General features: G+C 40.0%; 8 protein-coding genes across 19 annotated transcripts; 3 read left to right on the forward strand and 5 right to left on the reverse strand.

Moving 5' to 3' along the window:
• Positions 1–56,300: 56,300 nt before the first annotated feature.
• LOC307012699 (adhesion G protein-coupled receptor F4-like) lies at positions 56,301–86,191 on the forward strand. The gene is made up of 17 exons (XM_079639658.1): positions 56,301–56,308; positions 56,574–56,609; positions 56,897–56,938; positions 58,197–58,235; positions 58,568–58,668; positions 63,488–63,552; positions 63,653–63,807; positions 63,891–64,094; positions 82,488–82,682; positions 82,823–82,969; positions 83,075–83,247; positions 83,348–83,518; positions 83,894–85,246; positions 85,481–85,522; positions 85,645–85,707; positions 85,804–85,870; positions 85,957–86,191. Exons 5-17 carry the CDS (start codon positions 58,582–58,584, stop codon positions 86,040–86,042), a joined length of 2,808 nt encoding a protein of 935 aa, XP_079495784.1. The 5' UTR covers positions 56,301–56,308; positions 56,574–56,609; positions 56,897–56,938; positions 58,197–58,235; positions 58,568–58,581; the 3' UTR covers positions 86,043–86,191.
• A 15,198-nt stretch (positions 86,192–101,389) lies between these two features.
• adgrf3b (adhesion G protein-coupled receptor F3b) lies at positions 101,390–112,570 on the forward strand. Of its 2 annotated transcripts, XM_079584854.1 has the most exons (18): positions 101,390–101,499; positions 102,031–102,091; positions 102,407–102,419; positions 102,574–102,714; positions 102,858–103,013; positions 103,116–103,165; positions 105,578–105,636; positions 105,824–105,960; positions 106,059–106,277; positions 106,358–106,585; positions 107,932–108,078; positions 108,204–108,403; positions 108,510–108,689; positions 109,686–111,002; positions 111,110–111,151; positions 111,230–111,262; positions 111,453–111,525; positions 111,892–112,570. In XM_079584854.1, exons 1-17 carry the CDS (start codon positions 101,486–101,488, stop codon positions 111,495–111,497), a joined length of 3,042 nt encoding a protein of 1,013 aa, XP_079440980.1. In that variant the 5' UTR covers positions 101,390–101,485; the 3' UTR covers positions 111,498–111,525; positions 111,892–112,570. The 2 variants fall into 2 exon arrangements, with proteins under 2 accessions (XP_079440980.1, XP_079440981.1); XM_079584855.1 differs by lacking the exon at positions 102,407–102,419 and having other exon boundaries at positions 101,404–101,499.
• A 30-nt stretch (positions 112,571–112,600) lies between these two features.
• On the reverse strand, positions 112,601–116,834 carry mep1a.2 (meprin A, alpha (PABA peptide hydrolase), tandem duplicate 2; the record flags this gene model as incomplete). Its single annotated transcript, XM_079584201.1, is given in 15 exon segments — positions 112,601–112,751; positions 112,856–113,042; positions 113,152–113,319; positions 113,621–113,990; positions 113,994–114,064; positions 114,341–114,556; positions 115,058–115,204; positions 115,334–115,555; positions 115,696–115,871; positions 115,960–116,077; positions 116,160–116,235; positions 116,328–116,368; positions 116,532–116,585; positions 116,680–116,704; positions 116,784–116,834. Coding segments are annotated over 15 exon segments (2,073 nt in total).
• A 1,334-nt stretch (positions 116,835–118,168) lies between these two features.
• Positions 118,169–122,572, reverse strand: mep1a.1 (meprin A, alpha (PABA peptide hydrolase), tandem duplicate 1). Its single transcript, XM_079584225.1, has 14 exons — positions 122,315–122,572; positions 122,140–122,164; positions 122,012–122,053; positions 121,833–121,873; positions 121,633–121,708; positions 121,404–121,521; positions 120,945–121,120; positions 120,605–120,826; positions 120,368–120,514; positions 120,063–120,278; positions 119,215–119,679; positions 118,961–119,134; positions 118,814–118,876; positions 118,169–118,291 (listed from the first exon to the last, which is right to left on the reverse strand). The coding sequence occupies exons 1-13, from the start codon at positions 122,504–122,506 to the stop codon at positions 118,827–118,829; spliced, it is 1,944 nt and encodes a 647-aa protein (XP_079440351.1). The 5' UTR covers positions 122,507–122,572; the 3' UTR covers positions 118,169–118,291; positions 118,814–118,826.
• Positions 122,573–123,289: 717 nt separating this feature from the next.
• pla2g7 (phospholipase A2, group VII (platelet-activating factor acetylhydrolase, plasma)) lies at positions 123,290–128,359 on the forward strand. Of its 2 annotated transcripts, none has more exons than XM_079639661.1 (11): positions 123,290–123,626; positions 124,091–124,230; positions 124,315–124,465; positions 124,640–124,733; positions 124,825–124,893; positions 125,492–125,663; positions 125,934–126,047; positions 126,188–126,279; positions 126,874–127,044; positions 127,132–127,280; positions 127,607–128,359. In XM_079639661.1, exons 1-11 carry the CDS (start codon positions 123,554–123,556, stop codon positions 127,705–127,707), a joined length of 1,326 nt encoding a protein of 441 aa, XP_079495787.1. In that variant the 5' UTR covers positions 123,290–123,553; the 3' UTR covers positions 127,708–128,359. The 2 variants fall into 2 exon arrangements, with proteins under 2 accessions (XP_079495787.1, XP_079495788.1); XM_079639662.1 differs by having other exon boundaries at positions 123,290–123,524.
• Positions 128,360–128,512: 153 nt separating this feature from the next.
• tdrd6a (tudor domain containing 6a) lies at positions 128,513–177,657 on the reverse strand. 8 transcript variants are annotated; one of them, XM_079639650.1, is made up of 16 exons: positions 177,398–177,657; positions 145,016–150,469; positions 144,761–144,882; positions 144,540–144,620; positions 144,426–144,456; positions 144,217–144,263; positions 144,069–144,123; positions 143,863–143,918; positions 143,713–143,767; positions 136,321–136,364; positions 129,821–129,875; positions 129,651–129,721; positions 129,503–129,560; positions 129,311–129,381; positions 129,138–129,192; positions 128,513–129,024 (listed from the first exon to the last, which is right to left on the reverse strand). In XM_079639650.1, the coding sequence occupies exons 2-16, from the start codon at positions 150,423–150,425 to the stop codon at positions 128,843–128,845; spliced, it is 6,393 nt and encodes a 2,130-aa protein (XP_079495776.1). In that variant the 5' UTR covers positions 150,426–150,469; positions 177,398–177,657; the 3' UTR covers positions 128,513–128,842. The 8 variants fall into 8 exon arrangements, with proteins under 8 accessions (XP_079495776.1, XP_079495775.1, XP_079495774.1 ...); XM_079639649.1 differs by having other exon boundaries at positions 129,311–129,384; XM_079639648.1 differs by having other exon boundaries at positions 144,211–144,263.
• Positions 177,658–178,187: 530 nt separating this feature from the next.
• Positions 178,188–180,792, reverse strand: sf3b6 (splicing factor 3b, subunit 6). Its single transcript, XM_079639801.1, has 4 exons — positions 180,550–180,792; positions 179,661–179,779; positions 179,387–179,525; positions 178,188–178,522 (listed from the first exon to the last, which is right to left on the reverse strand). The coding sequence occupies exons 1-4, from the start codon at positions 180,577–180,579 to the stop codon at positions 178,433–178,435; spliced, it is 378 nt and encodes a 125-aa protein (XP_079495927.1). The 5' UTR covers positions 180,580–180,792; the 3' UTR covers positions 178,188–178,432.
• A 1,569-nt stretch (positions 180,793–182,361) lies between these two features.
• Positions 182,362–239,539, reverse strand: vsnl1a (visinin-like 1a). 3 transcript variants are annotated; one of them, XM_079584282.1, is made up of 5 exons: positions 210,355–210,684; positions 207,783–207,898; positions 203,711–203,877; positions 186,499–186,714; positions 182,362–184,100 (listed from the first exon to the last, which is right to left on the reverse strand). In XM_079584282.1, the coding sequence occupies exons 3-5, from the start codon at positions 203,870–203,872 to the stop codon at positions 183,903–183,905; spliced, it is 576 nt and encodes a 191-aa protein (XP_079440408.1). In that variant the 5' UTR covers positions 203,873–203,877; positions 207,783–207,898; positions 210,355–210,684; the 3' UTR covers positions 182,362–183,902. The 3 variants fall into 3 exon arrangements, with proteins under 3 accessions (XP_079440408.1, XP_079440409.1, XP_079440407.1); XM_079584283.1 differs by lacking the exons at positions 207,783–207,898; positions 210,355–210,684 and adding an exon at positions 239,326–239,539 and having other exon boundaries at positions 182,366–184,100; XM_079584281.1 differs by lacking the exon at positions 207,783–207,898 and having other exon boundaries at positions 182,366–184,100; positions 210,355–210,720.
• Positions 239,540–243,793: the final 4,254 nt, after the last annotated feature.

The following is a 243,793-nucleotide window of genomic DNA, read 5'->3' on the forward strand; positions in this document are numbered from 1 at the left end:
TGTGTATGTATGCATGCATGTATGTATGTATGTATGTATGTATGTGTGTGTGTGCATATGTGTGTGTGTGCATTCATGCGTTTGTTTACAAGTGTGTATGTCCCTTTTTTGCATGTTCATGTGTATGTATGCATGCATGTATGTATGTATGTATGTATGTGTGTGTGTGCGTATGTGTGTGTGTGCATTCATGCGTTTGTTTACAAGTGTGTATGTCCCTTTTTTGCATGTTCATGTGTATGTATGCATGTATGTATGTGTGTGTGTGCGTATGTGTGTGTGTGCATTCATGCATGCATGCATGTGTGAAGGTTGCATGCGTGTGTATACATAAGTGTGAGATATGTGTGTAAATAAATGTGTTGGCATGCGTTTGTGTAAGTAACTGCAGGCTTTATTTTTTTATTATTATTTCATTGTTATTGTGTTGTTGTATTTTTTAAAATGTATTGTAGTTATTTTTTACAATTTAGATTTTACTAATGTATTGTTTCATAATGGAAAAAAGTTTGTAACACAAGCTTGTTGTGGTGAGCAGGACGAGGCCGAGAGCCATGAGAGAGCGGCGCTGGGCCGGTGGCGTGATTACTGATGAGCGACACCTGCACGACGCACCGGTCTCGTATCTCTCATGGAGGAGCAGAAGCATAAAAGGAGGAGCGACGACAGTGGAGATCGAGACATGAATAGGCCTGGACTTATGTTGTGTTTTATTATATGTGATATATGTCTTTTACTTTCGTTTTATATTTGTTTTATTTTTAGAATAAAAATGTGTTAACTTTCGCCGGTTCCCGCCTCCTTCTTCCCACAACATCTAACCTTGTTACACTTGTATTTTTTTTTCCCAGTGTTGCTTCTACTTCTGAAGAAGCTAATGTGCCTTCCACAACACCACCTTTGAGGGGCCGTGGTCGCAGTTGTAGCCATGGTCACAGTCGTGGTCACAGTCGTAGCCATGGTCACAGTCGTGGCCGTGGTCGTGGCCGTGTCCGTGGCCGTAGCCGCGGTCGTGGCCGCGGTTGCAGTCGTGGTCGTGAGGGATCGCGTAGCGCCTCACCAGTGACGCAAGGTGAAAGATGGAGGACGGAGGCAGACCCTGATATAGTGCCCAATATCCCAAGGTTTACTCCCAAAAGAACACCAGGAGTGCAGCCTCCACTCATATTTGGAAAAATGTCTCCACTTGACATTTTCAGTCAATATTTTGATGAAGAAGTTATGAAGATCTTGTGTGAAAACACAAACAAGAATGCGGTGAGAAATCTGGAGAGGGGTAGGAAATTCACATGGACTGATATATGCCCTGAAGAAATGAACAAGTACATAGGTCTGCTTCTCTACATGGGTGTAATGGATCTGCCCAAAGTGAGGGACTTCTGGAGGAAGAAGACTCTGTTTCATGTTCCCTTTCCCGCTACTGTGATGTCAAGAGATCGTTTTCTTACAATCTCCTGCAATCTGCATATCAGCGATCCAATGGAAGATGCAGAGAATGACAAGAAACGAGGCACAGAGGCGTATGACTGTCTCCACAGAGTGCAACCCCTCTTGGACATTATGAGGAACAGGTGCATGTCTATTTACCACCCTAAACAGCACATTTCTGTTGATGAAAGGATGGTTGCCACTAAAGCCAGGATATCCTTCAAACAATATATGAAGGCCAAGCCCACTAAGTGGGGTATAAAACTTTTTGTGATGGCAGATGTCAACGGTTATACCATTGACTTCAAAATTTACACTGGTAAGTCAAAATTTTCAACTGGGAAAGGCCTTTCTTTTGATGTTGTTGCATCACTGGTAAACCGAGACTACCTGGGGTCAGGCTATGTAGTTTACTGTGACAATTTCTACACAAGCCCTCTCCTCTTTCGACATCTGCACCAGCAGGGATTTGGTGCATGTGGGACCTATCGAGAAGGAAGAGTTGGAGTTCCTTTCACCAAACAAAATGTCTTGAACAAAAGGTCACCAAGAGGCTCCATTCGCTGGATCAGAGATGATGACCTTTTGTTTGTGAAGTGGATGGACACAAGGGAGGTCTCCATGTGCACAACTGTCCACACAGTGTACAGTGGAGAGACAGTGCTGAGATGGCAGATAACAGAGGATGGGCAAAAACAGAGGGTCCCTGTTCCCAGGCCAACAGCAGTTACACAGTACAATAAGTACATGGGGGGAGTTGACACCTCTGACCAGATGCTGGGAACACAGTCGGTGCACCGTAAAACACGGAAGTGGTACATGACCATTTTTCAGCACTTCCTGGATATTGCAGTGACCAACAGTTTCATTTTACACAAAGAGCTGTGTGTCATTTCCCAGGACAAGCCCATGACACGACAAAACTTTCAGGAGCTTCTTTCTGCTCAGCTCACAGGTGTTCCCCTAGATGGCAGCCCCAAAGAGAGATGCGATCATCTGCCTGTTTCTGTGAGTGACATTAAGGACCAATCACAGAGGGCCAGCATGGGTCGGCGTCGTTGCATACGATGCAGAAAGAGCACCCCATGGAAGTGCCAGGAGTGTGATGTGGGCCTATGCTTGCAACTTGAAAGGAACTGCTTTAGAGAGCACCACATTTGAATGACTGAGTGAAGGATCAAAAAACGCCTGGAGACCTGGGGTAAAGAAAAAGGCTCCTGAGTGAAAACTCTGCAACCCAGTGTCACAAAAAGACTTGTATATATGTATTATAGTTTATTCTTCAAGTTGAACATGTTAGATTCTTTCGTTCACGGGTCTTTTGATTTTTTATAAATAAAAAGCAGGAAAATTTATTTCCCATTTTTTAAAAATTGTGTATTTAAACTCTATTTTCAAACTCACCACACACAGTAAGGGGCAATAACTGTAATTTATTGAAAGCCAGATGTTTTCTGAAAAAAAGGACACCTTGCATTTGAGGATAGCACATTGTGTTATAATTCTACAGTCAAAAAATCAAAATATGTGAAAACGCCCGTTTTTAGCCTTAGGTTCTAAAGGGTTAAGAGCAGGCGCGCTTGTTTCATGGCGGATCGCTATTATAACGGCGGATTTGCCAGGCGCACGCCAGGAGCGGTCACAGCCGAGGAAACCGACGTTCTCGTCAGGGCCGTAAAACACAGAGAAGTGACATTGGGGATGATGGGAGAAACCCACCCAAATTAGCTTCGGTTAAACAGGCGTATAGTAAATGTGTAGCCTAATCTAGATTTTTTTATTTTTTTTATCTAGATAGATCTTTTTCACATCTTCACGGACACAACAATGATTTCCCTCGTGTGTTAATATTTTTCCTTGTAATAATGTATGATTTGCAAAAATGAAAACTGCTGCATCTGTTTATATTAGAGAATCAAAGTGGATGCGCGTTAACATTATGGCCAAGCACGCGCCCTTAAAATACCATATCACTAACGCGCAACGCGCCACTGTCTTTAGACAGTTTTTTTCCTGGTCAATGGCGCAATTGCTTTCTAAAACTGGAAAATAGCACCATGGAAGTTTTGCGCCGGAACACGCCTCCTCTTTGCGCTGAACCGCCCCCCGCGAGCGCAAGTTCATTCCCTAATTTACAGACGTGCGTCTGTGGAGGGAAAAGTCCGCTGTGCGCGAATAGGAATGATACATGCGTCGGTGATCAAAGTCAATTGCGCTGGGTGCAAGATAGGGCCCTTAGTCTTAGAAACGGAAAGTAAACGGAGAGCAAGGCTCTCTGAAGCGAGGTTGAAGTTTAGCAGTTAGAGACGCTAGTCATTTAGACTAGAACTAGAAACTAGGGTGGGAAACTAGAATTGTAGCGCAGAAATGAAGAAGAGATGAACTGAGCTTCTTGGCTCGTCTCCAAAATATGAATGAAACCGGCGCACGCCCATTCTGAGTCTGAGAGCCAATCACGAGTGGGGATTCTGTGGCGCCAAGAATCGCTTTGTCTGTATGGCACGCCTATTCAGCGCGTGGGGAGAGGTCAGAGTTTATTCTGACATTATTCTACACATCGGTGAATGTTTAATAATGCATAATAGGTTGTTTCTCAAAACAGATTCGGATTCGTCTAATTTTCTGGTTTACAACCATCCCAAATTCTATATTGTTAGATCAGGTTAAAGAGAACTATATTGATTTTTAGGTATTATGCGCTTCTATTGGTTGTTTTAAATCGGAAAACGCGCATTCTACGTCAGATTCTGCATGCTTGTTAATCGCCGTTTCAAACAGAATGTTGCATTCTCACAAAAGCGTTTTTCCTCACTTTTAGAATTCTTGTGCGTTTGGCTCGGTTTCTTACCCCACTGTGTGGGTGTGTGCGAGACGAAAGGGGGGGCGCGCAGTTGACCTGTTAACCTAAAAGGGTGTAAAACATGTGTTTGTGTGTGTGCGTTCGGCTTTTAGAACAATACATGAATGGAACTTTCACAGCGGGGAGTCCGGCTTGAGAGACCCCAGACGCTGTGGGCATCGTTACGGGACGATAAATTAAATTAAAAAACTCCGGGGTATCTCACCTTATCTTTCAGCGAATCAACTAAAAGCTTTCAGCACGCGTTAATGTCTCTGACAAAAGGGAGAAGGCACTTTGGAATGCATTAAATCACACAGTCTGTGTTTCGTCTAAGTTTAGCAAAATGTCAAGAAACCTCTTAGCCATGCAATAAGTCAACAAAATAGAACATGTACCTGTATGCTTTATCTATCAACATCTGGCAATGGTGCTACAATTAGTAATCTGGTATGAAGGAGAAAATTTGTTGGCCCTCGTCACTATCAAAGTTGCCCTCCCCTGATTTAATTCTTCAAAATTAAATGCAGCCACATATCAACCAAACATGTTGAAAGATCAGAGGTGTGCGGTCCAAACTCAATCTGCAACAACACTGTTGGGAGTCACAATTGCTCTTGCATGAGTGGATATAATGTAACAGATCCAAACATCCCTATAAACAGCAATAACACATGCAAAGGTATGATTGACAGCTGAAGCATTACTGTTTGAACTGCCTGAATCTTCTGTTAACTGGCACCTTACATTTGATCAACTATTGTATATCAGGTATTCATGAATGTTTGGACTCACCATCAGTTTTTGGGCTGAAATTTTACTTTTGAAATGAGGAAATGAAACTGTTTTTAAACAATTGCTTGTTTTAATAATATAGATTTTTCCCCCCATAGATATAAATGAATGTTTGGTCAGTCCATCTGTTTGTGGTCCAGATTCCAACTGCACAAATGAAATGGGAAGTTACAATTGTTCATGTTTGGATGGATTCACTGCAACAAACTCAAGTCTCACTATCAGCATCAATAATGCATGTAGAGGTACATTCTATATTCAGATTTGTTTACTTTAACTTTGAAAAATAAGAGTTTATTTATGTACTGTACATTTTTTTATGTAATTTTTGTAAGCTAACCATTCTCATTCTCATTATTCTCATTATTTATGCACACATGTGAGTGACCCAAACTGTAATTTTTCCCATAACCTACTTTTACTAGATGTGGATGAATGTGTCGAGAGATCAGAGGTCTGCGGTCCAAACTCAATCTGCAACAACACTGTTGGGAGTCACAATTGCTCGTGCATGACTGGATATAATGTAACAGACCCAAACCTCCCTATAAACAGCAATAACACATGCAAAGGTATGATTGAACACTGAAGCACTGAGCAGTTTAAATTTGTACTGTCTAAATATTTTGTCAAATCAAATGTAACCCTTCTCTTTATCAATTATATTATTTCAGATATTTATGAATGTCTTGACTCAGTATCAGTATGTGGGCCGAACTCTCACTGTTACAATTACAATGGAAGCTTCTCATGCTTTTGTTGGGAAGGATATAACGTCTCAGATGGGAATGAGGTGATTACCAAAAGTAACCCATGCATCGGTAAGTTTGCACTATGTAATATTCTCTGTCATAATTTTGCATCATTTCAAATGTTTTTTATTAAAAAAAACAATGATTATCAACATATTTCATATAGTTTTTTAGAAAAATCTCATTTGACTTATTTTTTCTCCTTTTTTATTTATTTATTTGCACATGCAGTTTGGACTTTGGGGCTGTTTATACTATTTTTATCCAGCGCTTTTTCTTTGGGAGATACGTTTTCATTTGCTCGGGCCTGTTGTGCTTTAAATATTACAGTTTCTACCTTCTTGATTTATATTCTCCTTACTATAGACAAAGGAAATATGGAAGTGGAATAGTCTCAATTATAATTCACGCAAAAAACATGATTCAAACATGCGTAGACAATTTCACATGCATGAAACCTAATTCACGTGCATGAAAAAAATATATATATTCACAAAAAGCAATTCAGATGCGCAAAATAAAATTATATATTATACATAAAATACATTTCACAAATGCAAAACTAAATTTGTAGATATATATACAACTGTGCACAAAAACCTTTGAATGTTTAAAATAAATGAGTTTAACCTTGAATGTGAATATCGTCATTCATGATTCACGTGTGAATCGCCTTAGATTTGCATGTGTGTTTTTGAGACTTTCCTGGCAGCGCTCTCCTCCTACACAGAGCAGTCGTACTCTTTAGCCAATCAGATTTAAGCTTATCAATCGACCAATCAGTATCGGTATCGTGTCAAATTTTTCAAATTTGCCTTACAATGTGAGGGCAGTCCTACCTACATGTTACATCATCCGCTTTCGACCAGTTCATGGCTTAGCAGAGGTTAGTGCAGTTGATCAGTTCATTTTTGTTTACTGAAGTTAAAGAAGTCTGAGATAGGGCTGGGCAGATCGAGGCTTCATGGAACACTGAAACAGTTGAAGCAAATGTGCCGTATTGTGTCGAGGCTTCGAAACAATCTGACACCCTTTTCCACGGTGACCCCTAGTGGTCAAAACAGTGTAAATGGAACAAAAACCCAGGCCAAACATTCATAAAAACACCTTTTATAAATATTGCAAATTTTTTATTGAAAGTAAAATCTTTCACATGGAATTATCTAATAATCTAATAAGATTATCAAGTGTATGTGTTATTTTATCAATTGTCGGGGTTTGTTTTGTTTGTTCTATGAATGGCTCAGCTAAACAGACCAATAAGACTCCATTATACCATTATTCGTTTTAATTATACTATTTCTAATGTCTAATTAAAACGTCTACAAATGTATAAAACTGATCAGAGATCAGATCAGGTAAAACGCACAGACACTTGTTCATTGATTCATTCCTCTCATTCTCAGTGACTCCTCATGATTTTGATTTTGGTGACCGAGATCATCGCCCCCAGCGGTGAACCATTTAAATTTCAAAGTGTTTCGAAACAGTTATGACGTAATGAAGCCTCGTTTACTGAAATCACGTGTCTCTGGCAGTTTGATACACACTCCGAACCACTGATTCGGAACAAAAGATTCGTAAAGGCTTCGAAGCTTTATGAAGCAGTGTTTTGAAATTGCCATCACTAGTTTGAGATCAGTTGAAGCAATAGTTTATGAATTATTAACTGATGTAAGCAAGTGCTGTGGTAATCAGATGTCCCATATCGTGTCAAAAATGAAGAAGAATGATGCTTGTTTTGTTGTATTTTAGCTGCATGTACAGACAGCTCTCAGCTACAACAATCATGCTAATGATTGCAAAACAATTATCTGTGGTCAATACCCACCCTAGCTCTCTTAGCACTGGCCTCATCGAGATTGTTCTTTAAATAGTGAATAGACCTATTTTAATGAGCACCCATTGTTTATTTGCCATTTGTGCAATTTGTGTATGTTGTTAAATTCTTAAACACTTGTTGTTCCCCTGCATTTTTCAGGATTACTCACCTTTGGCATGACATCTTGATAGCAGTCACAAACATCTTAATTCATGTTGTTTCTTTATTCTCTTTTATACTTTTTTTTTATTTATTAATGTCTTAATTGGTAACACTTTACAATAACTTTCATTAGTTAACATTAGTTAACATGAACTAATAATGAACTGCACGTATACAGCAACACATTGTAGTCCACATTGATAAGCTTGAATCTGATTGGCTAAAGAGTACCACTGATCTGTGTAGAAGGAGAGCGCTGCCATGAAAGTCTCAAACACACACACACACACACACACACACACACACATCCGAGGCGATTTACATGTGAATGACGATTTACACATTCACATTCAATAATAAACTCGTACATTTTAAACATTCAAAGGTTTTTGTGCACAGTTGTATATCTACGAATTGTGTTTTGCATTTGTGAAATGTGTTTTAGGAATATATCATTTTATTTTGTGCATGTTAATTGCTTTTTGTGAATATATATTTTTTTCACGCACATGATTTTTTTGTGTGTGTTTGTGAATTAGGTTTCATGCATGTGAAATTGTCTACGCATGTGAATGTTTTTTGCGTTAATTATATTTTAGACTAATCTGTCTCCATAGATGAATGCTATGAGATAACAAATGTATTTCATGCCTTTAGGTGTTTGTGTTAATGAAAACAATTTTTAAATTATTACTTAAATATTTTTCCATAGATATAAATGAATGTCTGTTCAGTCCATCTGTTTGTGGTCCAGATTCCAACTGCTCTAATGAAATAGGAAGTTACAATTGTTCATGTTTGGATGGATTCACTGCAACAAACTCAAATCTCACCATCAGCATCAATAACACATGTAGAGGTACATTCTATATTCAGATCTCTTTGTTATCTAACACTGAATAATAAACTAAATGTTTTTGTACACCCTTAGTCCAATCAATTTTATAAAAATAAATAGCAAATATGTTTTTAATGCTAACATTTTGGAGTTTCAGTGTTTCCTACTTTGGATAAAATATTCTAAATGGAATATTAGAGTGTACTGTTAGGCAATTAATAAGTTGACCTCCACATTCTGCATGAGTGACCTAAAGAGGAAACTATTATTTTTATGTCCATAATATTCTTTTAATAAAGATGTGGATGAATGTGTCGAGAGATCAGAGGTCTGCGGTCCAAACTCAATCTGCAACAACACTGTTGGGAGTCACGATTGCTTGTGCATGACTGGATATAATGTAACAGACCCAAACCTCCCTATAAATAGCAGTAACCCATGCAGAGGTATGATTGGCAGCTGATTCTCTGTTTTGTTACTGTTTGTACTGCCATATTCTGCCAACTGTTTACTGTATCAATTACTTTGTTTCAGATATTCATGAATGTCTTGACTCACCATCAGTGTGTGGGCCCAACTCTTACTGTTACAATTACAATGGAAGCTTCTCATGCTTTTGTTGGAATGGATATACTGTCACAGATGGCAATCAAGCTATTAATAAAAACAACCCATGCATCGGTAAGGTTTTGTTTATTTGATATTCTAAATTGTAATTTACAAGTCATGCTTATGTATTTCAACTTTTGGCAATAACATAAAAATGTATTTATTTTAAATGATTCTTATTTACAATGTATAGTTTTAAAATACATTCAGGATCCAGTTTTTTTATTTATTATATTTATTTTATGGTTTTATTTAAGGAGGGGGTTTTTTTGGGGGGGAGGGGGTAACATTACTACTTAATTTGGATACTCCTTGTATGTATACCTTTTGATTTATTTTTTTATCAAATAATCACTTTTTTTCATAGATATAGATGAATGTCTGGTCAGTCCACCTGTGTGTGGTCCCCATTCCAACTGTACAAATGAAATAGGAAGTTACAATTGCTCATGTTTGGATGGATTCACTGTAATAAACCCAAGTCTCACCTTCAGCTTCAATAACACATGTAGAGGTACAGTTTAGATTTGTGTTTAGTCTAACCTTACATAATTATATAGAATGTATCGATTTTTTTTCTTTTAATTTTGAAAATTAAGCATTGTGTTGTAAAGATGAAAAGAAATTATATGAAACTGACCCAAACTGTTCTTTTTCCCATAACTTCCTTTTAATAAAGATGTGAATGAATGTGTTGAGAGATCAGGGGCCCTATTTTAACGATCTGAAACGCAAGTGTCAAAGTGCAAAGCGCAAGTAACTTTGTGGGCGGATCCCGGCGCTGTTGCTATTTTCCCGGCGGATAAATGACTCTTGCGCCCGACGCAAATCTAAAAGGGGTTGGTCTGAAGTAGCTTCATTATTCATAGGTGTGGTTTGGGCGTAACGTGAAATAAACCAATCAGAGCGTCCTCTCACATTCCCTTTAAGAGCCGGCGCGCTTGTTCCACGGCGGATTGCTATTATAACGGTGGATTTGCCGGCGCACGCCAGAAGCGGTTCACAGCCGAGGAAACCGACGTTCTCGTCAGGGCCGTAAAACACAGAGAAGTGACAATGGGGATGATGGGAGAAACCCACCCAAATTAGGTTAAACAGGCGTATAATTTGGGTAGTAAATGTGTAGCCTAATCTAGATTTTTTTATTTTTTTATCTAGATAGATCTTTTTCACATCTTCACGGACACAACAATGATTTCCCTTGTGTGTTAATATTTTTCCTTGTAATAATGTATGATTTGCAAAAATGAAAACTGCTGCATCTGTTTATATTAGAGAATCAAAGTGGATGCGGGTTAACATTATGGCCAAGCACGCGCCCTTAAAATACCACATCCCTAACGCGCAACGCGCCACTGTCTTTAGACTGTTTTTTTCCTGACCAATGGCGCAATTGCTTTCTAAAACTGGAAAATAGCACCATTGAAGTTTTGCGCCGGAACACGCCTCCTCTTTGCGCTGAACCGCCCCCGCGAGCGCAAGTTCATTTCCTAATTTACCGACGTGCCTCTGTGGAGGGAAAAGTCCGCTGTGCGCGGGTGCAAAATAAGAATGATACATGCGTCGCTGTTCAAAGTCAATTGCGCTGGGTGCAAGATAGGGCCCCAGAGGTCTGCGGTCCAAACTCAATCTGCAACAACACTGTTGGCAGTCACAATTGCTCGTGCATGAGTGGATATAATGCAAAAGACCCAAACCTCCCTATAAACAGCAATAACACATGTAGAGGTATGATTGACATGTGAAGCACTTAGAGCTAATAAATTCATGACAAAGAAAATAAGGTGGTGGGAGGTGCATAATTTTTTGTTAGTTTTTTTCTTTTGCATATCATATGCTGTTCCCTTTCGTCCTGGGAACTCCGACGTGTCGTCGGGGGAGTTCCCTGACGAATTGGGATCACACTAGGGAGCCAATTGCCTTCGAGAGAATTAAAACGAGCCAATGGACATTGGCATGCAAGATTTGTATTCCGCGACCCTCCTACCAGCGCGGGTATAAAAGGCGGAAGTAAACATTGCGTCAGTGCTTTTTGCTTCGGAGCCGTCCAGTGTGTCTCTGCGTGAGCTACTGTTCTTTGCCTGAAGAAAGATAAAGAAAATACGAGTCCTCTTTTTGGAAGAAGATCCTCTCTGGTGCTGGTGTGATGGCACTTCAGCGATCATCGTTTCCTACTGCTGACCAAGCTTTTTTTCTCTCTCTTAAAAAAAAGAAAAGAAAAAAAAGAGAGCTGTTTTCACGGCTGGTAGTGGGTGAGTGCAGCACACGGGCTTGCAGTTTCCCCGTTGTGTCTGCCGCGGTGGTCCCTCGGTGCTTCGGCACGTGAACAGAGAGTGTAAAAACTCTTCTGAAAGAGCATCACGGGCGTTTCGCGTCTTTTTCAGGATGTCGTCTCACCCGTGCGTTTCTGGATGCGGTCGACTTCTCCCTCAGGAAGATGGTCATAAACACTGCCTCTTGTGTATGGGCTTAATGCACGCTGAGGCAGCGTTTGTGAACGAGTCATGTTCTCATTGCGGGAACATGACTCTGGAGATGCTACGTTCGAGACTGAGAACCCTGAGACATGGGGGAGTCCCTTCAGCGGTTCCCCGATCTAGTTCGTCTGCCGGTTCAGTTCGGCAGACGGCTACTTCGGTGAATCCTGTAGGTGAGCGGATGAGGATCACAGTGCAGAATGTCCCGTGCGGTGAAAGATCCTCACGGGCTTCTCACTCCTCTAGCAGCTCGTTGCCATTGGCTGTCCTGGCGGAGCTCTTCGGAGCCGTCTCGGTTCCGGTTGTTTCCTTCGGGGCGTCGCCTGAGGATCAGCGGTCATCTTCTGGTGATGACTCAGCGGAACTACCCCCTTCGGGTGTGGTGGCTTCGGCTGAGCCGGATCCGGAAATTGCCACTATGCTCGAAAGGGCGGCTGCGAATGTCGGGCTCGTCTGGAACCCTCCACCGGGTCCCGAACCTTCGCGGCTGGATGATTGGTGTCTCGGAGCGGGCCGAACTGTTGCCCCGCGGCCCGCTCCAGTACCTTTCTTCCCTGAAGTGCATGAGGAGCTGAGGAAGTCTTGGCTGGCCCCTCTGGCGACCAGACGTAGGCAACCTCACTCCTCCTTCCTCACCACCCTTGATGGCGGAGCGACGCACGGGTACGAGGGAATCCCCCCAGTGGAGCGATCGGTTGCGATGCAGTTGTGTCTTAAGACCGCTTCCACTTGGCGGGGTGCCCCTTCACTCCCCTCCCGCGCCTGTAGGTTCTCCTCTGGTCTGACCAGGGATGCCTACATGGCGTGTGGAGACGCCGCTTCTGCCCTGCATGCCATGGTGCTGCTGCACGTCCACCAGGCCAAGGCACTCCATGACTTGCAGGCGGGTGGTCCCGACCCAAGATTGCTGCAGGAGCTGCGTGAGGCGACGGACTTCGCCCTCCGGGCGACGAAAGTCACCTCACTTTCCCTGGGTCGGGCGATGTCCACTTTGGTGGACCAGGAGGGTCCAGGAGTGCCATCTTTGGCTTACCCTTGCGGATTTGCGGGAAGCGGAGAAGAACAAACTTCTCAACTTCCCCATATCCCAAGGGGGCCTTTTCGGCGATGCGGTGGAGAGCTTCGCCCAAGAGTTCTCCACCGCCCAGAAGCAGACAGAGGCGATACAGCACGTCCTGCACAGGAAGCGAACTGCTGCTGGTTCGTCTTCTGTGGCCGTAGAGCCTCCGGCTGCTCGGCGGAGGTCTGGTCGTAAGAAGGCACCCCAACCCGCTCAGCCCCTTCTCGCAAAAAGAAGGGCGGAAAGCGTTCCTGAGACGGGCGACCTGGAGGAGGACCTGAAGGACCAAAAATTTTTTTGTTTGTTTCTGTTCCACCGCTGACCACTCGGCCCAAATTTTCAATTAAAGAGCAGTTTCTACCTCCTCTTTCAGGTCATCCACGGCCGAGACTGCTGGGCACACAGTCTCCCCCGTCCGAGAGGGACCGGGTACGCCGGTGGTGCGGGTGGGCCGGTTGGGACTGTATCTGAGAGCCTGACTAGCGCTTTCGGGTCCCTCCCGTTGGCTCATCCGCACCATTCGCCTCGGCTATGCAATTCAGTTTGAACGCCGGCCTCCCAAGTTCAGGGGCGTGCGTCTACTTCACCTGTGTGCGGTCAGTGGATGCTCCTGTCTTGCGGAAAGAGATCGACGCCCTGCTGGCGAAGGACGCGATCGAGCCGGTCCCTCCTGCAGAGATGAGGTACGGGTTTTACAGCCCCTACTTCATTGTACCCAAGAAAAGCGGTGGGTTACGGCCAATCCTGGACCTGCGACTTTTGAATCGGGCACTGCACAAACTCCTGTTCAAAATGCTCACGCAGAAGCGCATTTTCTAATGCATCCGTCCCCTGGATTGGTTTCCAGCGATCGACCTGAAGGACGCATACTTTCACTTCTCGATTCTTCCTCGTCACAGACGGTTTCTACGGTTTGCTTTTGAGGGTCGAGCGTATCAGTACAAAGTCCTACCCTTCGGGCTGGCCCTGTCGCCCCGTGACTTCACGAAAGTCGCAGAGGCGGCCATTGTTCCCATGAGAGAGCAAGGCGTTCGCATCCTCAACTACCTCGACGACTGGCTCATTCTAGCTCACTCGCGAGATGTGTTGTGCGATCACAGGGATATGGTGCTTCAGCACCTCAGCCGGTTGGGGCTTCAGGTCAACTGGGACAAGAGCAAACTCTGCCCCGTGCAGAGGATCTCTTATCTCGGTATGGAGCTGGACTCGGTCACTTGGACTGCGCGCCTCACGGAGGAACGCGTCCAGTCAGTGCTCACCTGCCTCAGGTCTTTTCGAGGCAGGACAGCGGTTCCACTGAAACAATTTCAGAGGCTCCTGGGGCATATGGCAGCCGCAGTAACGCCGATTGGCCTGTTACATATGAGACCGCTTCAGCGCTGACTTCACGATCGAGTCCCGAGGTGGGCGTGGCAGAGCGGCACGTTCCGGGTCAAAGTGACCCCACACTGCCGCCAAACCTTCCCCCCATGGTTAGATCCTGCATTTCTTCGGGCCGGAGTGCCCTTAGTCCAGGTGTCCAGGCATGCTGTGGTTTTCACAGATGCTTCTGCCATGGGGTGGGGCGCCACGTACAAAGGGCATGCAGTCTCAGGTCTGTGGACGGGACCCCAGCTGCATTGGCACATCAACTGCCTAGAGTTGCAAGCAGTACGCCTAGCCTTGTGTTGCCTCAAGGGGTTTAGACACAAGCACGTACTGGTACGTAAGGACAGCACTGCTAACGTTGCGTACATCAACCATCAGGGTGGTCTACGCTCCCGTCGTATGTCGCGACTCGCCTCCCACCTCCTCCTATGGAGTCAGAAGCATCTGAGGTCGCTTCAACCGGGTGGCAGACGAGCTTTCACGGCAGCCTCCCCTGCCAGGAGAATGGCGACTCCATCCCCAGGCGGTTCAGCTGATTTGGAGTGTCTTCGGAGCCGCACAGGTAGACCTGTTTGCCTCTCCAGACACGACCCATTGCCAGTGGTTTTACTCCATGACCGAGGGGACCCTCGGCACAGGCGCCCTGGCTCTCAGCTGGCCCCGGGACCTGCGCAAGTATGCGTTTCCCCCAGTGAGCCTTCTTGCACAGACTCTGTGCAAGGTCAGGGAGGACGAGGAGCAGGTCCTTCTAGTGGCGCCGTATTGGCCCACCAGGACTTGGTTCACGGAACTCATGCTCCTCGCGACAGCCCCCCCCCCCTGGCCGATTCCTCTGAGGAAGGACCTCCTCTCTCAGATACGGGGCACTCTATGGCACCCGTGTCCAGACCTCTGGAAACTCCATGTCTGGTCCCTGGACGGGACATGGAGGTTCTAGGTGGTCTACCACAGGCAGGTATGACAGAACGCAAAGCTTCAGGACCTCAGATCAGCTCTTTGTCTGTTATGGAGGCCAGCAGAAGGGGAAGGCTGTCTCCAAGCAGAGGTTGGCTCACTGGTTAGTGGATGCTATCACCCGAGCGTAGAGTCTCTGGGTGAGTCTTGTCCTCCCAGGTTGCATGCTCACTCCACTAGAGGTGTTGCCGCTTCCTGGGCTTTGGCTCAAGGCGCCTCGCTGACAGACATCTGTAGAGCTGCGGGCTGGGCGACACCGAATAGGTTTTATAGCCTGCGTGTGGAACCTGTTTCCTCCCGAGTGCTCGCTACGGCCAGTGGTGTGAGGGAATAGGTTGTGTCGGCTTGCTACGCCACCCTGCGCTGGTCTGCTACCTCTAGTCGAGTTGCTAGTAGACTGGGTGTTCTCTAGTGGTCTCTACTGTGACCCATCATGCCACGTGCAGTTCAGCCGTGTCTTCCCCTTGACAGACTCTTTCTGTCGTCCCTGTTGGGTTCGCTCCCACTTCCTCGGATGGGACCACCTAAGGGACTGCCATATGTTACACTATCCCACTGGGCTAGTACATATGTGTATTCCAGGCCTTCCTCAGGCAGGCTGGGGCTTCCGCAGCGTTCCCTTCCCATTTTTTGGTGGGGTTAGGGCACGTTTTCCCAGTGTTATCCAATATCCACTGAGCAGGTCTTGTGGAACAGCAGTGTGATTCCTAGCTAGCTCCCGCAACTTATTACAAGAAACTGCTGCAGGGTAGCTTAGCTGGGCGCTGGAAGGGGCCAGCACCATAGCGTTTTATTAGGGATCCCAATTCGTAAGTGAACTCCCCCGACGACACGTCGGAGTTCCCAGGACGAAAGGGAACGTCTTGGTTACGTATGTAACCCTCGTTCCCGGAGTACAGGGAACGGAGACGTGTCGTCCCTTCGCCATGTTGCTGTACCTTAGCGGAGGACTGGTCACTGTTCGGCTCCTCAGTGAAAAGCACTGACGCAATGTTTACTTCCGCCTTTTATACCCGCGCTGGTAGGCGGGTCGCGGAATGCAAATCTTGCATGTCAATGTCCATTGGCTCGTTTTAATTCTCTCGAAGGCAATTGGCTCCCTAGCGTGATCCCAATTCGTCAGGGAACTCCCCCGACGACACGTCTCCGTTCCCTGTACTCAGGGAACGAGGGTTACATACGTAACCGAGACGGTTTCCAAATCTTAATTTTGTGGACGTTTGTGTTTAAAAATGTTGATATTATTTTTTCTCAATCTGTATTCTCTTTGTATAGTTATTTTGTTGGTGTATTATGTATTATGTAGATACCATTTGTATTTCATTGTTTATGTTTGTATTTGCATTTATTAAAACAAATGTAAATAATTTTTCCCCTCTAGATATAGATGAATGTCTTGTCAGTCCGTCTATATGTGGTCCAGATTCCAACTGTACAAATGAAATAGGAAGTTACAATTGCTCATGTTTGGATGGATTCACTGCAACAAACTCAAATCTCACCATCAGCATCAATAACACATGTAGAGGTACAGTTTATATTCAGATTTGTTTCTCTAACCTTGAATAAATAGCTAGAGTTTATCAATGTTATTTTTTATTTGGATATTATTTTTGTAAGTGAAGCATTCTGTTGAAAGATGCCAAAGAAGATGATGACCTTCACGTATGAATGAGTGACCGAAACAGTTTTTTTCCTCTGAACTTTATTTTAATAAAGATGTGGATGAATGTGTCGAGAGATCAGAGGTCTGCGGTCCAAACTCAATCTGCAACAACACTGTTGGGAGTCACAATTGCTTGTGCATGAGTGGATATAATGTAACAGACCCAAACCTTCCTATAAACAGCAGTAACCCATGCATAGGTATGATTGACAGCTGAAGCTCTAAAAAAAGCTCTTAACAGCTAATATTTACAGTGCCTAAATCTTCTGTCACATGGAACATTTCCCTTTTGCCAATTATTTTTCAGATATTTCTGAATGTCTTGACTATTATCTAGTATCAGTATGTGGGCCGATCTCTCACTGTTTCAATTACAATGGAAGCTTCTCATACTTTTGTTGGGAAGGATATAATGTCTCAGATGGGAATAAGGCGATAGCATTTTTCTTTGGGACATACGTTTCCATTTGATCTGGCCTTTTGTGCTTTAAATATTCCAGTTTCTGAGGATTCTCTCATATTTTCCATTTATATAGACAGATGAATGACAAGAGATGATAAATGTTTTTCATGTCTTTATGTGTTTGTGTTAAAGAAAACTGTTTTTAATTATGTTTTTTCATAGATATAAATGAATGTCTGGATAGTCTATCTGTATGTGGTCCAGATTCCAACTGTACGAATGTAATTGGAGGTTACAACTGCTCATGTGTGGATGGATTCACTGCAACAAATTCAAGTCTTCCCATCAGCATCAATAACACATGTGGAGGTAAATTCTATTTTCAGATCTGTGTATTCTTGTCACAGAAGTCCACTGAAGGCAAGTTAAATTGAGAACATGTGCAGCTTTTATTAAGAAAACTTGAGCAACATGAACAGTAACAAAACAACATCGAAGCTAGACAGGGAACAATGGGAACGTCTCGGTTACGGATGTAACCCTCGTTCCCTGAGTAGGGAACGGAGACGTTACGTCGAATGACGACGAAATGGGGTTCGCTTAGAAGCCTATCCTCTTCGAACAGTAATAAAATGAGCCAATGGCAAGCAAATGCCATGGGTCTGCTGAATTTGCATAGCGTAACTCCGAACCCACCTTGTGGGTATAAAGGAAGTGAGCCGGCAACATGCAGATATGTTTCTTCGCTGAAGGAGCCAAGGCTGAACTCGGCTGTTCCAGCGGTACAGCGGAAGTGGCAGGAAGACGTAACGTAGACGTTCCCTTTCGTTGTCACTTCAAGTTACATCGAATGGCGACGAAATGTGGTTCCCAGTCCAATCACGCCACCTCGGCTGTCTTCCAGTGCCCTGCGTAAGTCTGAGCTCCCTGTCGTGAGACTAGCACGGACGAAGGACTCCTACTTAACACAGGAATACCAAGGCACACTGGGAAGCATATCTCAGTGGAAATAGACTGGCTTGCCAAGGGAAAGACACATGCTCGAGAGAGGCTTACAGTGGAAATACACACGTGGGGGTCGCCCAGAGGGGGAACCATGCACATGGCGGCACCTAGCCAACGCGAAAGCTGCCAGAGGCATAACTCTGGCGTTGACGTCAAAAGCACTGGAGGAACTCAGGGCTTATCAGGCTCACCGGAGGAGAATATCGCACGTATCCAGTCCGTGGAGTGAAATGGCGAGCAAGCGAAGACACCTGAGCGGGTCCTAGTACCGGCTGGTTGAAGCGAGTACACGGGAGGACACTGGCTCCACTCGGAGATTATAGAATCTGGCGAATGTGTTGGGTGTCGCCCAGCCTGCAGCTCTGCAGATGTCTGTTAGCGAGGCGCCATGCGCTAGAGCCCAAGAGGAGGCCACACTCCGGGTGGAGTGGGCCGTCACACGAAGGGGGCACGGTGGACCTTGCTGCTGGTAAGCCAAAGCAATGGCGTCCACTATCCAGTGAGACAACCTTTGCTTGGAGAGAGCCTTTCCCTTCAGCTTCCCACCATAACAGACAAAGAGCTGGTCTGAGGTCCTGAAACACTGCGTTCTGTCTATGTAAGCACGGAGGGCGCGTACTGTACAGAGCAATGCCAAGGCTGGGTCTACCTCCTCCAGGGGCAGCGCTTGCAGGTTCACCACCTGGTCCCGGAAGGGAGTGGTGGGAACCTTGGGCACATATTCAGGCCGGGGTCTCAGGATCACGTGAGAATCAGCTGGCCCAAATTCCAGGCACGCTTCGTCTACAGAAAATGCGTGCAGGTCCCCTACCCTCTTGATGGAGGCCAATGCAACCAGGAGCGCTGTCTTGATTGAACTACTGAGAGGTCCCAAGAGGGAACGAGAGGAGGGCGAGGAGGATGTAGTCTCCTCGCTCCTCTCAGGAACCTGATGACCAGGTCGTGCTTTCCCACGGACTTACCTTCGACTGCGTTGTGATGTGCGGCGATAGCGAGTCTCCATTCTCCAGGAAGAGGCTGAAGCCGTGAGAGCTCATTGGCTGCACAGTTCAGGTCTCCCGGGATATAAATGGCTCGAAGCGACCTCAGATGCTTCTGACTCCATAAGAGGAGGTGGCGGGCGAGTTGCGAAATACGGTGGGAGCGTAGACCACCTTGTCGGTTGATGTACGCTACTGTCGCGGTATTGTCTGATCGGACTAGTACGTGCTGGTTCTTGAGCAGCGCATGGAAGTGGTGCAGAGCAAGACGTACTGGCAGCAACTCGAGGCAATTGACATGTCATAGGCGGTGGGGTCCTGTCCAGGAGCCCGCGGCAGCATGTCCATTGCACATGGCGCCCCAGCCCGTGGAAGAGGCATCCGTTGAGACAACAACATGCCTGGAAACTCGTTCTAAGGGCACTCCGGCTCATAGAAAGCTGAGGTTCGTCCACAGGGTGAAGGTCTGACGGCAGGTCGGAGTAACTGGTACTCGGAACGTGCCCTGATGCCATGACCACCTCGGGACTCGATCGCGAAGCCAGTGCTGAAGCGGTCTCATATGAAGCAATCCGAGCATCTTCTCCCAGTTGACTCGAAGGCCCAGACGGGCTAGGTGCCGGAGCACTAGGTCCCTGTGTTCGCAAACCTGGTCCCGAGAGTGAGCTAGGATTAGCCAGTCGTCGAGATAATTCAGGATGCGAACCCCGTGTTGCCGTAGCGGCACAAGGGCTGCCTCGACGACCTTCGTGAAGATGCGAGGAGACAGGGCCAGCCCGAATGGGAGAACCGTGTACTGGTATGCCTGCCCCTCGAAAGCAAACCGCAAGAACAGTCTGTGTCGAGGAAGAATGGAGACATGAAAGTAGGCGTCCTTCAGGTTGATCGCTGCAAACTAATCCTGTGGCTGCACACATTCGAAAATGCGTTTGGCCGTGAGCATCTTGAACAGAAGCCTGTGAAGGGAACGGTTCAAGACGCGCAGGTCCAGGATTGGCCGTAACCCACCGGTTTTCTCGGGGACAATGAAGTAGGGGCTGTAGAAGCCGGACCTCATTGCGGCTGGAGGGACAGTCTCGATCGCACCCTTCGCCAGCAGGGTAGCGACCTCCGCTCTCATGACAGGGGCATAGTAAAGCGGCCATAGTAAAGCGGACTCCCCTGAAGCGGGGAGGAGACCGTGCGACCTGAATCGCATAGCCGAGCCTGATGGTTCGCGTGAGCCAGCGAGACAGATTGGGAAGCTCTAACCAGGCTCCCAGAGATTGTGCCAGCGGGGTCATGCGAACGACAGACGTCCCCCCGGGGGTGCAGCGAAGCAGAATGACCGGTCCGGACGTGGGTGGCATAGCGGCCCGGTGTGGGGACACGGTCATTAGCCGCGTCCTGCCAGAGGGGGCCAGGGAAGGACCAGCGTTCCACGGGGGCATGCTCTGGCAGGGGTCTGGCGACAGAAGGGGATGAGAGCGGCGAGGCCCGTGGGCGGCGCGCACTGTCATCCCCTTCTGGGGGCTCAGAGATGGGGATAGTTATTTCTTTAACCACATTAGGGTGCTGCCCACCCGTGGGTGAGCAGCGGGGAGTGGAGAACAAAAGATTATCCCCCGGCCCTCCACCGGGGGAAGGATTGGTCCTGCTACCATCTCCTGCAAAGAACTGGTCGCCATCTCTGAGCAGCCCGTCACAGGAGCGCCGCTTGGCCTGGCGTTTAGCGGGGCTCGGGGCTGGAGAGGGCTGTGGCGCCTTCCTGCGGCTTCCTCCACGACGCTGCCCGGGTGAAGGCTGCTGCTGGGGCCGTGCGGGAGGGGCGGTAGCCGCGGGAGGGCGCCCTCGGCGGCGAGCAGGCTGAGGCGTCTGAGCCGACGGCTGGGTGGAGGCAGCAGCGGGCCGTCGGGGCAGAATATGTTTTATAGCCTCAGTCTGCTTCTGGGCGGTTGAAAACTGTTGGGCAAAATCTTCAACCGCTCCGCCGAAAAGGCCAGCCTGGGATATGGGGGCATCGAACAAACGAGTTCGCTCAGCGTCCCTCATATCGGTCAGGTTGAGCCAGAGGTGTCTCTCCTGGACCACACTAGTGGAGATCACCTGGCCCAGGGAGCGTGCGGTCACTTTCGTCGCCCGGAGAGCGAGGTCAGTGGCGGCACGCAGCTCATTAAAGAGCCCTGGGTCAGTCCTCCCCTCGTGCATGTCTGTAGCGAAGGGCTACCTGAAACTGTTAGGGCTAGTATTGATCGCAGTGAACCAGGTGTGTCGGTCAGAACAACACAGAGTGAAGAATCAACTTGAACTGTTTATTATCAGGTATCAAGATATCAACATCAGAGGGAGGAGTCAGCCTTTACATGAGCATTAACATGGTGTAGATGTTTGAGTTAGTCACAAAGCAACACGTTACCATTCATTTCAATGGGGAGCGGGCGTTTCCGGCGACACGCGCTATCGCGGCCGTTGGCGACCTGAAGCCTTGTTTATACTCGACGCGTCCGCACGGCACGAGCGCGAAGGAATTTCAACTATTCTTTGAAACTACAGGGGGCGACTCGAGTAATTGTCCTCTCTAAACCATCAGGAATCGGTGAGAAGAAGAAATATAAACACGTGACAATGTTTATTTTAGTTACCACCACCAATACAAAAATAATCGTGTAAAACCCAGTAAACCCTGAGATTATTACTTGTGACATTAGAACAAAATATGTAGGCTAACCTATATGGAAATACATGTACGTATACAAATAAATTAACGATCTCTTAAATATTTTCTAATTTCACTAAACATTTCATTAACTTTCGTGTACATTTGTATTAACCATGGACCTTTATGTTCATTAAAAAAGGCTTTTTATGTTATTGTATGCTCATTTTTTAAATGTAAGCAACTAATTTAGGGGTGCTGGTGTGATGAGAAGTTCGTGCTCGGCCAGATTCGGCTCAAAGTCGTTCATCTTCGGATGCGGAGCCGCGCGCGATTTTACAAAATCTGCCGTGCACACCGCCAGGTGAAATGGGCCCTTGCGCACCCAACGCACACGACCGCCAACACCGCAATGACGTAATTTTTGCCTCGTGCGGACGCGTCGAGTATAAACAAGGCTTTACGGTGTGGATCCACTTGTCCGTGCGACACTTCTGTCGTGCCGCACTCCTCTCCTATGGGTGATGTCAAGCGACTTTAACGCGCCCGCAAAGCATCCCGGGAAGGAGGCGCTACATTTGGAAAAATTTTGCTTGTCAAAAAAGCTGGCCGATGCCCATCTTTAAGCAAATGAATCCGTTGAACGCGACGCGACTATCCAATAGAAGTAGAGCACATGGGGACGGGGGGGGGGGGGGGGGGGGGAAGTCTCTCGCGGGTCCTTTGTTCTAGACTGGGTGCTGGCTCAAAACCACGCCCCTAGCGGTAAACTAGAGGAACACCCATCAACGTTCAACACCACGCTTCAGTCGTGTGTCGCAAAAGTGGATCCGCTTGTGGGCGTTCCCAGTGCTGTCGCTCTAATGTTATTGGTAGACTGCACGTCTGGCCTTATCTATAGAAAATACAATCACAAGTGAGATATCACAAAAACTAATATATCATTCAGTTGACTAGGAATTAGGCTTAATTTGCGGATTCGGCGCAATGATAAAACAATATGTTTGAGACGGAATCAGATGAGGAATCAGAGGAAAATGAACCATCACCACAACAACGAAGACTGGATCAGCCCGTGTCCACATGGAAAGTAAAACTATTTTGAATTAATAAAAAAATTTTACCTGAGACACTTGAAAACGGAATTTTGTTGCATAATTATCCTATAGCTAACAGTTTAACATTATTTAACTAATTTCAATGAAATTATAGGGTGTACCACGGACAAAAATAGCCTGACTACGTCAGACTTCGTACTTCCGCTCAATTTCATTTCGCTTCTGTACTTAGTCTGAGACATCGACATGTCTCTCAGTTTTCCTCCGGCCTGAAAACAGCCGGCCAATCAACGAACAGAGGGCGGGCTGAGGGCCGTGACGTAGACGCTAAGCGCCGAGTTTGAGATTGGGGAAATCGAAAACGACCGCGGATATGGAGACAAGGGATGCAATTCACTCTGTTGTGGAGAATATTCAAACTGAAGGACGAACAAGAAGAGTGTTTGGTAAACATTTTGAATGGAGGTGATGTCGATATGTGATATCTAGGTCTCTTTTATCTGTCGAGCTCGAACTGGCACCCTTTTGACAGGTCAGTGTCTCCTTTTTTTTCCAGTTCGTAAATATTGCCATGTCATGCTGTAATCTTGCAATTAAGTTGCAGCATTTCCGACAGACTCGAAATGAACAAAGAGCTGTGTTTGACAGAACTAATCCTAACTTTGACAGTTGGCTGCAAATATTTTCATGTTTCTCTTGTCTTTACTGTCAAATAATAGTTTAATAATAGAGGCCCCGATTGTGCCGTGGATGCGTAGATTTACATCACATAATCTACAAAAGTCGTTGACAGCCATGTTCACTCCGGTATTTCTCTCGATGGTTTCGTTTTCGCATTATTTATAATGTGTTTACAGTGGCAGTTCGATGCTGCTGAGCTGGCGCATAACCAAACGTTATGTGATTGGCTTACGGGTAACCAATGATTTTATACTTCAGACGAGAGCCCCCCCCCCACCCCCACGCAATAAAGAAAACACTTTTCAATGCTGCCATGCCAGACTCTGTCTATGAAGCAAAGCGAAGTAGCAGAGTTTGGTATTACCAGGCTAGGACAAAAATGCATGCACAGGCCATCTTTGAAGATGTAGCATTGATAAAGGCAACATTTTTAATTTTCTATCACATGTAGGCCTACTAGAAAGGCGACATATTTTCAAGATTCTCTTATACAAATGTGTTTATATTAGCCAGTGATAAAAAGTAAGTTTGCGTCGTCGTTGTTGAGCCCAGAATAGTCGGCACGGACTTTGAGCAACAGTTTTCTGGCAAAGCCAGCATCATATTGGGATTTTTTCTCAAAACAGTCATCCTTAAAATGTATAGAACAAACGCTTAAATTAACACTGCCGTGACTGGGACGTCCGCAAAAAATAAAGTGCATGCATTTTTCCCTGACGACTGGATCTTTCGGCAGCGTATTCAAAGATGTTGTTTGTCCACAGCCAGGAACAGCACATCTGCGTGGCATCGCAATTTTCCTGTACACAGATCCACTCGCTGTCCGTCGACTGAACACTTGTGAGGCGCGCGGCGATACGAAATGAGCGTAGTTGTCTTAACGCTGGTACGTCACTTCGCACCGTGACGTCACTTCGCACCATGGATCCAGAACGAGCTGAATTTAGATTTTGAATAAATAAATTATTCGTTTATAATGGGGAGGACGTCTTAAGCTATGAAACTTGCAGGACGTTTTAATGGTACAAAGACCTCTTGTATACCAAAAGATCAAGGCAAATTTGGGTTCTCATGTCATGACCCCTTTAAAACGTCATTCGAATTTGACAAATAATAAATTTTCTTGTCATTACTTTTTAACATAATGCAGGGGAAACTGTAAAATGAACTGCAGCAGTGCTAAACTTGAATCATAAAATTCCAACACACAAACTATCAATGTATTAATCAAATCAAACTCACTAAAGGCTGATTTATACTTCTGCGTCGGACCTACGCCGGAGCCTCTACGCTGTAGACTACAGGCTTGTTCGACTTGAACCGGCACTGCACAGACCGATCGTGCAAAAATACCGCGAGAGTGATTAGAGAGCAGACTGCTCTGTATGCTTTCCGATCGCTCTCGCGGTACTTTGGTTCCGTGAACCCGGATCGTTGGTTTCTATGTCAACGGAAGTAAGCAATCTGAGGTAACGCTTTAGATTACAGCCCGGAAAGTACTGCGTAATTACAATGAAATTACAGTGTAACTTTCGGTAATTACAGTGTACCTATAAAGTAGCCTACTTATGTGTAAGTATAGGGTAACAATATGTAAAGTCTTGGGAATAAAGGGGTAACAACTAGGAAAATACTGCGTAATTAAAACTAAATTACAGTGTAACTTTCTGTAATTACAGTGTACCTATAAAGTACGTACGTGTAAGTATATAGGGGAACAATGTAAAGTTTTGGAATAAAGGGGTAACAACCAGAAAAAAAAAAAAATTATTTAGGCAAATTATTTATACTGTAAGTATTTTAGAACTACGGGGTACTTATACTATAATACAATCTTACTTTTGGGAGCAATTTAGCGAGTAGGCTACATACACTGCACCTTTTTGTAATAATAGTGTATACAAATACATAAAGGCTTTTTTCAAATTACGGGGTAGCCTATATATCAGTGCATTTATAAAGTAGGCTAATTTGTTTTTATTGCAAAGGTGCACTGATTAAGTTGTTTCAAGGCAAGTAAAACTATTGCAACTTTTTTTTTTTTTTAATGCTGGGGAAATATACTCTTTTCATGTAGTTACAGGGTAAGTATGACATTGCGGGCCGTAAATTAAAGTGGTGCTTCTTACCCTCTTGTTTCATGTAGTTACAGGGTAAGTATGACATTGCGGGCCGTAAATTAAAGTGGTGCTTCTTACCCTCTTGTTTCATGTAGTTACAGGGTAATGACATTGCGGGCCGCAAATTAAAGTGGTGCTTCTTACCCTCTTGTTTCATGTAGTTACAGGGTAAGTATGACATTGCGGGCCGTAAATTAAAGTGGTGCTTCTTAACCTCTTGTTTCATGTAGTTACAGGGTAAGTACAATAAAAACACATGTAAACACACAATCTGATATCACTTGGAAAACTTTATTTGAAAAACAACTTATTTCAAAAAAGATTTACAACATATTACACTTATTATTCTTCATTCCTTTTTTAAAATCAACTTTTCATTTCAAATACTAAAGTCCTGACAGAAAGTATACGTTTTTGCATGGCTTCCTACTTCCTCCTCCTCCTCTTGTTCCTCTTCTTCTTTCTTCTTCTCTATCATTCCACTGATTAGCCTAATCTTAAGAAGGAGTCTTTTGCTATTCTGTATTATGTATTAAAAGAAAATACAGTACACCCAGAAATGTTCTCGTAATTTACTCATCTTTTCGCTACCTACCAACTGTCACCAGCGTCCAGCGAGTGCATGAGAGTTGGCTTGGCTTCGTTTGGTGAAGCTTCACGCGTTCATTACGTTCTCGCGGGAGTTAGATGTGAAACTCGCGCGAGAACTGCCATCTCTGTTCTTCTGTATTGTTTGTTTTTCATTATTATTATGTGTTATTGTTTGTATTTTGTTGTGAGCATTAATAAAAAAAATTATAAAAAAAAATCGACATTTGGTTTCTCGGCGCGCTTACGTCACGCGTGTCAAGCGTGAACTCAACCCTCTCATGCACGCGCAAGTGACAGTTGGTCGGAACGGAAGCGATAGTCTTTAAAATGTTTAAATATTTGGTATTTTTCTTACAAACACTTATCGTCTCACTTCAGAAGACATTGATTCATCCATTGGGGTCGTATGGATTACTTTAGTTATTGCTGTATGTGCTGTTTGATGTCAACTTTTAGGAACACATGGGCTTGCATTATGCATTCACAGAGATTATATATTTTTCTAAAAAAAAATGTTGTGTTAATCTGAAGAAGGAAATTCATATACATCTCGGATGACATGAGGGTAAAAGATGAGTAAGTTAAATGGTGAGGACATTTCTGTACTGTATTTTCTTTTAACACATAATACAGAATAGCAAGAGACATGGGATTCCTTCTTAAGATTTATCAGTGGAAAGAAAGAAAAAGAAGAAGAGGAACAAGAGGAGGAGGAAACCAAGCAAGTGAAACAAAGTGTTGTAAATATAAGTTGTTTTTCAAATAAAGTTTTCCAAGTGATATCAGATTGTGTGTTTACATGTGTTTTTATTGTACTTACCCTGTAACTACATGAAACAAGAGGGTAAGAAGCACCACTTTAATTTACGGCCCGCAATGTCATACTTACCCTGTAACTACATGAAACAAGAGGGTAAGAAGCACCACTTTTAATTTACGGCCCGCAATGTCATACTTACCCTGTAACTACATGAAACAAGAGGGTAAGAAGCACCACTTTAATTTACGGCCCGCAATGTCATACTTACCCTGTAACTACATGAAACAAGAGGGTAAGAAGCACCACTTTTAATTTACGGCCCGCAATGTCATACTTACCCTGTAACTACATGAAACAAGAGGGTAAGAAGCACCACTTTAATTTACGGCCCGCAATGTCATACTTACCCTGTAACTACATGAAAAGAGTATATTTCCCCAGCATTAAAAAAAAAAAAAAAGTTGCAATAGTTTTACTTGCCTTGAAACAACTTAATCAGTGCACCTTTGCAATAAAAACAAATTAGCCTACTTTATAAATGCACTGATATATAGGCTACCCCGTAATTTGAAAAAAGCCTTTATGTATTTGTATACACTATTATTACAAAAAGGTGCAGTGTATGTAGCCTACTCGCTAAATTGCTCCCAAAAGTAAGATTGTATTATAGTATAAGTACCCCGTAGTTCTAAAATACTTACAGTATAAATAATTTGCCTAAATAATTTTTTTTTTTTTCTGGTTGTTACCCCTTTATTCCAAAACTTTACATTGTTCCCCTATATACTTACACGTACGTACTTTATAGGTACACTGTAATTACAGAAAGTTACACTGTAATTTAGTTTTAATTACGCAGTATTTTCCTGGTTGTTACCCCTTTATTCCCAAGACTTTACATATTGTTCCCCTATACTTACACATAAGTACTTTATAGGTACACTGTAATTACAGAAAGTTACACTGTAATTTCATTGTAATTACGCAGTACTTTCCGGGCTGTAATCTAAAGCGTTACCCAATCTGACAAATAAGAAGTGTGAGTAGAGTGGGGAAAAAAAGCAAAAGAGAAAAAAAAGAGAAAAAGAAGCAAAAGAAAAAGAAAAAAAGAAAAGGAGATAGTAAAAAAGAAAAAGAGAAAGTTAAAAAAAAAAAAAAAAAATTCCACCTACTTTCTTTTTTCTTAAAGTGACAGTGTTAAATATATTGTTGGAGTTTTGCTTAAAGGGCACCTATTATGACATTTAAAATGTTCCTAATGTTGTTTTGGGAGTCCCCAACAACAGTTTTACATGCATGCAATGACAAAAAACTCTTTTGTTGACGTATAATATGCATTTATTTTTACCTGATTTGCTCACCGACTCCCAAATGATTCGTTCAACGACTCAGTTTTCCAAACCCCTCCTTTGCGCGACGCTAATCTGCGTTGATTGGTCAGAAGACCCAGCAGTGTTTACAGAGATAATACTTATTGTTTAACACGGAGTACAATGATGCTTTTATCAATTAAATTGTGTTATAATAATGATTATAGTCCACTGCTTTGTAGTTTGTAGTAAAAAACTAAAAATAAGATAAAGAATTTAATGTTATGTTAGCGAGCATTGCCAGGAGTTCATATTGTAAAAGCACAATCAGTCTTTGTTTGCATTAGCCCGATGCTTAAACATAACGTTTTTACAAAAAAAAAAAAAAAACGAGGTATTACTCTATTCTTTAAGACAACTCCGAAAACAATGACAAACACTTCACATATCTCAATACAATTGTCATTGAAGACCTAGAAGCTAAACAATGCTTACACAACAATCTAAATAATTATTAAGCATGCTAAAACCTAAAAGCAACAATTATTAATAACACTTACAGGTTGTGATACGGAGGAGGAAGCTGATGCAAATACACTTGGAACTGAACCTTCCTTCAATATCAGCCGGTTCGCGAATCCAAGTTTGATTGCATTTAAGTTGGTAAAGCAATTGTCTTCAAAATGGCGCGAACAAAACACAAGGCTCGGACTATACTTCTGTGCTATAGTTGTATATATGAATTGTAGCCACTTAGTCTTCAAATGCTCCTCCTTGGGCAGATGAAAAAAGTTGGCTTTTGAGTCGCACTTCAGAACACAGCGTCTCGTCGCCATGATGTTTTCAAGTTTTCCCTGGGCTGGCCTTGGAGCGCAATAAGTGGGCGTATCGTATTCAAATAACTTGACAAGTTGACGTCATCTAGTCAGAGAAAAAGCTTCGGTCTTCTAACGATTCATAAAAATGACTCCGAGTCGACTCTTACTTTTGAAAGACAATAACTTTATATACGGTGCACTTTCATATTTCAAACTTTGCAGGATGTTTTTGTTCACTTAGATCTATGTTACATACTACATGAAAGGTACATTTCAAAATTCCATAATAAGTGCCCTTTAAGGATTATTTTTTTCTCTGTCTCTGAACTTCTGATATTGTGCAATAAGAGTGTTAATTTGTTGATTTGAGTAAAACATTTGTGAATTGCTGTGGTTTTTGAAACGATATCCTTTTTTGTGCATTCAGGTGTATTTTAATCTCTTGAAGTGGGTTATTTTATTTTTATCTTTTCCATTTACCTTCATTTATGATTATTTGATTTGTGATTACAGGAAACATAAGGTATATACAACACATTCACTTACAGCATTAATTTGCTCTTAACTACACTTTTCATATTTTTTTAATTTTCAAACACTACAGTCTACACACAGTGTATTGCACACTACATACACATTGTGTATTGCACATAGGAGAATATGGAAAGAAGTGGAAGAGAAATGCAGGGGCTCCATGAAACCACCCCTCATCGACCACCTCATCGTCCCCAAGTATCACTAAGGCAGCCGTTCCAGGCCACCCCATGGTTACCAGTAAAGCAGGACAAAAACCAACAGTATGAAATAAGCATGCCTGTCAATGTGAGTATTGAAACTGTGTCCCAGCCGAATGATAACCCAACAGTCTGTCAGGCCGAAGACGAGGCAGCTAGCGGCACATACAGAGAATGTGCCCCCCTCTGCAGTGAGCTGGCACCAGTTGGGCACGTGCCCCAGCGGTTCTGTGCAACATCAGCCCTCAGCTCATGCCCAAGCCTCAGATAACCCATTCTATGGACTTGCAAGCACCATGCACATGTCTTCAGTTAGCCCACACCCATCTAATATGCCGACTGTTTCGTCCCGAACTAACATGAATGCCAATGTCACTACCATTCAGGCTTCACCAAACGTGGCCAACGGAATGCCAACTGACATGTCCCCTTCTCCAAATGACCCATACCTGCCCCCAGCGTTGACTGTGCCGCATAAAGCCTACATTTCTACTTATCAAGGTATGATGCAGGCACCCAATATGCACAATTCTCCATATAGCATGCACTCTCCTGCTGCAATGGCTGTTTCACCCCAAACCAACTTGCCTGGTCATCCAACAGCCACTCAGGTTCCTCCATCCTTCTTTTATGGTGTGCCAAATGCCATGTACTCAAAACCACCTGACACACTCCAGCCCCCAGTGCCTCCTGTCTTGTCTGGAACCAACTTTTTGCAGAAAATAGACTCCGTTTAAACATACCAAAATTCCAATGATCGTCAGCGCGCCTTACATTCTAACTGTGCCGTTGTGCCGTCCTCCTCACCTCCTGTATATGCTTCTATGACAGTGCCAGTGTCTCATGGTTCACATATGTATGCACAACAACCCATTTCAATGCAAAGACCTCAGACTGCACCTCCGCATGTGGCTCATCAGCAAGACGCATACATCCATGCCTCTGCAATGAGCACGCCACAGACCAGCTTTACACAGACACATCAAGTTCGAAATGTGCAAGTGTTCAGCGGTGGTCCGGATTGCAGGGTACTTATTGAAGACTGGATAAGAGTTATGCAGTACCTCCTTGATGCTGGAGGAATGCCCGCAAACCTGTCCTTTGCTACTGTAGTGCAACATTTGAGTAGTGAAGCCAGGAGGCTGGTTCTGAATCTCCCTCCTAATGAGCAGACTGCCGGCTGAGCTTTTGAAGAACTACGAGCTGAGTATAGTGATATGCAGACATCACTGGACCCATTAGCTGATTTCTATGAGAGATACCAGCGCCCTGGTGAATCAGCGTGTTCATACGCCATTGCTCTGGAGGCCACTTTACGTTCAGTGGAAGATGCACAGTATGGGGGCCAGCCTTTTCCAGACCGGGACGGCAAACTGACTCGTCAGTTCATGAGAGGATTGAGTGACGAAGAGGTTTTTCACAGGATAGCGCCAATGAAGCCTAGACTTCTACGTTTTCGTGAACTTCAAGCGGAAATTCGTAACCTTGCTCGGGAGACAAGGAAGTTTCAGACACAGCCAAAGGCCAAACAAACTTACACCCAGGCCCAGTTTACAGCAGTGAGTGGTAACCAGAGTGGTGAAAAGCCGAGAACAGAGAACGGAAATAGGCAGAACACAGATCTTACTGAACTCACAGCCATGGTGAAGAAACTGATGAGCAGTCAAGAGGATCAGATCAACAGGTTGATGCAGCTGGAGGCTAGAGTGGGAGCATCACCACGGACTGTGCTTCCTCCCACCCAGAGACCTCAAGAGAGTAGTGACACTGCAGTAAGGGGCGTAGTGTGCTATCGCTGTGGAAAACCGGGACACATCGCACGGCTGTGTCGGACAGTAATGACTGATGAGGCAGCCCAAGCTGAAAATGGAGCAGTGTCCAGGCAGGATTTAAATGCTTTGGGCCTGTGGTTACCGGGGCATGCAACAGAGTACCCAGCAACATGAAACGGGCAGGTCAAAACCAGCTGATACCCCGCTGGTAGGTCCCTGTAATGAAGGGGTGGTTGGAGTGAATGGAGAAATGTGTAAGGCTCTCATTGACTCTGGCTCTCAAGTAACTACAATTACTGATGAGTTCTGGCGACAACATCCTGTCCTATGTACTCAGGAATTGCAGCCCTCAGACATCCCCATTGAAGGTGCCGCTGGCCAACCAGTATCTTATGCTGGTGTGCTTTGTATCAACCTCAAGTTTATGGGAAGGATCTATTCAAATGTTCCTGCTTTCGTTGTCCCTGTAACAGAGTACCGATCCAGTGTTCCATTGCTCATTGGGACTAATGTAATAAGGGTTTCCAGAAATGACCTCCAAGCGTCAAAGTGAAGTTGACCAATCCTGAGTGGCACTCTGCAATGGTTGCTGTGAGTAAAAGTGAACCTGGTGGAGCTACAGGCAAAGTTGGTCAAGTACAGTATGCTGGTCACAGAATAAGGATACCAGCTGGTAAGGAGCAGGATGTTATTGGCAGAGTTATGGGTGGACCTAAGAGAACTCACTACACAGTTCTAGTGGAGAGCCAGTCCTCCAAAAGGGTTCCAGAAGGTCTTATGGTTGCCAGGCTGCTTGCTAATGTGGAAAAAGGTTGTGTTCCCGTCCGGCTCTTGAATCTGTCTGAAAAGGATGTTATTGTCAATCCAAGGACCCTACTTGCAGATGCTTTCCTGGTTCAGAATGTCATTGAAGAGGAAGAAAAGTGCCAAATGATGTGCCAGAACCAGTTCATGTGTCAGAGTCAGTGTGGGAATTCAGTGACAGCGTCTTGTCAAAGTCAACAGCAGACTACCAGTGTTGAGTCTGTTAATGATATGACATGTGGAGTTGATCTTAGTGCTGCAGCAGTAGAAGGTGAGGAGCAGTTGGCGTTGCTCCAGGATTTGCTGAGGAGAAATGCTGATGTCTTCTTCAAACACTCCATGGACTATGGACATACCACCACTGTGCAACATGAGATACCTCTGGTAGACTCTAAACCTTTCCGCCTCCCTTATCGCAAAATACCCCCGTCTCAGTACCAGGAAGTGCGGAAGGCCATATCAGAGATGGAAGAAGCGGGAGTGATCCGTCCAAGCAAAAGCCCCTATGCATCCCCCATCGTTGTTGTTTCAAAAAAAGATGGCTCCCTGAGGATCTGCGTGGACTACAGGAAACTCAATTCCTGCAGCACTAGAGACGCTTTTCCGCTACCAAGAATAGAGGTGGCATTGGAGGCGTTGGGACAGACAAGGTTTTTCTCGACTCTTGATCTTACATCTGGTTACTGGCAAGTAGAGGTGGCTGAACAAGACAAGCTCAAAACTGCTTTCAGCACCCCCATGGGGTTATATGAGGCCAACAGGATGCCGTTTGGTCTGCAGAATGCCCCATCAACCTTCCAAAGATTGATGACCTGCTGCTTTGCTGATCTGAACTTTGAGAGCCTCCTTTTCTACCTTGAGGACATAATTATCTTCTCTAGGACCTTTGAAGAGCACCTTGAGCGGTTGGAAGTAGTGTTCAGCCGGCTCCGCAAACATAGGTTGAAGCTGAAGCCTCAAAAGTGTAGTCTACTGAGGAAACAAGTTCAGTATCTGGGCCATGTGGGGTCCGCGGAGGGTATTCATACAGATCCTGAGAAGATAAGCAGAGTCAGAGACTGGAAGCGGCCGTCAAGTGTGAAGGAAGTGCTAGGGTTTGTTGGTTTCGCTGGGTACTACAGACGGTTCATCAAGGGATATGCAGAATTGGCGGCACCCCTGTATAGACTTACCTCTGGAGACCCAAAGAAGAAGAAAAGAGGGGTGAAAGGAACTTCTGGACCTGTGAAACCGTTTGAGTGGTCAGATGAATGTGAGAGAGCTTTTGAAGCACTGAAGGAGAGTCTGACTACAGCACCAATTCTGGGCTACCCCAACTTCAGCTTACCATTTGTACTGCAAACGGATGCTTCTGGTGAGGGTCTTTGGGCGGTCCTTGCACAAGTTCAAGATGGTGTGGAAAAAGTGATTGCTTATGCAAGCCGAGGTTTGAGACCACCTGAAACCTGCTACCCTGCACATAAGTTAGAGTTTTTGGCTCTAAAGTGGGCTGTTACAGATAAGTTTTATGATCACCTTTATGGGCATAAGTTTTCTGTGCTGACTGACAACAACCCACTTAAATATGTGATGAGTACAGCGAAGTTGGACGCCACAGGTCAGCGTTGGGTGTCACAGCTTGCCATGTTTGACTTTGACATTGAGTACAGGCAAGGGAAGTCCAACTCTAATGCCGACGCACTCTCAAGGATGTCTAATCAAGAGGTCATAAAAACTCTACAGTCCTGCCCACAGTGCATTTCCTCCACACAGCAAGACCAGTCCTTCACCGATGAGTCAGGGAAGAAGGAAGACGTTAGTTAGCAATCGGCGAGAACTGTTATGTGCAAGGAGGGAGAGTTTCTGGGCCAGGCTGACGAGCTAGCCAATCCGTTTGATGGAGCGGGTACTGATGCGCTGCCTGCAATGACAAAGTTGGAGATCAGAGGATGTCAAAAGGAGGACCCTGTCATTGGGCCAGTCCTACATTACAAGACACTAAACAAAAAGCCAAGACGTGGAGAAAGGTTGGAAAAAGGAAAAGATGCACGGCTTCTCTTAAAAGAGTGGAGGAGACTGGTGGTCAAAGATGGAATTCTTTACAGGCATGTTAAGGATGTGCAGGATGGTCCATTGCTCAGCAGGTCTTGCCTGAGAAAATGCGACTTTTGGCAAAAACAAGTCTTCATGACGACTCTGGTCATTTGGGATTTGAGCGTATTTTGAATCTGTTCCGGGAACGATTCTTTTGGCCGAGAATGCAGTGTGAAATTAAGTCATGGGGCCCTATCTTGCACCCAGCGCAATTGACTTTGTACACCGACGCATGTATCATTCCTATTTTGCACCCGCGCACAGCGGACTTTTCCCTCCACAGACGCACGTCGGTAAATTAGGAAATGAACTTGCGCTCGCGGGGGCGGTTCAGCGCAAAGAGAAGGCGTGTTCCGGCGCAAAACTTCAATGGTGCTATTTTCCAGTTTTAGAAAGCAATTGCGCCATTGACCAAGAAAAAAACTGTCTAAAGACAGTGGCGCGTTGCGCGTTAGTGATGTGGTATTTTAAGGGCGCGTGCTTGGCCATAATGTTAACCCGCGATCCACTTTCATTTTCTAATATAAACAGATGCAGCAGTTTTCATTTTTGCAAATCATACATTATTACAAGGAAAAATATTAACACACGAGGGAAATCATTGGTATGTCCGTGAAGATGTGAAAAAGATCTATCTAGATAAAAAAAATAAAAAAATCTAGATTAGGCTACACATTTACCCAAATTATACGCCTGTTTAACCGAAGCTAATTTGGGTGGGTTTCTCCCATCATCCCCAATGTCACTTCTCTGTGTTTTACGGCCCTGACGAGAACGTCGGTTTCCTCGGCTGTGAACCGCTCCTGGCGTGCACTGGCAAATCCGCCGTTATAATAGCAATCCGCCGTGGAACAAGCGCGCCGGCTCTTAAAGGGAATGTGAGAGGACGCTCTGATTGGTTTATTTCACGTTACGCCCAAACCACACCTATGAATAATGAAGCTACTTCAGACCAACCCCTTTTAGATTTGCGTCGGGCGCAAGAGTCATTTATCCGCCGGGAAAATAGCAACAGCGCCGGGATCCGCCCTCAAAGTTACTTGCGCTTTGCACTTTGACACTTGCGTTTCAGATCGTTAAAATAGGGCCCATGGTGTGAGCAGTGTGAAAGATGTTGTTTGAGGAAAACTCCCACTGGAAATAGGGCTCCACTGGTGAGCATTCACACTAACGCCCCCATGGAACTCATCTGCATGGATTTCCTTGTCCTGGAGAAGTCTAAGGGAGGAATAGAGAATGTCCTGGTGGTCACCGATCATTTCTCAAGATTCGCCCAGGCTTACCCCACAAAAGACCAGAAGGCTGTCACTGTGGCAAGGGTGCTGTGGAAGAATTTCTTCTGTCGATTTGGTTTCCCAGCAAGACTCCATGCAGATCAAGGCAGAAATTTTGAGAGTACAGTAGTGAAGGAGTTGTGTAAACTGACAGGAATTACAAGGACTCATACTAACCCCTACCATCCGCAAGGAAATGGGACCACAGAGAGATTTAACAGAACTCTGATGAATATGTTGGGCACTCTTGATCCTGATAAGAAACCCAGGTGGCATGAATACATTAACGCACTGACACATGCGTACAACTGCACTCAACACGATCCAACTGGTTTCTCCCCATACTTCTTGGTGTATGGCAGACATCCACGACTGCCTGTTGATCTCCTTTTTGGCCTGTCAACCGCAAAAGAGCCATGTGAGTACAGTGAATATGTTCAGACTCTGCATGAGTGCTTGACGTATGCTTATGAGGAGGCAGACCGAATGTCAAGGCATGCTAAGGATCTTCAGAAAAAGCACTATGACAAGAAAGCTAAAAGCCACATGTTCCAACCTGGTGACAGAGTGATGGTGAAAGTGTGTTATGTCGAGGGGAGACAGAAGCTGGCAGATAAGTGGGAACCACATCCATATGTTGTGGTAAAGAAACAGCCAGGAATTCCAGTGTATGTGGTTCGTCCAGAAGATGGTGACAGGGAAAGAGTCATCCACCGAAATCTTCTGTCCCAGTGCATGTTTTTCCCAGTGAGTTCCAAGTACCTTGCCCGAGAAGAGCCTGACATGGAGGAAGTGTCTGGAATGGACTCAAGTGTTTCCGAGGAAGAAGAGGAAGTAGTGGAGACAATTGAAAGTGGAGACAGCACTATTACACAGTTGACAAGTGTGGAATGGTCAGATGTTGTGGATGAAGAGCATGAACAGGATGGAAGTCAGTTGAAAGAGAATGTGAGTGAAAAGGAGAAGCATAGGGAGCAGACGCCGTTGGAAGTCTCCAATCCTGAGCGGCCAGAGAGGAGATATCCTGAGCGGAAAAGACGCCCACCAAACAGACTCTCCTTGGAGATACATGTCCTCCAAAGTGAAAGTGACAAGGAGAAGGTAGAGAGAGGAAGGAAAGTGTGGGAAAAGGCCAGAGCAAAGAAGGAGCTCTACATTAGCAATACATATAAACACACACCCCACACAGACACTTTATGGAGAAACATAAGATTTAGACCAACTTAATTTTGTTTTTTAGTGATGACTGGGACGGCATCATTTAAAGAGGGGGTGGATGTAGGGAAGATGTAAAATGTTTCTCCCAGCCTTAGGGGGGAGCTGTTTCGTTGTGTGAGTGAGCCCTTCTTCACATGGGTGGAGCTGTTGTTTAATTCAGTTATATTTCCTTGTGGAAAGGTAAGGAGGGTTATCACTGTTCTCTAATTAATCTATTTAATTTCTTTAACTATTTTGTCCATCCATGCTATTTGAAGAAATATTTTGCTGTTAAAGATGTTTATTAACATATATGTGCAGTTATTCTGATGGATGGTTTTGTATTTCTGATATTATTTAATGTGTAACTAATTCAATGAGGTGGGGTATATTTTTTCTGTATATTGCATTGTGTTTAACATTTATATATAGTATTTTGGGGTTTTATTCTTTGTATTTTGGATAAATCTGGCTCTTAACTTTAATTGTCATATGCTGGAAGTGATTTGAGGTGAATACAGTATAACTGCAGCTAAAACTATAATATTTTGTTTTATAATTTTGTATGCGCTGTTATTTTGATTATTGGTATCTCAGTTATATTTCTTTGTGGAAAGATGTTGCTGTGTGCTGCAATAGTGGCTGATGCAGATAAAGAGCCAAATAAAAGAAAGCTTCACTGCTGTGACGACCACGATCTTGGTGTCCTCCTCATTCATCGATCGCAAAAACACAACGCATTTGGGGGAGCACACCGACGAAGAGGGTTACATATATAATATATTTTAATCTATTTTTTAATTATTATTATTATTATTGAGGTTGAGTATTAGTAAAAACAACAATACAAAATCTTAAATTATAAAAGTGACACTTCACGTGGAGTGGCGGCATTTTGCACATACTGTATGAGCGGGTCGAGCTTCAAAATAAGTTTTAAATTCATGAGATTTTTATTAATGTAGCCTAGCCCTATTGCTATGACAGACCTTATTATACTGTACGCAGCCATGAAAACAAAATGCTGGAAAAGGCTGACAACAGTCGTACTTTCAATTCAATTCAAGTTTATTTGTATAGCGCTTTTCACAATACATATTGTTTCAAAGCAGCTTTACAGAAAATGCATTTCAAAAATATACATACAAAAATACAGTTAGTTAATCATAAAATTTAGGGCATAACATATCGCCGGCGTTGGGTCGTCTCTTCACAGGCGTCGAGTCGTCTCATCACAGGCGTTGGGGCATCTGAAGTCTCCATGAGAGGCTGGATACATAACTGGAGCTGACGAACTCTATTTGAGTTATCTCGGGACGTAACAACAAAAAAGGCAGATGGGAAATAATTAGCATAGCTGCTGTTCATAATATGAATGCATTTGATCTGATTTAACTGTAGTATAAAAGGTATGAGATGCATCATGTGAATGCTTGGCTAAAGAGATGCGTCTTTAATCTAGTTTTAAACTGGGAGAGCGAGTCTGAACCTCGGACAATATCAGGAAGGCTATTCCAGAGTTTAGGAGCTAGATGTGAGAACGCCCCCCCTCCTTTAGTGGACTTAGATATCCTAGGTACGACCAGAAGCCTCGAATTTAGCGATCTTAAAGAGCGCGATGGATTATATGGCGATAGAAGATCTCTTAAATACACAGGAGCTAAACCATTTAGGGCTTTATAGGTCAGTAACAATACTTTGTAATTGATACGGAACTTAATAGGTAACCAGTGTAGAGATGATAAAATTGGTGTTATATGATCATATTTTCTTGACCTAGTAAGAACTCTAGCAGCTGCATTTTGGACTAACTGTAGCTTGTTTACGGAGGATGCAGGACAACCAGCTAATAAAGCATTACAGTAATCTAGTCTCGAGGTCATGAATGCATAAACTAACTTTTCTGCATCAGAAACTGATAACATATTACGTAGCTTAGCAATGTTTCTAAGGTGGAAAAAGGCTGTTCTTGTGACATTTGAAATATGATTTTCAAAAGACAAGTTGCGGTCTAGTATGACACCCAGGTCTTTTACTGTAGAGGATAAAGTAACAGGACGTCCATCTAGATTAAGGTTGTATTGTAAGAGGTTTTGTGGGCAGTTTTTTGGACCAATCAGTAATACCTCCGTTTTATCTGAATTTAATAGAAGAAAATTACACGTCATCCAATATTTTATATCTTTAACACACTCTGTCATTTTAGATAATTTAGTGTTATCATCTGGTCTTGATGAAATATATAATTGAGTGTCATCAGCATAACAGTGGAAACTTATTCCATGTTTTCTTATAATATTACCAAGTGGCAGCATATAAATTGAGAATAGCAGGGGGCCTAATACAGATCCCTGCGGTACTCCATAATTTACTGACGTTGGTAACGGACAAAACGGTCTGATAGGTACGATCTAAACCAGCTTAATGCCTGTCCCTGAACACCAGTGTAATTTTGAAGTCGATCTAAGAGTATTTTATGATCTATAGTGTCAAACGCAGCACTGAGATCGAGTAAAACTAGTATTGAGATACAGCCTTGGTCAGAAGCTAAAAGTAAATCATTTGTAATTTTAACCAGCGCCGTTTCTGTGCTATGATGTGGCCTGAATCCAGACTGAAACTTTTCATAGATATCGTTTTCTTGCAAGAAAGAGCACAGTTGAGCGGACACAACTTTTTCTAGTATTTTAGACATAAATGGAAGATTTGAAATGGGTCTGTATTTTGCTAGGTTATTTGGATCTAATTGTGGTTTCTTAATAAGAGGTTTTATAACTGCCAGCTTGAATGTTTTTGGAACATGTCCTAAAGATAGAGACGAGTTAATAATATTGAGAAGAGGCTCTTCCACTACAGGTAACACTTCTTTCAGTAGTTTAGTGGGTATTGGATCTAATAAACATGTTGTTGTTTTAGATGCAGTGATAAGTTTATTTAGCTCTTCCTGTCCTATAGTTGTAAAGCGCTGTATTTGTTCTTGAGGGGCGATAATTGAGGCTGAATCATAAAACGCTGTCAAAGATTGTACATTTACAATTGTGTTTCTGATGCTTTCTATTTTCTCAGTGAAGAAATTCATGAAATCATTACTATTAAAATGTAACAGGAATATTTTGTTCAGGTGATGTCTGTTTATTTGTTAATCTAGCCACGGTGTTAAATAAAAACCTTGGATTGTTTTGGTTATTTTCTATTAGTTTGCGGATATGCTCAGCCCTGGCTGCTTTTAAAGCCTTCTTATAACGTGACATACTGTCTTTCCACGCGATTCTAAAGACCTCTAAATTTGTTTGTTTCCATTTACGCTCTAAGTTACGAGTTTCTCTCTTGATAACATGCGTAGCACTGTTGTACCATGGTGCTTTAGTTTTCTCTCTAACCTTTTTTTATCTAATTGGTGCAACAATTTCTAATGTACTAGAGAAAATGGTGCTCATACTGCTAGTCATTTCCTCTAGTTCCTCTGTTTGTTTGGGTTCACTGAGAAGCTGAGATAGATCAGGTAAGCTATTCAAGAATCTATCTATAGTAGTTGGAAGGATTGTTCTGCCTGGTCGATAACGCGGCGCAACATGACACATTTCAGCCGTACGTAGTATGCAAGTTACCATGTAATGATCAGTGACATCATCACTTTGTGGTATAATATCTATATCGGTTGGATCGGTTCCATATGATATAATTAAATCTAGAGTATGATTAAGACGATGAGTGGGACCACTAACGTTTTGCTTGACCCCAAAGGAGTTTAATAAATCTGTAAACGCAGCCCCTAACGCATCATTTGTGTTATCAACGTGTATGTTGAAATCTCCAACAATTATTGCCTTATCGACATTGACCAATAGATCTGAGAGAAAATCTGCAAACTCTTTTAGGAAAGCAGCGTAAGGCCCTGGCGGTCTATATACAGTAGCCAAGGCTAGAGATAATAGGGATTTCATTCTTACATCTAGGAGCGTAACATTTAGCACAAGTACTTCAAACTAATTAAACCTGTGGCCTGTTTTCTGAGTAACATTAAGAATATCTCTATAGATTGTTGCAACACCGCCGCCACGACCAATCAGACGGGGCTCATGCTTATAACCGTATCCTGGTGGAGTGGACTCATTAAGACCGAAATAATCATTCGATTTAAGCCAGGTTTCAGTAAGGCAGAGTACATCGAAGCTATTATCAGTGACCATTTCATTTACAATAACCGCCTTAGGTGTAAGCGATCTAATGTTTAGAAGACCTAGCTTTAGAAATTGTTTTTGTTCACTAATATTGAGATTTTCTGGTTTAATCACAATTAGATTTTTCTTAGATCCTACAGTAGATTTATTGTTTGGCCTCACTAAACGAGGAATAGACACAGTTTCTATAAAGTGTTCTACACTGGTACTTATATCAATTAATTTGGGACAGCAAAGAATGTGATTTGGACTTTGACTTACTAGTCATATGGTGTGTAACGTCTTGGAGATGTTGTCCGACAGAACAGCCACTCCGATTCTGCTGGGGTGCAGGCCATCAGCACGGTAGAGCCTAGGTCGCTCCCAAAACAGATTCCAATTATTTACAAAGAGCAGTCTCTGTTCATTACACCATGACATTAACCATTCATTTAGTGCAAACAATCTACTGAACCTTTCTTGTCCTTGTCGGTACGTGGGAAGCGGTCCAGACACGACGATCTTTGCTTCAGGCGATGTTCTGCGTACCGTCTCGATCAGGCTCCTGTAGTCCCTCTTCAGAACCTCCGTCTGCCGCAGCCTGATGTCGTTCACCCCCACGTGCAGCACGACAGCTCCGACGCGCTCACGCTCGGGTGAATGAGGGCAGGGATGCTCGGGTCCTGTGCAGAGAAATACACGGAGTAGAGGAGGCTGGAGTCAAAAAGTTACTAACCACTGACTTGTGAGCATCGGCGCGTGATGCTTCAAGCACTGATCGTCGGTCTCGCAGCTCGGCCTGCCTCCCCAGCAGATCACGGATCTGCTTCTCCACGGACTCCAGCTCCAACCGCACCGAATGCAGCTCAAACGTGTCCTCACCTGCACTCAGAGGTAGACACACATCCGATATATTCGCCATTATGACAGATGAACAATAAATTAGCAGTGATGCTACCAATATCACTACTAATTTAGGACTGAAATCATGGATAGAACCTGTATCCTTCCAGTGATTTGAGTGTAAATAAGACGGTCGATAGGCGAGACCACACGTGCAAATGCTAGCGGGCTAACGTTAGAGATAGTAACGGAAGTTCGGAAAGTTGGATATAACCAGCGATATCAAAGCAATCCGATTGTTTTTTATAGAGAGTAGTATCGGAGATATGTTCACACGCTGGAAAAATAGAAAATGCTCGTTTATAAATGAGTGTAACGAAGAAAAAAAATCAAGGATTTATGAATCAATTCGACGGAGCTCCAAACACAACAAAGCGATTCGAAACACAATCACAAACTCCAAACACAAACAAAGCGATTCGAAACACAACACAAACTCCAAACACAACAAAGCGATTCGAAACACAATCACAAACTCCAAACACAAACAAAGCGATTCGAAACACAACACAAACTCCAAACACAACAAAGCGATTCGAAACACAAACACAAACTCCAAACACAAACAAAGCGATTCGAAACACAAACACAAACTCCAACACAAACAAAGCAATTCGAAGCACAAACACAAACTCCAACACAAACAAAGCGATTCGAAGCACAAACACAAACTCCAACACAAACAAAGCGGTTCGAAACACAGACACAAACTCCAAACACAAACAAAGCGATTCGAAACACAACACAAACTCCAAACACAACAAAGCGATTCGAAACACAAACACAAACTCCAAACACAAACAAAGCGATTCGAAACACAATCACAAACTCCAAACACAAACAAAGCGATTCGAAACACAACACAACAAAGCGATTCGAAACACAAACACAAACTCCAAACACAAACAAAGCGATTCGAAACACAAACACAAACTCCAACACAAACAAAGCGATTCGAAGCACAAACACAAACTCCAACACAAACAAAGCGGTTCGAAACAGACACAAACTCCAAACACAAACAAAGCGATTCGAAACACAACACAAACTCCAAACACAACAAAGCGATTCGAAACACAAACACAAACTCCAAACACAAACAAAGCGATTCGAAACACAAACTCCAACACAAACAAAGCGATTCAAAGCACAAACACAAACTCCAACACAAACAAAGCGGTTCGAAACACAGACACAAACTCCAACACAAACAAAGCGATTCGAAGCACAAACACAAACTCCAACACAAACAAAGTGGTTCGAAACACAGACACAAACTCCAAACACAAACAAAGCGATTCGAAACACAACACAAACTCCAAACACAACAAAGCGATTCGAAACACAAACACAAACTCCAAACACAAACAAAGCGATTCGAAACACAAACACAAACTCCAACACAAACAAAGCGATTCGAAGCACAAACACAAACTCCAACACAAACAAAGTGGTTCGAAACACAGACACAAACTCCAACACAAAGCGATTTCAGTGATTCGAGTGTAAATAAGACGGTCGATAGGCGAGACCACGCGTGCAAATGCTAGCGGGCTAACGTTAGAGATAGTAACGGAAGTTCGGAAAGTTGGATATAACTAGCGATATCAAAGCAATCCGATTGTTTTTTATAGAGAGTAGTTTCGGAGATATGTTCACACGCTGGAAAAATAGAAAATGCTCGTTTATAAATGAGTGTAAAGAAGAAAATCAATGATCTATGAATCAATTCGACGGAGCTCCAAACACAAACAAAGCGCTCGCTCGCGACGCATGCGCAGTAAGAATTGACGCGGTGGTACTTTCCCAAATTCCACCGCGTCTGGAATCTGGATCAAATCTGTATCTCCCGCATGTTAAAATGCCCAACTTTACAGCAGAAAAAAACCTGTTTACAGCCTGGTTCTCTCTGTGGCTTTGGTCTATACAGCTAATGTTGCCCTTCATAACAACTGTGAGGGGGGTGCATTTTTTTATAACTCACCCGTTTAATTGATTAATATTTAAAGTTCTGCAAAATTAAGGGTGTGTCCACTTTTGATTGACAGGTGGAGTCCCGCTGATGTAAATGCTAGCCGGTTAGCCGTCACTTCACATCAGCAAATTCCAGCTGCTGAACTTGCCATCTCTGCCGTGTTTGTGCTTTTTTTCGGGATTATTTCATATAATTTAATACACCCATTACCTCGCCCACGGCTTTGGATTCCGCCGTTGTCGTCGAGTATCCATTCGAGAGAACCAGCGCTGTAACGTTATTCCAGTTGTTCTCCTCTGTGAACATCATGCACTAATGGATGTATGACAATTTCGTTGCTTTTTGGAGTTTTCAGATTTAAAAACGTCTATAGATATGAGGCTACACTCGTTCCCTTTCGTTGTCACTTCGAGTTACGTCGAAATGACGACGAATGGGGTTCGCTTAGAAGCCTATCCTCTTCGAATATTAATAAAACGAGCCAATGGCAAGCAAATGCCATGGGTCTGCTGAATTTGCATAGCGTAACTCCGCCCCACTGTGTGGGTATATAAGGAAGTGAGCCGGCAACATGCAGATATGTTTTCGCTTTCGGAGCCAAGTTTATCCTTCACTCCACAAGCCATCCTGAGTTTCATCTCTCTATTCCTCTTCGAGACGAGCTTCCCTCCAGGTGTTGGTGTGACAGCGAGTTCCAGCGAGTGCACATTCCCTGCGATCTGAGCAGTGATCTGCCAGTGTGTGTGTGTTCTCTCCCTGGTCGCTTCAGCATCTGCGGGGATCTTCCTTCTCTCTAAAAGAGCAAAGCGCGTGGCACGTCTTTTTAAAGATGCATCGCCCGTGCCCTTCTGGTTGTGGTCACTGGCTGTCTGATTTAGATGGGCACAATCGCTGTTTTGCGTGTTTGGGCTTAGAGCACGCTAAAGCAGCGCTTGTGGATGACTCATGTTTTCATTGCGGAAACATGACCATCGCGACACTACGGTCGAGACTCAGTGATCTCGAAAGAGTGAGAGTCCCCTCATCCACACCCCGATCTACCCCCTCTAGTAATAGAGCTGGTACTTCGGCTGGTGGCCAGGGTGACCTGAGGGTGACGGTGTGGCAACAACAACCGACGATTCGTCCTCGGGCCACATCCCCCTCTCAAGTGCCGCAACCCGCGAGCCGACCAGATGATGTGCTCGATCAGTCCCGGCCAACGGTCGGCGGCGGACCGAGTGCGCCGTCTGGCGCTCCTAATGACGATGCTATGTCGATCACAGCATCACAAGGTGGGCAGGAGTCCTCGGGAGATGAGGGGTCGGCTGTGCTGCCGCCTCCGGGCGCGTCAGCATTGCCCGATCCTGATCCCGAGCTGACGGCCATGCTTTCCCGGGCAGCCGCGAGCATCGGGTTAGAGTGTAATCCACCACCCTGCCCCGAGCGCTCGCGTCTGGACGATTGGTTTTTGGGGGCGGCCGCCGATTCACGTCGGCGTCCGACTCCAATGCCTTTCTTCCCGGATGTGCATGAGGAGGTCTCGAGGTCCTGGAAGACACCCCTGTCTTCCCGTGATCGCTCGGCGACCTCCTCCGCCTTTCCTCCTCTCGATCAGGCGGCTGTTTACGGGTACACTGGGGTACCTATGGTTGAACGCTCTGTTGCGATGCAACTGTGTCCTCAGAGCGCTTCTTCCCGTGATGATCCTAAGCACCCCTCCAAGGCCTGTAGGTTTTCGTCGACCCTGGTGGCGAAGACCTATAGAGCTGCGGGGCAGGCAGCCGCCTCATTGCATGCCATGGCCACTCTGCAGGTCTACCAGGCCCAGATGCTCAGGGACATGCACGAGGGGAGGACTGACCCAGGGCTCTTCAATGAGCTGCGTGCCGCCACTGACCTCGCTCTCCGGGCGACGAAAGTGACCGCACGCTCCCTGGGTCAGGTGATGTCCACTAGTGTGGTCCAGGAGAGACACCTCTGGCTCAACCTGGCCGATATGAGGGACGCTGAGCGGACTCGTCTGCTTGACGCCCCCATATCCCAGGCTGGCCTCTTCGGCGGAGCGGTTGAAGATTTTGCCCAACAGTTTTCAACCGCCCAGAAGCAGACTGAGGCTATCCGTCATATTCTGCCCCGACGGCCCGCTGCTGCCTCCACCCAGCCGTCGGTTCAGACGCCTCAGCCTGCTCGCCGCCGAGGGCGCCCTCCCGCGGCTCCCGCCCCTCCCGCACGGCCCCAGCAGCAGCCTTCACCCGGGCCGCGTCGTGGAGGACGCCGCAGGCAGGCGCCCCAGCCCTCTCCAGCCCCGCGCCCCGCTAAACGCCAGGCCAAGCGGCGCTCCTGAGACGGGCTGCTCAGAGATGGCGACCAGTTCTTCGCAGGAGATGGTAGCAGGACCACTCCTTCCCCCGGTGGAGGGCCGGGGGAGAATCTTTTGTTCTCCACTCCCCGCTGCTCACCCACGGGTGGGCAGCACCCTAATGTGGTTAAAGAAAGAACTGATATCCCCATCTCTGAGCCCCCAGAAGGGAATGACAGTGCGCGCCGCCCACGGGCCCCGCCGCTCTCATCCCCTTCTGTCGCCAGACCCCTGCCAGAGCACGCCCCCGTGGAACGCTGGTCCTTTCCTGGCCTCCTCTGGCAGGACGCGGCTAATGACCGTGCCCCCACACCGGGCCGCTATGCCACCCACGTCCGGGCCGGTCATTCCGCTTCGCTGCACCCCCGCGGGGACGTCTGTCGTCCGCATGACCCCGCTGGCACAGTCCTTGGGAGCCTGGTTAGAGCTTCCCAACCTGTCCCGCTGGCTCGCGCGGACCATCAGGCTCGGCTATGCGATTCAGTTCGCGCGGTCTCCTCCCCGCTTCAGGGGAGTCCGCTTCACTATGGTCGGTGGCAATGCCCCTGTCATGAGAGCGGAGGTCGCCACCCTGCTGGCGAAGGGTGCGATCGAGACCGTCCCTCCAGCCGCAATGAGGTCCGGCTTCTACAGCCCCTACTTCATTGTCCCCAAGAAAACCGGTGGGTTACGGCCAATCCTGGATCTGCGCGTCTTGAACCGTTCCCTTCACAGGCTTCCGTTCAAGATGCTCACGGCCAAGCGCATTTTCGAATGTGTGCAGCCACAGGATTGGTTTGCAGCGATCGACCTGAAGGACGCCTACTTTCATGTCTCCATTCTTCCTCGACACAGACCGTTCCTACGGTTTGCTTTCGAGGGGCAGGCATACCAGTACGCGGTTCTCCCATTCGGGCTGGCCCTGTCTCCTCGCGTCTTCACGAAGGTCGTCGAGGCAGCCCTTGTGCCGCTACGGCAACACGGGGTTCGCATCCTGAATTATCTCGACGACTGGCTAATCCTAGCTCACTCTCGGGACCAGGTTTGCGAACACAGGGACCTAGTGCTCCGGCACCTAGCTCGTCTGGGCCTTCGGGTCAACTGGGAGAAGAGCAAACTTTGCCCCGTGCAGAGGATCTCTTTTCTCGGTATGGAAATCGACTCGGTCGCCATGTGCGCGCAGCTTACGAGCGAGCGCGCGCAGTCACTGCTGACTTGCCTGAGACAAATCGAGGGCAAGAGTGCGGTTCCACTGAAACTTTTTCAGAGGCTCCTGGGGCATATGGCATCTGCAGCCGCGGTAACGCCGCTCGGATTACTTCATATGAGACCGCTTCAGCACTGGCTTCACGATCGAGTCCCGAGGTGGGCATGGCACCAGGGCAAGCTCCGAGTACCAGTTACTCCGACCTGCCGTCAGACCTTCTCCCCGTGGACGAACCTCAGCTTTCTACGGGCCGGAGTGCCCTTAGAACGAGTTTCCAGGCATGTTGTTGTGTCAACGGATGCCTCCTCCACGGGCTGGGGTGCCATGTGCAATGGACATGCTGCCGCGGGCTCCTGGACCGGACCCCACCGCCTATGGCATGTCAATTGCCTCGAGTTGCTGGCAGTACGTCTCGCTCTGCACCGCTTCCGGGCGCTGCTCAAGAACCAGCACGTACTAGTCCGCTCAGACAATACCGCGACAGTAGCGTACATCAACCGACAGGGTGGTCTACGCTCCCGCCGTATGTCGCAACTCGCCCGCCACCTCCTCTTATGGAGTCAGAAGCATCTGAGGTCGCTTCGAGCCATTTATATTCCGGGAGACCTGAACTGTGCGGCCGACGAGCTCTCACGGCTTCAGCCTCTTCCGGGAGAATGGAGACTCCATCCCCAGGCGGTCCAGCTGATTTGGGATCAGTTCGGGGACGCACAGGTAGACCTGTTTGCCTCCCACGACTCGTCCCACTGCGCCCAGTTTTACTCCCTGACCGAGGGCACGCTCGGCACGGACGCTCTGGCGCACAGCTGGCCCCGGGGCCTCCGCAAGTATGCGTTTCCCCCAGTGAGCCTTCTTGCACAGACCCTGTGCAAGATCAGGGAGGACGAGGAGCAGGTCATATTGGTTGCGCCGCACTGGCCCACCCGAACCTGGTTCTCCGAACTTGTACTCCTCGCGACAGCACCTCCCTGGCCAATTCCTCTGAGGAAGGACCTCCTTTCTCAGGGACGGGGCACCCTTTGGCACCCTCGTCCCGATCTCTGGAACCTCCACGTGTGGCTCCTGGACGGGACGAGGCAGGTTTGAGTACCCTACCACCAGCGGTGGTGGCTACCATCACTTCCGCTAGAGCGTCGTCCACTAGACATGCCTACGCGTTGAAGTGGAACCTCTTCGTCTCTTGGTGCTCTTCTCACTCAGAAGACCCATGATCATGCCCGATCAGTGTCGTGCTTTCCTTCCTGCAGGATGGGTTGGAGCGAAGGCTGTCTCCCTCCACCCTGAAAGTATATGTTGCCGCTATCGCCGCACATCACAATGCAGTTGATGGTAAGTCCGTGGGAAAGCACGACCTGGTCATCAGGTTCCTGAGAGGAGCGAGGAGACTACAGCCTCCTCGCCCTCCTCTCGTGCCCTCTTGGGACCTCTCAGTGGTACTAACTGCCCTGCAGAGTGCTCCCTTTGAGCCTCTGCAATCAGTGGAGCTTAAGTTCCTGTCCGTTAAGACAGCGCTCCTGGTTGCTTTGGCCTCCATCAAGAGGGTAGGGGACCTGCACGCATTTTCTGTAGACGAAGCGTGCCTGGAATTCGGGCCGGCCTTTTCTCACGTGATCCTGAGACCCCGGCCTGGATATGTGCCCAAGGTTCCCACCACTCCCTTCCGGGACCAGGTGGTGAACCTGCAAGCGCTGCCCCTGGAGGAGGCAGACCCAGCCTTGGCATTGCTCTGTCCAGTACGCGCCCTCCGTGCTTACGTAGACAGAACGCAGTGTTTCAGGACCTCAGACCAGCTCTTTGTCTGTTATGGTGGGAAGCTGAAGGGAAGGGCTCTCTCCAAGCAAAGGTTGTCTCACTGGATAGTGGACGCCATTGCTTTGGCTTACCAGCAGCAAGGTCGACCGTGCCCCCTTGGTGTGACGGCCCACTCCACCCGGAGTGTGGCCTCCTCTTGGGCCCTAGCGCATGGCGCCTCGCTAACAGACATCTGCAGAGCTGCAGGCTGGGCGACACCCAACACATTCGCCAGATTCTATAATCTCCGAGTGGAGCCAGTGTCCTCCCGAGTACTCGCTTCAACCAGCCGGTGCTAGGACCCGCTCAGGTGTCTTCGCTTGCTCGCCATTCCACTCCACGGACTGGATACGTGCGATTTTCTCCTCAGGTGAGCCTGATAAGCCCTGAGTTCCTCCAGCGCTGTTGACGTCAACGCCAGAGTTATGCCTCCGGCAGCTTTCGCGTTGGCTAGGTGCCACCATGTGCATGGTTCCCCCGCTGGGCGACCCCCACGTGTGTATTTCCACTGTAAGCCTCCTTCGAGCATGTGTCTTTCCCTTGGCAAGCCAGTCTGCCACCCCTGGGGTTGAAATACTCCACCCTACGGGCTGGACACCCCAGTGTTCTCCGTATGCACCCCCCTCCGGGTCATATGTGTTTTCTTAAGTCCCCCCCCCTTCGGGCGGGCACTGATTGCATATTTCCACTGTGATATGCTTCCCAGTGTACCTTGGTATTCCTGTGTTAAGTAGGAGTCCTTCGTCCGTGCTAGTCTCACGACAGGGAGCTCAGACTTACGCAGGGCACTGGAAGACAGCCGAGGTGGCGTGATTGGACTGGGAACCCCATTCGTCGTCATTTCGACGTAACTCGAAGTGACAACGAAAGGGAACGTCTCGGTTACGGATGTAACCCTCGTTCCCTGAGTAGGGAACGGAGACGTTACGTCTTCCTGCCACTTCCGCTGTACCGCTGGAACAGCCTGAGTTCAGCTTGGCTCCTTCAGCGAAGAAACATATCTGCATGTTGCCGGCTCACTTCCTTATATACCCACACAGTGGGGCGGAGTTACGCTATGCAAATTCAGCAGACCCATGGCATTTGCTTGCCATTGGCTCGTTTTATTAATATTCGAAGAGGATAGGCTTCTAAGCGAACCCCATTCGTCGTCATTTCGACGTAACGTCTCCGTTCCCTACTCAGGGAACGAGGGTTACATCCGTAACCGAGACGTTCTGCGGTGCCGTTGCTCTGGAACAGATTATAACATGCTTATGTTCCGTCAGATGAAGTCCTGCAGCTGTCTGTGTTTCTCCGTCCATAATAAATGCACATCCTTGAATGAGCGCGGATTTCTAGCGCATTTACTTTAACTTCATAGGTAATATATCTATGTTTTGACCCATTTGAGAATTGAGATGCGGCCAAAATCAGAATTTAAAATGGACTGAATAATAAAGCTCTACGAACTTGACGAGCGATGCGCCGCGCTGACGGACCATAGGCTGTAATAAAGAGTGACTGACATGTAACTTATGCACATAATCACGGTCACACACACTTTCAGAGTAATATTGTAAAGTTACTGCATAATACATTTTCAACTAACGTTAGCAGAATAGCTGTACAGAATCACGATACACAGTCTCACTTGTAGCTATGTCTTTTAACTATTATAATATTTCGAAGGGCAAAAACAGGACCTTTTAATTGGCATTCTGATTTTAATCATCAACTGTCAGTGTCACTTTAGCGCGAGCCCTTGTGCAGTCGCAGACTTGGTACTGTCAGTAGCATATAGCATTAGCTCCCAAGTCTGCGCTAACCATGGAGCTAACTCCATAACGTCGCGCTAGGTGGGCGTGGTTTCAGATAGCCAGGCTCCTCAGCTCTGCCTCTTTGCCCATATTCTGTTATCCGGGAGTGACGAGCGGTGACGCGAGGCCAAGATGGCGACGGCCGGCTCCGCCCACTTTAGGCTTCAAAAATGCTCTTCAGAAACCTACGGGTGACGTCACGGACACTACGTCCATATTTTTTTACAGTCTATGATCTGGATATGATAATTTCAGAGCGGCAGTCTCAAGTCAAGTGTCAAATTAAAGCGAGTAAAAAAATCAGTTTGCCTCATAGTCTGCCTAATTATTGAAAATATTTGTGTGTTTTCGTGAAATCAATTATAATAAGCATATAGGCCTACGGTGTAGCCTAGGTCTAAAGAGGCTTTTCAGTGGCTATTGATTTATTTCCCGCCTTAGTGGGTCCTATGACTGGCATAAAAAAAAAAGTAGGTCGCAGCAAGACAAAAGGTTGAGAAACCCTGGCTTAGATAGTAGCGTAGCATAGCATAGCTATCCGAAATGATTAGAGATAAAGTTTTTTTCACGTAGCCTATATGATATTTTTCGATAAAAAATATGATACAAGCATAATTCTGTTTAAGAATAAATTATGACATTGACATGCTTATAATTAAAAAAAAAAATATATATATATATATATATATATATATATATATAGGCTATATTATACATTTTTTCTTAATAAAAAATGAACAATGTCGCAAACATACCTAAAAATGCAAATGTCTGTAGAGAAGCGCTTCCTGGACTCAAGTAAATAAGCTCGAGGTGCTCTTTGGATAGAAAAAAACATATAGAAATCATCGGGAACATCCAACGCACTCTCTTTGGAAAAATTAAAAAGCCTTTATTTCTATGGCTTGGTCATAATAAACACTATTAAAACAATGCGTTTCGGCATACAAGCCTTCGTCCGGAAGTCACTGAAACCTAAAATACCTAAAAATGCAATTTATTTCACTTTTAACTATATAAATAATCAGGATAAAAAAATTAAAGATTATTACATGAATTGATTGCAATAAGAATCGCGAGAACAGCTTTAGATCAGGCATACTACTGGGGTCCTAAGCTGGGACTCATCTCTTCACCTCACAAGAGGTCGCCAGCCCTCCGTTGAACTGAATGGGATCATGCCGCTTTGGCGCTGCGTGTGGCTGGCGGTGTGAACTGGGCTTTTCACACAAACGAGCCACTACGACCAAGTGATATTCACTGCAGAGTCAAATGACGACCAGCTCCTCCTCTCTGGAGCTCCAATTGGGTGGAATTAGTCCAGCTTCTCCTCTCTAGAGCTCTACGGTGGTGAAGGGATAGAGTTGTGGGTGTGATTGGATATTCTAGATCCACCCATTAGGCCCAAATTACATTCACGCTTCTGGGACCCGTAAGCTCCACCCAGTTGCTCTGCAGTGAGCAGCATCTCACTACGACTGCAGACCAGCTCTCTATCTTATGTGTGCCTGCTGCTTATGACATAAAATTGACATTGGTGTTTGTAAAAAAAAAGAAAAAGAGAAAGATAAAAGTTCTACGCTAAATCGACATCAAAAATGCATACAAATATGAAAATATGTATCACTGAGATGAAATGTCTGATGTAGCATCCACCTGATGTAGTTTATTATTGATTACAATTATTTGTATAATTGTTTATTTGATTATTTCTTTTCTCATTTTGTTTTGATTGATTGTTTTTGATTTCATTGCCACTAGTAGGCCTACCACCAACACCTACAACTACCACAACAACACCAGGTATGTGCTGTACTGTTAAAAAAAATATATATATATTTTATTGTTAAATTACTTATCTATTAATTAAATCACCTATTTGTTGTTTTTGTTTTAACCGTAAATTTGATAGTTGGCTTTGTGGGTTTAAAGAAATTGCACAAATGCAAACATTTATGAAACTGATTTATTGTTAACATGTTCAGGAATGTTCAGATGTCTTTATTGTTTATTGGATCATTTCTCTTCTGTTTTGATTGATTGTTTTTGGTTTCATTGCCTCTAGCACCACCTACAACTACCACAACCACAACCACACCAGGTATGTACTTTAAAAAATTAAAATAAGAAACACTGATATACCACATAATGTATTTAATGACAATACACATATAATATAACATTTTAACAAGTGAATGCAAACATTTATGAAACTGATTTATTGTTAATATTTTCAGGAATGTTCAGATGTCTTTATTGTTTATTGGATAATTTCTCTCTTGTTTTGATTGTTTGTGGTTTTATTGACTCTAGCAACACCACCACCTACAACTACTGCATCAACATCAGGTATATACTGTAAAAAAAAAAAAAAAAAAAAAAACTGATAACCCACACAATGTTTCACACAGCCATCAGGGATCACCCTGTAGCCCAAGACTGGTTGCCCATTGAAGCTAAGCAGAGTTGAGCCTGGTCAGTACATGGATGGCAGACGTCCTAAACCAGGTAGCTGCTGGAAGATGTGTTAGTGAGGCCAGTAGGGGTTGCTTACCCTGTGTACCGTCCTTCAGATGAGACGTTAAACCGAGGTACTGACTTTCTGTGGTCATAAAAAATCCCAGGATGTCCTTTGTAAAAGAGTAGGGGTTTAACCCCAGCATCCTGGCCAAATTTGCCCATTGGCCACTGTCCATCATGGCCTCCTAATCATCCCCATATTTACTGATTGTCTTCATCACTATGTCTCCTCTCCACCAATAAGCTGGTGTGTGGTGGGTGTTCTGTCGCAATATGGCTGCCGTCGCATCATCTGGGTAGATGCTGCACACTGGTGGTGGTTGAGGAGATTCCCCCCTTCCATATGTAAAGCGCTTTGAGTACAGAGAAAACGTCCCGGTTACGTGTGGTAACCCTCGTCCCCTGAGGAGGGAATGGAGGCGTACGTTATTAACTGACGAACTGGGGATCTCACAAGAGAGCCTATCTACTTCGAGTGTAACTAAACGAGCCAATGCACATTGGCATGCGATAATTACACCAGTTGCTGTGCATCGCAGCGCGAGCATATAATGAGAAGCTGATGCGTCACTTTTTTTTTTTTTCGCTGAGAAGCCGGATTGTGACTCGGCCGTACAGCGGAAGCTTAGCAACTGTAGCGACGGGACGTACGTCTCCATTCCTTCCTCTGGGAAACGAGGGTTACCATACATAACCGAGACGTTCCCCTTCGTCAGTTCACTATGATGTACGTAAAAAACTGACGAACTGCGGATGTCTACCAACACGCCACTGCTTCCAGCGCTCTGCTTGAGTCTCCTGGCCTGACTGAGTGTTGGGCAGAAAGTAGGAGCTCTAAGCATAGAAGGTCAGTCACTGCTGTTCCGCAAGACTCACTCAGTGTGACTTATTGGATAACGCTGGGAAAGCGTGCCCTTGGAGACGGGGATGCTGCGGAAGCCGCGTCCTACCCCGGAGGGAGGCACTGTGGTTGTTACACACATGGACTAGCCAAACAGGGCAGTGCAACATTTGGCAGTCTCTGGGGTGGTTCCAGCCTAGTTATAGGGCGGTAAAGAACACCAGCAGAGACGACAGACGGACTCTGTCAAGGGAAAGACACTGGCTTGTCCGCAGAGTAGCTGATCATGGAGGAATACACATATGGGGTCGCTGCAAAGAGGCCTGGTGGTGTCCCCGAGCCACACACTGCTGCCTGCTGGCGATGAGAGAGGAGGATGAGAGTGGCAAAGCATGGAAGCGATCACTGCCATCCACGCCCTCTTGTGACCCAGAGATGGAAGAAATTTATTGAAAATGTGGGTACCAGAACAGAAACAAACTGAAACAAAAGATTCTCCACCCGGCCCTCCTCCAGGTGAGGGAGAGGTGCGGTCACCATCTCCCGGAGAGCAACTTCCTACATCACTGGGTCACCCGTCTCATGGCCCCTAGCCCTTACGCTTGCTGCCAGATTTAGCGGGGGCCTGAAAGGGCTGAGTGCTCCTCTTGCGGAGGGGGCCGCAGGGGGGCGTCCTCAGCGACGAGCAGACAGTGGGTGATGGCATCAGCTGGTCGTCGGGGCAGGATGTGCTTAATCCTCTCCGTCTGCTTCTGTGCTGCGGAAAAAAACTATTTGGCAAAGATTTCCACTGCGTCGCCGAAGAGGCCGTACAGGCGCTAGATCGGGGAATAAGCAGAGGGGCTCCACCTCTTTCGAGGTATTGGAGTCTCGACCGTAACGCCGCAATGGTCATGTTCCCACAATGGGAACATGAGCCATCCATGAACACTATTTCAGCGTTCCTATAGCCCAAGCACGTGATACAGCGATCATGACCGTCAGCCGGTGTCAGACTTTGAACGCATCCAGAAACACACGATCTGAATGACATCTTGAAAAAGATGCAGGGTCAGATCGTTAGCTCTTTCAGAAGTGCTCTGGGGTCCTAAGCTGGGACTCATCACTTCGCTGGGACTCATCTCTTCACCTCACAAGAAGTCGCCAGCCCTCCGTTGAACTGAATGGAATCATGCCGCTTTGGCGCTGCGTGTGGCTGGCGGTGTGAACTGGGCTTTTCACACAAACGAGCCACTACGACCAAGTGATATTCACTGCAGAGTCAAATGACGACCAGCTCCTCCTCTCTGGAGCTCCGATGGGGTGGGATTAGTCCAGCTTCTCCTCTCTGGAGCTCTACGGGGGTGAAGGGATAGAGTTGTGGGTAGGGTTAGGGTGTGATTGGATATTCTAGATCCACCCATTAGGCCCAAATTACATTCACGCTTCTGGGACCTGTAAGCTCTACCCAGTTGCTCTGCAGTGAGCAGCATCTCACTACGACTGCAGACCAGCTCTCTATGTTATGTGTGCCTGCTGCTTATGACATAAAATTGACATTGGTGTTTGTAAAAAAAAAAAGAGAGAGAAAGATAAAAGTTCTACGCTAAATCGACATCAAAAATGCATACAAATATGAAAATATGTATCACTGAGATGAAATGTCTGATGTAGTATCCACCTGATGTAGTTTATTATTGATTAAAATTATTTGTATAATTGCTTATTTGATTATTTCTTTTCTCATTTTGTTTTGATTGATTGTTTTTGATTTCATTGCCACTAGTAGGCCTACCACCAACTCCTACAACTACCACAACAACACCAGGTATGTGCTGTACTGTTAAAAAAAAAATCATGTATTTAATTTTATTGTTAAATTACTTATCTATCATTAAATCACCTATTTGTTGTTTTTGTTTTAACCGTAAATTTGATAGTTGGCTTTGTGGATTTAAAGAAATTGCACAAATGCAAACATTTATGAAACTGATTTATTGTTAACATGTTCAGGAATGTTCAGATGTCTTTATTGTTTATTGGATCATTTCTCTTCTGTTTTGATTGATTGTTTTTGGTTTCATTGCCTCTAGCACCACCTACAACTACCACAACCACAACCACACCAGGTATGTACTTTAAAAAATAAAAAATAAGAAACACTGATATACCACAGAATGTATTTGATGACAATACACATATAATAGAACACTTTAACAAGTGAAGTACCTATTTGTTGTTTTTGTTTTTAACCGTAAATTTGATCATTGGCTTCGTGCAATTAATGAGGTTGCACAAATGCAAACATTTATGAAACTGATTTATTGTTAATATTTTCAGGAATGTTCAGATGTCTTTATTGTTTATTGGATCATTTCTCTCTTGTTTTGATTGTTTGTGGTTTTATTGACTCTAGCAACACCACCACCACCACCTACAACTACTGCATCAACATCAGGTATATACTGTAAAAAACAACAACTGATAAACCACACAATGTTTCACACAGCCATCAGGGATCACCCTGTAGCCCAAGACTGGTTGCCCATTGAAGCTAAGCAGAGTTGAGCCTGGTCAGTACCTGGATGGCAGACGTCCTGGGAAAACCAGGTAGCTGCTGGAAGAGGTGTTAGTGAGGCCAGTAGGGGTTGCTCACCCTGTGTACCGTCCTTCAGATGAGACGTTAAACCAATGTACTGACTCTCTGTGGTCATAAAAAAAATCCCTGGATGTCCTTTGTAAAAGAGTAGGGGTTTAACCCCAGCATCCTGGCCAAATTTGCCCATTGGCCACTGTCCATCATGGCCTCCTAACCTAATCATCCCCATATTTACTGATTGTCTTCATCACTATGTCTCCTCTCCACCAATAAGCTGGTGTGTGGTGGGTGTTCTGGCGCAATATGGCTGCCGTCGCATCATCCGGGTAGATGCTGCACACTGGGAACATGAGCCATCCATGAACACTATTTCAGCGTGCCTGTAGCCCAAGCACGTGATACAGCGATCATGACCGCCAGCCAGTGTCAGACTTTGAACGCATCCAGAAACACACGATCTGAATGACATCTTGAAAAAGATGCAGGGTCAGATCGTGTTAGCTCTTTCAGAAGTGCTCTCTGTGGTGCCGAAGCACACAGGAAGATAGCCACGGCTACACACGGGATAGTGCAATGCTCTCTTTGTCACGGCTACACACGGGATAGTGCAATGCTCTCTTTGTCACACCCTTCTGAACCGACAAAGCTGTTTTTAACCAGGGATACACTTGAAAGATCGCGACCACCACTGTCCACGCCGTCACACCGGCAGAGATTCTTCTCGCAGAGACTCGAAGACACACTAGATCTTGCAGGAGACAGGAACAGCTTGCACCGTTTGGTTATTATTGATTATTATTATTATTAATTTATTTGATGACAACGCACATATAATAGAACCTTTTAACAGTTATTAGAAGTTTTAAGTTATTAATGTTAGCTTCAAATTTAGTTATCACTAATGAAATGAAGTACCAATTTGTTGTTTTTGTTTTTAACCATAAATTTGATAGTTGGCTTCGTGCAATACAAGAAATTGCACAAATGCAAACATGCTTTACTTTTAAACTGCTTTAGCATGTTCAGGAATGGTCAGATGTCTTTATTGTTTATTGGATCATTTCTTATTTTCTTTTTTTTCTTTTTGATTGATTGTTTTTGATTTTATTGACTCTAGCACCACAACCACCACCTGCAACTGCAGAACCAACATCAGGTATGTACTGTAAAAACAAATGACCAGAAAATGAATGTCATGACAACACATAGGCTATAATACATTTTTTTTTTTTTTTTGTTATTTAAATGTCAATGATAGCTTCATATGTTGATAGCGGTCTCGTCAACTATTTAAAGTAAAGTGCTAATTTTGCACAGAATTTTGGTGAAAGCGGGTTTTTTTATGTAAATGTGCCTACTGGCTTTAATAAAATAAATAAAGTTCACTGCCATTATTTTATCCTGCTGATTGACGTAAATTTGTGGAATTAACAGAAAAATGCACCCAACTGAAATAGATCAATAAATGCACTTTTTTTTTTTTTTTAGTTCGTAAAGGGTCTATGACAATAGATCAAGTTTTTGAGACCAGTCTCAGCTACCCCGGTAGTAATAAGTACAACCTCCTTGCTAAAAAAATTGAGTCAGTGGTGAGTATTAAACATTTTGCATATGAAATACATTGATTGTTAATGCATACATTTTTTTATAAAGGGATAATTCATTAAAAAATTTAAATTTTGTCATCATCATCATCATCATTACTTACCCTCATGTTGTTCCAAACCTGTATGAGTTTCCTTCTGTTGTACACAAAACAAGATATTTAGTGTTGGTAACCAGACAGTTGACGGAAGCCATTGATTTCCACGGTATTTTTTTTTTTCCTACTGTGGAAGTTAATGTCTACCGTCAGCTGTTTGATTACCACCATTTTTTTAAATATCTTTTGTGTTCAATTCAAGAAATAAACTCATATAGGTATGGAAAAACTTGAGGGTGAGTAAATGATAACAAAATGTAAATTTTTGGGTGAACTATCCCTTTAATGCAAGGTTTATAATACAGAGTGTGTTTTAGGTATACGTTTATATTTAACCTTTCATCTGTTTCATGTAAATAAAAATGTACATCATAGTCAAACTAGTCAGAGTGTTGGCCAGAACAGAGCCATTTTCTAAGGAAATATGACTAATTTTCATGATAAATCACAATGGGTCATTCCATATCAATTAAACCAAATATCAGATCAATTTTTATATTTTGTCAATATTTTTTCTGTACAAAGACAAACATAAACAGTGATGAAAGCCAAAATATTAAATTTCACATATGTATATTTACTGAGTAATCCACTATTTTGTAGAGGGGGTCAAAATTTACATTTTCACCTGAGATTTGGAGCCAAATTACAGGAGTGTAAAAATTTAAAACAAAGATGGAATCATCAAATATTGCTAAAGTCAACAGATTTTACTAATAGACCTCTGCATAAAAAATTTAATAATGATGCTGCCATCTTTCTAACGTCATTTTTACACCCCTCTAATTTGATAGATGAATTAATTAGATACATTATTTATAAAACTATATATCTCTGGTTCTTGTCATTTTATCTTGAAAACGTCTCAGGTTACGTATGTAACCCTGGTTCCCTGAGAGGGAACGAGACACTGCGTTGAGATGCGGTGGGAACGCCTTGCGTGATTGCGTCGTGAAGCACATGTAAAATCAGTCCAATGGAAAAAGGGAGACATCATAGGCGGGTGACGTCATCGACCAGGAAGCTATAAAGCACTCCCGAGATCATAACACACTAGCTTTGAAAAAGCCTGAAGCAAGATGATCACAGGCATGCTGGCAGTATGGCAAAGCAACGCAGCGTCTCGTTCCCTCTCAGGGAACCAGGGTTACATACGTAACCTGAGACGTTCCCTTTCAAGGGAACTCGAGCTGTGTTGAGACGCGGTGGGAACCCTATATCCACGACGCCATATGACAAATGCCTGTACTGTATGAAGACCATGCGCACACTAAGAAACAAGCCCCCTAGACCCTGGAGTGGAGTCTAGGTCCAAGTCATAAAAATGGACAAATGTATGCGGTAAGGACCAGCCTGCCGCACTACAGATGTCGTGGTGATAAACTCCTGAATTTAAAGCCCAGAGGCAGCCATACTCCTAGTAGAGTGGGCCTGGACAGCCAAAGGTGAAGGCTGTCCAGCCGCTACATAAGCAAGTGAGATAGCCTCAACTACTCGCTTTCTGAATATCTGTCTTTAGCTTTTCCTGATTAAGGTGGAGGACAGAAGGCCTGCGTGCACAAATGACCCGCAAATTGAGTAGGGACCTAGGAATACAACCCGGCCTGGGGTGAAGAAAGAATACCACCATACCAGGTGCAAATCCAAGTACGTGCCGGCCTCAGCCTCAAGTACCACGGAGAAGGCGACATACGGATCTCTCCTCAGAGATAACCCAGCAAAGAAACATTCATTACAGAAATCAAGTACTGTACCATAGGGCAGATAGCAAGATTCAGAAGGTGTTCTCCACACCAGGCAGAGAACAGTTTACATTTAAATGCATATTCAGTCTTCTCGTGGAGGGAGCTCTAGACTGGAGTATGGTCTCCACGACCTCAGTCGAGAGACCTGAATCTATGAGCTGGCCCCCCTCAGAGGCCGAGCCCACAGTATCCATGACTCCAGATGAGGGTACTCCCGGGAGCAAAAGATACCGGGAAATGCGTACAGGTGTAGCCTCGACCCCACCTAATACAATCGCATCCAGTCCAAGCGGTGCTGGATGCGTCAGTGATAACCACAAGGGCAAAGTTTTAACCGAAGTTCTCCCAAAGAAGCTCCACCACCTCGGGATGAAGTCTCCATTCCCCGGGCCTCAGCCCCTGCCTCAACAGGATATCTGCTCTGATATACGAGACCATCAGTGTGCTGTCCAGAAGGACAGGCACATGGTGACCTCTCGGTTCTGACAGGAAGTATTGAGATTCTCAGAATACCGCCATCACTTCTAGCCAATTATGTGCCAAAAGGAGATGGTCCTGCCAAAGACCCTTCGCCGAGTGACCACTCATGATCACCCCCCACTTGTGAGTGAAGCATCCGTCGATAGCAAAAGCGTCGACAAGACGCCCCCAACACTGGGCCTGGGCCAGGAACTAAGGTTCTTTCACATGACCGAGGCACGTAGGCATAGCCGCGTGACCTTGATCATGCGAAACCCCTCCTCGGAGGATCGTTGGAAAAAGCAGGCACCTCGGCGCCCTGAAACAGCGAACCGGCAGGGAAACCGAACTGACTGCTCTACGACCCTCCTCGGAGGATCGTTTGGGGACACTGACACCTCGGTGTCCTGAAACGGCGAACCGGCAGGAGAACCGAACTGGCAGCGTTGCGACCCTCCTCAGAGAGTCGCACCCCAGAGGGCGCCGAGGAGAAACGATTTCTCAAAACCGTCCCTACCCCGGAGGGGACCACCCTCAGAAGCCTGCAGCCTCGGCCTCAAGGCTTCTTCTTCCAAGCTATATTAGAGATAAAACAGTTCTCAGATCTTGCATATCTCTAACTGGCTAGACAGCGACCGCCACCCAGGTCCCTGTAGATCAGTGGTTCCCAAACCTGTCCTGAAGGACCCCCAAGACTGCACATTTTCTTTGTCTCCCTAATCAAACACATCTGATTCAAATCATCAGCTCATTAACCCATGTGATAATGAGTTGAATCAGGTGTGTTTGATTAGGGAGACAAAGAAAATGTGCAGTGTTGGGGGTCCTTCAGGACAGGTTTGGGAACCACTGCTCTAGATTGTGGATGAGCCCGAATGGCGACGCTCTATTTTGCAGCACTTTATGCTGCGAGGAGCTTTAGTAGGCTGAGACTGCTCCCGCCCAGCAGTCTCAGGAACATTAGATCGGTGAGGAAGACACCTCTGGAACGCCGCTGGATAATTTATATCTTCATTTTGTTGAAAGCGAAGCGTTCAGAGAACAGACATATTTTTTCTTTACATCAGAAAAACTTATATATATCACTCCGTGGCCACCAGCAGGAAACAACCGAACTGGCAGCGCTGCGACACTCCTCAGAGAGTCGCCCCCCAGAGGACGCCGAGGAGAAACGATTTCTCGAAACCGTCCCTCCCCCATATAGTATCTGTTGCGCGACGCAATTCTCGAATAGCGTCAGTGCTGACATCCTCACATTCATCCATGTCCTTATATAGTTTGCCCACCAATGCTGCCTAATAATATTTATCTATTATTTATGATGGCTGGTGGACAACGTCGGGGTTCTGATGACACCGACTCGGGAGAGAGATAGCTAGTGCGTCTCTTTAACCAGAGGCACTGTCATACTATGATATTTAATACCCAAAACATTACGTTAGTAGAAGTTTTGGGGATAAACACATAAAATAGAAACCGGTTTATTCCACGATCTCAACTCCTCAGTGTGGAGATAGGAAAAAACGGCAATCCCCGACGAGGAGGCTGAGATATAGAGATTTACTTATATTCTCACTCTCATAATGTTCAGCTGGTCAGAAAACATTTAACTTGGCAATCAGCACAAAATAAAACCTCCTTTTATAAGCTCCTCTTTATACAACAGAGTTATGAGTTGACTTATTTATTTATTCATTGAAAACTCACACACATCTGCTTTATTCATATTTATATATATATATACACACATATATCCTTTTTAAACACTAACGATCACCAATTCCTCGGAACTGGAGATCGCAGCACGAGTGTCTCATCCCGGGGAGAAGAGACCGCAGCGCGTGCTTCTCTCTGAGATAAGCCACTGGATTTAACACGTGAAGGCAGAGATAGGGCGCGCCCGTCTCAAACCTCGCTGTTAGATCCATTTGCGCTCCCCAAGATGCGCGTCGCCGCTGTGCCTCGACAGCAGCGGGACTCGCGCCTCGGGAAGCGCGCACCGAACGTCCTCCTCGAAGAACGCCCGGTGGGAGCGAGATGAAACAGACAACCTCTCGCAACTCAGTCAGCCCCCTCGCAAAGCTGATGCGCGTCCCCACCCGAGATAAAACGATGGTAGGGAACAACACAACGTTTTGAATTCTTGTTTCTCCATAATATATATCCAGATACTGAGGCGGACAACAATAAATAGACATGGACAGATACAGAGAGCACTTGCTGAAGGCAACAAAGCTAGTGTGTTATGATCTCGGGAGTGCTTTATAGCTTCCTGGTCGATGACGTCACCCGCCTATGACGTCTCCCTTTTTCCATTGGACTGATTTTACATGTGCTTCACGACGCAATCACGCAAGGCGTTCCCACCGCGTCTCAACGCAGCTCGAGTTCCCTTAAAAGGGAACTATATATTTTTTATTTTTTATATATTCTTTCTTTTTCAGTTTTATCATTGGTCTGGTATACTTCATAATGTACACTGGTTACACTTACTTTTTACAGATTGATACAAGTTACCAAACTGTGTCTTCCTACAGTAATGGTTCAGTAAGAGTCACTGGCTTCAGGTAAGGTCTATAATCTAAACATTCACTCAAAAAGTTGCATTTTAGTTTTTACCTCGTTATAAAAAAAAATTCTCGTTGTGGTTTGTGTGTTACTCCATAGGCCTGGTAGCATTATAGCTGACTATGAATTTAAAGTAAAAACCAACAGCCTCAGCAACCCCAACGGCAATGATTTTACATCAGCAAACTTAAATGTTTTTAAAACTCTCCAGGAGGCTGGAATCCCTGTGTCTCTGAATGCTTTTTCTGAAAGTGGTAAGGGTTGTCATTATCTAATCTTAAACATTTTAAACACAGTTCTATTCTCCCCTTTGAAGCTGTATGAATTTTGTTTTCAGAACAAAAGAACCTGTCAACTGCAGAAAAATGGTATCCCTTTCAAAAGATGGAGTTGAGATGTATTCGCCCACCGTCTGTTCAGGGTGAAATGACATGGACAGTGAATGGCCAAGATCCTAAAGACACCAATAGATATACCATTACAAACAGTGGAAATTACCTTGGCACTCTCATTGTGAACAATGCTACCGAGAAAGACAATGGTGAGTCACACATCATTTATCTTTATCCTATCAATGATATTTTAGATGACTAACTGATCCGATATCAACCTCAAATTTGGAAAACTGTTTTAGATTTATGGCTGTCATAGATCACTCTTCATCAGTGTCTCGCTCTGGTCGCCAAAGAACTCCCTCTCCTGAATACTGAACTATATCTCCCAGCTGTCCCATTGTCTGTTGGAGCCTCTCTCCTAATCACCTGCACAGGTGCAGCCACTTCTCCCATCTATGTAAGCTGCTTTCTCTCTGTGCTCGGCGCGAGGTCTTGCATCTGCCACGTTCAAGCTATTCTGAGAATTCTACGTTCCCTGGATTTCCCTGGTTTACCGATCCTTGCCTTCCTGGTCTCTGAGTATCTGCTGCCTGCCCCGACCCTAGCCTGGTATCGTTGCTGAGTTTGGATTGCCCCTTAAACCTGCTCTTCACTGTTTATCTCTGTGTGCTTTGCTGTTTAATAAAACTCACTGCAAATGGATTCGCACGACTCTGCCTCTTCGTTACAGAAGACCTCGCCACAACAGGATCCAGCAGCCTTGCAACAATTAACCGCTGATCTCTCCAATCAAGCGTCACTCAGTTCTGATCGTTCATCAACAACAGCTGGAGAAGTTAACCACACTTACCGATGAGTTGGTGAAATCCATGCGGAGCCTCACGACACTAACCACCGATCCTGTTCGATCCGCGGCACCTCCGGTTCAGTCATCCCCCAGCGTGAGTACCCAATTCAATAATCCACGTCTGTCTCAGCCCGATAAGTACGATGGTTCCGCTGCAACATGTAAGGGATTTCTGCTTCAATGCTCTTTGTACATGAATCAACAGCCCAACCTTTTCCCTAACGACGACAGTCGCGTGTCTTTCATCTGCTCGCTTCTAACTGGAAGAGCTCTGGAATGGGTCACCGCGCTCTGGTCGGGAGGTAATCTCACTTTTCCCTCCTATGATCATTTTCTCGCACAATTTAGAGAAGTTTTTGAGCACCCTGCCAGTGGGAGGGAATCGGGCGAGCTGCTTCTGTCGTTATGTCAGGGAGGATCCTCCGCGGCGGATTACACTCTAACCTTCCGCACCCTCGCTGCGCAAACAGGCTGGGGCGACGATCCACTGAAATTACTTTACCGTAAAGGTCTCAACCCTGATCTGCAAGGCGAACTGGCATGCCGGGATGAAGGCAAGACCCTCAGTCAGTTGATGGAACTATCCATTCGCCTGGACAATTTGATTCGAGCCCGACGAACACCCCTTAAGCACCGATTAACTGAGTCTCCCTCCGCGGGTTTGGAATCTGAGCCTATGCAAATTGGTTTCACGTGTCTCACCCCCGAAGAGAGAGAGAGACGTATGCGCAAATGCCTATGTCTGTACTGCGCCCAGTCTGACCACCGGAGGGCGTCCTGCCCCAACAGACCCACTTCCCGAGACCCCGCTGCGGTGAGTCACAGTTCTCATATCACTAACTCTCTTGTGTTAGTCGTCACAATCCACTTTGATGATAAATCCATTGAAACATGTGCTTTAATTGATTCAGGAGCTGCAGGGAATTTTATTGATTTGAGTTTTGCTAAATCTAATAACCTCTCTCTCGTTCCATGTGATTCCCGGGTGGCAGTGGCGGCGATAGACGGACGCCCTTTAGGGTCTGGCAAGGTTCAATTCACCACTCAAGAAATCACGTTAATCACGGACACCCAGCACACAGAGATCATTCACTTCTTCACCATTGACTCACCTCATCATCCCCTCATACTGGGTTTTCCCTGGTTAGAACACCACAATCCGTCCATCACGTGGTCTGATAAACAGATTACTCATTGGTCCGACGCCTGTCTGAAGAGATGCTTTAACGCTCCCATCGTTAACACTCCGCAGCGCCCCCATTCTGAAGATCCTGATCTCCAAGGGGTACCCGCTGTGTATCATGATCTCTCCCTGGCTTTCAGCGAAGACAAAGCGTATCAACTACCTCCTCACAGATCCAGTGACTGCGCCATCGACTTAATTCCAGGTGCCACCCTCCCGCGGGGAAGAGTATACCCTTTATCTCAGCCAGAGACCGACGCCATGAAAGCATATATTGATGAACAGCTCGCCAAAGGCTTTATCACACCCTCAACTTCTCCCGCTTCGGCAGGTTTCTTTTTCGTGAAGAAGAAGGACGGCGGACTTCGACCCTGCATTGATTATCGCGGCCTCAACGAAATCACGGTGAAGTTTCGCTATCCTCTACCCCTGGTTCCGGCCGCCCTAGAACAACTCCGCACCGCCAAATTCTTCACGAAGTTAGATTTGCGCAATGCATACAACCTGATCCGTATTAGAAGTGGTGATGAGTGGAAGACCGCCTTCTCAACAACGACGGGGCACTATGAATACCGGGTCATGCCGTTCGGCCTTTCCAACAGTCCGTCGGTGTTTCAAGCCTTTGTAAATGAGATTTTTCGTGACATGCTCAACTAGAAGGTAATCGTTTACATCGATGACATCTTGATCTTCTCTGACACTCTTGAATCTCATGTTAAGGATGTGCGAGCAGTACTCCAACGTCTCATCAAGAACCGTCTATATGCCAAGGTGCAGAAATGTGAGTTTCATCAAACGCAGATCTCCTTCTTGGGGTACATCATCAGTGCAGAGGGAGTAACTATAGATGACAGCAAGGTCCGATCCGTAGTTGACTGGCCACAACCCACCACCGTTAAAGAGATGCAGCGTTTCCTGGGCTTTGCCAACTTTTACAGGCGGTTCATCCGAAATTTCAGTATCACCGCAGCTCCACTCACATCTCTCCTGAGGGGAGGGGGACATCAGTTAAAATGGTCACCCGAGAGCCTATCTGCCTTCAACCAGTTAAAGGAGAAATTCACCACCGCTCCCATCCTTCACCATCCCGATTCCGAGCGGGAGTTCGTTGTGGAAGTGGATGCCTCCAGCACGGGCATCGGTGCTATTCTATCTCAGCGGCATGGAGATCCAGCGAAGATGTTCCCCTGTGCCTATTATTTCCGTAAGCTCTCCTCAGCAGAACGAAATTACGACGTGGGCGACAGGGAACTTCTGGCTATGAAAGCAGCACTAGAAGAGTGGCGACACTGGCTGGAGGGAGCTCGTCTGCCTTTCACCGTTCTCACGGATCATCGTAATCTGGAGTACATCAGATCCGCCAAACGTTTAAATTCCAGACAAGCCAGATGGTCCCTCTTTTTCTCCAGGTTTGATTTCAAGATAACCTACCGTCCTGGTTCCAAGAATGGTTAAGCAGACGCCCTGTCCCGCCAGTTTGACAGCTCCCTCGATCCACTTTCATCCGTGCCCATCCTGCCTTCGTCTCTCATAGTCGCTCCTGTTCAGTGGGACATAATGACCGAGGTAACTTCTGCCCTGAGGGAGAATCCACCGCCTGCCGAGTGTCCACCTAACCTCACCTTTGTGCCACAAAATCTCCGCACCCGAGTCTTACAATGGGTACTGTAAACTATATGCCTTATGCTTCGGACTCCTGGGTCCGTATGAATTAGCTCAAATGATCCATAGGGAATTTTAATAACTAATCATGAATATGATTAATATTTTGCATACTTCAGTTACATTAAATTGTCGAAAGTGAAGGTGGATTATATGAATATATGAATAATCAATCACAACGAATTATAATTCCTCATTCATACATCAATAATCTTACTTAACTTCGATTGCGAGATAATCTTTAAGGGAAATTAATGTAATTATCAAATCGTTGTTCGTCCAGCGACCAACCGTCAGATTAAGTGATTAATTTCTCAATAAAGTTATCCTTCCTTATAAACTCCAAGAAACACCAACCTTCTGGCCGTGAACATTAATATTTCTGGTGTTTATAAAATTAAAACTACTTAATGTAGTAAACAGGGAGCGCGGTAGCTCTAATCTACCTCATTGACGTTTGTGGTTTTACGAGCGTTTTTTCACAGACACAGTCTTGAATATATTGTTTTAATAAATGCAAACTACAGAATATAACGGATTACACATATTGATTATAGTTTTGTACATATCTTACATGTGGACAAACAAGACGAATAACAGATGAGAGAGAGAAAGTGAGAGATAAAGAGAGAGAGAGATTATTCTGCTTTAAGCTGGTGCTATTTAGCAGTAGTAACGCACACCTCGCACGCGCGGGGAGCGATTTACAGAGGTTTTTGGTCGTGCGTTTGGGAGAGAGAATAAGAGGGAGAGAATGAGATCGAGGGCCGGGGCGCGCTCGATTTGAATGCGGAACAGAGAGAGAGGGAGCGAGGGAGAGAGTGCTCTGGGACCCGCGCTCGATTTGATTGCGGGACAGAGAGAGAGAGATAAAGAGAGGATGAGAGAGAGAGAGAAAATGGTCACGTGTGACCATAGAACAGCAAACATCACAGACCTTTGAGAGAGACATCAATCAAAACACCTTAAAACATTAAAACTCGTTAGAGCGTGATACTTGCAAAAGGTTCGTTTGTGTGTGACGAGCTGTGTCCAGCCTGCGCGTGTTCTCGGAACAGAGTGCGCGTTCTCTCGTGAATTCTTCGAAGCAGGGCGCGTGCTCGTTGCCAGAGCACGTTTTCGCGGGAGCTTTGAAGGCTGGTTGCAAGTGAAGTTGCTGAAGGAATTCAGGCTTCGTTCGTTCGACTCGTAGGTGGAAACGAACAAAGGAGAATTTAAAAAGGAAACAAAAGACACTTTATAAAGGAAATAAAAAGTGGAGGGAACTCCTGGAAGGAGTTCCAGGATCGGAGACCTTTACATGCTGACGACGGCAGGGAGAGCAGGGGACAAGAGGGCGTGCAGGAAGAGCGTTTTTGCTTTTAAGGAATGTAAGGATACGCCTCCTTCTGGGACAAGAGCGAATCGGATCCTCTGATCTAGAGCGCGAAAATGTCCCTTTGTTTGTAAAGACACGCCCACTTCGACTATGTCATGTGAGAGATCGAATTTAACATTCATATTTAGAAGTATGGTATTTCCTAGAATAAATGCATATTATTGTACCTTGCAGTCAAGATTCAACTCCGTTAGATTTAGAGATTTAAAATGATATGAAACACATTCCGGTTACGTTTAGGAATAACAAAGTTACATAAAATATACAGATTAGAAGCATTTAGATTTTGATTAGTACACATTAAAACTTACATTAAATCCCAAAACCTGTCGCGACATATAAATGGCAACACAGAATGCATTTGGTAATGTTTTAAATATGATTCGTTCAATGAAAAGTCTCTTGTGTGTGTGTGCTTATCTTGGGAAAGGAATGCTTGGTGTCATATTACATGTTGGTGTGAGCAATGTTGGGGCTGGGTTCTATGGGGAGCCACCAAAATGTCTTGTCTTTTCAGACCATTTAATGAAGTATTCTAGAGAATCACAATTTATTAATTTGAATAAGCATCTGTCATTTTCAATGTTGCTACATATTCCCCCTTTTTGTTCGATTAAGTCAGGGGATGGACTTCATCGAACAACAACTTAGCACAATGGATGACAGGTGGTTTCAAGGCTGTTGGCTCAGCTCACATGAGGTTGAGGTGGTCGATGGTGTGGGGTTCTGTGAGAAACCGCCGACACGGCTTTGTGAGCTTGGCTGTGGATGTTCACATCTCGTTGAGTCTGGCACAGGGTGAAGGCCAAGACGAGTGTCGGTGCGTGGTCGGTGACCTTGGAAAGATACAACAGTATCAGCTGCGGTCCAGGTTTGGACACAGGTGAGGGATGTGTTGACAGGAGCAATGTTCATGAGTTGGGACCCCCTTTTCTCAAACCAGAGATCTCCTTCTGGATCTAAGGGGACGTTGTAGTTCTTAAAGGATGGGAGTTCCAGTGCTGTCTGGTACTCTTTGCTCGGAAGATGGTACCATGACAGGTTGCCGAGGTGTGAGATGGCACCTGTCGGTACTTGAGTCGGCATACTCTGGCTGAGCAGGTTGACACGGCTGGTTGTATCATGCTGTTCGTGAGTGACAGTGGCTGTGTGCGCAGGTGTGTTAGCCAGCCATCGTTCACCTACAATCTTTGCTTGTGTTTCTGTGACTTGTGTGCGAGGCTTAGCTTCAGCAGGGCAGCGTGTGTGGCTGACCAGGGGTTGCAACTTGTAGATTCCTTCAGTGTTGTCTCTGAGGACGGGCTTGCTAGGGCAGAGATAGTGACTGTCTTTGGTCAAGGTGCACCCGTGCAGGTTTGAGGCCGGGTACAGCAGGGTGTCGCTGTCGTGGTAGGCCACTACGTCTGGAGTGCATATCTTGAACTGGGTCCTGCTTTTCCAGGACCCGATGTTGACAATGTCTTTGAGCCTGTAGGCTCGGTTTGACTCGATGATGGGTAGGTTTAGGAGAAAACCCACTTCTCTCTGCTCGGGGTTGACGTGAAGTGGGGTGGCGCAACCCAGAGAGTAAGCAAGGTGTGTTTGTAGAGGGTCAGCTGGCGTGGTGATGCTGGAAGCCAGCACAGTTCGCACAAGGCTTAAGAGTTTCAGGTACGGTGGGAATGCACCTGTAGCTAGGCTGTCATGGGAGGAGCTAACCTCCCACAGCATGTCTATCGTTAGCGCTGTAATAGGTTGAGGTGGTCGATGGTGTGGGGTTCTGTGAGAAACCGCCGACAAGTTGCAACCAGGGGTTGCAAGTTGCACTTCTCTCTGCTCGGGGTTGACGTGAAGTGGGGTGGCGCAACCCAGAGAGTAAGCAAGGTGTGTTTGTAGAGGGTCAGCTGGCGTGGTGATGCTGGAAGCCAGCACAGTTCGCACAAGGCTTAAGAGTTTCAGGTACGGTGGGAATGCACCTGTAGCTAGGCTGTCATGGGAGGAGCTAACCTCCCACAGCATGTCTATCGTTAGCGCTGTAATCAGCGGAGTCTGGGCAAAGTCTTTCTGGAAGATATTAAACAGCGGTTTCATTGAGTTCACAGTCTGGTTCACTGCGTTGACACTGGACATACCAATGTTAAACAGGGTTCTGGCGGCAGCTACGGCTCCGAGCAACGCTCCCAGAAACCGTTCGGATCGGTGGTTGGTGCTTAGGAGTCCTGATTGCGTGACAGTCACTTTCTCAAGTTGGTTGAGCAGGTGTTCGACCTTGGCTTTGGCGTGAGAGAGGGAGTCCTCTGTCCGTTGGGCACTTGCCCAGATGTATGGGGCTGCGGTGCTGGGGTAGTGTGCTCTGTAGACCGGGCGGGACTTGATGAGTCGACCATACACTGGCTGAGTGTAGGTTCCGCAGTCGGTGATCAGAAGTCTCAGTTGTTCTCTCGGTGGCAGCTGTCCTCTGGATGGCTGACAGCACAGCATGACGACCCACAGCAGCAACCTGGTACAGATGACAGGGAGAGAGAGAGAGAAAGGGAAGGAAGAGGCAAACGAGGGTTGTCTTTGGTTGGACAGGGCAGTTCTTTTGCTTTGTGGGTGGCAGCTAGGTTTAGCTCGCCTTGGCCCATGTTTTGTCACATCTTTCTGCCAGCCTGTCGCTTGCTTCAATGTCTCGTCAGTGACTCTGGTGCTGTGTTGTGCCGCACATGATGCGTCATAGATAAACATTGGCATGACCCCCCTTTTGCAACTGTTCAGCACAAGCTTTTGCGCTGTGATGTCAACAGGTGCAGAACCCGTAATGTTGTGTGTATGCAGCGTGTGCATGTTATGCAGCGGATTGAGGCACTGGCTGTCAGTGAGCTCAGACGGCGTGCAAGGGAGGCAGGAGGGGTATAAGTGGAGGCAATGCCAAGTCGTTGTTGTGGTGTCAGAAGCCCGCATGTCCGCTATGTTGGGTGTTGCAGACAGCGGAGCCCGCGTAAGCGGCACAGGGTTAGGCAGTGTAGCCTGTAAAAGTCTTATGCAGTGTGTAGTCGTTGCAAAAGTGAGGGCGGGTGGGTGGGTCGGGTGTGACCACCGCTTTCCGTTTAGTGCGCCAGGCTTGGCGCGGGCATGAGTTTGGTCATGTGGCTGCAGGTCAGTCTTGACCTTGGCGCAGCATTTGTTAAAGTCTTTTGTGGGCTGGAAGATGCAGGGTAGCGAACTTGAAACTTGACCTGTTGCTAAGTCTGTGTCGTTGTGACTGGCTGTGGGAGTTCCCATGAACAGTCTGGCTCTGTGGAAAGTCTCGTGACCTCTGTGATCTGACAGTCTGGCTCGGGTGGCCTGTGTGACTGGATGGGGAGAGGTTCTGGCACTTGGGCCCAAAGAGTTCGCTTTTTGAAGTCCAGTAAGGGCTCGAAACGATCCAGCAGGTCTTTGCCAATGATGAGTGGATGAGTGTTCATTGGTGAAACGTACACAGGGTGAGTCAGCGACATAAAACCTATTGACAGGTGGATTAGAGTTAGCTGTTCGAGCCGGATGTTATTTTGGCTGTATGAATGCACATTTAGCTCACAAGTGTGGGATTCAAGAGTTCGATTCTGTCTCTTAGCTTCAACTTTGAGTCTTTTGAAAAGTTGAGATGAGATCACAGTGAGGTCTGCTCCTGTGTCTATCAAGGCTTCAAGTTTCACTTCCTTCTCCAAAGTGCAGGCTAGGTAGGGTTTCCTGGTCACCCCCCTTTCAAGAAGGTTTCCCAGAAACTGTGGCACCGGGGCTGTTGTTGTCAGCCGGAGTGAATGGTAGGTGTTGTCAGTTTGTGATGCAACAATGAGTGAGTGAGTGGAGCTGCTATTTGGTGATGTAACAGCAAAGTTCATGGGTTGCGATTTGATAACAATGTCTGGTGGGTTGTCCCCGGGAGGGACGTGTGGCTTGCTGCGGGGGCAGCTAGCCGGAACAGCACTTCCTGGGACTTTGTGATGTTGGTCCCAGGTGTGATGTGTTGTGCTGTTTCGTGTAGGGTGTGCAGCTGTCAGCTGTGGTGCTGGAGCGGAGCTGTCACTTTGTGGTGTGACAGCTAGCTCTGTAGTCTGTGGGGGACGAGCAGTGTTCGTGGTGCTTGGCTCAGGCAGATGGCAGTCAGACAGGGTGTTGGTTTCAGTTCTTATGCTTAGGCATAAGATGTCTGGTTCGTCCTTGTCTCTCTTGCGATGTTTCTTGTGAAGAAACTCTTTCAGCATCCTCACGATCTCTGCTGTCTCCGACGTGGCTGCACTGTGTTTTTCTGGTGTGCGATGAGGCTTGGGCTTACCAGTAGCATGTCGAGAGGGGTTCCAGGGCTGGCTTTCTGGGCTTGGAGTTCTGGACGGCGGGTGATGCAGGTCCCAGAACCTCTTAGAGCGCTCGCTCCGATGCTTTGGATGAGCACCGTCACGGTTGTGCTGCCCTCTGCTGGCTTGGAACGGTCTTGACTCTCTGTGGTACAGTCTGTGACTGTGGTGCTGTTGGGCACCTTCTGTGTCTAGCTCTGAGCAGTGCTCAGAGACAGAGTCGATTGTGGGGTCTTTTACAGTCTTTTTGGAAATAGTCTTTTGCTTGGTGTAAGCTTTGTGGACCAAGTCACGTAGCTGTTGGTAGTCCCTTTTGACAGTCTCTGGTTGATGGTCTAGGAAGCTGCGCACGTCACGGCTAGAAGTAATTCTGAGCAGGCAAAACTTGTCCCAAGCTGTCACGTTGGCGACAGTTTGCAGGTGAAAGTCAATGTCTTGAAGGTAAGCATGTACATCATGGCCTCCTGCAAGGTTTGGAGTGAACGTGGGGATGTTTCTGGCCAACTTGTCAACGTTTGTGGGGGAAGAGCTGTGGCTGGGGGCCCAATCCGTCTGGAGGGGATTCTGACCCTTTTCAGCTCCGCCCCCTTCAGCTTTGGGAGCCGTGCCGCGATTAGCGGTGAGTGTTCTCTGAGAGGGCCCCCCCCCTTTCTGCTGACAGGGGTTTTTGTTGGCTGGCTGGTGTGTACCGGCTGGTCAGGGGAAACTTTGTGGTGTGTGGTTCCCCTACCCGGTCACTATTAAGTCTGTAAGAATGTCTCAGTTCTTTGTGAACAATGTCAAGTTCGTCTCTGAGATCGTGTCTCTGCAGAGTAAGCTCATGGATTTCAGCTCTGGCCACCTGTAAGTGTTTTTCACAGGCTGTGGCTTTAGCGTTTTTGTCTCTTAGTTCAGTCTTTGCTCTCTCGAGGAGAGCGTCACTTTGTTGAAGTCTTTCGTCAAATTCTTTACAGGTTTCTTTCTCCGACTGTTCTCTTTGGTCTGTGTCGAGGCGAAGATCTTGCAGGGCCTTTCGAAGTCTTTCTACTTCTTTCTGTAGCTCTGGATCTGTGGCGTTCTCTTTCACGGTCTGGAGAAGAAGCTGGTCAAGATGACTTTGGGTGTGGGCCTGGTTCCTCCGGGCCTCCTCTGCTTGAAGCTTTAGCGCTGCTGCTTCCTGCTCCAGGTTGATGTGGCTCTTTTCGCTGAGCCGTGCCTGGGCGACGAGTTTGTGTGCGAGGCTTCCGACGATCTTGGCCCAGTCCTTGTAGTTGTAGCTCTGTGTCGGATTGTGGGTCATCAGTTCGACCAGGTCGGTGTCCAGCTGTTCTCGGCTCCGGGGCTCTGTGTCAGCGGCGTCTCCGGGCAGGAAGTCGGTCGTCATGGCTCTCAACCACAACTCGAGTTCGTCCCACTGGGCAGCCATACTGGACGGCCGTGACCTTGGCACACTGTAGGCGAGAGAGAACACAGAACACACACACAAAGAGACCAATGCAAGTTCGTTTTAAGGTTAACGAGCTAGGATCATACGGTTATGCCGTTTATGAGAATTTTGGGGCTAACTGATGCCAACAGTTAGACAGTTCACGGAGCCAATTAACTTGGGTCGTCTGAGGACCTGCACTAGGGGTTGTGACGAGCAGTAGCCTGGCGGGTCACGTGGTGGCCCCGGCTGCTGGTGGTCACTCCACTACTTAGTTTCCTTGATGGCTCTCTCAGGTTACTGTTTCTAGGTGAAATGAAAGAAACAAATCACAACAGAACAAAGGATAGAACAGATCAAAGTGAAATAAGATCAAACAATAGTAACACGGTATGTGTCAGAGAGAATAAGGAGGCCTAAGCCTATTACCACTGCCAGAGTTTACGATAGGGCCTACAGGTGAGTGGGGGCTATCGGGGTAGAAAACCTAGGAAGATGGTGAGGCTTGGAGAAAAGGATAGGGGCCAAACACTTAAATGACCGGGGAATATCTAATATTCTGTGGCTTATACTAAGTGTATGGGTTTTACCTTATTTAGTCTGCCTGGGGTGAAATGAGGTCACTCAGGTGGGAGCCGGCGGCGCGGTCAACCTTCTTGACGGTCCCAAACACTCGACCGCAGTGGACCCGGGCCCTCTGTTACTCTGTGTACCACGGTGCGACCTTCTCAAAACAACTTGCGACCTTAAACACAACCTGGCAACGCCAAGGTGTCAACTGCCAGACAGCACGACAAAAATGGGGTTTTCACCGGAACCCGGCCCCTGCAGCAGGCCCTGGTTCAGGTAATTGTCCCGAAATTGCCTTGTGTGTCAGCTGGCGTGGTTGACCTTACCCTTGGAGTGCCAAATTGCTGATGTAGCAGTTGCGTGCCACCCCAATGGTAAGAGACAGAAGAGTCCGAGACTCACGCACGGCCGGTGTCGGTCGTGACGGCCAGGTGACCCCGCTCGCTGGAAACCAACCAGAGATGACTGTCAAATCACCACAGCGCCCTAGGGAGAACTACGCATAAACACACAAAAAGGGGTAAACAGGTGAAAGTTAAAGTCAATTAAGGCTTTCTTGTTTAAACCAAGTTTAGTAATTATGTATGTAGAAATAAAGGCAAAGGCTTTGAAATAATGGTAAAACAAAAAGGGAATTATGATAATGTTGGTGATTATCAGAATAACCTAACCTAAAAGAGAGATAAGAAAATTAGGAATAAAAAGTAATAATAAAAAAAAATTTTGAAAAAAAATAAAATAATTAATAATAAAAAAAAATTAATAAAATAAAATAATGAAAAGACAGGATGACCCCAGAAGAAGAGACAGGCCGCAGTAGTGGGTCTGTCCCATAAAGGGGCGTATCTCCTCTCAGCGGTCAACCTGTTTGAACAGACAAACTCATTCAAATTAAATTCAAACTGGTTTGAATTCAAATTTAAATAAGCCTGTGCAGAAATGTAAAAATCAGAGTGATATTTTATAATAATCCAGATGACGTTAAAGCATCAGTAATTACTATGAAATAATCAAAAGGGGAAGATGAAATAAGTACACACTTCAAAAGAGTGAAAGGAGGAAAAGAGTGGCACCGACTTAGTATCCACAAGGCCACGTGGTGGCGCTGTTTCCTTCTAGTGGATGACAGTGGCTGACAGCCAAAAAGATTTAAATCCAAAATTTAAATCTGGTTTAACTCGAATTTAGATAAGCGTGTAAGGGGATTGAGAAATCAGAATGATATTGTACAATAATTAAGATGCATTAAAGTATCAGTAATTACTATAAAATAATCAGACGAGAAAACAGAAATAAAGCAATTCACACAGAATTGGAAACAGAAAAACGAGTTGAATGAACCGCTTTAGCGGGAGGCGGCCACTAGGTGGCGGACTTCCCTCTAACTGGGCTCTCAATGGCTGGGCTGGGATTTCATTTAAGTTTTAATTCACCTCTTGTTTGAACCAAACTCAAAGTAAATGTACCAGTCACAAGCAGGAAAATTGTCTAACACAAAATAATATTCGCACGAGCAAAGCTGGAAATGCCAATAATTATTGAGAATTTAGACATAAGCTAATTCACTATTCATCATAGAACACTTGAATTTAGCAGTACGAGAGCATTATCTGAAACGGCCACGAGATGGCGTAGTTGCGCTCATGCAGGCTGACGTCAGTGGGAGGCGGTGCTCACGCAGGGTGACGTCGTTGGGGCGCGTATTTTGAGACTTGAACACCTAAAAGGACCTCTGGTGTTTAGTCCGCGGAATTACAACCAATTTTAAATGTGACTCTAAAGAGCTCAGAGCGTTCAGCTCAGTCACGTGCTGATTTTCTGCAATAAAATCACAAAGGAAACAAGATCTCTACAGATCTTCGGGTGCTATACTGCACAAGAGAGAACGTGTCAGGGCTTCTTCACTGCACTTATTACTCAAATGTGAACAACAGGAATTATCATCTGTTGTTGGGTTCCCGTAAACATTTAACCACAATAGCACTTATGATTTAAAAATGTCTTAGGTTTACAAAATGGGTAGCTAATCCAATTTTCGACCAGGAGTTATCGTTATTTTAACGATCTAATATTATTATTAGGCCTATTATCGAAACGGAGGAGACTCGCTCTGTTCCAATCTACCGCGTGAACAAAGAAACTCGTTTGATTTCAAGCGGGCTAAAGCAATATTAATTACAGGCTGAACAGAGATTCTTTTCTCTAGGACATTTATTGCCACTTCCAGCGTCTGTTAATATGCTTGAGCTGAGCTGGCTCGGCGCCAGTCAGTTCTTCAGTGAGCGCGCGTGGGTTCGCACTAGGGCGCGCGCGTTTCCTCACTGAACCGCGTGGACTCTCGCTGGAGCGCGCGCGTGGGTAACACAATATTAAGAATGTACAGTCCGAGACATGTACAGAGATTCTGTTCTCTTTACCGAAACAATATTAATATAATACATCGAAGTTTATTTTAGCAATTAACAGGGGCTGAAAATGTTAAACATATCTAGCAGGGGTCAATTTGCTTTGACTGAGATCGGCTTCGTGCCTTCTAACAGTCCTTCAGTGAGCGCGCGTGGTTTTTGCCTTACTAGGGCGCGCTTGTTACCTCAATGGGAGCGCGTGGGCTCTCGCTGGAGCGCGCGCGTTACATTAATACACAATATAGACAGACTGAAACTGATTTGCTCGTAAAACACAAAGTTTGAGATTGCGCGTAATTTTCTCCACCAAACTGTAAACTATATGCCTTATGCTTCGGACTCCTGGGTCCGTATGAATTAGCTCAAATGATCCATAGGGAATTTTAATAACTAATCATGAATATGATTAATATTTTGCATACTTCAGTTACATTAAATTGTCGAAAGTGAAGGTGGATTATATGAATATATGAATAATCAATCACAACGAATTATAATTCCTCATTCATACATCAATAATCTTACTTAACTTCGATTGCGAGATAATCTTTAAGGGAAATTAATGTAATTATCAAATCGTTGTTCGTCCAGCGACCAACCGTCAGATTAAGTGATTAATTTCTCAATAAAGTTATCCTTCCTTATAAACTCCAAGAAACACCAACCTTCTGGCCGTGAACATTAATATTTCTGGTGTTTATAAAATTAAAACTACTTAATGTAGTAAACAGGGAGCGCGGTAGCTCTAATCTACCTCATTGACGTTTGTGGTTTTACGAGCGTTTTTTCACAGACACAGTCTTGAATATATTGTTTTAATAAATGCAAACTACAGAATATAACGGATTACACATATTGATTATAGTTTTGTACATATCTTACATGTGGACAAACAAGACGAATAACAGATGAGAGAGAGAAAGTGAGAGATAAAGAGAGAGAGAGATTATTCTGCTTTAAGCTGGTGCTATTTAGCAGTAGTAACGCACACCTCGCACGCGCGGGGAGCGATTTACAGAGGTTTTTGGTCGTGCGTTTGGGAGAGAGAATAAGAGGGAGAGAATGAGATCGAGGGCCGGGGCGCGCTCGATTTGAATGCGGAACAGAGAGAGAGGGAGCGAGGGAGAGAGTGCTCTGGGGCCCGCGCTCGATTTGATTGCGGGACAGAGAGAGAGAGATAAAGAGAGGATGAGAGAGAGAGAGAAAATGGTCACGTGTGACCATAGAACAGCAAACATCACAGACCTTTGAGAGAGACATCAATCAAAACACCTTAAAACATTAAAACTCGTTAGAGCGTGATACTTGCAAAAGGTTCGTTTGTGTGTGACGAGCTGTGTCCAGCCTGCGCGTGTTCTCGGAACAGAGTGCGCGTTCTCTCGTGAATTCTTCGAAGCAGGGCGCGTGCTCGTTGCCAGAGCACGTTTTCGCGGGAGCTTTGAAGGCTGGTTGCAAGTGAAGTTGCTGAAGGAATTCAGGCTTCGTTCGTTCGACTCGTAGGTGGAAACGAACAAAGGAGAATTTAAAAAGGAAACAAAAGACACTTTATAAAGGAAATAAAAAGTGGAGGGAACTCCTGGAAGGAGTTCCAGGATCGGAGACTTTACATGCTGACGACGGCAGGGAGAGCAGGGGACAAGAGGGCGTGCAGGAAGAGCGTTTTTGCTTTTAAGGAATGTAAGGATACGCCTCCTTCTGGGACAAGAGCGAATCGGATCCTCTGATCTAGAGCGCGAAAATGTCCCTTTGTTTGTAAAGACACGCCCACTTCGACTATGTCATGTGAGAGATCGAATTTAACATTCATATTTAGAAGTATGGTATTTCCTAGAATAAATGCATATTATTGTACCTTGCAGTCAAGATTCAACTCCGTTAGATTTAGAGATTTAAAATGATATGAAACACATTCCGGTTACGTTTAGGAATAACAAAGTTACATAAAATATACAGATTAGAAGCATTTAGATTTTGATTAGTACACATTAAAACTTACATTAAATCCCAAAACCTGTCGCGACATATAAATGGCAACACAGAATGCATTTGGTAATGTTTTAAATATGATTCGTTCAATGAAAAGTCTCTTGTGTGTGTGTGCTTATCTTGGGAAAGGAATGCTTGGTGTCATATTACATGTTGGTGTGAGCAATGTTGGGGCTGGGTTCTATGGGGAGCCACCAAAATGTCTTGTCTTTTCAGACCATTTAATGAAGTATTCTAGAGAATCACAATTTATTAATTTGAATAAGCATCTGTCATTTTCAATGTTGCTACAAACATTCCCAGTTCTGGACATCCTGGTATTTCTGCGACCACACATCTAGTCTCTAACCGTTTCTGGTGGCCCACGCTCCAAGCTGACGTGATCTCCTTCGTTCGGCAATGTTCCACATGCAATATTGTCAAGTCCTCCCATCTAAAGCCAGCTGGTCTTCTTCAACCTCTGCCCATACCACAGCGGCCATGGTCCCACATCGCGGTCGACTTTGTTACTGATCTGCCTCCCAGTCAAGGTTACACTACTATCCTCTCAGTGATCGACCGTTTCTCCAAGGCCTGCAGGTTCATTCCCCCAGTCGGATTACCCACAGCGTTACAGACAGCTGAGGCCCTGTTACAACATGTCTTTCGCTTGTACGGTCTCCCAGAGGACATCGTCTCTGACAGAGGTCCCCAATTTACCTCCCGGGTCTGGCGGTCATTGTGTGGTCAACTCAATATCAACGTCAGTTCGACTTCTGGCTATCACCCCCAGGCCAATGGACAGGTGGAGAGGTTGAATCAGGAGCTCACGCGCTTCCTACGAACCTACTGCCACCAAAACCAGCAGGACTGGAGTCGTTTCCTCGTCTGGGCTGAGTACGCCCAGAATTCCCTGCGCAAGCCCTCGACTGGTCTCACGCCTTTCCAGTGTGTGTTAGGTTTCCAGCCTCCGCTATTTCCCTGGTCAGGTGAGCCCTCTGATCTCCCCACAGTTGACGCCTGGCTACAGAGGAGCGAGGAGACTTGGAACAACGCTCATGTCCACCTACAGCGAGCCGTGCGCAGAGTCAGAGAACAGGCGAATCGTCACAGGAGAGGGGGTCCCAGGTATGCGGCCGGTCAGTGGGTCTGGCTGTCGACAAGAGATCTACGTCTCCGGCTTCCCAGTAAAAAGTTAAGCCCCAGATTCGTGGGTCCCTTCAAAATCCTCAGACAGATTACTCCATTGTCGTTCCGATTAGCCTTACCATCTTCTTATCGCATCTCCCCTACCTTTCACATGTCTTTGCTTAAACCTGCAGTTACTCCGAGGAGAGAGGGGAGCCAGCTGGAGACCACGGCAGAGAGTTCTCCTCCCATCATCATCGAGGACGAGGGGGCTTACCAGGTGAAGGAGATACTCGATTCCAGACGCAGAGGCAGGGTATTGCAGTACCTCATTGACTGGGAGGGGTTTGGTCCTGAGGAAAGATCATGGGTAACTTCTCAGGACATCCTGGATCCAGCTCTCACCACCACTTTCCATCAGAATCATCTGGAGAAGCCAGCCCCTAGACCCCGTGGGAGACCTCGTCGGCGCGCTGGTCCTCGCTTCGGGAGCCGCTCGCAGGAGGGGGGCTCTGTCATAGATCACTCTTCATCAGTGTCTCGCTCTGGTCGTCAAAGAACTCCCTCTCCTGAATACTGAACTACATCTCCCAGCTGTCCCATTGTCTGTTGGAGCCTCTCTCCTAATCACCTGCACAGGTGCAGCCACTTCTCCCATCTATGTAAGCTGCTTTCTCTCTGTGCTCGGCGCGAGGTCTTGCATCTGCCACGTTCAAGCTATTCTGAGAATTCTACGTTCCCTGGATTTCCCTGGTTTACCAATCCTTGCCTTCCTGGTCTCTGAGTATCTGCTGCCTGCCCCGACCCTAGCCTGGTATCGTTGCTGAGTTTGGATTGCCCCTTAAACCTGCTCTTCACTGTTTATCTCTGTGTGCTTTGCTGTTTAATAAAACTTACTGCAAATGGATTCGCACGACTCTGCCTCTTCGTTACAATGGCTTTGATTTGATTTTCTAGCAGTTTTAGAGTTTAACATTTTTCATAAAAAATATATATTTTATATAAAACATTGTTCATACATCATTTTCATAAACTTTTTACTTCAACAATAATCTGCCAATATCTATCAATTTATTTATAAATATCTATCAATTTAAAATGATACCAAACTTAAGTCTGTGCTCCCACGCTTAAAATTGTATGACCATTTCTGTCCTCTATGGACCTATGTGTAACCTTTTTAAATTGACACACAAGGGTTAATTAATTAATAAGTCAGCCCTTCCCGTTGTACTGTTCATGAGCTGATATCCTGTGTAGTGTGCAAATAAGCTTGATGTATTGTCTTGCAAAATAAGCCACTTTTAAACTCTTTTAAAGTTTTTAGATTAATCTTTTAATCAATGAATAATCCAGAGATCAGTTTAGTAGGAGAAATGTCCAAACTGAAATGTCCACAATTTAACATCAGGATATGATTAGAAATAATAGAAAGTTCACTTGAAATGTAAATAAATAAATATAAAAATTTGATTAGCAATGTTATTTATGCTCAATTCACAAGCACAAAAAATATTTATGTTTTCACTTGTTTGATAAGTTAGTTGACTGGATGGATGCATGAATAGACACTTGGATATAATTGTGTAAGGGGCAAATTAAGACATCTAAGGCAAATATTGAAAGAATCATTATGCTATTGTACAACTTCCTAGGCATATATTGCTTTCATTTTGAGCAGAAACATTTAACTAAAGAAAGTAACCCAATGGAAAATTATTGCTTTTTTGCTTTAGAAAATATTTTTTTCACTTGCAGGTAGATACTCCTGTATTATTAAAAGGACCTCATTACCTTACATTCAGTGGCAAACTATAATTCTTGAATCACGTCCCAATATCCTGTTGAATATGATGGCTACAACGCTTCAGTGTACTGACCAGACAATCCGACTGTCTTGCTGTGCAGATAATTACGATGTTGTGTGGGATGATGGGACTGAGACTTCAGAAGGTTGAACATACAGATATTTATTTATATATATATATATATTTAGCAATATAGTCTTACAAAAGCTTGCACTGAAAAAAAACAAGGAATGTTATAATTTAAATATGTTCCAACGATTTTATTTACCCATTTTATGCAATCAGATGGCAGCAGATGTCTCGTATTAAAATATCAAATCCAGAGTGATAATTGTGTGGGGAAAACCTATACATGTCGAATCAAGGACCAACCAGCACTACAAACTTTCAGTTATAGCTGGAAAAGTGTCACAGTTGACACAATCAGAGGAAGTAAGCCATAAGTGTTTCATTCTTTACATGATTCAGCATCACGTTCATTTTTCTGTTGTGTAGTTGTCTAAAACAAATACCGTAATTGTTTTTTCTGACTTGCAGTATTTGCCTGTAGTGACTTGATTGGAGTTGGAAACATAGATGATACTGTAACAGGAGCCTGTGAAAACGGCAAAGAAGGCGCCATAACTTATCAGTGTACATCGGGGGGATGGAGTCAAATAGAGGACAACTGTGTAGTTAAAGTCATCAAAGACCTTCAAAGGAAAGTTGAGGTAATCTATTGGCTGTCTATTTATTATTTAAAAAGAAAGAAAAAAAATATGATGATTTTTAAATATTTCTAAAATGTCTTGTTTTTTATTTGTAATTTAGGTCTTGATTGTGGAGCAGATACCAGAGTTTGTGGCTCAGCTCAGTAATGCTACACAGAAGAATAATCTGGAGATAACACGGTCTCCTGTGACTGTCCAAACAATTGTTCAGATACTTGTACACATTGCTAATATCTCACAAAAATTTACCATCGATAAGATTGTGATGGAGGTATGTATATTAAAGTGTTTTTGTGCAAAATAATTTTTTGCATAACACTTGCTTGTATAAAATTGGTTGTATCTAGTGTACCTATTGAATATGAATATTAAATACTATCTTTTCAAAAGCAAAAAAATAATGCAAATCTTTTCAGTTTCCATTGAAAAAAAAGTATTTATTCATATTGATGCATCGTACAGAATTTTTTAACAATCTTTTGAACTCTCCATTCTCATGAGTTAAATGTTTATCATTATTTATTTTAAAATTTTATATATATTTAGGCATTAGAAAATGTCTATTGACTTCTGGATTTGAATAATCTTTATTGTTCAATATGATGAAATACAATTGTTTCTACTAAACATGAATTTCTTTTTACAGGGTTTTCTTCAAACAGTGGACATCCTTGTATCAAATGATACCATTAATTCATGGAATACATTGAATAATAACAGCACATCAGGAAACACCAGTATTGAACTTCTAGGCGCTATTGAGAATATAAGTACACGTCTCACAGATGATAGTTTTACGATTAATAGCACATTATCCCTTGTGTTGAACAGAACAGTAGTAACTACATCATATAGTGGAACATCACAACTGTCAAACTCAACTACTGAGATTCTGATACCACAGGTTTTTAAACCAACCTCCTTAACCATTATAGTCTTTGCAAATCTTGACAAAATCCTACCTACTCGTAATATTGGTAATAATAACAGCAGGAAATCAGTTTCCCTCATCAATGGAGATGTGGTAGTTGTTAAGGTTAACCAAACGCTTAACAACATTTATTTTACTTTTGACATTACGAATGCATCTTTGGGAAATCCTCAATGTGTCTTTTGGAACTTCAGTCTTGCCACATGGGATTCCACTGGATGTAAAGTAAAACCCTCAGTGAACAAACCTGGCAATATCACATGTGAATGCAACCACACAACCTCTTTTTCAATCCTAATGTCCCCATTTCCTGATAAAAGTGTTCTCTTGGCTTATATAACTTACATTGGTGTTGCTATTTCAATGGCCAGCTTGATTTTGTGCCTCATTATTGAGATTATCGTATGGAAGTCAATGACAAGAAATGACACATCCTACATGCGACATGTGTCCATAGTCAACATTGCCGTGTCCCTGCTGATCGCAAACATCTGTTTTATCATTGGAGCCGCAGTCGCAGAACTAGAGCAACCGACATCAGTGGGTCGCTGCAGTCCAGCGGTTTTCTTCATGCACTTTTTTTACCTGGCTCTTTTCTTCTGGATGTTAATTTCAGCGCTGTTGCTCTTTTACCGTACAGTCATGGTATTTTCCCAAATGTCAAGGGCCAAAATGATGGCCATTGCCTTTATAGTCGGTTATGGTGCACCTTTGCTCATAGCAGTCATTACTGTTGCATCGACAGCTGGACATGAGAGATATATCACGAAACAATTCGCATGCTGGCTGAACTGGAATGAATCTAAGGCCCTGCTGGCATTTGTGATTCCGGCTCTCACTATTGTAGCCATAAACTTTGTGGTTTTGATTGTGGTTCTGTATAAGATGTTGAGGAGAGGAGTTGGTGCCACAACTCAACCGGATGAGAAACATGCGCTGGTGGTCATTGCCCGATGTGTGGCCATATTGACTCCTATCTTCTGTCTAACATGGGGATTTGGAATTGGAACCATGGTGTCCCGTGACGTAGGCATTCATGTGGTGTTTGCACTCCTCAATTCACTGCAGGTATCACTTTCTGTCTTTCTGTTTTGACTTTATATGTTATATTTAGCTTTTTTAAATGCTAACTTTAAAGGAATGGTTGTAACAAACAATGCAACAATTATGAGATTCTATAATTACAACAATCCATTTTAAAGCCTCACAAAAATGCAATAAGTTTTTTCCAATATGAATATGAAATGAATCAGCGTTCTAGTGATATTTACTCTTAAAAATTTTCTCATATTTTTGTAACAGGGATTCTTTATATTGGTGTTTGGAACGCTTTTAGACAGCAAGGTATTAATTGCTTTTTATCCCTTTGCAATTTGACAAACCATTGTCAATCATTGTTAAAATGATATTAGAGGCATTAATTTCTACTGAAGTGCTTTAACTCATTTTGTCACATATGGTTGCAGATCCGTGAGGCACTGGCAGGAAGGCTGTCACTAAGGAACCTTACCAGCTTTAACCGTACCAGGGTAAATGCCAACAAAACAATACATCTGATTCATGAGTTCTTCCTAATGATAGATGTACTCAGTTTACGGCTGATATCTTAAATCTCTGTATTACAGAGTACTAGTGCAGGACCATCTTCTTCAAGCGGGCCGGGTTTCTTTCAAAGGATGCGTAGGAGAAGAAGTAAGTATTGCAATTAAAATTGATATGTTTTAATATATATGATATGACAAGAATACTTTAAATAACATGCAAATAATTATTTGCAGATATGTACAACATATCTGAAGCCAGCACTATCTCAGAAACATCTTCAAACAGCTCTGGGGGCTCAGATACTTTTATGAATGCATAATCAGCTACTTCATTAACTATTAGTCTATTTTATTATTACATATTAAACAGCCTTTTCCAAACACGTTTTATATACTGTAAGTATATGTAAACTGTACTATCTGTTACTAAGTTCTGAAATATTAATAAAAATAGCTTTTATGACAATGTATGACATTTTGATTTCACTGAACGCTCCATTTTATACATCTTTTTCTCCTGTTTGTGTTTAGTTAAGGAGTTAAGAAAGTTCTTGTATTTTCCTTTGTTTTTGTCCCTGATAGGATATTTAGTTTTCTGGGTTAAGGTAGTTTACTTTTTTGTTCATTATTTTGGCCTGGCCGAGCACTTAAGTAAGTTTTGCATTCCCAAACGTTGTCTAAACTGTAGGCAAAACTTGTTTCTCCTCCAACCTCACAGTGGTGTGGGAAAGAATATTTTGAGTGGGGAATCGAGTCCTGATCTCTTTCAATTTAAGCGCTGCCGCTAAAATGATAAGATTAAAATTGCTGATTTATACTGTATTTAACTGTTTATACAGACATTCTTCAAAATATCTTCTTTTATGTTCAGCAGAAGAAATAAATTCATACAGGTTTGAAACAACTTGAGGGTGAGTAAATGATGACAAAAATGTAAATTTTTAAGTGACCTATTCCTTTAATGATTAACCACTAAAACAAGTTAGCCTAAAAGCTCTGTCAATTATAATAAAGTTACATTTTATTATAGAATAGAACTTTTTTTTAGTTGCGCTAGAAAGTTTATGACCTTAACTAAATGTAAGTAATACTTTGGCATTATATCTTTATAAAACAATAAACACAGGAATATACAGGGCCCGGTTCCCCGATAACGCTCACTCTTAGCGCGCTAAGAAGACTCGAAAGATATATCTTACCAAAGTTGTTTATGTTCCTAAGTGTGTTCCCCGAACTATACCTTAGGAAGCTGCTTAAGATATACCTTCTTACATGCAACGTTACCGGTGCTGTCCATGGCGATGGTGCTGAATTTGTTGATATCGATGGCTCGAGAATCAATTATTCTCTCGTGCAGGGGCTGTTTATTTGATAAAGCGGTGTTATTTATAAAATAAGCACTTCAGAAATAGTTGAAATTGCATTTATTAGGACTCATGGGATATTATAAAAAATTATCCAAACTATAATAGTGTGGAGTGCGATAAAAGAGGAGACAAGAGACAGAGATGCGTCGAGTCAGCTTTACTCTCCACTTCAATAATTCAGAACTGTACAGCAGTTCGACACAACAACGTTAAACCGGAAACTGTTACTAACTTCCCTTTCCCCTTAAAGGTATATTCCCATGGTGAATGTCTCTTCAGTCTTATTTGTGGGTCGCCACACAGGACCCCCCAGAATTCACCCATAAACAAGTCCAAACCAAACAGGTACCCCCAACAAAACATAGGACACTATTCACCAGTGCCAAACAGAACAACCCAGCTCCTAACAGTCCCCATGAAAAGTCAACGTATAGGGGGGTGGACCGGGCGGCCATACCGGCTATGCTCAACAAGAGAGGGGCAAGGGGCTAGGGGCGGGGCGGGGCAGGCGCATGGTTCGAGGGCAGGGCCAACTGCAGCGGTTCGCCAATATCCACATGAGCAGGCTTTAGCCGGTCTATAGCCACCCGGTCTGGCCTGCCCCCCATATCCACCACAAAGTTCTTAGACCCTCCCGTCAGGACACGGAAGGGCCCATCATAGGGGGGGGGCGCAGAGGAGTACGATGTCCATCGTGGCGGATGAACACATACTTGGCTGACGGCAGATCCTTGGGCACGTAGGTCTGGAGGAGGCCATGGCGCGATGTTGGAATGGGAACGAAAGCGTCAACCATGTCCCGAGACGCAGCACGATGGGAGGTAACCGACCACGGGGCCCTGGCATCTGGAAGAAACTCCCCCGGGACGTGCAGAGGCTGGTCGTACACCAGCTTGGCCGATGAGGCTTGAATATCAACTTTGGGGGCAGAGCGAAGGCCAAGCATAACCCATGGGAGACGGTCAGCCCAGTCGCTACCCGTGAGGCTGGCCCTGAGCGCGGCTTTCATGTCCCGATGAAACCGCTCACAAAGTCCGTTGCTCGGCGGGTGATAGGCTGTGGTACGGTGGACCTTCACTCCAAGGACCTCGGCGACCGCAGTCCAAAGCTCCGATGTAAACTGCGGACCCCGGTCTGAGGAGAGGTCGGACAGTGTGCTGAAACGGGCCACCCAAGCCATAATAAACGCCCGAGCCAGCAGGTACCATAGGGCGCGGTTGGCCAGTGGAGACGTCGCAGAGGAGTGTAGAGTTGGCAGTGTCAAACACCACATCCTCCATGAGCAGCGCCGTGGGAGCCGTCCTGTAGGCTTGCACATCAGAATCCGCGGTTTGATCCTCAGCCATAGCTGCGTAGTCAAGGCCCAAGTGGACGGAACCAATGATTGCCCGGGAGAGGCAGCCGGCAACGAAGTTGTCCTTGCCGGCCACGTGCTGAATGTCAGTGGTATACTCGGATATGGCAGAGAGCTGACGCTGCTGGCGACCAGACCATGGCTCCGAAGACTTGGCCATAGCAAACGTCAGCGGCTTGTGGTCAATGAATGCCGTGAACCGCCGGCCCTCCAACAGGAAACGGAAATGACGGGTGGCGAGGAAAAGACCCAGGAGCTCCCTGTCGAAGGCGTTGTATTTCCTCTCGTTGTCCCGGAGCTTCCTGCTGAAAAAGGCCAGCGGCTGCCACCCACTGTTCACACACAGCCCCAACGGCGTAGTCCGAGGCGTCCGTAGTCAGAGCCACTGGGGCGGTAGGAGACGGGTGCGCTAGTCGAGCAGCGTTTGCCAGCGCGGTTTTGGCAGCATCAAAAGCATCAGTCATCACTGGGGACCAATCCAACACGTCCGTCGCCCTCCCCCCACGCAAGGCATCCTGTCTGCCTCCACAGCCAGCGCTCGGTAGTCTCTGGAGGAAGGGAGGGCGGAGCTGGCCAGAGCGGTGCGCACGGGTGCTGGAAGCTGCCGCAGGAATATATGGGCGAAAAGGAACGCGGGATCCGCCGCGCCCAGCACCACTAGCATCCTCTCCATTAACTCGGACGGCTTACTGTCGCCAAGGCCGTTTAGGGACAGCAGGCGATCCGCCTTCTCCAGCTCCGACAGTTCAAAGAGGTTCAACAGGAATGTTTTGAGCGCGTCGTATTTGCCGCCGGCCGGCAGAGCTTCTAATAGCGCCATAGCCCTGGCTGTTGTCGAGGCATCTAAGGCCGCTACTACATGGAAATATTTTGTAACGTCCTGTGTTATTCCTCTCAGCTGGAACTGTGCCTCGATGTGTTAAAACCACGGCCGCGGATTTTGCTGGCAAAAGTCCGGTAACTTGATGGTGGCCGCGTAGATATCGCCGACATTAGCCGCGCTGCTAACAGCATCCGGCGCCGCAGCAGCAGCATTTTCGCCACCGTCGTTGTGTGACATAATTCAGCCGTATCCAATTCGCGTCGGGTCACCAATGTGGAGTGCGATAAAAGAGGAGACAAGAGACGGAGATGCGTCGAGTCAGCTTTACTCTCCACTTCAATAATTCAGAACTGTCCAGCAGTGTGTTCGACACAACAACGTTAAACCGGAAACTGTTACTAATTTCCCTTACCCCTTAAAGGTATATTCCCATGGTGAATGTCTCTTCAGTTTTATTTGTGGGTCGCCACAATAGCCTATAATAGCCTAGCCTACATAATTTTTAATTGTATCATATATTGCTGCCACAATAACCCTTTCAAATTTGTACGTGCTTTCTTCTCTTTCCCATTTTTGTTCGCTGAGGTGGAGCTGCGATGAAATATTGTTCTTTTAAATACTTTTCTAGCATTTCAGTAATAAAAGTGTACATCTTAAGTGCTCGGCAGTGATCAAAGAGGGTTTAAACAGTGGATTTTGAATCTCTTCTTGTAAACTCAGAGATGTGGATTCAGACGGCAATTAAATTACCACACGACCTGTTTGTCAAAAAACAGTAGGTACTAATTTGGCCAGGTATTTTTACGCGGGTTGGGTGAGAAAAAAAACTGATATTATGGATTCGGACGGGACTAAAATCACAGACTCACCCCTAGGCTATAAATGTTTAAAATACCATACAAGCCCATGAGAAACAATATTAGCGTCCGAATAGGATTTAACTGACATTAGCCTATGCTTTCACTGGCCTTTAAAAGCGCTTTTAAATTAAATTAATAATAATAATATAATTAAAAATCTAACAACAATCAGTGTAATGACAATTTTATTATTTGCATGAAAACACTTGAATTAGTCTAACTGAATACTGTCTGGGTGTATTAAAACTTCAGAATTATATTCGTATAGACCTGCAACAGTGATAAGGCAAAGCTAAGAGTGGTCCAGACCAACCTTACAAAAGTGTGACTTAGAGAAGATATACTTTGCGTACGAACGTGTCGGGAATCGTGCCATAACGTTAAGAGAGAGGTTAAGGAATAGGTTAAGAACTACTTAGCGATAAGAACGTTTTGGGGAACCGGGCCCAGGTTAGTTAAGGTACAGTTAAGATCGTTTTGGTTTGAGTTTGCTATCTTTGTTGCAAAAGGCAGCACTTTTAGAGATATTTCTCAAGCCATTGTACATTTTTAGTTTATCTTAGTAGGTTTTTAGAAGATTAATATGTTGTGATTATAGGCCTACATTTATCTGGGCCTCATTCCCGGTTCCAGCACTGAGCAAAATGGAATTTGATGAATCTAGCAAAACTCTCAAACACTCCCTTTTACAGATACTGTTAAGCAGACTCCTTTTCATCCCTGGACATAATGTTATTTCTTAGCATTCAAGGAATTTCAGAGACAAGGCCTGAAAACCTGTTACAATATAGCCTATTTAATAATCTGCATCCATAATATAACAAGGGATTTTATTTATACTTTATTTTGGGTTATAAGGCTTTACCCTGTTTCTGTTGAAATGCTGTCCTCTTCTGTTCTTTCCACACTTCAGAATAAGGAAATATTTAGAGACTTGTTTCGCATTAAACTTGTTTAGCAGGTGACCTAAATGCAGATTTTGTTGGTGGATCATTTAACAAGGAAATAATTTCAGACCCTGAGAAACGAGTTCGGGATCACTTCATGGTTCTTTCCAGAGACAAAGTAGAAAGGTAACAAATCAGTGTGTTTCTTTTAAATGTAAAACTGGCTTTCTGAAGTACATTTATAGAAAGAAATGCAGTATTAGGATGAAATGAACCTAAAGCCTATACTTGTCACGGGTCTGGTGCGGGTGAAGAAAGGCAGAGGCACAAAGCTCCAATTCAAACTTTTACTATAATAAACTCACACAAAACTGGTACAGGCAGAAGGGTAAAACTCCCAATACACTATAACATAAACAAGGACCGACAATGACAGACTGAACAGAAGCAAACTAAATACTGACACTGATGAACAAAAACCAGGTGACACAGATGAAGGTAATTAACAAGACACAGGTGATGAAGATGAGGACGATGAACAGGTGGATGATTGAGGGAGTGAGTTCAGGTGTGAAGACACAAGGGATTCTGGGAAGTGTAGTGCAGACTAAGACAGACAGGTGCAGACGAAGACTGACATAACGCCCCCCTTCAACAAGGCGCGACCCCGCGCCGTAGAACATCAAAGGGGTGGGGGGGTGGGCGCCCTGGAGGCTGATGAAGGGGTGGCCGGTCTGGAGCAGGAAGCCTCCAGGGTGGAGCAGGCCATGCTGGTGGCCAGGGCGGAGCAGGACGTGCAGGCGGCCAGGGCGGAGCAGGACGGGCAGGCGGCCAGGGCGGAGCAGGACAGCCATGGCGGTGTGGACCCTTTTGGGCGGCCATGGCGGTGAGGACCCTTCGGGCGGCCATGCCGGTGAGGACCCTTCGGGCCTTCGGGCGGCCATGCCGGTGAGGACCCTTCGGGTGGTCCAGGCGGAGGCCTATAGCCCCCCCAAAAAAAATACTTGGGGAGAGTGACAGGATTCGGAACCGGCTCAGGAACAGACACCGGCTCAGGAACAGACACCGGCTCCAGTGTGTGCGCAGTCCACACACACCACATGGCTGTGGCCATAATGGCCAGTGTCACGGTCACTGAGCGCTCAGGCAGCGCATACATGGCATGAACAGTCTCTGTGCTGGACGGGACCAGCGGCGAAGGAAGCTCTGGGCTGGACGGGACCAGCGGCGAAGACTCTGCGCAGGATCAGTGGGCTCTGGCGCAGGATCAGCGGGCTCTGAAGTTGGAGTGGGGCTGGTGGCATCATCGACGGTGAAGGATGACCCGTTATTCCACAATACCCACTCCACAAAGGCAACAAAGTTCTCCCGAGGCCCATCTCCGGGCAGGGGTGCTTTGGTCTCAGCGTTGAGGCCTGCCCGGAAGATCACACTGAGGCTGGTGTCATCATACTGAACAAAGGGTACCAAGTCCAAATACCTCTGTGTGTGGGCCTCGAGGGACTGATCCTCCTGAAAAAGGAAAAGGATCTGGACTGCTGCAAAATCCATATTGGTATGGTCGGTCCTTCTGTCAAGGTGTATGGTGCGGGTGAAGAAAGGCAGAGGCACAAAGGTCCAATTCAAACTTTTACTATAATAAACTCACACAAAACTGGTACAGGCAGAAGGGTAACACTCCCAATACACTGTAACATAAACAAGGACTGTGTAGGGTAAATGCCTCGGACTCTGGGTCCGTATGAATTAGCTCAAATGATCTATAGGGAATTTTAATAACTAATCATGAATATGATTAATATATTGCATATTACAGTTACATTAAATTATCGAAATTGAAGATACACTATATGAATATATGAATAATCAATCACAACGAATTATAATTCCTCATTCATACATCAATAGTCTTATTTCAGATCGATTAGGAGATAATCTTTAAGGGAAATTAATGTAATTATCAAATCGGTGTTGTCCAGCAACGACCGTAAGATTAAACTATCAATTTCTCAACAAAGTTATCCCTTCTAACAAACTCCAAGAAATATTAACTTTCTGGCCGTGAACATTAATTTTCTTGTGTTTATCAAATTAAATCTACTCAATGTAGTAAATAATAAGAGCGCTGGTAGCTCTTGAATCGTAAATCTCATTGACTCGTCATTACGAACATTTACCCAGAAACAGTCTTGAATATATATGGCTTTAATAAATGCAAAACTACAGAATAAGGACTACACAATACACTGATTATATGTCTATGTACATAACATACAGGTGAACAAACAAGGCAAAACGAATAACAGATGAGAGAGTGAAAGCGAGGATGGCTCGTAAGAGTGCCGTGCGCCGCGCGCCGCGCGCCGTGCGCTCGCGATTCAAGGGAGAGAAGGAGGCTGAGAGAGGGAGTGAGAGAGGGTAGATCACGAATGATCATGGAATAGCAAAATCACAGACCTTTTGAGAGAGCCAACAACGAACAAAACTTTAAAACATTAAAACTCGTGGGAGTTAATACTTGCCAAGTTGTTTGTGTGCATGTCTGGATCTGAGGGGAGCGCGCGTTCTCGTGCTGAGGCGCGTTCTCTCGTGGAGCCTCAGAGCAGGGCGCGTGCTCTCTTGTTTCCGGAGCGCGCTGGTCGCGGGATATTTGAAGGCTTCTTGAAAGTGAAGTTGCTGAAGGAATAATTCACGCTAAATTCGTTCACTCTTAGGTGAAGGCGAACCAAGGAGACTTTGAAAATGAAACAAAAGAAACTTAGATAAAGAAAATAAAAGAAGACGGAACTCCAAAGGAGTTGATCGTAGGCTTTTCACATGCTGGAGCAGCGATGAAGGCAGGAAGAGAGAGAGAGAGGAGGGGCTTTGGCTCTCTTTTTAAAGACTGTATGGGTCACGCCTTCGTTTGGCGCGAGTAGCCAATAACCTTCAGTGTTTCGAAAGCGGGAAACTTTCTTTGTCTTGTCGAGAAGACCCCCGGCTGTGTAGATTTATGACAGAGCTTTGGGCTTAGTCATTTCTACGACTGAAAAGGATTCATATAGTAATAATCATTGCATTCTATTATCGAGATTCAACTCCGTTAGGTCTCAAGATTTAAAATGGTATCAAACACATCAGGTTACGGTTATAGGAATACAACGTTTGATTATTATGCATTAGTATAGACATTTAAAGTTCGATTAATGTTACACTAGGACATATATATGCTTTCCTATGGTTTATAAACACATCTTAACACAAAAAGGGATATATTTATTACATTTTTAAGAGTGACTATGGTAGCAGTCCTTTTCTTTGTGTGAAGACATGTGGGTGTCATGTTACGTGTCTCTTTGTGTGTGTGTGTTGGAATGGGAGAAAGAGACAAAGCTCTCGTCTGTTCACACAACGAATGAAGTGTTTGCGAGAATCACGATTCACTAATTTGACAAGCAGCTGGCCGGATGTCATTGTCGCTACAACCGACAAGGACAGACTGAACAGAAGCAAACTAAATACTGACACTGATGAACAAAAACCAGGTGACACAGATGAAGGTAATTAACAAGACACAGGTGATGAAGATGAGGACGATGAACAGGTGGATGATTGAGGGAGTGAGTTCAGGTGTGAAGACACAAGGGATTCTGGGAAGTGTAGTGCAGACTAAGACAGACAGGTGCAGACGAAGACTGTGACAATACTGTATTATATTTTGAGATATGAGGTATTTTAAATAACCTAAAAATAACGTATGCAGAAGTCAAAAGTAACTTTATTGCCAAGTAGTGTTTTACACATACGAGGAATTTGCTATGGTCAAAGGTGCTACACGTAGACAAAACATACAGTTGACATAAATTAATATACAAATATGGAATGGACAATAATATAAAATATATATACAACAAGAATAGAAAAATTATTGAACATTTAATTGAATTAAGAACATTTCCTTATGGTTTTATTTAAGTTATGATTTTTATAACCATGTAACTAACCTTCCAATTAAAATGTTGCAAATTTTGTATAATGATATACAGAGCTCTGAAGTTAGTTAAATAAAATATAGAAATTAGATCAATCGAAGCGCATTATAATGATCTGATAAATCCAATCGAATTATGAATGTCAAATTACCGATACTATCGCTCTTGGGAGCACCAAACACCTGTTTTCCAGGTATAAAAGAGGGCTGGCATGCTTCACTCATTTAGCTTTGTTTGGAGCTGAATTTTTTTTGTCTCTTAGTTCAAAAAGAGAAGCAATCCATCACAAATAAAATGGCTGTTATAATGCATTTGTAAATTAGTTATAGTCATTACCACTTTATAAAGCCTTTGCAAAGGGAACCTTCATGTAAAGTGTTAAGATTTGTTAATTGAACATAATGCTCTAAATAGCCTAAGTGGTCGAAGGGTTCAATTAATCTTACCACTAAACAACGATGATTTGTAGCCAAATTTAACTCATTTCCTAATTTATTAACTTTACACAGTTATTGAATAAATGAGAAACACTAAATTGAATTCAGCTAAACAATGAAACTATTTTCTTTTTAGAGCTCTGTTTAAGAATTGATGTTCGCATCACTGAATCATTATTTCGGTTTATTAATGTAAAGCTGCGTTGAAATCAAAGCGCTATAATAAAGGGGACTTCATTTTGACTTGGTCGGAAATGTGCCGTAGATTAAAGTACAATTTATGCACTACTAATGATAGTGTTTTCGGAAACACAGCTAGTTACTTGCTAGGCTACATGTATATGTATCCTTATTAAAGTGTTACATTTATAATTATTCCTCGCCTCCATTTCACTCATGTCACATTCTTCACGAAGATGAAATGTCATGTGAAGCAAGTTGCGTTGTGGGAAACAGTATCCTACTCTGCATAAATTACATTACATGTGTCGTCTTATGGCAAGTATTGCATTTAAGATCTGATTACGGCACACATTTTATTGGAGCAAAGAGGGAGCTTTGAAGACATTGGAGCATGATCAAATCCTGAGTACTTTCCTATCAGAAGGAATCAAATGAACCTTTAATCCCTCCGCTGGATCACATCATGGAGACATGTGGGAAAGGCTCATTTGCCTTGTAAAGAAAGTGTTGTACCTTCACTCCTAGACAACAATGCTGGATGATGAGAGCTTTCACTGTTCTTTGTGAAGCTGAAGCTGAAGCTATTCTTAATGACCGTCCTCACAAAGCTTTCTGATGATCCAAATGACTTGGAAGCTCTCACACAATCATATCTTGCCGTTAAGATCAAAACCACTTCTTCAAAATATATATATTTCAGATGTAAATGGAGAAAATACCATTATCTGTCTAGTCTCTTTTGGAAAAGGTGGATAAGAGGGTATCTTCCATTGCTTCAGGAACAACAAAAATGGATGAAACCACATAGAAACTTTGCTGTTGGTCATATAGTGGTCACCATGGACCCAACTGCTTCACATGGTTCCTGGTCATTAGGCAAAAACACTCAGACATATCCTGACAAAAGGGAATTTGTTCGATCTGTAAGATTGCAGACAAAAACAGTATTAGTAAATAGACCTGTTTCCAAAATCTGCCTGTTGTTTAAAGATATATAGGACTGATCTTAAAAGAAGAAATGCACATGCACCTTTTTTGACTGCTTTGAATAATTTAAGAGATAATTATAGTTACACACCAACAATTATGGGGCCGGTGTGTAATAGCCAGTGTTAATGTAAATGTATTTCGGGCTGTCACCGGGTGGGGACAGTATGCGCACAGAGGGTTTTTAAACGGGTGTTTACACGTGTTGAAGTTAGAAGGCCTGGTGAAGGGAACTACAGTTTTTAGCTACTGTACACACACACTCGGAGCAACAAGTTGAATGTCCACCATCATAATCAAACTGTGTTAATAAATGTTTTCCATTATGTTCAACAAAAGAATCAAAGAGTTTGTGATGGACTTTTTAAGGTTGAAAATAATCAAAGATATTTGAAATTAAACAAAGCCATTTGCTTTTACTATTTCAACCCCCCTTTTTCTTATCCCAAGGACCATTTGGATTCCTAAAGGCAGAGGTGCTGATAGTGCTCAAGGCCTGTAGGCCAAAATGTGTGTACATCTGGGATCTAAGAATTGTCACACCTTTAGTATAATGGGGGAAGTTGTAAATATCTCTCTCTCTCTCTCTCTCTCTCTCTCTCTCTCTCTCTCTCTCTCGTAACCTTTTACATATGCTGCATGGGTACAATTAATGGTAAAAAAGTTTTTATCATCTCATACATCTATTTTGTAACCATTTTAAGTGTAACCATAAAAATATTGTCATTAGTTTTGATTTGGTATTGACTTTGAAGTGCTACCTATTGCAATCTGTAAAGGTGGATTTTTATTTTGTATTGTTTAGACTTGTTTACAGTAAAACAATAGAGGAATATTTTTACCAGTCTCAACAACCTTAATGATGAGAAGTACAAAAGCAATGCTAAACAAATTCAGTCAGTGGTGAGTGTTTCATATGTTGTTTATGATTTGTTTATGCTTAAATAAAGTTAAATTAAATTTTATATAAAACATTCCAAAAACACTGTGAGGAACAAGATACCCTGGTGAAAAATATGCTCAGTATATTTGCAATGTACTATTAGAAAAGGGAATATATTTTAAATAAAGCACTTTTTTCACTATATTCCAGTTTAATTTGAACTCTTGACCTCTACAGGGCATGCAAATGATTAATGGTTGATAATAGATTCATATAGAGTACTTTTCAGGCAAATGTTTATTCATTTTACATTTCTTCCATTTCATGTTAATAAAAATATGTAGCCTACATCATGGTTGAACTAGTCAGAGTATTGAAACAACATTTTTATCTGTTGATAAATGACTAATTGCCATATGCAAATCCTATTAAACCATTCAAGTATGACAAGACAAAAGAGAAAGCACTGTCTGTGAATGTCCTGTCTATGTGACATAAAAACGCGCCAGTATCCCAGCTGGCATTCGACTGACCTTAAACTTTTAAATGTGGTTGAAATAATGTCAGTTTATGAAAAAACATTGATTCAACGTCAAAACAACGTTGAACACCAAATGGTTGAACTGGTGTTGTTAACTCACTATGGATTCACAACCCGATCTCACGGCAATTCGTACGAATTTTACGAGGTGGCTAATTCGTACCAATTCATACGACCTCACTCGTACGAATTTGTAAGTTTTTTTGCTAAATCGTACATATTTTACGATTTGCCAAAATCGTATGAATTCATACGAATGACCTACTCCTGACCCCGACCCTAAACCCAACCGTCACGTGGGTTTAGACAAATCGTACAAATTCGTACGAGTGAGGTCGTACAAATTCGTACGAATTAGCCACCTTTTAATCACTCGTACAAATTCGTACGAATTGGTCGTGAGATAGCGTTGGGATTCAACATAGAAATATAAATCAAATTTGAGTTGTACGTCAAATCAACATTACATTTTACAACACAAATCAAAGTAACATTTTACAACCATGGTATTTAAACATTTTGTTGAAATATATCAGTAGAAAAATAACGTTGTTCCAACATCCAAACAATGCTGATCAATTAATTGTTGAAAAAGTGTTGATGCATGAATAATGATACAACGTTGAAAGATCAACTCTGAATTAAACGTTTGTTAAGTAACATTAATTCAACGTCAAAACAACGTTGAACACTAAATGGTTGAAGTGGTGTTGTTGACTCTACGGATTCAACATAGAAATAAAAATAAATTTTTGAGTTGTACGTCAAATCAACATTATTTTTACAACCATGACTTTTAAACATTTTGTTGAAATATATCAGTAGAAAAATAACGTTCCAACATCCAAACAATGCTGATCAATTAACTGTTGAAAAAGTGTTGATGCATGAATAATGATACAACGTTGAAAGATCAACTCTGAATTAAACGTTTGTTGAGCTTTCTCTGCAATAATGATATTTTGAATAGAAATACGTCTTTATTTTTTCATAATTAGTAATGGGTTGTTAGTGAATCAGTTATTTAATAATAAGGGAATTTATACATTTGCAGACTCAGTAGGTTTCACACAGCCAGATTCAAGTTATGCGCTTGAATGAACAATAACACACAGTGTAATTGACAATAGAGGAATACATGGCAAAATGTCTGGTTTGTCGAGTATCCTCAAGAGCCGTCTTAAATTAGTAAAATAAAGTCTTAAATGAACGTAACGAGCGAGAAAATAGGACACGTGTCAAATCCCCGTCATGTGACAGCAGCCTAATAAATAATCAAGGACCGGAACTATCCGTTTTATGAATGCATAATCAATTCATAAAAGTCTACTTTCATGGTCTACTTTATTAACCATGAAAAAGCGCTTGTAAACTAGAATAAAATGTAGCCTATAGGTAGACTGCATTGAAGAAATGTACAGATTTGATATTTATAATATTGGATGGGTCTAGACCAGTTGCTATCCAGTTGATGTCATTGCATTTATTACTAAAACTTTGCATTTTACAGCTTTATTAATAATTGAATGCCTCTTTATTTAACATTTACTTTGTAGTTGTTTTCTTAAGCCTGGCAGTAAGAATATGCACGCGGGGTGGCAACGTTGGACAAGCTACAGTACTACTGTATATGAGCAGAATGGAGGAAGGATATCAATTAATGGATATCAATAATCAGTTGAATCACTACTTTCTTTAATCACTAGATCCACTCCAGGTCTTATATTTCTTGCTCGCTTCACATTCACAGGCTAGTGATCCAACACTTAAGTTAATTTCCATCATGTTCACAATATTTTATTTTATTTTACATACAAAATGTAACATTTTAGTCTATGATGCAGAAACTCAGAAAACTTGAATTTTGTACTTAAAAAACAAGTGAGCAAAATAAAATGTTACGATTTCTTTTAAATCACTTTTATTCAAATGCATAGCTGCAGAATTCTTGGTAAAATATATATTTTTTTGCCATGTGGTCTTAATACACTAGTAAGGATGTAAATTGTGGTGCTGCCGGTTTGTTTATACTGTGACTGTGATGCACATAATTATTTCTTTTCAAACTCCCCCTCATAATCTGAGGGCTAAAGTTGACTTCTGTACAAGCATTGGTCTTATTATTTAATGTACAAGCTATTACTATGGTAAAAGCTGAGAATTAAGAAAAGAGACTTATGTTAAAATTAATAAATGAAGTGTTCATAGGAAAGCAGATATTCTCATTTAGCTTTGTCACCTCAGAGTGTTGCGACTTTGAATAGAATGCTATACATTGCCTTTCAACATTATAAATAGAACAGGAATAGAAAATAGTAGGAAATGTATGAATGATTTTACCTGGTTCCTTCAATGGAATTAAACCTTCATGGGCATGTTTCCTCATTTTGAATGAGCATGCAAAACAGATACATTTCCATGGATGCTTATTTAACAAACAAATACTTATGAAGAAAACAAGACACTAATTTGCAAGTGTGTTCCCTAACAATAAATCTTTTTAAAACCTTGACTTTTATTAAATGTTTAACTAAATGTATGTAATTATGTTGAAATTATGATGAAAACACGTTATTAGTGATACATGTTTATTATTATGCTTTTAATTCACCTCGTTTTTAATCGCCTTTCATAACCTTACGCAACAGTCCAGATTCATGTTCTCCACAACAGCCAAATGATGAGGCTCAATGATTTCACCTCAGGCTGAATAAACATGGTCACTGTGTGTTGCCACATATTACCATAGTCATGTGTGGGTTAGATGAGCTGGATGCGATAGTGGTCGGAATAACGGGAAAACATAACCATATCACCGGGGTTTCAAACAACAAATTAAAGAAAATACAATATTTTATATTAGTGTTGACATATGAGAATACACACTTACCCCTTCAACTGAGTTCAAAGATAATTTTTCAGATTGAAAATATCAAAATTCAGGGTTTTACTTTTATTTTTGTTTACAGTGTGCAGAAGTGGGCTTTTAGTATATTTCCAATAAACAAACAAGTTCATTTGAATTGTGTCTATACACCACACAATTTGAACTCCCACCTGGTATTCAACATTCAGAAACAGCAGAACTTCTTTCTAAACATCTTATTTAAGTACTGCAGGTTTAAACATGAAAATAATTGCTCTAAATCAGCCACAAATGGCAATCTAACCAAACATTGCAGGACAAGGCAGGCATGCAGCTCTACATTTGTTAGCCAAATCTCAATGGAAAGTCTGAAGCTATGACTATGGTGTTCTAACTTATCCAGGTGGCCTATGGACTTGGAGAATGTAAAATGCAAATGTGTGAGAGAGCTTTGTAAATTAGTTTTTGCCACTCCCATTGCATTCGTCAACTTTCCCTAATTCTCATTCAGCACCCCATTTCATTCGGGAAACTGGCATTTCACAGGGAACATGAGATTATGACAGATAGCATTGCTTAAAACTTGCGGATCCTCTCTTTAAAAATGCAGACTGTAAGGTCAGTATTTATTTATTTTTGGTTTGTATGTTCATATATTCTTTATAAATGTACAGCAGCTAAATACGATTATTAAAGGTATGGTGTAAAAACATAATCTATCTCACAGTATACATACTATCATCTTACTACTATAATTTCGATGTTCATAGAATAATCAGTTCACCAAATAATTTTAATCCTCATTGTGTGTTTTTTTATCTTCAAACAAATGTAGATATATATTTTTTGTAAGATCTTCTTTGTTTTTATTGAAAGGAAATGTCACTTGTGAATGTATTTAGCTGGTGTTCTGAAAGGCAGCACTTAGCTAAGTTGAAGTTTTTTGCTGTTTTGTGTTTTGATGATGATTATTAAGTGAGAGATGACGTGGCGAGTTTATAGTGCTATACTAGTTAGAATTTGAATAATAGATATTTGTGCAAACAATTTCAGTAAAGAGCAGGGAAAGTTTTCACTTTTACGTTTCTTTTAGAGGTAGGCATACATTATGATTGTCTTTTAAAGAATTCAATGCAATCTCTCTAATAGGATCAAGACACTGTCTGGTGCAGGAATGCTGTTTTTTGCTACACTGTTCATTTTTAGCCAGGTAAAAAACATAATGGAAATATACAAGATAATAGATAAGTAAAACAAATAGTAATCACCTGAATGCCACATACTGTATAACCACCCTCGAAATTCATATTGACTGATGATCATGGCATTAAATTCATTTTTAAACATCATAGTCATCATCTACAAACTGCTAATTTGTTTAAATATATTGTCTATGCTATATAATATTTTCTAACACATAAGAATCCCGTTCTTGTCATTACGCATCATGATCATTTGTTTACTAAAAAAAAAAGCAGAAGCAGAAAATAAGTACTGACTATTTTCTTCTTCTGTTATCCAACAGACTTCACAAGTGGGTAAGTTTTCATTTCACTAGACAGTCCTTTCCACAATAATAATAATAATAATGAATAAAAAAATATTGTTTTAAAATTGTAACTTGTTAAAAAGTTAAATCAAACACAAATAAAGCATGTAGCAAATTTATAATATTGCATTTTATGTTTTCAGGGTCCATAGATGTGACCCATTGGGCAGAGGTCATGATTGAGGGGAATAAAACCTTAAATGTTGCAGACCAACTGCCTGGACTTATAAATGCCAGTCTAGATACAGTAGGGGTAATTATCACAAATGCTGAAATTGCAGCAGGTAAGAGATTTAACAGGTTTTTATTTCTGATGTAGATTGTATTCTGTTTTAATAAAGTCTATGTGAAATGTCCAGTATCATTAAACCAGCCTGCCAGATTACATTTCAAAACAGAATAAATATCCTGTGATAATGTGTTGTAGAGTGCGAGATAATTGGCCAAAATACAACATGCTGGTGTGGACCCGGCTATGTTTGGAGCAATTTTGTGTGTGACTCTGTAAATAAATGCTGCAACATGGATAAATGTGAGGCAAATATATCATACTCCACACCTCTGTGTCTGCCCAGAATGAATGGTAAGTTGTCATTTAAGTTAAAGTCAGTTAGACCATTCATAATTTGCACGAGGGCACCTCCGAACAACATTCATGATTGTTTCACTGCTGTGATCCTTATAGTTTCACTCATTGGCATGCTCACTGGTAGCTCCTCAACAGTCACAGCCATGGTACGTATGCATTTACTCATTTAAAATGTATTACTTTTTCTGAAAGGCATAAAGATTTATCATTTATTATATTAAATATGTAAGGGATAACGTACAGTCAGACGGTCATTATAGGGCCCTACAGGGCGATCAGGACGCCAACGCATTTGGATTTATTTTGCGGTAATGCACTGACTGTACTTTATCCTGCTTATTACACGGCTACCCTTCAAATAAATAGAAGTGATCACAATGTTGGTTTGAGATGAAATTAGTGAAATTGTTTTAGGCTATAATTATACCATTATGAATAAAATAAAACGTAACGAGTACAACAACAACATGAATATTGTGTCAATATTATTAGTGATGGGCGCTTTCAAACACTACTACTTGAAGCTTAGAAACATTTACTAATTTTTTCTTTGGTTCGGAGCTTGTATCAAACTCTCCAAGTCACGTGATTTCAGCCAATGAGGCTTTATACTATATCATAGTGTTCGAACATTGGTTTCAAAACATATCCAAATTCGGTTGATTCGCCACTAGATATGGTTTAATGCTGCCTTCACGTGCTTCACGAGTTTCCAAGATAAAAATTAGACATGAACAACCTCACAAATCCTATTTACCACTGGGATCATTTTGATACCCAAGTTCCTTGGGCGTCCCATAAACTTTAAACATGGTGGAGGGGACAATTTTCGATAGGACATGAAAGCCGCATTAATCATATAGCCTGTATATGTAGATTCCACATTCAACCGCTCCAGACACGTTGGCACGTCCGCCATCTTGGAATGGTCAACATTTCAGATGCTGTCATTACTTGCAGTAAAAGATCAATCAAAGATGCCACAACATTACACAGACCCTGCTGGTAAAAAACGCAGAGATTTAAATTCCTGAAGAAATGGGATAACCTTTCACAGATGAGAATCTGTTAGTTTTTGTTTTAATTCTATAAACCCAAATATTACAGGGTTTTTAAACCATGGTAACAAATATTTTTAGCAAATGCAGGATTATCGAACATTAATGATCAACTAAAACCTATGAAAATCATCACATGGCATAAACGCAGCATTTTTATTTGTAGGTTACATTTCATACATTTCATGAAATGCGCCTACATTTCATTGTAGGTCACATTTACACTTATTCATGAAAATATTTGCAGTTGGTTTGTGAAAGATGCCATTATCCATGTTTGGCCTGAGTTTTCGTTGCATTTACACAGTTTTGACCAGCAGGTGCCGACAGCCTGTGTTGTTTCAAATGATTCATTTTGCGAGGCGATTAATATAGGGGCCGTTTACACGACACTATTTTCAATTAAAAACGGAAGATATTTTATGTGCTTTTAATTCAGAGTTTGGAACGCTTCGTTACTCCAGTCACTATTACAACCTATTAACTGACGTTTTCTGATGGCATTTACAATACAGTCGATTACCGAGACACGGGGAACAGAGTTTGAATGAAACAGAGCGCGAGTAGCGCGGGTTTCAGTAGCCGCGTTTCCATTACCCCTCAAATTGCGCAAATTGAAATTGCGAATTGAAAATACGCCCAATGGAAACACGTCATTTTTGCAAAAACTCCCATTTATTGCAAAATAGTTTTTAAGATCGCAGGTGGTTTTTCAGGCCATTTGAAAAAGGAATATTTAGCAAAACTGCAATGGAAACAGTTTTTGCACATTTACAGTCACGTAGACGGCGCAGTATGTTGTCCAAATGACGTCCAAAAAAATTACCCAGTTCAAAGGTCAAATGTTGGGTCATGGTTGGACGTCCAAATAGTGGACCTAGTTTGGACGTTGAATAGATGCCCAGAATTGGTCATGGACCGACGGACCCAATATAGACATGATCTGGGGTGCGTTTCCTAAAGCCAACTATGGTCGCAAGTTCTGTCGTTACCAATAGAGTTCAATGGAACTTGCGCGTTGCGACCATAGTTGGCTAATGATGCTTTTGGGAAACGCACCCCTGCACGTCTATCCGACGTCCAATGTTTAGAGGGACGTCTCTTTCCATTAATAATAATGTCTATTGCGGTGGCTGGTATAGGCTATAAACCTACCAACATCCGTTGCCATGATATTGGAATGATTATCGCGAGAGGAAAAAAAATTGTTAGTCCCATAAAATCGGTTAATGGAAACAGCGTCATATCGCAAAAGTTTGTATTGTCATTTTTTTTTAAATCGCAAAAGTTGACTTATATAGAGCGTTGGCACGGACGAGTATTTGGAAATATCTTCCGCTGGATGGCGCTATAAAGTTGACAGAATCAAGTATTCCAGAGAGCCATGTAATAAAGTAATATATCTCTTTACTGAAAAGTTTTGAAACCCTAATGCAGAGTGGCTATTTATCAAATTATGACAAATCTCTTACTCATCATTCTAACCCATTTGCTTTTCAGCTGCTGAAAGCGTTTAATGTGCTAAATGCCTTCAACTCGTTGACTATGCAAGGCAGCCTGTGAGATATTTTTCTCATAATTTTTATTTCATTTTACATTTTACATTTTTATTTTATTATTTGAAAGTAAATCAAGTAATAATAACCACTTGAAATACTCTGTTATTTTCATTTCTTCATTTGATAACAATTAGCTTACAAAAATGTTTATAACCGAGAAACTGATGTTTCCCCTCTTTTGTCACAGTCTCACAGGGTCATTTACATACGCTCACAATTTCACAGTGTCTCTCAGTTCTTTGTTTGCCACCTCCAAAGTTCAAAGCATAATTGATACATTATTGGCGGATCCAACCATTTACTCTCTCAATATGAAGTCTCTAGGTAAAATACTGCAACCACACCAATATTTTCATCACTTGTTCTACCTATCCATTCCTACCAATCTTTTCACCATCACAGTATTTTATTATAATTTACAGGAATGGCATTCATAGAGGCACCTACAGGAAAAGTGTGTTATAATTCAAGACAACAGCTGAATTGTACCAGTATAGAGGCTATGAGCAAGTGTGTGTGGCAGATGTCAAGAGGTGAAGAAGTGCCATTGATTCTGGGACCAGGGAGTGAAATAATGCTGTCAGATACTTGTACAGAAACAACTACAGTCACACTTCTGAAGACAAGTGGATTCTGGTCAGGTGTGTTGGTCAATGCAATCATGAGTGAAACAGGGTTCCATTTACATTATTGTGACTTTTGTCATTTTTTTATATTCCAGGAACATACAGCTGCCTTTTTGTCAGCGGGAACATAGCTCACATGGCCATGGCACCTATTCAAATTGCACTTCTGCCAGAAGTCATTAATGTGACAAGCAATCCACAAACTATAGATTGCTCTGAAGCATCATCCGCCAAAGTTACCATCTCATGTTCCATCGACAACAGTACTGAAACCTACAAACCCTGGCTAAAACTCGGAAGTGAAACTCAACCAATTAAAGAAGGTAAAGCTGCTGCATGCTCACATGAAGCTGACTTTTATCTTTCATAGAGCACATATTCAACTGAAGCTTCAAATCACATAAAGTTTATACTTATTCTATAAAATATATTTGACAGGTTTTAAAATCAAGCAATTTAAGTAGCACAAATGTTCCAGGTAAAGCTTTGTTAAAATGTGTCATAGCTCATCATTTGTGAAGTGCAAGCGATCAAAATCTGGCTTGTGGCCCCAAAATGTATTTAGACGAATGTGTAATGATGTTTTATTAACAAAGTTCGGGAGGAGCACTTTCAGATAATTAACCTAATTAACATAGGAGGAGCTCATCCAGTCAATTAGCATCAGGAGGTATATATATATATATATATATATATATATATATATATATATATATATATATATATATATATATACAGCAGATCTACAACAGTTTTCCAGCATCCCTCCAACACCCCATCTCCTCACTTCTAAGTTCCTATCCCAACCTGGGATGGGGAATACTCTGGGTTCGAGTCAAATTAAAAGCTCGGAGCCCTACTCTCGGACAGCACGCCAAATACGCATAACCTTTTTACTCTATTTAATTATATGTAAGTGTGAACTCGTGAAATGCTTTTAAATAAATTAATTACATGTATATATTTACATGTATTTATTATAAAACATGACAGCACAAGCACATGTTTTCTAGAAAAACATTAAAAAATAGTATTTGGACACTTGGTTGTCAAACTTAAACATTCAAATGTGATAAACTACATTTACAATCATTTAATTTAATTAAATCCATACATTTTGGAGTGTTTCCACATACACAATTCTACCTATATATGCTATCTTAAAATTTCCACTATGAATAAAATCGTCCACTAGGCCTACAATGGACAAAATAATCATCAAAGCAACAACACGAAGATTGTGTCAATACTATTAGTGATGGGCGCTTTCAAAACACTACAGCTTGAAGCTTCGAAATAGGCTACAAATCTTTTCTTTGGTCCGGAGCTTGTATCGAACGCGCCAAGTCACGTGATTTCAGCAAATGATACTGTTCAAACATTGGTTTCAAACCATTTCCAAATTTGGATGATTCACCACTAGATATGGTTTTATGCTGACTTCACGTGCTATCAGAGATATTGTAAATACGAGTTTCCTAGTTAAAAATTGAACAACGCGTATTTAAAGTCGTATTTACCACTGGGAAGATCGGGAATCATTTTGATACCCAAGTTCCTGAGTTGGGGGTGCCATAAACTTGGGCGTGTCCACATACATTTGTTCACTGTTTATTTCAATTATCCATAACCAGCGAACACATGTAAAAATGTTACCCATGTTTTACAGAGCGCAGTGGTATAATCAAGTATACAGCAGACTTCACTGTTAATTGTCTGGCAGAAGGCAAACCAAGTTCACTTGAGGCCAGTTGCACTTTAGAGAACACTTTGACTCAGCTGCGAAATCTCTCAATAAAAGTACCAGTCATTTACCGTAAGTACTGAAAGTTATTCTAATGCAAATGTATGCCTTTCTACAAAACCCCATGGAGACTGGTAATGTAAAAAAAAACTAATGTTTGTATTTATTTATTTTTGTCTGTTTGTTTGTTTTTGTAGCCAGTGACCTGTTTTGTGCAGCGGAAGTAATTGAAGAGAGAATATGGCCAAAAACAAAGAATAATGAAACAGCTGTTATAGACTGTATTGCATCAGGGAGACAGGGCACAATGAAACGCAAATGCAATGGGAAAACATGGGGTGAAGAAGTCTCTCTGTGTGTTAAAGCAGTCCTGAATATTGTAGCTTTGCAAGCAAAGGTATATGCAAAACTATAGACCTGACAGGTTCTGAGTGACCTGACACAACTATGGCATGTGAAGTATGTATTTAATGTGAAAATGTCAAATTTTTATCTCACTCCAGGATTTTGAAAAAGGACTTGGAGCAACACAAGAGGTCGCTCAGTTAATCTTTCAGAGTTTGAAAAACAACACATCCGAAGATGACGAGAACAGTTTTGGTGATGTCAAAACTGCAGTTACTGTTTTCCAAACTATGAAAAAGGCATCAGTAAACATGCCACTAGGCGAGAACCTTCTTGGAGTAAGCATTTCAACTATATCACTCCCTTTTGACAGCTCACATATGAAATAACTAAGTATATTATAATGAATTCAAATAATACAAATTATTAGTTATAGTTATAACAAGTAGTTATTATAAAACAGATAGTTCCAGTCTTTGATTCTGATTGGTTGAGCCGCGTTCAAAGCCGTTGTAAATTACTCAACAAACATACACCTGTGACCGCATTATATTAGTATTACTGCGCAACTGCCGTTTGTGATTCTTTTGTTGCTGCATGTGTTGCTTAGCAACCTCTTTGGAACTACATTGCTTGGCGGAGGAATAATTAATAAAAAAAAATTTAAATGAAAAATTTGATATTTGAAATATTTCGCATTACTTTAATTCTTCATTACATATATTCAATATAATATAACATTTTGAAAATTGCAGGTACCAATATTGAGAGCTACATCTTCAGGTTCTGATCATGTTAAAGTTTTAAATGTAACTCAGGCTGTAACATTATGAAAAATTGAGCAACATGTTCTCACACCCAACTTGTCACATATTGATGCTTGGTCAGAACTCCTCTGCATTATTTTTTAATACGCAAAAAAAAAAAATTCGATTCACAGGGTACTCCATTGTTTTCCATTGTTTGCCGTATGCGTCAGATCAAGGCGCATAATTCTTTGCGTTTGTAAAATCTATGGCATGATCTACGGTGGATGGAGACGGTGATCGCTTTTGAATCTTTTCTTCACACAAATCAATTGTTTGGTCTCGGAACACTTTGAATATTTGTATTTTTTGAATAAATTGTGCCTGTAGTCGTATTTGCTATGAAAGCAATGGAGTAACGTTACCCTGCGCGTCAAAAAATTACTCTAACGGGGTACCCTGTGCGTTAAAAAGTAATGCTGAGGTAAGGGGTCCTGCTGACCATTGTCAATGTGTGACGGGCTGGGAGTGAGAATGTGTTGCTTTAAGATATTTGCTGTTTCAGTAGGAAATCTGTTTTCTTTGAAGGATTTCATCGAATCAGCCAGCAGCATGTTGAACGTAACCTGGAATGGGGGAGACGAGGAAGAGAGCGGTTCACTGGCCTCACAATATCTGTCATCCGTAGAAGGCCTTGTAAAAAGCATCAGAATAAACGCCAGTGAGGGCTACAACTCCTCAAACATTCAGCTTCAGATCTGCCGAAGCGGCGCCACTTGCAACAAAACTGTTTTCAACGTGGAAGTTGAGCTGAACGCAACAGCAGATATGGTGAAAACAGTAGGATTACAGAGCTTGGCCAACCGCTTGCCAAAATTCGGTTATGAGGGCGCATTGTTTCCTAGCATAGTCGTATCCAGCACAGTTGAGAACAACACTCAGTCTTCGGTGAACATCAGACTGGCTTTTCCAAATGATGAGGGCAGCAGTGCCACAATGCAATGCGTGTTTTGGAACGTCTCGGAGGAGAGATGGTCAGACGAAGGTTGCGATTACGTTCAAGGTCCCGGGAACACCGCCTACTGTGCATGCAACCATCTCACCTCCTTCTCCATGCTCATGTCCAAGCATGCAGTAAGCATGCCTTTTCTAGATCAGCTCACGTACATTGGACTGGGAATCTCCATATGCTCTCTCATTATCTATATCATCATCGAGTGTTTGGTCTGGAGTGCCGTAGTTAAATCCAGCCTCTCTCACTTCCGGCACACTTGTCTTCTCAACATCGCACTGTGTCTGCTTTTGGCCGACTGCAGCTTCTTAGCTTCCTCTTTCCCATCAATCCTAAATGAAACCGTGTGCCTTATTTTGGTGGTGGCGAAGCATTACTTCTTCCTGGCGATGTTCTTTTGGATGCTGTGTCTGAGTGTCATGTTGGTCCACCAGCTCATTTTCGTCTTCAGCCACATTGGGAAAAAGATCTACATGATCCTCGGATTCACCATTGGCTATGTTTGTCCAACAGTGACTGTGGCGGTTACATACGTGTACTACGATCAAGCATCTGACATCCCGTATTACAGCTCGAAAACATGCTGGCTTACCTATCAGTCAGCCATGCAGGGATCCATCCACGCATTTCTCTTTCCAGTTGGGACCATCGTGCTGGTGAACATTGCTTCCATGGTGGTGGTCATTGTGACGGTTTTAAAGCCGTCTGGAGCTGAGACCAACAAAAAGGGGGACAACGATGCAGCAAAAAGCATAATCAAAGTGATTATCTTTCTCACACCTATTTTTGGTGGGACTTGGATTCTGGGGATCTTTGTGTTTCTGATGGACGACTTTACACAGTTTATTACATACGTTGTTCATTACGCATTCACCATAGTCAACTCCCTGCAGGTATTCCCATCTCTACACGAAAATTATAACACTTTAAATAATACGGCATATATATATTGAATCATTTATAGCCTACCTTATGCCTCTGTATCGTTTGTACCTTCTAGGGCTTCTTCATCTTGTTGACAGGATGTTTTGCAGAAAAAAGGGTGTGCATTGTAATTGACATTAAAGATGTTTAGTACAGGACCACAGGACACTCACCTGTTTCTTTTTTTGTTTTACAGGTCCGAGATGAAATATTAAAAATAGTTCTGGGGGTAAGTCAAATGTTAATTTTTAAATGCCATGCCACAACTTGGTTAGGAGAAAAAAATCAATTTGAGTGAAGAATTATAATACAAATAATAATTGCAAAATATAATGTTAAAATAAAATAACAAATATTTTAAATAACATTATGAATGAAATCTAACATTATAATAACCCTCTCACCACCTCCACCCCCAGAAATCGGGAAAAGAACAAGGAACAGCAACATCCGTCGCAAAATAAATGATCCACACAAATAAATGCACACAAGGTACGTTTTTGATACAGCTTAATTCCCTTGTTTGATTTACAACCTGGAAATATTATGTGAGGAAGATTTAAGTCAAATCGCTTTTATTTATGTAAGTAACTTTTGTTATACAGATTGGTATTATACAGATTGTTTTAAAACAGCTTTACAGGATAATAACAATGTTAATGTTGCAAAATGAATCAATTATGAAACAACTTCTATTTCAACTGTAAAGCAGCTCTACAGAGATTAACTGTCATTATTCAGCTTAGTTTAGTTCAATAACAGTGTCAATCTTGCAAAGTTCATGAATTCAAAGGCAGCTAAATGACTTGAAGACAAACTTTTCTTTAATAAAATTTCTGTTTCTGATTTGTATTGCAGAAGGAGCATGTAAAACTTTATAGGACATTGATCCACCTCTGAACCCACAGCAGAAACAAAAAGAGGAGAGGAAGCACAACTGCTTGGTGAAGACCTAAACGTTCTTTTTGTAAAGACTTAACATCTTTGAAACAAAGTATAGGCTGTGGTCGTCCCTTTTTATTTACTGCATAAACTTAGGAACAAACCAAGAGAATCAAAAAAATATAATAGATGTTTGTGTTTGTGTTTTTAAAAGAACAATATAAAGTGCTGCTGTATATATGTAGCGATACCCTGATTGTTGTTGTCTTTAATTTAAAACAGTTCTAAACGTATGAAAATGTGTATCTCTTTAAATGCAAATGTGGTCACTACCTTAGTTGATAATTAGTTTTAGCTCTGCTTTTATTTTGCCAAACATATGGAACTATGACATCATTTTCTGCTATTTAGTTATTTGGACAAAATATCTGATGAACCAAAGATAATTTAACACTTATCTATGCACTTTTCTTGAGCTTGACAAATTATAATTTTTTTGGTTTCTCTCTTGTTAGACCGATTTTCTTTCTTCATGTAAAGGGATATGGAAAAAAAGAGAGATGAGATTGTTAATAACACAAGTTTTATTATGAATAAAATATCTTGGGCATACTATTGTAAGATGGTTCATCAATAAAATACTTTGCTTATCACAGAGTGGTTATTCAGATGTGATGAAATAGGTTTAGTTCTGCCTGTAGATCACCGCTATAATGGCAGCAGTAAGAGTTACAGTTCCTGCAGCACCACCAATCAAAACTCCCAGAATTCCTCCATCAAAGTGCTGTTTCTCACAAGTGTCTCCTGCGTACGCAATGGCCTGTCCAGAGACACACCTGCAGAAGACATATAACTGTCACTATATAAGCCATGTTTCATTCTTAAACAACAAACTGTGGTTTTATAATTAAACATGCTGAGATGACAGAGGTGCACTAACCTGCATGTTGCTCTCCCCTGATGTATGACACAAGCTCCTCCATTACGGCAGGGGTTTGGCTGACATGGGTCGCTGATCGCTCGTGGCACCCGGACTTTTGGGCTCTCAAAGCTTTCTTCTGCAGGCTGGGGGTTGCTTGAGAGTTGGAGCTTGGTTGGTACTTCAGATTTTACAAGATGTGCCAAATCTGGTTGTTAAAGTAAAACACACTTTCAACAATCAACATATTTATCCCAATAGCTGTAAACACACTAATTATAGTGATGGGTGGAACAGTTCTGCATGATCAAAATTACCATCGAAATTAACAGTGATGATCAGGTCATCGTTCTTGAGGAAGTCCCGCCTATGGAGCTGATCGTGTGAGATGAAAGTGGCCCAACCAAACTCTGGACCTCTGAAGCATAAGCAGCTTTCGTCCCATTCTCCAAACGTAGATGGTTTACTCCACCGCATGTCAGCATCTAAGTGAGCGATTAATGGGGGCCATTAAATTATAATTCCTTGATGGATAGATTGATGGATGGATGGACTGAACGATAGATAGATAGATAGATAGATAGATAGATAGATAGATAGATAGATAGATAGATAGATAGATAGATAGATAGATAGATAGATAGATAGATAGATAGATAGACAGACAGACAGACAGACAGACAGACAGACAGACAGACAGACAGACAGACAGAGAGACAGACAGACAGACAGACAGACAGACAGACAGACAGACAGACAGACAGACAGAGAGACAGACAGACGCACCAGTGGTGAAGCTTCTGCTGTTAGACATTTGAAGCCTTGTGTCTGGATTTTGATCCATAGCCGTAATAGTGACCTGCCGATTCGCTGCAGGCCATTCTAATACCGCATCATTCTCACCAGCGAAGAGGTGAAAAGTGATCCCAACAAACTCTTCAGTGGAGTTATTCCTGCTATTTGGATACACATTAATTCCATAAGCGTAACCCTCAGAGTTATAAAAACGAGCACTCTGAACTCTGTCACCCTGTGGGATATTAAGGAGGCTGGTGAAGTTCTGAATCCTCCAGACAGCATGTGGGCATGATGTCTCAGTCAGAGTAATGTCATCTATAAAGATCCCTCCTGATGTTTTGTTGGAGCCAACAATACCCTAGAAGAAGTACCGGAACTTTTCCTCAACATTTAGAGTGACATGTGCAATCTTCCATGACTCATCCCCATCCCCTGAAGAAATCAAAGAGGCGCACAGTATTCAATATCTAATACATAATCAAAGTAGGCTATCAGAAGAAATATTTTGAGTCAATTGTCAGTACAACAGACAAATCAGTTGTTTGCACAAAGCAGCTTTATATAAAAACATGATGTTAATGGTTATAATATCTTGATATCTTCATGCTCTACGGTTGCTTTTAGCAGTTTAGAGCTGGGAATTAATATACTCTAGTTATATTTTGCGATATTTATATATTTATATAGTAATTTTTGGCCGTAACTGACCTGTGATTGTGTAAACTTTTTTGACTTTGTGAACAGTGCCAGTTCCATCATCCCTTTTGACCCAAATGATGAGCTGGTCACCAGAGTCTCCAGTAATCTTGTAGAAGAACTCAAGGCACTGCTGGTTTCTCTTGGGGTAAAGAATCCGTGACTCCAACAAAGCACTGTGTCCCTTAGCCTTGTTAGCGGTGTCAAACTTCATAAAATAGCCTGCATCTAATAACAATAAAACATTGTTTATACAAAATGGCAATCAATGGCTATATATCATATATTGAATATTGTTGTCATATAAGGAAATTCTAGTTTACTAATCCAGAAGAGAATTTATTAAAATTAAGAGTAACTTGTGATAGTCTTGGAAATCAGTATTATTTTTTTTCCACCAAATTACATCAAATTTGGGGCAGTCATGGCCTGTTAGATAGTCAGACTGGTAACCCAAAGGTTGCGGGTTCGATTCTCTATACCGGCAGAAATGACTGAGGTTCCCTTAAGCAAGGTGCCTAACCCCCAATTTCTCCCCGGGCACCACAGAAAAAGGAAGCAATGCCCACTGCTCTGGATATGTGTGTCCACGGTTTGCAGTGTGTGTGTTCAGTGTTCACTACTCACTGCTCCTAATGTGTGCACACTAACTTGGAAGGGTTAAATTCAGAGTATGAGTTACTTGGCCCTCACGTCATGTCACAAACAAAAGTGTTCAACTGAAATTACCTCTGCAGTTTCCTCCAAGTGTGTGGTCCTTCACATCTGTAGAGCTCAAAGTCTGGACCCAGTCCGCATCATCTTCATCATACTGAATCATTCCGCAAATGTTGATCTGCTCAAAGGCACATTGATCCAGAAGAGTGTGGGTTGCAGCTGAAAAAAAAAAACAAGTTGATATGGCAATATTGCAAGTATGGAATGTTTTTTCATGCACAAAATATGTCAAGCATTGTTTGTAATGTTTGTAAGAGCCTGAGGCGGTTGTTGAATATCAGAACTTACTGCATTCATACATGCGATTCAGTCTTTCCAGATCAAGAGCACTGAAGTCTAAGCGCTGTCCTATTACGTTATTGAAGGCAGGGATGGTAGTGGTTATGGTGGGAATATCAGGGTCCTTGTTGAAAGACAGAGGCCTGTAGTGCATGATGGACTCATAATCATAGGGTGTGTTCAAATCAGTTATAAAATCATCCTCATACTTATTGAAATTGTGCTCCTTTCCTGCAAAAATGTGGATGACAAAACGAAAGAGGCATTACATTTCTCCCATCCTTCCCCATTTTTGCAATGCAAATCACAAATTTGCACCAAACTAAAAGAGAGATTTATGATGCACTTAAATAAAAATAGATGCAAATAACCTGGAATGATTTGATCCCACCAGATTTGAACATAGTCATCTCTGTCAGAGCGAGACTGTTCATGGTAGAAACCCAGTGCATGGAGAAGTTCATGCTCTACGATGGCCTTGGTGTCACATCTGTCCCCTATGGAGACGTTCTGCCCTCTCTTTAAATCTCCCACAAATGACCAACATCTGTATCAATGACAAAAACAAACCTGCATTTTCCGTTGCAGGCTTACGATGCTTTTGTGAAAAGCAGCCCAGGTTGATTTTTACTCACCCATCCAGCTTTGTGAAAGAAATATAGGTGCTCTCTCCTTCATAGGGCTTAAAGTCCACGCAAGACTTGAGACGATACATTTCAAATGCTTGAAGGATCACTCCTTTTGCATTTAAATCTAAACAAGTGAAGCTGTATGAATATTCTCAACCTGGAATCAGTTTGTTGATTTTGAATTTGAAAATAATAAATAATCTCACCCAAACTATCTGTGAGTATGTATGGAATTGGAAACTCCCATCTTGCTTTTTCATCTAATATTGCATTTCTTCGTGGCTAAGATAAGAGTTAATTTTAGGAATTAAATATTGAATAGAAAATATGGTAAAATAAAAACAAAAGGCAGTAGAGATTTGGACAAGACTTACATCTCCGGCAATATCTCCTTCAAACAAATCTCTCTGGGAATCTGAAATGTTTCAATGAAATGGATAAATTCAGACACTTTAAAATGTATTTATTTTTCTCTTATTGAACTGACAAATATATGTATAATAAGATTGTATTGCATGTAAAACACTTATGCTTGTATGGCAAACTGTTTGCTTTTCTACAAATTAATTTTTACTGACCTAAATTGATTTCAAGAATGTCCTCCCGTAATTCACCTGCATCTGCATCCTTGCCTAATTTTTAATAAAGCATACAAACTTGTAAGAAGGTTGAATGAAGATAAAATTCAAAATGAACATGATCTTTAAAAAGTCAAAAATGTTGTACCATATTGTGTTGGAAGGGCATGCACCTGCAAGATAGATTGATTATAGATTAGATTAGATTAGGTTTTTACATTTAAAAATGAATAATAATAAAGTTTAAAATACCTTGAACATGAGAAGTACTATGAAGAGAATAATTCTCCACACGGCGTCCATGTTAACTCCAGGAGACGACAACAGGGTTTAGCGCACTTACATACATACCAATAAAGTCAGAGTGGGAGTAGAACTTTGATCGGAGAAGCACATACGATTACCAGGTGAAGTAACACACGGGGATGGACCAGTTGGTTAGTGGCCTGTCATGTGTATTGTGAAGTGTCTGTTCACTGCATGCATCAGCTCTCCTATATCTATCTTTATCTCTTTCTCCTTTATCTTTTTTATCTGTCCTTCTTTATGATAACAGTATCAGGAATTAAATCTGTCAAAATGGATATATTTACATTGTGTCGCTCATAACATCTCATAACAAAGAAAAATGTGATTCAGACTTATTTGGATTATTTTTTAGCCACAATGTTGTATTTAATGGGCTAAACTAAAAACTGAAATCTTAGAAAAACACGCATTGATTATGCTTGAAATGTAGTAGAAAAGAATACAACTACGGTAAGTAACTAAAGCCAAAACAACATGTTCCTGAACTTAAATTAATATTTGGTAACCCATTATTTTTGTATAATAAAGTCAGCAAGGAACAGAAGTTGCGATAGGCTTTTCTTCTTTATTGTGATGTTTATTTGAGTGAATCATTATTGGATCATTCTTGTTTGCTATTATGAAGTCATGTGAGTGATAGGTTGTCCCGCCCTCACTCCACAAAACACATCAGAAGAGAAGAGAAGAGAAGAGAAGAGAAGAGAAGAGAAGAGAAGAGAAGAGAAGAGAAGAGAAGAGAAGAGAAGAGAAGAGAAGAGAAGAGAAGAGAACAGAAAAGAACAGAAGAGAAGAGAAGAGAACAGAAAAGAACAGAAGAGAAGAGAAGAGAAGAGAAGAGAAGAGAAGAGAAGAGAAGAGAACAGAAGAGAAGAGAACAGAAAAGAAGAGAAGAGAAGAGAAGAGAAGAGAAGAGAAGAGAAGAGAAGAGAAGAGAAGAGAAGAGAAGAGAAGAGAAGAGAAGTGAATAATGTGCACCGATAAATAATTTATAATAAATACTGTAACATTCCATTAAAAAAGAAGAATTGACGTGGTGACTTTAAAGCACGAAAGCTTATGTGATATCTGATCTGCAAACTCAAAATAAAAGATAAGAGGAATAGAGTTAAAGGTTTACTGTAGGCCAAGATATGGAGATGAGTATAATCTCACCACTGCAACATACAGTCATATCAGATTTCAGATAAGATTAAGATATTATTACATTTTAACAGTAAAGTGCACACAGGTGTATCACTTCAGATGCAATGTGTAACTAAGATATTCACAGTTATTGACTGCATTAATATGACGTTTGGTAAAATAGTTTAATTTCAGACTTTATTGGGAATCTTTAAAAAGTTAGAGTACAGAGTGAGTATATCAAACACATTTTTGTGGTAATCATAATTCCATTTTAAGATGTGTTAGTTCTCCACAATGCACACAGCTTCCTCTCTTCAGACAGGCGCCTGTTTCAAGAGATAAAAGTCAATTTCACAATCATATCATCCTGTATGTCATGTATCATATACTTGATTATTTCTTAATTAGTTATTGGTGGATCAAAAGGAGGCAGAGGCAGTTAAACCAATAACACTTCATATAACACTTTATTTCAATAGTCCACTTTAGATATTTTACTGAATGATATATACATTGCAACTACATGTCAACTAGTTATTAGAGTATTAGCCGATTGTCTGCTTAATATCTGCTAAATACACTTTATTTTGATGCTCTCCCAACAGACATTCTACTGACTATAAGTAACTTTGCTTATTCTACTAACCCTGACCAAAAAGTCTACTTTACTCTGTTGTTGTTCACGTATAGTTACAAATTAATGAGTTAGTTGACATGTAGTTGCAAAGTTATTTATAGTTAATAGAATTTCTAAAGAGGACTATCGAAATAAAAGGTAAAGCTTATTGCAATTCCTTTTGTTCTGAAAGAATAAAACTGCTGTATTTATGGTAACTGAGCTCACTTACACACTTATCGGCCTCAAACCTTTGGTGCAACCGGAACTTCACTATTTATCAGGCTTGTTAAGTCTTTAAAGAGATACAAAAAAACAAATATTAGACAGTAACACTATTAATGCCTAAGACAGAATGTGTCACTCAGTGTAAACGTACCCTCAAAGTCAATAAAGATGATGAGGTCATCATTTTTCAGGTAATTCCGTCTGCGTAAGTCGTAGTGTTTTATGAAACTCCTCCATCCCACTGACTCTCCTCGATAACACTGGCAGCTTGAGTCAAAGGTCCCAAACTTTCTTGGATTGTCCCATATTAGTTGGTCTCCATTGACTAAAGAACAGGAAAACAAAAAGAACATGTTATATCACATATATATACTGTATATCGCAATAGAAGCCATCATCACATACCTGTGGCCAAGTCAGTGGTGAGGCTACGAGCAGAGGACATCCTCAGCTTAATGTCTGGATCCTGGTCCATCACCACTATGGTGGCCTGGCGGTTCACAGCAGGCCACTGCATCACAATGTCATTGTCACCACTGGCCAGATGGAAGTACAAACCAGTGTAGTTGCCTGTGTAATCGGAGTAGCTAGAGATTGGGTGTACTTGAATCCCATAAGCGTAACCCTCAGGACTGTAGAAACGAGGGCTGTTCAGCACGGTGTTGTAGTCGGCTGTTTTCAGGATGCTCGAGAAGTTCTGGACGCGCCAGACAGCGGCTGGGCAGTGCGTCTCTGTCAGGCTGATGTCATCGATGAATATGCCTCCACCAGAGTGGTCAGGGTCTCCTCTCACTGCCTGGAATGCATAGCGGAATTTTGCTCCTATCTGCAATGGCACATGAGCAATCTTCCATGTTTCATCTTCGTCAGCTGCATGGGTAAGATAAGCCTTTTGTTATCACCACATTCATTTTATGATAAAGCATTAGCCTACATAAAAGATCATTTAAGGGATAATGATTACGTACATTATTCTGATTAAATAAATACATGAATATGTGGACATGAAATGTTGATTTAAAATTATTTTACAATCTTACATGTATAAAATCTTAAAGCTTTCCTGCAATTTACACCTACATATTGGGGTTTTTGGTTCCCCACAGAGTCTTTCAGTGAACAGTTCTTAAAAGAACCTGGTAGAACATTTTAAACATCTAAAGAGCCTTTTGTGGAATGGAATGTTTCCACTGGTTCTTACTTTATTTTTAAGAGTCTAAGCTACTAGGATTTTAACAAAGGAAACCGATTACCCCAGATTGTCTGCAGTTTCTTTAATTTTCGCACGGTTCCTGTTCCATCATCCATCTTGGCCCAAATCACTAGCCTGTCCTTTACACTGCCTGTCATTTTGTAGAAAAACTGCAGGCACTGCACCTTCCTCTTAGGATATAGGATGCGGGACTCAAGGAGAGCGGATTGTTCTGCATTTCCAGTGGAGGTGTTAAAGTGCATGGTATATCCCAAATCTAAAAAATAAAATAAAAAACGTTATTTATATTGGCCAAACTGCAGCCACAATGGACAATGTCTATTTCAGGCCATGGAGATTTGTAACCTCTGCATAGTCCATTGAGAGTATGATCCTCGGAGCCAGGAGAGCTCTTAAGATGGACCCAATCAGCATCGTCAGTCAAACTCTGTACCATCCCACAAATGTTTATGTTTTCAAAAGCGCACTGGTCCAGCAGGGTAAGAGAAGAGGCTGAAAAAAAAAACATTACAAAAAAAACCCATTATATATATATGAATACATATTTGAATTCATATTTCTATATCAATATTAACAACCTACAGCAGTTGTACATTCGATTCAGTCTGACAACATCCATCTCACTAAAGTCCAGGTATTGGCCTATGATGTTGAAGAACTCTGGGATGTTGGTTGTGATGGTAGGAATACTGGGGTCTTTGTTGAAAGCAAATGGCCGATAATGCATGACAGACTCGTAGTCATATGGTGTATTTAGATCTGTGACAAAACTGTCATCATATTTGTTGAAATTATGCCCCATCCCTAGAAACAAAAACATCACGTTATAAATAAAAGCCACATGCAAAATTGTAAGAGTAAATAATGAATATTAAACTACTAATATAATAATACAAAAATAATACAAAACAAATTAACTTACCGTCAGTGACCTGATCTAGCCAGATCTTCACATAGTCATCTCGATCCTGGCGAGACTGCGTATGGTAAAAGCCCAGGGCATGCAGAAGTTCATGCTCAATCACAGCCTTATGGTCACAGCCCGGCCCCAGAGAAAGCACCTGCCCGTTCTGTAGATCTCCAACATAGGACCAGCACCTACCGCAATTACAAGTCCTGTTAGTGTGATTACCTTTGTTTTAGAATTTACGATAAGTGTTGTCTGATGGCGGAATCCCATTTGCTAAACACCATCCTTAGAATGCTACAATGGTTTATTTTGTTTATTTAGCAGAGCTTATTATTATCATATACACACTTCCTATCAGGCCCAAATTAACTGAATTTGTGGTAAAAATATGTGCGGATGTGCTCATGCTCAATATAAATATGCTGATGTTATAACAGAAATATTATTTGCAATGTTTGGGTGCACACATACCCATCTCTTTTCTCAAATTTGATAAATGTCTTCTCTCCCTCATAGGGTTTGAAATCAACACATGACTTTAGGCGGTACATTTCAAATGCCTGATGGACCGCACCTTTTGCATTAAGGTCTGTGTAAAATGGGGAGAATTTATCCATGAAGAAAAATCAGTATGATAAAAACACAAATAAGTTAGTTTTTTGTTTTTGAACGATTTGGAAAACAATTAATTTTCACTTACCCAGGCTGTCAGATAGAATGTATGGGATAGGGAACTTCCATCTGTATGTTGTGTTAATAAGACCAACTCGACCAGGCTGTAAAGGGATGTAGGTTTTAATAGACCGTTTTTTTTAAATCAACAATAGATAGCGATAGATATTATTAAGAAGACTTCCGCATGTGCAAAAAAACTGAATTATGACATGGTTGTGCACTTACAGGTAGGGCTATGTCTCCCTCAATCAGTCGGGTTTTAGCTCCTGACAAACAAGTTAAAAAAAATGTATAGTAATAAAATAATGCATTTGTGCAATATTTTGCAAAGTAATCAAACTGTTGGCATTAAAAGGAACTTTGTTGCCTCTGTGTTTTGTATTATAATGTATAAAACAATTTACCAAGGTTGATGAAAGGGTTGAAATTTGGTTCATCTTCAACCTCTGTAATAAATATAGTGTTATACATTTATTTAGATTAATGAATAAACTAATAACTTACAGTAATGAATTAAAATCATTCATCTTACCATGAATACGAGTCCAAACTGGGATCTGAAAGTCATGGCAGGAACATGGTTAATCCCAATGCATTTAGAGATAGCAATCACTGTATATTCAGATAAGTGCATATGCAATAGGGACCAAAGACGGTTAAAGTATAATTGTATAAAGGGTAAATTATAAATACAGAAAATCACTCACAGCATGAAGTGCTACAGCCAGCACTGTAAAGATGAGCAGCCTCTGTAAAAGCATTCTTACTGACAGTATGTGAGGTAGGATATATTGCCATCGTTTTAATGAGCTATATAAAGAGAACTTTAGCCTTTGACCATTGACCAGCCTTTGACCAACCGCTTGGAACTGAACTAATGTGATGAACATGTCTCCCATTATGTACTGTTTGAGTAGTTTCACTGTTTACAGACCTTATGTAGCCCAACATGTTTAATAACTGCTCAAAACAATCCTTATCCTAGTAAATGTTTTATTTAATATGTACTGAATGAAAACAAAACACCTAGTCTATTTGCAGAACATGACTCAATATGGTCAAATCAATGCTAAAAGTGTGGCAACTTGGCAAGACAACACTGTTAAACGCAAAATAGGAGTATTTCAATTAATTTAAGAAAAACCTGAGGTATAAACTAAGTAGTTTCATACATGGAGTATGAAGACCTTGAATTCAGGGGTTCAGGGAGGTAACCATTGTTGAATGTTCAGTTACACTGACTGAACTAATTAATTTCAAAACACCGAGTCGTTAACAACCACAAGTCCTTTATTTATTTATTTTTAATTTGTCTATGAATCTACTAACAGCCTTTACACATTCATAAATCTTCGTCTTAATTTCTTTCATCGTTTTACATGAAACTGACTCGCATGATGAACTGAACGAACATGCCTGAATTGGTTCAGTCTGACTAGTCTCTGCCAGTCCCAACCATAGACATGTATAGATATGTCTATGGTCCCAACACTTCCCCATTCCCTAAAAAGTGACTCATTTGTTCATTGGCTGGATTTTCCACTTTCACAAACCAGCTGTTCCGCCGGTCCGAATCTTGTTCAGACTCTGAAAAAAGATTCTGAACTGAACTGAAATGAACAGATTTGTTCGGTGAAGGGGGCGTGTTCGTTTAATAAGTCCAACCAATGAAATGCTGCGTCACAACCCGCACTCGAATGCTATTGGCTTACGCTATAGGCCGTCTTTGAGGGCAGGAACGCAGGCGTTTCATTTTAGTGCGAATCGTTCTCTCGACAAATCGTTCACTTAAAAGATTTGTTCAAAAACACTTTCACAAACTGATCTAAAACAGCATGATCTGTGTCTCAATTTACAGACGTGTCGACTCGCGGTCAGGATGAGACTCCGCCTGTTGGACTTCAGCTGACGCTTAATGTAAGTTAACGTTAGCCCTACTAACGTCGATGTATTTTGTCGGCAGACTTGTTCAACTGACTCTGGTCAAGAAGGTATATGAATGGTCAAAGTCAACGTCGGGTAAGTCATTACAAATTAGATTTAAAAGTGGTTCGGCACTTCGCAATGGCTTGTATGCTAACTGTAAACAAGCTGGTTGTGTCACTGGTTTCGCTGTTTTGACAGCCACTTCCTATTACGTCACTGATTTTGCAATGTTTTTTTCTATATATATTTCTTTAAGTGTCAGACCATTGCTTTAAATGTTTCTATTTATTTATTTAAGCTTCTATTGTGCGGGCAGTAGCTATTACACTGACAAGCACAGTCAACTCACATGAACTAGTCTAAGAGTAACGTTACTTCTCTAAAAGTCAGTGTCCATATGACTAATAAACCAACAAGTGGTTGTTCGCAAGCACTGAGTTAACTAAAAGGACCAAGAACAGTGTGTGAACTGAGTGAGTCAGCAAGCTTGTTTGAAAATGCCATGCCATTTCATGATGTGACATGAAAACTTGTGACATGTAGTTCTTGTTTTTCAGGTTTAAAGTTTATGCCAAAGTTGAACTGGTTCGTTGTTTTCGCAATGGGTAATTCAAGTTGCCACAACAATACTATCCCGCCAGGAAAAGGACCCCACCAAGTGGGATGCACAGACCTGATGGTGGGCCACACAGTACATGTAAGTGTGTACTTGAATTGTGTGTACATTAATTGTATGTCTGGCATTATCAGATTAATATATATAGCCTATATATTTGTCAAGGATACGTTCTTGAGACTCTACTATCCGTGCCAAGCATCCGAGAATCCTCAGCTGCCAGACTGGGTCCCGTGCAGAGAGTATTTCAACGGCCTCGCAGACTTTATGAAGATAAACAGAGCACTGAGTGAAAGAATTTTCAACTACCTCTTTGGTAAAATTTTTTGTTGTATTGGCTATTCAGTGCTGGGCCTTTTGGAAATGTACTGTTTGTCGTGACACATAGGCAGCTCACCCATGCCACTTCCTGACACTTTGATATGTGGTTAAAGCATTGGTTGCCACTGTTGTCATGCTATGGCCATTTATGTATGTTTGTTCACATTAGGGTCTTGTAAAATCCCAGCAGCCTGGAGTGCTTCATTTAAACCGGATGGGAAATATCCTGTCATTATCTTTTCTCATGGACTGGGAGCTTTCAGGTTTGGTTGGTTTGAAAATTTAGGCACAAAAACCTGAATATTGATGCAGTATTTTACATTCCCACTGTGTTTTTGTGTGTTGTATGTTCAGGACATTGTATTCAGCCATATGTGTTGAACTGGCGTCGCAGGGCTTCATTGTTGCAGCCGTGGAGCACAGGTGCTTGCTTTCAGTTATTCGCTGTAAAAGCTTTTTTGCTCTCCAACGGACCAGTATGTTGAGATAAGAGATATCCGCTAACCACAAACTGACATGGTCACAATTACTGTTCAGAAATCTTCCTTGCCCAGAAAGGTTTTGTTTGTTTTATTGGTCAAAGTGTGTGAGGAGTGTGCAAACAATAGTATAAACTAGGTCATCACATTCTTAACAGTGTTTACCAGTGGACTGACAGATAACACAGGACTAACAGCAGCGCTGTTATTTTCTTCACACTGCCTTTCAGGTTATGGATTTGGAATCGGAATTCAAACTAGTGTAAACTATTAAATCAAAATGGAACAATAGAAATGCTTTGTAGTATTGCAGTTTTAGGAAACATTTATTTATAAAGAGTATGAACTGTGTTGAGCATCACTATTAACTAGAAATTAGATTTTGCTTCTATAATACACACACTCTTGTTAAAAATCACTTATGGTTATGAAATGGATATTTTATTAAACGACTGAAAATCAGCTAGTGACGGGCCATTTTACCATGAGTTGTCTTTGGCCTGGTGTGTTTTACTTTCACTAAAATCTCTTTTCAATTTCAGGGATGAATCTGCCTCTGCAACATTTCACTTCAGAGAACACACTGAGCCGGGAACAAAAAGGCATACGTCCTGTGACATTGCCAAGCCTGTGTCGGATAATCTGGAGGAGGTTTGGATGTACTACAGGCCGTTGAAAACAGGCGAGGAGGAGTTTCCTCTAAGAAACAAGCAAGTGAGGAAAATCTCAATACTCGTCCGATATCTCAAACATAGTCTTCCTATGCTAATCACTCCCAGTCTGATATTTGTAGCCGTAAATGACGGAATTTTGTTTCAAAAGTTTTGATTTTTGTGTTATTTTGCATTGAAAACCTATCAATAATAGTTATGTATTATTATTAGGGACAATTGTACTTGTTTGTAAATACTTACTGAAATATATTGTGGTCCTGACTAGTGCACAATTGATGAAACAATGAATCAAATATCATTTATGTTTCAGGTAAAGCAAAGAGCAGATGAATGCATCAAAGCCTTGGATATTCTCTTTGACATCAATTCAGGAAAGTCCGTCGAGAACATCTTACAGTCCAACTTTGATTTGTCAACAATGGAGGTGAATAGTACAAGTTTGTTGTAACTCCTGAGAACAAAGAAAAAATAAACTGCTTGATCATATTCCGTAAGACTTTATTTATTATAGTAGTGTAAATAAGTGATGGAGAGCTGGTGGTAATGAGCTTTTCTGCATTTCAGAATTCCATGGACTTGTGTAGAATAGCAGTTATGGGGCATTCCTTCGGAGGCGCGACGGTGATCGAATGTTTGTGCAAGGATGTCAAATTCAAGTACGTTTTGTGCTGACTAGCATGTCCAATACGTATAGTGACATTTGTGTTACAAGATCTTGTGGGTAGATTACCTTATCTGTTTGACAAACGATGCTTTCAGTTAGTGCCGGTTGGCCTTTATTTTATCCCTCGCTGATGTCTGAAAACTTCTGCAAGTTTCCTGTTTTTTAGAAGCATTTTCATACACCCTTTCACACTATTTGAAACCTTATAATTGCTCTAAATAGCCTTATAGAGAGAATAAAAATAAAATACATTTTAATTAAAAATGTTTTAATTTTTATAAAAATGTATTTTATTTTTTTGAAAATTCAAGCATTTTCATACACCCTTTCACACTATTTGAAACTTTATAAATGCTCTAAATAGCCTTATAGAGAGAATAATAAAAAAATAAAAAAGATTTTAATTAAAAATATATAAATTGTAATTTTTATTAAAAAATTGAAATTGAAAATTCAGAAATTACACTCCTTAGCCACGAAAGACACATTTACTTGCTTAACAACTAATTATAGTATAGCGCTGTGTAGCTTGTGAAGAGAGATTGAAAAACAAAATGATCATCCTCGGATCAATGTCGCTTCTTAGGTGTGGCGTGGCACTGGACGCCTGGATGTTTCCCTTGGATGACAAGATCTTCCCAGGAGTGAAGCAGCCAATCTTTTTTATCAACTCTGAAAAATTCCAGTGGATTGGGAATATGATTCGAATGAAGAAGCTGGACTCTGCCATGATTCCCAGAAAAATGATAACCATCAAGTCAGTAATTCATTATTATTTTTTTTAATTTCCCTCCACCAAATATTTTTTTGCTTCATTCAATTGTGCTTTACAATGATTTGGCAGGGGGACAGTTCATCAGAGTTTCCCAGATTTCACATTTCTTACTGGGAACTGGATCGGAAAGCTCCTGAAGCTGAAAGGAGAGATTGATCCATATATAGCCATTGATCTTTCCAACAAAGCAACTTTGGCTTTTCTTCAACGGCACTTAAGTGAGTTATTTACCTTTTTTTAGTATGAATGGTTCAGTGTGTTTCAGCTCTTTCTATTCCGTTAAATTGTTTGTAATACACAACCGTTCAGAAGTTTGGGTGTAAGATTTTAGAAGAAAAATGCATGCATAAAAAAGACATTGCAGGAATAAATAACATTTTACACTATATGAAAACAGTAATTCATTTTTTATGACTATATATCATTTTTTATGACTATAGAAAATATGACTTTTTGACCAAATCAATTCAGCATTTTTCACTCCTTATGCTTAATGTAATACTGTAAACTTGTTTGCAATATTTCATTTTTAACTATTTTCCAGATCTGGACAGAGACTTCAATAAGTGGGATCCTTTAATTGATGGAAAAGATGACAATTTGATTCAAGGAACCAATATTGTTATACCACAATCATCTATGTAATATGAAATGTTTATCAGTACAATGAGATTTTGTAATGTGCAATGCAAATGTAAATTCACATGAAACAGTCAGGTTACATGAGAAAGGGCCCATCTTTTTTGGAATATTGAATGCTGTGTACGAGTACGACTGAATTTGCACTATGGATTAGTCCGTAATCTTACATAAATTACATTTAGTATTTTTTTTTAAACAGGGCAAAACTACAAACTAAAGAATTTCTACCTGCTACATTGCAATCGATTTTTTAACACCATCCTATTATGTGCCTTAAGGTTTTTATATCAATTAAATGTTTTCAGTGGATTATGACATTACAAGGAGGCAGTTAGCAGACAACCATTAACAAATACCATACTGTGAAATGTATTCAGCATAGCCTGTTTATATGTTACCCTATATTGAGAACAATTTTGCATTGTAGAAAATAACATTAGAGAGTCTACGATCATCTCTGGATCTGTAACTAAAACCTGTGATTTCCTCATTCATAAGTTAATTAAATCAACTTTTACACTACTCTCTGGTCAGTAAGACATTTTTTAAAAGCTATTATGTATTATTTCAATATTTCTTGCCAGATTCCAGTACAGCCACAAAAAAAATCTTATGTATTTGTGATTTTGTTTATTAAACATAATATCTTACCTTTGGTATGTGTTTTTTTTTTTCTTCAATTATACAAAAAGTCTGAATAATAACATTCTGTTAAGATATGTTCGTATAAGTGCTGCACACAAAGGGTGCATATTTATTAAAGAAAATTTCAACCAGTTACCACAAAATGCAGCAAATATGCTTTTTCACAAGTGTAAACTTTTAAGAGCATCTGAACAAATAACAAAATCCTTGTACAAAGTATAATTTAGAAACATTTTAGAAATCCAATAAGGAAAACAATGAAAGGCTTTGTAATAAATGGAAAAACAAAACGGCCTTCCTATCTGAAAGTGAAATCGGTGAACATTAATGGAAGGTGAAAACTACAGCTCAACTATGAACAAGCAGCAGTGCTTACTGTTGCCACAATATAGTTTATGTAACAAGTAAACACCACTTAATACAAATTTAAATGTGATTAACAAAAAAAAATCACATGCAAAATCAACTATTTTAAGGGACATCAAAGTTTACATTAGTCACGTTTCGGTTTTTCTTTTTCACTCTCCGGCTCAGATACTTCTGCCTGGGATTCTTGCAAAACACCAACAAAAATGACATCATCGTCAGATGCATCCTCAACTCTCAGGGTCAGATGAGTGACTTGTAGATCCTCTGAGTTGGTGCAATCAGGTGTATTTGACTTCTCTTGTAAGCCTGTGAAAGAAAACTATCATTAATTCAGTTCAACCAGAATTTTTGTATTACTTCAAAGAAAAGCATTAGGACTTTATGACACTTCCATTAAAATGTATACTTAAATTACTAACATGAAGCTTCTTCAGCATCAGGGTGGATTTCCACGACCATCACATCTCCCTGAAGCTGAAGTATTCAAAGTAAAGGAGATATTAATAGAGATAAGCCATAATTTAGTAAATTAAGAAATAATTTAAAAAAAGAAAGAAAAGTAGCTCAAGAATTAACATTAAGCTTATAATACCGTGCCATCAGATGCGGTGTCAGACTCTGCTCCATCATCACTGGTCAGAACAATAAGATCTTCAGTAACATCTACTAAAAAAAAATCCATTGTTTCTGTTAGAATGCAACACATCTATTCTATATTTGTTAAAATAGAAGTGCTTTACATTTAACTATTTTTAATTGAATATGGAATTCAAACATGACATACCATTGAACGCCTCCGGTAAGGTATTGGTTTCATGCTCAGTCTCGCATGCATCCTGTACCTGCAAAAACATGATACGAGAGGAAAATACTTTCAGCCACTGGGTGGTGTAGGTCTTTAAAAAAGACAAAAAAGAGAAAAGACAAAACACCTCATCATGGGGAGCAACATCAAGGAAATCCATCAGTAAATCCACTCCGGTACTCATCCTGGCACAGTCTTCTAAACGGTCACATTTTAAAAATGGAACGGTCAGCTACTCTTCCATGCAGATAAAAACACCATATAAAACACACATCAGTTTGAAGTATGAAGGGTAACCTCTTTGCTCTCCAGCTGAAGTATTCAAGTCATCTTGGGAGTGATCCGGTTCAGGCTGGAGTACAAATATATTTAAAGGGATAGAACACACACATATTTTTTTTACATTTGCTGTTACTTTCCTCTCCCTCAGGCCATCCCAGATGTAGGTGACTTTCTTCAATAGACTAGTAAAGAAGATTTTTTACCTGAAACCATGGTCCTTAGTGATTCATATAAATGGCTACCGTAACATTGATAGTCCAAAAAACCTATACAGGCAAAAGAAAATGAATACCCGTGGCTCCTGATGATACATTATGGTCTTATGAAGCAAAACGATCGGTCTGTGCAAGAAACGGAACATTACTTACAACATTATCTGTAATCCAGTCTGGCGCGTAAGTTACCTGTTGCATAATGATGTAGGCATGAGAGCAAACTCACACGAGCCGACGCTGTTTGTGTTTACAGCAGAGTGAGGACGCGTGTTGTATAGACAGATTGTCATTATGCTACAGGAAGCTCACGCTCCAGACTGGAGTGAAGCGTGATTATTGAGCGTGAACACGCTCAATAAGGTTTGCCGAAGCTGTGGATTACAGGTAATAATGTTGTAAATAATTTTTTGTTTCTTTCAGACCAATCGTTTCTCTTCATAAGACCTAAATGTATTGTCAGGAGCCACCAGCAATAATTTGGTTTTGCTGGTATATGTTTTTTTTCACAATCAAAGTGATAGTAGCCGTTGACTTGTATTATACGAATCACCAAGGACCACGGTTTCAATTAAAAATATTTACTGTTCTACTGAAAGAAAAAAAGTCACCAACATCTTGGAAGGCCTGAGGTCAGAATTTTGTGTACTTTGGTACGTTTCTCAAATCATCCTCGACATTTGCAAACCAGTAAGTGCATTTCTCAAAACAATTTGTACAAATAGCAAAACACCATGGATTACCTGCAAAAGCCAGTCTCTTGCTCAAAATCCTTAGTTCATCTTTCAAAAGTAAATATATGTGAGTATATACAATACATGTCAGTGCCATAAGAATGACAAGTCCTTGGGCCCCATCTTGCACCCAGCGCAATTGACTCTGTACACCGACGCATGTATCATTCCTATTTTGCACCCGCGCACAGCGGACTTTTCCCTCCACAGACGCACGTCGGTAAATTAGGGAATGAACTTGCGCTCGCGGGGGCAGTTCGGCGAAAAGAGGCGTGTTCCGGCGCAAAACTTCCATGGTGCTATTTTCCAGTTTTAGAAAGCAATTCCGCCACTGACCAGGAAGAACCCAGTCTAAAGACAGTGGCGCGTTGCGCGTTAGTCATATGGTATTTTAAGGGCACGTGCTTGGCCACAATGTAGCGTGTTAATGCGCATACACTTTGATTCTCTAATATAAACAGACACAGCAGTTTTCACTTTTGCAAATCATACATTACAAGGAAAAATATTAACACGAGGGAAATCATTGTTAATGTCCGTGAAGATGTGAAAAAAATCTATCTAGATAAAAAATAAATAAAAAAAAATCTAGATTAGGCTACACATTTACCCAAATTATACGGCTGTTTAACCGAAGCTAATTTGGGTGGGTTTCTCCTATCATCTCAATGTCACTTCTCTGTGTTTTACGGCCCTGACGAGAATGTCGGTCTCCTCGGCTGTGAATCGCTCTGGTGCGCCTGGCAAATCCGCCGTTATAATAGCAATCCGCGTTAGAACAAGTTGTTCTTAAAGGGATTATGAGAGGACACTGATTGGTCTAGTTCACGTTACACCCAAACCACACCTATGAATAATGAAGCTACTTCAGACCAACCCATTTTAGATTTGCGCCGGGCGCAAGAGGCGTATGTATGTATATATGCTCGCCAATTGAAGGTTCATGAGATGCAACTGAGCTATTTCAGAGAACTGGTTTCTCATTGGTTGATCAGATCTACATTCTCTGCATTAGTAAAAGTCAAGATTCACCTGCACAATTCATGGCACATTAACAAAAAGTCTAATAGAAATGTGTAGAAAATATGCTTGACAGTTTATGACAACTAGATCAACCATTTTGCATTTAATGACTTTTACCCCTCAAAACATCTAGTCATTAGTTCGTATGATTATTGCACAGAGAACTATTTAATACATTTTGAGCAACATGGCATTAGCAACTGATAATTGTACATACTCAATTGCATGAATGTACAAAAGCAAATCGCAACTTCTTCAAAAGAATGAGAAACTGCTTTTATGATGTGCACAAGTGACTAGATGATGTGGAGGTTGAACAAGTAGTTTTGAGAATTTCATTTCTGATCTGAGAAATGCACCAAAGCGACTAAGAAAAACTGTTAAGGGATAGTTCACCCAAAAATGAAAATTCTGTCATTAATTGCTCACCCTAATATCAGTCCAAACCCATCAAATATTCGTTCATCTTCATAACACAAATTAAGATATTTTTGATATCCTCCATAGACAACAACGTCATTGCAAAGTAATAAAAACATTGTTAAAATAGTCCATGTGACTACAGGTGTTCAACCCTAATATTAACCCTCTGAGGACGAATTGGGCGGTACCGCCCAAAATGGCATACTTTTACAAATGTGCAATTATCTTCAAAACTATTAATGATAGAGAGGTGCGGTCTTTTTTGCCGTCTTCCTCAGATTCCGCTGAAAACAGTGATATCACGTTTGTATTCACACGCTTCGCTGTTGCGCAATACCACTGCATAAAAAGGCCAATGAAATCGATGTTGTTAGGCAAATTCCACCAATGGAAAAATTGCCACTGGGAGGATTTTTTTTTTACCCAATCAGAGGAAGGTTACCAAGACGTATTCTAGCCAATCAGAGGACTCTGTAGCCTTCAACATGTACAAACAAACAGCGTCATGTGGACGGAGAATGAGACAGATCGCGAACGGAGCGGAGTATTACAGAACGCACAGAGATCTATATAAGAGAGAGACAGAATAACTTAAATAGCATTATTAGGGCCCAAGCCTCGAAAAGGCGAAGGCCCTATTGTTTTTCTTAGGATTATTATTTATTATTCTTCTTCTTTATTATTATTATTATTTTACTACCTTTTGGGCACTTTTGGGGGCCTTAACGTGCTCAAAAACTCTTTAAACTTTGCACAAATGTCAGAACCCGCGGCCATCAGGGCCGGACTGAAGCTGGTACCCGGGCGTGGCAGGGGGGCTCGACAGCGCACCCTGGAACGGGGTCCGAAAACTTGGTCCATAAATCAAACACGCTTGCGTGGAATAATATGAAACTCGGTACACTTATAGATCTCATCGGTTCATATATCCTTCGTGCTCTGACTTTTTACCCCAGCCCAACAGGAAGTCGGCTATTTGGCGTAGTTTAAAAAACACATGCAATGGAATTTAAAATACTCCTCCTAGACGATTCAACCAATCACCACGAAACTCGGTGTGCATGAAGTCAAGACATGGAGGATGAAAAATTGCCAGGGGATTTTTGATATCTCGAACGGTTTGGCCGTGGCGAGGAAACGAATTTATGGCGAATATTGGAAACAGGAAGTGTGTTATAACATCCTCATACATTAATTGATCTTGAAGAAACTTCAGCAGTGTGTTCGTTGTAAGAGGCCGATCACATGGATGTGACTATTGTGAGTCAAAGTTATAGCGCCACCAACTGGCAGCAGGAAGTGTGTCACTTTCAAAATGCTTTGAATTCACCCTCTTATTTTTACCCGATTTGCTTCAAACTTTATGTGTATAATGTAAACACACGGCAGATGTAGACATGTGAAAGAATTATTGATATCTTAAATACTGTTGCCATGGCAACGCTTTAAACTTTTATATTCTTTTTGGGTGCATTTGAGGCTCTTAACATGCTTCAAATTGCATGAAACTCAACATGCATATCAGATTTATTAGGTACTAGGCATGTGTGAAGTTTCAGAAACGGGCGCGGTGGAGGGGCTCAGTAGCGCCACCTTTAGTCAAAAATGGGGTATTAGTTTTACCTACAGTAACAAAAATCGGTATTTATATTTATCTCCCCGAGCCGGACAACTTTCTAATTTACAGTCATTAGCTCCGACCAACAGGAAGTCAGATATTTTGGTTTGAATGTGATTTGATGGGAATTTTGCCAGTCTCTCTCAGTGTCTGTGTGTGTGAGAGAGGAGGGGGGCTTTATTTTAACCCTTTCTCTGCTGTGTGGGACTTCTCGGGCACTTTTGGGGCCCTTAACGTGCTCGAAAACTCTTGAAACTTTGCACAGAAGGTCAGAACCAGCGGCCATCAGGGCTGGGCTGAAGCTGGTACCCGGGCGTGGCAGGGGAGCTCAACAGCGCCCCCTTGAACGTGGTCCGAAAAACTTGGTCCATATATCAAACACGTTTGCATGTAATAATATGAAACTCGGTACACATATAGATTTAATCGGGCCGAACAACTTTCGTGCTCTAAGTTTTACGCCAGTCCAACAGGAAGTCGGCTATTATGGGCTGTATGAAAATGCATGCCCCTGGAATTTGATATACTCGTCCAAGAAAAATTATCCTATCGCCACCAAACTCGGTCAGCATGAAGTCAAGACATTGAGGACGCTAAATTGCGGTCGGATTTTTGATATCTCGAACGGTTTGGCCGTGGCGAGGAAACGAAGTTATGGCGAGAAAAGAAAAACACAATGTGTTATAACGTCTTCATACATTTATTGATCTTGATGAAACTTCAGCAGTGTGTTTGTTGTAAGAGGGCGATCACATGGATGTGACTATTGTGAGTCAAAGTTATAGCGCCACCAACTGGCAGCAGGAAGTGTGTTACTTTCAAGATACTTTTGACTAAAGTGGGTGGGTTATTTTTACCTACAGTCACAAAACTCGGTCTGTATATTGTGCTTATCGATCCGGACAACTTTCTCATTTACAGTCATTAGCTCCGACCAACAGGAAGTCAGATATTTTGGTTTGAATGTGGTTTTGTCTCTCTCTGACAGAGTTCCCCCTGCCATTCTCTCTCTGTGTGTGTGTGTGTGTGTGTGTGTGTGTGTGTGTGTGTGGGGAGGGAGGGAGGGAGGGAGGGCACACACACAGACAGCCCCCCCCTTTTCTGTGTGTGTTTGGAGGGGAGCAGAAAGACTCACACTGATGCAAGCTCTAAAGCAGACTTCTTCTCGACAGTCAAAGCGGGGTTACGTTATTGCCCGTCGTGCACAGGAACCCGAAAGGCAACGGGGTGGCGGCTTTTTATATATATATATATATATATATATATATATATATATATATATATATATATATATATATATATATATATATATATATAAATATATATATAAATATAGCTGCAAGCAGTGATGGAGGGCCCAAGCCGGTGGCAGCGCCAGCCCGGTGCCTTTAGTGTAACTAAAGGCACCAGGGTGGCGGTGCCACCGGCTTGGGCCCGTAATCGCTGCTTGCAGCTATATTTATTGTATTGTTTTAGCACTTTTATGATGGCAAGCAGTAAGATTTACGGCAGAACAAGCTCTGGAACAGTTAGTGGAAAGTAAATCTGCCAGGTTGTGAGTGTGTCTGTTCTTCAGAGCAAGCAGGTCTCATTTAGTTCGAAGCAGACCGCTTGGGGCTGTTTGTAAAAAAAGTTCCTTATTTCATTGTTCTTAACACATTTGATTGAACAATTACAAATGTCTGTCAAGCAAAGGGTTTGACAAATATTTTTTTGGTTCAAAAACTGTTCACTATTGTTGTGTGAGGTGTGATTTGCAGTAATAAATGACAAAAATCTAATTTTCATTTGTGAAATTCTCTCGATTATTGTACATTTTTCACTCATACTTCCTTTATAAACACATTGCATGCATGCTTATGTTAGCTTAGGGTCTTCTGAATCCATAGATACCAAACACATGGTGTTCCATCTCCATTACATATGGTTTATAAGCCCAAATGTAAAAATAGAGAAAACGGACCAAAAAGGGCTTAGTCCCCTGAGGGTTAAGAAGCGACGACAATATTTTTGTTTGGTTTCTGCACTAAAGTAATGACTTTATTCAACAATTTCTTCTCTTCGGTGTCAGATCTCCGATGCTATTTGCGTAAACAGTACAGCACTTCCGGGATCTACGTCAGAATGCCGGCTCACTATTGGCCAGCTCCTGCATCAGCATCACACGCATGTCACACTGCGGTTACAGCACGAATAATAGCATAGGAGATCTGACACAGATGAGAAGAAATTGTTTAATAAAGTCGTTATTTTTTAGCACAAAATTAATTCTCATCGCTTCATAAAATTAAGGTTGACTATTTTAACGATTTCTTTACTACCTTTCTGGGCCTTAAAAGTTGCAATGCCGTTGCGGTCTATGAAACTTCAGAACGTTCAGAAACCTCTCGGATTTCATCAAAAATCTTAATTTGTTTTCCGAAGATGAAGGAAGGTCTTACGGGTTCGGAATGACATGAGGGTGAGTAATTAATGACAGAATGTGTACTTAATATGTGTACTTACACTCAGTTCTTCAACAAGGGCACGTTCCCCCAATGTATCTTCAACTAAACAGAAACAAGAAATTCAGTCTTTAAATGCATTCAGATCTAAGATACATCAAAACTTTTCACAATGACTTCATATTTCATTGTCTTACAATATAAAGATATTCATTTTTAAAGGGGTGATGAACTGAGAAATAAAATTTTCCTTGAGATTTTGACACAAGTCATCATACTATAAGAATATCCTGTAAGTTTCAGAACTGAAAACTTCCTTGTTAGCCCAATAAAAGCTTTTATTGATACCAGGCACAGCGAACAACAGGTTTTTCAAAGTGGGGATCTACAGGTGAAACTCAAATTTAGAATATCGTGCAAAAGTTAATTTCAGTAATTCAACTTAAAAGGTGAAACTAATATATTATATAGACAAACCTTTATTTGTTATAATTTCGATGATTATGGCTTACAACTTATGTATTATTACATTTTACAACTTATTAATTCAAAATGAGAATATTATGAAAAGGTTTTCATAGCTGTAAGCTAGGGGTGTAACGATATTCGGACCCGAAAAACGCCTTACACCACCTACGATATGCATCGCGATACTCATGGCGTACCGAACACGCCCCGCCTCCTGCTGCCCCGGCTCATTGGACCTCACATCTTATTGTGTACACAACGAATACAGCGTTGTTGCCTAACCACCATTAACCACATATAATCGCAATAAGCTCAGGGTTTTGTTACTTTCGATAAAAAAGAAAGGTGTAATCTTTCAAATTCTGTCTATTTAATCATGAAATTCAAACATTAAATGTTGTTTTGGCGCTCTTTGATGTGGTGTGACAAATCACTGTACTAGGCTCCTCATTTCAAGCGGCAGCGCGAGTAAACGCAATCATCTCTTCCTCAGTTACAGAATAAACATGAATAGACACCTGGGGCCTGTTTCAATAAGGAGGTTCAACCAACTCTGAGTTAAAACTTGAACTCTGAGTTGACTTACCCTGAGATGGGAAACTGAGTTTTTGGTTACAGATCAGCTGAAATTAGTTAGAGTCAGTCAACTTAGAGTTGATTGAACTGAGTTGAGCGCGTGCACCATAACTATAAAAAGCCATTATCAATGGAGCCCAGATATTATGAGTAACCATGGCAACAGCGCCAGACAAAAAGAGGAATTACTGTTATACAGTGTTGGGTGTAATTAATTACCAAGTAATCTAAATATTGTAATTTAATTTGTAATTTAAAATAAAATCTGATGTAATTACATTAAATAGGTAACTGTATAGACTATAGAACAATTCTGTATGAAACAATAGTGGATTTAACATACATTTTTAAAAGGTATATTTGTAAATGTAACCTTCTCCCTCTACAGTTTGGTCAATTCAAGTATAATTCATGCAATTGTATATTGTTAATTTGAAAGCATTAAAAGTGCAGTTTCTTGTCTCTCCTCCTTGTATTGTTCAAGTGGTTGAGGTTGATATGGGATTTAGTAATTAGTAGGGGTGTAACAATATATCGTGCCACAATATATCGCAATACAAAAATGCAACAATACGTATCGTGGATAGTGACAATATGTATCGTGGATAGTTCACCCAAAATAGAAATTACTGTATAAGAAAAAAATCATGTTTTCAGAGTTTTAGTGTCAGTACTACATTAAACTACTATATAATGTTGATTATAATGTATAATAATGCAATGGTCAGCTTCAGAATCATGAATATTTTTATTCTGGTGTCACCATTGTCCTTGAATTACAAGCACCAAGTCCAAACCTGTTCATTTAAACCCACAATGTAATATCAAAGTTAGCATTTTAATCAACAGTACATTTTTTGTTAACCTTTTATCATATGTCTTGGGAGTATCGCAATAATATCGTATCGTGAGTTCAGTATCGTGATATATATCGAATCGTGAAATGAAGGTATCGTTACACCCCTAGTAATTAGTAATAAGTAGACCAATACTTTCTAAAGATAGTCATTATTATTAGATTAATCTAATTACACTGTTGAAGATGTCATTTGTAGTTAGTAATTAATAACTATTTTAGAGTAACTTACCCAACTGTTATAATATTAAAGGTGAAACTGGAAGAACAGTATGCTATTCAACCTAATTTTAATTTTCATGTAGGCTAGGTGCAATCCTGCAGGCATTAAAAGAATGTGGCAGCAGCTGAAAATGAAATATAAAAACAATTTAATCAGGTAAGGCTTGAGCATATCATGGGTGTAGGCTACCTGACTTTACAATCATTTGACATATTAAATAACTAAATAGCATTCAGTGTCTAGCAGTGCAGCAGCATTTTTGGCTGAGGGAATTCCTGGAGGGACTTCATCAGAGCCAGTCACTCCCCGAGATACTCCCGGGCCTTCATAAAATGTAAGAGGTCTACATATGTTATTTTTTATAAAGGGTATTTTTGATATTTCCATTTATTTTACTTTGGGTTGGGTTTTTCGTTGGTCCCAACAGATTCTGATGGTAATATCGGTCTTTTGGAGCCTCCTGTCCCAACAGAACCCCAGGCAGTTGTAAGTAGCCTACTCAATACACCAAAAATTATGACAAATAGTAGGCCTATTATAAAGTGTACTCAATCAAATGCTCATCTTCACAGGATGATGGGGATGAAGAAACAGTTTCTGCTGCCACAGAGAGGCCTACAGAGGTAATATTAATATAATATTATGAATATAATGTTTATTAATATAATATATTTATAAAATATAATATATACCCCCAGGTTCCATCAACTTCTGGTGCACAGATGAACACACTTCAGTGATTTTCAGTAAATGCCACAGTTTAATTGTGTAGAATTTGTTTAGAACTACATGATGTAACTCTAATCTGTACTGTATAATCTTACTGTATTTCAGTTGAGGAGTTATATAGACTTCATCTTATAATTTAAAAAAAACAACAACAGTAAAAACAGCAATGAATAAATGTACAGAAAGAATGAATGAGGCGTTTAAACCGCTTCCTCTTTAAAAAAAAAAAAAAGGTTGCGTGAGGTTGTTAATATCTGTATAACACCTAATAAAAAAAATAAAATAAAAAAAAAGTCAGTGTTCTGAGACACACGCTTAGGACTGGCTGCTCAGCCTGACAAATAAACTTTTTTAACGATATCTGTGCATAATAAACCACATAAAAATAAAATAAAATAAAAAGGGGAGGAGACCGCAAGAAACTCTGGGTTTACCGAAGAAAACTTGCTCCCGACCAGGTTAGGTTCAACCTGAGTATAAGTTCTCTCTCTTTCAGAAACAGGCTTGACTTACTCTGCTTTCTCAGGTTTGATATACCTCCCATTCTGAAACGGAAAACCAAGAGTTTCCCTCATTTCAGGGTTAACATACTCCGAGTTTTCACTTAACCTCCTTTCTGAAACAGGACCCTGAAGGTATGTTGAAAGATATAGTATACTTACTTAAAGGTATCATAACTTGTGTAATCGCTGAAACATTCCGTGTTTCAACAGCGGAAATACATCAATAAAACGCTTAGTTTTTCACATAGCTTTATATTTACCTCAGGCAAGTCATTCAGTTGTCCACAGCTTGTTGGTTTACTCTTTCACTAAATAAATGCACTATATTAGCCTATATATTATATTTTACTTAACCTGTTAATGATATCTTGATTATTTAATGTATGTTTAAAATATCTTTCATGAAAATGACAGCAACTGTAAATTATTATATTTCAATAATAAATTAGAGTAAAAACCTATGTTAATGTAAAAACTGCCTTATGTGCAGTTTACATGTTTTCATACAATGTTATTTGAGTGTTGATTATTTTTGTTATTTGAGTGTTGATTATTATTATTATTATATCAAATTAAATAGCAACTGAATTTAGGCTAAAAGTCTGGGCTCTGTTGTAAAAGGTCCCATGACATGGGTTTATTTAATTATTTTATAATGTTTCCTGGGTTGCTCTTATAATGCAAGTATGTTTTTAACCCTTTCGCACGTACGATCACACCCGTGTGATCAGTCTTGGCTGGTCCCTGGAGCGTACGATCACACCGGTGTGATTAGAACGGTCAGCGCATCACGTGATCAACTGCTAAATTCAAATGTGCTTTCGCGCGTTGGCTGGCGCTGAGCCAGAGATGGACGTGCTCGCGCTTGTCATATATCACAACTATTCAGTGTTTTCAACCACATAATGTTTATTTTAGGTTTCAGGAATTTAAAATCACATAAGTACTAGCAAACCAATGAATTTGAGTTTGTAAAATACACACAGATGTCTATGGAAGTGCCAATAATAATCCTTTCCATCATAATAAGACGACATGTTTTATTCATATCAGATACACAATGTGTAAGTAGCTTTACATTTTACCCTATTCTTCTCCCAGTTAACCTGCCACTTACTTTCATGTATTTCGTGAGAAGTGGAGGAATTGACATGTTGTAAATCCAACACACAAACTAACATGGCGCCGCCCATCGCGCATACAGCCCAACTAACGCGATCGTTATAAAAGTGTTTAAACAACCAAACACATCCACATGCACATATTTGACAATCGGAATATCTGTGTTTCATGCTATATCTAACATATTTTTGAATATTTTGAATCAAAAAGAGAAAATTGCATAAAAGCAGATCATCATTAATTCAGCGCTGTGTTGTGTTTGCGCTGTGTCACGTGACAAGCAATGACGCGTCACTATGGAAACGATAAAGTGACAGGTTCTAAATAACGGTCGCCTTGAAAAACTCACGCTGGGGGGTCAGTTAGAATATTTTAAACTTACGTGTGAAAGGGTTAAGATCAAAAATAGTCAATTTAGAAATAAAAGGCATTTTTCCTAGCCTGATTTTAGCCTCTGATTTGAACGCTCTGTTTGAAGGGGCGTATCTGCGGTGAGATTCAGTGCAACCGGCCACTGCTGTGATTGGCTGACATGCTTGCATATGAAATAGCTACTTATTACATGTAAAACTCTCTCGAATACTTTTACTACAGCTATTAGCGTTTTTACTATTACAGCTATCGAGATTAACGAATCGTGAGAAGTTTTTAAAGTATTTCGATCTATTCCCATCACATAAAATGTTGCCGTGATGAGCATTGAGCAAGCAGATGACAGTCTGTTGATCGCAAGAATGAAGATCTTATCATTGTCACGCAGTTTCTGCACTCTCTCTAATGCTGCGTTCACAACAAATGCGAATAGAGCGTCAAAGTTGCGTCTAGTTTGACGCTTGAACTTTTTGAATGCATTCGCGCGTCCAAAGCGAAATGGCCGCGCGTTAAAAGCAAGCGTATGAAGCGAAATTGACGCGTGTCCGAGGCGAAATCCGCTTCTTGTGGGAGGGGTAAGTGCTAGGTGGTGTCTGTTTGCAAGAAAGGCCGAGAAATTCAAAAATACTACTGTTATTGTGTCACGAAATGTAGTTTTAAGAGTTGTTCAGTCGAGAATGTAGGGAAGATGCGAAGTCGGAGCTGAAGAAGAAGCCGTGTCTTGGAATAAACACGATAGTATTCCCTCGCCCTAATCCTCCTCCTCCTCTTCCATGTTCAATTTCTCTTGTTCATTGATAGACGCTGGCTTCTTCAGCTCCGACTTCGCGTGCAGCCGTGCACGAGCGCAAAACCTCACAACACCCACCCCTTCTCGGTGATCGGTTGAAACCAATTGTTTTTGTGTGCAGATCTCAGAGCCTAGGCTGCCTACAGAGACACGTTTTTTTGACAACCTGCTTATGGGGCGGGCAGCTAGCGGATCGTTAGGAAAGATTAGATGAATTTGATCATTTATGTTTGGGCCTTTTTTGGGCCTGAAATCGCTGATACAACCTTTAAGCTTTAATGTTATAGTAATGTGCAAGTAAGGGCTCCTATATAGTTTACAGCATTAGCAGATTTTTTTTTTTGTCCTTGCGAAACGTTTACTAGTAATTGACTTAATTTAAAGACAGACACAATTTGTTAAAGCACTCTTTAATAAAAATAATTATTAGCTTTCAATATTTCGCTCAACGCTGCAAACATGTTACAAAGAAACTCTGGCCCGTAAATCGTTTCTATTTTGTTTTAGTTGTTCTTGTTGCTTCTCTGCAACAGATGAATAACAATTTATTAGTTTTTATACGTTTTATTCATAGATATTTCTATTTAATCGTTTTATTCTCCCGCAGCCCGCACACAGAGTGAGTGCATTACCGCCCGCGTTCGCACTTGGCCATCAAATCTAGTCCCGCGCCGCACGTCTCTAGATCACGGTCCCGGCCCGAGAATCTAAGCTCTAAACAGGACAGAGTAACACGGCAGATATCGCTCATATACATTTTTTGGATGACGTAGTTAAGGCAGTAGACGTGTGTTGCTTAGGCGGCCACATTAGTTCCAAAGTGCTGCGGGAAACCCTGTGTTATGTTAACAAATGCCGGACACCTATTCAGCCTGTTGTTCTGTGTGCTATCGTGTAGTTGAATAACTTGCCTTTCCAGATTAAATCTCTGTTCTTGGTCTTGGATTTTGGGAAATAAATTTCTAAATAAATGCGATTTATAGTCCAGTGCGACATGTTTTTTTCCTCTTCATGGCGCATTTTTTGACTGATGCCACTTATACTACAGAGTAGTGTTGTCACAGTACCAAAATTTCAGTATTCGGTACCAATACCTGTGAAAATCCACGGTTCTCGGTACCAAAGCTTAATTTAGATTAAATTTGCATATATTAAAGTGTATATCCATTTGTTAGATAACATTAGATATTATTCTCCTTGGGGTAATTTAAAAATGTAGCCTACTAATACATTTTTAAAATCAAAAGTTTTCTCTGTTCATGAACAATCAAGTGTTTGTATTAAATAACATTCACAAACATACATTAATGTTGTAAAAATATATTGTTGACTCAATGTGTTGATGTTAGATAAGGCATTAAGTAATGTTAATGAATGGTATCTTATTGTAGTGTTACCAACTAAACAGGAGATAAAACATGTTTTATTTGACTTGATTGTCCTTTTATTTAATCCAAAACTGCATTCATATTTAATTTTTAAAAGGCCTTTTAAACTAGATACAACCACACGATACCACTTTAGGGGCCGTTCACATATCGCGTTTTAATGCGCGTGCAAATTCGTCATTTCAAATGTAGGCGCGCGGCTTATAATAGAAGCATCTCAACAGGTCATGTGACAAAAACCAGCGGCCTTTCCGTAACATGGAAAGCTCGGCCGAACAGCTGATCATAGCCCTTTTAGAATGATTTTATGCAAACAGACATTATACAAACTACAGAACATTCATAGAATACGTGTACTATACACTTCATAATAATTTAAGTACCAAAACCTTTTAATAAATGGGTATATAAAGCAAGTTCACTTACCCTCAGAATCTTCAACCAAAACAATGGAGCAGGACACACACCCCTTGTCTTGAGGCTGCATTTATTTACATGAACATGTTAAGACTCTTCAAGTTATCTGATTACTGTCATTCAATTGCTTTTGATTGGTAAAATAGCATCACACTGTACCTGGTCTGCAAGTTCATCACCTGGATCCATTTGGTCAATGATCGTTTCCTCTTCATCTTGACATAAAAAAAAAAATGCTATTTTGAACTAAATTTTGCACTTATGGTTTACACCATAGTATAAAATATTAATGCAAGTATATAGCTTTTTCTTAATGCATCACACAGAATGTGATGCATTCTGTAAATAGGTATATAAACTCATACCATTTGGTTCTTCAGACTCCAAAGTGACTGTAGTTCCATATTCTGCATCTTTGTCCTAATGTATACAGAGATACAATTGGTTTCTACATGTTGTTCTATTCCCAAATGCTGTAAACATTCTACTTACCACGATTAAACATACATTTACCTTTGAAGCACTGTTCTTCAATGAGGTACATGTTCCCTCGGTTACATCTTGAATAGTTACAATTTGATTCAAATGAAGAGAAAGAGAGAGGAAAAAAATGCTGTCACCTTTTACGGCATTGGTGGAGAATGAGAATTGTTGTGTTTAAGTATTCTCTATTTTTTCCGTTAAAAGATATAACACATAATAGATATAGATATAATACATACCACTTGGAACTGTAGCTTCAATGCTTGAAATCTGCAATTAAAACACTGGATGAGTAAATAATGCTTTCTAATTTTTTAGACACAAATGCAAAAGTAGATTCTAGTGTTTCACACCTGCAATGGCTTCTCTGGCAGAATTTCAAAGATGTTGAGTGGATCTACTACCATCTCAGAATCATGCTCAACAAGCAAAACCTAAAAAATATAGAAAGAAAAAAATAGCCTGAAGATGAATTTTAAGTTAGACAAGACAAAAAGTACATGTTTCTTTACCAGAAAAAACAAGGGCATCTCTTAAAACAAGCATTTGTGAATTTGAAGAGAAAGATACTCACCAATGCAGCATCTTCAGAAACCTTTAAAATTCGTGCTGTGCACCAAGTCCTCCTTACATGAGACCAGATCACACAATCTGACCCAACAGGCTTCTCTGTCGATCGCCTCAAATAGCCCAAGTCTTAAAAAAAATTACAATTATTATTACTATTATATAAATAAAATATAAATAATTAAAAGGAGGGAGACCTATTGCATAAAGTGAACACTATGTTTAAAAGTTGTACCACAAAAAGTGTCAAATGCAGACTTACCTGACTGAATGATCTCATATGATGGTGAATCTGGTTCCTCAACAATGCATAATTGAGAATCAGTGTTATTCATCAAGAAGCTTTCTATATTCTCTGAGAAAGTACTAGATGTTGCTTCCTCAGATTGCTGTGGCAAAACTACAGGAAAAGGTGTTGGGTCAACATCTGTCTCTTTAGCAAAGGCATGCTGGTTTGATGTGTCAGGTGGACTTGTTGAACCTGACGCTGGTTCATCTTCTGTAATGCATGTGGTATCCAGGTTGCTTTGTGTTTCAGAGGGCACTATACTCCAAGTATCAGATGAGGCAACATTTTCAGCAGTCATCTCAAGTGGCCCATCTTGAGCTTCATTTCCAGCTTCTGTATTTCTCAGTAAATCAAGCTGCTCTTGTTCAGAAAGTTGCATTTCAAGAACTGAAGTGCACGTATTGTCAACAAGCTCAGTGTCTGCATCAAGAGTAACTTCAGAGTCAATATTAACTTCAGCAGTCACGGAGTCATTAGAAGACACCAGTTCTGCTCCACTTAAGAGTTCATCTGATGGAGTTTCAGGACTTTGACTTTTCCAATAGCTTCTCATGGCATCATTGACGAAAACACCATTACAATCCAGCTTGACGAAGTGTGGCGTTTCAGAGTCCCCCATTTTCTCAAAAGTGATATTAAAAAGCTTGTCATTAACTAGATCAAAAAAAGCATCTTCTGCCTTCTTATCCCAGAAACCCTTGGAAAGATCAAAACCTTCAAGCTGGCAGTTAAATGCCTGAGGGGGCACATCTGATAGCTCGGGTGGAAGTGCTTTGACGTCACCCATATTGACTTTTGATTCATTTCCATAGTCTACGAAGGTAATGGAAAGTGTGTCAAGGTCCCTAGATGTTATTTTAGCTCGATACCACAAATTGTCTTCATTGAAGAGAGCAATGCAAGCACTTCCAGCTGGCACAGAGTCCTCACTCAAAGTTGCACCTGATGCATTGCCAGCATTCTGTAAAGCCTCTGAAATCTCTTGAAGTTTGTCCATTTCCGCATTTTGGCACCAGAAGAGCTGAGGACCTTTGATAAATGAGGGGTATCCATTGATCGTTTGACCAGCTGATATGTCAGGGTCCTTGTAATGGGTACAGACCTTGATATCAGACATCTGATGCATGACACCTGTAGTCAAAAGCTCAGCTGCTGGTGCAACTTCAGGCCTGCAGGTGGATCCCAGCACTACACCATTAACATTGAGTTTCACTTCCCACACGGTCCCTGACATTTTAACGAATGTGCACATGACCTTTTCAATGTTTTGATCAATTACTTGTTTGAAGTTGGGTGCAATTTCTTGGTCTATGCTGTCAACATTTAGTTTATGTACAGAGCAGTGGATGCTGTACCTAGGAAACGAAGCAAATGATTGATCAAGGCGACATATTTTTGAGGCAGAAATCTCAGCCGTGTTTCCAAAGTCGACAAATTCAACGTCAATTTTGTCATCAATGTTTTTTCGTACTGCTGCACGGTACCAAGAGTTATCATCAGGAAACATTGCACAGACCATGTTTCCCTCACGAATCTCACTAGAATCAATGTTTGTGCATCTTGACTGGTCAGCATTCAACTTCTCTACAAGTGAGTAAATGTCATCCTCATTAGCTGCAAACTGAACAAAGAAGCTACCAGGGCTATTGCAATGAGAGATGAATACCTCAGCTTCTAGACCAGGTTTTATTAATTTCACTGGGAGCGCCGATTCTTTGAGAAGAGCCTGGGACTTTGGTTTAACACCATCAGTTTTGTCAGATGTACATGGGTGACGTACATCAGCTCTAGCATTGGACTTTCTTTGTGGTTCATTTTGCTTCTGAGAATTATGGATTGTCCCAAAATCTCTTGTTGGTTCTGGTCCATCATCTGTATGGAATCCCCACTTGCTTCGTGGCTGTTTTGATTCAACGTTTCCTCGTTGCGCTGCATGACTTTCCCGGGATTGTTGAACTTGGTCTGTGGGGGCTCTCTTAAGACCACTGGAACTTTCCTTTCCAAGGCTCTCTGCCTGAACTTCTGCACTTCGGTTCTTTGAACTATATCCTTTGAGTGGGCTTGGTTCACTTCTATGGATTTCATTGTGAAACTTCTGTCTGATCAGTGCATTCACTTGAGTTTTTCCCTCATAAAGTTCCACCATAAGCTTTCCTCCAGGTTCTTTTGCCACAATCAAAGCAGTGAAACAATGACTGTCGGCAAAATTCTGAAACCAATTTTCCACTGCACATGGCACATTGTCTGGCATATCTGACAGCCCACATTCAATTGCCTGCACTGGGACGGACATCATCTCTCCTGCTTCAATTGGAACTGGCAGCAAGTCTGATTTATCAACTTCCAATGTGTCGCCATAATCCACAAAATTGATCACCACTGAAGGTTTTGAAGACTTTATCTGGCCTCTGTACCAAAGTCCATCTGTGTATTTTGCAAAGCAAACCGTTCCAAAAGTCTGAGGACACTTGGCTACCTCTAGCTGACGGCATAGGGAATTGACCTTGTCTGCAAGTTTCTCAATCTCATCTGAATTCCTGGTGAGATGGCAAAAGAACTGAGTGACACTTTTCACACTGGTGACACTAACTTCCTCTTCACATCCAGTCTTGACTCCATGTGTGGAATAATAGTAGGTGTCCAGGCGAAAGGGTGGGAGAGGCGCTCTCTTAGAGGGTGCACGATCAGCTAGGCGCCTCTGGACAAGGAGATTGCAAATGCTTTGGAATGGGGTCTCTAAGTCCACCACATTGAATACAACTTTCTGGGAATCATACATTACAGCGAAAATGGTGCATTTCAAAGGCACGTTCATGGATGCTGCAGTATCAACAAACTCTCGAAACTGTAATGTGGCTTCAGGGCTCCAGTCTAAAGCGGAGTGGGAAACAGGGTGGATCAGATTATATAAACTACATCGAAAGGCTTGTCCTTTCATCTTCAAAAATCCTGGACTGATCTTTCGAAGATCTTCAATGGCAACTTTCTTTGTCTGCCCATAGTCAACGAACAAGACCTCAACATGTGGCGTTTGGTGCTTTTGAATGACCAAGGCTCTGTACCATATCCCAGTTTCAGGATGACGAGCAACACAAGCTGCTTCCAAAGGTGGCTGAAATTCACTGTGAGCATAGAAACGCTGAATATCTTGCATTAGCACTTCTAAGCATGCAGCATTTCGGGCTTTTTGACACCAGAAGTCATTTGGACTCTCAATGTAGGATACAGTTACCTCCAGTGAACTTCCAATTGGAAACAAGTATTCCTTGAAAACCGATGCACTTTCCACCACAGCAGAAGAACTAGAAGGCGTCTGAGGTCGAGTGCCTGTCAAGAATATGCCGGAGGTGTGTGTGGTTTTTAAAGCACAAGATCTTACGACAGAATTATCCACAATGCTCTTTTCACTATCTGCAAAATTTGCATTGCACAACAACTTATTCACATCATTTTCTCCATCTAAACTCGGGTCCACTAATTGAACCATGTGAATGTCTTGATGCTTGTCTTGTACGTGCAAATCAAGTTTTTTGTCTTCGACAAGTTTTGAAAAGAACAACGTAGCCCTCTCGTCCCAGTGTTTCAGTCTCGATTTAATCCCATGGAGGGAGCACTTTACCGCCACAGCTGGCAGCTGCTGGAATCTCAGAGGCAACTGTCGGAGGTTGAAACAATCAACAAGTTCTGTGTTGCCGTAGTCGAGGAAGTAAACTTCTGCTTTCTTGTCAATTACCTTAAAGACAGCTGCTCTATAGAACACACCATCTTGGGCTTTAGCTGCACAGAGGAGACCAACAACAGGCTTTTTTATCAATCCTTCAGCGCTTGTTGGATTAATGTACAGATTTCCAAGGTCATTCATTAGCTGGTCGAATTCATCAGCGTAACTCTGAGTTTGAACCCAAAACTTTCCAGGGCTGTCAACGTGCTGCACAACAGCCAGATGTGAAGTGTTAGGTGTGAGACTTTCAGTGAAAAAGACTGGTTTGTTCCCTTTAAGGTCAGAGTAGGTTTCGTCAATGTGTGAGATCTCTGTTGTCTCCAAAATCTTGCTCTTCTGAGATGTTGGGCTCTTCTGAACAGCGAAATCTGCAAGAGTCATTTCAGAGTCCAGTGAACAATTCTGCTTCAGTTCAAACAATTTGTTGATGTTTGTGTTCTCCTCTCCATAAAGCGTAACATAGTGAACACCTTCAGAAAGGCTTTGATACTGAAATTTTGCAATCACTGTACGGTTGAGCAGGAGCGATTTCAGATAATCAATCTGTGAAGCTGTCCATCCAACACCTCTGTCGACTATTCCATGAAGGGAGCACACGTACGTTACAACAGGCATCCTGAAGAATTCAGAGGCAAGATGCCTGACATTCTCAACTTGTACAAATTGTTTCTTCCCGTAATCCACCTGCAAAACCTCAACCACATTGTTGGCAGACATGACCTGCTGCAGCACTGAACGATACCACTTGCCGTCACTTCCTCTTGATGCACACGGGCTGCCCAAATTCTCAGGTCTTGCAAAATTTCTGCCAACTCTTCCCTCATAATGCTGAGTTATCTGTTCGGTTAACTTTTTCAGCTCCTGAGAGAAAACCTTAAGCTGACAGAATATTCGAAATGGACTTGTTACTTCTGTGACCATGACAGTCTCAACAGTATCAGTTTGCAGCTCTGGGAACATGTAGGCCTGCTGCTTCTCCATTTGCTTAATACTCTCAACTGGTTTTGGCCTTATGGAAGAAATTCTCTGAGGCTCTCCAGTTCCATTGTTGGTCTGTAAAGATCTTGCAACAAACTCCTTGAACCGATCGCTGTACAATTTCTTTGCAAAGCCCATTTCAAACATCTGTCTGGACAGACTAGGAATGTCAAGGAGGAATGTTCGATGAGGCACAAGAACATCTTGAACCGAAGCATTGACTCTTCGACCACAGAAGGTCTTCATGAACTCGAAGGCCATTGCTGACCATTTATTTTCAGGAGACAGTGGTAACACATTGGCAAGAACACAGAATTCAACTTCAGGGGGAAGATAGAAAAAGTCACTTTTTCCCCATGCTAGAGTGTTAACAGTAGCACACAGTGTTCTGCCTTCATCGATTAAAAACACGCTGTACTCTTCAGTGTCTCTGGAAACTATACGGGCTCTATACCATGTTTCATACACTTGTACAAGGCACAAGTCACCAGGGTTTCCATCTGATTCACAGAAACTCTCTCTGGGGTATTGTATCTCCTTTTTCAGCTGCTGATAAGCAAATCTCCGGTCTTGGTCAAAATTTCCCCAAAACTCTACAAGAACACATGATGGACTCAGATTAACTCTGGTAATAAGAACAGGTACATTTGAACCTGTTGATGGGAGCCCCGGTATAGAACACATTGTGATTTCCTTCGTGACTCACTCCCTCTGGTATTTAGGTGTATCTAGAAAGAGGGAAAAGTGAAATGTATTAATACTAGTCCATAATCAATGCTCATACTAACTAACAACAACAAAAACATCCCCATAAAAGGTGAAATCCTGGGGGCGTATTACAGAAAGATCCTAACTTTAGAATCCTTTCTTATCTGTTTGGTAACCATATTAGTTAGGACTTAATTTAGGACAAAGTCGATTACAGAATGACATTTCTTAAATGCATAATCTTATCTTAAAGGTCCCATGACATGGGGTTATTTTATTATTTTATAATGTTAGTATGTTTTTTAGATCAAAAATAGTCATAATTTAGAAATAAAAGGCATTTTTCCTAGCCTGATTTTAGCCTCTGATTTGAATGCTCTGTTTGAAGGGGCGTGTCTGTGTGAGATTTAGTGTAACCGGCCACTACTGTGATTGGCTGACATGCTTGCATATGAAATAGCTACTTATTACATGTGAAACTCTCTTGAATACTGTTACTACAGCTATTATACGTTTTTACTATTACAGCTATCGAGATGAACGAATCGTCAGAAGTTTTTAAAGTATTTAGATCTATTCCCATCACATAAAATGTTGCCATGATGAGCATTGAGGAAGTAGATGACAGTCTGTTGTTGATTGATCACGAGAATCTTATCATTGCAACGCAGTTTCTGCACTCTCTCTGCTTTCACCAATGCAAACACGATGATATACAGTAAGAGCTTCGTTGTGCAGTTTAATGTGCGTCATTGATTTCATAACGGGTTTGCCAAGTGTCCAGATAAACTCGCGCTGTGTGGAAAGATTGTTCTTTGATCGCTTTCTGTATATCATTTATTCACAATTTAAATGAGATTATTTTCATAAAAGAAACGATGTGAAGTTGATATTTTAGTCACTGCATGACTTACTGATGCATAAACAGTAGCCTAGTATTGAACGATTTTGAGAGAAAGATTACCTGTCTGAACTTGAACAATTACACATCAGAAATTGTTGCTTGGTAGTTCGATCGATTTATTTTCACATCAGAATCACATCATGTCTAACCTTATTAAATGTGTCATCTTTGTCAATTTCATACATTTATAAATTTAGTTAAAATAATAATATAGCCTACAATCAAGAAGAATAAAGTTACCAATCAAATGAAATCAGTATCAACTAGGGCTGAACGATATTCGATTTTAACATCGACATCGCGATGTGCGAGTGAGCGATAGTCACATCGTCGGAACATGCGATGTGAAGGGTAGTAGCACAGTAGCACCAGCGGGAGATATTACGCGCTTCATGAGGCACGCGCGCGGTCTCTTGCTCTCTCTCCCTCTCTGCCTCTCTGCCGTGCACGCGCTGCGCGGTTTGGAGCACGTCTCGCGGGCGCGCTCGCTCTAGATTCCGGAGATTTTAACTAATTCGCGGGCCATCAGTGAGCCGCTATCAATATGCGGGAAAGTCCCGGAACTTCCGGTAGACTTGGGAGGTCTGTATCTATAATAATATCGGCATTAGAATTATAGATTTTTCATTAGGCTATTTTTTTGGTGCTCCCTCAGCTCTTGATGCGCGTGGTGGGAGTGGTGACGCTGACAGAGGCGGTAAAGCTGCTGTTTAAATGTGTTCGGCTTTTCTGTTTACAGAAACATGTTCTCTAATCTGATTAGAAGATTTAATACAAAATATATTAAAGCTTTATATCATTTTGTTTATTTCATATGATTATGGTGACCAACACCAACACTGTTTTACTTTGGCTAAGAAAAGTTGACTTAAAAGATTGTGAACCAAAATGCTTAAGTTGTTTTATAAAAAATATATTTATTTTAAGTTATATTGTTGTAAACCAATCAGGGGGTTGGTGTAAAGCTGCTGTTTTATTTAAAAATGTGTTCTGCTTTGTGTTTACAGAAATGTTCTAATTTTGGAATAAAATATTAAGTGACCTTTTTGTCACTTGTAATGAAGCTTGCTTATTAGTAAAATTATTAATATCATGGAATGGTAATTATTGTCTTTAGACTGGAGTTATGGCTCTCAATATCGCAATATATATCGTTGGGGAAAAAAATATCGCAATGTAATTTTTTTCCAATATCGTGCAGCCCTAGTATCAACTAAATTTATCTTTGCACTGCAGAGGTGGTATAGATGAACAAAAGTGGCATTTAGGTATATTTACAGACCGTTTAATGAGGCTCAAAAGTGGCATGAATGCATTTAAATTCATGATAAAAATGTTATGAGATTTGTTTTGAATAGGGGTGGGCAATATGGCAAAAAATATCATATCACGATTTTTTTCAGGAAAATCACGATTCACGATTTTATCACTTTTCTTTTTCGTGTTGGTTTTACCATTTTGCAAGTGACTGAGAATTACAGCCAAACTAATATCCCCATTTTAAAAACAAAGCCTTATAGGTAACAAAATATAAAATAAAAAGAATGGCAGACATTTAGGCCAAAGTGGCGAAGATAAAAATCTTTGTCATTTTCTTTGTTATTAAAATTAAGAACAAAGATATACATTACACATACACAACTTATTATACAAATTAAATCAACCGTTTTACAAATTGTTTAAAAATAAGGTTTAAAATTACTTTGTTTTTTCAGCTACAGTAGGTGTACTGTATTTAACAGTAGCATTGAAGAAGGTAATTAAATGAACAAATATGAAAATAAAACAGACTTCACAAGAGCAATGAGTGATTTCCTCTGTGTTTTGTTGTTTTATTAACATTAAAGGGATAGGCCTAGTTCTCCCAAAAAATGTAATTGTCATCATTTACTCTCTCAAGTTGTTTTAAAGCTGAATAAGTTTCTTTCTTCTGTTGAAAATAAAAGTTATTTGGAAGAATGTGGGTAACCAAACAGTTAATGTACCCTAGTGACTTCCATAGTAGGCTATATTTTTTCCCTACTATGGAAGTCAATGGCAACCAGCAACTGTTTGGTTACCCACATTCTTCAAAATATCTTCTTTTGTGTTCAGCACAAGAAAGAAATGAATACAGGTTTAGAACAACATTAGAGTGAGTAAATAATGACAGAATTTTAATTTGTGGGTGAACTATCCCTTTAAGGACAAGCGGCAGCATGTTTACTAGGCTACTGTCGCTTTAAGACCATAACGCAACGAGTCTAATATACACGCATTTGACAAGCAGATTTTCTCAATTTTCTCTGTTTGCTTTCACTTTAGACATAACCAACTTTGTTTATGTAAACCTTGTGTGTATTTGACAGTGTTAGCGCGCAATAAGACTCGAAAGATGACTTAGTCCAGTAACCAGACGCTGTTAGACAGGCTTTAAGTGCATCTGTGCGTCGGGTGTATTGTGCTCAGAAAAGCGCACGTTAGAACAGCGCATCAGCAGCGAATGACATGTTTAACCGGCAAGGCTTTAAAGCACATGCAAATAATTTTTTTTATGAACTACTGTGTCCCACTCCTGCATTTCATGTGAATATACGTCGTGTTGTACAGTTTGTAGAGACGGAGGCAGCAGAACTGCAACTGATAGAATGCACAATACTACGATATTTCTCCAAAAGCAGATCGTGGAGACATTTTAATCGTCCACGATCAAAAAACGTGATATCGCACACACCTAATTTTGAATATAGAAATATTAAATTATTAAAATAACTGAAATGATAATTTAAAAATTAAAAACAAACTGCCAGTAGGGGGCGGCAAGTCATTGGCTGAATCCGAAATCACCCCCTAATTTATCATTCATCTATTCCCTACGTTAGTCCCCTACTGTTCACTTGAAGGAGTAAATGAAAAGGAGTGAGTGAATTCGGACAGCCGTTGAGAGTACATTTGGTTGTACAATCGTTATTGCAGTGTAATGTGGGATTAAATAAGTGCACACAATAACATCCACTATGGTTTCGGAAACAACTAGAAATTGCTGTCCCCTCAAATAAAGCCCTATTTGAGGGTATAGGGGGCGATTTCAGATTTAGCCACTGTCTTATGACTGAATCATTAATTCAATCGATTGGTTCAAACGGCTTATTCATTCCTAGTGTAGGCCATTTTGTGTCAAACACTTATTAAAAAATAAATAAAAAATTACCACTATAACCAGTAGATGGCGGCAGAGGAGCACTTATTCACTTTGAGCCACAGAAAGGCTCATGAAAAACAAAAATATTATCTTCAAATTGACTGAATTACACAGTAAGCAAGTAAAGTGTGCTCCTTTTATAATCACTGAAGCTGTCGGGTCAGTTCTGTATGATACTATAAAAGAACAATGGTACATTTAATAAGAGTAGAATGACCCTATAAATTTTCCCTATAAAATTACAGGGGTGATAGTAGAAAAAAATCCTGAGCCCGAGTTTTTTTCCCTGGGAGGTAAGCCAAGATATATGCCCTCAACATAATTGTCAAGCGGGATCCAGGGGTGTGCTCCCCTGGGAGAACATTTTGATAAATAGTCCCTTAAATTATTTTGATATAAAAAATAAAAAAAAAATTTCAAATATGCTTAATTAGGGATGGACCGATACCACTTTTTGCAGAACGAGTCCTACTTTCATTTTTGGTTCTCGGCGATACTGATACCGTAACCGATCCCTGCATTTTCACAACATTTGTAATTTTTAAATGTATTAGTAGATAAACCAAAATAATATAAATCATATCAGTTGGCTTAATTTGTTCATCAATATATATTTCTTTCAGTTATTTTCATGCTTAATTAAGCCTGCTAAAATGCATTGTATGGGCTTCTGTTACTCTCACTCTTCATTCTATTGCTCTATCATATTTTACAGGGAACTACACTAACCTTTTCCACTGGTGGCACTTGCGCTACTAACTTTTTCAGTTACTGGCGCAAAACATGATTTGGTCGCACAAATTAATTATAGTAAGCCACTCTGGATAATAATGAACAATAATGAAACTGTATTGCATACAGATGTGCTTTTTATTTTACTTGCCATCTTTTAAACCACATGCCGCCTTGTTTTCTTTAACATTGGTTGGAATAGATTTACTGCAATAGAAAATACAATACACAATGTGCAAAATGAATTTCTTTTGGATTTCAACATGCTATGGTTGGCACAGATGGGCAGACTCCTGAACTCTTAAAATAAAATAAATATAATCCATAAAATAATATAATAATAGATTTTCAGCAGCTATTGACTATTCGGTATTAAAGATACAAAAAAAACAATGCATATCCACTTCACAATTAAGTGAAATATAATAAGCAACAAATAAGGCTATATTATAAGCTACATTGAACTTAATTATCAATTCAGATTCCTCACTTGCTCGGTTTGCTTGACGCCGAAATGCAGTTGGGAGTGGTGCTGCGTCACGGGATATGTACCGGTCTATACATTTCGCGTGCTTCATACTGTCATTGTGAAGCTTCAATTTACATGAAGCTGCGCGTTTACGTGGACACTTATAATCGGATTGACAGCTCAATCGGACTAAAAAATCTTCATGTAAACACCTTAATCGATCGGATTGAGCTCGATCCGAATGCATTTTCGATCGGATTGAAAGGGGTGGTTTATTCCTTTTGTAATGCGATCGAGAGAACATGTCAACACTTGATCGGATTGAAAACCGAAACAAAGGACTGCGCATGTACATTGACGTAAGACGCGCGGAACGAGCTGTTCTTCCTGTTGAATAAAGTGTCATATAAATGAGTGTCCCGTCATTCTAAAATTCTCATTTCACTCAGCGCCTGTGAAGTGAAGCAGGACAACGTCCCACTAATTGTTTTGGATTCTCATCCACAGACGACTGGTTTTGGCCGCGAGGAGGGGCATTTTTACTGCGTGATAAATATAAGCAGCACGGCAAAACGGTTCAATGCTCATTGTCTCCAAATCATGACCAGAGACGGATTAATATTACGTCTGATGTTTAAAACAAAGAACCAATAGAGGAGACTAGCTATGCGCGAACAGCGGGAAACGTGTGACATAAACGCGCACATCAACCCGATTACTTTATAAGTCGCGGGGCTGAAGCCAACTTTGTGTTGAATGCTCAGAGCACGTTATAAAACGTATACTTAAAATACACATTTCTGTTTTAATAAATGCTCATAGTAAATCATAGCATATTGCCTAAAACATAAGGTAGGTACAAAAATAATCAGTGATACATTTGCGACCCATTAAAAATTAGGGTCGCAATGGCATTTCAAAAGGTCGCATATGCGACCATTTTGGTCGCAGTGTAGTTCCCTGTTTTATCTTTCATTTAATAGCACAGCACATATTTAGAGCAGCTCCAGAAGGGCTGAGGATTGGGTCAGTGGTACAAATGTTTAGACACCAGTGAAATACCAATTATTTCATCCAATTTTGATACTACAACAAAAACTACCAGCCTAATTAATGTGAATTTAAAAAACATTATTAAAGACAAGTAAGCAGTCACAATAAGAACAAATAATCGAATTTCAAATAAAAACAATAGAACAAAGGCAGGCTACAAATGAATTAAACAGTTTTTAGAGTTTTTCAGGTAGATCTAACAGGTACAGAAATTTTAATAAAGTAATCAAATGTGGAAAAAATTGCATATTCATCACTGTATAAATTATATATAGATGTATATTTTTGTAAAGTTGAAAAGGGTAGTCTAGTTAGTCAAGAGCAGTGAGTAATTTATTTGACATTTTTTTATTAACATTAAAACACAGCAGCAGGTTTATTAAACTGCGGCCCCTTTAAGACGAACGCACGGACTCGTCTGTACAAGTGCAAGACGAAGAAAGACAATTTAATTCAGTATTTGAGCTCCGAGACACTGGTTTGCGCGGCGCGCGTTTTGGATGTTTGCGTTCATGGAACCAAACGTCCAGTAATGATGTAGGGAACCACTCATTATACATAAATCGGGTAACAGTTATTTTTTTACTTTACTTAAGTTACACGATTTAGTTTTCATCCAACACGTGCCGAGTGTCAGCAATCAAGAGCATTCAACAGAATTGTGCGCGCGGGTTCTCTCGCTCTCTCTCGTCAGTTAAAGTTAATAATAAGCTACATGGCTCGTTGTGATGTCTGTGGGATGAGCTCGACCCAGTGTTCCGCTGCGCGCTTAATCCACTGCGTGGTTTTCTCTTATCAGCTCGCGCATCACAGCTATCTGTTACACACGCTGCATGGTAGTAGGCCTATCGGTTGTTGGTAGCGCTATCAGGCCTGAAATTAGGTTTTTGCATTACTGTTGTTAATTAAAGTTAATTTTATCTGCATATCAATTAATGGTGTAACAATAAATCTATCAAATGTCTAACGATACGATGCATCGATGCCACATCAAATATCGATATATTATACGGTACCTTTGTTTTCACACTCTCCACATCCTCACGTAACTTTTCTCAGCTGAAATAGACGCCTGACAAGATTGACTGAACCCTTTACTAACGTTGAGTTGGTTGGATTAAACAATAACAAATAAATACTGGTGACATATCTCAAAGTGGTAGTAATGGGTCATAGCTGAGCATCTGGAAACGTGTTATTAAGAGAAAGGGCTTTAAAGTGTAATATGACTTCTTTAGAACACAGAATTTGGGGGAATTTCTGTCTCAGTCTTTGTACTGAGGTCTTCGTGCCCTGAAGCCACTACTCCACCACTTGGTCAATGCTTTTACAGAGTCATAGGTTGTGCAGGACCGCATTAGGTTTATTACCCACTGTCACTTTAAGACATCATGTCCAATGACATGCGGATCCAATTGCACGGATGCACATCCAATACAACCAACATAGTTTACGTGAATACTCTCCAAAACAGACATTTCGACATAATGTTGTTTGTATTTGTCCTTTCAGACACGAAAAATAGCTCAGTTCAGTCCTCGCGCGCTGTATAACATTAGGTGTCTATGGCTACCGAATAGAGCTCTTTTTTTTGCGTCGTCACTCTTATTCAGATCTATATGTCTGCTCTACTCATTCTCCCAGACGTTTACATTTTTTAACGTTTTATGAGACATGCAGCGCAAAATATGTACCACGAAACAAGTCTCCGCGTGAGTAGCCGGCCAGTGAGAGTAACTATAGTAACAGTATGAGAAGACGAGCTCCGTTGTAGTCAGCGCTAGGTCGGTTAATTTTTCCATTTTCTAAGTAAGTTACCCTAATAGGCTAGTAATAAATGAACACGCATACAAAAATGTCTTTCGTCCTGTAGGCGTCCTGGAGAATATTTCTGTTGGTCCTAAACATATTTTCTATCGTCCTCGCCGTTAGTCTCGAGCCCTGCTTTGCTACAAAAGCCAGTATTTTCCACTGTCAAGGCATCGCGTGTTCATGTTTTACAGCAGAAACGACAAGACCCGAAAACTAAGTCCGTTTTAGCAAGTCTGCGCAGTATTCAGGTCAGGTGACAAGGCTGCTAGTTCACTTTGAAAAGACGCGCTAGCTGAGAAGAGTTTCATCAAAGCTGAATTAAGTGAACGAGGATGGATTTCAACAAACTTGATATCATCTTCGGGGCGTAAAAGGAAAATAAACCCTGAAACTTTTTCACGGAATCTTGCTAAAACAGCACGTTAGTGGTGAGGGAAAAGCTCACTGTAATGCGTGTACGTCCATGTCAGCGGAGGAGATTAACGTTACAAAGATTAAAGTCCGCGTGAACCCAGGGTATCTGCACATTTTTTAAAAGTCAAATTTAAGGTTTTTTAAGACCTTTTTAAGACCTGAAGAAATCAAAATGAAAACCGTACATTAGGGGTATGCAATATTAACAAAAATATATCTCGATATTTTCAAAGTTTTGTGGATAATAATTAGATGATATTTTACTGATTTTGTACTGGTACCATAGCTGGTTTAGGCCTGTTGTTGACAGCAGACTCACAAAGATATTCATATTTAACATTATATGCAGTGGTCAGTTTACAGTAGTGACCAAAATTAACATTTTTATTAAGGGGCAATATTTGCCACCTTTAAATTGATTTCCAGGGGCATTTTCACCTATTTATGGAAATTATTTCTAAACGTATTTAGAGGTATGCATCACCTTTTATGTCAAATTCTAACATTCAAATTAAATTCTATTAGAATAACACAGTACCACTGTCAAATTAAATTAAAATCCATCCTTGCAGTGCAGAGGTGACACAGAAACGGCATCCGAACTGGCATTACTATATATTTACACTTAATTTACAATTGCATAAATAAAGCTATTCAATATTTAAATATGAAATGATTTATAATTTTAACATTTTAAAGGGCACCTATTATGACATCTAAAATGTTCCTAATGTTGTTTAGGGAGTCCCCAACAACAGGTTTACGTGCATGCAATGACAAAAAACACTTTAGTTGTAGTGCTGTGTTGAAAAAATCGATTCACCAATTCTAAATCGATTTTCATATTATTTTCTAAAGATCGATCCGTAACTCAGAGGATCGATTTAATAACAGGCCTACATTTTCCCCATAAACACACCGAGACATGGCGACCGGCGGCGCTGCTAATGCGGTTTCTCTGAATCCACTTGTTGACCAGAAAGGAGGAATGAATCGTTCACATAGCGCGTTTTTTGCGCGTGCAAATTCGTTTTCAAGGCGCGCCTCTGTTCATGGTTGCATAGCAACGGCAGACGCAAAGGGAAAGCACGCGCTTGTTGAGAGGAGAAAGCGGTGCAAACTCGTGCAAACTGCGCTCTCCATGATGACGAGGAAGTATCATCAAATAATGTATTGATTTCTAGCCCTTGCATTAGCTTTACTACTAGATATATTCATTGAGATGAGAAATAAAAAGCCGCCCTGTACAGCTATGATCAGCTGTTCGGCCGAGCTTTCCATGTTGTTACGGAAAGGCCGTAACAGGCTTGTTTTTGTCACATGACCTGTTGAGATGCATTGAAGTGCTTCTCACTGAATTTGCACGCGCATAAAACGCGATATGTGAACGGCCCCTAAAGTGGTATCGTGTGCGGTTCGTTGTATCTAAAGGCCTTTTAAATATGAACGCATTTTTGGATTAAATAAAAGGACAGTCAATTAAGTCAAATAAAACACGTTTTATCTCCTGTTTAGTTGGTAACACTACATGAAGACACCATTCATTAACATTAATGCCTTATCTAACATCAATACATTGAGTGAACAATACATTTTTACAACATTAATGTATGTTTGTGAATGTTATTTAATACAAACACTTGATTGTTCATGAACAGTTAAAACTTTTGATTTTAAAAATATAAGATCGGATCAGATCGGATCGAATCGAATCGAATAATGATAATCGATTCAAGATCTTGAGAATCGGAATCGAATCGATTCTTGAAATTTGAATCGATACCCAGCACTATTTAGTTGTCGTATAATATGCATTTATTTTTACCTGATTTGCTCACCGACTCCCAAATGATTCGTTCAACGACTCATTTTTTCAAACCCCTCCTTTGCGCGACGCTAATCTGCGATTGGTCAGATGACCCAGCAGTGTTTACAGAGATAATACTTATGGTTTAACACGGAGTACAATGATGCTTTTATCAATTAAATCGTGTTATAATAAAGATTATAGTCCACTGCTTTGTAGTTTGTAGTAAAAAAATAAAAATAAGATAAAGAATGTAATGTTATGTTAGCGAGCATAGCCCAGAGTTCACATTGTAAAAGCACAATCAGTCTTTGTTTGCGTTAGCCCGATGCATAAACATAACGTTTTTACAAAAAAAAAAAAAATGCAGTTACGTTACTACGAGGTATTACTCTATTCTTTAAGACAACTCCGAAAACAACGACAAACACTTCACATATCTCAATACAATGGTCCTTGAAGACCTAGAAGCTAAACGGTGCTTACACAACAAACAAAATAATTATTAAGCATGCTACATAAAACATAAAAGCATCAATTATTAATAACACTTACAGGTTGTGATACGGAGGAGGAAGCTGATGCAAATACACTTGGAACTGAACCTTCCTTCAATATCAGCCGGCTCGCGAATCCAAGTTTGATTGCATTTAAGTTGGTAAAGCAATCGTCTTCAAAATGGCGCGAACAAAGCACAAGCTCGGACTATACTTCTGTGGTATAGTTATATGAATTGTAGCCACTTAGTCTTCAAATGCTCCTCCTTGGGCAGATGAAAAAAGTTGAGTTTGAGTCGCACTTCAGAACACAGCGTCTCGTCGCCATGAGCCTTGGAGCGCAATAAGTGGGCGTATCGTATTCAAATAACTTGACAAGTTGACGTCATCTAGTCAGAGAAAAAGCTTCGGTCTTCTAACGATTCATAAAAATGACTCCGAGTCGACTCTCACTTTTGAAAGACAATAACTTTATATACGGTACACTTTCATATTTCAAACTTTGCAGGATGTTTTTGTTCACTTAGATCTATGTTACACACTACATGAAAGGTACATTTCAAAATTCCATAATAGGTGCCCTTTAATTAAAGGGTACTTTAAATATGAAACTAAACCCGCCAGTAGGTGGCAGTAAGTCACTGTCTTAATAAGCGAGTTGTTGGAGTCATTTCAGGGTATCTGCACATTTTTTAAAGTCAAATTTAAGGCTTTTTAAGACCTTTTTAAGACCTGAAGAAATCAAAATTAATACCGTACATTAGGGGTTTGCAATATTAACAAAAATATATCTCGATATTTTCAAAGTTTTGTTGATAATAATTGATAATAAAGTTGATAATAAATAATTTAATGATATTTTACTGATTTTGTACTGGTACCATGGCTGGTTTCGGCTTGTTGTTGACAGCAGACTCACGAAGATATTCATATTTAACATATTTTATCTGTGCAGTGTTCTGTTCACAGTAGTGACTGAAATAAAAAAATGTATTAAGGGGCAATATTTGCCACCTTAAATTGATTTCCAGGGCCATTTTCACCTAAATATGGAAATAATTTCTAAACGTATTTAGAGGTATGCATCACCTTTTATGTCAAATTCTAACATTCAAATTAAATTCTATTAGAATAAGACCGTACCACTGTCAAATTAAATAATTAAATAAAAAACCATCCTTGCAGTGCAGAGGTGACACAGAAGCGGCATCCGAACTGGCATTACTATATTTACACTTAATTTGCAATTGCATAAATAAAGCTATTCAATATTTAAATATGAAATTATTTATAATTTTAACATTTTAATTTAAGGGTAGGCTACTTTAAATATGAAACTAAACCCGCCAGTAGGTGGCAGTAAGTCACTGTCTTAATAAGCGAGTTGTTGGAGTTTTATTCAACCGATTTGTTCAAACGGCCGATTCATTCATTGAATCAAATGATTCGTTCAAAACGCGGATTTCATTTTTTTTTTAAATAATCGCTGTCTGTTGGACTACAGTTTCATTATGAAATTCTTGTCGGCGAAATAAAGGGGGAAACAAACAATATTGACAATATAAAAAGTAACACACAATGTTAACTTTATTGTTAATTTAACTGTTGTATAAAATAAATAGCACATTTGCAATTGTGCACAGGAAAACGGCACTCTTGCTCGTGATATTCTAATATAACAACATAATATTATATAAATATAATAAGACAAAAACTCATTTGGGGACATACCTATAACTGCACTGACACATCACACAGTGAAAGCAAGCATGAGAGACAAACGCGATGTCAGTAGTTAAAACAATGATTACAATATCATCATAGTTCATAGACAATCCTAAGCACAAAGAATGAACTTACTATTGAACTGACATTTACTCGTTCTTATCCTCTCCTCTCCTCTCTCGCGTGCAGGAGACAGACGCAGGCTAATACGCTGCCGTAAATGACGCGAATTGTCACGTGAACAAGCAAATCCACAAAGATAGAATAATAAAAAATAATACATACGCTAATTAGATAGTTTTTTTATTTGGAAAGCATTTAGATACGTCGTCAAAGTGTCATCTAAAATTTAAGACCTTTCATAGGTAAAAATAAGACTTTTCATAAGTAAAAATAAGACTTTAAGACTTTTTAAGGCCTTAAATTTTAAATATCGAATTTAAGACCTTTTAATACTTTTTAAGGATCCGCGGGGACCCTGCATTTATTCAACCGATTTGTTCAAACGGCCGATTCATTAAAGGGGTCATGACATGGGTTTTTTTTATGTTCCCTTAGGTGCAATTATAGTATTACTATAGTTTTTTTTACAAAAAACTTTTAAAATGTAGTGATTTATGACCTTTTCCCACCCTGTTTCTCATCCTCTGATTCAAACAGTCTGTTTTGGGGGTGTTTCCCCTTTAAGAGTTCAGTGTTAACGCCCACTGTTATGATTGGCTAACGTCAGTGTCTATGCAGCAATTATTAACGCCCCCAGCCAGAACATTTGCGGATTCCGCGTATTTAAAAAGTTGTTTAAAGTTTTAAATGCATTACTTACAGTTTGCGTCGTCGTTGTTGAGCCCAGAATAGTCGGCACGGACTTATCTTTGAGCAACAGTTTTCTGGCAAAGCCAGCATCATTTTGGGATTTGTTCTCAAAACAGTCATCCTTCAAATGTATAGAACAAACGCTTTAACACTGCCGTGACTGAGACGTCGGCAAAAAATAAAGTGCATCCATTTTCCCCTGACGACTGGATCTTTCGCAGCGTATTCAAAGATGTTGTTTGTCCACAGCCAGGAACAGCACATCTGCGTGGCATCGTAATTTCCCTGTACACAGACCCACTCGCTGTCCGTCGACTGAACACTTGTGAGGCGCAACAATGATACGAAATGAGCGTAGTCGTCTTGCGCTTTAAGCGTAGTTGTCTTCTGCTGGAGGTGGTCATATGCAAACGCTGGTACGTCACTTCGTACCGTGACGTCACTTCTTACCATGGATCCAGAACGAGCTGTATTTAGAGCTTGATTAAATCAATGATTCGTTTATAATGGGGAGGAAGTCTTAAGCTATGAAACTTGCAGGACGTTTTAATGGTACAAAGACCTCTTATATACCAAAAGATCAAGGAAAATTTGGTTTCTCATGTCATGACCCCTTTAAAAAACAAGTGATTGTTCATTGAATCAAATGATTTGTTCAAAACGCGGATTTCAGTAAAAAAAAAACATCACTGTCTGTTGGACTACAGTTTCATTATGAAATTCTCGTCGGCGAAATAAAGGGGGAAACAAACAATATTGACAATATAACACACAATGTTAACTTAATTGTTAATTTAACTGTTGTATAAAATAAATAGCACATTTGCAATTGTGCACAGGAAAACGGCACTCTTGCTCGTGATATTCTAATATAACAACATAATATGATAGAAATATAAGACAAAAACTCATTTGGGGACATATCTATAACTGCACTGACACATCACACAGTGAAAACAAGCATGAGAGACAAACGTGATGTCAGCTCGCACTCGCAGTGCCTCGTACGTAGTTTAAACAATGATTACAATTAGGGATGCACCGATACCAGTTTTTTTAGAACCGATCCGATCCAAAAATGCTGAGTATCGACCGATACCGATCCGATACCAGGGCAGTTTTTTTTTAAAAAATCAAGTAGAATTTCTATAACCCTGTGTATTGAACTGATAATCACTATTTTGTGTGTTAAACACTATCTACTTAATACAGACTTCATTATAAAGAAAAACAACAAATCAGAAAAATATATGATCATAATCTATGACAAAAATGCTATTATAAACTAGATTAGTGGATAATTCAGCACTAAAATTTATTAATTTTATAAAATCTGAGCATTTAGTAAAAAAAAACATTTAGTGGGGAACAATTAAGAGACAATAAGTGTAGTACTAAATCTGGTAAAACGTTAGACATTGCTCTTTGTATTGATGCAAAATACATTCATGAATAACAAGTAGGGCTGTAACGATACAGCAAACCAACGATTCGGTTCGTATCCCGATTTCTGACCCACGATTCGATACAAACCGCGATTCTTGCGAGGAGGGAGGATTTTAAAAGCCAAATAAATAAATAAATAAATAGCTAAAGCTGTAACTCTGTTTTCTTGTAACAAAATACTTTTGAAAAACAAACAGAACTATACTCCATTGTGGAGATGATTCGAGCATGTTAAAAAATTCTTCTGAGGTAACCGAGGCTTACTGTCTGTGCTGTAAACCACAAATATTGCCTATTCCGCATGACCCGCATCTCAAGCGCAGGAATAACGCTTGCCAAAAAGTGAACGCGCCTATATAGAGAAATGCACACTTCCTACGAATTAGCCTAAGCAGCCATTTCTTTATGTTTTGAATTAACGTTAAATCAAGTAAAAGTATTTCAAGCTTTCTATATAAGTTTCGATTCGTTTATGAGGTGAGTTCCAGTTCACGCGCGCGCCGGTGCCACACACACACACACACACACATACAAGCAAACACCGCGCGCTTTGCTCACTTGCTCTGGTGTTTGCTTGTGTGTGTGTGTGTGTGCTCGCGCGCGCGCGTGTGGGGGAGAGGTGCGATTTTTTAAATAATAATCAAATGATACCCAGCGATCTTCGAATATTATTTTTGCTTGAAATTCCCATACCTAATATGTAAAAGACCCCGTCACAGCCCTAGGATCTATTCTGGACGAGAAAGATAAGTCAGGGAAGGGGTGTGTCGATCGCGATCTGCCTTCTCATACCGCGACACAGGTTCGTGGATCTGAGTGTCGCGATTTCGGTTTAATATCGTAAATCGTTACAGCCCTAATAACAAGATCAAAGTTTTTTTTTTTTTTATGTAGGCAATATAGCCTACTATAAAATCAAGATGTTTTTTATTTAATTATAGCACAGCTGTTTAATGAGGCAGCAACATATGATAGATAGGAGTAGGACAGAACAAGAAAGGCTATTAATAATATGTCATTGCGCAAAAGTATTATAATATAAAAGGCCCCAATACAGTGCGGCACAAAGCGCTTATGCGCATCGCGAGTGCAGAATGATGCGCTTGAAGCAACATGAGTCACAGTGCGCAGCGCGTCGAGTCCACATTGAAGAGTTCAAAGCACGAAGGAAAGACATATTGATGCGTAGGTAATTATACAGTATCTATCTAAGCAATAGTTTATTTATTCTTTTCTTTTAACAGTTTTGAATTTCAGTTACTGTGCACGTGAATCAATCATAGTGCTCTACTCCGGTGTTGTGAGAGACAACCGGTAGAAAGTAGGCTAACGATTACAGCAATACAGTCCAGCAAGATAAAGTAATTTTATGCGAAACCATACCTTTATCTACAGATCAAGTATAATAATATTAACTTTGAATCATCTTGTTGAGAGTATCATGCTGTTGACTGTCGTAACCGAACTCGACGCGCTGTTTGATGCTGGATGGAGAATGACTGACAACAGCAGCGGTGGGTTTACGTGAACTTGAATTTAAAGGTAGGGTAGGTCAGAATTGTCGAAAAAAAACTTTTATTCAAATTTGTTTAAACTGTCTTTATATACCAATGCATAATTAAAATGTAAGTACTCTGATAAAAAGAGTATAAAAATCGAGTGACTCTAGACCGTTTAATCTTCATTAAACACAGCTCATTAATTCCATTCACTCCCACCTAAAAACGGGTGCGCGACTGCGCGCACGTGGGCAGAGCCAGTAATAACGGCGGTAGTCATGGCGACGTCGAGTGACAGTCGCGCAAGCCAATCCTGTGATTCGTCCCGAATGGAAATAATGAGCTGTGTTTAATGAAGATTAAACGGTCTAGAGTCACTCGATTTTTATACTCTTTTTATCAGAGTACTTACATTTTAATTATGCATTGATATATATAGAAAGTTTAATCAAATTTGGTAAAAAGTTTTTATATAAATCCTACCTACCCTACCTTTAACGACTTAAATATTAATTTCTACCTCATATTAGACTATAGAATGGGTTCTGAACACGTATAATAGTGCATGAAAACTTTATAGTGCTTTATAACATATTTGTGCCTTTTGTGGGGCTCAACAATGACAGAATAGTAATACGCACAATTTCGGATTTGGATCGGCCTAGTCTGATCGATATCCGATCCGGCCAAAATGGAGGTATCGGAGCCGATACCGATACTGAGTATCGGATCGGCGCATCCCTAATTACAATATCATCATAGTTCATAGACAATCCTAAGCACAAAGAATGAACTTACTTTTGAACTGACATTTACTTGTTTTCTTGTCCTCTCCTCTCTCGCGTGCAGGAGACAGACGCAGGCTAATACGCTGCCGTAAATGACGCGAATTGTCACGTGAACAAGCAAATCCACAAAGATAGAATAATAAAAAACAATATGTACGCTAATAAGATAGTTTTCATTTTGAAAGTATTTAGATACGTCAAAGTCAAAGTGTCATCTAAAATTTAAGACCTTTCATAGGTAAAAATAAGACTTTAAGACTTTTTATGGCCTTAAATTTTAAAAATCGAATTTAAGACCTTTTAATACTTTTTAAGGATCCGCGGGGACCCTGGAACCGGAAGTTGTAAACGACTTCTCAAGTGTTGTGACGCATTTCCGAGTGAAACAGAATATTGAGCAGAGGGCAGGGTTTTACTTTAGCGCTCCTCCTCTCCATCTCTCGCCCATAGCAGAGTAACGGTTTGAGGGGAGTGGTTAAGCGATTACCGGTAACCAACCCAAGCCGTCAAGCCTATGTCATCAGAAAAAGAACCATTCCAGACCCGGTAGTAACTTTTCAAACTTTGATTAAAGATAACTTCGGCAAACAATTTTTTTCCGTGTATTAACTTGCACGGATTAATTGTTCACCACAAGACTAGTAATATCCGCTAAAAAAGTAAATAGGGTCAATTTTGATTTCATGCCGACTTTAACCAAGAGTCAGGGTGGGAAATTAGCACCCGCCACCCGCCGAGGGCAGGTACTTTTTCAAATTGGCGGGTCACTTTGCCGTGTATACCAGCCACAGTGGCGGGTGGATTATAATAATGCTGCGTTCGCACCAAAAGCGCGCGTAAACGCGTCTTTACATTGATTTACCATTGAATGTATTAAGTAGTAACCAATAACATGCTGCGAGTGATTTCATTGTACGGATTGGACAGCCTTTGTCAAAGAATGCGGTTGCTAAGTAACAATAATACACTTTTGTCGAGTTACTCTTTTGATTGGTTTTCAGCGCTGTGTGTCACGGCGCTGAAGAGACCGTTATACTGTATAACTTATACACATAGCTAAGCTGAGAATTAAAAAAAGTGCATCTATATACGTTAGCTGAGCGAGCTGGTGCAGAAGAAAGGGAAATTATTTTAAAAAATGTGGCGACATATCCCTGGTGTTAGGAGGCCCGCAGCGGAGTCAGCAGTTATAAATGAACAACTACAAACTGAGGGCGAAGTAAAGAAAACGAAAAGGTACTTTTCTAACAAGTGGCGCATTGATCACCAAGGGAAACCGAGGGAATAGTTATCCTACCTTCCCGACGACCAGTCTATGCACTGCACTTAGGTTCGTCTGAAATGGAAAAGTGTCGGTTTAATCCACAAATGCCAGAATTCAATAATTTAAACCCCAAATCAGAGCTTTTCTGTTAAAAGAACATGTTTTCTACACGGTCTTTTCAATAGTATCTGGCAACCATGCGCACGCGCGCTCTCTACACTGCTGAAGCGCGGATGATCTGAAAACACAGACAAGCTGAAGTTCAGCGATCTTTATTTGAGATTTTCTACTTAAATTAAAGTGTCATTCAGTCGGTCTGTGTTCTGTCACGAGCCGCTTGCGCTGTTTGTGCGACTAAATCTGCGACCAAAATGCAGGCTGATATCCAGCAGTGTTTTTAATGTTGATCATATATGAGCAAGAATGCAATGTTTCCCGAATATCCACACGATTTCAAATGTGACATTGATTGTATACAACAGTAAAAAAAAGGGTAACATTTAAGTGATGTACTGCATTTAAAACAGTATAGTCAGGCTTATTGCTCTATTTTGCAACTAAATCTGTGGCTTTGAACGAATCGTGAGATTCAATGAATGAATGACTCGATGACCGCCACCTACTGGCTATATTAATATAATATTTTTATTAATATTAAACGTTTTTTAACATTGCATATTTATTGAACATTGTTTTATTTAAAGCATTATTTATTTTAAAAGGTATTATAAAGGTTAAAAATAAATGGAAAAATGTATTAAAGGGGGCGAATATTGTCCCTTAATGGAAAAGGTGTGACTGCAGTCTAAGTGGAAGAGATTGAGTACCAGGGGGTACGGCACTCCAAAAAATTGGAGAACCACGGAACTTAGGAAAAGGGATATGTAGAATTGCACAAGTGCTACTGCTAAAGAGTGCAATGTAAATAATTTATCATAAGCTTAATTGAATGGCCTAGAGAGAATAATTAGGACATTTTCTGCCTAAAGACTACATATAAAATAGCTACCTAAAGTAACTGCAGTTTACTAAAAGTAATGACTAAAAGTTTGCATTCATAAGCATTTTCGTCTGAAGATGAAGACTAAGACTGAATCAAAAATGGTTGCCAAAATGAACACACTGGCCTACACACACCAAGCGCACTACAACGCTGTTGCGTATGTATTAAATATGACTGATCATTTAAATATTTTAAAATTTTTATTTTTTATAAAAAATAAATATATTTATTTAATTTAATTCAAGTAGCCTACATAGTAGCCTACATAATTATTTTCCAGGGTTAAACATTTATACAGATTTGTTATTTTCCTCTCATACTTATGTTGGAATGGGTACGAAGTTGGCATTGAATTTCATTTGAAATGGTATTAAAAAGGTCTTAAAAAGCCTTGAATTTAAGCTGGAGGATCCTGGGGGTACCCTGAAATAAATAAAAAACGTATTGAAGCAATTTCTTTCTTGCAATTTGAATTCCGGAAAAAGTGGCTGGTAAAAAAGGGCATCCACCAGCCACTGTGGCTGGTGGACAAAAAAGTTAATTTCCCACCCTGCCAAGAGTTGTATTATGTATCGTAGCAATTACTTGGCTTTGTTTAACTCTGAAACATGAAATGTGGAGTTATCTGCTTTTGCCACAAAGAAAAAAAAATCACTTTCAATTAACAGTTACCTGTATTTTTTTTATTTATTATTATTTAATCAAAACAACCCAGCTGCAGTTTGATTGATATTCAAATGCACAAAAAAATAAAATAACATAATATATATGAACATGAACGGAGTTATCTGTTTTATAGAGATAAATGTATTGTTTTTTGTGTATGAACAAATAATAATTCATAATTTTATATAATTTTCCTTTAAATGGAAAGATGAATTTTATTAGTTTGCGCTCAAAGCTAATCTCAAGGTCAAACCATTAGCCTTACTGGAAGATAGACTGCTGAAGAATTAAGCATGTGAACTACAAACACTAAATATTTTGTGATTTATTTTACATTAATTTACAAATAAATACATCATAAATTGTTTTGTTGGGGAAATTATTTTCATAAATTAACTTTTTTTAAAGATGGGCTTAAATGGTACAGCGCCATAAAACGCATGCAAACTAGAGTCAACACAAGCTAACCTTGAATGAAAAAAAACATAACATTTCTCAATGTGGGCACAATGGAAATTACTATGATAATTTGTCCACAGTATATTTAATCTCCTTGCATGTCTGTGTAAACATATTATATTTTTTAAAGGAAAACTGTCTTTTTTTCACCTTTACTGACTGTGGAACTATTTAAGCCCATGTGTTTCAATGAGGAATCCCTCAAATTACAAAGTTTAATCAACTTTGTGAGAGAAATTGTTTAATGGCCTATTAATTGGATACTTCATGTGGAACCAAGGCGACTCAAGGCTCCATACTTAGGACATGGGAGGACCACTAGTGTCACATTGTCAAAAGTTCACTTCAGTCACATTGTCAAAAGTTAAAAGGACAGTCAGTCAACTACACTGTAACAACGTAACGTTACTAGCTAATTCCGCTTCACTCTCGGCTTATTTAACAGCAGCAAAACTGGACATGATAGTCACAAATTTTGTCATGCTTATTTGAGTTAAGAGAACTGATGGGGATGTTCTTTTAATTGTTATTCAAGCGATGTATGTCTCATGACCAACTCACCATGAACTTAACCAAAAAAATAGCCTTCCGGGAGTCTCCCGCATATTGATAGCGGCTCACTGATGCCCGCAAATTAGTTAAAATCTCCGGAATCTATAGCGAGCGCGCCCGCGAGACAGAGACTGTGCTCCAAACAGGCATGTAATTGGCTAAGGACAAAAAAGCAGGAAAATATACTGAGACCATTTAAAATGTAGGCAATGGCTTATAAAGAACCTTTCTTCCATATCCACTTAGGTTTCTCAGCTTGCACTCTAGCATTTGTGTGGGCTTTGTGTGGGCCAGGTAACGTTAGCTTTGCATAAAAAAATGGTTATCATTCGCATGGCTTTTACTTTTATACTTTAAGTACATTTCCAAGCCTGTACTTTGGTACTTTAACTTGAGTAAAGAAGTTAAATCAGTACTTCTACTTTTACCAGAGCATTTTTTAACACAAGTATCTGTACTTCTACTTAAGTACGAAAAGTGAGACGGACTATTTTCTTTAGCGGAAGCAAGTTAATTTTTTTGTATAATTTTTTTTTTTTTTTTTTTTATAAAAACGTTTTTAAATAAATAAACTCCTTTTAAAATCAATATTTTTTGTCAAATTATTGATTTATTTGGTAGGTAGCCATGTACTAAGCGGGATAATGTAGAGTTTGTCTTACATGTGCTTCATGAGGCACACGCGCGCAGTCTTTTGCTCTCTTTCTCTCCCTCTACGCGCTAAGCGGTTTGGAGCAAAAGCTCTGCGCGCTCACTCGCACTAGATTCCGGGAGAAACTATTTGCGGCCATCAGTGAGCTATATATTTAAAATAATTATTAAAATATAATTATTGATTTTTCATTAGGCTATTTTTTGGTGCCCCCTTAGCACTCGGTACCCTACGCACAGTGCGTGATGCGCGTGGTGGGAGCGGCAGTGCTGAATGAACCTTATTGAAAAGTGTTACCATCTTATCAGTTAACGGTTAATAAACGGATAATGTGAGGTAGCCATGTAATAAGCGGGATAATGAAGAGTTTGTCTTCATGAGGCATACGCGCATAGTCTCTTGCTCTCTCTCTCCCTCTGTCATGCACGCGCTACGCGGTTTGGACTTTGGAGCACAGTCTCGCGGGCGCTAATATCGGCCTGCCGATATATCGGTCGGGCTCTAGGTAACGTAACCTTAAAGTTACTCAGGGGTAGACCGTCGATTAACAAAATGCTTAAATATATTTTAAAGTATGTCAGGGAGCCTCCATCTTGACTTTAATCGTCTTATTTTACGTTCAAATATATGCATTTATGAGCAAAGAACCGTTATTACTTCCAAGCAATATAAGGTTAGGTGTGTTTGTTAATGGGGTCTCCCACACTGCTTGATCCACGCCCGGGATTTCTCCCCTTGGCTTTAAGGTTTCGGGAAGGAAAAAAACTCCACCCAGCGTCCAAACTTTTAGGATACCGGGTATCAGATTTGCACAATTCATACGCACAACGCTTCGGCATGTTTCCCTCGCTCGAAAGCTTGCCAGACCTCCCGCGCCTAGTTACGGTTGCTAAGCCACGATTGGCCAGTGGCAGTTTTCGGGCGTGGCTTAGGGAAGGGTCAATTGGATGCTTAATATAACAATTATTTTATGTTGCTCGATGAATAAAAACCCTGGCCTGGACATTGCTTGGCTCCGTTAATTGACATTGGCGAACTAGTGTACTGAATCATGATACTATAAGCTGGCTAACGTTAGTCTAACGTTATGTATTTGACTTGTAAACGACCACAGCATGAGTTAGCTAACGTTAGACCGATACAGATAAAATTACTTTATTATTTATGACAGTAATCGTAAGTAAATAATACATTGAAGGCTACAATACATTGCAGTAAAACGCAAATACTGAGAAATATTGCTTAAAAATAAGCAACCTTCTATGCACACATTATTATTATTATTAGTAGTTAGGGCTGGGTATCGTTCAAAATCTTTCGATCCGGTGCCAATTTCGATACCTCAGTTTCGATACCGGTTCCTAACGATACTTTTTTCGATACCAATTTTATGAAATCCATTTTAACAAGATTACATAACATATTACCTCAGAAAAACTTTTTTTCAGTTTGACTCATGCTCCTTAGCCAGTGCACAAAGGAACAAAAAATGTTTTATAAAGAGCTCATGCTCACCAAAGCTGAATTTTTAAAATAAAAAATACAGTAAAACTTAAGTAATATTGTAAAATAGTATTACAATTTACAATCCTATTTGAATATATTTCAAAATGTAATTTATTCCTGTGATGTCAAAGTTGAATTTTCAAAATCATTACTTCAGTGTCACATGACCCTTCAGAAATATGAAAACAGTTTGCTGCTTAATATTTTGGAAACTATGATACATTTTTTCATGATTTTTTGATGAACAAAAAATTCAAAAGAAAAGCATTTATTTAAAAACGAAATATTTTGTAACATTACACATGTTTTAATGTCACCTTTGATAACTTTAATGCATCCTTACTGAAAAAAAAAATCTGACTAGCCAAGTAAACCAACACATTTTTGATCGGCAGTGTACATTCAGTAGGTTATTATTTATTGCAATATAAACACTGTCAGATCAACAAGGTATGTTTACTCCGTGCACTGTCAAGGTCTTCATCGTATTTATCGTGGTACCGGTCTCTGCAGCAATACTGCATCGCGCGCGCTGTTGGCATCGAGTCAGGAGAAATGTACCCACACTTTTGATCGACTTTTCCACATCTTTAAGGTATTATGTGTGTGTGTGCTCGCGTCTCATATGAATATGTACGCGGAGAGTTTGTGTGTGTGTGTGCTCGCGTCTCATATGAATTTGTGCGCTCTGGAGAGTATGTGTGTGTGTCCTCGCGTCTCGTACAAGTATGCGCATCGAGAGTTTGTGCGTGCGTGCGCGCGCGCGTCTCATATCGAAATGTGCGCGGTATCGAAATCTGGAACCGAACAACATGCCATTTTTCGATACTCGATAGTATCGAGGCAATTCGGTCGATACCTAAAAAGTATCGAGACTCGGTACCCAGCCCTATTAGTAGTAGTAGTAGTATTTTTAATACATGGAGATGTAGCTAAATCTATTGTACAGTAGACTAATATTATTTCTGTCAAGTTAAACCAAACTTTTATTTTGACGGGTTGCCGTGAAGACCTTTGAGTTTCTGTGTGTGTATGATATGACGATAGTTTTTCTCAAAACGGTAAAATGCTCATGAAGTGACTCTCAGAGTGGCTCTGGAGATGAATTTCATCATGTCATCATATCGTGAGGCAGCAGAGACTGAAAATAGCACGAGCGTCACTCGTTCTTCAGTGTGTGTGTGTGTGTGTGCGGTAAATGAAACCGCGCGTCTGCGCCATCCATTCACACAGAGACAAGCAGAACATGCAGGGTCAATATTTAAATAGTCTTTTTGCAGTTTAATACACACAGACACTATATCGTGGTATAGGCTAGTGCTCATAGTAAAAAAGTTAGTCTGGAGCCCCGCGCTTAGATAAACACAGAAGTGACCGAAAGCAGCGCCTATTAGTGGGTACCGAATATACCCGGTAACGTTACTACAGAAATGCTGGTACCGTCACATTTTCAGTACCGACCACCGACCGGTACTTTAACAACACTATTGGGAATTCTGTGAAGAGGTTGCTGTTTCGGTCTCCCACGTGTGTGTCGAGCTGTACCTCCGGGAACGGTGTAAAAAATAAATGAAGTCTCGACGAAAAAATATGACGTCGACGTAATTTTGACATCGAAGCGCCGCTACAGCACTACAATTGGGAGAGAATTTTCAAAGAGTTTAATTAAACTTTCATGTTACATATTTTTGGATGCATTTGAGTTAATAAACGTAACTGGTTGTGTACACTTGGGCATATAATATTTAAATATCGATTAATCGATCGATATAGCCCTGAATCGAATCGTAATCGTATCGCAGAATTTGAGGTATCGGCAAATATCGTATTGCTGGCTGAGAGAATCTATATCGTATCGTGATGAACTGTCCGATTTACATCCCTAGTATTAAAATTTCCAATAAACAAACATGTAATATTATTAGAAACTGCACTTATTAAAACAATGCAAAACAATAGTAATTTTGTGATTAAATTAACTAAGATAAATGCATTTAGTTGATATGAGGTCATCCGAACATTGTACAGTTTACAATGGTTTAGTCTACTAACGTTAAACCATTGTAAAGGCCCTTTCACACTGGACGCGATTTTGACACACGAATAATTCGCGCGATGGTTTTATTTTTTGATCAGCTGTTGTGTAATGAGTGCTTACACACCGAACGCGAATGTGCTGCGGCGAAAAAACGACTTTTTTTTTTTTCGCTTCGATGTCGATTTTTTTTTTTTACTTTTGCGGCGACAGAAAAGGCTTCAGCCAATCACACACAGTGGATTGTTTATTTGATTGCATGTAAACGTAGCCCTCACCTCAGCAGACTGCCAGACGCTGCTCCGGACCGATTGGTTCCCTGAAGTTAGTGGTTTGTCTCGTCAGATGCGGTGCCACTGTCTGAACGAGCTCCTCAAATTGTCCCTATTTCGCACACGAACTATTCGCTTTTTCGTTTCGCTTTTTCGTGTACGCGTCCGGTGTGAAAGGGCCTTAAAACGTACAATGTTCGGAATACCTCATATCAACTAAATGCAGTGACAGCATGAAATTATATGCATGTTAAAGTCTCAAAACTAATTTTCTTTGGGCAGTCACATCCAACTATTTCAATAAACAAAATACATCTAACGTTACCCTGTATCTGGCAGCACAGTAATTCAAATTGGCCGTTTAATTTCATGCAGTTCATAGAATAGGCCAAGCAGTTCACTAGGTAAAGGTTTTTGAAAACTGATTCTTAAGGTTATGTTAAATACACCTGTGGTGGGGGACAGGACACAAGACAGTGCAATATTAAAATACAAGTTGGAACATTTCGCTGATGTTCAACCTAACACCTCATCTCATACTGTATTTTTTTTACGGACCACACAACTTGACATATGAGACAATACATAACCTTTTTAATACATTAGCCCTTAAGAACCTGAAGCTAAAATAGGTGTTTTCCACATATTTTGATTTTTTTTTTTCTGTAAAATGCTTAAGCAGTGTGCTATCTTTATGTGCAAGGTGTCATCTTTTTCAGAAAAAAAAATTATTTCAACAAATTAGTTATTGACCATTACGGTGTGTGGTGAGTTTGTAAATATAATGTAAGTTTCCCCTTAGTAGCTCAAGACACCAGCTGGAAGCTACAGCCACTTTACATTAACAGTATAAAAGTAAAGTAACACGAGGAAATTAGAAAATGTGCTTTTGGAGGGAGTCAGTCAGCTGCCCTCTCACAGGTGCGACCTGTGAGATTGTAACACGTGCAGCCTCTGATTACCAACACAAGAAATAATAAAGTTAAATTCGTTAAAACGAATTGGCATTCTATATAGGATCATTAATCAATTGATAATCATCCTTTTACATCGCTATAGATACGGTAACGTTTGCGTCAGGTCTGCAAGAGAGAGCGTGAATCAAAAAAAACTGGCAAACGAGGAAATTAAGTTAACTGGATTCCGCCTCTAGTATAACAAAAAGAAAGACTTTTACATTCAAATGTATGACTTACAAAACTCTCTCCCACAATAAGTGAATTAGATTAAATAAACTCAAGTTTAACCCATCCAGAGTTGTGAATTTCCCCAGCGTTGCGAATAACTAAAATGCGACATAACAATCTCGACAAATGTCTCTCATTTTGATTAGCACACATTTAAGTTAATAGATATAACGTTAGCCAACATAAAACGAACACGTATTACAAACACTCACCACTTCAGGGTAGATTCCGCTTTTATTTCACTGTTGACCGACGACATCTTGGCTTCTCTGTCAACCGTCGAGGCGGATTAAAGGCACGCAAACCAAAAAATGGATTTTCACCACGTGATACTTCTGTTAGTTACAGCGAACAACTAAGAATCAGTTCTACAAAAATCAGGGTAAGCGTACTGTTTCTACAAACGATGTTTAAACGGTGAAATTAGGATACGTAACTAGATACGACTGTCGCTTTCGCGCCTCGTTCTCGCGCGTTCAGCTGATTGGCTCATTTATGGTCATACGGAAGTGCATTAAAAACGGAAGCAGCATAGTCCAATAATAATCCAACGCAATATATTCAATAATAATTCTGGATTACTAAAAAGATAGATTGGTTAATTGCAGACACATTACAATATAGTATACAAAATATTTTAAGACGAAAAATAGGGGGCTGCATTAAGGCAGCAAATTTTTTTTTGTTTTTTTACTCAATCTCATCTCTAAAGCAACTTTAATGTTACTGCATAAAAAAATGCCATATGTAATTATATTTGAATATTTATTTATTTTGCAATTAGAAACAACATCAAAAAACATCAATGACAAGCATTATCTTCAAATAAAGTAATATACATGGTGTTGTTATATGCAATGTTTTATTGATAATCAGAGAAATATGAATCCAAGAGTTTATCAATCAAGTCATTCAATTCAGTTTAATTTGTAAACACTAGATTTTAAACTCTGGAACTGTGAAACTAGTTTAATAAAAATGTACAAATAAGACACCAGACAGTTATATTAAAAAAAGGAAATCACTGATTTAATAAAACAAATGCTGATGAATAATTGCCAATTTATTCGATATTACCACAGCTCACAGAAAAAGAAATGGGGTCAATATATATAACAAGACCATAGGCCAAGTAATGAACAATGTTCAACTGACATTTTAAAAAAAAAACATCATTACTTAATGGGGTGAAGGGGAAAGGAGATGGGATAAACAACAATAACAGAAATGAAGAAAAAAACTGTTGACTATTTCGGTGGGTCTGTGTTTATCCCGTACTTCTCTTTGAGAAGTTTCAGCTGCTCCTCCTTTTTCTTGGTGTCCATTTTTTGGAAAGCCTTGGGGAGGGGAAACAAAGGTAACAACTTTTTATCACATTCTCGTTGTTATTAACATGTCAAAGGTTCATTCAAAAATGAATCGTTGGACAATAGTTAATTTTATGGAAAGGAAAGGACATTCTGTATAATATCCATCTTTGTGTTGTGTTCCCCAAAAGAAAGATATCCTAGTGTTTGAAACAGGAATGAGGATCTTAATTTTCATTTATGTATCGTCATTGGTGAACTACTAATTTAACAATTATTGAAACATGAAAACTTTTTTAAATTCACACCATAAAGTGGAATATAAGTGTTGGCTAGTAACTGATTATATGTTATCTTCTAGATTATGTAATCAGATTCTAAAAATCGAATTAGATTATAATAAGTATTATGTAAGTATTAATTGGAAAGTTGAGAGGCCGCATAGCATAAACAAATTGAATGTTTTTTTTGTTAGTATTTTATTTGAATTGTTCTTATTAGATAATGTCTTATAATTAATATTTTTTAAGATTTAATTAAGCTTTTCATAAATGTATGAATGCCCTGCAGTTCCTTCCCAAATCCTAGTTAGGGAAACCTGTCGTAATGTAATGTGTAATGCACTTCATATTGTTGATATCAACCAAATAGAATAATTTATCTTTGCCTTTGAAATGACCAATAGGCTACAAAGTTATACTATTTGAATCGTTACAAGTTAGGTCAAAAGCAATCAAGAATATATTACCTAAAAAATGTGAAATGTAATTTACATGTACATTTCGGGACTAACTACAATTTATATCATGTCATTTGTGTTCAGTTAGGACTACAATTTGTAAGTAATCTACCCAGCACTGTGATTGAATCAAAGACAAAAACAGTTAAACTCACCCTGTTTGCATTATAGTACAATACAACCAAGTATCTGTTGCAGACGTTGAATCCAGAAAGGTGATCACAGGCATTTTTGGCATCAAAGATATCTTCATATACAACATAGGCTGTTCCTCTCGATTCTGGTGTGTTCCCACTGAAAGAACAATCAGTTTCTGCACTTACAAATATAAATGTGATTAATGATGACACACAATCGGTAGGTACTTTATATGAAAGTGTCTGTCAATCACATTGGTATGCTAAATGTAAGAAATAAACTGATACTCACACTCTGATTTGACGAATTGGCCCGTACTTTCCAAAGATGTCATACATCTCCTCTGCAGTGATCTTGTATGGAAGGTTACGTATATACAATATCCTGTTCACCTCTGGAGGTAAACGAATCTGAAACATAGCAGTAAAGAGGAACATTGGGATATATATGAATGGAAAATAGTTTCATATCATTAAAGGGATAGTTCACTTTCAAATTTAAATTCTGTCATCATTTACTCACCCTCAAGTTGTTTCAAACCTGTATTAATTTATTTATTCTGCTGAACACAAAGAAAGATATTTTGAAGAATGTCAGTAACCAAACAGTAGTCTGTACCCATTGACTTCCATAGTATTTTTTTTTCCTACTATGGAAGTCAATGGGTACAGACTACTGTTTGGTTACCGACATTCTTCAAAATATCTTTCTTTGTGTTCAGCAGAAGAAATAAATTAATACAGGTTTGAAACAACTTGAGGGTGAGTAAATGATGACAGAATTTTAATTTTAAAGTGAACTATCCCTTTAAACCAAAGACTACACCACCATTTAAAGATTTTGTACACCCTCAAGTGCTTCGAATGAGATTTAAGTATTAAACTAAATGTATGGACGTGACATGATAAATATTTTAACTAGGCCTACATGATTTCTATACTAAAAGAAGGAATTCGAGTCCTAAATAATATGTCCAAATTTATAAATACAAAAGCAGGGGATATATATATATATATATACATTATCATACCACTAGCAAGAGCTTACTTGTTTGTCTTATAGGTAATTCATCATTTTTATACCAGGAAAACAACAATAAACATCCATCTTGAAAGTGCGGTTTAGCCATTTGAGGGCCAACCTATCAACATAACGATAATCTGAACAAAGCTGGACTTACATTGGCTCGTTTAGCTGCTTGCATCGCCATGGTTGGATCTGTTTAAAGGAAACAAAAACTCAAACTTTGCGAGAAAAAGCGAGAAATTATAATCTATAATCTCAATATTTCACAGCTAGCACAAGCTAAGTAGCTGCGCACTTTGCTATGTTGGTTTGATCGCGCAGTGTGATGACGTTCTTCCGGGAAGGCTGCGGCCAGGTTCCTTTGAGGTGACGTCAAGCTACGACGTCAAGCTACGATATTATCAGGTACCAGTTGCTCGTTTTTTTGTGCTGCCCCCAAAGAAACGGCACCTTTTGGTCTATTACACATACTTTGGTCTATTTGGGTTTGTTTTGTTTGGTTTCTATAACGTGAACAAACAAAAAAAACATAACTTTAGCTATTAAGTTACTAGGCTACTTCATTATCCCCTTAACAAATCACATTCATTATAGTAAATTCAGTCATCAAAAGCCATTTTATTGTTTTACAAAATATACATCATTCTTTAACAAAATTAATGAAGATTTACTTTAAGAGCTTTTAATAAAAAAAAAAAATTTTTTAGATTTAATAGCTTGGATATATATGGCCTATATTGCTCAATGTCTTTTTCAAAGCTCTTAAGGTAAATCTTCATTTGTTTTGTTAAAGAAGTCAGTATATTTTGTCGAGGTGTAATATTTTGCTTTATTTTTGTTATCTTATTTATTTTATTTAGTTAGGCTATAGCCTAAGCCTGTTTTAAGTAATTTTCCATTTGAGTATATATTTGCATTTGTTCATTATTTACATAGGCTATAGCCTATACTTTTTGTTTGCCTATACCTTGGGAATGTAAAAATCAAAATAGAAAACAAATATATTATATAAAATATATTTAATACTTAGCTACTTCAATAAATACTTTTTCATTTTAATGAACAGCATGGAACATTACATCCAGTTGAGCTGCAAATAAAATAATAAACCATTTAGTATTTAGAATTCAAGACTCTGCTGCCATCTAAAGGACCTCTTCTGTTATTAACAGTTTACTGGATTTGTGGTCCAGAATGATATGGGTCATTTCTGTTATGCAGGGATTGCCATGCCCCCATCATGTAATATGGGTTAAATAACAAACTTCTTGAAATTGTTTTTATAAAAATTTTGTTATATCAAAATAATAATTTCACTTATTGGTTGTGGTTGATGCTATGTGCACAGACCACAGGCACTTCTGACTTGAAAAACTGACAATTTGTTAAGAACTATCAGGTGTTTCTTGATTTTTTACTTTCCAATTAAAATGATAGCATTTCATAGATGTTTTCCTTTAAATTACAGCACAAGTGTATTCAAAAGTGACTCCAAATTGCGTAAAAGTTACTCGTATCAGTCCCGATTTGTGCTGATAAAAGGGATGGTTCGCCCAAAAATGAAAATTATCATTTACTCACACTCAAATTGTTCCAAACCTGTGCTAATTTCTTTCTTCTGCCGAACACACAAAAAAAGAAGATATTTTGAAGAAAGTTGGTAACCAAACAGTTGATGTCATGGCACCATTGATTTCCTTCCATATCATTTTTTTTCAATGGGGTCAATGGGGCCCCTGGGCCTGTTTAGTTACTGACATTCTTCAAAATATATTATTTTGTGTTCAGCAGAAGAAAGAAAGTCATACAGGCTTGGAACAACTTGAGGGTGAGTAAATTATGACACAATTTTAATTTTTAGGTGATCTATCCCTTTAACAAATAATATGGTAAGTGCAGGTGAGGTAACACATTTCAGTATCTACATATTGACAACCAAACTCCTTTCAAATCAAACCCAGACATTGAGAAAACATCCCATTTACTCTTTTATTAGTTTAAACCACAACACAAGGAGTTAGTGCAGCCATGGCATCAGGGGCACAATACATGCTACATGTACAAAATAACTTTTAAATTGGAAAAGTTTGCCATTGCATGAATTTGGTGCGGTGCCTATGTAGGTAAACATCACAATGACAAAGGTTATGCTTGTGTAAAGCTCTTGACACTGGCAGAATGTACTTTCAAACGAAGCACAGAAATGTGCGTATTTAGAAATCGAGTCAGTGCTCAAAATGTGCAGTTGGTGCAAACGCCTGGATTTAAAAAGTAATAACATTAGGGTTGACCTTTAAAACCCCCAGTTAGAGTTCTCCTTTAAGAGCAGCGTGTAAAAAGTATGATTAAATACAGTCTTGGACGGTTTCATCTGTCAAGAACGAGTTGGGAGTTCCAACAGATACATGTTTGAGGCAAAAATCATCTTTAAACCTAATGACACAACCCAAAAATGATCTTCACAAATTCATTTCATGCCTGGGCCCCACATTAATCTGCACACTGATATGCATTTAATTTCATTTGATCACATTCTGAAAATCCACAGCTTGTGGGTTTAATATTGGGGATATTTTTTATGGCATAATATTTCGACCATGAGAATGAATGCATGGTCTCAGAGGTGGAATTGTTCTCACCGATTACATTCGGCCACATTTAACCCCCCTCACATGTGATGTACATGCTAGACATACAAGGTGTAGTATACTAGCCTTTTCCCATCAATGCATCACAAATGCATACCTAGTGCACCACATTTGAAGACCTTTGCAAAACCAATGAATTATCCATCTAATTCTATTGCACAACTCAAATTTCAATAGCTGTTTTTTTTCTTTCTTTTAAATAAGGCTTGTTATCATTCTTTATGCAGGATGCAAATGAGGGAAGTATTCTTAAGGCAAACCTAATGGCATGCAAAGAAACTACATTTATATTCACCAACAGTACAAGCACATTTGAAGGGAAAAGTGCGACGGACATGAGCTTATCTTTTTGTCCATCCAGACGAGTGGGTAAATCCGGAATAGTTACGATTACCATAAGAATCAGTTCGGTTGACATTACGCAGTATATGGTACACACAGCTAGCATCGGTACAATAAATAGTAGCTCAATTTAATACAGCACATCAATGATGCGCAAGCTCCAGTGGATTCAGAAGGTACTTTGCACACTCTTCACATATTGGCAGTTAATTTTGACAACTTAATATGTATGTATATTAATATTCATGTCATTCTATTTGTGCATGGCATGGTCTGTATGTGTGTATGTATTTGCATTGTATGCGTGTGAGAGAGTATCTGTGTGTGCAAAGGTGTTTGTGTGGGTGCGTATGTGAAATTCGTTAGCAAAGAACATTCTCATGCACACGAGTGTTTCAAACACAGGAAGCGGATTCATTGAAAGGTAGTCCAAGCAACTTTTTTTATCAGTGGAAATAGCTGCAAACTGAATGGAACATTAATCATTTGTGCAGTCCCTGGCTCTTTTCCGAGACGCTCATTTTTGCAGGTCACACTGCAGCAGTAATACAATGGAGGGGTCACCCTTTGCTGCTTCTTTAAACTCGTCCAATGAGATCTGGTCGTCGTTGTTCTTATCCATCTTACTGAAGATTTTGTCGACCCGTTGCTCGGGCGTCAGGCCGTCCTCGTTCATCTTCATCATGATAACAGTCCCCACCATCTTGTAAATTGCCTTGAAATGAGAAAAGCAGAACAATTTAGATTCAAATCTTTTGGAAAGTCAGTCAATCCCCCTCCATTTCTTGTCCACTCTCTCTCTCTGACCATGAGGGGGCGCCTCACTCCACATTGAACAGTGGTCCTCAAACTTTTTGACTCCTAAGCTGCATCCGAAATCGCATACTTCCCTACTATATAGTAGGTGGGAAACAGTATGAAGCAAAATAAGTATGTCCGAATTCACAGTACTCATAAAAGAGTTGGATGACCTACTTTCGCAGAGATTCTGAAGTGTGCATTCGATGGACAATTTACTATCCTATGAGGCCACGGGAGAGGATTTGTGAATGGGAGTGAAGCGACGTAACTGACACTGGTAGGTCACATGATAATGACAACGTGGCGAATATAGTACGTCCAGATTACATTCATACAACACATTTATACTATATAGAACAGAATTGCGGTTTATTTAAAATAAGTACTCAAGAGAATATGCGACTTCGGACACAGCCCTAGGCTCCTCAATGTCCAACAATATTTAAAAGCCCCATGTATTTTCCAGTTGTTTATGATTCTCTGGATAAGAATTTAAGAATCCGATAATTCTTTATATTTGAATGCCGATAACCAATATATTGGCAGAGAAACCTAAATCTTAATTTTTTGATCATTTTTGAGAGCCTGATTACAAATACAGAAGTCTCACCACCATTAAAACCCATGTAGACAATTCAAATGTTCTCATTATAATTATATGTAGTCTATATTACATACTTGCATTGCACATGTTGCACTTAAAGGGATAGTTCACTTTGAAATTAATTTTTGATATGTTTTAGCTTACCTCAAGGGCATCCAAGATGTAGGTGTCTTTGTTTCCACAGTATTTTCAATTTTGATATTTTTAGGTCAAACCGTTCTTGTCTGACAGTCATATCATGCAGGTCTATGGGGTCCACCTCAAAGAGCATGCACAGAGAAGTCCAAATTAAACATGATTTAATGACTCATGTCTAAAAGTAAGTACACATTGATGGCCTAAGACACGAAACGAGCGGTTTATGTGAGAAAACGAACTGTATTTATATTGTTTTTACCTCTTGTAACACAGCCACGTCCAAGTGATCTGAGGGCGCGGGCGCTTCCTTCTGTGTGGCGTGTACGCAGACTGGTGCATAGGTATATATACACTAGATGTCGCATTAAAGACATTCGTTCCAATGAACTGCCAAGGCGACATCTAGTGTATACATCTATGCACCAGTCTGCGCACACGTCACACACCAGGAAGCGCGCGCGCCCTCAGATCACTTAGACATGGCTGTTACAAGAGGTAAAAACAATATAAATACTGTTCGTTTTCTCACATAAACCGCTCGTTTCGTGTCTTAGGCCATCAATGTGTACTTACTTTTAGACATGAGTCATTAAATCATGTTTAATTTGGACTCGGTGTATGCTCTTTGAGGTGGACCCCATAGACCTGCATGATATGACTGTCAGACAAGCACGGTTTGACCTAAAAATATCAAAATTGAAAATACTGTGGAAACAAAGACACCTACATCTTGGATGCCTTTGAGGTAAGCTAAAACATAATCAAAAATTAATTTCAAAGTGAACTATCCCTTTAACTGTATTTTCCTTTTTTGAAGTGATTCCAATCGTATTTCAAGCTATTTAAAACCATCATGGCAAACAGTGCACATCTGAAGTGTCTCAGCTGATGGACATAATCCATTATTTATCGGCTTTAATGTATTGGACACATTTTCTTGTCGGAGATATATCGATAAACATATATTGGCCGATGCCGATATGGTGGCCGATATATCGTGCATCCCTAAAATATTTCAGAGCTTGGAATAAATAGACATAGAACAATGGTTTCTAAGACAAAACGAGCATTAAAATATACCGAAGCAATATAAAATCAAGACATTTATTTTAATTCACCCCCTCAACTAATGTTTTTCTATTTTTTTCTTTGAAAAACCAAGATTGCCACAGTCTTGAAAAATCTGGACCTAATTGGTTGTGACAAGTGTGACAAAGTGTGAAATCCATTCTCATTGTCCATTTCTAGACTTGGAAAAATCATGTAAATTATCTAAATGTTATCATTTTTATAAAGAATATAAATTTGTCTAGTTATGCCAAGCTCTAAAATATTTTATTCGATAGAAATTGTGAGTAAAACATATTTTTAAATATGCTTTAAAAATATATCCTTATCCAGTAAAGCATGTAAACTGTAAAAGTTGAAAACTGTTGTGGAGAGTTGGGGCCTTGGGGTTGACTGATATAAAATAAAACAGCTTTTCTTACGTGTCTTAAATTTTAATTTAGTTTTGATTATCTTTCATTGCTTTACGCAAGTAAACAGAAGAACAGACTGAATCGAGCACCTCAATGATCTCAAGCATCTCGACTCGTGTGATTTTGCCGTCTCCATCCAGGTCGTACATGTTAAAGGCCCAGTTGAGTTTCTGTTCGAAGCTGCCTCGTGATGTGATGGACAGGGCACAGATGAACTCTCTGAAGTCGATGGTGCCGTCTCCATTCTTGTCGAAGGTTCTGAAAGCGTGCTGAGCGAACTTTGACGCATCACCATAAGGAAAAAACTGCAAAATAGGAAAGACAATGAAATTAATCAAATGTACAACCAATAGTGTTTTAATATCTAGGTATATGTTTTTTGTTTTTGTTTTCTGTCCTAAAATTCACTTTCTATCTTGATAGTCTTTTGAAAAATGCTTTTAAAATAACAAAAGCCTGGTCATTATAATTTGAAGCAACACCTCATGTAAGATAACTCTCAATTCTAACTCTCAAAATCCCCGAACCTGAGCAAAGCATATTCCTTAAAAGTCTTATTTGGGATCGGTTATATTTTATTAAATTTTTAATGAAATTAATACTTTTATTGAGCAAGACCACATTAAATTGATCTGAAGTGACATAAATGACATTTTACAATGCTATAAAAATGAATGCAGTTTTTTATTTATCAAAGAATCCTGAAAGAAAAAAAAAACATGTATCATGGTTTCCACAAAAATATTAAGAAACATTGATCATTTAATAAGAAATGTTTCTTGAGCACCAAATCAGCATATTCTAATGATTTCAGAAGGATCATGCAGAAATGCAGCTTTGTAATCACTGAAATACTGTAAATAACATTAAAAAAAAAAATATTCAAATAGAAAAATATTTTCGACCAAATAAATGCAGCCTTGGTGAGCATAACCTACTTCTTTCAAAAACATTAAAAGATCCTTCCGACCCCACATTTTCAACGGTAGCGTATGGCCTTCAATTACAAAGTAGATAAAATAAAAAAATGAAAGTTGAAAAGGTTCTGAATCACAGGAATGACCTCAATACTGTTATTTCTGTTGGTCAAAAATGCTCAACTTAATATTTTCTCCTATTAAAAAACTGCTAATTATTACTGACTTACATTTTGTTGCATCAAACAACAGGAACTTCACAGATAGCACTATGTATGCAGGAGATCTTAGTGGTAGGTGGGTGAGTGTATGTGTACAGTATGCGTGTTAACTAAGGCCATCAACGCCCAGCGCAGTGCCTGCCTCATTGCAGAAGAGGGCTGCAATGTGGACGTGAGCTGTGCAGTCGGTACAAGATCAGCACACAGCTTCTCTTTGAAGAAGGGCATCATTGCCTTTCTAATATTGTTACCCTTTCAGTGACTGAGGAAAAATTACATTCACCCGTTCCCAATGCAGTCCCAGCCAAAGCACTATTTGTCACCTATAGTGCCCAAAACACCACTGATCTCCAATCTAATGAGCGACAGGGGGAGATAAAGGGTTTCCATGCTGGTGCCAAGATGCAGACACTCATAAAGTGAAGATTTATAGGCACCACTGACAACAAATATATGATGTTTTCTAACCCGAAAAGGAAATGCATATACATTAAGGTCTTTTTTGAGCAAATCCAATAGCTGAGAATTGCAAGTGTATCACTCCATATTTGAGAAGCCAGTGTAAATGTTTTTAAACGTTACCTAACCTCACATTTTAGTTATTTGAGTTATTTGCCTGCTAAATATTAAACGATGGATTCACTGGAGTGTGATTGCAGGGCTGAACTAAGCTAATAATAAATTCGGAGCACTTAGGAACAGATGCCATGCTCAAAGACTGGGAAATGAGATTCTCATAGTTTGCACCAAATGGGAGAAAAGAGTGTGTGATTGTGTACCAAATGTGCCCGCAACAGCAAAACTTGAAATTGCCTACATTATGGGGAGCTGACAATGGTCCTCATGAGGAAAATAGCTTAATAAATACACTAAATTACACTACACTAATAAAAAATAATGACCTAAATATTTAAGCACTGACAAAAATAGTTAAATAAACTTTTTTTTTTTTTTTTGCAGTGCAACCCAAACTAAAATTCCAGCATGAGATACAATGTATCTGATACACTTTGCATACTTGAACACAAGACACCAACACACAAACCGCAGTGCTCTTTGATATCATCAGAAAGAAAGAAAAATCAAGTGATCCAACACAGCGTCACACTGTGAAGATGCAGCATGCTCACATATATCAAAGAGTTTACAGTGTCAAACTACTTCAGAAAGCAGAAGGCCTCTGGGAAAGTACAGGTCTGGTCATAAGCCCCTGCCAGACTGGCACTGGGTGGAGAAGAGAGAGCTGAGACAGGAAGTAATGCACACTGTGATGTACCCTGCACACATGCAAAATGATTCTCTCATGGGGCTGGCCCTTCTGCTCCATATGGCCTTGCCCTTCACCGAAGTAGAGGAGAGCAAAAGAAAACAAACAAAGTGCAAGTCATGAAGAACTGGAGAGCTGCTGCTGGGCTGCGCGACCCCTACATACGGTTTTCCGTGCGAATCTGGCAGGTTATGAAATGTTTTGTTATGTAAAAGAGTTTTTTTTTTTTTTTTGAACTATCTAGGGCAAGGCTGTGTGAAATTCTCGAATTTCACATCACATTAATATTCTATTTTCAGGATCCAAGTATCTGTTATTCTCTGATGAGTACACAAAGGAGATCATTTGCCATATTCAAGACAATGCAGAATAACATAGCAGCTTATTTGTGATTTTATAATGTCATTGTACAGTAGATTGGTTGTGTTAAAGGAAACTAAAATTACAATTCTGCCATAATTTACTCGCTCTAATGTCCTTGCCTGTATCATTTTATTTCTTCTGTGAAACAAAAGGAAATTTTCAACATTGTCTGATCAGATTTTTTCCATATAAGGAAAGTGGATGGTATTCTAGTTGCCAAGTTCCAAAATGGACCATAAAAGTAAAGAAAAATACAATTTGTGTGTAAAATACACGTACTATTTAAAAGTTTGATGTCTAAAAGTTTGATGACAGTAAGAAATTTTTATTTTTATTCAGGAAGGATGCTTTAAGTTGATAAAAAAAAGTGTCAGTAAAGAAGGTTATAATGTTACAAAAGATCATTTTAAATAAATGTTTTATTTAAACTCAAATAATCCAAAAATAAATTAGGCAGTACAGCCGTTTAGGAAATGTTCACTGAGCACCAAATCAACATCCCTTAAATGATTTCTGAAGAATCATGTGATTCTGAAGACTGGACTAATGGTTGCTAAAAATTCAGCTTTGCACAGGAGTTACACTGCACATTACATTACATTGTAAAATACATGAAAATAGAAAAGTTATTTTAAATTGTAATAATATTTCGCAATTTTTATTTTGATCACATAAATGCTGCCTTGGTGAGCACAAGAGACCTCTTATAAAAACATATTTAAAAACACCCAACCCAAACATATGAATGTTAGTAAACACTTTAAGCTTGACAGAATTAATATCCATCTACTTTTGCGGTCCAGAACATAGCAGAAATGTTCCTAACATCTCCTTGTGTTTCCCAGAAGAACGAATTAATTATGGGGTTAGAATGACATGAGGAGTAATTGATGATCAAATCTTCATATTTGGGAGAACTATCCCTATAATGTATGTATACATATGCATAATTTAAAACTCTGAAGGATCTTTTTCAAAATAATAACAACTGAGAGACTCCAGGAGAATAAACTTTCAAAACTGCAGTCGGAGAAGGGTTTGTCTTAGTGGTTAAAGATCTGGGCTGGTAACTAAACCATTGTGGGTTTGAAATGATTCATTAGCTACCACCACTGTATCCATTAAGTCAAGTCAAGTCACCTTTATTTATAAAGCGCTTTATACAATACAGATTGTTTCAAATCAGCTTTACAGCGATAACAGGAAAATTATGCATTTCTGCAGTTGTTCAGCTGAAGTCAGTTCAGTGTTGATTCAGTTCCGTTGTAAAGATCATCAATTATCAAATTAGTTCATTCATCTATAAAGCAGTTCTGCAAAAAATGATAGTTCAGTTCTACAACAGTGTCAGTACAGTCAGATCAATAATATTGTTGAATATTAAGTGACAATTAACCCCAAACTTCTCCAGGGTGACGGTCTCTGTAGAAAAGAAATTGTGTAAGTCGCTGTGGATAAATGGATCTGCCAACTAAATAAATGTAAATGAGTGAGAAGGTGAGGAAGATTCCCGGTGAGAATACAAGGGTGAGAGAGACAGCCTGCCTTTACACAGCTGTTGAATTAAACTGAAGAAGGGTGTGAGGCAAACTGCACGACCACAGAAACGCCCTGGAGAGTCCAGCCACTAAAAGCCTGTGTAATCAGAGCACAAACTGATGCCAACCTTAGCCACGTCTGAGACAGTCTACACCATCCCCGTCACGCTGCTCCTAATGCAGGCCATTTAACGGTGCGAAAGTCAGGGATTTTTCCTCGAGGGGCAGCATAGGATATCAGAGTACCTGAACCTATTAAATGTGCACAGCGGAATGAATGCAGCATTATTCAGCATGTTTCTTTTGTCTAATAAACTTGATTTGACAAATGCTTTTATAAAATATTCAGGAGTTCTTCATTTTTCAATATCAATGTATATTATCAATATGCAATATTGTTATATATAATCAAAATCTGTTTAAAATGTTTGACTAATCTAAAGAAATCCCATAAAGATTATATTCAATGATATTGAATTAGTATTTTTAAGTATATTTTTATTGTAGGCTATACTTACTGCATAATTATATATACAGTATATATACATACTGCTAATACAAGCTTACGCAACACAAGAGTACTCTCGAAAGGGAACGTCTCGGTTACTAACGTAACCTCGGTTCCCTGAGATGAGGGAACGAGTGTTGCGTACCCTTGCCGTGTTGTGCTCCGTCTGTATCGCTTGAGTCGATGAAAACAAGGTATCTATGGGCGACGCGGCATTTTATAGTATGAAGCCACGCCCATTTCGGCGGACTATGATCCATAGAGAGCGCGAAGGGCTCCTATTGGCTCTCATGCCAGTCGCATCTCTCCATAGGTTGCAGCAGTTGCTGCAGAGCAGCCAATAAGCGCGCGAGCCGTCTCACTTGGGTCTGCTTGCTGCAGCAAGTGCGTTTTAAATTAAGGCAAATTATAAGGATAATTTTAGGCTTCAATCTTCTCGAGAAAGGGGCTTTCCCGTAGCGTAAGCAAGCTTACGCAACACTCGTTCCCTCATCTCAGGGAACCGAGGTTACGTTAGTAACCGAGACGTATCTGAGAGTCACCAATGAGTTTTTCGAAAAGCTTTTCAGAAGCTGTAGGGGGAGCTCTATAGAGAAACCTGCGAGCAAAAAGCGAGAATACAGCGAAGAAATTCCTGAAACTGCATAGCCCTGCTTTAATATCTTTGACTAATCAACCTCACTAACAGAGTACTTCAACCATCCTGACTCTTCTCTGGACTTCATCAGTGTGTTCCCTGTGAGTGTGGAATTGCTACACTCTATTAGTTGAGTTACAGGACCAGAAGACAGCACTACAGGGTATAAATGTTCTCGGCAAGAGATACAGATTCAGATTCTGCTGCTTGCCATCAGACATGCACCAAAAGCACATTCCTACAACATCTAAGTCACCATGCCAGCTGCCATCACTGTCATCACACATATAAACCTCCACAGTGAGCAACAGAGAGACAGCTGTTGAGGGCTCAGCGTGCAGTTCAAATGAAGTGGCTTCTACAGCAGGTCTGACCTCAGTGGTGATAATACTAACTGGGTGGATGGTAATGCCTCTGCTGGAAGACTGCCATATCTCTCAACAAAACACATACAGTACATACAGTACCTAGACACGGGTCAACATAATCAGACGCCTACTATAAGAAACAGCAGTAAGATAGTGGCAGCACTCATTTTGAGTACTTCATGATAACCAATGAGTTCTTCTATTTATTTAAACTGATGAATAATTCATCAGAATATCTCAATGTGCACTGTCTCAAACCCTCTCCTGAGATAGTCACTATAAGTCCGTTATAAGAGCCCTATAAAAAGGAATTGGTCAAATTGACACTGGTAAAACATCTACTATATTATAATGAAATATTGATGATATGTTGCTTGCAAAAATTGTATTTAATCAGAATGCTAATCTAATTTTGAAATGCCTTTTTGTCAAGTGGTGTAATTAAGGCATCTACCAGCAGAGGGTCACAGTGCCATGATAACCACCTAAACTTAACCCTTTAAATACAAATAAAAAACTATGGGCCAGATTTACTAACAGCTTGCACCAGCGAAAACCCTCTTTTGTCGTATAGAAAATGATCGCTAAAAAAGCGTAGACAGGATTATTTTTACGGCTGACCTTATTGCAAATGCATTTGTAGGAGTTTTCCTTTCAGAAACAAAATTTAAGGTAGGAGAGTATTTAACTGAATCACACAAGGCGATTTACTAAGTTTTTTTCGCTCGTCAATTTACTGTTATTTGCGACATTACTTACCGCCCAAAAAAGCATGTTTTAAACCAGACGCTAATTTACTCTGCTCTAGGTAGATTTGGGTTTTTTTGCGCTCTCACGCTAATTTGCCCTGTTTAGTAAATCTGGCCCTAATTTTAGTATTATTCATTTATACTATTATTGTCACGTTTCAGTTCATGTTTGGACTTTCTGTATCTTTGATCAGTTCCTGTGTTCATTTGTTCTGTTTCCCGCCACTCATTTGTTTCTATGGTTACTGTCAATCTGAGTTCATTTGTCCCAGCTGTGTCTGATTAATTATCTCATTTCTGTTTGCTATTTATGATGCACCCTTGCTTTCAGCCTTTGTCAGTTTATGTAAGTTTTCCCTGCCTGTCGGTTTGTTATGAAAGTTATTATGAAAGTTTGAGTTTGCATCTTTAATCAGAGTCTGTTCCTGAGATAACCACACTGTGACAATTATATTATTATTTATTAAGCTTTTATTGTTTCAGTTTTCATTTTTGTTCAGTTTTATGTGCTTTTGTCATTTTAGCACTTCAACTTTTCATTTAAGTTTTTCAAGTTTAGGTTTTTCATATAATATTCATATCTTAGTTCTGCTTTTTCAATCAACAAAAACATTTGTTAATAGTTTTAGTTAACAATATTAACAGAGGTTTGTTGGCATTGTGTTGTCATTATGACCTAGCCTTTACAGGTGAAGTATGACATTTCTGTGCAAATAAAGGTACAGCATAAAAATGCTTTTCAAAAACACATCTACCTCCTTTCGAATTGTCCCGCCTGTCTTGGGTTGAATTAACTGGTAGTCCAGGCCCAAACTCACAGGTCATAAACCCGCCTCCCCGTGTTATTCAACAGGACGTGAGACCAACTAAACAATTAAATTACACTTCAAATATCTTTTTTCCAAAGGTGGTTTCTGTCATTTGTTGTCATTTTGATCACGCTGATGTAAGTTCAAGTGTCTGTTTTTAAAATAAGTTTGATTTTAGTTAGTTAACTGATGCTATAAAAACGTTGGTGTAACGTCATGATTGACAGGTTATTTGAGTGAAGTAGTCACTGAAGCACCAGCTGACTTTTTTTCGGGATCTTTGGAGGACTGAGGAGATTGTATTTACTTTATTTTAATAAGCCTCTTGTCGTACTGCATTCAACAGACATCAAAATTGGAGCAGAACGGAGGAACGGAGCAGACATAGACCACTTGAAAAGTGCAGGGAGAGTGCATTCTGCGAGAGTGAGGGCGAGGCGGTGATTTTGCGGCTTTACTTCCTGCTCACTTCTGCGCAGGTCTGGTCCCGAGATCGCTACTGCGCAGACTCAAGTCCCAAGATGTCAGCGCCATATCGGGACACTGACGGCTTCAGTTCTCATCAATGGAAGAAAGCAAAGGGGCGTCGTCCATCTTTTTTTACAGTCTATGGTCAGGCCGTAACGTTTTGAAAGCACCAGTGTTTTCTTCAGGACAAAGTCAGCTTAAGAATGGTTGTCAGTCATTACACAAATTAAATAGAAAAAAATCATAAAACATTATAACAGCACACTAAAAACAGCTTGCTGTCAGCACACTAAAAAACTCTGAGAAGTTTTGTCTCTAAATGTATCCCTTTTCAAGTATCGTCACTGAAACATAATAAAGAACTAAAACAAAAACAGAAAATAACACCTTTATCCTTTTAAGATTAAAAATGATCCACTTTGTCACAGAATATTGTACTTCACAACACAAAAATGAAAATATACCAAGAAAATGAATTACACATCACTGGTTCTCATCCACTCCTCTATACGAGAACATTTTAAAAGCCTTTTTCTTCCTTTACAGCAAAGTGCTTCTCTTCAAGCGCATGAATCATGAATAAACAATGTCCTATAATTTATGCAACCTTGCCTTTCCTCCCAACATACACAAGTTAGTTCACGACAGGCCAAGGAAAGCGTTCAGAAGGTGAATGCCACAACGACATGATGTCATCCTCCTGTTAAATGAAAGAACTCTCTGATTCAGCAAAAGACAGTGCGCGCCATCTGTACTACATTTAAATTAGCATGATAATGAGCATCGCTAAGCTCAGAGATGCATTATGTAAACTGATGGTGGCATGTTGTTCTGGGTTTAGAGCTGCTTTTACACTTGAGTTGGAGCTATACATTTTTTTTTTTTTTAATTCAAGCTCTTCAGATCAACTGTATAACTATTGAATTGCTAATCACTATTCTAGGAATGACTGAGTGGTAATGACATGCTTTGGCAATAAATGTTTAATTAGCCATTTCCAGGAAATAATGCACATAATTTACATAGGGATATATTTAATGCAAATTGTCACATAAACAGTTTGCATTTCTCCTAAAAGGACTTTTTTTTCTTTCTTTGCAGTCTATAAAGTTTTCCATTTGGTTCTCAAAGCCATGTTTGGATTGCCTGAGGAGATTGCAATGTCATGTCATGCCATATCATATTACAGATCTGGATTTTCTCTGTTGGTTGCAGCTGCACTGTAATGCTTGATGTGATTAGTGTGCTTGATGTGTGCAAGTGGTGCAACTGTAAGAATTGCATTGTCAATGGCCAAAATATCCACTGTCAACTCCAAAGAAACAATATTGGGTTGCCTGAACGACTAGTCGACTATTTAGTCTTGCGGAAACCCTGAATAATTAGTTAGACAGAGTGCAATGAATCATTCTAATATGCTGATTTGGCGCTCAAGAAACATTTATTATTATTATCAATCTTTAAAACAGCTGTGCTGCTTAAAATGTATGTGGGAACTCGGATACTTATTTTAGGCTTCTTCGATGAACAGCATTTATTGAAATAGAAATGTTGTAACATTATACACTGTCAATTTTGATCAATTTAAGGTGTCCTTGCTGAAAAATGTCACTGCTTTTCCCCTAACCTTTTTTTTATAGCATTAAGAGAAAGAAAATAAACCAAATGACAAAACAGTTGTAGAAAAAATGTATCTTTGCTTGCCTTTTGCCTAAAAAAAAATAGCGTTTTGCCTTACTTTCAGATGCAAAAGATTCAAAAAGCACTACAAAATCCATCATAATCAGTGAGTTTTGCAAGCTACAACATTTCATTATACATTAGCTGCTTGCTGTAGCCAGTCCAAACTAACCTCTCAGTCTAATACACTCTTCCCATTTGTATGATACAGTGTATCTTGATAGCCCTTGATAGGCTACAGATAGCCCTTAGGCCTCTGAAGTGCAATGCATTTCAACAAGATAATAAGGTCTCAAAGGAGCAGGACTAGGTTAAGGTAATGTCCTAAGAAGGAGGGTTAGCGCCACAAACAGAGCTGACTTCACTAACACGGGTCATGGATAATCACCCTCCCCTCTGCACTACTGATTGAATTATATGGGCAATTTGCCCAAGGGATAATTGAGCTTGGCTGGCACAACCCTTCCATTACTACAACAGCCCCCAATAGCATTATGTAAACACTTTTTATTCCTAACCGTTCACTTCGGATCAGATTCTGAATGGGAAGAAAAAACAAACCATTTATTTATTTTCATGAACGGTCAGGGTTGATTTAAAGGAGAACTCCGGTCAATTTTAACATTGAGCTAATTTTTTTGTAAATTTGGAGTGCTGTCAATACAGAGAACAACGACAAAAACCAGTGTTGCCTACACCGTGTTATCCTCTTTTTAAAATTTGCACCCTATTGACTTCAATGGGGCAAGTTTTAAACCTGCTTTTAGCCTCTTAGCATCCTTATTGTTTCATTACAAGTGCCCAGCCATGTTAGATGATAACTTCAGAGTGAACACGAGTGAATCTGACTGCATTAGATGTGAAAGATATGAATAAAAATGATGTTATTTCAGCCAGCGCTCATACCTGTATTTAGTTCCTGTTTTTGGTCGAAGTCCAAAGTAGTCGATTGTCGAGTTCACGCGCATGGGTTTAGTTACATATGATCACGCGCGTGAACTCGACAATCGACTACTTTGGACTTCGACCAAAAACAGGAACTAAATACAGGTATGAGCGCTGGCTGAAATAACATCATTTTTATTCATATCTTTCACATCTAATGCAGTCAGATTCACTCGTGTTCACTCTGAAGTTATCATCTAACATGGCTGGGCACTTGTAATGAAACAATAAGGATGTTAAGAGGCTAAAAGCAGGTTTAAAACTTGCCCCATTGAAGTCAACAGGGTGCAAATTTTAAAAAGAGGATAACACGGTGTAGGCAACACCGATTTTTGTCGTTGTTCTCTGTATTGACAGCACTCCAAATTTACAAAAAAATTAGCTCAATGTTAAAATTGACCGGAGTTCTCCTTTAAAGGCCAATAAGTATACTATGCAGTGTAATTTCCTTAATTTTCTGGAAATGACAGATTTGCTGACATTTCAGAGAACTGCTTTTCTTTTCAGTGCAATCAAACTTAATTTAAAACCGAGGACTCAATATGGTTGACATTTGTAATGAGGGTGGCCCACATAGCCCATAACAGTTGGGCTTTAGTGAACATTCACAAATAAATTCAAGAAAACAATCAAGCAAATTCATACTGCTAATACTATTTGAGTTGTTGCTTCCTTGCATTGTGTTTACTGTTTATTAGAGGTGTAACAATAGTGCCAGGATTCGGATCAATACGAAATACTGGTCTCATGATACTATAAACCAAGCCAAAATTGAATCAAAGACATATATGATAAACAGTTAGCAAAAAGTACCATTTATTAAAATGCTAAATTTGATACAACATCATGTACTTGAATAGGTTCTTCTCCCCTAAGCACAGGGCAATGGTGACACCAGAACAGAAATAATTAATTAATTAATAATTTGCTTAGCTAAAAATTCTGAATTATTTTAGACAATATATGCATGCACATAGCCTACATTTTAAAAAGTTGTAAAAATTGTATCTATTAATATATATAATATAAATCTATTTTATTTTTAAATTATTAATAATAATTAAAGAACATGGAAGCTCAAATGTGTGACCTTATGGGTTTATCAAATTTGATGTGTCACTACTGTATCTGATGCAAAAACCTTCATTTTTGGTGAACTCTACATGATACATATTGTCACAATTGTTTTGTATTGTGACATGATATACTTTTGCACCCATAATTTATTTAACTCTGCTCTTTCATTTGCCCTTTATAGAGTGGCAACAGTGGAGTGGTTAAGGGTCTGGGCTGGTAATCCAAAGGTTGTACATTCTGACCCCAGTGGGAGTGACCTTTGAACTGGAGAGAGCCACTGTGCCCCAAAGCAAGGCACTTAACCCCAGGTGAATATGTCAGATAAAATAAAATAGGAATCATGCAGAGTAGCAGAGTAGCTAATCAAAAGCCCTCCTCTGAATGATGTTTAACGCATAGCCGTCCCGATTGACCATAGATCACAGGCAAGCACAGTTCTCTGCTGGCCGGAGACCTTGAGGTGACATTGGGAAGTGAAACACCGGGCTGCTGTAGTGACCCACAGCTAATCAAGAGACCCATCAGAGCATTTTCCACCCAGCCATCGCGCGTCACAGGAAGTCACATGGGGCAAGGCTGCGGTACACACAAACACATATGCTAGCCTTTCAGCTCCTCCAATAGATGCAATGTATGTTTGTCTGTCCCAGCCCCCGTTCCCACCAAAAATAAATAAATAAATAAAAATAAATAAATATAATAGAAAAAAAAAAGAAAAAAAACATAATTGGTCATAAATTAGATTTTTTACATATACACCTCAGGCTGCACACTGAATACCAATGACACAACACAGCTTCATTTGGGAGTGTTCTAGTATGGTTGTTTACACTGTGTGTGGAGCCATGAAAAAACATTGTTGGTTTTAGTATCCTGACATCCAAATCCAATGTTAGCTTCACTTCACTTCCTGTCTCCTGAGATACCTTCATCTGATCGATTTTTGAAGGCAGCATAGATGTATCCTTCGCTGCCTTCGATATCTCACAATCCTGTGCTTTCCGTTCTGTAACTAAAAAAAAGAGATGCCGTCTGAAAGTTGCGATTGGTGGCCAGTTTGTGTGTAAATGTACGTTTTTGACCAATGTTTTCCACTTCTGATGTCATTTCTAGCGAGAAATTACTATTGAAATAATGGCATATTTGCTGTTATCACAAAAGCTTGATCTATTGTGCTGTAGTGTCGATCATTACACGATTACGCTGCCTCAGAAGTCTGTCCAAAATCGTGAGGAACCTTTGTGTGCAGACGATAGGGCAGTGAGGCAACAAGTCAGTTGCCTAAGTTTTCGGACGCAGTAAATGACTCAAGAGCATCACTTTCTTGATATTGAATTAAGTACACTGTCATTATCTAAAATAAAGCTAAACCAATCCACTAATATTAAAGCTTATGATTGCTTTTTCATGTGTGAGTCTGCTTTGTGAGACTAACAAATATTATTTTGATAGTGTAATTCCAAAACACTTAAATAGTTAAAAAAAGGCACTATCATGATTATTATTATTATTAAATACATAAATGTGAATAAATGCAAATTAACTGATAGACTGAATTAAATGTCTTATCAAAAACAAGGATTTGTGATAATGATTCTAGAAATATAAAAAAATGGAGTTTGATACTATAAGGCTTGTTATCTCTGATAGGTCATCTTACAAGATCAGTGGATGGGGAATAAGATGGCGTCCTATTGATCGCAGGGAGGCAATTTGTCTCCTTCACAAAGACAACCTTGTGTGACACCAAGATCCTCCATCTTCTCCACAAAGCTATCATTAGACAAAATGGATACTTCAATAAATCCAGAGTACGTAGGTCATTCATTACTGCATCTCGACACAAGGGACGATTCAACCCGTCTGCTACTGTACTTAAACACACATGAACTGCTGTTCATGTGCCTCACCTGCCAAATCTCAACTGTGACATATAGAACCCTTTTGGATGGTTTCACTTTGTTTCTGTGTGCAATCTGATTTTTTGCAGCAAAATCAATGAATCAGTCCACATGATGCATGATGCCATGATAAAAAAAAGCTACATTTCCTCTTGTTCTTGTGCGTTAGCCTTGATCTCATGAATTAATTATCTGTACTCACAGTATGTGTCTATATTTGACAGATAATCTAATTAATCACAAGAAGGAATGGAAAATTCCCATGACACAGTTAAAGTAACATCCTATTTAAAGTGATGTCTTCATTGTGTTATAAATGAAACACTAGAAACTCCCGAAGCCTGCTTTGATCGTTCTCTTTGTACATATAAAACAACTGCAAAGAAAAACAGGTTCAGACAGCCTATGCATGTTTTTCAGAAGATCATTCACTAATTTTAGAAAATCTGCTGGTAGTGACTACAATTGGAGTCAGCTTCAATGATGTTCCTGCTTGTCTCAGACGGTGTTTGTTTTCATGTGTTCGATCTATGGAAAGGGAGAATGACAGACAACCAAAAATCCCCATAAAATGCCATAACGAGCAGTTTTGTTGTCGTTAAACTGATTACAATGAATTTTAAGTAATAATTGTTATTTTAATATCAATAATAATTCAAATTAATTTAAATAAATCAATAAATTTGACCCACTTTTTTTGGAAGAAGAAAAAAAATCTGGGAACACTTTACAATAAGGTACCATTGGTTAATGCAACAATCTTTGCTAATAAAAAATGCAACTGTTCATTGTTAGTTCATGCTCTATTAAAAATACATACAGATACAATTTTGATTTACACTTTTTTATTAGTAAATGTTCAGATGTATATTATTAACTATTAACTATGCTTTAGAAGTATTTTTCATTGTTAGGTAATGTTAACTATTGTTAACAAATGGAACCTTATAGTAAAGTGTTAACACAGGCGATTTAAAAGTTTGAATTAAAAGTAACAAAACGATTACACATTCATGTGATGAAGAAACCTTCACATGTTCATCCAAATAAATCAAACAAAAGAAAGAAATCTTTACGTTTGCCCAGTATTTAACGTCAAGATGTCTAGCCCCATCATTGTTTATGCCTGCCACAGTGCCACACCAGGGCCGTGAACCAGACGTCACCCTGTCATTCCACATTCATGTGCTGTGAGATCAGATCTGGGCCGATGTTCGATCCACCACAGCCCTGCGTTTGGCCACACGATCGAGGTCTGAGCTGTCTGCTTAGGGTGATGTAACAAACTGGTGTCAAACAGGAGCACGTTGGAATCCTCTGGTAAAGCTAATGTCCCTTGCATCCCCCCCATCCCCCATCTATTCAAAAGATTTACTGTCAAATTTTTTGTATCCAACAAACAACCACATCACTGTGTATATTTTTTTAACTGCCAATTAGATCTGAACACGCGCCATTCAAGTGCTTCATTTAGCACAAAACTAACCTAAAGTCCATTACACTGCACCTCATCACTGTTGTCATAGTATTAACATCTGAAACCGAAGCAACGATCAAACCCCAGGAAACAAAGGGATCACTACTGACACCATGTACAGCCATCACCTCTGGATACTATTGGCAGATTAATCACAGAGGCGTTGCACAGCGTTTAGCCGCAAGGTTAATCCTTTCCCATGTACTGTAGTTAGTGTGGCACTAGTATGAAAAGATATCCACTGAGGTATTGAGTAAATGCTATAAATAGAAATGGGAACTTTGCCGCATATTGTCTCTTTAAATAGCCAGCCAGCCATTTTCTGGTTCTTCCTTACCACTCAATACAACTATTGTCCAATCAGAATCAAGTACTCCAGATAGTCTTATAAACACAAAAGGCACAATGATAAAGTTTGTTTAGTAGATATATATATCGTGTCACTCCTATATCGGGAGAACGTTTGATGCTTGATTTACCAGTAGCTGGCGGGTGGTTTTCTATACTTTCACCCATAGAAATAGATATGACCACATAATTTTATTCCAGTTCATAATCAGTCCTGCACGTCTATTTGTTTAGGCTGCACTACTTAGCAATAGTTGGACTTACGCAATCTACTCCATCTAACCCTAAAGAATATTACAAACTGTATCAAATGTCTGCAGATAACAGTGTGTTCAGAGAATGATTTGTTTTTCCATAGGACTGATCTCATCCCCAGTCTAGTCTGCCAACAATTTTATTATTGAAAAAGCATGAATCATTGAAAAAAGATGATAAATTGAAAAAATATGGCTTCCACAAAAACAGAACGAAAGAAAATGCCAGCACCCTTCTAAGCTTGGTCTACACAAAGCATGGACATTTCTGGACACATATTATTGCCTCTATACCATATCGAGGAGCTCAGTATTGCCTCTACATCTATAGAAAAATTATATTAGTACAGAGAGAGAAAATTTAAATACCTTAAACCTAATGAGTGATAAGGAAAAACGCTAGTCAGAAAGTGGTATTCATTCTAAATAAAATATCTGAAAACATTCGCCAAGCATGCCAGTTATAGGTTCATGCTGACAATCCATATAAATCCATGTACATAAAAAACAGTAATCATGCTATAACAAATCATGTTATTGTTCTTTATTATATGGTAATAAAATGGTAATAAATTGATGGTAAAGGCAATAGAAATTTAATGATTTAATGATTAAAAAATTCTGATGAAAGAAGTATCTTAATGCTCACCAAGGCTGCATTTATCAGTGTTTTCTAAAAAAAAATATATATATATTTTTTAAATTGTAATTTGTTTCTGTTATGGCGAAGCTGAATTCTCAGCAGTCACATGATCTTTTAGAAATCATTCAAATATGCTGATTTGGTGCTCAAGAAACATTTCTTATTATCATCAATGTTGAAAACAGCTGTGCTGCTTAATATTTTTGTGATACTTTTTTCAGGATTTTTTGGTGAATAGAAATAGCAATTATTTGAAATAAAAAGATTGTTTAATGATTTATGAGCTGTTTTCTTAATGGGGACCAAAAAATGGCCCCACAATGACAAGGATTTCGGTTATTGCCATCTTTATGGGGACATTGTGCCCCATAACTTAGGCTATACCTGAACCTACCACACACACACACAATTCACTCAGTCCGCAGGAACTCAGCGCCCTGCTAAAGCGAGGTCATCCATTTCCCCTCCCTCGGATTTTAATAAGACTCTCTCATTGATATCCTTTTGCGGAAAACCGCTATCCCTAATCACTAAAAGGCTTGGCCTATACAGCAGGTTTCCATTCTTTCTTTTCATTTCGAGACAATTCAAAGCATTGTGGTTTCTGAGCAGAGCCATGAGACCTGTGGTTATTTACTCTGGCTGTAAGTAGATGATGTAAATGATCTTGCATAATGTCTTTACATAATTCATATTCATATAAAGCAGCAGGTAGTGCCATGTTATAATTGGAGTTGCAAGGTTGTACAGTAGGTAAACTCAGCAGACATTGTGTTAAGTGCAGCCAAATGTTTCCTTGAAAAAAAGCCGAAACTGAAATACATAACCTCATAAATCTAAATGACTAAACTATTAAAACATGCCACAACAACAACTATTTGTGCTTGACAAAGAAGCCAGCCATATGAATAGCCAGCTAGTGTAGCCCAGGAGATCTGAATTGAGTTTGGTGCCAGTTATACATCAGACTATCCAACTGAATGACTCAGAGGGCTCTTCCACTCGCTTGTAAATCACATGGCGCATCTGATGCACTTCTCAATGACTCTTCAGTCTGGAGCAAGGCCAACAAAAAGCCGGCACATAGAGAAATGCATCACAGAGCAACTAGGGAGCGACTGGGGTCTCTACCTTAACATACAGCTGCTGGAACTCATCCAGGTTGAGTCGGCCAGTTGGGCAATCCTTCAGGAACCCTTTGTACCACTGTTTGAGTTCGTGTTCATTAAATTCTGTGTTCTTCACCAGGTCCTCCATTACCTCAGGGGTCAGCTTGCTGTTCTGTTTCCCCATGGTGTCTGCAAGGAACAGAAAAATAAAACAGCTTGTGATCTCACTCTGAGCTGTAATTCATTTTAACTGCATAAACTATAGGCCATTTATGCCCCTCACATATACTACCGTTCAAAATGTTGGGATTGGTAAGATGAAAGAAGTCTCTTATGCTCACCAAGGCTGCATTTATTTAACCAAATACAGTAAAAACAGTAATACTATTATAATTGTTTTCTAATTTAATATATTTTATAATGCAACTTATTCCTGTTATGGCAAAGCTGCATTTTCAGCAGTCACATGATTCTTTAGAGATAATTATAATATGCTGATTTGGTGCTCAAGAAACTTTTCTCATTATTATCAATGTTGAAAACAGTTGTGCTGCTTAATATTTTTGTGTAGTTCATATATATTGCAAAATAACAGCATTTATTTGAAATAGAAAGACAGATTGTTTAAAACCTTACAAAATTCAGAACAAAAAAATCACATTCATAATCCCCATTCAAATCTAACTTAAAAGGCACATTTCATAGAATGGAACATAAAATTGTTCAAATAAGTGCCAGCTCAAGGAGGTGGCCTTTTCTAGAAGAGTCTGGATCCTCGCAAGGTTTCTTCTTCATTTCAAACATACTATCGAGTCTTTTCTTGCAATTGGCTTGCTGACTGGGGTAAAGCACAATTCTTTAAAAAACAGCTTTGGAAAAATATATATGTGTACAAACTAGGGCGGCACGGTGGCTCACTGGGTCACAGCAAGAAGATCCCCGGTTCAAGCCCCGGCTGAGCCAGGAGTCCTTTCTGTGTGGAGTTTGCATGTTCTCCCTGTGTCAGCATGGGTTTCCTCCGGGTGCTCTGGTTGGATTGGACATGCCAAAATAGCCGTAGGTGCGAATGCATGTATGTGAATCCAAAGCCATGTAATGGGGAGAGTTGGGGAAATACCTGGCAACCTACCCCGGAATTAACATTGCCAAGAAAATCCATGGTCTCTCGCGTATGGCATGGAATAGAGTCAGATACGGCTGGAATTGTAGATGAGGGAGACTGTACAAATTGAATGGGATATTAAGTCATTTTGCTAAGCGCACACACACTAATATACTAAATGTATTGTACATGGGTGGAAATACTCATTTCATAATTAATATCATGGCTAAAATAAGACTAAGCAAGCCGTGCAGTTGAATAAATATGATGGCTTGAGTGATTCATTGTGGATTATATAATTTCATGCTGGCTGAATACGTTTAAAGTAGGCTTAGATCAATGGGACAAACACACTCTGACCAAAACGTCTGAGACCACCAGTGAAAATGCTTGTTACAGATTTTTTTTTTTCTTGAAAGATCTTGTCAAAACATGGTGCTGTTCCATAATCTGAAGGTGTTCATATTCTAAACACATTTGAGAAAGTGAGAAAGAACCTCGAAAACGTTCCAGAATGTGTCAGTGCACAATATCTCACTAAGGATGAGAGCATCTAAAGTGTGACCGAGAGAAATCCCGGTCACACTTTAGATTAGGGTCAAAATCTCACTGTTAACTAGCTATTAACTACAACTTTTGCCTCAAGAAAGTCACAATTACTGCTTATTAATAGTTAGTAAGGTTGTTGTTCAGTTTAGGTATAGGGCAGGATTAAGGGATGTAGAATATAGCCATGCATAATAAGGCATTAATGTGTGCTGTATAAGTTCTAATAAACAGTCAATATCTAGTAATATGTAGGGCTGGGCAAAAAAATAGATTTTTCGATTAAATTATGTTTTATAAACACGTTCAAATAATTGATCCAATTATCACATCATTCCAACCAGCTGTCAACAATCAGTAATCAACATTTCTATCCAATCAGCATGAGTGGAGACCTATATACATACTCCATTTGACTCACCAACGTTCCTCGACAGTTTTTCAGCATCCCTCCACCACCCCATCTCCTCACACTCGCCTGGTTACTTCCTAAACCAGCAATACGGGGGGAGTACTCTGGGTTTGGGCCGAATACCGAGCCCGGAGCCCTCTCCTCGGACAGCACGCCAAATATGCATACCATTTATTCCATCTGACTTATTTGTAAGTGTGAACTCGTGAATTGATTTTTAAAATGTGGTCGATTCAAAATCGATTCTCAAAGGCCAAAAATCGTTTTGTTTTTTTCATATTTATTTATACCTATCACCCAAAACCCAGTATTAGTTTTCCTACAGTGTTCATAGGCTTGCAGCCTCCATGTTACAGCTAATGCTGTAAAATTTTATGTTAGTTTTATCTTAAACATAAAATAACCTGATCCTGATTGATCAAGGCATGCGACTGTTCTGACTTGTCTAATTTTCAGCATCAATTTTTCATCTTGCATCAAAATCCTGTCTATTCATTGTATGCATTTGAAGGTGGGTTTTAATATACCCAAGAGTACCTAAAATCAAGAGTTTAATATACAGGTTTGTGGCTCTATTTATTTTTTATTAATTAACCACTCGTAAACTTATGTTCACCATTTAAAAATAAATAAATATAGGATTTGTATTAAATCTATATTCATTGAGTCGAATCGGGAATCGAAATCGAATTTAGAATCGGAATTGAATCGAGAATCGAAATCGAATTGAATTCAGAGCTTGCGACTCGAAATCGAATCGAATTGGAACATCTGAATCGATACCCAGCCCTAGTAATATGCATGCTAATAAGCAACTAAATAGTGAGAATTGGACCCTAAACTTAAACTAAAGTGTTACCGAAATCCCTTAATTAAGCTTATAATTTTTACAAATTTCCCTATGCCTTTGGAGGATGTATAGTGTTTTATTCTGCCCACATTTGCTTGTAAGAGCGGCCCGTAGCCCTTTTTCTAGATGGCTAGATGTGTGCGTAACTGTCAGGGAAATGAGATAATTAAACAAAGCATCATTCGCATAATTACCAAAAGGTCATCAGTTCCTAGGCTTCAATGTGACATTTACTTCTTCTTCTTTTTTTTGCAAATCTAAAAAGCCGATTCCTTCTGCTACATTAATATTGGATACGATGAAAACACAGAGAAAGAAGCAGGGCAGCAGTGCTGTGGATGAAATCCTGTGTAATTCTGCCGCTTTTTAATGTGTTCGCCACTACTAAATCATAGAGATGAGCTCTCATCACACTCATCGAGGCTCGCGTAAATACTAGATGAGAACATTGCACTTCAAAGTTCATTAAAATTAATTTTGAGTCTGAGACTGACAAACGAGCAGCGACGCTGGTGATAATGAGCGCTAATTTAGTTTCCCACACAACAGCATTTTATTTTCAAGCAAATGGCTGAGTAAAGGACATAAATCTCGATTGTTCTCTAAAGACACGGATGTAGAAAATACTACAAAACTACATTTTATCCATGGTGAAAATGAGGCCACCAACCCATGCACACACAGCATCAGATTGTGAGTCGGTGAGCTTTTAATGGCAGGAGCGTAACCCTCCCTGATCTGCAGAGTGCATTGGAAGCCCCGTTTCCTTGGGGAATACCATTCTTAATGAGGGATCCACCCATGAGAAAAAGCACAGCATAGCAGATTCAAGAGTGCTAAAAACAGCTGCCCCAAAACTGACTATGAATCAGCGATAATGCATCGTCGTACCGCTCGTTCCCTCTTTGTGAGTGTGATTTATGATTTCAAACTAATTAGATGATCAGCATGGTCCCCAATTGAATCCTCCTCGAGATGATCCCATCATTGTCAAAGACAATGATTTACATGATTTCTGTCAAGCCGCAAAATTGAAGGTTCAAATGATCCAATAATTGGTCAATAGGAATGGCAAAAAAAAAAAAAAACATTTGTTCTCCTCAATTCAAAGATTTACAATATTTCTGCCGATTAAGTATGGAATAGCTTGCTTGCAAATTGAAATTCAATCATCATTTACTCACCCTGATGTCATGTGAACACCATATGAATTTCTTCTGTAATTTCAGTCGCACACAAATCTATCATATGGGTTTGTCCTTTTTGGAGTTTTACAGCCCCTGGTCACCATCCATTTTTGCTGTATAGAAAAGAGCATCTTCATGAAAGAAAAAGTCATATGGGTTTGAAATGGCATGAGTAAATGATGACAGAACGTTCATTCTTGGCTGGATAGTTTCAATAAAGGGATAGTTCGCCCAAAACTGCAAATACTGTCATCATTTACTCACCTTCATGTCATTTCCAACCCTATAACTTTCTCTCTTTGCTGTGGAACATTAAGAAGTTTTTTTTTGTCCATACTATACAATGGAACTGTTTGATTACTAACATTCTTTAAAATATCTTCTACACGGAAGAAAGTAAGTGATACAGGTCTGGAACAACATGAGGGTGAATAAATTAATATTGATTCATATTCTTGATAAGCTTGATTCTTCATAAGCCGTCTAAATTTGAGGTTACTTTCCATAAACTCCAGAGGGGTGTTTCCATGTGGCACATTGATCAAAAATAGAGAAATTGCAAATGCTGTAATAATTTCACATTTCTACTGTTAAATCTTTTTAAGGGCGCTCTAGCGAATGTTTTATGAGCATGCATGAGAATCTTTTAGGATTTTATTTGCCCAGTGTAAATAATAATAAGATCCAAAAATGAGATATTGCTACTTGTTGCATCATTCTAGGTGAATTAAAAAAGGGAAGTGTAAGTCTAAACAATAAGGTCCATCTGTACATGAAGCATTGATCTACCTACTGATGCTGTCGAAAAGAATTGGTCACTGCAGGCTATAAAAGGAACCGAAGAAGACCCTGTCTATCTACAAAGCAATAGTCCACTCCATTTTCCATTTAGCCTGCATCAGTGCTATTTCTGCTGCAACAGGAGACCAGAGAGAATACTCTGTCCCCAGTGACTATCACGCGCAGGTTGAATCGATCTTTTAAAATGATTTTGCCTTTTCGCGCGACACTGCTGTAATGCAGATAGATTAAACTGATCTCTGGCGTATATGGACTAGCAGCGGTGTATTCAAAGTAGTAGCAACGAGGTAGAACACACGGCATATTCTGATTTAAAATAGTGCTATGTTGAGCTCATCTTATGTTTGTACCACAAAAAATGCTGTTTTATGAATGATCAACACAACAATGCTGTGTTATGTTGTACAAGCATTCGTGTCACCTACTGTAAGAACTGACTAGCAGGCGTTATGATGACTACGCAAACTGAGCCCTGTCCAGAGATCAAAAGGCGTTTTAAACCCGGAGTCGACTCATCACAACAGTGTTCACATCCACACAAGCCTGACAGATTATGTCACATGTGAATGTAGCTAGCCAAGTGATTTAGCACATCCAGCTTATTTGGAAAGACACATTATATAACAAACATTTACTTTATTTCATTATTTCATAGCATCACCTTGAGGCTGTAAGATTTTGAGTAGCTGATTATAGAAAATACATGCTTAAAATGTCACTGTGCTCTTATCGCCCTTGTAAATTACAGCTGCATTGATCCTGCAGTGTATAAGAAATTGTATTAGCAGTGAGGAAAGTTTTTTACATTTTTTCATCTGAACTATAAACAGCAACAACACAGTATTATGATATCCCCCTAGTCCAAAAATCCTAAAGTAATCTTGTTGGAATTTCATTATCATAATTTTGAATCAAATCTAAGTCCTGTCCATAGATATGTTAGAACAAATAGTATAGGACAATTATGATTACAAAAAGGATAAACTGCCCAGTAGGACATCAAAAAATTTATTTAAAATGAATTTTCAGAATTTTAATGCTCGATTGCCTTTGGGGTTTTCTTTAAATGTCCAGAAGAAAAATGTTATGCAATACAGGCAGAGTTCTGATGAAGATGACAGAATATCCAAATAACATTTGCATAAGAATCAAAGAATGGATTGTTGATTCTTATTTCATCTTTTTAGAATCCTTTGAGGTTGGTTCAAAATTACAATACAGTTCCGAAAGGAATCTAGTTCACATTCTTTTGGGATTTTTGACTACCTAATCTGTCAAAATGCATGCAAAACAAATGACATTCACCAACCTGTGCAGACAAATACATTTCTCATCGAGTCCTACGACAGTGTAGCTATGACACACATCTGTCTCAGACATGTACACCTGGGGCCATTGTCAACCAGTGTCCATTTTATTTGATATAGCAAGCTCACATTTTTTACCTCAACTTTACTACTGTGTCCTCAGGTTCCTCTTTAGTTGTTTTAACTCATGGCATTTGTAAAATCAACAGACACTGATGCGTATACATTTTGCTATAGCCTATAACATATAAGAAAGTGGTTTACCAGGGTGAGGAGTTATGCAAAACTAAAGTGTTCTGAAATATCATAATCATGCACATATCATCCTCTGTGATGAATCAATGCATTGCAATGCTGCAGATAGGCTAAATGAGCCACCTCAACAATCGTCACGTCAATCCATAACGACTTTCTAAAGGTAGCTTATTCCGGCGAAAACACATAGTCATAGATGGGCTTACCGAAAAGGAGAGCCAAAAGAAGGTCTGACGATTCCTGCTTCGGGCGACTGTAAAAGGTAAACGCGATGGAAGTGCTCACTAATCTGCTGACAGCTGCGGTGAGGTTTCTTTGGGGTGAAAGGAGAGGCGCAGCGATTACTGCAGCGAGGACAGTCCACGCGCAGCGCTCGAGGTGATGTGACGCTACGATAGAGATAGGCTACAATAGAGCTCAGCTAGCGTCGGTCTGTGTTCATCACCACACCAACCTATCTCGTGTTTGTCCACTGCTCTGTGGTGTGTGTGTGTGTGTGTGTGTGTGTGTGCGTGCGTGTGTGTGTGTGTGTGTGTGTGTGTGCGTGCGTGTGTGTGTGTGTGTGTGTGTGTGTGTGTGTGTGTGTGTGTGATTCTGACCGAACTCGGATAGAACAATGATTGAAAATGACATCAGCAAGTCAGCTACAGATGTGAAAGTCTTCAAGGTCCACACATTCCACCTTTGTGGTTTCTTTTATTTAGCATTTGTTAAATATCCCATGTGTGACTTATATGGCCTTAAAAAATAATGATCACAGGAATACGTCAACTAATTCGTATTTGGCCTGTGATTTGTAGCCTAAATGTAAAGGCGCAGTAAATTTTCAAACAAAGCAGCTTTTTGAATTTGCTTAAACAACCATTACCTAATTAAATTAGCGAAACAAATTTGCCTTACCATAGGGTACCTGTTTTTGTCAACTTAATTTAAATGATTACAAAACTGTTATAACACTGTAGGCTACAATTAATCATAATCATAAAAATAAGTAGCCATATCAGTTATGTGTTGAGTAGTGTTCAGTTTGAAAATGATTAACGTTTCACTGTGCATACAAGCTACTTTTACCTAGATGTGACAACTTTATTTAGTAGCCGAACACAATTTTATTACAAGGCATTAAAAGAGTCAGTTTTACACCCAATGAAGACACCCACCCAATTCAAATTTGGTGCAAATTAACCAAGAATCATATTTTGTAGAAAGATAATAGTCAGTTTGAACTTTATTCTTATGATAGCTGTATGAGACATGTAAGGACAACTGTGTCGAAGGTCATGAAGGTCAATAATTAGGGCTGTAACGATTAATTGAGATTAATCGAAATCCAAAATAAAAGTTTGTGTTTACATAATATATGTGTGTGTATTGTGTATAATTATTTTGTATATATAAATACACACACATGAATGTATATATTTGAGAAATATTTGCATTTACATATACTGCATATATATTTTTATATGATTTATATTATATATAAATATAACTCTTTTATATATAAATAACACATTTTTATTAAATATATACATGCATGTGTGTGTATTTATATATACAAAATAATTATACACAATACACACACATATATTATGTAAACACAAACTTTTATTTTGGATTTCAATTAATCGCGATTAATCGTTACAGCCCTATCAATAATGTATCCACTTACACATATGCATACTTAGCATGTGTAATTCTTGATTTATAGCACCATTGGTCACTATACGTTAAAGGTAGGGCAGGCTATTGTTTTGCGTTCATGTGTTTTGGAGGAGGCGTGGCTTTGGAGACGCTCTGAAGGGAAAGCGGGATTGTATGCTTTCAAAGCTTGCCTCTCCGAAATTGCCTTTAAGTGAATCATGTGTAGAAGTTTGTATCAGTGCTCTGTGTGAACTGATCATTCTATAAGTAGCCTACTAATGTTTCTGTATCGTTGATGTGGTCTAACTGTAATTCTCATATACAACCAACCCCATTATTCCCTACATGTAGCCTACAATAACATTTTGTTGTGTAAACGACCCCTCAGTTTCTTTAAAATTATATGTGGCATATGGTTCTTAAAGCACTAACACTGTTGTGGTTCGAGTTGTTTGCAGACTTTCCACTCTTTCAGTGGCAGCTTGTTTTGAAACTTACCAATTCTAAAGTGTTTCGTGACCCACCTACTGAGAATAAAAGTGTCAAATGGAACAGACGAGAAAAGAAAAGTGAAAAATTAGGTGGTGTGCTATTATTTGATGGAAAGCCTGACAGAAATAAAATGGTAGTTTTGAGACCATCTTTGGCCAAATGTTTGGTAACACTTTATAAGGTATCATTAGTTACTGTAAACCCTAACGCTTAAAATAATTAATTGGTTTGAGTAGGACAAACTTAAATTAAACTAATTAGTTCAGTCAAATTAACTTTTATAAATATTTAGCACTTTCTTTTTCTTTCAAGTTCACAGAACTGATATATTTTAAGTAAACTGAACTGTTTCGTTGTTTTGAGTTTTATGAAATTATTTATTTTAATTTGACGAACTTAAGTTTAACTGAAACGGCTGGGATTTTCCAGCATGCTTTCGAAAGGGAGAGTAAATGCTAAAATTAAGTGTCATATAATGTTTGTTTTTTTTGTGCCAGACTAATGTTAAGTGGGAGATTTGGTAGTGATTAATGTTTTGTTATGCTAACTTACTGTAGAAGAATTTCTGTTAATGTTGGTTTTAGGATGTTACCATCATGGTACGAGTGGTGCATGCAGCTTGATTTGAGAGCAAATTATACCTTTATATTGTTGCAATCATACAGCAAGTGCTTCTGTATAACATATTATTGCTAATATGTTAGCAATTTAGTATGTTAGCAGATTAGCTTGTTAAAGCTAGCCAAGTTTATACTAATAAAAGTGTTCACATTGAGATTACATGAAAGTTTTAAGTCAATTGTATGAATTAGTGTACTCATACATTTTAATTGTTCTTAACTTGAAATGTTTAAGTACGAAATAAAAATCTGCTAGTTCTGCTTACTTCAACTTTGAATTTCAGAACTTAAAAAATTGAGGCAATTGATTGCCTTAAATATTTTGAGTTCTGCCAATTTATTCAAATTAATGGATTAACTAACATAATCTAACAAAAAGAAAACTATATTTACAGCATTTATTAATGTTGATAATGTTAGGTAATAAAAATGTTCAAATTAGTTTACATGTATTAACTAATGTTAAAAGCTGCAACTTTTGATCTTAAATATGTGTTAGTAAATGCTGAGATTTACATTAAGATTAATAAATGCTGTAGAAGTATTGTTCATTGTTAGTTCATGTTAACTAATGTTAACAAATGAAACATTATTGTAAAGTGTTACCAAATGTTTTGTGCACCAAAACTGTCTTCAAAATTTCATGAATAATTTATAGTTCTAGTATGTGTAATCTGAATGATCATATAACCCTATTACACCTCTTGCAGTTTTACATTTTTAAATTAAAGAGAGAGAGACTGAATTCACTGTTTTTGGTGCATTGCATCCTGTCAAAATATTTTATCGTCCTACTTGTCTTTAAAATTCATAAAATACAAATGAATATTACGGGGTGTTAAAGCAAAATGCAAACTGTACTAACACCATGCTAATAAATTCAGTATCACATGGCAGAGCAGTGCCCGTTCACTAAAGAATCACTCTGTAAATCACTTCCATTCTGTTAGCTGGACAAACAGGCCTTGTGCATCATTTGAACATAAGTACATGCAGACATCCAAAGCATTCCCGTCAATCACATCAAACTCCGCTGGGTCACTGCAAATCACAAAGCTTTGATGACTGATTCCACTTGTGAAAAATTCCTGCTGAGAGCTTACAGTGTGTGAAGAGCCTGGCAAGTGCAAAGGTTTGTCATGGCAGGAATGAAGGGGATTTAGTCTATTATAATCAGAATCAGAGCTGTGGGAATGAATCAAGGGGTTATCCAGACCTCTCTGATCAGCCAGTCTCAAAATTACGGCTTTTTTTATAGCACAATGAATTCTACAGCAGAATACACACCCAGCCAGGGATAAAAAGGACAGTGCTGCCAAATTTGACAGTTGTTTTGAAAAGAAATGCTAAAGCCTTGGATTGAGAAGCAAAGACATTACCGTAATAAGGACTGAAGAGTGATATGGAAATTGCAGCAAGCAGGGCTATGCAAAATTCAGAATTGGTTCAGTTTCAATTCATAGTTAGCTTAATTCATTCAGTTAACTTTTGAATGGAATTGGCCAATGGTTGGCACAAAAGGAAAGGTTCATGAATTGCAGTGTTTTATACAACAGATATTTTATTATGGTATATTTCTTATAACGGCATCAAACCATTTCAGAGTTTGTCACTCCACTGTTTGTAATCGCTACAGCAAAACCCAATGGTATTCAGTGCAAAAGCACTCTTGCTCATATGACAATGGCAAACTAACACTATCGTATTGGCAGCCGACACGACCTCACAGTAATTTGATTCATACACTTTGAATCCTGTTGAGGGAATTATAGAGAAATCAGATCAAGATGAAGATATGTCAGCTTTGATAAAATCTGACACCTGCTATTCAGCCACTCGAGTGGGTAATAGTCTCCAAATAGTTGCAAGATTAGTGAATGTGAAGATGTCACAGCGAGAACACTGATACAACAAAGGGTCGATGGAATTGAGAGGTTAAGATTTGACATTTAAAAATTGGCTAAATTTGGATTTTGCTCCAATTGGATTCAACTGTGTAAAACAGACCCCATAAAATCATGACTTAAGACTACCTTAGTAAAATTCAACATGTAGACGATTATGACGCTCTGTTATTACTGGAAAAAACATGCTGGCACAAGGGTGGCCGCTGACTCAAGCAGAGCGGAGGCGTTCCATCATATGGAATTCTCCTAAGGCCTGTGGAGAGTTTTGACGTTCGTGGAGAGGCACAGACTAATCCAGACCCAGCAGGAGTGGAGGTGGAAGACAACGACCCATGCGGGTCAGGTCTACATTAATACAAAAAATGAAATGCATTTGAATTAATAAAAGGAAAAGAAGAGATTTTTACAGTTCATTTATATTTTACAAATTACTACTAATACCGAGAACAAACAGTCGTGAAAGCATCCTCATTAGACACAAACTGAAGATGTCGAACAACGTTGCTTTTAATATTGGTAATGGACAAAGCTTTTGAATGCAAAACAACCATCCATAGAGAGTATTATTTGTCTAATGGTTAAAGTCAAAGGTTAAAGTTTTGACAGAAAGGGAAACCCATAAACTTTAGGGTTATTGAGACCCAATTTCTCTCAGGTTGCTCCATAATTAGTTTCCCACTAGTTTCATGGGTAAAATGCTTATGGTACATGATATATAACATGTATTTCTCATTTCATTCATTTTTCCAATTTTATATGTAACTATCCCATGCAGGCTCATTGAAAAAAAAAAATGCTAGTGGCGACACATTTTTGCAAAATGATATTACGTTGCTTCTTGCGCAACACTTTCAAATTAAAATGTCCAGTAAGAAGTGCTAAAAGCAGGTTCAGTTTTTACCGAAACAGATTAATGTGAATCTGGCCACGTTTTATGGCGTTGTTTGTTGTCTCGCAGCAGTTTGGAAAATAAATGTCCGGTAAGCGGCGCTAAAAGGTTAATGCGCTTTCAAGTTGCCTTACCACCGACACTAAACCCTCCCCTTATTATTTTATTATGTTTCTATTCTGAACCAGCCGTTCAGCAACCATTAACTGTCTAAGCACTTGAAGAGCTATTTGCATTTCTTTATCAACAGAAACTGAAGACCACAGCTCTGAGCCTATCCTTACACAACATTATGATTCAGAGGGGGAGATTCATAAAATGATTTTATTGTGGCAATCAATGGTGCTGAACCAGGAGAGAACATCCACTCTCTGCTGCTGACTGGTCCAGTTTTGCAGTTGACCTCGTAGTGTGAACAGTACAGCGCTCCTGGCTCTTCTACGTCAGAACGCCAGCTCACCATAGCCAGCTCCTGCATCAGCCTCACGCGTAGTCGTGGCGCTCGCGTAAACAGCGTCGGCCATTCTGACGTAGAACCCAAAGCACTGCACTGTGTTTACTACGTGATCCGCTTATGAGACTGACATGGAAGAGAAGAAATTGTTAAATGAAGTCATTATTTTAGTTTATTTTTTGTTCACGAAAAGTATTCTCGTCGCTTCCTAATATTAAAGTGAACCACTGTAGTCACATGGTCTATTTTAAAGATGTCTTTACTACCTTTCTGGGCCTTGAAAGTTGAATGACGTTGCTGCCTATAGGCGGTTCAGAAACCTCTCGAATTTCATCAAAAAGATCTTAATTTGTGTTCCGAAGATGAAAGAAGGTCTTGCTGGTTTGGAACGGCATGAGGGCGAGTAATTAATGTCAGAATCTTCATTTTTGGGTGAACTAACCCTTTAAAGCATTCACAATCACGTCTTCACTTTGGCTTATAGTGCTTATAGTCAAGTCATCTTCATTTATATAGCGCTTTTAACCATGTAGATTGTTTCAAAGCGGCTTTACAGTGATAAACGGAACATTTAAGGTAACAGATGTTCTTGAATAAAGATATTTTCCAGCTAAAGTTAGTTTTGATTGATTCACTTCCGTCGCAAGGATCATTGGTTATTAAATTAGAGACCGCTAAGACGACACCTTTCTCTCTACACAGACTTTAACGCGAACCTGTGAGAAACGCTGATGGCGCTCACTTGCGCATTAAGAATTAATATAGTTATGAGCATTTGAATATATGTGCGCAGGTTTGTAATTCCCTACAAACCAAGCCTTAAACTATAGTTGTCTGGCCTTAAAATTTTGATACAGAATTTTATCGCTTCGGGTAGATACGCGAAACCGAAATGATCCCGACAACGCTTTATCTGTAGAGTGGTAAAGGGATCCTCCATAGGGAGAGGCTAGTTGGCACTTCAGCACTGCGTTGTCATCGGGTCCAGGCGAAGGTCCTTTGTCAGATCTGGATACGGCCTGGATCCGGCCGGCTGCGGGAAAACCTCGGGATAAACAAAGACACTAAAATTAGCGTAAATGCCATTCTTCTTATGATGTAACGAAGGATTTATGGGAAGTGTTATAGATTACACAAACGGTAGAAAATACATTTGTGATTGTGTATCATTGGAGAGAAGCCACTAACAAATGCATTTGGCAGAACATTCATTAAACAGAAGCAAGAACACAAAACTTCAATGCTATTTAAGTAAGGACCTATTAATGTCATGCCAACTGCAAGACAGACCACAGTGGTTTAACATCAGTGAAGGTTTGTCTCTTGATTGCTTCACATTTGCAGAAAGGTAACTGCTTGCATAATGTCATTCAATAAATTGAGATCATTTGCATCTGGGTTGGAGTGCTCCATTGCCTCTTCTGGCCGGTTCTTATGGAAATGCAATTCAAACCTCTTATTAATAATAGCTGCTTCACATTTGAGAAAAAAAGGGGGCAATGCAAATGACAAGTAGGCTATGTATACGTGCTTCATTGTTGGGTTTGCGATAAAGGTTTTAGGCATAATGTACCCCAAAATTACGCAGTCTGGTGCATTTCATGTCATTTTCACTTAGAAAGCCCATTCATTATTAGAGAAATAACAGTGCCAGGGTGCTGGTGATATTCAATGATGCAACCCCTGCTATATGTCAGGGAGTATGCCGACCTGATTTCATTAATGGTCTCATTTGGTTTATCTAAAAATCAATAAACTGTGTCTGTAACATGAAAGAGACACATCAGTGATGGGACGTGGAGACATCAAAGTTTCCCACCGAGCCAGAAGGTAACCCCATCCTTTTGAAGTTCTTAAAAATGATGAGCCGTTGCTCCACGCAGATGCTTCTCTGTGTCATTCATTTGCTGATATAATGAGGCCCGGTAATTATTTAATGTGGTTATTCAGCGTAGAAGATCAATGAAGTTGGTTGGTTTCTATTTGGAGACTTTGAGGGGGAAAAAAGGTCTAAGCAAGTCTTTATTGAGGGAGAAAGTGTTGACGGCAATCGCTGCAGCTTGTTAAACCGATGATATTTTTATAATTACCTTTACAACTAAAACTATTAAAAACATTGTTTTTAACATTGTTTTTAATAAAACATAAAAAAGCTGAAATAAACAAATATTAGATGAAAAAAATTATATATTTGAAAACTTTACCTTAATTGGCAACTAACTAAAATAAAACAAAACTGAATAAATCTAAACCCAAAAATATATTTAAAAAATATATTTTTTTTGTGAATTGAAATAAAAAAATATATATATAAAAAATATATATTGCATTGGCAATTAACTGAAATAAAACTAAAATAAAAATTTATTTACAAATATTTAATAAAATAAACTAAACAAAAACAATAATAAAAATGAAAGATCATTCAAAATATTAATAAAAACTTTAATAGTAGGCTATATAATTACTACTAAAATAACACTGCTGTATGGAGGCCAAGCCAACATACCGTAACCTAAACTTCTCTGGGCTCTTTCAACTAATATGGTATTCTACATTATGATTAATTTAATCAAAGCAAAGTGATCTCAGGGAGGAAGAGGGTGGTTTAGAGTTGTTGTACAAAATTATTAAATGCAAAAAAAAAAAAAAAAAAAAAAAAAAAGAGGATCATAACACAACATAATTTATATTAATGAAACCTTTTGTGAGTGCAACCTACAGGCTGTTAATGCACAATATGTGGGAGTCAGATAATTACAGATTTTCAACTTCGCAAGACCTCTGCAATTACCAAAGACAAAATGTTCCACAGATTTCCCCAGAAGCTTCTAAATGCTGAGATTACATGTACAAACAGTGTAAACAAATACTTCCATAACAGGTACTTTGTAACTTACCAGTGTTCTTGTTTTTGCTGTTTGGTGCAATATTGAAATAGGTGAGAGTGATGAATGTCTTCACTCAATAGCCAAGCCTCTCTGTAGGAATGTGTACAGGCTTTTCTCTTAGAGAGGAAATGGATAGTTAATGTGAGTGTCTATAAGCCAGATGTGTCCATGCCATTTCTCATAAAAAAAACTGTCAATTATGGCTATGGGTCTCAGGGCTGAGACATTAACCCATGCCTTCAACAAACATGAACTATCACCAGCACTAAACGTCCTTTATGTGTTAAGCTTATGCTTATATATTCTCATTTTATTTTACATGTTTTTCTTTCATTTTAAGTTAGATTTGTTTGTAGCATGTGAATAACTGCGAATGATATCAGCTCTGCACATAAACCCCAGATGTGTCATCTGGCATTACCAGATGCAGTTTATCTCAGGGGGAGCACCTCTCAAACACACCGTTCATTCAATCAAAAATTGATGGAGTAATGATTCGAAAGCAATTCTAAGCTGCTGAACCACCTGGAGGGATTTCTCTGAAAACAATCAGACATTGTAATAGATCATTTTAATGCATCCTGCTCTGTTGCAGTTTTAGCTGCATCTAATAAATGTAACGACAGAAAGGTAAAGGCACTGAGACTGATTAAATGAAATACTGCCTTGTTGTCAGGCCTAAGAATACATCAGAGGGTCAAATCAAAAATGGCTTTTATTTGGCTTTGAGACAAGAGCATGTTCATTTATGAGAATAAAAACTGTAAAGGATGTGGGCAAAATAATATAAATTGCTAACATATTAACATCAAAGAACTAACTATGTCTAGAGAAAAATCGCTTGTATATTATTTTACAAACCTTACTTTTTAACTTTGTCATGTCTTTTTTGTTGTTATTATTACTTATTTATGCCTGTTTATTTATTTTGTATTTGCTTTTTTTGTTTTGTTTTTCACCCTGAATATACAATAAAAAATATAAATAAATTATACAAAAAAAAAATCTCTGGTGCTGCATTTCTGAATAGCATTGTGAGCCAAGTTGATCGTAGAGACCACTGGGGCTAATGATTCTATAGGCTTACAATGCTTTTGGGAAATCCAGCCTTGGTCTTGCAGATAAAGAGGTGAAAATCTGTCCACTGATATTAACTTTAACAGTTAAAATGCAGTAGATTTAAAGGTGCATTGTGTAATATTTAGGAGGATCTGTTGACAGAAATGCAATTTCACATAACTATGTTTTCAGTGGTTTTTAAAGTCCTTACATAATTAACCGTTATGTTTTTATTACCTTAGAATGAGCCATTTCTACATACACCGCGGGTCCCCTTACATTGAAATAGCCATTTTGCACCAACATTTTTCTACAGTGGCCCTAAACGGACAAACGGGTTTCGTCACAATGTTGTTCTTTGTGCAAAGAAGCTAGCCAGCGAACTCAATGATGAACAAGTAACAATAATATCCACAATAACATGTCGTTTTACTGAATAATCAAGTAAACATCATTTCAAGAAGTGCCAAACCTGCTGTAGTTCATGCAGATGAGATGCACTGCTGGTGTCACACCAGATACTGACCGCTAATTTTGATATTTTTAAATCTATGGACATTGATCATCTCCAGTTGGTGATTTTCTACTTGCAGTGTTTGCACATTGGGTCTCTGAGGGCATGGTGTTTACCGGGTGTATTTATTCCTGAAGCTAGGTGGGATTGCTTAGAATGTATATTGATCTGTAAGTAATTCAAATTCCCCACAAATCCTGTTTCACTGTGTAACGCTGACTTCAGGATTTACTCTCCTGTCAGCAGCACAAGACGGATCTAAAATGAAATGGCCTGTAGAAATACGACCTTTGTGATCTGGGTTTAATGTAGCTATAACCCAGCAACTTACAGTAGATAATATAAGATCAAATTAATGCATAAATAAGTTTTAATATTTGTATAAATGTATTTTTAATCCTCAGAAATCCAATTATTGATATTAAATTATATATATATATATATATATATATATATATATATATATATATATATATATATATATATATATATATATATATATATATATATAAGAATACATTATACTAAGAAGCCACGTCATAAAACTCATTCTGCATATTATTATTTGTATTTATTTTTAAAGAAACATTTGGAAAAAAATATTAATTTCAGTATATAAGAAAACACTTTTACAAAAATAGTTTTGAATATTTATTTATCTATCTATTATTTATTGAGTAGGCTCTTTTGAGTGAATTACATCAACAACAACAAAACATTGACCACTATACTTCCCCCAGTTGCATTTTATGGAACACCTGCAACATTCGTTAAAAACATCTTATATTTATGCAATTTTATATACTTTTTTTCTTCTTCTAAATTTGATCCAAAAATTAGTAATGGTGGTCAGTGCATGTTCCTGGCAATATGTTGTTATACAACACAATTATTGTTAGTAGTGCAAATTAATGTTGTAGGCTATGTAGCTTTAACACATATTTAGTAAAAAAAAAAATAGGAATTTAAATATAAAAATATAAATATTGTGGATCTCTGAGGGTTAATATATTTTGCCAATGTAAAGCCTCATTTTAAAGGGAATTCTACTTAGGGCGAGAGACCGAGAGAGCGAGATTCATTTGAGGAACTTGACATCAACCCAGTTCACACAGTAGATGTGACAAAGTTATGCAATTTTTATCACGAGTGACTTACAGTGAGCTGCGAGAGCTTCAGGTCTGGAGGGCTGTGGCTGTTTTGTGAACTGAAAGAGAGCCATGAAGCGTAAGAGATTGTTTCCCCTCCCTCATGTCACGGGCATGGAGGCAATGAGCACTGCAATGCAGCAAAACAAATCCAGAGAATCAGTTAAGAATGTCTGATTGTCCGACTGCAACAAACGATGTGTAGGAATGCAATCTCAATAATTGTCCTATTCCTGAGTAAACTATCCAAAGAACCAAACCTGCAACCTCTGTTTTAGAATCTGTATTAGGCCTGAGGTGTTCCATAACGTCACTCATTTCTAATCGAGTTTGTCAGAAATCTGTCATTAAAAGTGTTTTCATAAAGACAACATGATGTTCCCAAAAATGTAATTGTATTTTATATTGTCACTGTACTGAAGCAAATATAAGATACTACCATTTGGTGACATATGTGGAATATAAAAAATAAAAATAAAGTATATTTCAGGCAGGACCACGCTGTAGAGGCTCTGAACAATAGTGGCAGGCTTCACTAAGCAAACCTTGCTGAGGTTTGAACCCCCCGAAGCCTAAAGCAATTAAAATGTATAAGCAACAGTTACAGTAATACAAGTACTGTAAAGAGTTTGTACAAAAGATAGAGCAACAATAAGCTGGATAGATAGATAAATCTCCATGGACAAGCAACTAAACAAGCATGCGCCTGCATAAGGAGGAGTTGTGGATGGAGGATGGAGGATGGGTGCGTGCGTGTCTGTGCGACAGAGTAAGGCAAGTGAGAGTGCGATAAACATTTATGTCTTGCTTAATTGGTAGTGGGAGGAGTTACGGACCAGCTGAGCGTCAGCTGTCATGCCGTGGTCTGCCTGAATTACACTTGAGGTCCATTCAAAACAAAACATTGACAAGTCATCGCAATATATAATGTAACAATGACCTACAGTGTTTGTCACTAATATTCAAGTAAATAATTCTCATAAGTCATAAGGACAAAAATATAATAAATGTAATATTGGTATTTTATTATGTTTTTTTGTCCTTATGACCCTATATTACCCTATATTATAAAGCACCTTTAAAGGGGTGGTTGAGTATGATTTCACTTTTCTAACTTTAGTTAGTGTGTAATGTTGCTGTTTGAGCATAAACAACATCTGCAAAGTTACAACGCTCAAAGTTCAAAGCAAAGGAAGATATTCACTTTTAAAGAAAAGGACTACAACAAACGGCTGGTAGGGACTACACGATATTCCTCCCGGGTTTAGTGACATCACCAACCCTAAAATGTACATAAACCCTGCCCCCGGGAACACGCAGTCCATGTTGAGAAGAGGGAGAGTTGTTATAAGAGTACATTTGTGAGTCAGCTCAAACTGTAGCATATGTCTTTTCACATGCAATAGAAAGTCACTCTGTGTGCATCTCACAACAGTTCCAATATGAAGGATGTATAGATTACCATGACAGAATATGCTAATAGAAGATAGTTAACTCTGCATCAGCAACATAAATTCATCAACTAACAATTCAGAGACGTCCTGTTGCATTCTACATGTTGTCACTTCTTCTTGAGTCTCTCCATCTTTGTCTGACTCCGGTTTAACATTAAAGACAGAACAGTTTCTGTCATTTTAGTGTGTCTGCGTGAGGTAATAGCAGCTGCTAACACACACGAGGAGCTCTTGAAACCCCGCCCTCTGCAGCAGCTCATTTGCATTTAAAGGGCCAGGCACAAAACGGTAAGTTTTTGCAAACCATCAAAAAGTGACAACTTTAACATGCTAAAAATATCTGTGGGGTATTTTGTGCTAAAACTTCACACACACACACACACACACACACACACACACACGCACACACACACACACACACACACAGATTTATTTTTCATCTTGTGAAAAGGGTATTTTACCACCCCTTTAACCACTAGGCAACACTAACTGAGGACAATGCTGTCCCCCATGGGCCCCTTCTCTGTCTGTACCCCTCTGCCTCTGTACCCCTAATCAAGGTAGTACATCTTATATTTGAACACTGAACATGCATGCACTATTATAACCCAGAGTTCTGCAATGTTTCTCTCTAAAGCAGTCGACGCAAATGGAACATTTCTGGCATCGGGAAACAGCTGGAGCAGGAAAGCATCGGCTTGTTCGCTGACCTCAGTGGGTTGGGGTCAAATCGTTGATGCACGCTGCATAGTCAATGCTTTCTGCTCTTTCTTTTTGTATGCCAGCAACCATCTGGGGACGAAGATAAAAACTCAGGTTCATCGTGGTGGGCAGCTCATCAACCTTAAAAACATCTTAACTCGTGAAAAGATGATTTAGCTTTAAGCAAAAACAATTTGTTACATACAGTATCAATTTTAATTACATTCTAGCGAAATGACTCGATTATGTCCTTCTTTCATAAATCAGTAATCTCTAGGGCACTTCTAAAACAGGTTTGTTGGGGTTTGAGCCTTTGAGAATTAGGGGTATATTTGATAAGCATAAGCTCCTGAGCAAGATAGTCAAGGGTGACTGAGTGGAGCATTAGACCAAATATCTCACGCACACACAGGAAAATTGTATCAAATTATCTAGTGTGGGCTGACTATTGCTATGGTAACAGACCATGCATTACATTCTCTGGAACCATTTGCTTACTCCCCTTGCACGGTCACACCGGTGCTGTCAGGGAACGAGGCCTGCCCCTTGAATATGCATGAGATGCCACCTGTCCACGCCGCCAACTAAGCACCATGGCTGCAATATCCTGTGGATACATCACGCTCATAATTAGCATCATCTCTCCCCTCGCAACAAACATGACTGTCAGAGAGACCAAGACTCTGTCACAGCGAGGCCAGAGAAGGGGTTCTTGCTTTACCTTTTACTGCAGTAATTAAACAGGAGCACTTGATTCATATATATATGGAGTAGATCAAAATCCAGGCAGATGTAAGAGCATTTTACCGAAGCAAGGAGTTCAAAATAGAAATAATCTGTTCCTCTTTTAATCTCATCTATAATGGTACATGGTATCATTAGTTAATTTTAGGCCCTGAGGCCCAGCCTCTCCTCTAGAAGAACTTAATTTGGTTACTGCTTTAGAAGGATATGTAGTACTGTACACGAATGTTCCCTTTCTGGTGATGAGTGACAGTTGTGGCACACTCACACATACACTCAAGGAAAAACACCCTCAGTTAATCTTCATCTGCACAGCCCTTGAGGATACGCCTCATCATGCAGAGCATTAAACCTTCATTAAACTTTTAGCTCATTCCCATCTCAGATTCATACTGGGAGACATTGGGCGAGATGCGTGTCCACTGTCCAGTAAGAAAAGTTCTCCTGTGGGAACGTGTTCTGAAGCTCAACAACATCAAATCTGGCGCAGAAACTCTCCCTGACACTGATTATCTTTGCAAAGCTTTTTTTAATATACTGGACGTGGAGGACAGAGGTTTATACTTAATGACAATCAATTGTGTGAGCAGGAGCCAAGTCTGAGACTGTTCATTCATCACTTAAGAGCTTTCGGGACCTAAAATTATTACAGAAGTACACTGTAAAAAATTAGAAGATACTTAAAGCTCAATTTTAGTTTCTCGGGTGGCAGGAACCTCTGGAGAAACTCTAGGCACCTTTTCAGGGTGCCTCAAAAATGTACTAAAGGAACTTCAATTGACACAATGTCGATGGACTCTTTTCACAGACCAAAAAACTAGTTAACGCTGCTGAGGGTGTTTCTAATACAGTGGGAGTGACGGTAAAATTGCTATCTTTCTCTCTTCTGACTGCTGTTATCAATCTCTCTCTATTTTTTACTCTTTTTGAAAGTTGTGAAAACAACTTTTTTCTTTTGCTGTTTGACCAAATTGAAACTCAAAAAAAATCTCATGTCTCATTCAACGCTATTTTACCAACTATGACGACTTTCGCTTCTGAAAAAACTCGGAAATGTGAAAAGGGTCAATATCAACTTTATGACATTATAAAAACAAAAATTGTTAATCAATGTGCTGTAAAATGTGAAAAGACAATCAATAACTAAATCATATTCAAAATAACAGATAAATTTAAAAAAACAAGACCAACAACACAATAAATCAACTATGAGAGAAAATAATATTTTTTATATATTTGTAATCTTTGTTTATCATCGTGTAGGAGCAGTTGTAATAAATTTGGAACAGACTCCCTGTTTTTCCGGTGTAGCAACGGCAAAAGCACAATCACCTCTCAATATATATTTGCATCTCTCTCTGTATATATTCTGTATTTACTGGAGGAAAAGCTGACAGTTTTTAGAGCTTTTGTAGTAACTTATGGCTCCATTTTGTAAGCTCCTCAGAGAACTGACCTTTTCGACAGGAAGCCTAAATATTCTCCAGAGGCTTTTTTCAACCTCAAATGGTGCCTCGAGTCTCTTATCATTTTTACAGCGTATGGCCAAATGTATTCTGTCAGCGCACTTGTGCCATTTTTATCTCATTGGAAGATTTTTGTGGACCTCCAAAGCTAAATAAAAGCTATTTATTTCAAAGAATTTAATCATTAATCAGTCCTGAATTCATTAAAAATTCACACAACACATCTGAGGTGACAAGTGTAACAAAACTCTTTCTCCATTAAAAAGATTAATTCATTCAACTTATGCCAATCTTTTAAACTCTAGCTGTGCCTGGTTCAATCCATATAAGCAGCATAAAGGCAAACGCTCCATCTCGCCTGTCAAATTCCCTGTTTCATTATTAAACATGCAGATTCTTTCCCTACAGCCAACACACGTCAGCAGAGCCCTTTAAAGAACATCTCATATATATCTGCCCACTCTTAAAGGAGCTGAAAAGTGTATTAGCACCCGTCTCATGCAATATTTTAGATAAAAACTACATAACTCCACTGAAAAAAAGATGAATTTATCCGTGTTTTGAATTTCTCTGGCCCTATAAATGCTAACAGCATGGATGTTCTGATGGCATAAAAATATGTCCACTCATTGTCCATTCTGTGGCATTTATCAAGCAAATGGCAATGCAATCAGCCCACAACCAACAGCCTTGAACTAAACATGACGTATATGGAGTCTTCCACAAGGACAAACTAGGGGCAGTCCCTTATATGATCCACTGTAGCCATGGCAACAAAACACTTGCAGTTATGTATGCTAATTTCAAATGCCAAGAGAGGCTGTCAAATGCCGTTCAACTATCCAGGATGATTAGGATGGCTCCCACAACATTAACGCGACTATTAGGATATTTTGTGAGGCTGGTGTCAATAGGGAGGTTAATTCTTTCATTAAATGGCAGAATGAAGTGAAGTTCACAAACAAGTTCACACATTACATCCCATAAAGGTCACATCACCAAAATGCATCCCTAAAATATAAGCTATACTTATTTTCAATCACACAGCATCTCAAATACAGGTTTCCTAAACAATACTGAGGTGTAAATACCCTCATGTCACGATTCAATATATATATTACGATACTGAACTCACGATACGATATTATTGCAATACTCAAAGACATTTGGTAAAAGGTTAACAAAAAAATTACTGTTCATTAAAATGCTAAATTTGGTATTACATTGAGGGTGGAAATTAAAAGGCTTGGTGACACCAGAATAAAAATATTCATGATTCTGAAGCTGAAAATTTATTTTTTACGAATATGCTTTGCACTCGGTCACTGACTAGATATATTTAAAATAATGTAGGCCACTTTTACTGGTAACAAGACATTTGGCATTATCAGGGTCCACACATATTCACCCATTGAATTATTATTAACATTATATTAAGTACTGACACCTTGAATAATCTGAAAACTTTTATGACTGTTGCATTTTTGTATAGCAATATATTGTGATACAAAATACTAAATACTGAGTACTAAATACTAAACAGATTCTCAAGCAAAGAGTGATGAGTAATGTTTTGATATTGCCACAGTGCTTCCTGCAGTTAAGCTGTGAAATAACATGTGCTTTAAGTGACTTTTTTAACTTGTAAAAATTGTGAACAACAGTGACAGTCTTAAAGCATTACAATATGCTCATAATCCATCACTGCATTGCAGCATATGGCATTGCAATTATGTTGTTTACACAAAGTTGCAACCACTACATGAATAACTGAAAGCTACAGGAATATTCAGCGTCTCGATCTGAGCTTTAAAGAGTCCTTTCACACTTTAATAAAAGGAAAGCTCTCTGTTACCCTGTTGAAAAGAACATGACCTTCAAAGCACAAATCAATCGTGTGAAACTACGGAAATATGAGCTTCTTGTTGGAATAAAGTGCAGCAACTTGATTCTGGCTCGAGTGGAAAAAAGTACTTCACAACATTCATCAACATCAAAATTGCAATACAAATGAATATATAAACTTTATGTAAATGTAGGTAGAAATGTTCAATTCATCTTTCTTTAAGTACATTACAGAATACCCAAAGTTGACTGCTCAAAATCATTGAAGCATGAAACTAATTTATAAATAATTCATTAAATTAAACTAAATGCATAAAAATAAATAAGAAAAACACAATACTATATTTCCTAATTCTAGACTATCCCCAGTTTTGCGATGACTAAAGAACAGTTCCCATCGTTGACTTGTCACAAGACGATCTGGAATGCACCATGGCATTTTAGCACAGCTATTGTGTGAAAGGCGACTGGGTTCAATTCACTTGGCAATATCACAGCCAAATGGTATTGGGCAAGAGCTCTAATAATATCTATGCAAAGCGTACTCCATTCAATTCCACAGCTGTGCGGCCGTGGCCCTGGTCATTATTATGGGATGACAATACCCTCTGAGCGCTATTGCAAGTCCTACAATAATTCTCATTTTACATTTGGCTAGCTGTGATTTGTCTTTTTGTTCTTCTCTGATAATGTTCTCTCTTTGCCTCGCAGTTTTTGCTGCTAAGGATATGCAAATGAACGAGCATACATTTCCTTTGAATCTTGAGCAATCACACATCTGTAGATAATCTTAGGTACGGGAAAGCACACTAAAATAAGCCAGCAATGTGTGTTAATCAATAAGCAGCTTTCCGCACAATTACAGTTTTCCTGCAAAAGATGTTATTTTAATAGGATGATATCATGCTAACTCTATACAAGTCAGGATAATTGTAAATGGAAATATTTAAAGGTAAGTTATATTATATTATGCGTTACATGCCTTAAATTATGGAGTTCATGGTCAGTGTATTTTGGAAAATTATTACTCTATGATGTCATTGACTGCTGACTGTTTTTAACTTGACATTTCTGCCCCGTCAATTCATGAAGCACTGAACTTTTGAAGGTGCTATGTTAAAAAAAACCCTGAGCTACATGTTGAGCACTCCAGGGCAGAGGAGGTTAACGTGAACTCTGCTCTCCTCATGTGAACTCATGTGTGGATGCCGTATCTGTGGAGCTGAGAGGGCAGGCATTCTGTGAATTATTTTATTTTTTTAATGTAGCACCTTATAATAATACAGTATGCACCTTAAAGGGTAGATAATGTAAGGTGCATCTAGCGCTATCCCAGTGATAAGCTAAAGTTACAATTTTGCATTTGTTTTTGAAAATAAGCATTTATGCAAATATAAAAATATAGGCGATATAAAAAAAAATATCATTAATACAAATATACATAATAGGCTACATCTCAGCCAGGTCCAGTGAATGCATCCACATTCTAAACAAACTATAAAAAAAGATCTGCTCTTTTTACTAAAAGACTTCAGTTACTATAGCCACCACATTGAGCATTACAATTTCTCCTGTTCATATGTCTAAAAGTGGACTGTTTGATCCTACTTTAGATTTGCAGTCATTTTTTAGATTGGGGTTTGAAAGGAGCAAAAAGCGAATCAAAGGAGAGATGAGCAGGAACATAGATCTTTGTTTTAATGAGGCTGGATTTTATATCATTTAACAAGACAGAGTACAAATAATGAGCACCACAAGATTAACACACACACACACACACACACACACACACCTGGATATAAGCATAAATTCATATCAAATAGTTTTTACGGCGTGATTTAAATTGTCTTTAACACTGATTATGGTAAAGAAAGCCTTGAATACAAAATGAGTAGCTTTCATTCTGTTGACGACGGTGAATTCACTAAAAAGTTGTTGCATGATCAGATATTGGGCTATCAAAATTGTATTCAGTAATAACTTTTTGAGCATATTTGCACCATTACCTGAGTTACATAATTTCTTGTTTTGCAAAAGAACAGGGTGCTAAAACAACATGGACAATGAGTGCAAATAAATATCAGTGAGCACAAGTCATCCATTCTTTCTATGGTTCCCACAATAAGTCTAAGAAAAATGTCTGTTCTTTACTTTAAAGCTTGATTCTTGCAACTTATTTTTGGGCTCAGCCTGATCTATTGCTCTGATTGTTAAACTCTCGGGTTCACGAAAGGTTTAATTTCGCCTTCAGAATCCATTACAGAGTTTATTTAAGCTCCACCATGAGAGAGGTCTATAAAATTGTTAAAAAAAAACATAAAATAATGGCATTTTCAAAGAATTTTCAGTATTACATTTATAGTTTATTCATCAAAATCACAAATTAACAATCGATAATACATACTAATAATAACTTGCTCTTTTACTAATACATTTTTGCAAGTTGCATTAATAAACAATGAAAATGTTTCATTAAAAAGTATTTTATTTTATTTAAAAATTAATTTAAGCTAGATTAAAATGCTGTAAAAAGAACTGCAGTTCATTGCTATTGCATAACATAAAAAAGAAAGTGTTCATGAGTTTTCAAAAGCAAAACGTTGCCAAACACCAGCAGAGCAACAGAGACATGTTCATTTTCTTTTCCCTGAGTACTAGCCTATTGTTTTGTTTCAAGTAAACAAAGGAACTACATTTCCAAAAAAAAAGAAGTAATAATATAGGGCATTGCAATAAGGCACACAAGAGTATTCTTGTTTCTATGTAGCTTTAAATTACACCAGCAAAAGTCAATACGCAGAGGACAGATCTGCACCATCCCCACAAACAATAATTTGATCATCTCAGTGTACGTTACTAAACATAGCGTTTGCGGGAAGCCTAGTGTTTGCATTATTTTCAGGCTGTTCACTGGAAGCCACTAAAAGCACTGACTATATGGCTCATTAAATAAGATTCTATGGAGCTGCTGAATGACTGAAATAGACAGGGCAGGGCAGTTTTTCCAGATCCTGCACTTGGAGATATTTTGGGATCATGATGAGATATTGATTCCTGGCAGGCTGAAAGCTGATTGGTTGACGGGCTGGACACTCATTGATCTCTGGGTCTTGTTTGGGTGCTTGAGTTATGGGCTTCGGAAGGTCCCGAGGCTCTGGGTTTTTCACAAAGATGGACAACACCCTCTAACGGAGTATGATCATAAAAATTGTAATAATTGAATCAGTGTTTCATAGTTGAACTGTTATGCGTGGAGCGCGTCTCGGGTTTCCATCTCGTGCTTTGAGTTTGGGTTTGCTTATTCATCTGGGAATGCAGTGTGTGCAATTTCACAAGATTTGTAACGAAGGAGAATACATACAGTGGGGAGAACAAGTATTTGATACACTGCCGATTTTGCAGGTTTTCCCACTTACAAAGCATGTAGAAGTCTGTAATTTTTATCATAGGTGCACTGCAACTGTGAGTGACGGAATCTAAAACAAACATCCAGAAAATCACATTGTATGATTTTTAAGTAATTAATTTGCATTTTATTCCATATGTTTCTAAATATGCAAATTGCTGTTCATCATGATTTTTAAATAAAAGTTTAAACCCTCGCTCTGAGTTTGCATGTTTTGATGTGGACATGTTCTTGTTCAAGAGATTACAATGGCTGTTGCTTTTCTATAGTAGAAAAACATTATAGAAGTGACCAAACATTAAAGATTAAGTGACATTTTAATTAAATGTTGTTTGGCCAATATTAAACAAGGATTATAATTATAATAATAAACCAGATTTGATCATGCCATATAGTGTAACAACAACAAACACCAGACCGTTGGCGCTCTGCAGGCATTTGTAATGTAGACTACATGTTTATTAGTTTATAGCTATATTTTACATGGTGTATTTTAACAGTGTTGTTCAATACAATCCATATTATTACTTACTTTGATAAATTATAAATTATAATATTTCTTGTTATTATATTGTTAGTCATTTTAAAAGCTGTTGTTCACTTGGATCTATTTTTATATTACCATATTTTATCCGAATACTCGATTAATCCATGGAATAATCGTTAGAATACGTGATTACTAAAATAACCGATAGCTGCAGCCCTACTCCAAACCACTACAGAGTCTGAAGTGAACACAGAAAGGCCCAGATGGTGAAGCCCTTTCTCTGTGGAGGCCAGGGGCCAATCATCCACCGTTTGTCAGGGTCAAAGAAACAGACCGTGCACATGACAGCAGCCAGGGTCAGCGTCTCCCCCTCTCTTCCCTTATTGCTCTCTGACATTCTCAGAATTATTTGGGCAGGGCGCTCATGGCAAAACAAGGTTTTACCTTAGTCTGCAGACACAAAATAACCCACAAACAATTATTTGATGGTCATCTCAGGATACTTTGCTTTTTATAGAACTTGCTCCATTTCCCAAAGCCCTGTTGTTTACTCCTGTTTTCTATGTCTATCATGTTTATATGATTCCAGTTCCATATTTAGGCCTCTGAACATCATATTTTTTCTTCTGTTAACTGTGTAGCCAGTCGGACTATAAAATCTCACATAGCCTAACTGATGGAGTCTTGGCTGAATTAGCCAATTATTTAGCAAAGCAACAAATATATATCTAGTTTTATTGGAAAAAGAGTATAAACCTGGAAACTATAAATGCAGCTGTCGGAAATGCCAGGGCTTAGCTCACTACAAGATTTAAAATTTGAGGTCATGCCATTTTCTTGACTAGAGCAAGTAAATGCAGCTTTTATTCAAACTATCCAGAGACAATACTGCCTTGAACAAAATGATAATCCTAGGAAAAAAACAGGGAGTAAGAGCATATAACCCATGTCTTGGCACCAATACAAGCCTTCTCATTTAGGATTGATTTTAAAATCCTTTTTTTAGTTTAGTGCTTTAGGACATTTCAGCGTGTCACAGTAATTGCCTTCATAGATGGACCTTTAGATCTTAAAAGGAAAGACTACAAAATGTTCCCAAAAGAAAGTATGGTGTGGAGGCTTTCATGTTTTACTGGAAAATTCCCTGTATTAGAAATCTGCTGTTCATCATTTGCATTTGGAGTTCTTCCGCATGGCTTTTGATATAATTTATTATGGGATCTTTGCTATTGTTTTGTTTTTGATGACAATTGCTACATGATGCTCATATTTTGCCATGCTTTTATTTAAATGAAAATGGTAGGCTACTCGTTTTAGAGTCCTGAACTATCTTTTTAAGGCTTTTGGGTCATTCCATGTCAAATAAACCAAATTTTAGAAACGTCCTCAGCTCAAATTTTCGATTTTGTCAATATTTTTTTCTGAAGAAAGACAGATAAATAGTGATTAAAGTCAAAATATTACATTTAATGGATGTAATACTGTAATATTAAATGTAATTCTCCAGTGAATCTTTCTATTGGAGATGAATATACAATGGGATCAATAGTATCAATTAGTATTATGCTTATTCTGTATTAAATCATTATGATATACTCATTTCAGTTCTTTTTTTCCTACTAAAACCTCAAAATACATTTTGACAAAGGAAAACGTATTTGCTTTAAATATCGTTTCAAAACTTGTGCACAAGCAAACACAGTACAGTATCTCAGAAAAGTAAACGGTTAGGCCTACAGTGTGTGTAATGACGACCTCCTATTGCTATATTACGCCTTTTTAGACAAGAAACCAAACACATGGTTTAAAAGCTCGAGTCTTTTCCTCAGAGATGGGAAAAACTATAAAAAAAGAAGAAAAACTTCACGTCTGACCTTGCCCTTGTTCAATAATGCACGGAAACACAACATCAGTACAACAGTAATCCGTTCACTGAGACCTCAAGGTCCTGCTCCTGTCTGAGAGGATTTGTAAGTTGGAGCCTCCACTCCGCTCAGAGAGTTGCTCAGGGAGACGATTAGAATTCCCAAAGAGAAAGAGAAGCACAACAAGCCCACTGCAGGGTGATGAGGATAACTAGAGCACTGCACACTGACCACAATCTATCCGGGATGATTTCACTGTCCTGTCTGACTATTGGTTTAAAGTAGATGCCTTATAACTTAGGCCTAATTGTAAAAAAAATATATAAATATATCCACGATTTGACAAGATGTAGACTAATATATATATATATAAAGTAGTAGTAGTAATATATATATAGAGAGTAGAGTAGAATTGTATTCAGTAAAACTACAGTAGGATAGAATATTGTATTTACTGTGAAATCAATCCAGTCTAGGTCCTTTTCTGCTAAAACGCAACAAATTACTGTACAAAAATAACCATATCACAATGCATTAAAGCTTAAATCGTTTTTCATTTAAAGTGATCATTACGGTGATTAGTGTTCAATTTGTCTGGGAACTTGGACCGTATTTACTTTTAATTCAATTACTTTCCTCCCAGTCTGTGTAATACTGTTACGGAACACAAATGATTGCACTGTTACATGGAAAAGATAATCTAATCTTATAGGGATTGATTCTAGTCTAATCATAACCTGCAATCTAAATATGTGCCAATATTATATGTTACAGAACAGAAATCATATAATCTTTCATAACCAGTCATTGTGAGCTCATTGGTTACCATCACAGGTTTTTAGTACACAGATAAACAGTGGACACCAAACTCATAAACTCTTTATTGAATTTTAGATTAATGTTCATTTAAAAAGAAACTAAAAGTTTAACTAAAAATAATGCTGCTACATTTAGTTTCATGCTCACTGCAGTGAAATACGGTACAATATAGAAAAAGATTACACAACTACTGTACAAATTACTGTAAGCAACTAGTAGCCAGGAATTTAATTGTTGTAATGCAACAGAATCCTTTATAAACTGGTTGCTTTTAATGTTGTATTACTAAAGCAGCAGAACAATGATTGGCCAGACCTTCCATAATTAATGTGCTTAAATGTGCTTGTAGTGTACTTCAAAACTTAAAAGTATACATATTTTTAAAATTACTTAATAATAATAATGAAGTAAAGTGTATTTAAAGAGAGAACACTTTCAAGACTGTTTCTTAACACACTTACACTTTGTAATGTCAAATTAAAAGTTTTAAAATACATTTTAAATCATTATGTTTTCATAATCTTTTGTCATGCTTTTAAGAAATACACACATTTTGTAGAGTAAAGGCCCGTTCACACCAAGAGCGATAACTATATCGATAAAGATATAGTTCTAAAAATCGATCTAAATATAAAGGAATAGCAGAGTCCACATCACCACAACTATAACGATAACGGCACAGAGAAAAAATATTGTTGGAATCACTTTCAGAATTTTTTTCCAGCTGATGAGCAATATGAACAAGGACAGCCAATCAGAATCCATCCTGCTTTGAAGAGCGTGAGCATTTAAAGATACAAAACTGCCACGTGCACTTAACAAACTATCATTCTTGGTGTGAACGGGCCTTAAAAGCACATGTAAAGTACTTGATTGTCAGTGTAGTGTGTTTTTCAATATTATATGTAAATATAAACTTTGGTATATACCAAATTGCAACTTTATTGCCAATGTGTAATTTCAAATATATAAATACATGGCATACAAGTAGAAATTACATTTAACCAAATTTAACCAAGACAGAAAGGTTATTATGAAATTACATATAAAGATGAATTTAAGTCCTTCTTAAGTGGGTCAAAAAAAGTACTCTAAAGTTCAGCTATTTTTGCATGTAATATACATTTTTATCTCTAATACATTTTTACTTAATTGCAACGTAATCCAACCCATGAAGTTTAGCTGACAAAACTAACAAATAATGAGACAAAATATGACCAATGGTGGCTTGAGGATTGAGCTGTGAAATTGATGCTTGTCCGTGTCTATGGTACATTAGTCAGAATTAAGCCATTTCAAATACTCTGTGGGCAAGCTCAGCTGGGCCTGGTTCATGGTTGTCTATTAATGAGACGGCCTAATACTTCAAACAGAATTTATGCAGAATTTTCTGGCAAGGGAAATGCATGGACTGCTCAGAGGATATTTATGTGACATTCTTTATGCGCACACCCTTTTAGACCAAACCAAATCAAAAAAACAAAATGGACAGCCAAGGTGCGTGGCATGCACTCCATCTTAGTCAGGAAATCCAATGGAATTCGGACTGGCGGATAATCACCTGCCCGCAGTACTAAATCAAATGGCGCAGAAATTATACAGAAGCACAATCTCTCTTAATATTAAAGTTGGAATAGTTCTATAAAAATGTGAAAACACATTTTAGATGACTAGAAGACACAAACGGTGGCACAAACGAAAGACACTAAATGTGTATGCAATTAAATATTGGCGACATGATGGACGTACATTGCACATGATTGTCATCATATATTGCGTATGATTGCACATAATATGCATTTGACAGTATAGAGTAGACTATTACAAGATAGCAGAGATAGGTTTGCAAAGTTAAAAAAGGAAGACATCGATAAAGTTATAGCCTATGTTGCCGCCTGTCATAAATAACACTGGCAGTGTCCACTGACTCACTTTGCTGTCGGATGTGTGTCAAAAAATTCATAAGTCAGACAACAACAACAACAACAACAACTACAAAATAAAGACAGTATAAATGGTTAGCAACCCTGCAGTTAGCTCTATTACAAAATAGACATAATTATCTATTAATTTACTCACCCGTATTTTCCAAACGTCTATGAGAAAATGTCTTTGGAAATGTTGTCCATACCATGAAAGTCAATTGGGCCCAATGTTGAAATAAAGTCATACAGGTTTAGAATAACATGAGGGTGAGTAAATGATGACACAATTTTTTTGGGTGAACTATTACTTTAACTCTCAAGAAAATTGATTTGAGACTTGACTTGAGACATTGAATTTCGTGATTTATCAGCAGTATGAGCCCCCGTGGGTGTGTTATAAACAGCAATCTTTCCTTATGTCAGGTTTTAAGATACAACATGTTGTCATTAAGAATCACCTGCTTTTGAACATTTAGCGCTCAGTCGGTCTGACTCAACAGGATCCATGCGATAACATCTATCATCAGTGTTGCTGAGAAAGCAGCAAAAATGCTCCGGGTTGGGCCGGCCCTTGTACGTTCTGCAACTCCGTTCATTAAAACCCTGAAAACCTGGCAGTTCTCACTTTCCCATCAGGTATCAGTGAACCAAGCCGAGTCCATGCAGAGAACAACAAAACACAACACCAACGGATGCCCGCTCACACACACAACCGTATGAGGACAGTGCCCATGCCATCTGTTTGCAAAAGAATTAAAGCCTCAGCCTCTATAGCTCAAACCAAACATGATACTGGTTACCTGTCTGGCATATTGCGGTGACAGAAAGCTGTAGAACTTCATGGTGATATGCTATTCAACACATTAGTTTTTACGACCATTAAAACTCCCTGTGCAATAAATAAATAAACATACGCCCAACCACACACTTAACGCTAACCAAAAAGCACCATATCCTTTGAAGTATCTTGGAATACAATGTGAATGCCATGGCACATAAATATAGTCATCATTTAATTCCACTGTATTCAAGTATTGCTATCTGATGACCACCATGGTACCACTATAGTGATATTTTTGATGGAAAAATAAATAAATCACAGAGCAAAAATGAACTAAATCATAACTATCTCCACAAAAAAACACACACAAAGGTTTACTTGCTTGGACACCAGAAGTCAATGTCAAAAGGCTCTCTATAGAAACCAGCACACATTGCCCAATACAGCCAAGTGGAAAGTGTAAACACCCAGAAGACTGTATAGGCTATTCCTCTATTATTGTCAACAATATAAACAGACTTCAGGCATGGTACTCAACGTTTTACTGCCAAGTGCTCATGGGAGCCTGAATTCTCACTGTTGGACAATTCATCTAACAGCTTGTTCGCTGCGTCGAGCCCCCAGGTTTGGTATTAATGTTTCACTCGTAAACAGAGACCAAAATGTAATGTTTGCAGAGGGTTATGTGTGGTAATGTTGAACTCAATTAGGCCTATAGTTAATCAGAGGTTCATCTTTGAATGGCATTCATACTACTAAATCAAAGCTGATGTTAATACTGTACTAATGTACCAAACATTATAAAGTAAATTGCGCCAGCAGCCATATCACCCTGTAGCCCAAGACTGGTTGCACACTGAAGCTAAGCAGGGGTGAGCCTGGTTAGTACCTGGATGGGAGAAAACTAGGTTGCTGCTGTGCTGGAAAAGATGTTAGTGAGGCCAACAGGAGGCGCTCACCCTGTGGTCTGTGTGGGTCCTAACGCTCCAGTATAGTGATGGGGACACTATACTGTCAAAAAGCACCATCCTTTTATCCTGGCCAAATTTGCCCATTGGCCTTTATCTATCAAAATGGCCTCCTAATCATCCCCATATAGCCTACTGATTGGCTGATCTGTCTCCTCTCCACCAATAAGCTGGTGTGTAGTGGGTGTTCTGGCGCAATATGGCTGCCATTGCATCATCCAGGAGGATGCTGCACATTGGTGGTGGTTGAGGAGATTCCCCTCTTCTATTCAAAGCACTTTGAGTGCAGAGAAAAGTGCTATGTAAATGTGACGATTTATTATTATTATTCATCGCTGTCTTGACCTAAATCAGTTATTCATTGTGTGAGCAGGGAGACATAGGCCTATATTAGATATCTTTGTCAATTCATCAAGCTTGTCTTTTTTAAATAAGTGAATAAAAGCTTTGAGCACTGGAAAATTATTATAATTCTGCATATCATATGATACCATCATCAACCCACTCAAGTAATAATTGGATAGTGTGAACAACCAATAGAGTAGGCCTACAACATTGATCACCTACTTCTTCTTTGGCCCTAGAAAACAAGGAAAGACTGCACACTTTAACTGACTTATGAGTTATGAACTATTCATCACAATTGAACGATTCATTGGACAATATAAGACCTAATAATAAGTTACTGATTAGAAGTTTAAGTCAACACATTAAATACACGTAAAAAAATACTCACTAGCCGATTTTAAAAATGGTTACCACCACCAGAGAAAACGTGGGTAATTGGAGGAGACCATACACTAAAACTACTGGAGAAGATCAAACTTTCAAGTGTTCCGAACACAACAAACTGCAAAAACATGCGCCTCGTTGCTAGGTGACACATGACAAACAAAAACAACATGGTGTTCTAAAATCGGTTTTAAAAAAACAGTCCTCTGACTGAAAGGAATACTGAATCTAAATTTTAAAAATAAATAAATAAAAAACAGACCAAGCAGTAAAACCTCTCAATTCCGACTGCCTAAAATCTGCAAACTTGCTGTGACTCTGACTAACGTTGACTTCTCTAAACTTCGCGGTAAAACACACCTCACCTCCTCCTCTTTTTCATTTCGCTCTGTCGTAATAATGCTGCTGATCAAGTAGCTAATTTCTCCAATAAACCAGTAGCAAAGCAAACAAGCCAAGTAAGTAGTAGGCGCGTTGAAGCTGTCATCTTCCTCCACCGATGTCACTTTTATGTAATACGTTCCTCAGTCTTTAATATGACGTTAAACTGTTTTGAAATTGCGAACATTCCGCACGTTCAAGCGCTCAACTTCCGGCTTCCCATATATGGGCCGCGCACAGAGAAAGTGCAAAATCAGTGACACTTTGACTGACAGAAAGGACTGATTGGACCAAATATTGGAACTTTTATTTATTTTTTACAATCGGGAGATGGAGATGGCGATGGCGATGGAGAGTGGTAGTTCTCTCTTGAAAGGTTTCTACTTTATCATTTAAAAGAGTTTCTCTCTGTTTGGTTTATGGTTCTGCTGAGGTTGACCTGGCTAAATGATCATTCTTAATGCCCCTTGATGTTCCTGGGTTCCTTATGCCCACAGGTGCAGGAGCTACACACACAAGTGAAATGAGATGAGACAGGATTGAGGGAGGGAAAGAGGAGTGGGGAGGGAGAGAGTTACTGTCAGGAGACTAAAAAGGGGAGCTGTGAGGGAGAGGCTAAAGATAGTGAGAGGGGGAAGGAAGGGAGGGGAGTGGGAAGAGTTACTGAAGAAAAGATAGCAGGATGCTGCAAGAGAGGAGATGGGAAGCTAGGGGAGGAAGAATAGGTATCAACAGAAGGGAGTGAATGGGGCACATAGAAAGACACAAGTGAACAAACAACCAAAAAAAGAGCAGAGAGAAGGGGAAGCCCCGCAAGTCTGCTGGGGAAATTGCAGGGGTGAGGATTTATTGCCTCAAGATTAATTGGGTTCAACCCGCGCTCAGAGAAAATCCATTGAAGTCAGCAGTGTGAGGCTATACAGCAGCCCACATTCACTGTGCATTGTGCAGGCATGAGAGGGGGATTTTTCAGACAAAACACCAGCTCTTAGAAAACAATAAGAAAGTTAATTAATGCTAATTTGTAAAATGACTGAAACAATGGCTCATTTTAAGTCTGATGCTATTAATAATGCCATTTCCGGACCTTAAATCTGATTGGCCAAGTGGCATTCTAATGCATAGTGCAACGGCAATGAGACTTTAATTGGTTTATATCACTCCTCCTTTGGTAAATCATTATTATAACATAAAAAGTTGAAATTATAAGTCATATCTATGACATAAAATGTCACAATTATGACAAAAACTGTGTGAAAATTATGAAAAATGACTTTTTTGTGTCATAATACTTAATTATACTTATTTCATGATTTATGTCAGAATAATAGCTGTTTATCTCATAATTTTGATTTTTTTTTCATCTAATAAATATGACTTACTAGGCTACCTCATAACTTTGAGTCTTTGTCATAATTGACTCATGTCATAATTATGTCTTTTAATAAATATGACATATTAACCCCTTATGTAGTAGAAATGGGTTTCCACAATATGCTTACTGGAAGTAATTATTCTGGGAGCAGGTTTCTAAGTGAAAGTGTCTGTCTTTTCTGCTGGTAGGCTATGATATAGTAAAATACATGGCAAATTTTGTCTGAAACATTTTTACTGTCTATTAACTTTATTTCTTGAACCATACCATACCATACTTGATGTAATTGTGGGGGTAAGAGGGTTGCAGACTAAGCCTCTGTTTTTCTCTTCAGACAAAAATGTAGCCAGTTGGTTCATATATTTGCAATCAGCCCTCTTGTTTGTCCAATACATCTTAATTATATGATGTCATCTAAATCTTAAGCTTAGTATGTGTTGTATGGCTATTATTAGAAAAGATAGGAATATTATATGATTAAAAAAAATAAATTTATTTGTGTAATTGCATATATAATAATTGTGCCATTTTGGCAGCAGGAGACATACTCACAAATATGCATTAGTCTTTCAATGCGCACTCTGAGAAAAATGATTTTCAAAGTGTGCTCTCATGGTATACAGACATGATGACTTGGATAATCTCAGACAGGGATTCCTGGCACAGAGCTGTGTGTGTGTGTGTTTCATGGTATTCCCCTCAACCCCTCAACACACTCACTTCTCCGGCTTCCACCCTATTGCAGTACGTCTCCCTGACACACACCAGCATTCAGAAGCCCACACTGCAGAACACAAACATCTGGTGCTGAATACCAATCGGAGAACTCAAGGCTAGGAGTATCCCTTCCACTGCAGTCACTGGACGCCCAGCAAAGACCCATTCCGTCTGAATGTGCTGCTATGATGTGGAAAACAACAGAGAATTGATCATGCCCCGTTATGCTATAATAGCCGCAATACAGCTATTATGCTCACAAAATGAATCAATTCAACATGACAAATATGACAAATTCCTCATGCATTTGAAAATGATGCGTCATTCCCTTCAGGGCACAGACATGATGGGACCAACGCCACTGCAAGAGAAAAAAAGGATTCTGGTTTGTGTCTTTGAGGTGACTGACAATTGCAGCTGGAAACTGACCTTGAATGAGATGGTGATCTTGGAGGCGGTTGACGTTGTATGTCAATAAAATGCTCCCACACATTTTCGCAGGTGCATACAGTTATAATCTGCCCTTTTCATACAATTCACTGACAGAGCTGAATGTCTTGATTACTCATTCATGATTAACACGTAGCTATGCATGTGGAATGAGAATGCTCTCGTTCAGTGATTTTCACACCTTTCTGAACGAGAAAGGTTTAAGTGGATTATAAATTAATTTGTGATAATGACCATGACTGCACATTATCCCTTATATTACATGGCATAAATGCATGGACATGAAATATAGATTTGAGGTGAAATTATTTTATAATGATAAAAAAATTGTAATCTATGATTATCTTATAATGCACCACAATGTCCAAAAACAATTGCATCAAGACATACACTGCTACGGTATTACAGTAATATTAAAGTCACCACGAAATCAAAATGGACAATTGTTTTTTTTATGGAATATTGAAGCATTTAATATAAATGATTTATCCATGCACATCCTTTTTTTATTATTATTCATGTGCCTTCATAATCTTTAATCAAAATACCCTCCCCTCGCTTTTGCAATGGCATCTTTTCTCTGATGATGCATTTACTGGCGTGAGGGCGGGGCAACCTGTCAATCACATGACATCACAGCAATAGCAAACCACAACCATCCAATCAATTCCCGATGGACAAAATCCCAAAGTCAAAGCCCCTCCCTATTCATTATTTCTTGTTTGAGAAGCCGGTTCACTTGGATATACGTCACAACGGAAGGAAAGTCCTCTGAGGTCATTTTCACTGCAATCAATTGCTTGAGACGCAAGATTAATTTATCCTAAATATTTATATTAGGATAAAGTCCTGCAGTCTGAAATGTGTTCTGACTGGAAATAATATCAGTGACGAAAGCCAGTTGGGTAGAATGAAAATCACTCATAGTACCTAAGCGGTATTACTGCGTTGCCATGAACAACATTGAATATTAAATATCAGACGGCTGAATTCCATGATTGACCGATCAGAATTGAGGATTCCAAGCTCATTAAACAGTAAACCCACCAAGCATCCACATGATCAATTTGAGCACACATTTAACTAATTTCCAGAAAACAAACATCATCTGGAATCAAAATAATTAAGAATGGTATAATTTATACACACCTAGAAATTAAAGTTATTTCCATGCATTTTAAATAAAACATTGTGCCCTGTGCGATTTAGACAGATGCATTGTGGTCCTTTCCCATGAATGGTATTTTCACACAAACACCATGCACCATCTAATTGAGTGATTACATGGCTGTTACTTCTTTTGAAAACACAGACAAATCAGCGTGGCCTTACTTTGCCAACCACGCAGGGAGCAAGAACACCAATTATCTGGCATTACGTGACGGTTGGCAGCTGTGGGATGAAAAAAAAAACTTTAGGAATGTGTGGCAGCAGACTGAAGAAAGCTGTTTGTTTTAATCAAAGGCAAAAAAAGGCCCCAAGGTCTCTGTATGAATCTCGCCAGTTATGCAACATAATTCAAGATGGAATTGGTTATGTATCATTCATCAAGCCACAGCTTACGTAATACGCCACACTTCACATAGAGCGCACAATGAACGCTTTCATGTATATTTCAGAAAAAGGAATCTATTATTCAGGAGAAGGAGAGAGATTGTGAGCGAGTTCTACCAAGTTTGAACCTGTGAGCTGGATCTAGAGGTTTCACGGCACAGAGAGCTTTGACTTTTGCTTTAAGCTTTAAACTCTTCAAAAGTAAACAAACCACTGGTGAAAAACCAAAACAGAGTGAGACCGACTACAACTATAAAGCATGCAGTTCTCCTTCAAACACTGCTGCTCATCCTTCCCTATATTTTTTTTGTAAAATAACTTAAATATGTAAATGTAATAACTAACTATACATTTAA

The sequence above is a fragment of the Phoxinus phoxinus genome (genome assembly GCF_949152265.1).
Source record: "Phoxinus phoxinus genome assembly, chromosome: 16".
Classification (NCBI taxonomy): Eukaryota; Metazoa; Chordata; class Actinopteri; order Cypriniformes; family Leuciscidae; genus Phoxinus; species Phoxinus phoxinus.

Excerpts from the sequence above, each read along its gene's own strand:
- LOC307012699 (XM_079639658.1), top strand. The coding sequence starts at position 58,582 with ATGACAATAGATCAAGTTTTTGAGACCAGTCTCAGCTACCCCGGTAGT. Across the intron at positions 58,669-63,487 it reads CTAAAAAAATTGAGTCAGTG|ATTGATACAAGTTACCAAAC; the intron begins GTGAGTATTAAA and ends TACTTTTTACAG. Across the intron at positions 85,247-85,480 it reads CACTCCTCAATTCACTGCAG|GGATTCTTTATATTGGTGTT; the intron begins GTATCACTTTCT and ends TTTTTGTAACAG.
- adgrf3b (XM_079584854.1), top strand. Across the intron at positions 105,961-106,058 it reads TCTCAATATGAAGTCTCTAG|GAATGGCATTCATAGAGGCA; the intron begins GTAAAATACTGC and ends TATAATTTACAG. Across the intron at positions 106,278-106,357 it reads GACAAGTGGATTCTGGTCAG|GAACATACAGCTGCCTTTTT; the intron begins GTGTGTTGGTCA and ends TTTATATTCCAG.
- mep1a.1 (XM_079584225.1), bottom strand. The coding sequence starts at position 122,506 with ATGGGAGACATGTTCATCACATTAGTTCAGTTCCAAGCGGTTGGTCAA. Across the intron at positions 122,054-122,139 it reads AGTTTGGACTCGTATTCATG|AGGTTGAAGATGAACCAAAT; the intron begins GTAAGATGAATG and ends TATTTATTACAG. Across the intron at positions 121,121-121,403 it reads AAATTTGAGAAAAGAGATGG|GTGCTGGTCCTATGTTGGAG; the intron begins GTATGTGTGCAC and ends TAATTGCGGTAG.
- pla2g7 (XM_079639661.1), top strand. The coding sequence starts at position 123,554 with ATGTATTTTGTCGGCAGACTTGTTCAACTGACTCTGGTCAAGAAGGTA. Across the intron at positions 125,664-125,933 it reads TTCCTCTAAGAAACAAGCAA|GTAAAGCAAAGAGCAGATGA; the intron begins GTGAGGAAAATC and ends TTTATGTTTCAG. Across the intron at positions 127,045-127,131 it reads AGAAAAATGATAACCATCAA|GGGGACAGTTCATCAGAGTT; the intron begins GTCAGTAATTCA and ends ATGATTTGGCAG.
- tdrd6a (XM_079639647.1), bottom strand. The coding sequence starts at position 150,425 with ATGTGTTCTATACCGGGGCTCCCATCAACAGGTTCAAATGTACCTGTT. Across the intron at positions 144,457-144,539 it reads TGCCAGAGAAGCCATTGCAG|ATTTCAAGCATTGAAGCTAC; the intron begins GTGTGAAACACT and ends TTTTAATTGCAG. Across the intron at positions 129,025-129,137 it reads TGATGCTGAAGAAGCTTCAT|GCTTACAAGAGAAGTCAAAT; the intron begins GTTAGTAATTTA and ends TTTCTTTCACAG.
- sf3b6 (XM_079639801.1), bottom strand. The coding sequence starts at position 180,579 with ATGGCGATGCAAGCAGCTAAACGAGCCAAT. Across the intron at positions 179,780-180,549 it reads AAGCAGCTAAACGAGCCAAT|ATTCGTTTACCTCCAGAGGT; the intron begins GTAAGTCCAGCT and ends GCTATGTTTCAG. Across the intron at positions 178,523-179,386 it reads TGTACTATAATGCAAACAGG|GCTTTCCAAAAAATGGACAC; the intron begins GTGAGTTTAACT and ends CCCCTCCCCAAG.
- vsnl1a (XM_079584282.1), bottom strand. The coding sequence starts at position 203,872 with ATGGGGAAACAGAACAGCAAGCTGACCCCTGAGGTAATGGAGGACCTG. Across the intron at positions 186,715-203,710 it reads TCCAGCAGCTGTATGTTAAG|TTTTTTCCTTATGGTGATGC; the intron begins GTAGAGACCCCA and ends CCTATTTTGCAG. Across the intron at positions 184,101-186,498 it reads AGATGCTTGAGATCATTGAG|GCAATTTACAAGATGGTGGG; the intron begins GTGCTCGATTCA and ends TCTCATTTCAAG.